Source organism: Cinclus cinclus, chromosome 3, assembly GCF_963662255.1.
Source record: "Cinclus cinclus chromosome 3, bCinCin1.1, whole genome shotgun sequence".
Taxonomy (NCBI): domain Eukaryota; kingdom Metazoa; phylum Chordata; class Aves; order Passeriformes; family Cinclidae; genus Cinclus; species Cinclus cinclus.
Window position 1 is genome coordinate 80,932,715 of NC_085048.1, and position 263,819 is coordinate 81,196,533.

The 263,819-nt window shown below is 37.9% G+C and overlaps 1 protein-coding gene across 1 annotated transcript; it reads left to right on the forward strand.

Annotated features, from left to right (window-relative positions):
* Window positions 1–66,460: 66,460 nt before the first annotated feature.
* PLD5 (phospholipase D family member 5) lies at window positions 66,461–223,364 on the forward strand. The gene is made up of 10 exons (XM_062489209.1): window positions 66,461–66,894; window positions 129,608–129,744; window positions 168,406–168,574; window positions 176,548–176,662; window positions 195,570–195,697; window positions 211,880–212,077; window positions 215,098–215,237; window positions 217,027–217,192; window positions 220,614–220,728; window positions 222,616–223,364. The coding sequence occupies exons 1-10, from the start codon at window positions 66,709–66,711 to the stop codon at window positions 222,849–222,851; spliced, it is 1,590 nt and encodes a 529-aa protein (XP_062345193.1). The 5' UTR covers window positions 66,461–66,708; the 3' UTR covers window positions 222,852–223,364.
* Window positions 223,365–263,819: the final 40,455 nt, after the last annotated feature.

Consider the following 263,819-nt stretch of genomic DNA (forward strand, 5'->3'; position numbering starts at 1 on the left):
GCAATGTAAGGAATAAGGAGTCAACCTGGAACAAGGAAACTCTAATATAATAGAAACTCTGCTCATGGGGAATAACTGCTCTCATACCACATATGTTCTTGCTTAGTGTCACACTGAACTGACACAGAATACATAATGGAAAAAGCTATCTAGGTCACATAGAAGATATTTATTTGCCTACAGCTGTAATTTCATTAGGATTCTGAAACCTCCAACTGAAGGTTGCAAAGTTAGTCTATTATGGCAATTTGTTCTGAAGACAGTAAAGAGACTTTAACAAAAGTAGTTTACCCTTACTTAGCAGATTGGTTTCTCTCTCAAGAAAGCCTTTGTTTTAATCTTTTAGTTAAAACAAATAAGTGAAGGAAGATGATGGTACATGAATGAAACATCAGGAAAAAACAACCAATGGTTCCTTTGTTGCAGTATTAAGTGGAGGATCCATTAAACTACAGCTATTTTTAGGTAACCATAGCTCCTCAGCCTCCTGATATCATTGAAGCAGAAAATTAAATAACTGTATTTTGTTCTCATTCCAGCATCTAGATCTGTATCTGAACATGGAATGTTTTCTCCACAGTTTGTTTTGACAAGTTTCTGATCTGCTTAACAATCTGAGAGAGAAGGATTTGTACAGACATTCTGGTGCTTACAAACTTAGAAATAAACTTTCAAAATGCATTTAGAAGTTTGTAAAAATATCTTTAAGACTGATGTTACAGGTATGTGCAAAGAGGAAAGTATTAATAAATCCTTAGATATATTAGCTGTTAGCATGAAATATTTGGTCAATTTGATGAGAGGGTATGTAGTTTTCACTACTCTGGTCAGCAGAATTGCCCAGAAATTTCTGATAGTTGCTTGATTCTCTAGGTGCTTAAACACAACTAAATTGCTAAAATGGAAGGTATTTATATGAAATGTAACAACTTTTAGTACAGGATATAAAGATGCTGTATTCTAGACTGGTGAATACACTTTGGTGGTCCTTTTATTAGGAAAATCTTTCCATTGCAATGGCTCAGGTAAATGGTAGGAATGTCTCTCACTTTAAAAGTATAAACAGAAGCACTTTCTGGACATCTTCTACTCTATGATTCTTTCCCTGTGCCTTTCTGGTATTGCAAATCATTGCCAAAGGAGATGTACTTCTCAAAATGATGGATTTTGCCTTTTGAACCTTTCCACATAGGAACAAGATAGAGTAGCTATTTCTTATAATACTCCTTGGGAAGTATGAATGAAAGTAGTAAAACCAAAAGCTAAGCTCTGTGCTTTTCATGCAAGAATTGTTTCAGATATGTTTCAGTGCTTCTTGGATATTATTTAACTGAGAATTATAAACTCTGTTTGTAACTGAACAATACATAGACAGTATCGCTGGACAGTATTGCATGAGAGGAGCACATCTCATAAGATGTGTCTCATTTAAACTGCACTAGATTTTTTTAAACAATCATTTATATTGTGAATGTTCGACTGCCTTGTCATCTCAGAAAAGTTATATCTTCAGTCAAACAGTGTATTGTAGGGCTATTTTAATGTTAGCCTAGCATAAGAAAGCCTGTTTGCACAGTACTTCCCTGGGTCTAGAATAGCAACTTGATTCTGCGTTGAATACCACTTGAAAGGAAAATTGTTTTGGATTTGAAAGTAATGTGACTAATTAGTGTCATTAAAAGTCACTGATAATATCTTAACTATCATAATTTATCATTAAGGCTGAAGTTATTTGTCAAGAGGTCCCAAATTGAAATTGAAGCCTCTTCTGTAGCTGTTACATGTTATCATAAAATTATTCCCTTCCTCTCTGCAAGTACTGGGCATGAGATGACTTTTTGCCTTAGGATTAAATTCACTCTGCATGAAAAATTATGGCCGGTTAGGTACTGCTCAAGTTTTAGATTGTTCTACAATCTACCTGAGGTATGTAGGTCCAGATCTTTGAGCTAAATCTCCCAGCCATACTTTAACACATAAAAAGTGAATTTCTCTTCAGGCAGGGGATTTATATAAGCAGGCATTGCATCAAAAGAAATATTCAATTAGGTATCTGCTAAGCCAAATCTATAGTATGACTTTGGCTAGGATCAAAGGAGGGCCAAAGAAAAACTTTTGTTTAACTGCACACTGGCAGAAATGGAAGACCTGATCTTTGCCTTTGGCCCATTTGAGACTTTTCTATTCTAATTTGGGATGGTTTAGCCTTTACTCAAATGTGACCTGTATAATAGAATGTGATGTTCCAGTAACAGTTATGACACCTCTAGATCATGGTAGAACTGTCTTGGACTGAGAGAGCAGCAGAGAGTGAATCAGAGTGCCTTTAGGCTAGTATAAACACATGGTTTTGAAAAAAAGTGACTAATAAGTGTCTTACTGAAAAAAAACATGACAGACAAATGCTGAGTCTAGCTTATAGACTAATATCCTCTCTGCACATAAAATTTGTCTAGGGAAAGAAGTGCCCTGCATAGGAGAGTGGTAGTGTAGTTGACAAGAAATCTTATTTTTTTGTGGGAAGTTAAACTAATATCCAGAGCTTTAAGTTCACAGAAAATTCATTCCCATGATAAGATAACACTAAGCATTTACTTACGAAAACATAACTGACTACTTTAAAATGTCTGTGATAACATTAGAGGAAATAAGAGAATTTTGTCAAAGTGTGATTCCAGGGAGGAAAATGAGATATTGAAATTACAGCACATTCTTCATAGGAGAAAATCTAAACATTAAATAGTCATGAGTACATGTCATGAGAGTTGGGAACAGCTTTCCAATAATGATTAGTGCAGTGGTGAAAGCACTCAGTATTTCTAAGTAGTGTGTCATCACCTCATGAAAAACACTGCATGATGTAATTGCTTTTGAAAGCAGACCCTGTGAACTTGGCAGTTCCCTCAAGCCCCAAGGCCATTTCTACTTTCTTTTAACATTTGATCCTTGCTTTTAAGTGGACATAATTTTTTATAGAAGGTACCATATATGTCTCTCCATCACATTGTGGACTAAGCAATGGCAAAGGGAGCAGAGTTTTAGGTATTGCCTCAGCTTGTGTTAGACAATGTGAAAATGCTTGATATTTTATTCATCAGCCATGTCTTTTCATGGTGTCTGTAGAAATGAATGAACAAGGTTCGCTATGATTGAACTTAATTTAATGCTGGGTTTTGGTAATTCTGCTTTCCCATATTTGGAGAAACAGAATACATCTTACTAGCTGTGGATGTTGTTGCTACATGGAGGAATATTTCCATACTGTTTCAATGTGAAAAGCTGATGTTTTAGCTGTAGAAATGTGGATTCAGTTGAGAAACTGGGAATTACTGGCATTATTTATCCGATATGTTACAAGTTTTGAATATCTGTGATCAATACTGTATTCAGAGTAAACATGAAGGAAAAAAAAAAAGCTATAGATTCTGAAGAATCTGGAAATAAAAGAAAAAACCCCAGAATCTTGCAAATTAGTCCTTCAGCTCTCAAAGTAAAAGAAATAGCTCATATCTCCAAAGGCCATTTTATTTTTTAAGCTTCTATACATCACAAGGACTAATGAAAGGATGGATTGGAATTTTCTGTCAGAACAAAGACTGAGGAGGAAATGACCACTGAGGTCCTGCAGTATAGAAGAGCTCCTTGCTATTTTACTCTTGTTTCAGTCTTCTCTTTTCTTACTCTCTTCAATGTTGCAGTGCAAAATTGTTCAGCAGTTTGACTAAGAATGAGAATGAAACTGCATTGCATAATCGCTAGTTTCACATAAACTATAACTTATCCCAGAGGTATTCTTTTCTAGAAAGCTTATTTTCCTTCATTTTCACAACATATACTCAAACTTCAAATCTGTAGCGTTGACTATAAGGAGATACTATAGACTACAGTTACGGCTGTTTTAAAAAGAATGTGCTTTCTGTTGTATCATACAAAGCTCTAGGAAGCCTTTTGATCAATTTATCCAGTACTGTCTTACCCAGTTTTGTGACAAAAATAGTTTTTCTTTACTAGTTCATGCAAATTGCAGTGACATTTATTACTTCTTTCTGTTCTTCTTTGCATATTGCTAAGAGATGAAGTAATGAAAGAACTTCTGTTTGTCAAATACTCTTCTTCTATTCTCTGTCTACAAAAATGGCAGTAATGACAGTGAGATTTACACCTTGTGATGGTGAGAAGAAAGAAGATTTTTTAATTCATATTTCAGTATTTAGCAGAGTATGGCTTAGAAGTCCTCATCTTCTTCCAGCTGTGCTAACTGAAGGGAGTGAGATTTGAGGGTGAATTTGCTAAAAACAAAATAGATAACTACTGAAATGTTTTTAGAAACATTAATCTCATAAAAGTGGCATGAAAGTTGAAGCCCTGTTACTGGAGTGCCTGATAAATGTGTCAATAAGCCATCTGTGCTCCCTTCCTAAAGTGAATGGTTCAGTGAGCCCAATTTTACCTTCTGAATAAAGCAGTCTGGTCTCCCACTGTTGCCACAAAATCAGCCCTTTTACCATTGCACCTTTCTCTGTTGAGTCCAATAACTCTTATCAGTAGCTCCATCCTCTCCCGCAGTGAGGAGATTATCCCATTCAGTCCATCTTAATTTTTCCCTGGAGGCCTGGAGCTAAGCATACACTACCCCAGCAAGTATCAAGCATTAATGCCAGGTAAATCATCCATCAGACATTTGTTCCATGCTTACTTTCATTTATTTTCCTGATACCTTGAAAAGATAGATAGCATCATCTGAAACAGGCTGGTAGGTGGAAAGGTTGACATAGTTGCTATTGCCTTTTCATCTTTTGGAGTATTATAGTAGTCGATTAGATGATATAAATTATACAGAATTATGGCAATATATGGTGTTTTCTATTTCATGCTTTCAAGTAGAAAACCCAGAAGTTCTGTTTTATAAGCTTATAAGTATACAGTCACCGACACGGTACCTTATGAGAGTAGCTGTTAGAACACTGGAGTTTTAATTAAGTATGACACAATAGCTTGGAAACATCTATTCTGGAAGCTACTGGTTTTGTCTGAATTGCACAACTTCGTTTTTAAAATATACATAGATTTCTACAGCTGCACTGATTAAATTTTCCATTTGCATGACAAGGTGAGGTACTTCTTTGTAAAATGCATTATATAATATGCAAGCAGCAAAAGGAAGCATCCTCTGTAGGATTTTACTGTTAGGTTCCTGAAGTCTTTGTATGTAAAGGTATATCCTTCTGGAGGCAAATTATTATACTGTAAGTTGAATTATTGAACTATTAGAAGTCCACTGGATACTTGTACTCTCACAATGTTATTTTGATGTAGGATACATTCATCAAATTCCAGTGACTTTAAACAGTGATAATGGATTTTGTTTCCCCAGTGAATCAACTGGAGAGAAATCATTGTTTTAACATATAGCAGATATTTTACTGGAAGATCTACTGCCTACTTTGCACATTTACTGTCCTTGCATAAACATGAAAGCCCACAAAAGATGATGTGATTTAGGAAAGTGGTTTCTGCTGTCTAGACTGTTTCTCTAAGCAAAGAGCTGCATGGATCTCTGCTCCCAAGCAGAGGTATCAGAAATACCCTGGACACAATCAGATGCATCTCAATGGGCTCATTTTTCTTGTTTCAGCACCAACGTGGCTCCAGCTGAGAGTATAGAAGAGCAGAAGGAAATGGCAGGAGGAGAATGGAAGCATAGATGAGGAAATTGGGACAGAAATCCTGAGGCTTAGATAGACTTAGGAAGGACTGGTAGATTTCAGGGCAGGGGCCAGGAACTAGGCAGACCTGGTTTCACCTGACAATGTTTTGAGCTGGCTCAGGCTATAAAAAGGATAAGAACCCCTGAACTAGGAAACCCTAGAAGTACAAAAAGATAAATCATATGCAAGGTAACTTTTCCCTGTCAATTTCTCCAGACAAAAAATAATGACAATAACTTTTAGGGATTTATAGGTACACTGAAAAGTGTGCATCAAATATTTGTATATAGTATTTTTCCTTAGAATATGCTTTCCAAGAGGAGATTGCTTATTTCTCTACTTTGTTGGTTTTTTTTTCCTACTGATGTGGAAACAGGATTGAATATTAGTATCTATTTTTTTTAATAAAATTTGCAGCTAGTTTAAAATCTGGACATCTCGGTTGTCTCATAAAGATATTTGTCTATAAGACCAGATATGCCATATCTCAGTGTTTGGAAGGCCTCCCTCTCCTGCATTGCTTAAAGTATTCGTTGAGATTTCCTTCAAATTATGCAGTGGGAAAAGACTTGTAGGATACTGATAATTATGAAGAGAATCACCTATGAAGGATTGCTCTAAAATGCATTCTGCAGAATATATTTCTATGCATCTATGTGTGCCAGAACCCTCACCTGAGAAAAAACAAATTAATCCATATTTGCACTGAAGAAATTGCTTTCAGACCAAAGGAGCTTGGATTTATCAGGATTCACCCACCTCCCCTCAATTCAGAGAACTCTACAAGAGTTCCTCCTCTATTCTTGTGTGGTTCTTATGAGAAGAAAGCCTGGGTAATGGATAGCCACAGAAAAGCAAAAACAGTGTGTGATGGGAGCTATAATAAACAGCTGCCATCAGAGCTTCTAAAACTGTATCCAGTGAGGAGCTCATATTCAGAGTCCAGTCCTACAGAAGTCAACTTTTCTGAGACTAATATCTGCATTATTTTAAAGTTCTTTAGGTTATTTTCAGTGTTCAAACACAGATTTTTATGCAAGCTAACAGCAGACTGGCAGAAAATACCTATAATACAATATTAATGGTAAATTACTGTAGCAGTTCAACATAGCCCATTGAGGTTTTTTTCTATTCCAGTTTTAATGACAGTATTTCACAGTGAAGCTAAAATGCTCAAGGAAGTATGAAAGAAGTATCAGCATCAGTGCAGTGGTAAAGGGAGGGCAGAATCACAATCAAGGAAATATTAACAAAAAGACCTTAGTCTTGGAAAGTATTAGTAGATGACAGAGGAAGGGACCAGGGCAAGGCAGATTTGGATTCAGTGAATCATGGTACACTGCTGTTTTTTTTCCAGCCTTTTATCTGAGCTGAAACAGATAATTGTAATGCTTTAGGAGTTCAGTTGTTTTTTTCCCGAATCATTTCTTGCTGCTTCTCCCTCTTATTTTTAGTAAAGCTCTTAACCAAGAAGATAAAGCTAATCAACTCACAGAATAAATATGGAATTCTTCCAAACAAAATCCAAATGGAAGCATGAATTTGATTAATCTTTTTTTTTCTTTGTATACATTTGGTAACTAGCTAATACAATATAATATTAAAAAATAAAGGCAGATCATATAAACAAACACAATGAAGTATGATATGATGAAAAAGTGATGAAAAGTGCCATCCTATTCAACGAAGTGTGGTTAATCTGTGTGGCTTTAAGGCTCCTAAAGTTTTCTAACCCAGATAATATGATGGGAACAGTGTTTCTTTTGAATTGCCCAATGGTGTTCACCTGTCCATTTCAGGGATAACTTAAAAGTGCTTTAGTGAGCTGTAAGCTCCAGCTGTTAGTTAGTTGTGGTGCTGCTTCATTTGCAATGAATTGTGCGGTTACTAGTTATCCTCCTTGTCACTGCTTAGACAAACAGCATGGGATTCTGCAAATGAGAAACAAGGAATATATAAAAAGAAAAAACAGCAGTGAAAAAAGTCAAGTTGAGACACATGCAACTTCAGTGTTCAGATTTTCATGGAGACCAAAAACATCCTTTTGAATGAATGTGTGTGTATGTATGCCATGAAGCAAGAGATTGCTTCTGTAGCTGAGCTTGAGCTGTGATCAAGGTTTCCGTTTCTTGGTTATAGGTGAATAAAAATAATCTGTTACTGCATAAAACTGCTGCAAACTTTACTTTCATTTTGAATAAGAGATTGATTTTACAAGGAAGGTTGTTCATTAGATTTACATTTATTTTTAAAGTAGATTCTTGAAGAAACTTTTGACAGAGTTTTTATTATTCCAATTGATTTCATTAGAAACATCCAGGCACCTTGAATCCTCTAAATAATTTACATTCGGTGCAGAGTGACTGTCTGTGTTGATAGTTCCTGGGGTTTTTTCCCCCTAACTGCTGGTCTATTTTCACTAATATTCCTAACTAAAGGTACATTATGCAATAAAACAGATAACAATAATTTTCAGAGTTTTACTTTTCTCTGAAGATCTAGTCGTCCATTTTATTCATTAGCTGTTGCAGAACTTCTTCCCCCTGTTAAATATGTATCAACTCAACCAAAGTGCTGAGATGCACAAAACATTCACAACCTGTCTCCCTTTGAGCCATAAGGTTGTTATGAGATATGGTGCAAGAAATAATGTTTGCAGTGTGCACTGGTAGACCGGCTGAATTACCATGTATTTTGCATTTGATTAGCTTGCTAAAAATCTATATTTATATTTATTTCTAATAGTTCATGTAGAAGGATCTGGAAAGGCTTATATTGAGGTGATATTTACTGTAGGAAATATAGTAGCTATTTTGAAGTGCCATTAAATATTTTCAAGAAAGCAGAGGGATGGCTGCTGCAACAGAAATGACTGTGAGGTGTAGTTAAGCAGGCAGGCAGTAAATGGTCCAGTCAAGGAAAGTTTTAAATACTTGAGAAAAAAGGCCACACATGATTGAAGCTTAACTTGGACTAGACTGACAGGACACTGGGGATATACTTACAGAGTCATGAGACAGAATTAGATTGCGTTGAAAATGTGAGACCATCTCAGGTCATCCTGTTCTTTACCATGAACCGTATGGGCATGAAGTGGTGACGTAGAAACCTAAGGTAGAAATTGCATGACAGTCCAATCCCATCGTAAGGATGCAATCCTGGATAACTGTTGCCAGTTGGTGGGAATTACCTGTATAAAGGGAATGGCTAGCTGAGAATATCCTAATATGATGAAGATTATTAAAAGCACTCTTTAGTAGTTCTGTATAATTTTCATATTTTGAAAATACTAGGTTATGGTACCAGATGCTCCCTCAAATCATGTACTATTGACCATGTTGAAAAGTTTTGCAGAAGTTCATGGATTAAATACTAAAGTTTGGAACTTGGATGTAAGTTGATTTTCATTTATCTTCTCATACAGAAATTTTCTTACTATTCAGAAAGCTTTCATTGACCTTATTTTTTGGTTAGTGAAGATATAAACCTGTTAATTAGTAGCAGGGCTTTTTGTTGTGAAAGATATCAATGGCTTATAGACGTTGATTAAGGAGTTAGGTTGTAATAGTAAATAAAATGGTAATAAGTCTGTTGTAAGTTTTTTGACAACTATATAAAATACATTTTAATGCATTAGTTGATATGGTTGAGAACTATTTACATTCTGCATCCAGTGCATGCCAAATAAAACATGAAGGGCATAACTCAGAGTGATTTGCTGTGTGATGGTTCTTAATGAAGTAACTCCCCATGTGCTAGTAATCTGGTAGAAGGAACAGGTATTAATTAGGCATTACAAATATATTGTTTTTTTCTAAAGATGTTCTTTTTAAAACAATTTTTTTGCCTGACTCCAGTCTGCTAAATCATTCGAGATAAAGTCACATACTTTTCTTGTGTTGTTCTTTAAATGTTGGAAAGGTGAAGATACATATTTTAGTTTGTATGAGTGAGAAGAGGTTAACTCTATCTTTTCTTTAAGTGGATGAAGAGAGAATTGAAGTCTCTCCCATCTTGACTCAACAAATAGAGTTTTCTCAGCCTCTTTTCACAAGAACCATTTAATAGAATGCTACTTTTTTGTGAGAGAACTAGGGAAATTTTCTGGTTTTTTTTTTTTTTTTTTACCTCACCAAATATCACTTGCAAGACTTTTCTGCCTTTTTCAGATGGTCTTAAGCAAACCACATGCAATGCCAATCAAACAACAGGGCAGGGTTTCATGATCACAGTTTCAGGCATTTCTAGTTTATGCATAAGTATACTTGTGATTTCTGTAGTAATTTAATTCTTGTGAAGTTATCTTCATAAAACCCATTATGACAAACTTCACCTACATCCAAACTGAATGTCATTCAAACCATGTCACCTTTGAGATAGCTAATATAATATATCTTTAATTGAGGATTTATTTTTGTTGTATTTAGTTAGTCTGAACATGACTATGAGAAAGAGACTTTAAATTGTTTAAGTCACGACACAGAAGCTCTCTTACCCATACTTAAGACAATAAGAAGGGAAATGGTGGCTACATTTTTTCTTTAAGTGGTAGGTTTTCAGTGGAATTCAGGTTAGAGCTGGTCATGAGGCTGTGATGTTTCATTGCTGCAAAAATCTGTAGGCTCTCCTCATCATGCAAGCATATAGAGAGAATTATTCTGTATTCTAAAATCTTTGTATTTTGAAATTTAAAATAAATCATAGAATCATAGAATGGTTTGGATTGAGGGACCTTTAAAGGTTGTGTAGTCTGATTCCCCTGCAACAGACAGGACTTTTTCAGAGGGAGGAGGCTGATGATACAGCATGACATTCAATGTTTCCAGGGATGGGGCATCTACCACCACTCTGGGAAATCTGTTAGTGTTTCAAAACCCTCATTGTAAAAAACTCCTTCCTTATATCTTAACTAAATCGACCCTCTTTTAGTTTTAGTTTTTACCCCTGGCTCTCACTCTACAGGTTTATCTCTACTTTTTTACTAAAAAGTCTGTCCCCATGTTTCTTATATGGCCACTTTAATTATTTAAAGTCTGCAATACAGTTTCCCTGAAGATTTATATGTATCAACATACAGAGCAGCGATCAATGGCACCTATTATTCTCTAGCCTCACCAATTTCATGAAGAAGAATACAAGCATCATATCTGAGCCCTCAGGAAACCAAGAAATGTAGTGTTATGGGCGGCTGCATCTTAGTAAGTAGGAAGTTGTTTGGAATTCTTATTCACATAACAATGTGTTGTCATTGCTTTCTTGCAATCTATGCAGGGTTTATTTTGTGACAGAATGTCTTACCCTCCGATTTTAGGAGTGAGCAAATGACAGATGCACCAGTGTGTCAGTTGAATGTGTCATGTTGAAGTGTCCATCTGTCCACTGTTGGTGTAGTGAATGATGATTTTCTCCCTTAATAATACCTTTTGAAAAATAAAAGACTTTAATTCCTCCTGCTCATTACCATAAAGGCAAGTATAGAAATCTTTTTGAATATATCCTTCACAGAAAGTCATTTTAAGAACAGTGCTTTTGTTCCTGTAGCTGTTCTTCAAGGGATGAAGAAATTTTCACTTCAGAGATTTGTGGCCTCACAATAACCTCAGGGTGATTCAGGAACTTTAGCAGAGTTTTCTAAATTTTTGCCTTAGAGGAGAATAACAGCAAAGAGATTGTTATAGAATCAGTTAGTGTTTTAATACATCTAATTCACTTCATAAATGCTGGTTATCTATTAATTGTTCCAAAAGTTACAGACAATTAATCCAGTACTTTTTACTTTACATCTTTCTATGGATTTTGAGATGGCTATTACTAAAAATGAAAGGCACAAGGGAAAAATAAAATTTGAGATATGCATGCTTTTCACTATCTATTTATTTAGATCGTTTTATGTCTGGAGGGGTTTGATATATTAACACTCTTCTCAACTCAAGTCACGAAACAGATGTGTACCTTTGGATTAAATTCAATTACAACAAGTTATATTTTCTGTGAAGAGCCATTCTAAAGGGATAGTGGCATTATAATGAGAAGTACCAGCATTTGCTATAGAACACTTTAATACCCACATCCATGATAGCAATTTGGTAACTCAGATTGCTGTAACTTTGTTAAAGATCTGCTCACATGAAGGAAAATAACATTCTAGAACAAAAATACAAAAAAAAAAAAATCAGGAAGAAAATGTTAGCACAACTTGTTAGACCTTGATGCCTAACTGAAGGCACCAAAATCCATCTTTGGCACTTGAAATATAGGATCCAAATATCAGAGGTGTGGTCTTGCATGCAGGTAAATATCAAGGCAAGTGTTTGATTCCTATCTTAATACTGTAGATTTGAAAATTTTTTCCAACACTTGCAGTCAACTATTCAACCAGTTCTCTGTGTGACACTAGATTTTACAGCTCTGCCAATTAAATCACAAAGGTCAGCCAAAATACAGCCTTGAGAAGTATCTTCACAATTAATCATGGCAATTTACTTAATTCACTTCTGCCTTATGCATTTAAGCACTTTAGGAAATTAATAGCTTTGCTGATTAGTGTAATAGAAACTGAAAAAATAGGTGTCTATTTTATCTTTGATATGTCTCTGCTAACATGCATTATAGTGCTTAAAGCCTCTAGATATTTAAATGTCACAGCAATAAATAGTCTTTTTCACATGCATACTATTTTGCTTATGCTGTCTGCAAACGGTTATTGGGAATAAATGATGGAATTGGTATGAATTTCTATCATAACATGCAATTGTATTAGGAAAATATGTTTCTTTCATTATATACTCATATGAAGTCTTGTCAGAGACAATTCTGTACAGATGTGTTCTTCTAAAAGACAAGATGTTTGCAGGCTTCAAAAAATGCCTGTTAACACTGTAAGAAACCTGGTTCCTCAATTAGGTGACCTCAGGTTCTTGCTTTTTCAGTGCTGCAAAGCAGACTGATATCAGGAATTAATTAGGTAAACAAGAGGTGTGCCTATTATTTCTCAACCCTTAGCAAAAAGCTGACACACACTTGTATTTAATTACCAGTCAGGCTGCACTTTTCAGGACTGCCATCCCTGCTGGTACATTACTCATTTTGCAGTTCCACCTGTGCTCAATTAGTTTTGTCTGTCCTTGAAGATTCCTGATACCAAAGCCTCTAGACTTACAGGGATAAATCAGCTCCTAAAAACATTGCCTGTCTATGCTGAGTAATGTTTGTTTAATACTGAAAAAGCAGACAGGGAACTGAAAAATCACTGTCTTGACTATCAGAAGGGCAGTGATTGCCAATAAGTATTAGCACTGTAACTCAGTTTTAACGTAATATCTGCTGTCTGTTCTTCAAAATAATTGATGAAAGTTTGTAATTTGTTTTTAGAAGAGTTTTGACTAGATCTGCTTCCAAGCTGAATTTCCCTATAATGGAATTTTCCTGTGTAAAGGTGTTTACAATTTCTGTATATTGTTTTGAGTGTCTTTTGCCTGAAAAAAGGGGACTTTAAAAAAAAAAGTAAGTTAAAGGAGGAGAGTGGTTGCATAGGATAAGTTATCATCCACATTAGAACAAACTGAATGCTGAATACTATTGAAACAAAATAGTTGATTTTTACATTCACTTAATCTTTTAGGTTTTCTGAGATTTCAGAGACAATGGCTTACTAGCTCCTTATTGCTAAAATGAAATTTTTTAGCAGCTTGTATCAATTATTTGCTCATAAGTACTGGTTGTTGTTCTGCCATTCTCCCTCTTTGGAACATTCTGGCTTTTGAAGTTTTATTGTCTGCGTAGATTCTGTTCTATAGTTATGTCAGTTCTTACTGAAAAGTTGAATGGCAGTTGTAAGTCTGAAAGAGATTTCCAGTCAGTTTATCACTCGTGCAAAGACAAGAAACAACAGAAAACCATCCCTATGAATTGTAAATGTGAAGGTATAGTGAGAAATTTACTTTTTAATGTTTTCCACTGTTAGCTTCCTTTGGCATTTTATCCACTGTTTGATAATCTTGGACATTACTGTTCCCAAGTGTGCTTTTGAACACCCACTTGTGAATACCAAGTGGGCAGTGCCCACAAGCTTCTTCTGTACTCTTGGTAGGAAGGAAAGGTGGGCACGCAGGACTTATGGGGGTGTCTGCAAATTCCAAACAGGTGAAACATATGGACCATCACCCCACACACCATGTTTGCTTCCCAAGGGAAAGCAGCACATCCAGCTTGTTCTGTTGTTTTCTTGACAGATGGTACAAATACCATCAACTCACAACTGCTGGCCAGTGTAGTGTTTTGAAACTGGAAATGCCCTATTCTGTACCACACAGCCTTGCTCCCCTTCTCAGTCAAGCTGGATCCAACTACTTATCTGAACTTAATAAAGCTTAGGAAATGTAGTAGATACTGTGATGAAGTGAAGATAAATGTGGACAGTCTTGGTTCAAAACCTAAGCAGTCATATGCCCCCTTATGACTGCAGGATCAAAGTAATAGTTTTGCAAAGTTTGCAAAATTAGTAGAGAAACCTGAGAGCATCATATACTGTGGACAATGCAGTGTGTTTACACAAAAGTGAAGGCCCTGATTTGCCCAGTTTAAGTTGTGATGCCAACATGATAATTAGTGTCTTCCAAGGATGTTAGAGGGTGAATAGGATCGAGTATCTCTTTTAAAATTACTATTTATGTGACTGAAATGTTCCACTTAAAATCAACACTCCTCTTTACATAGCTCTACAATCTATTTTATCACTAATTAAAATATCTTATATTACTCTTAAGTTTTATCTGCTCTGAAATAAAGCAGCGTGACAAAGCCTAAGATTTTATGTGCTTATCTTCCTTCTGAAAATGTACGCACATGCAATTTAATATCAGTAGATCGTACATTTCATCTGTCTTCTACTTTCAGTAGAACTTGTGTTTGGAATCATCAAAAAGAGTACTTAAATGTTGGTGACATAATATCACTCAGTGAAACTAGCAAAATGTTTGACCTGCCCATCATATGTCAACAGGACTAGTTGTATTAGTATTGCAGTTGTCAAAAGTACTGTGGCATGAATATTAACAATAAAACAGATTATTTGAATTTCATGAGTATATTTTGAAAAAACTACTGTGAAATTGCTATCTATTGCCATGATTTTAAAACTCTTAAGGTGCACTAATCTGACAAAAGCCAGGAACTGAGTCTGGGATTTTGCAGATTTATCAATGTATTCATGTTTTTGCTCTTTTATTCTTCAAATAAGAAAGGTCTCTCTTGGAAATGTGAATAAGTAATATACAGTTGTACATATGTCCACGTTTATTCATTGGATAATATAAATAAGATTGAAAGATTATCAATATATTATCTCACCAATCCTCACCAGCCTGCCATAATTCCTGAATTACTATACAACCATTTCCAAAATAATAGTGCTTCCTGCAGGCAATTGTATAGACCTCCTATTGCAAGGTTTTTTCTAACATCCATTATAAATATTTCTTGCTGTAATTCAAACATTATTTTAAATCATATTCAGAGAACACTTGCAGAATTTTTGTGCTCTTATTTTTTAAAATATTAGGTCTTTGATAAGTTTATTTTTATTTTCTTTTTTCTCCCTGTAGAACAAACAGATTCCCTTTTCTTTCCACTATAGTCTGTAGATCATTTGGGAATGACGTTTTCTTCTCTGCAGTTTTTTCAGTTGTTTCACATCTTGTATCTATTACAATGGTTAGCAGTCAGCCTCATAATTTAGGTGGGGCTCTACTAGTATTGAGCAGAGTGAAATAATTTTGTTATGCGTTACCTGTATATGTATTACCACAATAATTTCTTTTTCATGGCATCACATTGCTGTTGACATATATTCAGTTTCTGAGCTGCCTTATGTTTTCTTTTCAAGGGAATTCTGTTTATGTGGTTTTCCTTTTTCAGAAGTTTTGGAATAACATTCAGCTATACAGTGAAGGAGAAAATGGATTGCCTCAGTTCACCGTGTCTTTTCATTTCTGCATTGATACTGGAAGTTAGGATGTCCATATCTTTGGATGTCTTTTGAGTATTGGTTTCTGACCTTTACTTCCTCTTCTTAATGCTCGGTTTGTACTTTAAACAAGTTTCTAGCAGTGTAGTTTTGACTTTAATACATCATTTTATTGTTGGAAATTTACCTTGAGGCCTCAGACAGAACTTGAATAAAGAAGATTTTGAATTGACAGAAAAAAAAAATAAAGATTACTTTATGCTGATCGAAAATTTACTATTTGTTTTAGTTGTTTTCCCTGGGGACATTTCTAAACTACTGGCTGATATGGAAACTGAGGTGTCCTTAAACGAGAGCAAAGCACTTTCTTTCTCAGGAAAGTGTTTGAATCAGAATATTCCTTGCTGATTTTCTCTAGGCAAACTCATGAAACTGTAAATAATAATCAATTACTCCATGTAGGCAGATCTAAATTAGGACTCTATTTGCTACCACTGCTGATAGTTCCTAACCTACAAAAGTTTTGGAAGAATAAGTACACATGATGTATGTTGAGAAGAGATAATTTAGCTTGAAAACATTACAGGCTATCTATTGATCTAATTAAATGATTTAAAAAGAATAAAGCACATGTTTGAAATAAATCCAGGTATGTCATGCTAGAATGTAGTCAGATAAGACAATTTCTTCTGTGGTTCCCAATTTGGTAACAAGAAAACACATTTCATTTACAATTTAAGAAGAAAAATAAATCACTTAGTCTAGGGGAAAATAAAATAGATTATATTATATGCACAAACTGTGCAAAACTAGCTGCAAAATCAAGCTTTTGTGAGTCAGGAATATTAGAGTACAGATTGCCTGGCCTTGTGAACAGAGAACTTGATTTCCAGTCTTTATTCCAGCAAATAATATCATGGCACTTTCATCTTTCTGACCTTGACACTTGTCTGACTTTGCTAATAGTGATACAATGGCTATGTCTTAGTATTCAGACTTAACAGAGTGTAGCAGGTCTTTCTACTATCTGACTTGCTGATTTGCTTCCTTATCATGGAATTTCATTAAGTCCACTTATGATCTCCTGAAATTGAGGCAGCAAGAATACTGGTAATATTGGATATCATTCTCTCCTGCAGTGACACCTGTTTATATTTCCATCCCTGCTGGCACTGTTCTTTCCACTTTTAGATGTTATTAAGTCAGCACTCTGTACCAAACCATTTTGTGGACTGAACTGGCTCCTCTGCTATACCTGGCAGATCTTCCCTGGTGTAAAGTTTAGACCAAAACAGTGTTTTTCAACTGAGCAGACATTGAGTTGAGAAATCTTTATCTTCCCTTATTAAGTATGCTGCATATCTATTCCCAGCAAAGTGATGAGCTCTATGTAATTGAAGTGTATTAGCTGAAGAAGATGTTGTAGGCTTGCTGAGAAGACTTTAGGGAGCTCAGAGCTGGAATAAATAAATTCACTAGGAATGCATAAACAAATACAGAAGGGAAAAGAACTGTCAGATTTTCAAAAAAGTACAAAAGTAAATCTTTAATTTTGAATATGATTAATGATTTTTTTAAAACTTATGCTCTTCTAAACTGCAAAGTATATTTGGAAATAAGTTTTCAATTAATCTTTTTCCTCGACTGCTCCCTCCTTGAAGATGTGTTTATTTGGGCTTATGAATCCTTCATGTAGTTGTTCATAGTAGTGCCTACATTGTGTGGCTGAGCAAATATACGTAGGCAATCTTAAAGATGCCTCTTAATTTCCTTGGCTGTCTAAAGAAAAATAGCTAGAAATTCCTATTCTACTATCATTACATTCCATAGTGCTGCATAGTCTTCAAAGAACTGCCACCTGCGCCGCAGGTATAAACCACTTTCTAGCAGCATCAAAAACAAATGGAAGGATTACTAGATACAGAAATGTAATTTTCTTATCTCTAAAACTGATGAATGACATCAGAGATCTATCCACAGTATGGAGCAAGAAATCATTACTTTCAAATGGAACCATGCCACTGTGAACAGAACTTCTGTCTCCAAGAGTATCCATTTCATTTGTACTCATTGACCTGCAGATTTATTTGATATTATTCTATCTGTCTGATAGTGTTTCTGCTTGAAAATGTACAGGCAAAATCACTCTGTTGGCATCCGTCTAGAAGCATTAGTCTCTGTTATTAATGTGTCAGAAATGCAATTTCTAATTTGAATAATACCATGAATAAAATAAACTTTAAAGTCCCATAGAGTTATGAAATTTCAGGTGACATTCTGAATAGAAATTCTAGATATTTGTATGCTTACATTATTGAGTACTATTTACTGATCTGTTTCATGCTTTACAATTATTACGGTCTCCTCTTACAGTCTTTGTAATGAACTCAGAGCTACCCTGACTGATGTAGATATTGCAGAGGTATTCCAAGCATCTTTGCTAGGACAAAGAGAGCTTTTGAGCCATACACTGATTTGTCCACATTCCTCCATTTCACAAAACCTTGAAATTAGTGTGTGTCTGTGGTGGAACTCAGATTCTGACAAGTGTATCACTTTTGAGTTACTAAATTCAATTGATTTCAGTAGGGAAATTGCTGATATAAAATATAAGACACTTTGAAAAGAAATAAGTTTAGAATTATGTTAGTGCATCTGTGAAAATATTGGATTCTATTAAAGGTAATTTCTTCCTGTCAGAGAGGCATTGCAAATGTTCTGAAGTGAAATTTTGACTAATCTCAGTTCTCTTGTCTTTCTCCGTCTTTTTTTATCCTATCTTTTCTGTTCCCTAAGACTCTACCTTTTTAATCTCTCATATTTTCTTGGCCCGATGGCAAACCCTTTCAGCGGTGACCCTTCCTCAGAGACACATTATTGAAGTCCTGTCTTCCTTGAAGAACTTGAGAAATTTTACCACAGATTTTGATAGAGATTGGCTGTTATCTCTTTAATATTTATTGAAAAGATAAAAAAGACATGAAATTCAATATTACTTAATGCTACATAAATGTTAGATTTTACAGTGTAAGGATTATACATTGCTGCATTATTAATCAATTTTAGGAGAAAATGGGTGTCTCATGGCTACTATTTGACTATTTTACTATCATTATTTACTATATCAGCAAATTTAACTTCCTAACAATGCCTGCTTTCAATTATGTCAGGGAGATTTCTTGAGATTTTTTAAGTGAAACATTTACCCAAATTTTCATGTATGTGAGCAGTATTGTTTATGCTAAGCTGCTGTTGTAAATGGGCTGACTAAGATGATTTTTGAAAGTATGCTTTCTTTCAAACATGCAGTTACCAGCATCTTGTCACCATACCATCTGTCTAAATATTTTCAGAAACATGATTACAAAGAGTTGCTATGTTACCTTTTTTGCTTTTCAAATGGCTGCAAGAAACAATGGCTGAAGTGCGCTGTGAGTTTTGCCATTTTTTACATTGAGGCACGAATAGTAAGCTTCTCACAGGAAAAAAGTCACTGAAAGGCCTCTTCTCCAGTCCTTCTCCACAGTACATGGTGTTTATTTTGTAAATATCAGCTTGAATGATATATACCCTGCCATTTGGAGATCACGCTGGAGTGAGAATAACAATGATGATATACTCACTATAATAAATGAGCTGCTCGAAACAAGTGCTAGGTTTTACATCATAATATTGAACTTGGTTCAATTTCTTGTCCTCAGAAAGCCAGAAGTAATTGAAATGCTGTTTAGTTCTTAAATTAAGTGGATTGGTGACAAACTCATTGATATTTAAGTGTTTCAGCTTTTACCTACCAAATGGATAATATACAAATTATAATGCACAGAATTAAAAATTTCCAGCCTAAATAGATTTAAGGTAGGAGTTTTGTCTTTAAAGCTGATTAAGTTAGATAACACAATACAACTTTTGAATATATGAAATTAATTGATCATGGAAACAGGAAGGCCAAGAGATATAATCTCTTAAGACCAAAAGTCTCTTAAACTTTCTTTTGAGACCAGAACTGTTCTGGTCATATATGACATAATGGCTTTGTATTGCTTAATTCACTACAATGAAAAGTGTGTTCATCTCATAGCAGAAAGAATTTTTGTTCTACCCTTTTGGATAGTACACCTTTTTCTGCTTTTCCCAGCTTCCCCATCAAAGCTGAGTATGGAGTTTTAGGGGTTTTGTGTTGGCTAGAGAGGAATCTCTTATTCCTTGTGTAAAAAATATTATTATTTTCAATTTAAAAACATCTTTTGAGCATTAAAAATACTAAATACTCTAAAGTGGAAAGCTAGACCTATGACAAAGAATGATTTACAAATCTGTTCCTGTATTATGAAGTAAAAATTACTCACCAAGGATTTCCTACCTACTTGCTGTTAATGTTCTAAGTAAACCTTTCTGCTTAAAATACATTTCCTTTTCAGTTTGATCTTATCTGGTGGTTTTGAAAGTAATTGATCAACAATACAATCAATGACCTCTTCTCTGAGTATTTCTTTGAGATGTCCTTTTCCGTTTTTTATTGTTAAGTTAGTAAGAGTGGGTCTTAATCCTCAGAAAGGATAAGTCTTGCATAAGAGAAGCCCATTTTTTTGTCCTGCTAGAACTGCCTGTTTTCTTCTTGATACCAGAAAAATTATTCTGTGGAAAAATTTAGCTGCAAACGCGACCTAGATGAAATCTTTAATGCAGCTGCTGTAAGAGAACTCACACTGGAGAATAATAGTGGCTGAAATTAATCCTCTTTCAGTGTTTCCTGTACTGCAAAGTGTAAGTTGAAGCCATTTGGCTATTCTTTATTCATCATTGCATTAAATTGGGGAATAAATAATTAATGTGTTTTTCTCCTTAGCATGAAACAGAGTGATTACAAAGGGAAAAGGAACTCAAAGATGTAGAAAGATGATTTGAAATGCTAATGAATTTTGCAGAAAAGATTTGTCAGGAAAAAGAGCAGTGTCACAGTAGATACAAATGGCTTGAAGAGAAACATTAGGTTCTCTGTGAAAAGGTCTTTAAAAGGACACAGGGAAAAGTGACAGAGTGGCACTGTACAATTCTGTGTTTCTGTTTCTAGAGTTCCTAGAGAGATGGACACAGATAATTCAGAGAAAATAGACTGTATGATTTAGCTCATTTTCAGAAACTGATAGGACTGGATTTTATTGCTACAAATAATCAGTGACAACCAAAGCGCTACAAACTAACACAGTGTTTTGCTATCTCACAGAAATAGATATTAAAAAAATTCTATGTGATGAAAGTTTGATTATGCTCATATTATCTGAAATGATGCTGCACTACAGCAACTGTATAAGACAAACACATTAAACATCTTTGGACCATATATATAATGACAGGTGTATGTCTATATAAACACACACACACACACACACACCTGTATACATCTACCTGTGTATCATGATTGTCTACGGTGTTTCTTCAGTGAACCAATTCTGTAGTTAAATGCTATATTTTAACAGGCAAAACCAGAATTAAATTTTATGCCTATTGATGCTATTGCTCATGCTTTTTTTTTAAAATTTAAATCTTGGTTGGTCAAATGATGCACATTCAGGTCATTAAGTGATAACTGATTTTTCAATCCAGCTGTTATTCTAATTTCAATACCTCAGTGTAAACAGAGATAATTTTTTTAAAATTTACTATGGCCCAATTTAAATACGCTTTCAATAAAAATATTTACCTACGAACAGAAGTGGTCTGACTGGTGATTTTTTTCAGAATAAAATCATATTTTTAATTTTATAGTAGGGTGGCATCAGTGCATTCATTGAATATTCATGACTATTTTTTCTTTTTAAATTTATGGTGAATGTAAGTATCTAAAATACAAATGAACCACACTACTGGAAATGTTTGGTATTGCTCTAATAAACAATGATCGAATTGCAGAAAATACAAAATTTTTAGTTTCAGGTTTTTTGCCTACTCAGTATCTCTTCTCAGTGGCTGATCAGTTCTTCATCCTTCAGGTTGTTTAGACTTGCCTAGTAGTCTTAACATCTTTGAAGAAGAGCATTTAAAGCTGAACACTGTCAGTCACAGGCTGAATCAATATTCAGTAGATATTCTTATGTATAAGTACATGGCAGAGAGTATTTTTTTTTCTAGAACACTGAGTGTTAGTGCAGAACCACATTTTTTTCCTGAAACTATTTTTAGATAAAATGAGCTTTGGATTTTGATGTGGTAAAAAATAAACTGAGCCTTATCCATGATGCAATTTGTCTCTGACCCAGTTTTCAAAGTAAATTAAATTAATTTTTCATGCTGAAATGACAGAGAGTTTGTGATTACATATCTCTATGCATTCGTAGTACCTTTTGACCTTGTCTTTCATTAATGCAGCTATTTCACTTATACTTGCTCTGACATTCAGCAACTATGAAGTTATTCTAAATACTATTTAGAGACTTTCTTGGAAGGGACTTTTGGAGGACATGACAAACCTGCTCACAGCACAGTTACCTGCTCAGTCAGAGCAGCTCTGGGACTTGTACACAGGAGTTTTGAGCCCATTGGGAGGGATTCTTCAACTTATTTGGGGAGCTGGGTTCAGTGTTTAAGCACACTCCTTTAGGGGAGTTCTTTCCTTCTCTTTGGAATTTCCCTTTCTGTAACTTGTGTGTGTTGCCTCTATTCATTTTGCTGTGCGCTTTCAAAAAGGCACCTTTTCCCATGTATTTTCTTCATAGCCATTTACTTGGTAATTGAAAACTAAAATTTTATGCCTCTTTAACCTCCTGCTCTTAAGACTGAACAGATGCAACTCCCTTCGCTTCTTCCCATATGTCATATCATCATGTACTTAAACCCCTCAGACACCACGGTACTGATCCACTGGATTGCTTCAGGTATTTGCATTCAAGTTTTCTTCCCAAACCGAATGGTTCAACATGAATTTCTGGTAAAAAAAAATTAAGTTCACTGAGAAAAATTCTTCTCACAATTGTCCTTTAAATAGGAAAGTATTTCTAGGTCCTCTTGAATTTTGTTAGCTTCTACCTGAAATACACTTTGTCTCTGCAGGATTATGAATTATATTAATAATTTTTCATGTTTTTTGCATTTTGATTCCCTTTATGACCTAAACACATGGTGCCTTTCCTTATTTTAGTTCATTAGCAGTACTTAAGGGTTCTATGGAACTGAGGTTTGTGAGCTAAAGTCCTGTGACAGTGGTTGGGATTTCAAGCACTGAGTTGCTGATAAGCAGCTCTGAATTTGTACCAGGTTGAATCAGGCTGCTTAGCAAATGAAGCTCTGTAGCTGGTACAATTTATGGTTTTGCTATGCTAACATCACTTTTTATTTTATATCTTCCACACTGAAGCAAATTTCTGTTGCTATTACTTTTTCCTACCAGAAGCTGCTGTAGCAAAACTTAGCCTAGTAAAGAGACCTCATTTCACCTTGCCTCAAAGCCCAGTACTGCAATTAACAGTACAGAAATAGATGTATAAAACATAGGCAGTGATGTTAAAAAGTGTACAATTGTTAGCAGATATAGTCAAAGACCTTCCTTATTTAGGGCCCACCTTCTAAGCATGAGAAAATTAACATCAAGAAGGCCACAATCCTTCTTCTGTGCATCTACTTTTACATTCCTTCTGCTATTTTGCTCATCTGCTATCAATGCTTCTCTATAGCCAAAGGATGCTTGGGAGAATGCTTCTTTTTATGGGTAGAAAATAGTCACCGCTTTCACACACATCACTTTTTGCCCTTTTTCAGGGAATCTAAGGACCTATAGATAGCTAGCAAAAGTGACATCTAACATATTAACAGTTCTCTTTCCAAACCTGTGAGTGAGGCTGGTGTAAGTGATTGCAGAGACCCTCTGTGGTACTGCCAAGCATTGTCCTCCTCAGTCTGAGTTCCCACAGTCCACATATCTGAAGAGATTTCTCAAAGAATCCTCACTAGCTTATCTGTTACAGTGGATGTTCCAATGGAAAGCTGCAGCCAACATCAGAAGATGGATTCCCAATAGGTTGAATACCAGTAGGTGGAGTGGAGCTCCAGGGTTTTTCAGCTGGGATCAGCTAAAGGGTTGAGAGTTTGAAGAAAGGATTGAGTTAGATTAAATTTCTACCTCATCTGTACTTTGCTTCTATACAAGAAAAAGATGGTATGGAGGATGTTTCGCACTTGCTTGTGATGTTGAAAAGTTACTCTTCTAGGACAGAATTTCCACAGAGGTGGGGTTTATATGGGAATATTCAATCAGCATGGTTGTATTATTTGCTAAAACAATATTGGACTGTATGAAATTATGTTTGACTGTCTGCTACAAGTTGCTAGAGGGTAGGTTATGCTCACCTTTAGCATTAATTGACTGGGTTTTTTGGCAGACAGCAAAGGATGAAATATTTCTTAGGTGTGGAACCTAATATGACATCTCATTCCTTCACACAGAATTATAGCATGGAGCTTACAGGATAAAGTTGTGTGACTGATGTGTTATTGGGGTATTTTCTCTCTCCCATGGATAAACACAGCTTCAGCTCAAACCTGGTGGTTTTTGAACACAGTGTTTCCCTGAAAATAGGTGGCTAAAAAAGAGGATATTGGTAACTGTAAGCTCCCTGCTGTGAACTTAGGAGGTCCTTTTAGAAGAAACCAGGCATGCCATTAGCTCAGAAACTCTCTAAAATATTTACAATAAGAAAAATAACAAAAGGAAGCAAACGTTGAAAAGTAGTCCCCAGCTTGAAAATCACATATCATTGGAGAAATATAGCCCTTTTTTGTATTTTTCATTTTGCTCCTTATTCACATTTCCACAAATGAATAGCATATGTGAAAACTGTTCAGATTAAAGACGGTCTGTGAACTATGTGGTTTAGATAGTCACTGCTTCTTTTTTCTTGCCTGTGATATCTGAAAAGTCTGCTAAGTGTATTGTTTCCCTAGCTTAATTGACTTCTTTTAATCAATCAATCAAATAATAATGCTGATTAAAAAAAGTTAGCTATTTGATAAATTCCTCAGGCTGCAGTGGATATTGTTAGCAGATTATTAAATTTCTTTGGTTTTTTTCCCATTTTTTAATTTACTTAGATTCTTGTAGTCTGTTTTGAATTACATCACCTGAAGAGAAATACACATCTCTTGCTCAGACACCATCTCAAGGGTTGTTGAGAATCTCTCTCTCAACACAATAACTATTGAGAATAAATTCTTCACTCCTTAAATCAAACTCGTCTCCTAGGAGATGGGAGATAATGTCATATTTCTGTGTCAGAGGAAAAAAAAACCACAGTTCTACAACCTCCATTCTGTACAAGTCTTCTTTGGTCTCCCTTTGACATCACTGAACATCTGTATTGACTCACTGATGTTGTTCTGACATTGGGTCTGTCCTGACAAGGCGCTTGAAAATTATCAGTGTTTGTACTGTGGACCAAATTTTTAAGAGATAGCTACCAATTGCCCAAGCTTGATAAAAGCAGAAGCTGTCTTAAACCTGGCTTCTGGTTCTCCTAAAAACCATTTCTTCCTTATCACATTAAGCTAAAATGCAATGAATTTAATCTGAATGTGGGGTTGACAAGCACACCTCAGATAAAAAGTAAGTAGCTATCAAAACTTCCAGATCTGTTTGGGAGTAATGGCTCAGCTGAGTTTTATTTTGTGTGAGGAGAGATTGCAGTGTTCCTTTTCTTTGAACCAAGGTACCATGAATTGTATTTATATCCCCTGCTGCATCAAATTAAGCAGAAACAAAGAAAATGTGCTCTACTTCATCAAACCTCTTTGTCTGCACATTCTCTTCAAAACTTATCACTGTCATGTCCCCTGACAGCGCACCTCACACTAGCAGCACTTTATCAGATTTTTTAATATCATTCAAAGGAAAGCTGGAATTACTTAAAGGGGCCAATTTAAAACTGCCAATTTAAAAATTGATTAATTTTATTAATTTTTAAAATTACTCTTTATTACAAACAGTGTTTATTATTATTTCATATGCTGTATGTTTTATTCTGGGTTTTCCAGATTCTGTGTGTCTTCCAAATGGTACTGGGGCCACGCAACAGCAAAGGAGTTAACAGTCTTTAAAGGGAAGATAAGGAAGTGGGCCCATCTTAGAAAAGTAGAGGAATATTTTCATGGTGAACTGAGAAAAGAGTATAGACAGGGGTACAAAAACCGAGGCAAAGAAGTAAATTAAGATACTGGGGGCAAATGAGTAGGGATCAAGGAACTTATTGTGAGAGAAAAGGGTGAAAGCTAGAAGAAGAGAAAAAGAGTAATTGTAATAAGGATGAAGCTATAACACTGGTCCTGTCCTGCATCTGTGGTGGGAATTGTGGGGATAAGTGATTTTTGTCCTCATAAGAGTATTTTAACCTCTCCAACATCCACATGGAAGTTGGGATCTGGGGATGCATGGCCTTTAGGATAATTTGAGCCTTTCCCCCTGCAGGATACCCATTGAAATTACCTTCACCATAATTCAGAGAATGGGTAGGCAAAATACTCAGCCTCATTTCTATGTGCACAGGAATATAAGTCAAACTCTAATGTGACTCATGTCAAACCATTGCAGTTTTCACAGTTTTTTTCCTCTTACATCACAGAAGAGTAAGGTTTCCTTATGCTGCTATACTTTCTCATAACTATGATTGGCTGGTGTTTCTAGTGTGAATCAGCATGATTATGAATTCTAAATTATTAGTTTCTGTGAGTATGACATATTCTTCCATTTGAGTGTATGCCAAAAAATAGCTAAAATATAAAACCAAATTTTAAGAAGGTAGAACTCCAAGGAAAGGATACTAAAATAACCTGAATTTATTTTCCCTGTTAGCCAGCTTCATTGTGCATTACAATTTCAGTGGTCCTGGTTTCCTCAGATGAGTCAAGTTGTTCTCAGCTTTGAAGAACAAAAGATTAATTAGATTAGTCAGGTCTAAAGATCAGTTGAGAAGAAAAGGTAGATAAATTGTCAATGAAATAAAAGATGAAAATAATTGCTGACAAATCCATAATAATGCATATTAGATACTATTTGTAGGCACTGTTGAATTGTAAATTATGATATATTGAAGTATAGAGATAGGAATGATTGTTTCCAAACCAAGGAAAGCTTCTAGCAGCATGCAACAGCCCTTACTGAGGCCCAGATAAAAATTAAGAATGAAAGGGAAATGATCCTGAAATTAATTGATGAGTAACTGTGTTTAATAAATTGTGCATGCTTTCACTGGAATATTGTATGAAATTTTCAAAAAAAGACAAAATACAATAGAATTTTTCTTTTTGTTCTTGAACATATAAATTGCTCCTTAGAGTAGAGAAATTGCTAACAAATTAAATACATTTTAGGAATTTAAAGTAGTAAACATGGTAAAACAGTATTTTGTAGTTGGGAAATGAAGTTTTTCTTCATTTTAATGAACTTGAACAAGTAACGAAAATTAAACTTAGAGTAGGAAGTAATATTAATTATGAGAAATGCATTGAAAATGATATTGCACACCGTGCAGAAGTGAGAAGTAGCTGGATATGGAAGAGAGCTGTGGCTTGGATTCTTTTTCAAGCTACTGTCAGTTGGACATCACAGAACACTGTTTTGAAATTAGTATTTTATGTTTTACTTGGTAATTTTTGACAGAGCCTGAGACCAAGCTAGTTTCTGACTTCATAGATAAATCTAATAAGGAAGAGATGTCCTCAACTGTGCAGGAACACAAACTCTGAGGCAGTCACTGAGAATCCTGACACTTTTATGTCAGTTCTGCAACAGTCACTGGTGAGTCAGGGTTGTAGAGGAGAGGAGGGTAGAAGGAGAGGCAGATCATCAAAGGGGAAAACAACTAGAAGAAGCAGACACAAATTTTTGTACAAAATACAGCAAGTATCATCTTACTGTTATCTGGATGTGAAAAAGAGCCAGTTTAGTGTGCATGAACATACTTGCTTTGTTATAATACCTTTGATCTACACAGCACCATCAGGCAGATAAATTCTTTCTGCTGTCCTTCACAAGTGTTCAAATTATTCCGTAACAGTAAAATATCCATGAGTTTTCCCCTGCCGGCCTATTTCTGAGTAGTTGTCAGAGAGAACAATTTCTAGTAGTGTACTGTCACTTGCCAAGGAAGTAATTGAAGATTAATTGTTGTACTGCTACTAAGTACGTGTTCCCCAGTTTGCCCTTTCCTGTGTCACAACCCACCTTATGCATTCCCTCATTTTTCAATCTGTTTGTGCTTCTTGCCTGTCACTGAGAGCTTCCCCTCAATATCTTCTGCTTTTAATCTTTTCCATCCTTCCCTGTGTACTGTGGTCACTTCACCTGAGTTGTACATCAGCAAATCAAAGCAATTTGGTGTGCCAACAAAACAAAAGACCTAGCTGTTTTCATGCATGCACACGGCACTGTGAAAGCCACAGAGAATGCATTATCCTCCCTCACCCTAGCAGCACAGTCCTTAGGACTGCATTAGATCACAGTCGATATAAAGAGATTAAATTCATGCTCAATATCACTCAATGGCCTTTCAAGAGCATCACACACATCAGCTGACTGAACCTTACTGCCCTACCAAAGTAGTTTGCTTTAACCCTTCTGCTATAATAAAGGAACAAAACAGACTTGCTGCCAGTCACAGCACATCAGCAGCAGAGCTCAGCTCAGAACTGTGGTGTTTTGGCAACATCTGACTATAACCACCAAGTTATATTCTCTCCTATAGGCAAACTTAGACTCCAGGCAGGGCCTCAGCTGAGACCACACTCACCTATCCTAAGCACAGATCCTGCACTACAGAAAAAGCTCCTTCCCTTTCCACATATTCACCACACTTTGCAAACATTAACTAATTAGTTAATCTGAGGTCCCACTTAGAACTGAGATACTTTTTTTAGCATCTGATTTAAAGCTAATTAATTAAGTTTTTGGCTTATTAAGCTCATCATAATAAGGACGTTATTTTGATTAGTCTAATGCTGCTCTCTCCCTTAATTTTTTTACTCTAAATTCAAATCATGCTTGATGAAAGAGTAAAAATTGCTTATTGACAATTTCAGAGTGAATAAGAACAGCAGGGGACAAGTTTGCACTTACAAAAGCAATTGTGTTTTCCCATATACTCTGTGATATCCAGAATGCTTTTGCTTGGTAGTAACAACAAAGGCTCACTTGTCCTCTATATACATCCAACACTGCATCCAGTTCAGTGGAATTTCAAAGTCCTCTGGAACATTCTCTCTAAGCAGATGGTGTTTCTCTGTATTGATCTCCTCAAAAGAACAGAATTACCCCACAAACAAAACTTGAGGGGAAACCCACAACAAATGTATTGATCCTCAGTTCTAGTGGGGAGAGAACAGAGAGGAAGGACCTGCTTATCTATGATCCCCAAAAGCTTAAATCTTAGATGCTGCTGAAAACCAAGCCCACTAAATGCCTATCCTTGTTTTTACCTTGTCCACTTAAATTCACTGTCGATTAGGTTTTTGCATTCTTGTATTACTGATACAATAAGGTAATCACTCTCACCTGCCTTAGAATAAAGGATTAAAACAGCAAGTAAACAAGTAATGACCTCCAGAAAGCAATGGCATTCTTAAAGGAGATTTTCAATATAAACTTATTGACTACTAAGGTAGAAAAAGATTCTTTCTGTAACATATTTCTATTAGTCTACATATACATTTAAATGGACATCTTCTAAGTAAACATCAGCAAAACTTCCAGACTCAATAAATGAATGAACTTGCTCCTTTTTTATTCATTGTCTCATGTAACAATGTGGTGCATTTTTAAAATCATATGCTGCTTCACATTCCTCTGCTGCTTGTTAGGAGGAAATAATTAAACAGTACCTAGGAGAATTTCTTTTCTTGAATATAGCTCTTCACTTTTCAAAGTTCCAGATTTACCATTAGAGTATCTTTAATATTACTCAAGATTCACTTATAAAGCTGGAGTTTGGCTATGTCATCTTTTCCCTTCTAACTTCCTTTTTGTTATTTTGTCGCTTCTATGAAGACAGAGAGCAGGAACTAAGGTTTCCTTCCCTTTGCTACTGTTCTCCAGAAGCAGGCTCCCCTCTTTCTTCACCTTTCTTCATATTTCTTTTTTTTTTTTTACGCGTTATTTGTCACCCTTTGAATGTGCAAAAAATTTCATCTATCACTTATCCAGCAGGATATTCAACATAAATGCATCTTAGATGTGTAACTTGCACAAAACAGGAATCTTCAAGCAAGATGTGTAAATACAGCTGCTGGAAGAGCTATGTTACCGTTAGCAGAACATTCACAAAACAATCATTATATCTTGGACTTCAAGGAAAACTTTCAAAGTATCATTAAAAGACAAGCCTAAGAATTGAAGCTCATAACTTTAATCCACATTAAAAAAAATCAAATCAAATCAAGACTTTAGAATTTCCTTTGTGCCTAACATCACTGCTACCTCATTGTTACATAGGAGATAATTACTTCTTTTTCTGTATTCTCACAGGAGCTACTAAACTTCTCTCCTCCTCCCTTCGCTAACATATCACCCTATCTTACAATTACTAACTCCTACCTCTTCTTTTTTCAGACTGATGAATATAGTTAAACTGAGACCAATTTTCATAAGCTGTTTGAAGTGTTTTGTTTCTGTTTCTGTTTCCTTACCTGAAAAAAAGTATGTGCAAAAACGCTTGCCTATTTTTTCCATCTGCACCAACTGTTCTAAAAAAAACACACTTTTCCATTCAAGCTATCACCATCACATGTTCTCTACTAATGGAGAGACTTTCACTGATTTTGGCAGAAATGAGATAACTTTTTTTGCTCTCATGTGGTTATGACCATATAAACCAGTATTGTCCAGTAAGATGCCAGCAACGTAATTCCACTTGGTCTCTCTTTTACCATTAATACTTGACATAACCTCAAAAGATCTATTTGCCATCTGGTCAATGAATAAGATACCAGAATACAACCTGGCATCCAATTTGTAATAAACTGGGCATTCCTGTAATACTCAGTGGATCTTAGAGAAGGACCATGACCTAACAAAAGAAGAGAGGTATATTGTGGGCACAGGCATGAAGCAGCATCATCCGGTCATTACTGCTTTCAGTTGCAGAAAAATGCCTCAGTGGAAATTGTGCTCCTGGAAAATTCAGCACTTCTTTCACCCATAGGCTATGCATGTATGTTTAAGCATGCACGTAGCATGGACTAACTTGACAGAAGTGTTGAATGAAAGAATGAAATGTCTGTCTTGAGATCAGTTGTAGCTTTGAGGAGCCATAAGTGTGATAATGGAGAAGCTATCATCATGGTGGATTAGATTATGTCTGTAAAGCACTGTGAGTCATATGAGCTGAGCTCATTCCTTAGGGGAACAAATAATAAAAACAATAATAAAAAATATCTATATACTAAAATTTTAAAAAATTCAAAATAATATCCTTGACCCTAGAGCTAATTTGTGTGCATGTTCCTATGCCTATATTGCTTCTGGCTGGTTCCATCTATAGCAGGCCAGCTATTTACCACATGGCTTACATGGTATCCTGTAGCCCTAAAACACAATTACTTTTATGTTCAAAGTTCATGAAATAATGTGATGAATGTTCTACATTCCACCAAAATGTTTTTATCACCTGGCACTGAAGTTGTTTATGACAGGCCCTAGGGTTCTCTGCTTGTTAAGGATGGAGTGGTGAAGAGTTGTGCAGGGTGGAGAGAGCTGACAATGTTGCTTTCTTATGATCACTCTTTTTCAGTGTAATCCCTGATGTGAATCATTCCCACATGAAGTGAAGGTGCTTTGGAGAAAACTGGTCTGAACCATCCAGGCAAAACCTAAGGGAGAAGCAACAACTGAATATTGCATGCAGCCAGGGGTCAAACACTCAAATTTGATTATTTTCATTTTACCATTGCATAAGTACTTGAGGTTTCACTGCTAAGCAATTTTGCAGACTAACACTTTTTGAAAACAAAAGGTCACTGTGAGAAAAATCTATTATAGTATGGCTTTGTAAAAGAGGACAGGAAAAGGTCTGTATGAGAAGGAGAAAAGAAGAATATTTGGAGCAGAGGAAGGAGAGCCATATTCCTTTTGAAAGGGTGTCAATAGAAGGCAGGAGGAAGAGAGCTCAAAAGACAGACAAAGGTAAAGAGAGGACAAGGCCAAATAGATTGTATAAGAGAGATGAGCAAATAAAAGCACAGAAGGAGGAAAACCAGGAAAAATTAATCAAGCTGGGAGCAGAGTGGAAGCTGGCTGTAAAAGGTCACAGCAAGGTGTGCTCATGGGATTGAACCAGGTTTTAAAGGAGGCAGGTGAGGCAATCTGCAAGAAAAAGTTGCAGACAGCTGCAGGAAGATGAGAATTTAATCCACAGGAGAACTAGGATAGAAGGAAAACAGCAAGTTTAGGAGCAGTAAGATGGAGGTAGCTCTGGTGTTATTTTTTAATGATAATTAAAAAATGTATCTTGGGCTTGAAGTGGGCAAAGTGAAAGTGTTGGTATAGTAGCTATTGGCCTCATTTGGTCTCAGTACTAACCAGATGTACTTGATCTATACTCTGATGGCTTTCTTCCTCTCTTAAATGTTTTACTTCGTCTCTGGAATTCAAGCTATAGGTGACGTATGAGCTCAGGCACAGCTGCACATTGATGCTGATGGTATCCCAGTGCAAGGGCCCACTCTCAGTATGATCTCTCTTCAGGGAGTGCCTGAAATCCAAGATGAGGCCACTGAAAAAGTCTTTAATTTTAAGCATCAAACTTTCAAGTTGTAGATGAGCTCAAGTCAAAGTTCTCTGATTCAGCCTGGAGACCTCCACCACTTGGATAGCTCTGCTGCTCCCCAGAACCAACCTCTAATCACTCCAGATGACCCTAAAGCATTTGCTAGCATTCTTGAAACTAGTCCAAAGCCTCATCTGAGTCTTCAAGCAAATGAAAATAAAACTTCTACTAAATAGAACTTCCAGGAAAGGTGAGGGCATCAGGATGGATGGATGACTCAGTGTAAACACACCACCCTCAGAAACAGTGCTGAAATCCCAAGCTCATTGTAAACTTAGAGAAATACTGTTCAGCACAGGAAATTAACAGGAGAGGTTTGGATTAGTCATTAACTGGCTAGACAGATATATGACTTGATGACTATCTCTTCAGTCAGAATCACAAAACATATGGTGGCTTCATTCTCTTTATTTTGACATGTCAATCAACCACAATTGTGAAGGATCCCCCAACTTACACCCTTCTTCAAAGTTAATATTGGGGATAAACATAGACACTATGCTTTGGTCATATACAAGATCACCACCCTAATTCTATTACTACTAGTTCATTTTGAGGACTATTATTAAGATGTGAAAGGAAGGTGAACTAAGCTATGTATAAGGAGAAGACAGACATACAGAAGTATTCCCAGATAATAATAGGATTCACCCTGCCCACCCTATGACTGATACAATGTATATATTGCATTTTTTGCTTCTCATATACATTTGTCACACTAAATTGGATGACAGATCTGTTGCTATCTCACAATGTACTCCCAAACAGCCTTGTCTCCAACTCCTGTGCAAAGAGGATATGTTCTTCATCATACCCCTTTACTACAAAAAGAATTCAGCTATGTGTCCAAAGACACATCAAAATTGAAGGAAATGGATGATTTTGGCAAGCAAGAGATAACATTTGGCTTTTTACTGGTTACATGCAACTGCAGGTATTAGCAGAAGTGCAATCCAACAGGAGCAGGTGTGTAGGGAGAAGCAGTCGATGCAGAGGATGCAATGACCAGTGTTGGGGGTGCATTGGAGGGCTTCTTTCAGTTTAGTTTCACACAGGAAGTCTCTTGTACATAATATAGCTGCTCTGTAATGGGAACCCACCCATGATACATAGAGCATGAAGAGGGGATTTATTTCAAAAGCATGCTCTTGAGCCAAACACAAATGTGAATGTAAACAGGCCCAATGTGTGCTGGGTGACTTCACAACGCCAATGAATTTACAGGACACAAGAACAAATGTGAAAACAGGATATAGTTAATTGAAGACAGGAAGAACAGAACAAGAAATTGTAATTGAGACAAGGAAGCACAAAAACTCTTAAAGGGAAGCTGTCTTATACATTAAAAAAAAGTTTGCCAATGGCAACAGTTATTCCTTTTAATCTACTGTTATTTTCTTCTGCATCTTGTGAATATATATTGTATGCAGAGGGAAGGATCTCTGAATCTATAACATATATTGAGCCACTGCCTAGAATAAAATAATCCATGCAGTGCTGGGATAAAAACTGTATCTGGTAAGATGCCAAAGAGGAAATGGCTTATATTCTCTTTTCAAATCACTTTTGCACAACTGTGAATGCCTTGACTCTGATGGAGTTTCTCCTGGCTTTTATTGTTTTATGAAACAGAATATCCAAAAGTGTCTTCCTTCATGTTAGTGTCAACCAAACTATGTCTACCTTCTGTCTATATTTTTTTAGTTACAAGACATTCTAAAGCAATGTATTATTCTGTTCACAGTATAAGCAAACATTACATGGAAGTTAACTTAAATTTTTAAAATATTTTGAATGTGTTTCTGGCTTTTAAAATCAACTTCCAGATTTAATAATGCACAGATTCTGTGTTTAAATAAATTCTTCCAGATACTTAGAATCTGAGAATACAACTCATGAAAGAAGGTGCCATATAGACCAGAGGTAATTATTGGAAGTTAGCTAAAGTATTATTTACAATTTTTGACTGAATCACCATCATTCACAGTTTCGTTTAACTTTTCTATTGCTTAAGAATTTATTTAACTCCCTTTACCATTTGATTTTGCATGTGTCAAAATTCTAAATACTTAAAGAGTGCTACACATAGATGACAATACCAGCTAAATTCAAAATGGGTTTTTTTGGTATATTCTCTTTCAGAGATGATAATCTTTCTTCTATATTTACATTATATACAGAGGGCACCCCAGTCAATCATTGTGAAAATATATGGACTTCTATACAAATTTCATGGCCAGAAGAAAAAGTTTCACCACGACCTTTTGGTAAGCTATTTAATACAAAGGATATTACTTAATCATTGCCTTTTTAAATACCAAAGCACAATTTTGTGTGATGCTGAGTAATACTGTAACATAATATTGCAATTTTAATTTCTTTTTGCTTTGAGGAGTAAGTATCCATGTGACTGTACTCCACCTGAAATCCTCAATGCCTGCTTTTATGTAAAATCACACATAGAGGAAAAACTGTTCTTCCTGAGTACATATTTTATTTGGTCATTCTCATTTCTTATCTTCATTATTTTGAGGATAGAGTTTTTACCAAATATATTGGTTACTTTCAATAATGAAAAGCCACAGTAACTAATATAAATGTTATTAAATTAAAATTTAAATAAATTGTATTGATAAGTCAATTTTTTATAATACATGTCATTTCAATAACACTGGTGATTTTCAGATTTCTTCTGGAAAAGATCTTTTTCTGGCTTGCTTTGGCAGGTCAAAAGTTTTTTGTATGATATCAAAATTCTTACAGGACTGCATTGATTTGGCAGGAAACTAACAGTGTACTGTAAGTTTTATTAATCTTCATTGTCTTCTAAGGGTTTTCTAATATCGACAGGTCCATTCTAGATGATTGAAATGAAAAATTAGCTAATATTGGAGGTAAGTAATCCTTTTGCAAGCTTTACTCAGTTTTTGGGTTTTTTTCTGAGCAAAACTGCAATGCTGACTTTGAAATGCTCAGATTGACTTTTCTAAGCCCTGAACTGCTAATGGTTATCAATATATTCAGGGTACTGGTGGTACATCAGTTACAGCAGGTACATCAGTAAGAGTACTACTGAATGGATAAGTTATTTAATACCCAAGACAATTCTCACAGAGAGGTCAAAATCCTCTTAATCAAAGTGGTTTTTTTCATGTATTAGAGACAGCAGTAAAATGAACTGATAAGATCACTGAACCTTCCACATGTTTAAGGTAGCCTGAGTACCTCCAGGTTGAAACTTAGCATTTTCTTGGTGCTGGCTTTTGAGCACCAACAAAATGTCATTTATTTCCCTTTACCTCCTTTAGTACTCAGCTCTGAGAATTAAATTATTATCAGACATTCTCCATTCATATGTGGTAAGTTACTTCTAGTTAAGTCAGAATTCTTACTTTTCTTCTTTCCTTTATCTCACGGATATGTGACTAAATAATCTCTATGCCCTGTCTGTAGCTTTCCCAGTTTTCCAGCAGACAGTTTGGAATCCAAACAAAGCAGCATTTTGCTTTATAGAGGAAAGCATAATTAGTGCACTCTAAGTCCAAAAGGTGAGTTGGGTGCAGAGTGGCCACGTGGTGCTCTGTGACTGAGTGCAAGGTACCTATTGGAGCATCATTAGGCTGATGGAACTCATTAATTGTCATAACAGAAATGTAATAAAACCAAAAATAGTTTGCCCCAACTATAACAAGTGCACAATTGAATGAAAAAAACCTCAAATGCTCAGTGATTTGTTTTGTTCTTTATGTTAAACATTTTGACAGGTTAGGATGACTTAAGATAGCAAATATACCAGTGTGTACTGTTTTCTGAAACTTGGGATCTACATTTATTCTGCAATAAAATAACTTTCCAAGTAATTTCTTGCACAATAAAAGTATAGTTTTCAACAGATAACATAGATCCGTGTGTTCTGAGAGGCTTAGACTTCCTTATAATTGCCTAGATTCACACTAGTAATATTGATGTATTGACTTACCTGTAAGATTGAATGGAATTTTATTCTAACATTATTTACACTAGTGACTGTATTTTTTCATCATCAAATATGTACTACCTGTATGAATTAAAGATCTTATATAGCAAAAAAATTCACCTGTTTTTACTAGATAGTCTGGTTTCTTCTAATTCCCTCCCTTTTTTCAAAGCAGGAATCTCTTCTGCCCTTAGAGATAAAAGTTGCATGCATAGCATCATCTGACACTCTCTTAAGTTCTGCTATAAGTTTTTTCATCAGTTACCTTTTTTTGCCCCATCTAAGATAAAAATTCTATAGTCTTCATAGTTAACTGATGATTTTAAATTTCTAGGATTTCATTAATGTGGATGAATTATTAAAGCAAATTTAGGTGTGCTGAGCTTTTTTCTTATTCCACATATGTTTATAACTATACATAAAAATTACAGGGATTTACATTAGATATATGTTCATGTTTGTGCAGCATTTAATTCTAAAAATCCCAAACCTATCCAGATGACACATTTTATCACATATTGGTGACACTGTTCCCAACAGTGCTATCTCTCTTCACAGAAGTTCATAAATTTCCACAGTCATTGTGTTCCTCATCATTCTGTGGTGAAATAAATCCCTCTCTTGCATTGCCCATCTTCTCTAAAAGTATGGAAAGATCCACTAGGGAGTCAGAGAACTGCTTAAAGTATGACTCACACATAAAGATGGGTCAATCTTTGGTCTGACTTTGGAGGAGAGTTAGAAAAGGGAAAGAGGTGGGAATTTCACTTACTTTCATTTGAAGAGCTCTCCTTTTAAAAAAATAAGAAATGCTGATGTGAAACAGACTTTAAAGTTATGCCAAGAATTTTCAAATGAAAATAATTTTAGGATTCGCATTTATAGTAAAGATAAAATCAAAAACCTTGAAACACAAAAGTAAGGTACTCAGTCTTATAATTCATGAAATATGTTTGGTTTATATGTGCTCACATATTAGTATTTATATGTTTATATACTTAACTGTGGAAATATGGTTTAGTAACTATACAAAGGAAATAATTCTTAATTTCTTAAAATCAAGAATGTTGTACTAGGGCTTGTGAAGCAAGGGAAAATCAAAGACTGCTCAGATTAATTTTTTTACCTGGTAGAGTTTGGCTCCTGCAGATGTGGTTTTGGTTAGCTCTGTAGGCTTGTTTAAGGACAATGATATTATGCTTTGACATGCATCTTTGGACACTGGACAGCATGAGTTAAATCCTTGATGCAAAGTATCTAGAATAGATGTTGGTTTTTCTGAAAATATGTCCAATAAATAATTATAAATATGTCCAATAAATAATTATCATTTATTTTTGCTGAGTGCAAAGACTGCAAGTCTAGGAAACTAAAAGTCTCAATCACATCTTTGTGTCTTCAAGTTGTATTATTAGGAATCAATCATTGATTTGCAATGAAATACCACAGCTGGGAGCTTGGCATTTTTCTTCTTTCTTATTTAGCTTTTTCTTGGTCCTTAGCTTTATCTCCCATACACAGAATTGTATTCTGCTATGAAGACAGTGAAGAAATTCCTCAAGTGTTTCTTTTCCTACCCATATTTTCTAACTTCAGTGGAAAACTTACAGGGTAAATATTCTGAACTCTCTCTCAGCCTTCTGATTCAGCATCACTTTGCATGCCTTCACAATTGTTTATCCTCTCTCTTCTGCATTTCAATGGCTCCACATTGAACAGATTAATTTCTACATAATACATATTAATTTCTACATAAAATATCTTGAATGTGAACCTTAAACCATGAATTCCAAAGGAGCTCCATTACTTATTTTGACTACTGAAAATAAGTAATTTTTTGCCTAATGTTATCCAGCTTTACCTTTCAGTCTTTGAATATTCTTATGCTTTCATCTACTAGGCTAATGATGTTGTTTTCAAAATTATTTCTCAGAAATATAGTTGTGTATTGTATAATCATATTTTGATTGAAAATGTCAAATGCTTTCAGTCCCTCAGTCTCTCTAGTGCCTGCTGACTTTTGTATCCAAATTTGCACTGCACTTCAAAACCTACTAGTGGGTTTCAATTTACTTAGCATATCTTTATGTCTTACTTTAAATAGTTTATGTCTTACTTTTTCATGAGGCCAGGAAATCAAGATGCCCCTTTTTTTTTTTTTCCTTTTGTCCTCTAAATATTAAACTAAAACACAAACAAGCTCTAGTTCTGTCTGAAATAATTACTGGAGCACTGAATAAACAATTAATACAAATTCTCTATGAATACTGGTAAACATAAAAGAGAGTGAGAGATTACATTATCACACAGTCCATGTCTTCTCAGAGATTTATTTAGGAGATTTTTATTTCCATAAAAAATGAAAATGAAAGATTAAAATACATGCCATATTTCACATGGCCTGAAACAATTTTTTCATTGTCCTCCTTACATACACAGAGAAGCATCTTGTCTGAGTAAAATGATTATGGGTGGTACAAAATAAACATTAAAGCAACCAAGATCATACATACATGAACTCTGGAAAGCATCGTCTTGCAGTGTTGTGACATTTTAATGAATTACGTAAGGTAATTGATGCAATTAAAACATTTCAGCCTGATCTTTTCTGTTCGGGCCATCTTCAGTTTAAAAATTCCTAATGCAAATGGTCATTCTTGATGAAGGGGAAGTGTTGGATTCTGCCAACACTTTGAGGTTAATCAGAAGACCATACTTTTCTCAAAAGAGAAACACAAGTCTAGATAATTTTTTAAAAGAGAGAGATTCTAGCTGTATTTTTCTAGAGATCATAGAATCATAAAACCACAGAATGGCTTTTTTTGAAAGAGACCTTAAAGATCATCTACTTCCAAACCCCCTGCCATGGGCAGGGACACCTCCCACTAGTGCAGGCTGCTCAGATGCTGCAAAGGAATCACAATTTACACTATACCATGTTTCTGTATTTTGGAAGCTGGGTGCAGATAAACTGCCTTTCCTCAGGCTTCTGTGAATTATGCTCAACTCTACATTATGAGCTCCTTTGTTGCAAGTAATTAATTAGTCTTGAAGTCCTGTCTAATTTTTTGCTTTTTTGAGGATGTAAATTCAGCCCAATTTACATAAAATACTGCAGCATATAAAGATGTTGATATGAATGATACAGATTAGTTTTATCCAGACTCCAAGGCTCTGTGGTTTTAGACTTTTTTTTAAAATGTACATCTCATGTTTTAAGTGACAGTATTGAACAAGACTGTTAATTGAAATCCTCTGTAAATTCCCATTGGTGCCAGAAAAGATGCTGTAGTCCAGTGGATTACATTGCTATGTTGTATTTTAAAAACAAAACATTAATATTCTGGTAAGTTTATTCTTCTCTTCACCATTCTGATAGTTATTTTTCATTTTGCAATTATGATTTAATTACTTTCTAACACTTTAATCAATCAGTGCTTTGTAATGGTTTGAATTTAATGAGGAGGAGGTACAGCTGTTAATACATTCACGGCCAGTTTCAGGGAGGTCATTACATTACAAGAATAGCCTCTAATTCCTAAGCAGTAAGTCCTCCTGGGGATGCATGGACTGCAACTGCATTTTTAAATCCCTTGCTACACTTCTCAAGGAATTTGCAAGCAGCATTGCATTAGATTTTGCAAAAAAATATTCTCGTCCCTCAAATACTATAGTTACAGAATATTTGGGAAGTTTTACTCCAAAATTGTAGTTCTTCAATATAGATCAACAAGCATTTCATGAAGAACAAGACTTTCAAATGCTAAACCAGAACTACAAGCTCTGAATAGCTTCTAACAAGTTTGCTACCAAAATCACCTTTGTTTCTACAACAACAGTGGGGCAAATTTAGCCAGAGTATAGTCTAAATGTCACAAACTTCAGAATTCAGACATTTTGCAGTAGGTACTTTGACACTGTTTGTCAAAGTGGTATTTTCAGTACCTCTTCTAAGGTGTTAGTTTTGAAAATGCAAAGAGAAAGTTGTGCTGAAGCTGTGCAAGCCCTACAGGAATTTAAGCAGGATGAAATGGCAGGTTAGCAAAGTTCACAACATAAGCCACATCCTGGCCTCAGAAGTAAGCAGAACAGACTTCATTATGACATCCGAAGTTATGAAATTTGTAAAATACACATGAACATTTTTCAGCATTAAAAATCAAAATAAAAACCTTAAAACCTAGGAAGAACTAGCTTTCTTGTCAGACATAGTTTAATTTAGGTTTAAAATTTAGGTTTATTTTGCCTGTATTTAGAATTTTTCCTATCATCATAATTTTTGTTTTAGCAAATTGTGCCAGTATTTTGGTATTAAAACACATTGATAGACTAAAGACTGTATAAAATAAAACAGTTCCATGCTTATAGTCAGCAAAAATCAAAGTCATTGCCTTTTGCCATCTTTCTGTGCTCATTGATATTGCAAAGGTCAAGGAAAAGTAGGTGACTGAAAAAAACCAACAAACTCTCAAAACACCAACCTCCACACTGCAGTATGTACTTTTCATTAGGAATGTTTTATACAGGATATGTTCAGCAGTGTGGCTGCTTCATTAGCCCTGGGTTGTGCAATACCCAAGTATAAAGTTGGCCTCATTTTCATAGGTGCTTACAGCTCATTATCAAGTCTGTGTAATCTTACATTTGCTGTACTGCTCTGTAAATCAGGCCATCTTTCAGTAGGGGTAGTAATTAAAAAGGAGACTGGTGATGTGATGTTCAACTTGTGTGATAAATAAGACTGAATGTAAGTAGGACTTATTTATCACACACAGTAGGCTATATTCATGTTGTTGAATGGTGCTAACAACTGGACAAATCTAGTAAAAGAAATTTATATTCTATAGAAAACTTAAGAAAAAATATATTCGTGTATGTACACAAATATACATACATATCCTCTAACCCCAGTGCAGACTCTGCCCCTTAATCCACCATCCCAGCATATTATCTTCTCCATCTTTAGCCATTTTCCTCCAAGTTTCCTCTCCATAGACCATAGTCATTGATAATTCCTTGTGTTTCTATTGTACATCTCTGCTTTCCTTCCCCAAATTAAGACCTGCACCTCAAGTCCTTCAGCTTGGCGCATGCTATCTCTACAGCCCTGTGGTGTGTACATCACCTTATCCTCCTTCTATGTCTTGAAGTAAGGCATTTTCTGAGCTGCTTAGATTCCTGCAGAAGCAGCCCTATAGCTCTTTAAAAGATGTGGCCCAAAGCAGCAGCTGCAATTTATCACCGCATGCACAAACAGCTTTAGAATTTCCCTCCCTTACAATGACTCCAGTTCCCACATCATCCTGGCAGAGTACTTCTTATTCAGTGGAAGAAGCAAACAGTTTGATTTACCCCCACTTCAATGAGGTGCAGGTTATTACTGGGTGGGAGTTTGGTATGCAGAGTCTCTTCAGTTTTGCAGCCCTTTTTGCTGCTCTCTGGAAGTGCTTTGCTGCCACTACTCCATCGGGTTTTCATTGCCAGTACCACTAGAAGATACAGCCCCAAAAGGAACCGTGATGCACTCATGGATTGCTCTCCCCCGCTCAGAGAGCTCTGGTATGATGGCAGTGAAGTAGCAGTAGTAGAAGTCACACTTTCATTTTCCACTTTCACAGACACAAAGAATTTGTCTTACTTCAAAGTGTGCTGGCAGCTGCTTCAGGAAACCTTTCCTTCAGACAGATGAAGAGTTTGTTTGTAATTGCCATTATTTTAATTGTGTGCCATTTGCTTGTGTAAAATCCTAATCAGGCAAAAGCTGGCATTACTTTAGAAGCATTGATGCCTTAAGAGTCATAGCTATGTATTTTGAGTACAGTCTTGTTTTTTAAGAGGCAGTTCTATTGACAAGAAAATATTATCATGATTTGTAGAGCATTATAAATAGCTGAAAAAAGAAAATAAAAATAAAAATCAGTAAAGAGTTTGATAATAATTATTGCCAAACATAAGTTGTATTGATAAACAGCGACCTCTTATTTATAAAATTTATTTGAAAATGTTAGAAAGTGTATTACTGTAAGTGTAAAAGAGAAATATGTAGTTTGCATTTATTCAAACTTTGATTTCATTTTGTCCAGTTTTCTGATGTCCCAGCTATGTACTGAAAGGAGATTCAAGCCAAAATTTAGAGATTCTGAGCTGAGACAGAACTCTACAAGGCAAGGATGACACATTCTCTCCTAATGTCCAGGTTAGACACCTCTCTGCTTCTGGTCCTATTTTGTTCAACATCACTGGTGTCTGGGGGATCATCCAATTTCATCAATTACTGTGAAAAACCCTGGCAGCCAAGGATTTCCCTTGTTTCCAGGCAAAGCAGTGTATAATTGCAATAGTTACACACCTTTAAAGAACTAGAATTTTCCGGTTGCATCCAAAAAATTTGTCCAGTATCCCAGAGCCAGTTGTTCAGAAGGAGCAAATGAGCCAGCTGAGGGCTGGGATAATAGGGGCCTCACAAGAGGAGGTGGCTCTGCCCACGTGACATTACAAATTAAAGACTTATTTAATTAATCTGGATGTCTGTCTGAAGTGGTTATGGAGTGGGAGCCACAGGCCTGGAAAGAGTAGGTGGGGAGAATTTGGGGGTCAAATGTAAATGCTAAATTCCTTTTGCTGCCTGAAAACTAAACATGAACTGAGAGGTAACAAAATAGTACACTTTTCAATACTTGAAAAGAACGTTTAATTACTGGATAGCCTGGAACTATTCTTGAAGTTGATACCTAAATTTAACAATCTAAATTAGGAGGTCAGTGTGGAATTAATCTCACCAACTTCAGCATTTACAACATAAGCTGAAGGCATATGCACTTAAGAAAGTACTTTGAGTCTTCTTTTTAAGGTCAATGGGGAAGCAGAAAGTAATTCATTAGACCTATTACAGACATACAGTTTAAAGAAGATTTACTCCCTATTTTTCCCACTGACCTTGAGAAGAAACCTCAAGTGACCAGCACAGCTCTTCATATCTGCATTTGGTCAGACAAATCTCACTTTTAGGCTCCCTACATCGTCAACTTTCAGTAAGAAAATTGAAGGAGAAGCCACCTTTAAGTAAGTTGAAATGTCTTGCTCTCTACTGACCATACAAGAAAATCAAAGACAATTAGATTTAGCATTTCACTTAGATATTTAAAAAGGGCACATCATTAGTTCTTCTGCCCTCATTTTTCACTGTTTATTTTTGCCATTGGTGACAATCTGAGGAGTCAGAATGTATTGCATATTGGTTGAAGATGTAGAAGCTGTTTGCCTTACTTACAGCTGGAAAGGACAGGATTCAAAAGGATTTAAAGAAAATACACAATTTGGTAGTGTGACAAACAGAATACAAGAAACAGGAACTCTGGAGAGTTTAAACATTAACATAATAAAATCTAAATTTTATTACAGGTATTAATAACTTTGAAAAGAGCAGAACATACAGAATGGCACAAACTCTCTGTGTAACCAATGCCATCTTCCTGTCTTTGAGGTCAGCTGAGGTTGAGCACAGCTGTTTTAGTAAGAAAAACCCAGGTTTGGGGGTTTTTTTTGTAGGGATGCAAAGATTTAGGTAAAAAGGTACTCATTGGAATGCAGTCTTGATATTTAAGAATAGATGAACTTTTAAAATAAAATTATTAAGATGAGTGAAGTGGTAAATGCCCAGCTTCTCTTTATGTGGAAAGGATAAGAAGTAGGAAAGTGACATCCAAGCCTCTGGTGAATACAATAGAAAATTCCTGTAAGCTGCTCTGAGAAGGTCAAAGTCATCCTCCTGAGCTTGAACTTGTCAAAGAAGATAAAAGCTCTCTAATCCATAATGAGATTGAAACTTTGATGGATGCCTGTCCTTTGGGAACAGCTGACAGGAATCATGATTTTACAATGCTATAGAATAATATTTGTTGCTGTCAAACAAAGAGATGATAAAACAGGATTATGCTCATATTTAGTGTATTCCCTTGATGCTTTGAATTGTCTTTGTGTACTGCAGGCTGTAGAGCCTTCTAGATTAAACAAGTTGCATAAATTAGACAGAATATAAGGAGGGACAGGGTTTTCTCCCTATGAAGAGGCTTTTGAACTGAATCAGGCTAAATCTAGGTCAGTGCCTGAAAAGAATCTGTCAGCACTCCACATACTTCTAATAGTTATCAGAAAAGAAGTGTAAAAGCTTGGCCTACAAAACCCCAGTCCAGCTTCCAGCTGTGACCACAGTGAAAGCACTTAGAGGTTGAAGCAGATTTGGTGTTTTTTTTTTTGATAAACCCATTTTGATCACATCCTTCAGATGGAGACTGTAATATATGTGCTGCTTTTTCCTGAAGCTTGATCCAAAGTGTTTTTTAAGGATGCTTACACCTCAGCAGGTGGCTTTTGTGACTTAAATAATCTGAACAGTTCACCTGTCCCTCAGCATTTTCAAGCGAGCTTGAACTGGTATCATTTGGTAAATTAAGTTCCAATTACCTCTGCTGTTCTCTACATATATTCCAAAATAGGTGATTCAGCAAGCTTATCAGACACTTTCTTTTATAACCATGAAACCATGTTTACTGCAATTATTATTTGTATAGAGATTTCCAGCATATACCTATTTTACAGCATTAATTACAATTATACAATATAATAATCCAATTTATTTTTGTTTTCTTTTAGGGGTAAGTAGAAAACAAAAAAATTGTTTCTTTAGAGCAAAAGTTGTTTTAATCTTTTACACATTCATAAATATCCTGTTACATTTGTTAGATTTTTCTGCTATATATATTAATAATATTCAGAGAGTTCTAAGACAGAAAAGTATTTAAAATGTCTGTTTGACCTCTTAGATAGTATTAATATTGAATTGCTGAAAGTCATTGTTACATATGACTTGCAAAATCCTCATATAAGTGAATCTTTTAGAAGGACATCAATCCTAACTGAAGGTGATCAAGAATTTGTCATGTTCCATGATATTCACCTTCACTGTCTCACTACTAAATATGGCATAATTTTTCCAGTTTGAACTCTGCTAACTTCTTTCAGTTCTTGATTCAAATTCTGATTATCTATAAAATCCTTTAATTCTTTTCTTGACATCAAGATCTTGACACTTTCTAGATGACAGAGCAGTTGAGGGACACAAAAGGCCACTGAAATCTATTTGCATCTAACAGGTGATTTGATCCTAAGCATCCCTCTTTTGACTCTTGGTCCCAGTCTAAAATGAAGCCTCTTCCTTCTCCTGATCTGAAAATAACAACGGTGTTTTTAAGTCACTGTTTTGGCAAACCCAACTTTCTGTTTCCACCAGGTATTTGTTTGGTTTTTTGAGGTCATGGAAATTAATTTATTCCATTGCCATTTAATTGTTCTTCTCATGGGACTAGACATAATATAGATTTAAATTCATTCTCTGACATGAAAATATTATTTAATGGAATAAGTCTAACAAAAATAGTGACAAATTCTCATGTGGGCGTACAACTGTTCAAAATCAGATCCTAAACTATACACTACAAATGACTAGTAATTTTTTACATCTAAACTCCATTTGAACATAGTATCAAAGAGTTTTTTCACATTTATGCTCACATATTCAGTGTGTGGAAGATGAAATATTATTTCAGTATTCTAAAGTATTTTAAGCCCGTCAGTTAAAAAACCCCAACCACACAAAATCAAAACAAAACCCAAAAGGATAGCAATTATGTTCTACTATTCAAAAAGGTGCCAGTTACACTACATGCATATTTGATCATTTGCTACAGGCCATATGATAGCAACTTTCTATTTACTGTAATAACACAAAGGCTGATAGTTTGCTGATAAGTGTTTGTCCAACTCCTAAATTATGTGGGGGAAAAAAATGACCATGGAAAGAAACTGCCTCACCTAAATTCCACTGTTGTTGTATGTCTGTGTTTTTTCTCTTCTTTCTCATTAAGATCTTATATACCATTTACATATACAAAAAAAATTTCAAATTTCAGACATTCTGATTTTTTTTAACTAAAAAATAAATTCAAAGAACCAATTATCAACAAAAATGGTACACCAATATGTGATTTTCAGAACAGCATTCCAGTGTATAACAAGAGCAAGTTCATACATAAGTTCTCTTTTATAACTTCCTTCTAGTTTTCTCTTAATAACTTTGGTGAAAAGTAAAATACAAAAGGGCTGTTACAGGATGGAAATAAAAGACGTTGTAGACAACAACCTGAAAACACAAGAAAGCCTCAAGACCTCAAGTGGAGAAGTGGTCTCATGATACAGCATATCAGATACTACTCTCATTCTGTACCTGAACATAGCCATCAACCATAAGCCAATATGCAGAATATATTTTGAGCATGTCCTAATGCGATAATTAGAGAATCTTAATTCTCAGCTTTCTACTTGCTGTCTCTGTTTCTCAAAACTGCCTTCAAATCTATGTCTGCTTCTATACTCTTTGCAGCACCCTTTTACACTTTGACTTTCCTTTTACTCTCTAGGAGCAATAAGAAGAAGAAGAGAAGGTGCTATTTTAATTACTTTTTTTTGGAAAGAGCTGCAGAAATATACTTATTTTCTTCTTTTTGGCCTTCTGGCCATGCTCAAATTCGCAGCTGCAATACTGAATAGATCTCTTTTGAGGATTAGATACTACTGCTGAGGTGACTTCTCAGGTTAAAATGGCTCCTCCTTCCTTGACAACTTTGGTCTTTGAAATAAATTGTAATTTTTGGATTTGCTCCAGTTGACATTCCATTTGTGTTATCAAATCCCAGATTAACACATTTTCAGAAGTTATTGCTAGGAAGAGACTTGCTACTGATAAGAAATGAAACACACTGATTGTAAGTGCAATTAATGCCAAAAGAACATTAAGGAGCAAAAGGTTTTGTAAGTCCAGTATCTCCTTCTGTACAGTAGTGCTGGTGGTCATCTCAGAGTGGTGTAAAAAGCAAATTCAGATTGTTTCACATGTAAAAGAGAGGGAAATATATTGATAAAATGTATCTTTTTTCAGAGGGGACCAGATTATGTTAAATCAGGATACTTCTACTTATTCTTATGTATGCTTAGAAATAATGGGTAAACCATCAAAATCTATTACTTACAGAGCAGTTTTCATCATGGTTGAGAATATTTAATCAGTTCTAAGCAAGCAAAACTATATTATTAATAGTACTCTGTAAGAGATTTGTTTATGACAGCAGCATAAATTTTGAAGCTTAAAATTTGAAGCTTAAATAATGGTGCATATATTTTTGCATCCATATCAAAGTACTGGCATTATACTATGGATAAAGACTGATGTTATATGTTTTGGCTTTTATTTATTAGAGTAATTTGAGTATTAACTTTTAATAGCATCAATCTGTAAAAACTCACATTGGTTGTTTTCATTAATATAAATTCTTTCAAGCTCTTTCTCTGGATCCTAGCATCATAGAGCAGTTCAGAGTAGCAATAACAAATATTTTTACTGGATTTGTATTCTTTTACATGTTTCCTAAGTGAATTTATAAAGAAGTCTAATATCTGTATTTATTTTACTGGTAATAGTGGCAATCTCAAAGTCTGTATTATAACAAATGTGGTAAAAATTTGTTTGGCTACACAAGGACAAAGAACTACCCATGAAGCTTGCACAGGTTTTTGCAAGTGTCCAAATGCCTCTCTCAGCTATGAAGCCTGTTCTTTCTCCTGACTTTCTTTGACAAAATAGATTGCAGATAGGCAGAGAATAATACTGAATGGTTTCTGTACCTATGCACTGATGGTATCTGCAGTCCAGAATCAGCAATTAATAGACTTGAGAATTACTAAGATGCTTGTTTCCCTTGTGTAGAGAGAGATGTAGAGATTGTCTTGCACGAATGCAAATTTCAGCCCATTACAGAATGTAACAATCTAACAATGTCCATAGAAACGGCAAGAAACTTCCCATCCCACATAATCCCCAGTCAGATTCTATTATCTACCTTTTTGCTCTGTATGGAATTACTAGATTGATGTGGCTGCTGGCATTATTATAAACAGAAATTTGGAATTTTTTTCTGAATTTACATCATTATGACTTAATCCAGTATGATAGAGAATTTGTATCTCTGTGGACTTTGGAAATATTGCTAAATTACTAAACAGAGATGAAATAGCAGCAAAGGGAGATAAATTGAAGGACCAGAACCTTGGTGTTCAGTAATTTCTATTGTTTAAATGTAGGTTTGAGGTGCTGAAAGAGAACCTTCTGTCCTAATCAATGGGATGAATTGTACTGCCAGTGTTGTGGCTACCACTCATTACCAAGGAGAAAATCCAGCACTATCAGATAACAACTATATATTCTACCTTCTCTGGATAAAATATTGGAATTTTTTTGAAAATTTATTTCACACTATTGCTGAAACAAAGGTGTCAGTCTGTTGCTGATGCTTTTTTTATTCTTCAGCTCTCATGGTTTTCCTGACAGAATGCACAGCTTCTCTTATTGTAGTAGCCTGTGTCTTCCATTGTGTTGTCTGGCTTTGTAGCCAGCAGCTGGAAAAGTTGGGCTGTTCTTAGTAAAGAGTGTAATTTAGGGAATTAATTCAGTACTGTGTCATACAACTACACTTCTTACAGCCTCTTTGTATCTTGTGATAATGCCCTAAGGCTTGACTAGTGATGAAAATACCAGAAGGCTTTGGAAAATGAAGGTAACATTACAGTATGTACTGAGATATTTTGTAAACAAGGATGAGCCTCAGAACAGGAGCACCGCTGTAATTGACCAAACAGGACAAAAGTAGTGAGGAAACTGGTATGCTGCCTTCATGTTTTGGAGGTGGTTTATTTGTTTGGCATACATTTTTGTAGCTCAAAATAATAATCAGAACAGCAATGTCAGAAAAAAATCAATGCCCTGCAATTTTTATTCAGTTGTGAACAAATTTGCTTTCCCATAGCAAAAATGTAAAAGCATTTGCATACATAACCACCAGAAAATAGGAGAGAAAAGGTTTTGCACTGACAAAAACTACATTCACCTCATCGTTTTTGGTTTCATTTTCAGAAAATCTGGTTTTGCATTTTTTGAAACATGGTCTTTCCCCTTGGTCAAGAGAAACAAGGGGTTAATTTTACTGTGGAAGATATTTATGTGTTGATTATGTCTAGCAGGTAAAGGACTTTAAGAACACAGGCTATAACAAAATGCATATTAAATGGCTAAGTTCAGCACTTTGCATAAAATCTGTCCAAGTGAAAATGTGACGTAGCTTTAGAGTTCCCTTTTTTCTCTGTGAATCTAAGAATGAGCTTCAGTACTTGTGGTCTTTCTGAGCATCATAGAAACCCCTACACAATAAAACTGAATGTGAGTTTTTGAAGCATCTATAATGGTTGCTTTTCAGCTTGTTATGTAGATACTGTGCTCTCAGGTATGCAAAGCCAGTCTGGGAGAAGTTAGAGAAAATAACATAGAATTTGCATGACCATTCTAATGCAGCATTTCTATGGTCTTGGAGAAACCAACATGCTTTTTGAACAAGTTTTTATAAAGTTTCATAATAATCATTCATGAGATAGCATAAAATATGTAGTATCTAGCTCCAGAGGTACATGGGAAATGATCTGTGCATAATTTCTAATACACAAGAATTTATAAAGTATCAGTTCACTGAAGTGGAGCATTAATAATATGTGCAAGTAATTATATTGTGTCATAAGAATCCATGTGCTTCTCGTTGTATGTTGTTAATTTCTCATAAGTCTCACAAGTCAGCAATGAAACCATGTTATTACAAACTGGTGGCAATGTGCAAGCCAGTAAATAAATTTTTACAGAACCTCAGTGCTGTCAGCATCCTTAATTAACTAATATACCTCTTTAGTGAACATTCCACTACCAGTTTTTTCATCCATCAGGAAAATGCGTAAAAATCTCTTGTGATATGGTATGCTATGCATGAAAAAAACATAAAAAATACGTATTTTTTGGCCTTTTAATTCAACCATGTTTATGAGGCTAGTGTTACTCAATGTTGTACTTGAATGTAGCTTATTAATATTGATTCAGCTAGTTGGATATTGAGCTTTACCCAGTCCCCTATAGAACTGGAAAAACTAGAACCACCTTCGCATTTTACTTTTCCACAATCACTTCCATTATGAGTTGGGTTGTTTGGGTTTTTTTGACTGGGGAACTAAAACTGTTGCCCATGCAATATTAACTACCATTGCAAAATACATGCTGTGATGGTGATGGAGGGGGAACATAAGGGACATAAACTTTTCAGTGACACATGACCAGAAACATATGGGGAAATGAAAATGTGGAGGCTATGGACATGTCAGCAATCCCTGGTTCCACCACTTCTTCAGCACATCTTGTGTTAAGAGGAAGAAATATTGTAATTTTTCTTTTGTGGACTTAGAAATATCATTGTGAGTTAGAATTATAATTTGCCCATCATAAGAGGTGATGGAACAATTGTAGTTTTGATAGTTCCCTGAAAACCACTACTCTTTGGAAAATGCCAGGAAGAAAAAAAAAAGGGAGAGTAACTTTGTTTATTTCCTGTTGATTAATCTTGGGGAGACAGATTTGTAATTTTTTGTATCCCTCTTTGGAATTGTATGGATTAAATCAGGTTGTTGCCCAGTGGTTCAAAGAAAACATAGGGATATTCTTTCAGAAAATTATAAAATGTGGTTAGCAGAATGCAAAATAGTTCATAAAATGTTCAACTACCTTCCATTTAAACAATGAATATTTCTTTTGAGTTTTATTGACTATGACACCTTTTGATGATTCAAAAAACATTTGACATTCAAAAATCACATCTTCAAAGACTTTGAAGACAATACAGAAAGGCAGTAAATATCTGTTTGGACTGATCTCCATAAAAATAGAATCATGCTCCATTCTGTATGGGAAGTCCTTGCCTTGTGAACTGGGAGAGAATACTGTTAATCAAATATGAAAAAAAAAGTCTGGTGTTTGATGCAAAATAAGATTGCATGGTTTTCTCCCATTTTTTTCCACCCAGCATAATTTATAGTCCTGAGCAATCTCAGTGAAAGAAGGTTATGAAAATTTGGAGTTGCAATCTCAACTGCTCTGAGTTGCTGAAAATGTAATTTTCATTTCTATATCATGAACCAAGAGTAGACCCAGAAAAAGAGATTGCTTAGAGCTTAGTAATTCCAACTAACGTGCAATTGCCTGTTTGCATGTTAAAACTACCTAGGCATTTCTTGAAATATAATGTAGTGTGATTATTAGTCATTTATCATCAATACTAGTTATAAAGCACCTGCTTCAATGTCATTGTTTGTGGAATTTATTAAGCATGAAGAGAATAAGATTTCTAACACAAAGTCACTGACTCCACCTTCTTTATTTCATTTTGCTTACAAATTACATTTTTAATGTGTTAATGGAGATTTCATTCACTTGAGTACAGCAATGATCACTTAGAGCATTACAGGTTCTGACTATTTAAAAAGTGGACAAAAGCTCAACTTCTGCAGAAAAACCTTTCCCCTTTCTGACTGCAAACGGAATGAAAGTGTATGAAGAGAGGAAGGGGAAAGTGTTGCCTTACCTTGCAAGATTGTCAACAATCTATTGTTTCTGTAGAAAATTCTCTTACTTTGATCTTTTGCCTTCTTTTGTCCTGTGAAGCTATGTCCTACTTCCTCTTCTGAGTCTTCAGGTCACCAAAAGGCACCAAAAAAAGGGACAGGAACTTGGATGTATATAGTAAGACCACTGTGTTAAAATTAATGGGATTCACAGAGAGGAAAAGTGCCACAGGCAGCAATGGGAATAAAAAGCCATTTGCTTTCCTTTTGCAGGAAGAAAAGCCCTGCAGCCTAAAAAATCTGCTGCTGCTGCTTTTCTTTATATCCTTTTTTCTTCTTCTTCTTCTTTGTCCTTCTCCTCTGTGGGAGGCCAAGTGGACACAAGGTAGTATGTTGCTCCTAAAGTACAGGAGTCATGCTGTGAGGTCAAGGAGAATTCTTAGTCCATGCATAGTTGTGAGCCCATCCATATTAGTTTCTCACTGGGAGTAGGCAGAAATGTAGACAGAACTACAGCATATTACAGACAGAATTACAGTATATAGGTCTATTCTGCTGTACGTGAGAGACAAGCATACACTGCAGTGACTGCTCCTACCCTCCGGACTACTAATTAATCCACTCTGTTCTTCGTACATGTCTAGAAATACAGAAGAGTCCAACAAATACCTGCTTTCTTGCCTTCCCTTCTTTCCCCTATTTCCCCTTCCCTTGCCTTGCCTTCCCTGCCCTATTGTACAGAATGAACTGTACAATATGGAAACATGGAAAATAATGAAGTTATCACTGTCCCAGACAGCAGTTTGTTATCAATATCCTAACTTCCAAGCTTTTCTGCCTGGTTTCTTTTCTATTTTCATGCGCTTGCTGTTTGTTTTTCAGTGTGTTGTTTTTCCTCTCTGATACCAAATGTCCAATAATGCCAAGCAGAAGACTGGCAAATGTTTCAGCTTTTAAGGCAGGCTCTGTAACAAGCTATTACCTGTTCCTATCCCACTATACAAAATTATACAGAAGCTATACAGAAAGCTAATACAAAGGTAATACAGAAGCTATACTTATGTACTGCAGCCACAAATACTGCAGCTGATTTACAAGCCCTAATGATAAGCCAATCCATGAATTACAAAAGTAACAGCATTGTTCCTCACTCCTAAAACAGTCTGGGAAACCACAAATCACTTCAGGAACTGCTGTCAATGGCCTAATTAGTAGTACAAATGCAAGCTATTGAAGTCTGTAAGGTATCCAGGAAAAAAAAACCTTGTATAACATTATTGACAAATTCAGTAATTTAAAGAGGATGAAATATGATATATCTGCAAATGCCATAATCATCGACAAAATTGATCTTTTGTATTTGCTTTCTGTTTCTCTAAAGCCATGAGGTGCAACTGGGTCATATTTTCAGGGTTTCTTCAACAAACCTAGGTTACTCCCCTCCCCCAAATATGCCAAATGCAAAATTCTCACTTATTTGCAGAAAATATTTTGCATTGGATTCTTTGCTTGGTTTTTCTTTTTCAACTGAGTATTTTGAATGCCATTAGATGGTCTTCCAAATTACCATGGGTCAACCAGCTATTTGATGATAACCTCCTTAAAGAGTAGTAAAGACATGACAGAACACGGGTACATGTGCTTGTATGAGGCCCCTGTAGTGTGCTCTGGAGATTAAGGACAAGCCTTTCCCTTTTTTTCCTTTTTTTTATTAATTTTGAAAATTTTATATTTGAGTTTCTAAAGTGTATAGTGCATTATGGTTCTAAATAAGAGGGCTGGGTAAAGCAGCTGTTCACAAGGTAAGGAGACTGTTGGGGCAAGGGTGGTCCCTGACAGTATCTTTTTGGGTTTCCTGATATCAGGGTAAAAGTGGCAAAAACAAATGAAGAGTGGGTGACTTGACAACCATGACTTGATAACATGAAATACTTTAATAATAAGGAAAGCAAATGTGGGACGAGTCCCAAAAACCTGAACACACTAACCGAGGCAACAAATTCTCTTGAGAAGCCAGTGGTCGAAGATGCAGACAAAGGAAGGTCTAGGGTATGAGGGAAGAGAAGGGGTGGAGTTGATGTTAGGGTCCAATGGGTATAGAGGAAAGTGGTGCAAAGGTCGGGTAAGGGAAGGCAGGGACCAGTGGGGTAGATTGGGTGGAACACTGAATCAAATGAGGGCAAATGGGGATACAAGAAAAGGAGAACCTTCCAGAAACTGGGAGTGGAGAAAATTAATTGGGAAATGAGGGTTAGGAATATGCATGGAGCATTAACATAAGCAATCCCATAACTCTTAGTAACTTTCTTTTGGGATCACCACAACTTAACAAATGTCTTCCAAGGTTTAGGGTTAGGATATAATGCTTCTTTGGTGATGGTTGCTTGGCTTGGAATACTGACTAGGGAGACTTCCACAGGAGACTGCATTCTGCAGTTGAGGTTGAGTAGTTACACGTTAGGTCTTGGCATTTCTGTGCAATCTGGTGTGAAGGTAATGGAGGATGCTGCACATCTTCCTCACTTTTTAGCTGGTACCTGGACTATTTTATCCTGAATGTAAGCATCCTCTCTGCCAAGCCCTACCCACACCGGTGTTTCTACTTTTGTTTGTGAGAGTGTCTGGAGGCACATCCCACTGGTCCTTCAGATGAGCTACATGAGATGTCTTTCCCAGCCAGTTATTTAAGTTCATTAAAAGATACCTATGGGAAGAACACTGGAGGAATATCATCTCACAGTGACTGGCTCTTTGCTCTTAAGCAGTATGTCAGGTTGTTAGTGTTTAGGGTTCAAAGAGTAATTTTACCATTTTATCTTGCTTTTCTTGTCTCCATTTTGAACTGCTTTACAGCTTGTATTACAAGAAGAAATTATATAGTCTTATTGCTTTATTAGATTTGGAAGACATTCATTATGAATAATCTAATTTTTGAAAAAAATATTCTGTAAAGAACTGTTCAAAATGGACTTCCTTAACATATTCATAAATATTAAGGTTTCCTTCCATACATTACTAGTAGAGAAAAGTAAATATAAAACTTTTACAGAATCTAGTTCTTTCTTTTGACATGATTATGCTAAAGAGTACTAGAGGAGTGTTGAAGGATATTTCAAAATCAAATGTAGGTAGTGATATTCTCATCTTGAATTGTGAATCCCTCACAGTAATAGACTGAAAAATTTAATTACAGTTTAAACAAAGAAACTCTGCTTAGGGAGAGCGTTACATTGCAGGCACACAATTAAATACTAAACTGTTTTCCCCAGCCTCTCTGTTCTCTCTTAAGTCCATTTTGCTCAGAATCCAGCTACCAGGTTCCATAATGTTGCTCAATCCTCTTCAGGCTTGTCCGTCTTCTGCCATGCCCAGACTGGGGCCTCGCTGTCATTAACAGACTTGATAATGATTTCACGCTTGACTTTAGTTAAGACACACCCTCAAGGCAGGCAGCAAAGGAGGAAGTGCTGATCTCCTCTCTCTGGTGACCAGCACTAGGAAACAAAGAAATGGAAAGAAGGGTAAATTCAGATTGGATATTAGGAAAATGTCTCACCCTCCCTATGAGAGGGTGAATCAATAGGCTTCTCTGGGAAGTGGTAACAGCACCAAGCCTGCTACAGTTCAAGGTGCAGCTGGATGACACTTAGCCATACTGTTTACTTTTAGGTAGTCCTGCAAGGAGCAGGGATTTGGACTTGATGAACCTCATGGGTCCCTTCCAACTATGAGATTAATTTATTGATTTTGGCATGGTGCTAGCCAGGCATTTGCCTGAAGTGGGAGTTACAGGGAAGGCTGTTGAAGAAGTAACCATGGAACCAACAGAAGGAACTTATGTTTGATCAGTACTTTGATTGTAGGGATGTAGCATTTATGGGACAGCCTCAAAATAGTATGTACTGTATTGCAGAAAGACAAGCCTGCATCTTCTCTAAGAGCAAACTATTGTCTCTTCTGGTGAAAACACCATGACTTCCTTCATTCCTAGAAAGCCAGGCCTAATTATCTCCCACTTTGCAGTTCTCATTATCAGAGATAATATTCCATTTTTAAACTTTCTTTCCTTTTTGAATGGACTCTTCTGTCTTTTATGCTTTGCTGTTAAGACAGAGGTTCACAGAAGAGAGACTCTTTCCTAGTTCTGTTTCCCAACCCCACAGAAGAAATAGAGACAGAAGAAGCCTGTGAAAATTCTGCTTGATATGTGATATTCAGGTATTCTTTACCTATATAGTTTCTTAGAATTTCATGTGAGTTCTAAGAAGTACATAATGAGCAAACTGTGTGAATTAGAAGTACAACGTGGTCAGTTGTGGATTGATTTTTACAAGAAAAGAGGAAGCACGTTCCTGGTACAAAATCAACACCTTGTAAATTCTACTTCTTTTCCAAAGCATGGAGCATATTAAAGCTCTTAAAGAAAGATCCCTAAAGTGGCCTTACTTTAATTTCTTATAACATTTCAAGAATTTGAATTTGTAAATTCTAGAACACCTGATAAATTTGGTTGATGGGTTTAAGCATTTATGTAACTGCTTTGGGCTTTTCAGCTTCTAACTTTCATTACATAATGGTAATTAAATACTTTCTAGAAGGGAAGTAGAGTGCTGCAAATTAACTGGAAAGCAAACAGAAATAACCCAGTATACCTACTAATACTAAGATACCTTTCATTGCATCACTCTTTTCTGCCTTTTCCTCAGGACTATCACAATTGCAAATGTTTTCTGCATGAAAAAAAAAAATTAATGACACATCTAGGGATTATCTGAATCCTTCTTGTGCAGTATAAAGAGGGATCATGTGCACCACAGCAATTTTCAGGAAAGGGTAATACATACCTCAACATTCAATAAGTTGAAAATTTAGTAATTTCTAGGCTTTGAAGATGATAAAAAATTCCACTTTGAAAAAAGTTCTAATTATTTTTAATTTTCAGTCCCCTAAAGAAATTTGGATTTTTCCCTTTCTAGAGCAGAGTACACAAACTGTGATGACTGCAGTCCCCCCTTTGCCAATTTGCCAACTTCACAGGAGTTTTAATATTTCATTGCAAGAAGATTTGGTTTAAGCCATTGGGAGTGTTTACGAGGAAAAATAACTCTTCCCTTAGAATAAATTTCTTGCAGATTTTATTAGAATGAAACACATTTGTACCAGAAGTCAGCAGAGTTCAGCAGGAGCATGTCTTACATGTCTTACATGTCTTACATGTCTTACATGTCTTACATGTGGCTGTGACAGGTTGGAGCTATGGCAATTCTGCCTGGCTCTGCATACAAGGGCCTAACCATAGGATACAAGAGAGGAAGCAGTGCTTGCAGAGATAATATCCATGTTCCCTCATTCATCTTTTGTCTTCCAGAATAACCTCCAAATGAGGGTACAGCTAAGTGAGGATGAGCTAAGACTGTTTCTTTGAAGATACGGCTCTAAAGACAAATATATTTTGTCTGTTTATGTTAATCTGATCCCAGAAGTTCATATAAAGTAAGACTATCCTATATCGTAAGGATCTCAGACAGATTCAGTTCTTTCTGAATCACAGTCATCAATGATTCAGCAAAGTGTTGGTCACTTTGGTCACAGTCATGCAACTGCACATCAGTGCATATTCAAATGGGTAAAATTAAGTATGAACCAGCAGCTTTTCTGGCCAGCTCCAGCATGTACACTTTTGAATATGTTAAATATAGCAGAAATAAATGCATGAGGAAGAAAAATAGTTTTAGGGCAGAGAAAAAGACCACATCATTCATTCTTCCCCATTTTTTCTGAAATGCGAGACATTATACACATATATGTTTCAATCTTCAAACCAACTACTGCTTCTTGGGGTGGCAAACAGTTTGTCAGAGACAGAATATTGGCAGCTTTGACTCATGTCCCCTAAAATAATCAAGAAACAAAGCTGATCCAGATGAGAGGGTCTGCACCAATGAAAAACCAAATCTTGACTGTTGGTATTTGCATTTATTTCCTCCTTTGAACTAATTTATCTTGGTAGTAAAACCCCTCCAGCCCTCTAGCTGTAAGTCTTTTTTGTGCTAGGAATCTACTTCATTTTCATTGCCAAGGTAGATGCAATTTTCTGAAAAAAATTATTTTTGCCTTGTATTGTTGCAATTCACAAACTAGTACACCTTGTTTGCTTTTTATCACCATCTTATTCCAAGTGTGTTTTTTCCTGTTAGCATTTGGCACCACTAGTTATTAATTTCCACCTCCTTCAAATAACAGTTGACATATGCTTTATTTTTGTTTTCCTGTACCTTAATTCTCCTTCACTCTGTGTTACTTTGTGAAATAGCATCAGGGCTGTAAATAATCAGAAGTTTGTAATGCAGCTGTCAACATCGCATATTGAATTCGCCAAGTCCTGTTGAAACTATCACTGTTTGACAGCACATCTATAGTATCTTCAGCACCCTCGTTGGTACTTATGTTAGTAAAGCCCTAGCAGAGAAACATGGTGAAATCCTTTACTGCATAACCACTGGGTTGAAATTTCCTCCATAGAGTTTAATCATTAACACAAAACCATGGTGCATTTTCTGGTTAAAGACTGGAATGAATTCCAGGAGATATTTTCTCAATCTTTAGGTCTTTTACAGGCTACTTAATATCTCTTGTCATGTTTTCTTTGTATCTCAAGTTTTATCTGCTAAAATGGAATAACTGCTTCCTCTCTTTCTCTGATGTCTGTCTTGTTTATTTAGATAGAAAGCTCAAGAGGCAGAGACTATCACTTATATCTATGCAAAACTTTGCACAAAGAATCCCAAAGATCTCTGTCACAGCAAATGTGAACAAGACAGTGGCTGTAATTTTTTTTTATTGTACCTGAACCATAATGTATGCTAGGCACTGATTAATAATAATACTCTTTAGAAAACTTGTCCTAAAATGTTAATCATTAAGGTAATCTTCTGGGTCAGTCAAGCTTTATATAAAATACACTTATTTGTAAGGACATGATTCTCTGTAAGTCAAATCACTCTAAATCCAGGCTGCTACAGTCTGTTCTCTCCTGCACCAGCCATGTGAGAACATCGTCCTCCAACTCTGCTCTTCTGTGTGTGCTGGTCTGATTCAAACACAAATACCCCAAATGGTGTTAGATCACCGGGGCCATGGTACAAACATAAGCTTGTAGTTAAAGAACATGTGTCATCTTGCCTCATGGGTCCTATTTAATCTTATTCTAGGTGCTGTCATGGCAGTAAACATCTTTCTTTCATCATACAAGGAAGTCTAATGTCTGATGCGACATGACACAACTGTAGTGGGGAAAAAAATGTCTTTTGTGACGTAACTTTCTGCTTTCTCTCAGTGAAAAATATTTCAGCAAGTAATGACCTTTTCACCTGTATTTCACTGGAAACCACCATCCAAATACTTGTGAACACTTAAATGAAAATGTTTTAAATCAACTCTGTCTACAGTAGAGAGGATGGCACGAATACAGATGAATCACTTTTTCTCTTAAGTTTTATTGCAGTTAGAAAACAAGCTGTGTTAAAGCTTCTGATGCTGTAGCTTGCAGTTTGACATGATTTAGAAAGTTCTGAGCTAATTTCCAAAAGGTAGTTACAATTTAGGTGATTTTCTTAAGTTTGGAGTAATACTTCAAATATTAGGCAGAATATATTGAAAATTAATTTTCTGTGTTAAAAAAGTTTGGGTTATTTGAAAGTATACTCTTTTGTATGGTAGAAAAATATTTTGGAGATAAAAATTGTCTTACATGTAAGATTGCTTTGGATAATTCCTGTTTTAATACTTTTTATGCTGAAAATTTTGCTAAGTACAAACATATACTACACAGGTACTCTCCAATTAAAAAAAATAAAAAGAAAAAAGTCTTTGTGCTATTTTGTTCTCTTTGAAATACACTGCTTTCTTTGCACCATATTAAGCCTTGTGAGAATATACTTACTGGAGGTTTCAGAGTGCTAATCTCAAAGCCTGTTCTTTCCTTACACTGCCCTACCAATCCATCCACAGAAGAATATTCACTAAATGTTTCCTTCTCTTTGTTTTACTTCCCCCACCCCCTAATTGGATTTATTTTCTTTACTTTTTTTGTGTGTTTGTTTATGTAATAGCATTCAGACAGTAGAACAGGCTTCTTAGGGCAGTGGCAAACTCACCATACTTGTAAGTATTCAAAAAGTGTGTGGATGTGACACCTGGGGATATAGTTAATTGGCGAACAAAGTGTTAAAGGTTTGATTCAATTATTTTAGAGAACTTTTCCAACCTTAATGATTCTACAATTCATGAAAGGTTGTTCAATTTTTCTCTCCTGTTCCTCCCTACACATTGAATTGTGCAGATGTAGAGAATATATCCCTTTTTATTAACCAGAATTTATATATGTGTTGAAATTGAAAGTGAAAATGCATTCCTCTATCCCTGAACAACTGTTAAAAACATTATCCCTTACAGTGTTTCTCATCTGCTGACTGCCATTTCTCTGGAACAATTTTAACAACTCACTTCAGAGCAAGACTCCTTGAGAGCTCAGATCTTGTCAGCAGTCTGTTTATTGCACTTACCTGCACCAACCAGATAAATTCAGCATGAAGAGCCCAAGCTGAGATAGAAGTGAACCTACCCAGTAAACAGAAAAAAAAAAATCAGGACCCCTCACACAAATGTAGAGGGTCTCATTCTCAGGGTCAGTGGACTCCTACTACTTGCTGCAGATTTATTTTAAAGAAATGTGGGCTAATTTTTTTCCACTGATTACAGGTTCATTATACAATTATTTTTGTTTCATGACTCCAGTGGGGACATAGAGGTGGAATAGAGGACAGAATTTGGCCCAGATGTTATGTCACACTAATTAATATTATTTTAAGCTGTAGGATGAAATCTTATCTGGACAAGATTATTGAGACCCAGAACTGAAAATATTCTTTGGCAATGTATGAATGGGTGTGGGGAAGGAATGAAGGAGAGTAGAAAGAGCAAAGGCAGAATTTGATCTAAGATGGAAAATATCATGTGTTACCTCACATGATAATTGAAAGTGAGAGCATCCCAGTCCATGCTGGTATCCATGCAGCACACAACAGACCCAAGTGACCAGTTTAGCACCCTCTTAGGTTACATGGAGAAGGAAAGGAGAAACATTCTAGGCCTGGACTTCTAGGTGAAGTGGATATTTGGATGATACTTACAGAATAATATTTTATTTCAAATGGAATGTGATTTAGTTGCTGTTTCAGGTATTTTTAATTTGGTTTCTAAAGTAAACAAAGCATACAATATATATGAATGTATACTTAATTATACATTAAGTATCATTTTATCTAATTATACTTTTTGTCTGTCAATTCCAGGCTAATATGTTGTGGGACATGACTTATTTCAACCAAATCTGACAGACGTGTCTCAAGGCTAATGATGTTGCTAGCAGGTAGTTGTTCTGTGTGTTAAGGCTTGTTATGTGTTTGTTTGTTTGTGGGGGTTTAGTTCTGTTTGCTTGTGGTTTTGAGGGTTTTGTTTGTTGCTGTTCTTGTTTATTTTGAATCAGATACCATGCAAAAAAGAAAGAGTTTGAGGTTAAAATTTCAGGAAAGAGACACAGGAGAGTTTGTTTAATAGTTGAATACAGAAAGGGAGAGCTAAAGCAGGGAACATTATCAGTATTAGATGATGTTTCCATGTTATTTCTGAGGTAGGTGTCTGATATGTTCATACCCTGAAATTTGAAGCACCTGCAACTCCAGAACTTCCCTTTAACTTTAGTTTTGACCCTCCCATTTTGTACTTGTGACTGCAATTCATGTCCAAAAACTGAAGATAAAGGTATAAATGTTTCATATTGTGCTGCATAGGATTTGACAAAGCAACAATGCAGAAATTATTTATAAATGTCCATGTAGCAGTCTAGCTTTTCTTCTTACTTTATTCCTACTGCACATCTAGTGTGTTTTACAATTCTGACCTTGTGCTTGGCACTGAAGGACACTGCACTGTAGGGAAAAGAAAAATCTCTTTTTTATTTCTTTTTTTCTTGTCTGGTCCTTCCCTATAGCAAACCCGTGTTTCAGTGATTGGCAGCTAATTCCAGGAGGTAGTAGCACATAGGCTTGGAGGCATGGCCAACATATCAGCATAGACAAAACAGCCTGCTGCAATGAGTTTTTTCTTTGTAGGCTGATAAAATTTGGGGGCCTAGGAAGGAGCTAGTGCTTTGGTAATTCTAAAAAATTGTTTGAAAGACAGTTAATTCTGGAACAGGCTAGTGTTACTGGGAGGTTAAAAAGGTCACCCCATTTGAGTGTTTTTGTCAACTCCTAGATGAGAAAGCAAGTTCAGCTGAGCTGGATAAGCAGGTGACAGTTCCCTTCCCTCCTGGCTGCCAGTCCCAAAGCTATTGCTGGAGCTGGTGTCAGTCACAGCCCTCTGACTGGACAGCAGCTGAAGCCTGCAAGGCAAGTGCTGCCTGCTGTTCTGGTCAGGTGTGATACATTCTAAAAAGTGGGCCACTGCTTTTGTGCAGCCCAGCTCTGCATTAGAAATAAGTGCTTTTTAAGGAGGCTTTGAATCTATTACAGGTGAACACATGCAAGTATTGGTATGCAGCCAAAATAAAGATTTGCTATAGGAGATGTTATAGTTTAAGGTATATGCCATTTGCTGATAAAGAGTTTATTGTAGATAGGCTGAACTGCTAGAACCCCCTCATTAAAATACATGTGTTTAGAAAGCTTGAGCACAGGGAGCACGTCCTTTAAAACTTATCTGGATAATATTTTTGGAAGAAATAGAAGCTGTCTTTTTAAAAAAGTAAATCTGTTGTAGCCCTACCTACATGTTTCCACTTATATCCTGAATTTCTTTGCATTGGCCTGAGTTAACTCTGCCCCCTACAGCATTCATCCTGTTGGTATAGAAAATGGAAAATTCTGTAGATTACCTTAAAGGAGCTCCTCTGAGTCTTGATAAGATGGGCAGCAAACTGAAGAAAATTGTAGCCTGAACCATGGTAAGGTAACAGAATATTATGATATGCACGATTTGCATCTATTGCTAATTATATAAGTGTGATGCTTGTAATTTCAGTCATCCTTGCTGCTGTAGTCATCTGGGTATGGAAGCAAAGGGCCTTGACAGGAGCAGGTGTTTGGGTAATTCTGAAAATTGCATGGAAGAGAAAGACAGCAGTTTAATCCAGCTCATACAGCCAATTGGAATTGTTGATCTACTACAGAACTGATTGAATTTTAATGAGTTGAATTATCTTTGAATTAAATTGGTTGATATGCTTGTGGTTGTTTGAACAAAACTGGGGGTTTTTTGCATAGATCTAACCTGGAAATAAACTGGAACACAAAATCTGGAAAACAGCTCTTTACTCTTTCCAAATTAGATTAATAATGATGTATTCACCAGGGACTGACATTGTGTTCTTAGCTTATTACTTTGCCTGAGTAAAATTTTTATGAAAAAAAACCATTTATAGTCATTAGATTACGTTTTCCCACTAGAAATCTTTTCTGCTTGGGGTCAGCAAGCAACAAAGACTTTTCAAGCATAGCTTGTTCACATGATTTTAACAGACTTTTTCCAGGCTTCTTTTTTTGCCTTTTCTCTCTCATTCCTAGTGAGAGTAGGACTGGGATAATAATAATGTTGGCAGTAGTAGTAGTAGAAAGCAGCACATCTACATGTCAAAGAGGGTGTTTGGAAAGAGGAGCAAACTCTCTCTTTATAGCTTAGAGACTAAAAGCAACTTTAGGGACTCCATTTTCTGGCTGCTCTGGATAGGCAGAAAGAAGTTCCTCTGCCAGCTGAGAAGGTCTGCTGGTAGTGTAGCTAGGGAAGGTAGGCTAAATTAACCCTATCAAATAGCTAACATATGTTTAAAAAAAAAATCTTAATCCAGTACATGTAGGGGAATGAGACAATGTCTTGTACTCAAATACAATGGCATAATTAGTATTAAGGGATGGGGAGCAAAGCAGGTGGCAACTGTAGTGTGACACTAACAACTTTTCTTTATGAATACTTGCAAGCAGCAAAAACAAGAAAGATCAGGAGGACAAAAAAAAAAAGGTTGAAGTGCTTCATATACTGCTATAGAAACAATGTGAAAATTCTTATGCAAAACCAGCATAAAGCAGGCTCTCCTGATTTACAGCACATGCAGTTTTTCTAAGAACATTATAAATATATATGTATGTATATGTACACCTGTTGGGATATGATATATTTGAAGAAACATAAAAGCTCTTGTATTTTCCTTTCTTTTCCTTTCTTCTGACTTAATGTTTGCATTTATTCCAGTCCTTTGGGAGTAGGTGCATCTATGAGCATATAGATTTCCTAAATGGGCATCTGCAGCTAAAGTTCAGTTCAGCAGGCTTCTAATCAAGTTATTCTGTGTGAGCTCAAAACTGCTGCAGCTGGGATGTGCCATACATTAAATCTTAGTGCCTTCCAGTATGTCCAGGATTACATAGGTCTCATTCTTGATCCAGGTGTTTTGAGGTTTTATTGACAATCCTGGAAATATGATTGTCAATAGAATTTCTAACTGAAGAACAATAAAATTATTAGAAAGAAAACTGCAAATCCTTTATACTGGTGAGTTAAAAGTATATACTATTGCATATAATATTGATGGCTCTGGTTGTTGGTATTTTCTTAACGCTTTTTTTTTGTAGTAGTATTTAGGTAAGGATTTTGAAATTGTCTTTCTGGTTTCAGAAGAAGATGCTGTAATTTGTGCTCCTATCAAACCTCTGCTACTGTTCAGTTTATTTTTCCAGTATTTCACAAAGATACTAGTACTATCCATTAATAATAATCCTCAATTATGAGTTGTGATGTGAGTTTTGCCTTTATCTTTAGAATTTTGACAGGAAAAAATTATTTATCTGTCTGGTTTCTGGCTGATATTTTACAGTAATACACCTTAAATCCAATCATAAGGATATTTTAGATTTGACTTTTGATCAGATGGAAGTAGAGCTTACTTGAAGATCAAGTGATTAGCCGAGGGCTCTTCTATAATTTTCTCAGAAATCTGGCTGGATTAATTTCTTTACTATTCAAAGGCTATTTTCAGTTAACTGGATTCAAGTGTAGACCTCTAGTTCAGCATCCCTTTATCTGAAGAGTGACATCAGTGTAGTTCTGTACCAGGGAAAAGAGATCTGCAGATGTATCTGATGTACTGATATATCAATCGTACAGACTCATAGAGGCACCTATTTCCAAAGGACTGGAATACACGCAAACACTTGCCTGACAGCGAATATTGACCAGGAAACTGAAATGTTGTTCTAAGATCCAGTAAATATTTCTTGATGCACTGTGCGAGAAAGTTTTCTTGTCTATGCCTAATATAGCTTTACAGAGTGTGTGGGCAATTAGCGAGGTGGCTTTTCATAGTGTGAAAAAGGAAAGTCCTTTTTTCTGCTGAAACACGTTTGAGCTAAATAGCAACACACATCAACTTCTACTAAAAGAGATTGCAGCGGACTATAGAAACCACCCCAGAAGGTCTTTTCATTTCATGAGAATAAAAACTAGATGCCAGGCATCTACGAATGCGAGCATGCCAGCGACCCTGTCCATCGGGACCAGAGAAGCGATTTGATTTCTGAGGTCTGGTGCTGGCTGAGCCGCTGCGGCGGCGGGGACTTCCAGGCGGGACTCGGACCTGGACCGGAGCCGAGCCGGAGCTTTCGCCTCCTGGTCAGGCGAAGTGCGCTCCTGGCTGCCTGGCGAAAGGGCCGGCAGGTCGGTCTGGTTACGCCCGAGAGCACCGGGAGCCCTTGCCCAAGGAGGGAGGGGACGCGGTGACGGCGAGGAGCCGCGGGAGAGGCGGCGCGGCGGTCCCGGCGGTCCCGGCGGCCGCAGCCCCGCATCGCCCGCCGGCCGCAGCGGGGCCGGGCGGGCTGAGGGGCACAGACCACCCCGGGATGGGCTGGGCAGGGCACGGCGGGGTAGCGGGCGGCAGCCTCGGGAGCCTCCGCCGTGGGGAGATCGGACAAAGGCTTCCAGGAGAGGGAGTGGCAAGCGGCCGCCCAGCCCTCGGCGGGCTGCGGGCGGGTCGGTGACGCCGGGACGGGGGGAGAGCAGACGAGACAACTTCCCCAGGGGCAGGGGGGAGCCCAGGAGGCCGGCGGCGGCAGCTCCTGTCGAAAGGAAGGGGCTCTCCCGTGCCGCTGGCCGCTCCCCCGAAGGTGGCTGCGGGGAGGGGAGGCGGGGGAGGAGCCGGGCTCATCCCCGGGCGGGCGGCGGCCCCTCCACTGCGCCAACCTGCAGGCGGGCTGGAGGCGGCAGCCCCGCCCGGCCTCGGCTGCCGGGGCCGCGCCGCCCCTCGCCTCCGTCCCGGGCAGAGCCGCAGGCAGCCGCTTCCCGCTGCGTCGGTCCCGGACTGCAGCTTGCCGGCGGCCAGGGCAACAAGCAGCGGCATCTTGGACCGTCTTCTTTCCCGAGTGCTCCTTCATCTCTCCCAGCCCGCCTCTCTCATACCTGCAGCCTTTCTTTCTTTCTTCCTTCGCTCCTTCTACCTTATTTCTACTTGTCGCCCCCTTCTCTTACCATTTTCTGGTTCTAAGGTTTTTTTTTTTATTTCCTTCTTCTTCTTCCCCCATCCTGTTCCCCTTTCGGACCATCTTCGTTTAGTGCCTCTTAATTTCTTGATTTCTTCTGATTCTTTTCCCTTGGACTTTGCCTTGTCATGTCAAGATGGAAGTCAGGCATGACTGGCTCTCCTCATCCCCCCATGAGGGCTTCGAGCAGATGAGGCTGAAGAGCAGACCCAGGGAGCCTTCCCCAAGCCTCACCAGAGTAGGCGCGAACTTCTACAGCACTGTCAAGCAGCAGGACTACAGTGCCAGTGTCTGGCTGAGGAGGAAAGACAAACTGGAGCACGTAAGCCAGCTTCTTTCCCACCCACTTTTTTCTTTATTTTCTTTTTTTCTTTTTTTTCCCCCCCTTTTTTTTTTTTAATTTCTAGACCTTTGTCTAGGTACTCTGTTAGGCTGTCTGCCAGTTAGGACATCAGAAGAAAAGTGTTGCTCAAGTAGTTGGGCATGGCATTTCCCAAATGATAGAGAGAGGTGCTATTTAGAGGTCCCATAGTGGTCAGATCTGAAGTAAATGGGATGTTAGTACTGTTCCAAACTACATGCAAGTCTTCTTCTAACTGGAAATATTTTTTACCATTCTTGGGTGATTCTTTCATGTGCTCCAGCAAATTCAGCACTGAAGTGGGAGGAGAAAGATTAGGATGGTGCAGATGGAGGTTAGAACATTTATCTCGTGGTGATTATAATGTAGTTCTAGAATAGCTAAAAGAAAATAGCTGCTGGTTGGTATTTTGTTTATTTGTTTTGCTTTTTTAATTTTAGATGTGATTTTCATTCTCCCCATCCCCATCTTTTTCTTCTCTGTGCATGGGACTTCAAACATACTCTACCTATGTGGGGTAGAGATTTCCTTCAAGAAAGGAAGGATATTCTTGCTGCAGCAGTAGTACATGACTTAACTGTGTTTGAGGCCACAGTAGGACTGATACTGTGGATAGCTTTAGTGAATATTTAATGAGAATTTGAGGTGCTTCAAAGTGTTCCTGTCTCAGATGATGTTTGAAAGCATTTTTCATGTTACTTGTAACAGCAAGGAAATGGATTGAGATGACCTGCGTGCTGTGTAAGTTTCCTGAATAGCTTATTAGGTGAAACCCATTGTTACAGTGTACAGTACAATCAAGAGAGGAAAGTAGCTGCCTTTATAGTCATGCAGGAGAATGTGGATGGGCTTGCATAATGCAACAGTCTGCTATTCTTTACATTAGTGAGTAATTTGCAATCACAGTCACATTGACTTCAAGAGGCACAGGAAAATATTTCGTGTGGTACAGCCACCTGAAGTCTCTTTGGATAGAAATGGTCTGATTAGAAGGATAAGCTGCCTTTATTACACGAAAATCCTAGATGGCATAGTAGAGTCCTTTAAACATGAAACGTGAAAGAAGGTCCTTTACCAAGTAGTTCATGGACTGTAACCCTCCCTTCCCCCTAATCTGCTGAGTATTTTATCCCTCTTAGTGAAATCTTAAACTTGAGTTGTTTATACTTCTGGGGAAATGACAAGAACCGATGATCTGTTGGAAAGAGGAAGGTATTGAATTCTGTCTACCTTTTAACAGAATTTGGTGATTCTTCACACTGACAACAAGGCTTCACAGTAGGAAGCTTGTAAGTGGAGTATTCTCCCATTGTCAATCAAGAATAAAGGTTAGTGCCTTATCTGAGTACAGCTAAAACATGGAAAGCACAGAAATCTTTTTAACAGATCTTTTGCTTTTGTAACAGATTTTGCTACCTGTTGATATCTGTGATCAAATGAACAGTTATTAATTGGGGGGGGGGATTAATCTGCTGATAGTTTGATATCTGGTAGCTGAATGGTCAGATACCTGCACATTAAACCTTACCACAACATTAGCAGGAAGAAAGAAAATAGGCATTAACTTGTTTGAAGATCGAAAGTGCAAAACCTTTATTTTGTGTGTGGTTTTGTTGCTGGGATTCTTTTTAGTTGTTCTTGGGGGTTATTACTATTTTTATTAAGTCAGTATTTTGTCACAATAGTAATCTTCAATATCCCTGCTGCATTTGTGTGAAGAGCTTTCTCTGTAATCTGCAATGCATGTTCTTCTGGGGGATTCCCCTATCATTTGATCCAGTTATTTTTATTCCAACAGCCTGTTTGAACAATGCAAACAAAAAAAAAATGGAGCATTGGTGTCCCTTGCTTGCCATAAAGTATTTACCTAATTTACATTTATTGTGACTACCCTGCAGTACACTGATATGCTAATAGTAGTTACGTGAAAATACTCTATTTTATGGTTTAAGGCAGCTGCATTACTAATGAGTGTTGTAACAGACAGGCTATTGCATGAATATAAATAAAATGTGTATTTATTTATAAATTCTATTTTGCTTATACAATTTTAGAACAACGTTCTTTTTTGTTTTCTGATGAATCTTAGAGGGTTTTGAGTGTTCTCTTGCTGAAGAAGTTATTTCCTACACTCCACTCTTCCACTCTAAAAGACAGATCAATTACTTTGAGATGCATTATTTTGAGTGGGATAGTCATTGACAAATGATAGCTTATGGCCAATATTGCATAATGAAGATATTCACATCCTCTATCTAATCCACTTCATGAAGTTTGTATAACATTTCATTTCAGCTCCCTCTGAGATAATCATGTTACTTGATACCTGCAAAGAAAATCAAAGTACAAAGGAGTGAGCATTCATGGAGGCACTGAACTGAAAAGTATATCATCACAGACTTGATGCTGCACAATGACAGGTTAGGCAGAAGAGGGGTACATAGTGAATGCAAGTGAAGATACACATGAACAGATTTTTAAGTTTCATAAGTACTCTTTCAGCATTGTGGAGGGGGTTGGGTTTTGCTTCATTGAAGTGATTTCTTAAATTTATTTTAGTTGTAACAGGGATGAAATTAGGCCACCATATTTTGTTCATTGCTTACAGTAAGACCTTGTACACACAGTATTTTATATTGAGTTTTGTTTAAGTGAATAGCCTAACTTAATCATGTGCAACACTTTCTAATGCCATAGAGTTTGATGGGTTAAAAACATCTTCTGAAGCCAATTTGTATCAAATTGTTTATGTAAAAAGTTTCTCAAATCTAGAAACAGTTTGTTTCTAGATTTCAAAACTGTAACAAAGTTGTGCGTTTTGGTTGGTTTGTTTGTGTTTGTTTTAGGCTTTTTCTTATGCAGATGCCAGTTTAAGGACTGTGGTAACGAGGTTCAAGAGTATGGTAAAGAGGTTCAAAATTGAACGGCTTTATCTCTTCTGAAAGTACAGAACAAGTTCAGATGCACAAATATAATAGAGTTGCTTTAAAATTGATTAATATTTAATTATTGACTGACCATAGTGAAAGTAAAAGTCTGGAACATCCTGCTGGTGTCTTGTTAATTAATTGTTCTTCAAATGGATCTTGATATAGTGTGGCTCATTGGTGTGCTGTTTTTGTATGGTTTTCTTTTTCCAATATAGCTTCAACACAGCTTGTATGTAAAATATTTGAACACAACCCACCCCTGTTCTTTTGTGAACTCAGATGCTGTATTTAAGATTAAATGAATTTGCTGTAACATGTTTGAAGGCCCAGTGAGGAGTTTTTGCTGAAGTGAGGCCTCAGTGTACTGTTCCTGGAGGAATTTACAAGAGATGTGAGGAACTCCGGCATTGTAGATGTGACCACAGTGATGTTGCAAACCTTTGCCTGAAATCCTTGCTGAGTTGAAATTGTTCAGATTCTATGTATTTGCTTCAACGAGTTCCTTGTGCTTCTTTGTGATTTTTTTTTTTGTTTCTTTGCCTGGTATTGGAAGTGTTGGAGAGAAAACATATGTGTGAAATACTTCAAAATTCTTTGCATAGTGTTTTTTTGTTTGCTTGTTTGTTTGGGTTTTTTTGTTTCTTTCTTTCTTTCTCTTTGTCTGGTGTTGCCTTTTTTCATGAAATGTGAATTCATTAAGAGAAAAAGGAGTAGGTGAGGATTGGGAAAGAGTAGCTAACCTGGAAGGCTTTAGCTGATAGGAGGTACTCCATCTTTTATTTGCAGCAGCTTGCCATCATGTCTCTACATCCCACAGTAATGACATATTGAATAGCTGCTTTCCTGGTATCTCAGCAAAGAATTCTAGAGAACTTTAATAAAAGCTTCAAAACTGAACAGATTTCCTTCTAAGCTACAAGAGATATGCTTCAAGCATATATTTGTTTTTGACATGTATAGATATTCTTCCTCAAGGATGTAGTGGTAGTTTTTCTCTAATAACTCCTAAATTTAATTATTTGCCTAATTATGTTAAAAAATTTCAAAAATTCTCTTAAGAAACTGGTTCAAAACTAACTTTTGGGGAGACTTGACATCAGAACAATCCTCAGTCTGTTATTTTTGAAGAATCATAGTGAGGAGAAGGTACTGACAATTATTGCATGATTTTTTTGGTTGTTACTGAAGTTCTGATGAGCAGCAAGGGCAATGTTGGAATTTTCAGATTCTAAGTGCTCTTGCTGTTACTTGACCAATTGATGTTGTTGCTCAGCAGACTGCTATGCCTTGGCAGCATTGCTACCCAGGGAGAAGAGTGGCCATGAGGTACAGGGATAGCAGTGTCATTTGGCAGAAGAGGCAGATACCTAATATGCAACTGTTTGGCTTAAGACCATTTACAATGGTGTCTGACAAGCATGGCCAGAATATTTCTCAGAGTTACATGAGCGAATCATAAATAAAATACAGCTGTAATTCACCTGTCATAATACCTTTAAAAAGTCGAAATTCTAAATCCAGTTTTGCCAGTTCATTTTTATGACTTAAAAACCAGTAAGTCAGCTCTGCTAGGCAGCTCTTTTTCTCTCTACTTTTTTATGATATTGGAAAATCTTAACGAAAGCATTGTTGGACAATTTCCAAGCACATTTCTGCTCTTGCATTAAAATTAACACTAATGTTAAAAGTCAGAAGACAGATTTTAAATTTTCAGAAGGATGCAGAATATACCATATGCATAGCTGTAACCTAGACATAGAGGGTAGACATAGCTTGATGTAAAGCACATAACAGGAGTAGAACCCAGTCAAGCCAAATCACTTGCTGGACAGTGGCAATGGCTTTAGTTTAAGGAAGAATAGTGCAAGGATATAAATCAGAATTCAAAAAACATTCCCATATTCCCAGTCTTTAAATGCAAGCACGTCTTCCTTTGAGGTAAATGATTTCATAGATTCACAGACTATCCTGATTTGGAAGGGACTTACAGGAATCATCTACAAGTCCAACTCCTAGTCTTACACAGGACTACCCAAGGATCACACCATGAGCCTGACAGCGCTGTCCAAACACTTCTTGAACTCTGTCAGGCTGGTGCTGTGGCCACTTCCGTGGGGGAGCCTGTTCCAGTGCCCAGCCACCCTTAGGGTGAAGAACTTTTTCTTTATATCCACCCTAACCCTCCCCTGACACAGCTTCAGGCCATTCCCTCAGGTCCTGTCACTGGTCACCAGAGAAAAGAGCTTGCTCCTCCACTTCCTCTCATGAGGAAGTTGTGTGGGGTCTCCCCTCAGTCTTCTCCAGGCTGAACAAGCCAATTGACCTTTTCCAGTTCTTTTATGGCTTCCCCTCCAGGCCTTTCCCCATCTCTGTTGTCTTCCTTTGAACTCACTTTATCAGCTTTGTATCTTCTTGTATTGTGGCACCCAGAACTGCACACAGGACTCAAAGTCAGAGCAGAGCAGGACAATTCCCTCCCTTGCCTGACTGGCAATGCTGTGCTTGGTGCACAGTTGTCAGAGTCTTTTGCACTAGGCAGGTATAAATAATTTGTCATCTGGAATAATGTCAGATACCAAGAAGAATGGCATGTGCCATGTAGAAAGATACATGAGGGAGACAATTCAGATGGTTCTCGAGGGTTAGTTTCCAATATTTGAAGCTTTTTGATTATGTGGTTGCAGATTATAATTCCATATGTCTGGTCCTGGAGATAGATATCTATATTTAGGTTTCATCACTAAAATCAAGGGAATAAACTCAATTAAGTTAGAGGGATTTTGGCTTTTTCTCAAAAGGAGACTGGTATGTGGATTGCCTGCCTGGAGCCGTGGCACTTGGCATGAGTTGTGATTCTTGCTGAAGTACTTGCATGCGGCTTGTTTCACTGCTGACAGACTTTGTGTGGACGGGAATTTTTATGTCGAAATGCTGATTTCCTTGCAGGTGTCTTTCTCCAGTCATGTTTTGTAGACAAACATAATTAGAGAAAATAAATGTTCAGAAAAGTGGGAAAAGGGGACCAAAATAATTGAACAGTGTTGGGAAAATACTGAATAACATTTTAGAGCAAAAAATATGTTTTGAAAGTGGTATAGGGAATTTCAAATCCTAAGTCATTTATTACTGTTGTTACCCCACACAAAAGTAATTTTGTAATGCAAAGCAGTGAAAATATGATACCTAATAGTTTGTTTTTCTCTTTTTAGTTGTAGTGGGTTAATCTTGGTTTTCTGCCAGCTGCTCACCAAGCCACTCTCTCTCTCTCCCCCTCCTCAGCAGACAGGGGGTGAACATGAGATGAAACATCTTTTAGCTTGAGAGAAAGATGGGGAGATCACCATTTATTGTCACAGGCAAAACAGACTCAACTTGGGGAAAATTAATTTCATCTCTTTCCAAATGAATATAGGATGGACAGTGAGAAAAAAGAACAAGACTAAAATCACCTTCTCACCTCCCCCTGTTTTTCCAGGCTCAACTTCAGTCCCTTTTTTCTTGACTCTTCAACCTTCTTCCCCTCAATCCCCTGAGTGGCATGGGGAGCTGGGAATTGGGGGCTGCAGTCAGTTCATAATACTTTGTCACTCCTTTCTTCACAGTTCCTGGCTATGGTGTGGGATCCCTGCCATGGGATATAGTCCCTGTCAAACTATTCCAATGGGGGTCCTCCACACAAGCTGTAGCTCTTCAGAAACTGTACCAGCATGGGGTGCACTCCAGGAATGGACTGCTCCAGCATGGTTCCCCCGTGTGCTGCACTTCCTGCTCCTTTGTTGGCTCTCCACAGGCTACAGCTTCTGCCAGAGCACATCCACCTGCTCTGACATGGGCTGCAGTGTGGATACCTGCTGTAGGTGCTCTGGTGTGGTCCTCCATGGGCTGCTGGGGGACAACCTACTCTCTTTGTGAGCAGCAGCAGAATCTCTGCTCCAGCACCTGGAATGTTGTTGAATCCTTGCTGTTCTCCTTCACTGACCTTGGTGTCTGCAGGGCTGTTTCTCTCACATGTTTCTTGCTCCTCTCCCGTAGCTCCTGGGCAGCAGTTTTTTTTCTTTATGTGTGTTATCAGCAGAGGCACCACCCAGTCCTATTGATGGGTCCAGCTTTGGCAAAGAGCAGGTTTGTCATGGAGCCAGCTGGAACTCGCAGTGTACAGCACGGGGCAGGCACTGGTCTCAGAGAGGTCACCCCTGCAGTGGTCCCTTGTGTCCAAAAACCTAGCCATGTAAATCAAATACACTAATCCTAGGAGCAGCTCTTCTTTCTCTGGTGTATGAGAAAATCATTCAACATTACATTAATCTAACACATCAATTCTGATGATTTCAACATTAATCACTTTCAAAGTCCAGATCTCCAAAGCTAAATTTGAAATATTTGAGAGGCATGTTCACTGTAACAAGCTTAATTTATAGTGTCTGACTTAACGTTGTTGCACAGGAATGCAAAATAACTTAAAGTTTCAATGTTGCTCTAAAAAATAATTTATATATGCATGTATAAATTAATTTATAATTTAATTCAGCCCATTCAAGACTTCTTAGAAATTAAGTTTTCTAGTTTCTGAAAAAAGACATATATCTTAGTCTACATTTCTTCAAGATGTTAACTTCAGTGTAGGTATAGGAAAAGTGCTTTTCACTGCTTTGCTTTTCCTGATGCTACCAGCATTAAGGAAAATCCAAATTAGATTTGCTACTTTATTTTAACAGTATTTACCATCCTTGTTTAAGCATTTTGAAAAAGGAGCTGCAGAAGCTTGCAACTTAATCTCCTTGTCTGTTACACAACCAAATACTCTGCAGTCTTCAGTGATTTGGTTTTGTAGCTGACCATTGACTGTAACACACTTAAGGGTAGTAGGAGTACTTAAGACCCTAGGGAAATCATGCCTCATGAATATCTCCTCACAAATGCTATCAGTTCACGGTCTGTATATGATGCCCAAAGAAGCTACTTGCTGACTGGTTGTATGTTTATCTTAGGCCTTCTTCCACTCCAGAATCAGGAATGCTAAAATACTGAAGGTAAAATAACTTTACCAGACTATCAAAAACAACTGGCCTGCTCATGCCAATGATTAATAAACCCTGCTTTATTGCCATTCACGATGGGAAATCATGTACTCTTCATTGTTCCTTGAAAAGAAAGTCCTTTGCTAGCAGTAAACTCCCTAGATCTGTCTCCCCTGATGGAATGTTTTCTTAAGGCACAAGAGATGGGTTTCTAACAGCCCACCTCTTGCTTTGCTTTTTTTTTAACATTGTTTCAGGTCTGATTTCCATGCCTTTTATAGTTTCATTACTGAGAGGAAAAAAAATAGGCGCCCTGCTAATGTCTAACAAGTCCAAATATCCATATACACCAAATAGCACCTCTGTTGTATTTCAGAGTCTGAAAGGAGGTTTCTTAAAATGAAATTCAGATGCCATTTTTTAAATTTTTGCACTCCTAGATGACAGCCAGTAGACTGAAAAAGTGTAGCATTCATTTTCCCATGCAATGACACTTCTCTTATATCTGTAAAACTATGTAGTCTGAGTGGACAATCAAGTTGTTTTCAACTTCCCCTTCACAGTTTCTGGGAACAAAAGTAGATTACTTGAGGATATATCTCTGTTAGGCAGTAAGTGCGTGCTGGCATCCATGTTCCCTAAACAGCCAAATCCAGGATGACTGCTGCTGCTTGCTTGAGACCTGCCTGCATGCCTATGTGGCAGTGATGAGCTGGGTGTGTACGTAGGTGCTCCCTTGCCTGGTGGGGATGCAGTTGATCCATTCACTGAGCAGTGAGGCACTCACAGATTCCCTGGTCATTTGTGTTTCAAGGGGAGGCAGTTAACTCACTGTCCCCTCAAGTGACAAACGCTGGACTTCTGTGGTTGCTTGACCATCTACTGTGCCTGAATGGGCAGAGGGGCTACTCAGCTGAAAGAAATGAGTTCAGGGACTTGGGAGAACCTCAGAAATTCAGGAGGGAGAAGAGAGGAAATGAATGATACATGGGTACTTCTAAAGTGAATGGATTTAATCAGAAAATAATTTTTATTAGATTGGAAACTTATTCCTAGGGGGTTTTTGAGTGCTTATCCATCAAAACTTAGTCTGTTTTTTTTTTTTTTTCATAATAGGATTTGCACCTCAGAATTATTTAACTTTTATAAGGCTTTTCAAATATAACATAGGATTTGAGTATTTTTATAGGGATTTGTCTTCTTTTGTTTTGATCAATGTACTGTGAATTTGACTGTGTAGATAGCATCTAGCCCTGGACAAAGAAATACCAGAGTGGTATTTTTAGTCATACTGCTTTGGCTTGCTCTCTGAAGATGAAGAAAAAATTCCCTACTTTCCCCCACTTTTGCAAAACCTGTAAAATCCTCTCTGTGCAGTATTTGTAGGTGAATAAAGTGCATTTTATTAATTTCTCATCTTAAAACCAAGATTTTGAGAGAAATTAGTAACTTTCATTTTTGGCTGCATGATGTCAACATAATCAGCAGCTTGTTTTGTAACTGATAAAGTTGTTGCAGCTCATAAATACCAGTCATTCTATTTTTATTTTTGTTGCTATTCATGTATCTCTGTTTACAGTTGTAATTAAATGTTTAATGGAATAAAAAAGCTCATGTATTTGAGAATTGCTGCTAATAAAATAAATAGTGATTTAGATAATTCCTGGCATTCTGATACATTAAATAGACTGGATTTCCCCAGGGCATTTTTAACTGTTTGGAGCAGAACCAAATGTGGAGCAGTGATGAGATAGTGATAACGAGCTTAAAATTCTTGATCCTGTTGTTACTGCAGGAAAGGCATATGTACTTGGGGTTGTACTCTTAGTTTTCTAAATGCCAATATATGCTGTACAAAGCCTGCCATAATGAGCAGATTTGCATTTGTTTTGAAACACGGGAATGTGTAAAAGCTAATAAGGTCTTCAACATTTCCAGCAGTAAACATGCCTTGTCTGCTTTTCATGATGCAGAAATTCTGCTGCTGCCCATTAAGTTTCATGACTGATCCTTTCTAGGCAGGGGATTTTTTAAAATAAGGGAATATGCTTTATGGCTGTACAAACTTCAGGCATTACCTCAGCTGAGGCTATTTGCTTCTGAGAATGGCGTTTAAGGTGACACTATTTCCTAAATGCAGCTAATGCACTTTTGTTTGCTCTTGTTTCCAAAGCATGATCCATTGACTTTATTACTATGGATTCAAGTTGTATATGAGCTCCTTGAGAGAAGACTGTAAAGACTGCACATCAGCTCACCTCTCATGGATTTGGAGCTAAAAAACAAGTTCAGTATCTCATGCTAAGAAGTTGGAGGAAAAATTTGCATTGGAATCCTTGCCTTTTCTTGAGCTTTAAGTCTCTGGATCATCAGGCTGGTTGCTATATAAATTATTTGAGAACACTTTGCTGTTAGTACAGGGCTATCAGAAGAACAGAAGGCATCCTAATAAAACAGGTTGTAAGAAACTGTAGTACCTATGTGAATAAGAAAAAAATATATAGATCCAGTTGTTCACCATTTAAGCCCACCTTAAGGTGTTTCAGATGGGAGAATATACAGGGAAGTCACATGGGTGCAGGATGCATTTGAAACTGCAATTACATGCCAAGAATAATGAATGGATATCTTAAGAAAACTCAGCAAAACAGAGCTACCTGTGAAATTATTTCTTTGTTCCCATTAGAATACTTCTGTACTTCTTTAGAACGCGTAAGTGAAAAACAGTGCTGATCATGCTAAAAAGCAAATCAAACCTAAACTAGAATATAATTTCAGATTAATAATAGCAGGTATTCATGTTTTTTGCTGATTTAAATGGAAATGTGCACCTGCTTCAATGGTAATAGCTGGGGGGAAAAAGATAAATAACAAAACACCAAAATGCCTTGTTGTCTCTTGTGAAAAATTAATTAGATGAGCAAATGAAAGAATGTCCATTGGAATGACTGGTGGCTACAATAAAGATGGGGATTTATGTCGGATTCTGCAATTTCCCAATAGCTGTTTGTTGGAGAGCACCCATGAGCATCTAGAAAGGTTTGTATTCCTGGAACATTGAAAAAAACCACAAGTGATTATGGGTCCTATAGAAATTCTTGTGGCTTTCTTGCAGCTGCTGACAGAAGTTGACCTGTTTAGTCTCTTCCTGGGCAGTGATAAAATAGCTGGCATAGAAAAGATGGGGAAGATGAGTGAAATGGAATAAGTTAGAGCTAATGCTCTGTCAGTTTGCTCTAGGGCTGGAACAGCTCTAACAACCTTTGCAGTACAGTGGGAGGGGGAGGGATTTCTTCTGTCTTCCAAAGCAGAAGTTGATGTGCATTTGTAACCCCGTGCTGCTCATTTGCTATTACCTTATGGAATAAAGCGTTTCAAAGTTTTCAAGTCAGTGTGTTGGCAGAGAGCACGGAGTTTTCTTTCTTCCCCTGAATCAGTAGATTGTCTTAGGCCTGCAGCTGTGTGTTTAGTCCTGTAAGCTCTAATACTGAAGGCAGCTTTCTACTTACTTCTGTGATCTTGGATGCTTATGGAAAAGTAGTTTCCCTGAGTTTTCAAAAGCATGCATAGTGCTGAATTTGGGTATGATAGTGATACCCTTTGCATCATTTAGATGTGGCTTCAGTCATGGTTTGGAATGTTTGATAAACTGTACAAATTCTCTATGTATCTTTTAATGGAAAATCAGCATGTTGTGTGACATCTGACTTTTGCTATTGACTAGTTAAAGAGTTGCTCAGAGTCATGCATGCAATCCTGTGCATAAGTGCTGCTTAAAACAATATGGGATGAATTATATTCAATTCTGCTTCTCTGTTGGATCTGTGGTTTTTAGATCCTTGAGAAGATACATCTTTTGCATAATTCCTGTTATATCAATAAAGAGTACATAACTCCCTTGGTTAGTGCAGTGGATGGGATGGTTCTAAGAAAAGATGACTTGAAAATGAGTTACTTAAAACAAGCAGACAAAAAGATCACTGGTGAATGAAAGCTGAACAATTTTGAAATTATTTGCAATTTTAAACTATTTTTGTGTGACTTGTTTATAGAATGTGAGCCAAATCTATGATGCTGAAGACTGGTGCTTATTTGGGATGTTGTGAGCTCCAAAATACATCAATACATCAAATGCTGTTTTCAGGCTTTTACAGCGTAAATGCTTTCTTGTTTGAATAACTATTCCTTTGGGTCTAGCATGAAACAAAACCCTTAAGTGTTTTGGAACACGTTATTCTTTTGAACAATGCAATTTCCTTTGCCAGTGTGAGCTGCTGTCCCTGCAGACTTTTCTTTCAATTCCCCATTGGGCTTGTGGCCGGCAGCTAACCCCTCTGTGTTACTTTATCCCATTTTCTGCAATATTGTTCTCCCTGAGCCATTCTGTCATGGCTTAACTGATCAAACTCCTGCTGTGGAAAGTTGGAATGTGCCACACTGAATTCTCTGGCTCTGTGTATATGGTCTTAATGTACATCAGCCTAAATAAATTCGTTTCTGCAACCATATGACAGATGAAACCTTAGTCTGCTGGAAATTTCAGTTTTTAAAAAATACTTTTATTCAGTTAATGCATTTTGTTTCTCTAGTGCGTGTCTGTGCTAGGGCTGTTCCAGGCATTCTGTTTGGATTCAAATAACTACTGCATATATCCATTTTTTACAAGACACTCTATTGTGCAACTGTTATCCTTTTTACTTCTCAAAGGTTGGGTTTACCTATCCAAGGCCCTTTTTAAATTTTTTTTTCATATTTATATCAACTCATCAATTCTTTCATGATGTTTTTTAAAAAATTATTTTTCTTTAGTCCCTTGTCCCCACCCCCTTGCTCTTTCCTGTCAAACCCCTCTAACAAGTCCACAGCCTTGTTTTGGTATCACATGCTATGGTCTGCAATGCACCTTGTGTGAAACACCCAGGGAAGATACGGTGAGCAAAATATATGTATGATTTGCAAGAATGCACTTCTTACAAAGTTTATACATGGTTTTTATTCTGGCAGGGCAGCACTTTTGGAAGTTCTTAAGTGATTTAAACTCATAAATCCCAAATATGCACTTCTGAAAACCCTGAAGCTTATAGATCTGGTAATACAAAAGGCAATGATTGCATGAAGGGCAATGACACTTTACACCACCAGTGTGACTTTGTCATGTCAGCCAACAGCATGTTCTTTCAAAATCTCTTTCCTTTTAATTAAATAAAGGCTCTGATATTTTTTTTTTTCTGTGCAGAGATACACAAGCAACTGTACCACTGTGTCTTAAAAGCAATGAAAAAATGTTTCTTTTTCTTATGGAATCTGTTTTTCAAGTGATTGCACATTTATTTCTGATTTTCAGGAATAGAAAACTGAGAGTGCATCTTTTCAAGTTAGTTTGTGCAGGTAGTAAATAGGATTTTCTCTGATCAAGTGGGAAATTTGTGGCAGATGTGGATGTGTTTATTATAGAAGTACCATGCTATAGTAATGCCTTCTGATTTACTGGCCACAGTACCTAAGACACACATAAAATACTTGAAATTTTGTTTTAGCTCTCAGGTTACCACTGTATGTTGTATTTTTGTGGGGGGTTTTTTGTTGTGTTTTTTTTTTTTTTAATACATTGCTCAAATAAGGGACATGAGGGGTGTGGTATTTTTGAAAGGCTGTAAGATTCCTTCCTGTTTGGACTAATCTGGTCGTTGTATTTGAGCTGATGCTTTTATGACTTCTTCTTTGCTAAAAGTCTCCCTAACAGCTATTTGCATTTTGGGTTTTTTAAATGTTTCTTCAGTATCTGCAAGATTAAAATTATTTTTTAAGAACCATTTTTTAAAATCAATTAAGGGTAACATTCATATTCTGGAGAAAAGGTAATGTAATTATGTCTGGTCTCTGGTTTACAGCCTAATGTAAAACATGGCTTTCTTTAATAATAACATGGTTATTATTAAAGTGTTTCCTTTTAATAGAGGGGGGAGAGATATACTTTAAGTACAGGGTTACTCATTCATGTTAAAATATAAAGGAAACAAACATCTTTAAAGATGTGTTTGGCCTCATACTGAGTATGTTTTTAGGTCTCTTTTTTTCAGAGTAGGAACCTGGATGGGTGGCTGTGGCAGGCTGTTGAAATACATGATGATGTTTGAGGAAAGATTACTCCAATTACTTGTTTGTTCCATGTCAATATCAACATTAGCCATTAAGCAGTTCGCTTTCATAAAATGAAATTTGACTTACCCTAATCCAAAGCATAAAAGGGAAAATATTTCCCGGAATGACAGGACTCTGTTATTTCTGTAGACCTGCCTATTGACTTTTGAGGTAGGGCTCTGACGTGCTTGGGAGTTTTTGAATTTACAAGATGTATCCTCGCTGCCTTGCAGAACTTGGGGCTAGGAGCAAATTGAAGCATATAATTGTGTTCCGACAGGTGGGAACTGAAATGGTACTGTATACGTTTTAGCATTTTGTTAGGTCTCCTTCTTAGGCTTATTTATCTGAACAAGGGCTTTTGTTTGGCTTCAGGGTGAAGGACAGTCTGGGTCCTAGTTTTGAAAGGCAATATTAATATGAACAGTTCTTAATAACAGCTGCTTCAGAGAGCCTTAATATGACGTTAAGTAAGTTCAGATTTCTTGTCTTCTAGCATACTGATTTAGCTATTGTTTCCTTTCAGGAAGGGTGAAACTTTGAGGCATGTGTTATTAGACTTTTTTGATTAAACTTGCATTGTGAGTACAAATTCATAATATTACTTACCAGTCACTTCATTTCCCACATAAAGTGCTTCTTATCTGTCTCCTTTGAGGAGTGCACTTATTAAAACACAGCCACACAGGACACACACGCTTCAATAACTTTAATAGCATTTATTGGTATTTGCATATTCTGTGTGGCCATAACTTCACACAGCTAGGAGAGCTTATCCTCAAATACTCACAGAAACAGTGCAAGATGTCACTGGACACCGCTGGTAAGTCTGTCTCCAGTGTCTTTACATCTGCTTCTCTTCAGACATTTTTACATAGTGATGAATTCCTTTAACTTTCTTCTTCGTGGCTCTTTGTTTGACTCTCTTGAGTAGCCCCATATTTCTGTTGTGCTTGGGAGCCAAGGACTGGACACAGCACTGCAGCTGTGGTCTCACCAGGGCTAGGTAGAGGGGGAAAGATCCCCTCTCTTGGTCTGCCAGAAATGCTCCTTCTGATGTATCCTAGGATACTGCTGGTCCTGTTTGACACAAGGGCATCTTGGTGTCTTATCAGCATCCCCAGGCCCTCTTCTGAAAAGCTGCTTTCCAGCTGACTGCCCCCAGCACATATTGACACAGTGAACTACTGCAGGAATTTTTTGTTCCTTTTGTTGAACTTCCTGAGGTTCCTCCAGGCTGTCCATGTCCCTGTGGATGGCAGGACAAACCTCAGGTGTATCAGCCACTCTTCCCAGTTCTTTATCATCTGCAGACTTGCAGAGGGCATACTCTGCCCCATTATCCACCACCACTCTCTGGGCTTGATCTTTCAGCCAGTTTTCAATCCTCACTTTCTGCTCATCCAGCCCAAATTTCATCAGATTCCCTATGAGGATCTTCAGGAGACGGAAAGATAAAGTACCAAACCATGTTTATTCTTGAACAGATCTGTAAAATGGAAATGAATTACCAGCTCATTTCATTTTTCTCAAGTCATTAGAGCAATTTAAACCAACAGGTGGTCTTTGAGAGATAGTAATGAAAATATTTAGTTACATTTCTCTGTAATTTTATAAAATATTTTTTTCATTAAATTGTAAGTGACATATGCAAACGGTGTGGCACAGAAACCTATTAAACTGTTGCACTGATAAGAGATCACTTAAAAAATACATGTAATGGGTGTATTTTATGAGGATATAAAGGTTGCTTTGCTGGGAAATGGAAAAGAAGGAAAGTGGCATAATAAGGTAATGTATTTACTTTCTGTCAGCTTTTACAACTGTGTATATTTTATACTTGGATTGCTGGAAGCATGTCCATGAAATATGTCCATCTTTTAAGTAAATCATATAAAAAAAGACGGAAAGGAAGGTTAGGAGTCATATAGTCCATGCTTATGCTTCTGGAATGCATTAGCTATACCCAAGTGTAATACTGAATGATGGGCAAACTTATATTTTATCATCAGTGTAAAGACTTAATCATCAGGTTAAAGACTTAAAATCGTGGTTTCTTGTAAAAAAATTAGAACTTAGTATTCTTGCATTTTTTTCAGAGTTATGACTAATGTACCTAATCTTCTTCATTACAGTTAATATAAAAATGGTGATATTTTGTTCTTTGCTTACAAAATTACCAAGTCCCTGTGGGTTATAATACATTTATTGTTTTTATGATTGGTTTTACTGTTTTATCTTGAAATAAGCCAAAGATATTAAGTTCAAAGAAACTGTTGCCTCTTGCACGTAAATGTAGCCTGCAGTATAATTCTGTTAGGATTTTGAAATAAAGCAGGTGTGCAAATTGTTTCTCAGGAAATAAAGTAAGCTCATTCTTACTGTTAATGTGTTTTTCTGTTACCTTGTCTTATATTCCAGACTGCTTGTGCCTGCTTATTTCTCTAGGACATAATCCAAAGCCATTGAAAACTCTTCTAATTGCAGTGAACTTGAGATCAAGACCTTAAAATTCTCAATTTTAAACTCTGTGGGAAGAAATGTTGATGGCTTATATAGTGCTGATTACTGTGGAGCCCTTGTCTTGAGGGCTTCAGGCTGTATTTGATTTTTGAGATTATATTCAGCACAGATAGTGACTTGGTATTTAGTTTGTCATAGTTTGAAATAAAATCTTTTTCTTTATAAGTGTGTTGTATTACATTTAGGGGTTGGGGCTTTGGGAATGGTGTGGTTTTTTTGCTTTTTTTTGTTTGTTTTCTATTTGAACATGAATGAGTAACCCTGTACTTAAAGTATACCTTTCTCCCCCTCTATTAAAAGGAAACACTTTAATAATAATATAAGGCCATATTTTATGCAAGGTTGTAAACCCAAGACCTGACATAATTACCTTTTTTTCAGAGAATGAATGTTACCTTTATTTCATTTTAAAATATAGTGCAACTAGGGTATATAGTTTAAAGTACTTTTAAACTTCTGTGTGTCTATATGCTAAAAGCAAGGAAGTATTAGTTTGTGATTTTCAAAATTAAAATTAAAAAAGATAATAAGGTTTCCTGTCCTGCCTGCCTAACATCTACCTTGAGCTCTTCAGGTGATTTATAACCTGTTTACATTCTGCATTGTTTGCCATCTGAGTCCCAGTGTTTCCAGTTCCTATAGGTTTGGAGTACTGCAAAGTAGGAGTCAAGGTGCAGTAGATGAGGGACAGTATAAACCAGGCAATATTCAAAGAACCTTTGTGATGGCTGCACTCCTGTTCTTCAGAGAGATAATTCCATTTATCCAGTTTTTCAGAAAATCTGAGTCATTGGGTCATTTTTTAGTGAGATGGGTTTTGAAAAAGCAGCTTGGTAAAAATGTATTGTTATCAAGCAGCAATTGTAGTTTTTGTCTAAGTAAAAAAAAGGTAGAGATTAGGTAAAAATGCATGAGTGCAGTAATTCAAAGAATGATTATCTTGGGTTGCAGACTGCAACAAGTAAGCTTTGCTTACAAAGTGTATCAGACAACACATATTTGATGTTCATTCTTATCAAACTTGAATTACAGAAAGGGTTGTTTTTCACTTTTGTTGTTGGGAATTTTTCAGTGAAGAGCAGTGGTTTGTTTTATACCTCTCTGCAGGCACATAACACCAATTAAAACAAAAACCAGCCTTTCTTGTCTCATTTGATAATGCCATTAGACTACTTCAGGTTACAGGCTTCTCTATTCTTCTCTGTATTTTAAGGCTACAATTTCACTTTTTTTTTTAACACCAACAGCAACACAGAATTTGACGGTCTTTTACATTGCTACAGATTTGTCCTTGTGGTAGATGTCCAAAGGATAATGTTACAGATAAAAGCAGAAAAGTATGAAAGCCATGCCTTTGTTTTGGACAGAAGGAGAATCTGAACAATTTCAGATTATTCACTTTATCTTCACAGTAAGAAAAGCCCCTTGGCTCGGGAAACTGTAATAGCCATTTTATATAATATTTAGTATGTATTCAGTGGTTGGAAAATGTGAAGATTACCATTGAAGCATCTGCCTATACTGGTGAAATTGTTTTGTGCTTTTTTTATCCAACTGCAAAAGTTGTTTTGGTTCAAACTGAGTGGTAAACCTGCATTTAACTCTACAAATTTGAAGATATGTAGGCATCTTTCATCAGTTTTGCAGTTCTAGTAGCAGTGAAGATAGAGGGACTTGGCTCTGGAGTTGTCTTTGGAATGCATTCAGAGATTTGGACTCACTTCTTGGGCCATAGCGACAAAGTTGGACAGCTTCCATGCTCACTGTATGACACAACCTTAATTTATGAATGTTATGTATCCTAATTTCACACAGAATATAAATGGTGTGAAAGCATGTAGAGAAAGTTGGAGGTCACCTTTTATATTTTTAACAGCATATTGTATAATGTATATTAGCATTCTGTACCGAGATTAGGGCCTTTTATGCAGTATGCTGTGCAAATGCAGCGAGAGGCCTTGTCATGAAAGCTGAGGAGGAGAAATAAAGGCAGAGAATGGCAATTTGTCTCAGTTTGTTGGTTTTGGATTTAAATTAGCTCTCTAACTCCTAGATTAATGTCCTAGCCACTATATTTCACTTTTGTGCCAGTTTTCATCTGGCCTTGGCACTTGCACAGCCAGACTTATGTCTTCAATCACAAATAGTGCAGGAGCAATGTAAAATTCTAATTAAGGTACACCCATCATTTAGCTAAAAATAAACTCTTCAGGAAAGCAAAGTAGGGTTTGCATTTGCATAACATATTTTACAATTTCAGTTCATGGGATTGAAGCTCTGGTCCTTGGGTTGGGGAGGATATGGTTTTGGCTTTTTCCACAGAAGTATATTCAGTTTTCTTCTTAAATCAGGACTGAGTTAGCTGGAGATGCTCCTGTGTTCAGAGGGCTCAAAGTTTTGAAAGCAGCCTACTGAAAAGTGGGCAGAAGAGATTTCCAATGGGAGTAAGTCCAAGTGTAACTTTCTTTTCTGAGAGACTGGTTTTCATGAAGTAATGAACATCCTTGTTTTGAGAGAAAGAGACAGAACATAAAACTGGCGTCAGCAATTCCCTTCAGATTGTAAGAGATCAGAATAGAACCCAAATGTAGTTAGTTTAATTGTAACGACATAGCAAAGAAAAATATCCAATATTTAGATCTACAGAAAGAGATTTGTAACTCAGATTAGTCTGATTTGTGGTTTCTAATAGTTCCTGTAAAATATGTGGACATGCTGTGGCTTTTTCTCCAGTCAGCGTCAAATTATTTATAACAGACTCAAAGGCTGTTTTAAGGAAAGTTATATCTACAGGAAAATTTATTTTATTGGCTACAGAAACGTTGCATGCAATTCTTGAAAATAATGAAAATTACTACATTTCCCTCTCTCTCCCACCCAAAAAAAGACTTACCAAGGTAGGAAGTATTATGAATATATCATACAGAGGGTTTTGATTGATTTAAAAATTAAGTCTGAGCATTATATCTTTGAAGTTCTTTATTCAAGAAGTTGCCATTAGGGACAGGCTTCTCTCAGCTGTAAAGCAATGTGTACTGTACACCTGGTGTGCAGCAACCAGGTGCTTTGTGGAGGTGTTTCCAATCATGTTTTTGCTGTTCAGATGTCTGACTTAGGGATTCTTCAACCCCTTGTGTAAGGTATTTTGGGTCTGTTTCCACTGAAACTTATCCATTAGAGGCTGAAAAGACAGCATTAAACAAATGTAATGTGGTGAGCACTGCTGGATGCTACTTTAGTATGCTGTTAAGTTTAGTAGTCATAGTTTTTGCATGTCATCAGGGTGGAATCTTCTAATACTTTATGTGTTTTTAACTTCTAATACATTTTCTGGTTTATGAAGTCTTTGTGGTACTTACTTTACACACAATGGAAAATAGTTTATTTTTCCCAGCTCCAGTCAGAAACTTTTAATCTGGCAGAAAATAAGCATTCAACATGGTTGCAACATATTTGCTATGTAAAATTTTGAAAATAATTCTTCCTTTATGTTCAGATATGATTTTCCTTTCCCTGTCTCTTGAAATACAATAATTCTTAACAGTAGTATTAAACAGCCTCTTCAGGAATGCACTAGATGTGTCAGTAGTGGAAAACAGTAGTGCTGTGCTTTAGTTGTAAAATTTTGGAGGGGTTATTTGGGCTTTGCATCGTTTTGTGCATCACCTGGGAAAGCATGTTATTAGTGTTTTGTAGGTAGGCAAATAGCATTAAGGTTTCTTTAATGTGTGTTGCGTGAGTATTGTTTTTGTCTTCTGAAGAGACATTTACCAAAATCAGAGAGGTGAAGACATCAGTCTGCAGCGTGTGGCATTCTCTCTGTATATTTCTCAGTCCTTAGTTTTCAAAGGTTAGTTTTTGTTTTCCTGGAAGGTCACTCTTGATCTCATCAACACTGTGTTTTTCAGCTGTGTAAACAATTGGAGCATAGCAACAAGTGAAACACCCCTGAAACTACTGAGACTGTGTATGCACTAGGGCAGCAAAGAATTTGGCCAGGAAGAATACCTAGGCCCTAATTACCTCTGGATGCCCTAAAATCATTAGATTATTAAGCTATTAATGAACTTAAGCTGTGCCTTTGGTTCAGCTTGACCGGTAATAAGTTCATTAAGTTACTCATCACCCAACATTGAATTTCAGCTACACTGCTAAAATGTGGGTATTAGTTTGAATTACTATAAATGCATATTATTCCTTTCTTCCTCTGCCGGTGCAGTATAATGTGTTTATGCAACAGGCACAGTATATTCTTTTGTCTCATGCTTCACTGCAAAATGTTTTTTACTTTGGTACTCAACCACTATTCCACTGTCCAGTCCCTTCCTGCTAGCCTGAAAACCACGGCCCTGCAAGTGATGGTCACTTTTCATCTGGAAGATGTGTCCAGAGAACTCAAGCAGCCTTGATTTTGGCTTTGGGTTTTTGCTACCTTAATTGATCACTTTTCTTTCTCACTTTTCTTTCTCACTTTTCTTTCCTAACTGTAGCTCTTATATCATCCTACCAGCTGACTCCAGAGAACTGCTAGAAACATTTCATTTGAGAAGTAAGCAATGCTTTTCCAACAAAGAGCAAGGCTGAGAATGTATATGTACGAAGTTATATCTGATTTAGTAATTTATTTCTCCATAGAGTCTTTTGAGATAAAACCAACTCCATCTATGGTGGCTTCAGGCAGGTTGCAACATTCTCTCTTGAATTAAAACCTGTCTAGCATGAAGCTGCCCATATTAACCAGATTGTTCTCTTTTTCTGGTTGCCTGTCCTGATGGTCAACTTTTTTTGCAAAATAGTTGCTCTGTGTCCAGCTGGGATGTATTTAATTTTTTTCACAGTTCTGTGTGGTACTGTGTTGTGGATACATAGCTAAAACTGTTGATAATGCACTGATTGGCTATTGCTGAAGAGTGCTTGCACAGCACAAAGATCCTTGTTTCTGTCTCCCCTCAAATTCAGTAGGAAAGTGGGTGGGGAAGAGGTTGGGATGGGATACAGCTACAACTGCTTACTTGGCAATAGAAACTGGGGGTAGAAGAAGTAGGATGTGGGGGTGTGTAAGTGTTTTCAATGGTGGTTGTTACTTGAAGGGTATCAACACTTGTGGGAGGTAGTGAGTGACTTCGAGTCACTTGCTGCTTTGGGGGTGTTGTGTCCCCTCTTTCCTTCACCTGTAAGCTGTCTTTATTTGATCCACAAGTTTCCTTGCTTTGTTCTTCCTTTTGTCTTCTGTGTGCCACTGAGAGGGGAGAAGTGATTGAGCAGTGGTTATGGATGTCGATCTTCTGACCAGGGTCATCCCCCCACAATAGTTTATGTAAGCATAAACCATTTGTAGACCTGTGGTTGGAGCTGTGTTGCTCCCCAAGCACTTGTTTTGTGCGCCTGTTAGGTCAGGAATATCTGTGTAAAAGCAGATTGTCACTCTCATTTGTGTGTGTCTGTACTTCGAAGCTCTTGGCCGTTGGACTGGCAGCTCTGTGCATCTGTCTCCAGACTGAGATAACCTTTCTCAGGAAATTCTTTTGCTTTAAAAACATAGGTTTACAGAGGTTATTGTATGAGTCTTTTCGTTGGTCAGAGCCTCTTACTGCTCAGGACATGGAATAATCCATCATGTGATCCAATGTGAAATGGACAGGTTTTAAGCTTGGTCAAATGAGTGAAAGATTTGGTTTGTTGATCTCACTGTATTTGGACTTATTTAGTTTAGGGTAAAGCCATAACTGCACTGTTCCTCTGTCTTTTAACCCAGCAGTCCATCCATTAAATCAGTGTTTCTCCTTTTTGCAACATGGATAATATTTTGGTTAAAGAATTTCGTTCAGAAGCTTGTGCACAGTTTTTAGAATAGTTTCAAAGACCTTGCCAATAAAATCAGCTCTTCCCTATTCTTCTTTTTTGTATTCTTAGTGCAAGTGGGTCAGATTGCCATCCACTTCTATGATCAGTTTTACAAATGATGTGTCGTTTCCAGAGATTGTTTCTGTTCAGCTGTCTGACCACTTGCTGTGTCTTTTCACAAAATGACATCAGGTAAGGGGGATTTGAGCTTGCATATGTCTCTCAGCACTGTGCAGGTTCATTTTTTGCTCAGCCTGTGCTGGAGATGCATACTGTGTCCACCTACACTTTTCAAGTTTTCACAAATCTGTAGCAGTCATTTGCCTGCTTGATTTCTTGCTCATGACTCTTCATTTGGAAGTAGGTTTAAATCAGCATCACCTGTTTCCTAGTATCTGGTACCTGAACAACTGCTGGTGCTGTTCAAATGCTTTTCATTTCTTTCTTAAGATTGGTCCCTTCCCTGAGAGCCACTTGTGCAGACTCACGTGTTGCTTTTCAAAGTAGGTTTTATCTGTCACTGAGCTTTTTACACTGGAATAGTTTGGCACTCATCTGGCCAAGTTGCTTGGGATTTGCCACCATGTCTGACAGGTACTGTGTCAAGCAGGAAAAAGAGCCTTAGACATCCAGAGCCTTTCTAAGCATTTTCTTGTCCCTATGACTTTGCAGTAGTACTCTGCTGTGCTTCCCATTTCATCTGGAGTTTTCCAGAGCCATCCATCTCTAGCATGTGTCTCAGGCATTTGCTTTCTCAGGATTGTTTTGGAGAGGTGTCATGGTCAAGGAAGTCCAACAGATAGAGGTCACCTTTAACTATAGTAACCCTGAGGTTACATAAAGCCTTGAAAATCTCCTTGGGGACTGCTCCACTTTTTCCACTTCTGTATTTGACTGTTTTTAACTTAGTGGTAGCACCTTTTCTCTTTCTGCCGTATCGTTCCTCTTCTACAAAGTTTGAGGCTGGCATTAGAGCCTGAAATACAGAGTAATGCAGCAGAATGAAATGTCTTTTATGATCCAGTAAAATCATATTAAGTGTAATTTCACATGGAAACAAAAGGTAATTACATCAACACAGCTAATGTTGTTACACAGGAGGCCAAATACGAATTGGCTATTTTTAATGTCTGCATTACGTAGGCTCTTCCCACGAAAACAGGCTGTGTTGGGAGAGTTCTGGCTCAGCCCGGTGGATGAGCTAACACTCAGGTGTGTGCCGCAGGTACCGCCGCGGCTCCGCGCCCTCCCCGCCCGCCGCCGGCAGCGAGCCCGCGGTGCTGCACCGCCCCCCGGTGGCCGCGGGCGGAGGCGATCGCGGCCGCTCCTGTGCTTCCCGCCGGGAATTCGGTCTCCTTCGGCCTTGGAAGTTTGTAAAGGGAAGCGCTGTCCCGGCAATCACATTTCTCAGTGACCCAAGCGAATTGTTTGCCGACTTAGATTGTAGTCTCAGTATTTAAAGGCTGTGTCCGATCTTCACTACTGATGGGAAAAAAGAGCAATTTTTTTGTTTCCTTTTGCCTAAAATAATAGGATTGTGCTCTTTGTACTTGGCTTTTTTTGTAGAAACGTCTCTTGAGCTACTTTGTGATGGGAGGATTGCTGCAAACTTGCAAAATAGTGATCTCTGATTAGTGCTCAAAATACCATAAACTTCTTTAAATGGGACTCCTTCAGCATCTGCTTTTGGCTTTAGAATATGATTACAGTGTGTGCTAATTTCAGTGGTTAGATCAAGAAATGTTGTGCTGCTCCGAGCAGTTTGGCTGCAGCCTGCAGAGGAACAGTGGCATTGCCTCTGTTGGCACTGATGACAGAAAGTGGAAGCTGCCCACCCTCTCAGGACAGCTCTTGCACCTCGCTCTGTGCCCCGTCTCCCCCAGCTATCTCCCTGGAGTGCTGTGGTGGCTCTTATAGCCCACCTGGCTGCTCCAGGTGGAGGAGTGGTGGGAGACGGAGTCTGTGCAGCATTCCCAGGACCTGTGCAGAGAGAGGGCCAGTAAACTCTGTTTTCCTTTATGAGGTTTTGAGGGCAGGAATTCATGTGCATATGAGAGAGAGAGAGATGAATTCAGGTCTACTTTGAAGCTGATACCTCTCTGTGCTGTTTAGGCAATACACAGGCCTGAATCTATGTATAACTTGAGCTGGGGTGGTCCAGTGTGACCCCCTCAGAACAGTGGCAGAAACAGAGAATGTAGTTAATTGTTTCTCAGTCCTTGGAGATTTTCTTGGCCACTGAATCACTGTAAAAATACAAAGACTTGTTCCAGGCAGCTGGACTCTGGGAGGCAGCACTCATATATTTTTTCAGCTGCATCTGATAGATAAGGAGGCTTTCTATTTCTCTCTCTCTCTTTCTTTTTGTTTTTGTTTCTTTTTCCTCAAAAAATGGAATGGACTTTCTTTTGCAACTGTTTTTACCTTTAACTCACACTTTCAGCTCCTCAAAAATAAAGGAGAAATATTTCTTTGACACATGTAAGCAATACTTGTGCTTGTTGGCAGTGACAGTCCATCATCCTCAGTGTATCGATACTAGCCATTTAAATAGCTGCCACCTCCTCCAGTAACGATCTGTGAGCTGCCACATCAATTTAGGCTGGGTAATGTTAAACATCCAGGGCCATGTTTCAGTCTTTGGTTACTGCTTGAGCAGGGTTCTAATTGGTAAGGAGCCTTTTCTATTCTGTACACGCTGTACCAATTTCATGAGATCTGAATGTATTTATGTTGATTTCAAATTACATTCCTACTGTGGGCGGTCCAAATCTCTACAAGCAGGATTTTGCATAAAACTTTTCTTTCCTGCAAGGCCAACAGAACATCTTAATATTCTTTCTGCTTCAGAACATTATTTGAAGTATTTGAGTCTGTGCTTTTATAAGTCCTCTTGAAGAATAGGATTTTCCCACTGGAAAGCTTCACTGATATTAATACACAAATTGTGAGTGAGTGATTTCAGGATGTAGCTGATATCTGAGATTTTGGTAAAGCTTCTTGCAAGGTGAAATACTGCTGTGTTTTTTTGAAAAGTAACAGACTAGGTGGGGATATCAGTCTTTGATTTTTGGTGGTGTTGTTTGGTGGTTGTTTTTTGTGCTAGCTATTTATTTGTGGATTCAACAAGTCTTGGAGATGGACCAGACTGAGAAACTGAAGTTCTGCCCCACTCTGCACCCTACCTGCCTCTGCCAGCTCTCTTCTTCCATCTTTCTACTTTCTCTCTCTTTCCTTTGTACAACTTATTTTTTTTCTACAAATCCTGGTTCTTTTCCATGTTGCTAATGAAACTGGTGAACAATGAAGAGTTGATACTGGCACTTATAGTTGTGTCATTTTGTTTTGGAGTCCCTGTTCTAGTTAGAATTTTGAAGGAATAGAGTGTTTTTTGTTCAATTGGCTTTTTTAAGCCCATAAAATTACAGCATTTTACCAATTTACACACAGAATACACTTTGGACATATTTCTTCACAGAAAAAAAAAAGTCAAAGTCTTCTATTGAGAAATTTCATGTTTTGTCTAAGTGTCTTTGAGTTTTTGTGTCTGTTTTGGTTAGAATTCCTGCAGACATGTTCTGTGATGCCAAATAATATTGCATGTTTTTGTCTTATTGCTTATCAAGCTGTGGTTTATTTTTATCTATTTACAGTAAATTGTTCATAGATACTTTCATATTTTTTACAACTTATGGGGAGAGAAGCTGCTTCATAACTCTAGGGATAATTTGGACAGACTTACAGAGTGTCCCAAGAGAGCCATAATTGCGTGTCGCTGAGGATTTCTCAAGCAAATCCAAAATTACAACAATTCTGAATTTAAATTTATTTAGATTTTTAATTTTATGAAAAATTGAATTTTTTTTAAACTCTTCTGTCCAGACAACAATCAAATACCAAAATAAAAGAAATTCTATCAGGGCAAAAATCAGTTCTTTGATCAGTTGCTTTATGATTGATACCAGTTAGAACAGTCCTTCAGTTGTTGCAGATTGAGGGCTCTAGTCTGAATGGTTACATGTTGAAAAGAGCACTTGTGAAATAACTTGTATTTCCATATCTAACCTGTTTTCATCACAAAAGATGGATTACTTTTAATCCAACCTAAGTTTTTTCAGCTTCGTTACATGTTCCTTGATCATTTAGAGCATTCAAGGGCATCTTTATGTCATCTAAGTGTTTAAATTATGTGGCCGGCTAACTACATTTCTACGGGAGCCTAAAGAATGTTGTCAGATGCCTTTGAGAGCTTTATTTTTATTTTTGAAATGGCCTCTGAAGCATGGAGCTCATGGTGGCAGTTAATATGCTGAGAGGGGTAAAACCTGGCAATAGGGTTGTAACCAGTCAGCAAGGACTAAATTGCAAGTTTTAACTCAAAATTGGGAGGAAATTGGTTTCCTCATAAAAAGGAGAAATTCGTGACCTGTCTGAAAAACTTAAGCTCCCATTGTTTGTGGATCCTTCAAGAATCAATGGGAGAAAAAAAAAAAAATCTTTAAGGCTTATAGATGTAGAAGTTGGAGTTCACGTTTAAGCATAATTCTTTCCCCTTGGTGGGCACTTCTTTTTCTGTGTTAGAAGGAGTTCAAAGTAAATGGAAAAGGTGACTTTGTTTGGAAGTGGGTGTGATAATGCTGAAGTAAGTTAGTCAACTTGATTTTTTTTTTTTTGCCTGTATAGGTGCATGATGGCATTTCTTCTGTATAGAAGTGCATTTTAGATGAATTTAGGAGGCAATATTTGTGCTTGAATTTTGGAGGTGCATGTTTTAATTTTGAGAAGACTGTGAGAGAATTCATTATGAAATTTGTATACATTCAATAATTGAATTATTTTTCAGCAGAAAATTGAACTATTCTGGCTTCATTGGCTGAAAGGCAGAGTTGAAAATTGTAAGATGCATGGGGCCATACTACCCTGTCCCATACATATTTTGTGTAGGCACATGCAGAAGCACAACTTGGCTGCATGTCTTCATATCTGGCATCTGGCCGCTATCCCAGCAGATATCTTTGTGAGCATAAGGATTTCATAAATTTGAAGGATTACAGGAAGGGTTTGTGTAGACTAGTAAGGTGACTGAAAACTTTCTGATGAAAATGTTTTTACTTCTAAAAACCAAGACTTCTGTATCCTGATTGATTGCAATTGAATTATTTCACAGAATTGACTGTTGGGTCTCAATGATGTTACATGTGGATCCTCTCTGATGGGAATGCCATTAGCAGTGTGACTAATACAACTGCCTATGTTGTTTATGGACACTGCCAGCGTTCTGGTGTGGTACATGGCACTGGCCAGTCAGTGAATCTTCTGTTCCTTCCATGCTGCTGATGTTGCTCAAGACAAAGTATCCGTAGACAGCTTTCTGGTCAAACAGTGAAACTAGGGCTGTCTACTGATTTTCTTTGTCCTGCAAGCTATCTTGTACTGTTGTCCATTTTTCCTCCTGAAATTTTGTCTCTCTTGGTTTTGTAGAACCTGGTTTGCTTATTTTTTTTGCCCTTCTATCTTCTTAATCTGCCTTTCAGTTCCTCTTTCCATTCTGTCTTGCTATTTTTCTTAGGGGTTGAACTGTGGTCCTTTTATTTACATCAGACAAGCTCATCTGTAAACACAGTCAAATTCATCTTTGCCAGATGCCTTACAAATGAAATATTTTAGCTCTGGCTGAAGAAGAAGGGCCTGGAATAAAGAGAGCTTCTTGTGGCTGTTCAGCTAGATGTCAACAGCTCAACATGGCTAAAACAGGCCTCCTGCACGCTCCCCTCCTGCTGCTTCCTTGTCACTCCAGAAAACAATCTAATCTTGCCGTGGTGTTCATAACACATGTGATTTATTGCTTCTCTCTTTTCCTGAGTTCAGAAATGACACTGTCAGTGTTACTGATGATTAAATCTTATTTTTAATGTAATTTCTTAAAGTAAGTTCATTGCTGTTTAAAAAAACATTCAAGTCTTCCATCCAGCTTTTCACCTATTAAACAAGTTTGCCAATTAGTCCAGCATCCTTGTGGTCCTTGTGTTCTTCAGGTCAATCCTTCACTTTCATACCCATTCAAATTCAGTGCAAATCATTGTTTCATTTTGCAAACAGAATAGAAGAAACCCACAGGCATCTCTTTTGAATTTATTTTCCCTCCTTGCACAAGAACATGGTCTTCACTTTTCTTGACCTTTATAAACTCAGTTGTTGCAGAAGCATCACTACATCCTCTTTCATTGTTCATAAAAATTTCAGGCTCAGTCTTATGCCCACTTAGTACAATAATTTGCTTTTTTTCTTGAGAGCTTTAATATACTTCTTAATATGCTTTCTTCTTGAGAGTATCTCCAAGGTAGTCTCCATAGCCTCTTGATAATCCTTTCTTTTAAACCCCTTTGTTACGAGGCCCAAAAAGCTTGGAAATTATTCTAAGTACCTCTTAAACTAGCCAGTAATATGACTTGGTTCCTTTTGCCTCCCTCTTTGTCACCTCTGACTGTGTTATTTGATAGCATGGAGTCAGGACTGTCTTTGTTAATTTTGGGTTTGTGTTTTTTTATTTGCTTTGGTTTTGTTTTAGCTTTTTAAATTTTATCACACCAAACACAGTAGCATCCTGAGCTACCATTGAGAACATAAAGATGATTATAATGTTAACTAAGTAATTATTCATAGTTGTAGCATTGCATGGAAATTTGCTGGGGAATTTGCTGTGTGAAATTTGTTCTTGAGAGAAGTGGCAGTAGAAGTGCCAGTTGATCATTTCATCCCTTTGGAACCTACCACCTTGTCTTCCCTAGGGAAAGAAGTGTTAAAAAAACCCCAAGAACAACAACAACAACAACTAAAAAAAACCCAAAAAACAAAGAGCAACCACATTGCAAATAAAAGATCCTCTTAGCTAATCTGAAGGGACATTTGGCTGCCTCACACAAACACTGTGTATTTTGGCAGTTAGGAGCTTTGGCTTAGGAAGACCCATGTTTGGAATAACAGGGTGTGTTGCAAGTCAAAATTCAGGTATCTTGGCTGAGATGTGTGATCTGGCATGATGCCTTTATGCACTGTGCCTAGGTATAGCAAATGCCAAAGTCCCTTGTGAACAATGTATGAATCTCATTTTGGGGGGGGGAAAAAAGAGGAGAGGGAAAAGGGAGCCAGGATTTATTTTAACATTTAGTGGATATAAAAACAAGTATCAAGAAGCAAAACATTTCCATGAAGCGTTTATTGTGGAAATTCTGCAACTTCTTGTTGCAAACCTCTTTATCACTTGGATTGGCTGATTTCCAGAGCATCGAGGCTAGGAATTGAGGGACTGAAATATAATCAGTGGTGATACATTTTAACCACATAAAACATTCTCTGCTTCCAAAGCCTCCAGTGTCTCTAGTAAGCAGTGCAACAGCAACAGCTCCTTGCTGCTGAACTCCAGAGACGGGGAAAATACTGGATCAAGATGGTAAGAAGCTCTTTACTTTTTCACCAGATCTAGGTTATTACTCTGTTAAAAATGTTTAAAAGGTGATGAAATTAGTAGAGGTCAGTAGTTAAAGCAAAAAACTAGTATGTAAAATACAGAGAAATTATGGGGTTTTTTTCTGCAAGAGAACAGCAATGCAAGTTGGTGACAAATATATCTGGCACTGAACCTGTTATGCAGCTTATATAAAATCTTTTAAAACTGGGGAAGATTGCTGACAAGTATTTGATGTAAACTGTAAGTCTGTCCACTTGGTTTATTTCAGAGGGACAGCTGGATGGGCTTTTAAAATTATTTTTGATTAATAATAACTGACACAGAGTTTATACATAAACATATGAATAAACCTATGCCAATCACTTATGCAGGCTGTATGTTTATATGGTTTCTTTTGTAGGGGTTTCAGGATTTTGTTTTTTAGATAGAAGCAGATCTGCACAGTGCATGCCTTTGACTTTTAAAAAGCTATGAAGTTTCTATTTTTCTGGGTTTTCAAGCCATGAAGACATTAATTACATTGTTTCTCTAGCGCAGTTATTTGGTGGGAAAAATAACCAAGGAAAAGTTTTTAGAGTAATGATTTTATTATTTGTACCAATTTAAATATTCTGATCTAAGTATTAAAACAATAGGAGTAGAATATAAAGCACATAAATGTGGGATCTGAATATAGTGTAAATTGATACCAATGCTATTAATGGTTTAAAAAATGCCTGAGAATAAAAATATGCATATTAGCATTTTTCTACGTATTAAAGAATTGGAGGGAGGAAACGTATCTTGGGAGTGTTTACTCCCAAGACTCATTGTCAAGACTGTTTTGTTGGGGTTTTTTGGTGGTTGGGGGTAGGTGTTGATTGAAATAAACATCAAGCCAAATCTCCTCCATTCTCCAAATGGGAACTCAGGTGTTCATTTTACGTGCACACTAAATCCAGGAATTTATTGATTAGGACATTACAGTACGTCAGAGTGAAAGAAAAACAAATTGCTAAATAAGTCTGAAGAGAACTGAAACACACTTACTTGACAGTTTACTTTGATGTGTAGGGAATTATTCTCTTTGTGATTCAAATGGAAGTGGAGGTTTTTAACAGAACAACTATGAGAGTCTGAAAAGTGTACAGCAAATGTGAAACAACATTTGATTTGTGTTTTTTATCTTTGTTGTGCATTTGTGCTTTTGCAGCACTACAAAAATTAAAAAACCTTAAAACTATCACTAAATTCTTTCTGATCTTTTCCTTTTCTGAGTGGTTTCACCAAAATGAGTTATGAAGTCGATCATGTTATCATAGCCTGTATATTTCGTGTTAGTCATTGCACTTTGATGTGTTAAAAATTTATGGTTTTCCTCCTCAGTGTGCAGAATAGATTGCAAAATCAATAATTGAATGGCAACCAGGCTGTAAGATTCTTGGAAGATGTTTAGTATTAATCTATGTGTGATGGTTGTTGTTATTATATTATTATTATTATTATTATTATTATTATTATTATTATTATTGCTATTTTTTGACAAAAATCCCCTGTGTTGAGTAACCATTAAAGAGTACTGTTGTACTGAAGAGACTTGAATATGTTGTTGTTTCTTGCCGGAGAAGACTGTGCCCATAGTTACTATTATCCTGCATCTAAATTTTCTGACAGGAAAATGCTGGAGGTAGGATATCCTGCATTTGCCTATTATGAATCTGTATCACAGAACATAATTAATAACAAATGATGTTACATATATTTCCACTTTTGTGATTCTCTAGTTCCTATATAAGTCAAATGCAGATTATGCTTCTGTAGCAGAAAGTTAATAAAAACATTTCTTTCTAGAAAAGTAATGTTCATGTACTGCCACATACTTGATGTTGATAAAGTTTTAGCCAAAGTAAACTTACATTGTGTCTTGCTTGACATGGATTAGTTCAGTAACTAAAGCAGTGAGTTCACAAGGGATATGTTTCTTTCAATGTGGATGGTCTGGGCAAGGATCTTGCATAAGTTAGTGAAGGGAAAAAAAAAAAGAAACATACACCACACACATCCCTCAATGGAGTACCCTTAATAGTAGTCAGCAATGTAATAAATTAAATTACTAGTCCAAAGGGAGCAGCCTCTCACTTAAAATTTTTAGATGATACGGTTTCTTGTAGAATGTAAATAGTAAATGGTCTTAAAGAAGCCCTAACTGCAACCTGTTGAATGCATTAGACATCAGGTTTAATTATTCAAAGTGTTTTTTCTAGGAAGTGTAAGGAAAAAAAGTGAAGTTATAAATAATGCACTGGCTTTACCAGAAAAAACTAAAAAGTTGTACACACAACTATTACAGTGCTAAATTCTAATAAAGCATAATTAGTGCAAGGGATATGTTTGGTATGGCAAAGTTAATTTGCAGTGTCTTCCTGGTGTGGAATTTAAGAACTTATTCAACAATTGGATGTATTATTTACCCAGATTAATTTAGGCTAAACTTTTTTTTTTTCAGTGACTTAATTGAAGTCTGACAATCTGCCTGAAAATGTAATCCTTATTTAAAGAGGTATATTACAAATATGTAAGCTGTGGACTTTATATGTAATATAGAATATGTTTAATGAAAGGAAATACAGCTTTGCATCTGTTATAAACTTGATTCAAGACTTAATAATTTTCTCAGGTTTTGTTCTTTCAGTACATTTTTTTCTTTGTTATTCTGCCAGTTTTCTGGTAAAAAGTAAGTTTGTTCATTCAGAAGTACTCATGCTGACAGTAGTCAGAAAGAATCTGCTGCAGTATAGCTTTGTGCCTGTGTATGGTATTAACTTACGTGTCCCAAGTAACTTTTGGCACAGTTTGGTTCAGGTGAAGAAACTGCGTGTCAGCCTGTTTGCCAAACCAGTAAGTCTGGCACTTATTTTAAAGTGAAATACACTCTTGCATGCTCCATAAATATTGTTTGTGAAGGATGAAAATAAACCACATTGACCTTTGATTGAAATGAGCTTTGACTGAAATATCTCCGTATATATATATATGTATTAGCATTTACTTGTAATGAAATTTTTTGTATTTTAAAATCTCAGAATCCATGTTTATGGAGTCTGAATACTTTCAGTGAATAAAATATATCAGCAGGCAAGGTTTATGCAAGAAGAGTAGTTTTTTTTAGGTGATGAAAGATTATGTTTTTGATTCTACAGTCAACCTACTATGCAGATCAGGTTTTGCTCACTGAAATCCATCTTTTAAGCTGTGCCATTTCACTGGTAGTAGAACTTAAAGTGAATTGCTCTCAGGAAGTTATAAATTATTTGCTGTGTTTTACATAATGTATTGGCATGTCTGCTGCATCTGTGTTTAAGACAGGGTTTTATTCCTTCAGCTATGGGATATATGAAGAAACTATTAAAAACAAATGCTTTTCGCATTAGTTTGTCCTTTTGGCTTTGATCCTGTCATGCCATCAGAAATGAGGTTGATGAAAATGAAGGCAGGGAAAAAGGTCAGTCTGGTCTCTAGGTGAAATAATACGTGGGAGTAGCTTCTAGAGGAATACAGCTTTAGGGAGAAGGTGGCTGGATAATACATATTTTTTTTTTGCATCTGCTTAATGTTTGCATCATGGCATTTGCAGTGATTTGAAATATAAGGACAAAATTGTTTTACCCATGTATCTTAGGACCCTCATTGCAACATGGTATTTTGCCTCACATAATTGTTCTTGTACTTCATGACTATACTGAGAATACTGAAAACAATTAAGGTTGAGACTTACCATGGACCTTTTATGCAAAAGAAATCTGGAGAAGGTAAAAGGGTACTGACAACTTTATACCCACCTGATACTGTACAGATGTCAGAAGAGCAAGTTACGGAGTTGTGCCCTGAAGGGTGTGTTTCCAGTGCTTGTATAAGGAGTGTGCTCTGACCAGAGCTTAGGATGGATAATATGTAGTGGTGGGAGACATGATACAGTTTGGGTAGATTTTCTGGTTTGCTTCGCTACACAGAGTGCTGATGAGAAGCTGCCATTCCTAAAAGAATTCTCTAATTCTCTAAAACTTGCACTTGAGTTTTTAGTCTACTGTAAATCTGTTGTTATGAATATTTCATTTAAATGTTTTTCAGTGTTGTAGTGTCACCTGGGGATAGTCAGCCCTATTATATCTTTTGATAATGAAGTTTCATCTTGGAGGTGAGAGCTGTCTACTTCCCTGGCCCTGTGTCAGGGCTCCACTTCACTCTTCTCACCAATATACACCTTGGGTATCTGATTAGAGGTTTTGGATTCATAAAGATTTTTGGAACACACAGCAGAAGGTTGGTAATCTCTGGTGTTGATCCTTATTCAGTCAAGGATGGTAGATAAATCTGGTAGTGAAACCCTCAATGCTTCTGACTCCATCAGTGTAATAGGGTGGTTTTCTTAAGAGCCAAGGCTTTAACTTCATAGTGCTAACCTTTTGAATAGCTCAGAGACTTTGAGACTTTGTGTTGCAGCCTTTTTTCACCTTCTGTGATGTGGCTTTCCTGACAGGATTTTTATGTGGTAATTCTCCCTGTGACAGGATAGAAGGTGGCACATGTGTGTCAGACTACCACACGAGAGGCTGCTTACATGTTTTTCCTGTGACTGGACATACACATGTCCAGCAACAGGGAAAATTCTGTCTTAGCCATATAATGGGTATTTATTTGTTCAGGTTATGACCAAGACTACATAGTCATTTGGAAGAAATGGCAAGAAGGAGGATGTTGTAAGACTACACTTCTGATTTAGCTTCTTTTCCTGTAAATCTACTTCTAGCAGTTTTTGTTGCACTCCTTCCTTTAAAAAAAAGAAAAATCTGTCTAATGTGGTAGAGATTTTACCTGCACTAATTCTAGAGATGAAGCTTTGGAAAAATATATACTTGATTTGGGACAAACATATTGTCTGGACCATTTAGTCTTGAGTAGCTGAAGAGCTACTGCAGACCTCTAAGTCATTCACATAAGAATGATCTTCCAATGATTCAGACCGGCCTACAACATTTATGGCAGAAAAAGAAATGTTCTTCATGTATTTTTTTCTTTTAATTGAAGAAATAGAAGGGACTAATTTTGTAGAATGCTTGATAACTTAAGAAAAGGTCTTTTAAGTCAAATAAACTTTTCGATTATCTTCTGACTAAACTTATATGCGCTAATGTTAATTTTCTTAGTTTTTTCTTTAAAGGATTGTCAAAAGTATTCAGCATGTTAAAAACCCCCCTTTTTTTGCCCTACTCCTCATTCCACTGTTACAGGGGATCGATCACAAAATGAGCACTTGCAAGTAATAATTCTTCTGCTATGGCACAGGTAGACAGAAAATTGGTTTCCTTGTACATGCAAAGCACGAAAGAGCGACTTCTGTGTGAAGGATTAATATAGCACACTGGGGATGCTTTAGGCAGAATATATTAAGGTCTCTACTAGCATTTGTTTGCTGCAGAGATTGTAGTGCAATGATGCTTGTGGCTGGCTGTTACCTCTTCACACTGGGGCTGCATTTCCTCTGCCCATCAGTGCCGGTATGATCCTGTAGTCAGCAGGTGGAGTTCCCTTGTCTCCAGCTGTGCCTTGTGCATGCCTTTTGTTGTCAAGGTCATTCATGTATTGAATGCCAATACATGAAGCCCACTGCTTAGTTTGGTCTTCTAGGAAGCTGAAGAAGAACTTGAAAGACTGAGTCCCAGAAGAGTTTTCTGGCTTAGTGATCCTGGTGGATTTGACAGGTTTAGAATTGACAGATAATTGCCATTATGCTAGGTTCCGAGAAAGGAGGCACTCATGATTTTGGGTTCAAGTGTGTTAAAGCAAACCAAAAAATACCAGGAAACTGTTATTGTGTATATGGTTTTGTATGGATTGAGAACACATGCTCTGGGGTGGCAGCAGTTCAATCCTTTGGTGCTTGCCATAACAGCATTTGTTGTGTGCCATAGAACAAATGCATTGCTTGTTCTTTCCTTTTGAAGAAAAATAAAAACAAAACACTTCCCAAGTCTAATATTTGTAACTTTCACCAAATGTGTATTTAGGTATTTTACTTTGGATAGGGAATAGTTCTGCAGCCTAATAAGACACATTCATTTAGAGCTACTTGCTTGGAAAAAAAAATAAACAGATTTAAGAGTGTACCAACATAAACATGAATTTTTCTATTGGATAAGTTTCAGAACTCCTTGAAGTCATGGCAAATGTAAGCAATCTAATTGAATAATAACATTTTTGATGCAGTGCATCATAACATGGAACATGGAATTTATAAACTGTTAGAGAAAGATGCTTATTATACAGTATTTTAAAATTTTATATGACTTTGTGAAACATTAAGTTTTGTAGCAGATTTTGGATTGTCAGCATATCACAAGTCCCCAGAATGCTCTTTCATAAATTTACTAATGGAGTTGTCTTCATTGTTGATTAGAGACTCTTTTTAGTAAAAAGAAATGCAAAAATATTTGTGGAGGAATCTGAAGGGTGAAAAAAGGCTAAAATAGTATAAATTTATATTCATGTATAGTGATCTTAATAGTTTTACCAGTTGTTTATGCCTCATGGATTTTCTAGTGCAGGTTCATGGAGGCCATGCATTTGCTTTGGATCATTTTAATGCTCCAGTGAAATATTCCCTCTGATCTGTGTCAGTGGGGGTAGGGAAGCACATAAAATATGTGCTTCTAGTCAGTGATGAGAGAGTAGGAGGATTTTTCATGAACAATATAATTAAATTCATGCATGTAAAAGATACCTGCAAAATGCTGCTTGAAAAAGTACTTTATAGCAATAGATAATTATAGGGAAAAAAATATATTCCTGGAATGATAGTACATAATATCAATTTATCAGTGATATAAAGGTTTTCTAAGCAGGTTTTTTTCCCATCTGTAACACAGCTTTTTTTTTTTCCTAACAATTTTCATCTTCAGCAAAAGAATTTTTGATCAAAATTTTTGTTGGAGATAATACACTGTAATTTTAATACAACCCTAATAGAGGCCACTGTGGTAAGTATTTGTTTCATATTAAACAATTATTAAGTTATTTGCTCTTGCAGAAATACGAGAATTATGGAAATTTTCCAAAGTCATAGGTTTTCTTGTCTGTTTAATACAGTTTTAATTGTGAACATAGTTGCCACTGCTGTGGATCATACCATGTTTGTTTAAAGATATCCAGAAGAAGTGATGATATTAATTCACCTGCTGCTAGATACTCTCTTACTTAGAAAGTAACTCAGCAGTGAGTCAGACATAAGAAATGAAAGCAGAGTCAGCTGCTTAGGGCTAAATCTTGCAAGGGCTTACTTCTGGGTATGGTGTGTTGAGAATTTTCAGCGATTAATCTCATCATAAGCAGACAAAAAAAACAGGTGTTGCAGTTCTTCTCCTCCTCTCCACTTCTTCATTTTCTGTGGGAAGAAAATGACTTCAGCGGATTTTGTTTTAGCTGTCTCCAAACAAAGCTGTAGGCAGTGTGTGTGGCAACATTAGTTTGTAAGAAGGGACATCTTATATACCCCTGGAAACTCATGGTCAAAAATACATGTTGTGTTCTGTGCTCTTAGTGTTGCCCAAAGAAATCCTTGGCATGAGGGCTGGAGTCTCTTGAGGATGCTCTGTGATGCACTGACCCTCAGCTAGGAGCTCTGGCAGGATATCAGGGCCAAGGCTGGCACTCACTGTCCTGATCCTGACTGAGCCCATAGCTGGGGCATCTTCTGCTTCACTGGGAGTTTGCTGTGGAACATTTTGGTTCTAGGCCTGATCTAAGAAATGCTGTAGAAATTTTATGGTGAAATGTGTTTGGCAGAGCAGTTAACCTTTGGAGAAGGTTCACTGAAAGATGTTACATTGAGTCAGCATTAATTTCAAGGAGGAATCCTGACCAAAACCATGAAGTGCATTTTTTTTCAGGTATTAAGAGGTTTCAAAACCTAAACCTATGTAACTGTAACCATCTCACCTTAAAAAAAAAGTCAGTGCTGTTGATTTTAATGGTCAAAGTGAGACTCACAGCTGCATATGGCCAACTTGCAGAATCTCTTCTATTTTCAGTAGTGGCATATATTTTCTCCTGAGTCTCTACTCGCAGACTACATTGTATAAATGCAAAAGTATTTTTTTAAAATCAAAAGCACAATTTCTGAATGGACAGTGTAGTCTAAGGAAACAGACGTAGCAGAAGACCATGCTTAGCTTAAGATTTTTACTATCTTTAGAGCCTGGCATTCACTAAGCTGCAGTAAGAAGCATATTCTTTTTTGTTATAAACACCCTTTCATGCTAAATTCTAAAATAGTTGTTTCCCAGAAGAGAATAGAAATAGAAACTGATGTACCTGATGGTTAATTAAAATTCAGTGTTGTTTGTTCTTGCTTAAATTAGTGAATAAAAACAAACAAACAAAAAACAAACCTCCCAGGAAACACCACAGAGAATAACATTCTGAGCATTTCAAATTATTTTGAAAGATGAGAATTCCCATGGCTCAGTTCTTTAAAGAGTTGGAACATAATTCAAATGCTTCTTTGCCACCTGTCACTTTTTTTTTTTTCATTCTTAACATGTGTATTTTGTCTCATAGACAAATAAAGGGAATGAACATCTAATTTCCCTTTTTACCCAGGTTTTTTTCTGAATCCTAGTTACTGAACTACCTGCACACATTACTTCTATTATAACACTGTAAACCACCTGCACAAATGCATACCTAGCAGGAGGCCAGTCGTTTCATTAAGTTACACCAGAATCTGGCTGGTATTGTACAAACTAGAGAAAACCACCTGTAACTGGTTTTGTTTGTAATGTGAATTTACTGATTAGCCAGCTAATACCATTTTCTTCCCCATGCTCACAGCTTCCCACACACAGAAAGATGTGAAAAACTAGTATAAAAATAAGGTCTTGAGCTGTGACTATGAGATCTCCAGATGTCTGATTCCTTGGTTTAGAAAACTGCACAAGAGCTTATCTATTCCTGAAATAAAAATTATTTATATAGTCCGAACTGTCTTTCACAATCTCCCATCTGCTAGGGTGTGCATTTCATTTTCATGTAAATAAAATTTCTAAGTAATTCTTCAAATCCTTGCTGCACAGTTCATTACAGAGATCTCATGCTTGCTAATACTTTCTTCCAGAAGGCAAAACGACTGATAAAGCATGTGGAGCACTCATAGGAGGCTTGCAAGGCAGGAAAGCCCTTATGGACAGGGGGATATTTCAGTGGGTTTATTTTTAGCATTAACCACTTCACCTGTGTTATTTCCCTGTTGCCCCTTTCAAGAAATGCAGATACCTAATGAGGTGGATGGTAAAGGAAATTTTCCAACCTTTTTTTTTTTTTATTTCTGCTATGAATTTGACCTCAAAATTAGACAATTGGATTTAAAGCTGTCCTTTCATGTCATGTACTCTCTTACAGTGGACTGGACTCATACCTGTGTTTAGGTAGGCAGACCTCTAGTCTTAATGCTTAAATTGAGAATCTTATATTGTTCAAATTTTTAAAAGGTCACTTTGCTTCAGTCTCACAGTTTGTGGGTGCTGATATGTTGGCAAATCAAGCCCATTTCATACTTTATATTGAAGTCACAAACAAAGAAGAGGAAGAATTATTCTGACTTGTATTTATAAAACTGGACTGGCTTGCTTACTTTGCTAAAGGTGCAGTTAATCAAAGCAGCTGCAACTCAGAACACCTGGAAGTTGTGCAACTCTTAAATGTCTAAGTCTAGATTTTAAAAATCTAATTTTAAGCAGGCAGATTTGATCAGTTTGCCCCATCGTTACCAAGGAAACCTCTTAATTACTATGCCTTTGCTTCAGCCCTCTGCATGTAGCTTTTAAAACATTTTGTTACAATTTTTCTTTTCTTTTGTCTTAAGCTAGTGTTTGTAGAAGGGGCTGTCTTGACAGCTCTGGCAAATGAAATAGTCTGCCTGCCCACGGAATATATGCTCCCTAGACAGTGGCAGTCCAAACTTCCACATGCTGTTTTGTCATTGTGCTACAACTTTACTTGGGGGAGTGGAGACAGGAGGAAGGAAGTAGGGGTCTTGTACAATCAGGTCTTTGCCACCAAAACGTTCAAGTGTCATCAGGAAAAATGGCCTGTATTTTCCTTCTAGCACAGAAAACAGGCAGCTTAAAAGAAATGGATGAGCTCAAGCTCTGGAAAACCCATATGAAGTCAGTAAGCTATCATCAAGATCACAAATTCAATCCTGCTGTGCTGCAGTTAGCGCTGATGGCAGATGATCACGTGAACTGAACAGGGTTTTTCTTGCTCAATGCCAAGACAAAAGGAATTTTAAAGAGCTCTGAGTTCTGCTGAACCTTCAGCAAAATGTCCTGGAATGATATTTGTGTGGAAGTGGGAAATATGGGAATTTACTCTAAAATATTGAGACTTCATCTTCTGTGTTTCCATTTAATAATGGTGATCTTAGCACACCCAGTTCATTACTTCAGTTTGTCTTGGTGATGACTTGTCAATTTGAGATACATGTGTTAGATGAGTCGTGATGACTGCGAATCACCTAGTGCTCCTAGAAAAATCGCCCAAGAGACAGTCAGTCTTTTCAACACAGGATTGTGTATTTGATTTCCAAGTGGTTTACAGTCTTCCTGGTTCATTTAGCTAGTAGCCTGAAAATCATGGAAGATCACTGACAGAATCATAATGCTGTTCTTCAGTGATCGGTGTGAATTCACAGATGTTTCAACAAAAATAGCAAGACATTAAGAATGAAACATATCCAATGACATCTTTTAATTTCGGAAATCTTTGTTCTGCTGTGACTGAAAATGGAAATGCTGAAGGACCATTTACATCATCCAAAATAAAGCATCTGTCATAAATAGCTACAGTACTTCATAATCACTGTAGTTCTCTGTAGTTGTACAAGAGGTTATCCAGGAATTTATCGAGATCAACTCTACTCAAAGCAGCTGAAATGATCCAGTCCAGGCTCATGTTGCTGCCATGCCCCAGGCCATGCAGCCTTTTCCTCCAGCCAATGCCATCGCTTGTAATGAGCCAATTCCAGGAGCTGCTTGCTTGAAAACTAACCATGAGGTTTGGACTTTTGGGGTGAAATACATTGCCTGCTGTTAGGGAGAGTTTTGCAGACTTCGATTTGGCAAGGAATCTGTGATAGGGCTTGTAAGGGTAAGAGTATTGCTAAGCATAAATGAAAATGACAGTATGTTAAGACTGTGAAAGCACAGAAGAAAACACTGGAATTTACTCTCTGGTCATGAAAGTCACTTAGGGTACTTCAGTTCTCTGCATGCTGTTTTGACTTACAGAATCATTCCTCGTAGCTTTTTGTGTCAGACTGTGCTTGCAGTCTGAGAAACAGATGGAAATTCTACTGGCTTTCCTTCTGCAGACTGTAAAACAAAGATGCTTAAATTACTGGTGCTCTAAACTAATGAACCTTCTCAGCATCTAAATCCAAGATTCATTTCTGCTTTTAATGTTACTGTGAGAAATTCGTGGTGCTTTTATATCTCTGACTGCTATCAGCATTGGTCTGGTACATGTTGCTCTCCTTTAAATGAAGAGAAGTAGTGACAGTATATAGGAGAAAATGGTAAACATTTTATTCATGATCTGAATTTGAATATATAATTCCTACCTGAAGAATCAATATTTTAGAGGCAAAGAGCACTGTGCTTTGCTGTCTTCATGCCTATGTATTGTTCTTGAGTTTTAGAAACCAGTAATCCAGAAAAAAACTACAGAGTGGGTTTACATTTGAGGGTATAAAGGATATGGTTCTGGCGTGGACATGTTAGAACGTATGTATAAACTAGAATTTAGATCCTGCTTCATAACACTAAAAATTTTCTTTTTTGAAACCTAATCCACCTTTTTCTGTTCATGTGCAACTGATTTTTATTTTTAATTTTATTTTTTTCACTCTGTTTAAATAGCTTCATTTTTTACATAGCTGGTTCTCTGATTCTAAAATTGTGGCCAGGTAAACTGAATTATTCGCAGAATTGATGTAGATTGTATATTTTTATTGCTGAGTGGTTTGCCTACTGTAAATATCCATCATACCTGAACAAGGGTGAAAGAGACTAGATTTAGAGCATGAGAGTGCTGAAAAAATGCAGAAGAGTCTTGAATATCTTCTTTACTTTGTTGACACTGACTTAAGAAATAGCCAGAAATTGCCTAGCTGCAATGGATTGCCTGTATTTATTTCTCTTCTGTGTTGGTCAACCACCAGCAGACACATTTTTACAAAGCCATAAGATGGTGATGACAGTTTTCTTCCTTAGATGGTTTGTTAGTTGCTAATTCTGTTTAGTAGAAACTTGGATCAATTACAGCCTTGTCAAGTTTCCAGTGGGACTAGCAGATCTTTTTCATTCACTTTAATGATATCAAGATTGTGGACTTTGCGCCAGTTCCATTACATTAAAAAAAAAAAAAAAAAAAAACTTGCTTTGCCTACTGACGTTGAGTGTATGGTTTGTCCTATTTACTGAGACGTTTACAAGCCTTTCATAGTTACACCAACTTAAGGAGCTTGAAACCTATCCTTTTAACTTGTTTCCCCCAGTAGGGATGAGTATCTCTTGTTGCAATCAGAATCTATTCAAAATGAGCAAAAACTGAATTCATAAAATGTGTGTTATAGGCAAAATAGAGATAAAAGGCTTCTCAAGTGGCTTTGGGGTACTGCCAAAATTAATTTATCTTCTGTTATTATTTGGGAAAGAAGAGCAGGCCATACAGCCAAAGTACACAGTACCTTTGTGTATGCAGTTATTGAGACTCATTTGCATTGCTGCTTGTGTCTATGTGAAATGTTTATATATGAAATCACATAAAACCATAGACATAAGAGCTGTTCTTATGGTGGACAAGAACTGCTTTTTCTTGATAAACTGAATTCTTAAAGTAGAAAGCAAGGAGAAAATCAGTCTGCTGTCTTCATGAATCTAATGTATTTGCTATCTGGAAGCTGAGTTTTGGCACAGAACACACGGCAGTGTGTGGCACTGGGGAGCTCCAAGGTCTCATACAGTAATAAAGTGTCCTCCTCTGAAGGCTAGGACTAATACATTAGTAGCTGGATTTGGATTAATAGCATTCCTTCTTTGATAGATGTTATCAGATGTTGTTTGCATTACATCAGACAGTGTTAATTCTTACTTTATTTTTTAACATTTGAGCCACTTTGTTCAATTCATGTTGGTGTTGTTTGTATGTAGCAATTGCTGTTGTTTTTATTGAAGTAATAAACTTTAATGAATCCATACAACACTTGTCATAAATTAAATATAAAAGGTCTTAAATTTTGACAGATTTATGTAAAGGAGTTTCTCTGTCTTCCTTCTCTTCCTATGTTGTGAATAAAATTTACTGATCAGCCCAAAGTTTTAATTTTTATGCAAGTAATGCATCTCCTTTGTAATGGTGACTGAATAAAGCTGACAAGTGAAAGTTAATGTTCACTTTACAATGCTGTGCAGGAGGAAACTAGTCTTGAAAATGTTCTTCAGAATAGATGTGCTGGAGGTTAGGGGAAGCTACTTCCATGAAATCCTCCTGGACAGTGAGGCTTAAGGCACTGATACCTAATGAACAGCCTGAAATTGTCATAAATGCAAGAGAGTTCAACTTAACATTTTTTTTGTCATTCATTGTAATTTTAGGGCATAGAAAGAGTGTGACTTCATTGATGTGTTTAAGGCAATTAGAATTGCCTTAGACTACAGAACTGGATTGTATGGTAATTCTTCAGTTAAAACACTAGGACAGCTTACATGTCATCACTCAGCATTGAGAATTCTGGGTCCCTAAACCAGGAACAGCTGAGACTTCACTGTCACCCATGACAGCCTGTGTGCAATGCAGTAACCTCACCCTTGTGCCTGCAAGGCTTATCCCTAAAAATCATGATCAATGTGGGTGTCCTCTGGTGCAGATTTTGAGGGATCAACACCCTGGGAAGCAGAGTCCAGCAGGAGCAGGACTCCTAATGGTGGGGTTCTCTCAGGGCAGGGCTGACAACCAGGTCCCATCCCACCAGCCCAGCCGGGGAGGAGGGCACCTGGGGGCAGCCGTGGTGCCCCTCACTGTGCTGCAGGTGGCCCTGGCTCAGCAGTGCCCAGGGCAGGACAGGGCTGTGGGGAGCTGGAGCCCAGCCCTACTGGGGCAGGAACTGACATCCCTGGTAGCTGACGTGGGCTCCTGAAATGTGGGCTGGCAGGAGGAGCTGTGGAGTCTGGCTGGGACCTGTAATGTTCTGTGATATTCCTTGAAGCTGTTGAACTCAAATTCTAGAAAATTCAGTGTTCGAAAGTTTTGCCGTAAGTGGCCATGTTACTAGTATTGAGCAGGCAATGTGCCTTACAACAATACTCCCATGAAATATAGTCTTGGAGTGTTTAGCTAGAGTTGTTCTTCAGGAAAGGATTGCCAAGGACCTCAAGAGTAGCTGTATTGTTCAGGCTAAACATCTGGCCAGCCTTGTATCCAGTCTTTGACAGGACCCTGGCAAAGTGGGGAGAATATTGACCCCATCATGTAATTTCCAGTTCTTGGAGTTGGCATATTTTGTCTTTACTAACTCCCAGGGCTTTTCTCAACGAAGAAAACCCAAAGATGCACACTTTCAAATCCATGTAAGCTTCTATCACCTGTGTGTCCAATGGCATGGGGTTCTACAGCTTAAAAATGCCTTCAGTACCCTTTTTTGTTTGTTCATTCAAGCTTGCCAACATAATTAATGTAATGCCCTCTAATGTTTTTATTGGGAGAGACAGTGAATAACTGTTTCATAGTCATCTTTTCCACGCTGCTTATGAATTTATAGTTCTGTCACATTCCTCTGTTGTGTCTTTTTCCAAGCTGAAGATTACCAGTTTATTTAATCTTTCTTTATATAGAAGCATTCTATGCTTTGATTGTCCTTTTTTACCTTTTTCTATACCTCTTCCAGTAGTTTTGTGATTTTTGAAATGAGTGTACCAGAACTTTGTGACTTTCAGGCTTTGGGTCCACAAATGTATAAAAATTCACAATGTGAAGATCTTTTCTTTGGTGTTCTGCTCCCTTTCCAGTAAATTCAGCTTGCCTCTTTGACCTGCAGACACTAATCTGACGTTTTCATAACTTTACTTGCTAAAGCTGTCATCTTGCTCATTGATGGTTATAGTTTAAAAATAATTTTGGGGCAAATAAAATCAGAAATGTCATGTGGATTTTTTTGCACTATAAGTAGCATGGATATATAAGTTTCTTATATAAGAAACAGTAAGTTTCCATATTGGACTGATATTTTGGAATTAGGTGTCACAGCTGCATAGGTTTTTTATATGTTATTTTTGATGGAGTAAGTCTTAATAAGAACCATAAGAGCTATGGTAATGGACTGGGATGTGCTGAAACTAGTGGAAGTTGCCAGGTATTTATTGAAAATGACAATCTAAAATGGTAAATGGAAATTGCTTATGCTACTCTTCCGGTTTTGGCACCTGTATTCTCAGGGGACTTTGATGTTGTTTTCTGACACCTCTGACAGCAGTCAGAAGATTTTTGTAGAACATACTAAAGCCTTCCTAGCCACTTGAGAGAAGGTGTTGAGGCATGCTACAAAGCCTCCATGCATCTTTATTCCCCTGTGCAAAGATAGCTTTTCAGAGATGAGACAAGGAACTTGCTGAAATTGAGGGAGAATCAGTGAGTGGTAGCAAAAAGATAATAATATTGCAGAAGAAATAGCAAAATATACTGTGATTGTTATATGAAAATATTGGAATTTATTCCTTGGGTATGCCAGACACTTATGAAGGTATACCTTCTAAATGTATATTTATAAAGGTATACCAGACACAGATAAACAGGGGAAAACAGACAAAAGAAATTTGAGCACAACTTCTTTATGGAAGAATTCTTTGAATATCAATCAGACGCACCATGACAGGATTTTTTTTCTTTGTTATGCTCTGTGCTCCAACATGAAAGCCATGGAGAGTGAGCAGAGTTACAGTAGTTACTGTGATAGTGCTGAATCCCTCATCCTGGGCATCCATGGCAATACAAGCATGTGTCTTTAGGACTTTTGCAAGATTTGCCTTCAAATCACTATATCATTTTCAGGGAAATTCAGCAACAAATACCAATAATACTTTGGTAGTATTCATCTTTTAACTTTTCTAAAAGTAGTTCTTTAAATTGCTTGTTTTATCACTATAGTTAGTGAGCTCCAACTTTTGTCTTCCTTTTCTTTTCTCCTCATTCCATAGACCTGCCCCATTCTAATCCACAGAGTATTGTTCTGTCAGAGAGGCTGAAAAGGATGGTTTGGAACCTGTAATATTACATAAAGGCACCACATTCTTAATTATTCTAGCTGTGTGTGTACCTTGGAGAAATAAGTAATAAAGATTTTTCTTTTTTTTTTTTTTTCTTAGGACAGGGTCTTACAGACAGCCCACTACCTCCCATCTCAGTTTTAATCACTTTGTACAATAAGCCAAGATTACTGTTCATAAAGATGGCGTTAAATGACTTGATTGTTCTAAACTGCCTTTGGAATGCCACCATCCTGAGCATCAATTCACTTTGATGGCTTTTTGGTGCTGTCCTATACAGAGCCTAGAAGCTCTTTGAATAATGATCGGGTAGGGCTGTTCTCCTGTCTTAGCACAGCAGAGTGGCTTAGTTTGTCTATACATTAGGCACTCTCCTGGAAGTAGCCCTGTGAGCTTTATGGCATCTCAGCCTAGAGGATGGAGAGGAAAAAGAGCTTGCTTTTTAGGAAGGGTGCCAGCCAAATAATTAACTATATTTTTAAACAACTGTCGGACCACATGCTGTCTTCAGTCCTATGCTTAACTAAGGTAAAGTAAGAAGATGACTGCATTTTTTTTCAAACTGTTGCTTGCTTTTCTTTTTTGTTTTCATTTTATTTTTTTTAACCTTCCAACAGTTTCTTTTCTTTCTGAAATGTGTAGATCTTCATTTCAGTCAAGAGATTACCCAGGTGCTTTCTTTCAGCTTGTGGTTCTTCAGAGACTTAACAGAGAACAGAGTACTGGAAAATTCTTGCATCAAGCCAAAAAACTTGAGATGCTTTTAGTCAAGTAATCATTTACAGTCTCTGACCCCATTCTTACATAGCAAAGAGATAAACTGCTGTTCTTGCCGTCTACGAAGCAATTTACACAGCTACAAAACATCAGAAAGGGAATATATTAATTTCTGCAGATATAGCAGATAGATGCAATGTCCTTGGAGGAATCTCTGGATAAGCATGAGTATATTTATTTAATTTATAAATTGCTAGGTAATTTCCTTTAGCTTGAATTCTTGTGGCTTTGATGGAAGATAATTATTTTTCCCTTCATGTTTAATAAAATAGTTTATATTCTTCTCAAACAAAACTACTAGGTTTTATAATAATTTTTTGCAAACTACCTTAGTTTGATATTAATATGTAGTTGAGATAACAAGCTTAGTTAGCTTCCAGTATACTCATTGCTTGTTTTTTTTTTTTAAATGTAAGAATTGAACGGAAAGCCATGAAGAGGCACGGAGATCAGAATGACGTATTTAAATGTTTCCATCTTTACTAAGTAACTTTATAGAAGTATCAGCCATGAAGGAACTAAGAAAAACAAGGGCTGCATTCTGTTTGTGGTTATATTAGCACATATTTTGAAGAAAGTCCATGAACCTTGTAAGTTACTATAGCAGTACCTAATGAGAGCAGAACACAGTTGCAAACAGATAAAGAAGTTTCTGTAGCACTTTATCGCTCAGGTTGTTTACTTACTCAGCAAAGAGCCCAACAGCTGGGTGCAAAGTTAATGTTTAGGAAGAAATCGAGCCTTACAAAGGAGTTGTTTTGCCATTTGGCAAAAAAATCTAGAACTTCTGTGTGTTGTGGAAAGGTCCCTAAGGAATATAGAGAAGAGAGGGACAAAGAAAACTATAAATGTGTTTAAAAGTCTTAGCAGCAAAGGAAAATGAAGTTGCAATCTGTTCTTGGTAATATGTCATAGGGAAAATGCAATAGGGTCATATGTAAATATTCCATGAAATGCCAGATGCTTTGAAGCATCAATTAAATTTGATCAAGTCTTTTGTATTCAAAGTATAAATCAAGCTGATGCCTTTACACCATATCTAATAGTGTTTCTTTATATATTTAGTGTAATCTCAAAATGGGATCAAGAGTTTTGTCTAGCAGAGAACCATGGTAAACAGAAGTGCTTGGTCTATGAGTCTGCTACCTGCCTGTATGATATGAACATGGTAGATCATAGCTACAGTTGTATGTCCTTGGCAAAATCTGAATTTGAGCTCAGTGACATGGATGAGTTTTAGCTTGGGCATGTATCTCTTATCTGTATCATGTTATACATTCAGGGCAATAGTGTAAACTGGAGTTTTCATAGACAGATGGAATAGACGGGAGAAAAGGCTAAAGAATTTAAACAATTAATTGCATATTACCCCTGAAAATGTTGTTTTGAATGAGTGGCTTTTATGTGATTGTAGTCTGCATTTTAATGCCCCTGAAAAAGAAAGGCTACAGTTTTATTATTTGAAGGAGATTTATCACATTTTTATTCTAAGTTTATTTTTGGCTTTTGCAATATAAATCCAACTGTATTCTTTCTGAAGGTTGAGCTAAGCCTCGTTCCTTTTAAAGGCAATGGCAAAATTGTTATTATACACAGAGGCTTTTTCAAAGCCAATAGGAAATTCAATACAAAAGAAAGGTGGCTAGCCAAGAAATGCAGGAGCAGATGGGAAGTTTGCCATCAGTATAAAAATGGGGAACATGAGAAATGTCGTAGATCATGGCTCATACTGTGACTTAAATCTCCCTTGGGGGTATGCTAGCAGGCATGCTGGCTATTTAGTAGGTAAAGACAGCCTTTCAGAGCAACCCTCTCCCCAGTGACTCCTTCCTGAATGTAACAAGTGTGCTGAGCGTACTGCAAAGCAAGTGTCATTTTTAGTGACTGAATATTTTAGTGCGTTTGTGGACATTTCTGCCTGTAATGCATGCACATGCACGTCTTTAACTCAAAGCTGCTACAAATTTTTGTCCTTTGCTGTATATTTAGAATACATATTCCAAGCATCTCCTGCTGTGTGCTTGGAGAGGTAGGTTGTAGTGAGGTCTGTGCATTTTCCCCCTTTCTCTCCACCACAAGAAAAGGGAATTTTGACCCTAGATCATTAAGCTCTTTCTGTGAAATTTGTTAGGATGTAGTCTGGACAGCACTGATGACTTAAAAAAAATTATGATAAGTGATCTGTAGCTGCCTGCCTGAACTGTATTAAATATTACTGCTTATTTCACTTTCATTGCAATTGCACTTTTTGGATAAAAAATAGTTGTGGGTTTCCATTGTAGCTCTTGGTGTCTGGCAAGGTTTCACTGACCAAAAAAGTTTGGAAACTCTTAGACTCTTTTGATATACAGTGGTATTTGCCTAGAAATTACCTCCATAGGACATATATGTGCACATGTACATCTCTTATATATGCCAGCAAAGATATCTATTGATTTGCATGGCTACCACTAGTACCTTCAGTGCATGTTGGTCAACAAAATGGAACTTTTTTGAGTTTATGGGGCAAGCTTTCTGTGTAACTGGGTTTTTTTTGAAATCTCTTCATAGATAAATATAGGAATAAAGTCCTGTAATTAAAAAATAATCTCCACATAGACGTGAACATGGAGTATCAATCAGCTGATAATATGAGCACATTTTTGGCCTTTCATATAACTTCTGCAGTAAGTCTGTTTTGTCTTGTTCAAATGTTGTATATTGTCTCAGAAAAAAAAAGTAGGAATAGTTTATTTTGAATGTGCTGTGCAAAAAGTGCATACCTAGTGTGTCTATACCACTGGAGATTTTATGAATTGTTTTATAAAGAAAATAAGAAAAGCAAGCCTGTTGCAATTAGGTATGTTTCCTATTCGTAGGGAATCTGCATGTGATGAATTGTGGGAATCACTGTTGGCTCAACAAGTGTGTACAGGGACACATGGTGACACAGAGTAATCTGCAAATGTTATCAATTTATAGTATCTGAGTTTGCTGTTTTTGAGAGGTAGAGTATGTATGTACATTGCATAAAATTATGCTTGTTAACATATTACACATTCAGAAAACAGATATGGACCAAATTTTACTTGAATTTCATAGCTTATTCTACCAGAATACACAGTAAACACTGTATTGGCATTTACTCATACGGAATAAATTTAAACCTTAAGCAACACATGCAAAAATTATTAGGGCTAAGCTTGGTTTTTTAAGTGCAATGTGGATGTGTTATACAGCTACTGCTTTCAGGAGATAACTTAAAATGCAAATTAATATGACAGTGTAAGATCTGCATATGTCAAATTATTTCCAAAATGCTAGAAATTCATAAGCATTTTGCTGTTTTATGAGAAATAAGGAAAGTTCCATATTTTGAGACCTCTTGGAACATTATTTTATGAACATTTCTGACAGTGTGACAAAATAAATGCAGATGTCTGTGTAAATTTTATAGAACGTAACAAAAATGGTTTCTTTTTTGAGTGAGAGGTTCTAATAAATTATTGCTACTACTTCTAGACTGGGAATGAGACTATCACTCTGAGACTGAAATTTCACAGATAAATCTCTTTACCTTTCTCTGGGGGCTTTGCTGTGTTATGGCCTGACACTGAAAACTTAAGCTGCCCTTTATTTTTCAGTTTAGAAAGGGCTTGTATGGTATTGTAAGACAAACCTGTGCCCATAGCAGTTTTCATCAGTTGAAAAGGCTGTAAGAGGCTTTTGTTCCAAATAATTTAGTTTCTTTTCCTCCTAAGAAAGTATTCCCAAATAAGTTCGCTGTCAAAAAAGGAGTGGAAAAAAACCCAGCACCAGAAAAATATTGGACTTCAGAGTAGAATGAAAGGTGATAATGGAGAGTGGCACTCTTTGGCATGCAGTCACTCTTTCCTGGTACTCTGTCTGGGCCATCATCATCTGCTGGAGAGGTGCAATACACCTCCTCTGCTTTCAGGAACATTGAAACTTCACTGAGGGATTTGTACCACCACCATGTCAAATTGCAGTATGGCTGTTTTGTATTCAAGGTTCATCTTCATTTCTCTCACTATTTTTACTTTGTTGGGGTTCTCTGCTACAGAACTGAGAATAGAACGACAGAATTTCACTGTACCTTCGTTCCATGTTTTATTTTACAGAATGATTAAAATTCCAAGTTGGCAGTAATTTAAAAATCTGTAGTGATTGCCTGCTTTAAAGCAATAATAAAACTAGACACACATTCAGCTAGGCCAGAACATTTTACAGTTTTCATGGAAACAGCCATGTCTCTGGATAGATATTTCAATTTATTTATTCTTAACCAGTCATATATGTTGGATATCATATTTAATCTCTAAGATCGTTTTCCTATTGAACTGAGGCTTTTGGGGTCATGGATGCACATATAAACGTGTATATTCATGTGCATTCAAAGTTTTCCTTCTGAATAACTCATAAATTCATAGGTTGACTTAAACATTATATAATACAGAGGAGGACATCTTCCAGACATTTTCAAGTCAGATGTCATGATGGTTAAAGGTGGGTTGAAGGAAAATTATTCTCTGCCACCTAGTAATGCAAAATGTTTTACATAACTGTTTAATCTGCCTTTTCAATTACTTGGATGCAAAAGACATTCAAGGCCAAATAGAAAATACAGGAAGCCAAGTTAACATATTTTATGTCTGCCCAGTCAGTTATGATGTTTATAGATTGCCCTTATATATCTCATTGTGGAGGTTTTGGTTTTTTTTATAGGATTTTTATTTTCTCTGTGTGTTTATAGGATTTTATTTATCCTATAAACAGACTATGAAAATAAAAATAAATATTTTGACTAGATAATAGAACAATAGGCAGTGAGCCCAATTCAGGAGAATGCTACAGTAATATATTAGACCAAGAAAAGAGTAGACAAAGCCTTTCCCACAAAGGTAGCAGAAGAGAAAAACAAGGCTGTGAAATAAAATCTGACAAAATGCCGTAAATCAGGACACCTTGATGTCTCAACATACCAAAAGGAGTCTGGCCTTATTAATATGGAGATAAGGCAGCACAGGAAGGGCAAACAGCGGGGAGCATTGCTGCTGGTAGAAGAGGTATCTGGTAATTCTAGTGAGAGGTGAAAAGTTAATCAGAGTATAGTAGTTTTCACTCGGCTGCTGCAGGAACCTGGTTGCAGCTTTCTCTAGAAAAATAATCTCTTTGACCTTTCAAGACAAGATCCTGCTGATGCTGATTTTTTTGTTCTCCCCTGAAGATATCCGTTATCTTTTGCTGGTTCTGAAACCAGGTGTCTGTGTTGTGCAGCTTTTGTCTGTGTTGTATGTAGGCAGAAATGTGTAAGATAGCAGAATAGAGTGGGGGCTTGTTAGCTGGAGTGAGACAATGACAGCAATGAATTATTTTTCACTGTTTGGTGAAGCAGGGAAAGGGGAAATGAATATAGTTGAAATGGTGGAAAAAGAAAACATCCAGAAACAATTTACTTTGCTCAGTTAACTTGATTCTTTTACCTTTATCTCCTCCACCCACAATGGTGTGTATCAACTCCATTAGGAGTAGAAAAAAAATACTTCCACAAGGAACTCTGAGAGCACTGGAACAGATCTCACACAGAAAGAGACTACGGTAGAGGGAAGTAGAAGATGGAGGTCTTAAATGTTTGCTGCTGTTTGTTTCTTGTCTTTATTTGTCTTGGTGCTCTTTTCTGTTTGTGTGCTTATAAATTTATTGTATTTGTAAATATTCAAATATTTGTTAATTTCTTGCCATGCAGGGAAGCTGAAGTCAATATGGCAGTCCCATCTTTACTCGTAATATTGCATATTAGTCAGCCAGTAAAGAAATCTTCAGTCATGGGGAGTTGCTTAAAATATAGTATGAACACTGTCATTTAATTCAAGTACAGAATTCTGTAGGATAATAGTCATGGTACCTAAATTACCTCTTGAGTCTTTCACAGAAGAGAAAGCATAGATCAGATACACCTAATCACTGTAATTAACTAGTTTACCTTTATATCTCTGATTAGCTGCATATCATAGGCCTCTGTTTTCCTTTCTCTCTCTTTACAGTAGAATATAATTCCTATTGTGAATGTCACATTGGTTGTGCTCTCTGTGACAATGGAATTAACTTCTTGGCCAGATGGCAAATCTATTAGTTCAACATGTACTTGCAGTGTAGTTAAAAATTCAAAATGAGCTAAAATTAAATGCTTCTATATGAGATAATGTCTTTTCCTGAACTTATGTTAATTTATAACAGGGTTAATAAAACTTTAAGTGTGTCTTGTAAGAATGGGCGAAAGCAAACTTTTAAAAAAATAATTAGAAATATTCTCAAATTGCTGTTTACACTTCATGAAAGAGAAATTGGCAATTTGTGATTTATATAACAAAATTTGTTAGTTCGTCCAGGTTCAGTTGCATTATCTGCCTTTGATTGTAGAATTACTGCTTTATAAGGACTTAATGTGATAAAGCTGTAACTGATGGTAGATACATTCTTAGCCTGTTCCAATCACAGGATTAGGTCTAAACTCTCATTGAAAAGTTTTAATGTAATGTATTTTGCCTTGTTAATTTGGATAAAAAGACACATGCTCCAGGTAGAGTGACAAATTTGTAATTCTACAGAAATACACTTGAGCTCAAATTTGTGTCTAACATCCTCCCTGATTGAGTCTATGTGCCAGCAGCCACAAATTTTTATTTTTAGTCTTTTTCTTTGGTCTTGTCTCATTTTGAAAGTATCAAAGCAAAACAAAAGCTGTGTGCACAAAGCTTGAGCAGACTGTGCATATGATCATTTAATGTGCCAAAAATTACGTATGCAAACACTGTCAATAAAATTTCTTCATTACTTTAAAATTTCTGTTAGTTTCTCTTAAAGGTTTATTAGCAGCACTATTATATAAACACTTTCTTGAAAAAAGTGACTTGTTGAAGCTGGTTTGTCAGCAAGTCTTACATTACTTACTGAGTACATTACTAGAATTTTTTTATACAGTTATTAACTGTACAAAAGTAAATTATAGTTAATTTTAAACATAACATTGTTACATTTGCAAATAACATTTGTAAATTAGAGTATTGTAACGTAATGTGATTGTAATGTAAATTAGTGTGTTCGTCTGTGTAGAGTCTGCTCTGCCTTCTTGCTGCTACTTCACACTACCTACGGCTAATTTGTCCTTGTGGTTTAGAGACAGATTTATGTTGGATGTTAATGGTCAAATGTCCATTTGTGTGTATAAATATACATATTGAAGAATATATATATATATACACAGACACACGCAGAAATTAGTAACTGATCTGGAACAAGAATCTGCATTACAAACACTCGCTGATTTCAGGAAACGCGGAACCCACGTGGGTAAGACACAGACAGATGCAATATGGCAAGTTACTGCAACTCCGTGTTTTGTGTCCATAGAAGATTCTGATTTTTAGAGATTCTGATATTTCAGCCTAGCTTTTCATTAGGATTTAAGACTGTCAACATCAAAATTAAACTAGGTGTTGAGAGAAGTAGGCCTACAATTTAGAGTAGGGCTTTCCAGCTGCTTTGTTTGCATGCTGTAGACACCAGAAAGATACATAAAGGGTCTAAAATTTGAAAGAGCATTTTCTGCTAGAAATTGGACTTCTAGATTCTAGAGCAGTCTTTTTATCATCTGCTATATACCCCCTAGCCATCTGTCCTCTGATTACTGTGATTGATTTCAAACGGACTGTTCTACAATATATTAATTGTTCACATCTTCATGTAATTACTAATTTCATTCTTTCTCAAAATACTGCCTTATGGGATCCAGCTTTTGATGGGAAACAATAGCCCAAATGTTTGTTTGCTCAGTTATTAGTTGCTGGGTTTCACCTGATTTGTGAAATAAAGTTGTACCTAGGAGGTCTCTTATCTCTACATAAAAGATGTAACATATAAAATTAAGTACTGTATGTGTAACAATTTTTGGATTTTTTTTTTGTTTGGTTTTGTCCTGGTGAAATAATGGCTGTAATTCTAGCTGTGGTAGGAATCCTTACTTAGAGGGTCCGGGTTTAAAGATGCACAATGGGATATTGGCATATAGAAATCTTATTCACACTGTTTTTTCATACTAATGAAGTATTGATAGTCTTCTGAATTGGTGTTCAGGCCAGGTTCAGATTGTTCAATATCTTTTTTCTTTCTTTTTCTCTTTGCAGGAGATGCTAGATTTGAGTAGAGTGTTATTTTTAGGGTAGACAGTGGCCTTTATTTTTTGATGTTGCCAAATTATAATACTGCCTTACATTATGCTGAAGACTGAGTCAATATATCATGATGAGAAGTCAGAGCCCAATTTCAGGAAAATGGCACATGAGCACTTAACCATATTCAGGCTTTTCACCCCTTCTCTTATGCCAATTTTGGTCAACAAATAGCATCAGAGTTTAGTTGGTTATGTGCTGGAAACCTTTTTTTCTTACAGACCTCATGTTCTGAATGTTAATGTCTTTCTGCACTATAGAACCCTGTGTGGAGGAGGTCCAGATAAGTAACCTCTAAAGCCTTGGATTTCTTCCAAAGTAGTTCACTGGTTTTCTATTTATAGCCGTGTGCCTGTCCATGTGTTATGTGCCTGACCTGTTGGATCAAAGGTTTGTTCAGAAAGCAGTGAATCCAAGGCAGCTGCTTCAGTGCCCAGGGCCCACAGCCCCCCAAGGCAGGGATTCCTCCCACCCCTGTTCCATGAGGCTGCTTGCTGCTGAGCCCTGGGTGTGGTGGAAGGCAAACCTTTGGAATGTCTTTCCCTTGGTAGAGGCACGTATTTTTGTCTTTCTGAGCCAAGTCTAGCTGCATATGGATCTTCTAAAATTTCTGAGATAATTATATTATATTAATCTTTCTATGTAACTCAAATACAGACTCAAAAGAAACTGGGCTGACAGGGACAGTGCTGGAGAGTGTGTCTTGTGTGCTTGGAAAACACATTAAAGGATGTGTTGTTTGGAGGATTATTTGGTGTTCTCTTGTTTCAGTGGGTAACTATATGACCAAATATTTACTAAATATTATTTGATTTTGCTTTAAACTATCTGCATTCAGTCTTGAAAGGTAAACAAAATATGCCAACTTGAAGTAGAGACTAAGGGTTATTTTTGCATTTCATGCAGTTCAAGCATTATAGCAGAATGTAGAAATCTAAGTCAACACAATATGACATGATGTGACATGATCCTGTTGTTCTCTGTAACTCTTGATACCTTCTGCAGAAAAATGGAACTATTTTAGAATGTAGAAAATACATTCTACAGCTCAGACTCACAGCGTGTCCAGTCCTGTACTGTGTGCCTACCAATGGGCAATGGCATGTTTCCCATCATCTCTAGTAGAGGGCACATCCCAGCCTTTTTTCTCTAGCATCTGATGAGGATGTATTTTTGAAAGCTTTGTCTAATCTCTTTGTAAGTCTCCTGCTGCTGTTTGTTTTTGTGGACTCCCATGGCAACAAACTCCAGATGCTTAATATCGTCTTCATAAAATAGTTCTTTATCTTTTTGAAACGTAACTCTTGAAGTTTCAGTAAATATCCACTATTTCTGGAATTGTAGTACTTGGTGTACAATTCTGCCTTCACTATACCTATGTTCATGTGTAGATATTGTACCCCTTGGTTATATTTTTTCTTCTCTCCAGGCTATGGACTCTTACCCTTTTTTGATCTGTCTTCCTAAAACATCTGTTCCAGCCTGTTAATAATTTTGGTTATTATTTTTCCTAGTGGTTTCTCAGTTCCTGTATATGTGCAACTGGTCCTACCTGCTTGTAGCTCTTTTCTCTTCCTTTATTGAAATGTAACCTTTTTTTGTTGACATATTCCCTAAAGAATCAAGAACATTTTAAAATTTTAATCTAGTCTTCAATTTGTACTGCTTTGGTTTTGATTGAAAGCTTAATAAGTACTTTTCATTTCTGCTCCATAATTTAGATTGTTAATGGAGACAGGAACAAAAACAGATACAAAGCAGAATTCTCTGAATCCATTCTAAATGCAGTATCCATTCTAAAATGTCCTCCCATTTTTGAATCAGCTTGATTTTTCAACCAGCTTTACACATCTCCTGTGATAATCTTGACATAGGTGTTGTGGTTTGTAAGAAATTTTTTATTAAAGGCGAGAGTATACATTATTTTCAGCTTCTTCAGCAGGACAATAGGATTTGTGGCTACAAAAGATAGAAATCAGAATACATCAATGTGACTTTCTCATGACAAAGCTTCTTACCTTCTAGATATCTACATATTTTCTAGAAACTGAAGCTAAAATAACTATCTTATTGATTCCCAACTTCTACTGTGTGATCACCTTTTTTTATTGAATATGGGTAACACTTTTGCTTTTTCCAGGCTTCTGATACTTCACTCAGGCCTGTGAGTTCTCAGAGGTGAGTCCTAAAAGTTCTCTATTAGTTTCAGCCACTTCCTTAAATATTCAAGGCTGAAGCTAGCTAGGTCCAGCCAATTTTAAAGTTATTTAATTTATCTTAGCAATCGTTCCTTCCTGTTATTTTTTAGAAGTATTTTAAGTGTTGATTTGCATTAATCATACTAGCTGGGAGATTCAAGGCTGCAATGAAGATTGTATAAGTGTATGCAGAGTCCAGATTAAGGGGAAATAGTACTTATAGTAATGTTTTTCTCTAATAAACACACATGACCGAGAGTAATCCAGGAATGATTGGTAATTTTGGAAGTCCAGTTCCTTGCTATCTTTGGCAGATGTATTGTAGAGCTGACTCATAAACACTTTAAGGGCTGTTGTACAGTTAAGGGTGTTGCATACAAGTGCTTTTGTTGTCACATTCGTGTTCAGGGTGTTGCAGGAAAGAGCAGAGCAATGAAATGACTGAACGAAGATGTGATGGCCTGCCTTGTAGACAGCCTCAGCAGTTCTGACAAGCAGATACAAATTCTGTATTAGTGTGGTGTATAAGTATTGTCTTCTTCAGTCTTTAAGTAGGTATAAAAAAATGAAGCACAAGTTCAAAGCCATGTCATGTTTCCTTGCTATATAGCCAGTTTTATCAGTAGATGCAGCATTGCTATTTCACGGTTCCTGGTTTGGGAGAAGATATTCTTGTACTGCATTGGAGGAAGAATAAATTCCTGATTAAAATCTCAGTCTCACAGAAATGCCTGTTGTTTGTGAAGAAACTGAAAGCTTCAGGAGTGCTTCAGGAGCCAGTGAAGTGTTCTTAACAGCTTTTGAGCAATGTGAGTGCAGTCAAGGCGAAGGCCTTTTTTTTGCTCCCATTCTCAATTCTGCATGGGTATCACAGGCCTTGATAAGCTTAATTGACATAGGCTATCCTTTTTCTTAACAATAAACAACAGGTCCTTCCCAGATTAAGTTTTCAGATTAAAGTCTGAATGGTACAATACTGAATACCCATTGTGCAGCTTTTGGCTTTTCTTCTCACTCTTCTCTCCCCAGAGGTATAATAGCATGAAAAAAATCCCCAAACTTTGTTTGAGTTATGCAGTGTTTTGGTGGATTTATTTTAACTTAAGTAGTGTTTAAACTAGTTGAGCCAGGTGGAAGAAACACATTTTACTCACAGTATTTTTGATAGTCCTTTTTCATGCAGGAGTTTCTTTTCCAATTTTCCTTAAGCCCTGAACAAATCTTTCTCTCATGCTATAGAATTTCTGGGCTTGCACATCAATACAGTCAAACTTGTAGGTGGTCTGGCCCCAGGCCTCTTAGCATCCATAGCAGCCTTTAAATATGAAAAAGAGAGAATTAAATGTTCTGTTCACTGTTTTCCATGAGTACAGGAAGAAGAAAAAGAATTGTTGCAGCATAAGAGACTTGAGTTAGGAATGAGTCAGGTGCTTAAATATGCGATGGGATTGCCTGAAAACAGGCATCAGGATCTCTTTCAACTCTAGATTTTTAAGGACAGGTTAAACAAATACATATTAGGATTAATATTTCTACAAATTAACTACGTCTATGGACAGATGGACTGTATAAGTTTTAGAGATCCCCCATGACCCAGTATGCTGTAATTAAGGGTGGAAGACTGAAAGCTTGAATGCTGAGGCATTTACTGGGGGAAACAGAAGGATGGCTCTGATAAGCTTGGAAGGATCCCAGATGCCAAGGGGATGTGCAAGAAGACAGCATCAAACAAACAGTCCCCACCATGCAGGGGTCTGAAGAGCAGCCTAGCAGGTCCCTTCTAGTCTGTCAGTGGTGTGAGCTCTTTGATTTTGGCTTCTTTCATGAAGCCTGCTATTACTTGCACATAGACCCACACAGAGGCATGCATGGATGGTGTAATAGGAATATGGTCTCTCCTAGTCTGTTTCAATTAGGAAAAGGTTATTTGAAAATTCTCAGCATTATGGCAAAGTGTGTGAAAATAAAGACATCACTGTTGTGAAAAGACAGGCTCAGAAGACTTGTTTGATGCAAGTAGATGTTTTTTATTCTTTCTTTTCTAGTATAAATATGAATTTTAAAGTAAACAATTTCCAAACATTAATTTTTAATGTAATATATGGATTTAAAAGCAATGAAAAACCTACAACTCAGCAGGAGTAAGTTCAACATGAACTGTGAAACTTCTTAAAATCCTCCTTAATCTCTTAAATTTTTTTTTACTGATTTTTACTTGACCCTTCAGACCTGTGGTTGAACATGTAGAGTTAGGAGAATCACAAACTTGAAATTTTTGCTTTATTTTATTTGATATGTTGTGCTATTCTTAGTTTAAAGAAAAACTACTGCAGTCACGGGAGGGTTGGAATGTTGATTTTAAAGGTTTCCTATGTTAATTGTAACCATACTGTTAAGCTGGTACTTTAGAAAAAGTGAGATAATTAATCATTATAGTTATCTAAGACAACTGCATATTATAAAGGGTCTGGGAAATAAGAGCAGTAAAATAGGTTTGTGTGGTTCTGTCTTTATTTTAGTGTTTGTGGAATAGCAGTGGTCTTATTAATGGTACTAAGTTTGTGCTGCTTACAGTGAGCAGTATTCACAAACTGCAGAACTTGCCAAGCTGTATATGCATGAAAGAACAGGGATTTAAACTTCATACAATTTTCAGCTACAAACGGAAGTCAAGAAATATGTTTGAATGTGTTGAATGTGTTCCCCAAAATTATGTGGAATGGGAATTAATGCTAGATTAGGAAGATCCATTCAGAATTATTTTGACTTCCCCTTTCCATATTGCTTTAACATGAGCTCCTAGAAATTGCTATCCTGAGATTTCCTGATATTTAACTTTAAGCATCTGTTGCAGCTGCCTTTTCTCCCCCACACCCCCTCCTCCTTTTGGTACCCTATTATTGTTGGTACACTGTAGCTTCTGTATGGATTTGGCTTTCAAGCTTTAAGCAGGTTGAGAGGTTTCTAGAGGTGTATCATGACTTACACCGCCTTTTAGTGAAACATCTGCTGCCTCTGTGTGTACTGGCCCAGCCTCAAAGGCTGATGGGTCCCTGCTGGCCCAGTGATCCCACCACTCTCTGCAGTTCTGCAGCTTGCATGGCAGCCTAAAAAGAAGATGGGAGTTATTCCCTGGAGCAACAGCATGAAGCCTTTCACACCGTGTGGCAGCTAGGATGCTTGTGCTACAAATTATCCAGAGTAATTCAAAACTAGTCCCAGTATGTAGAATGGCAGCAGCCAGCCTGATTTGGGAGGAAAAAGAGCCCTGTTGTTGCCAGCCCTGCTGGGTCACATGCCTTGCTCCTAGGGACTGGAAAACGAGCCCAGAATTTTTTTGGTTTCCTGGTTATGGGAGTGGTTTTGCTATCTTGCTGCCATGGTGATGTATTCAGTGCTTAGAGGAAGCTGCATCAAAGATTTTCAGTGAATACACTTGGAGTACTGCAAAAACCTGCATGAGACAATGGTGATCTTAACAGCAATCTGAAGTGTCCTGATGAGGAAATGGCATAGAGCACTGTCCCACACCTGAATATCTACTTTTCTATGGCACTTCTTACTTTTTCTTGCCAGTATTGTGAGACAGTGAGACTGTGTTTAACAATTTTATCTTAAGTCCCACTGTGCAGCCTTAGTTCTGAACACCGAGGTGCAGTAAAATTTACAACTATTTCCAAATGTTGCCATGATTTTACCTAGAAGCAGGAAAAAAAAGTTTCCAAATTTATTTATTTCATGAGTTGGCTTTGTTACGGCTGAACAATATTCTCCTATGCTGCATTCTTGAAAGATTTTACTTAATATAATATAAATACAGATTTAAACATATATTTGAAGTGTATAAAAGTGTCTGATATGCATTATATTTAAAATATGCATGTAACCAGAACCACAAATTTGGTGTTACTGTTAAGGGCTACATTTGTCACTAAATTTCAGGTGAGTTTTTCCTGTTTGAAGAAATTGTTTCCTGTGTTTTGCATTTTCACAGAATGAAATAAAATTTTATATCTGATTTATTCTGAAATGAAACTTGAGCATGTTTCTCCTGAGAGGTGCACTAGTTTGGAAGTATTGGAATTTTTTTATTTAAAAAAAAAGACATTTTCTTTAGGTGTATGAGAAAATGTTCTTATTACTCTGAATCTTATTGCCTCTTAAAAAAATATCAGTAACAATGGAAATATGATTAAATTGGTTATCAGTTGCAAGTGTGATGCTGTTTCCTGTCCCTTACATTTTTCATACTTTCCCACTTTCCTATTCCTTTATAATGCCTTTTCCTCCATGAGACATTTTAATTACATAGCAGTAATGAAAATTTAGAAATTAACTATTGCAACAGAACTTAGACACTGATGTTTTTATATATGGATGGGGTCTTGTTTAAATTTACTTCAGTAGAAAAATATGCGGTATATTGGAACTTTTTGTTTTAGAATAGAATATACTTTGTTGATTCAGGTATGCAAATTGCATGTCTGAGACTGTCTTTAGGAGGTTTCACATTTATCTAGGGCGCTACCAGGTGCATCTGATTTATTACTGCAAGATTTCATAAGGTAGCGCTATGCCATGTTTTAACATTTAATCTGAGATGTGGAGGACATTACCTATCACACTGAGCAACAGTCTCCCATTGTTTCCTTGAATCCCATTTATCATCTGTGAATTTGTTTTCATTATATTATAGATACTGTGGGGCAAGGACTTTCCAAAGTGTCTGTGACAGTCATAGTGACAATATCAGGTACTTTTTGTAGCAATAGAAAAAAAAGACTTTGCTCTTTACTCTTCTTGCCATGACATATTTTATTTCAACCAAACACAACAAAACTTTTAAGTGCCATCCCAAGTGAGGCGCAATCAGAAAATACGTAGTTAATGTAGGAGTCATTATTTTAATGCATAATGCTTTCTTTGTGGTACAAACGAGAGAACAGTTTAAATTATGAATATTATTTGTGGCATGAATTATTAAACAATGTCTGAGAGATTTTAAATGCATCTCAAGGTGATACATGAAGGACAGTTTTGAGAGTGTTTTCATCTTGAGGTGTGTTTCATGTTGACAGCTATGGCAGTAAGGTCTTCAAAGAAATTTAGATCTAACGTAAAAGTTTGAGAATCTCAAGTCGTTGACTAGAATGTGCTCATGCCATTAAAACTTTCTTAATCTTAATCTCTTTCAGTCCCAGCAAAGATGCATTGTGATCTTTGCACTGGTATGCTGCTTTGCAATTCTGGTTGCACTGATATTTTCGGCAGTGGATATTATGGGAGAAGATGAGGATGGACTCTCAGAAAAGAACTGTCAAAATAACTGTCGGTAAGAGGTAACAAACAAAACTTCTCTTTTGGGGTGGAAAGGAGCATATCTGTGTTATATAAGGACATGAAGCAATTGCCATGGTCCTGTGGTGTTATTGGGAAGAGCAGCTAACAGAGGAAGAAACGGTTTCTCATTTTGAATTTCTGGTTTCAGAGATTAGTTTAACAAAGTAAAGCACACTTTTTGAAGTTATTTTTGATGGTGTGTTTTGAGCAAGACCCTTGTATTGGATCAATTATTTTGTAAGCCTGAGCCAAAGCCCATTAAGTTTCAGTAATTGAGTACTGAGGTGGATCACATAGTTCCCAATTCTTTCATGTCTGTTTCTCATCCAAACTGCTTCTTTCTTTCTCCAGAAAGGTCACTGATGCCTTTTGACCTAAGATTGCTGTCCCTTCTGTGCAGGGGGAGCTTTTCTTTTTCCTGTTTGATGCATTCCTGTTATAGACAAAGTGGCCGAACTGTGAAGGAAATTAGTGATATGATCAGGAAGATGAGGGCTGACAGTGTTGGACTAAGATTTTCCTCAGAAACCTACCATGACTGTGTATATCTTTTAACTTTTGGTTCTGTTAGTTTTAAGTAGTTGATTATTTTCTGGGCCTTTCATTTCCAGACTGTGAATCTCATTTTGCTGTTCCTCACTATCAGCTTCCTCCATGAATCTGTTCATTAGTGATGACCAATGCTTTTCCTGGGTCATATTGTCCCAGGTCCTCTTCTTGGTCCACCAAGCTGATTAAAAAAGAATTTGTAGGCTTCCTTCCTAGTTGTATTCTGTTTGGGTTTTTAATCAAGGTTTTAATTTTATAGAGAGCACCCTCTCTGATCCACTTGGTAGAAAAAAAAAAAAGTCATTGTTAAATAACTTCACAGAAATCCATTCTAATCTGATCATGGAATAGATGGAGTAGGAGGGGGCTCCTGGGCATCCTCCACTCCATGCCCCCCTCAGAACAGAGTCAGCTACAGCAGGTTGCTCAGGCATGTGCAAAGTCATGCTCTCTATAGCTCCAAGCCTTTCTGGATAGCCTGTTCCATTGTTTGTGCAGAACCTACCAAACGATCAATGGCTAGGTATACAGTGGGTAGGAGCTAATTGACATTTGCATTTTAGAATAATTTAATTAAAGATTAATGTTTCTTTGAGCCTTTGATCCTTATTTCTGCTATTCTTTGTTCATCTTGTATGAAAACTCTTTCGGGACAGCACCTTTTTATGCTGCACCTGTCACACTGCAGGCAGCAGTAATTCAGAATCCAGAAAATTTTGTAATTTTTTTCAGTTACAATGGGTTTTTATAATATTGTTTGCATGCTGCTTAAGAAACAAACAAACAAAAAAACAAAAAAAAACAAGCAAAAAAACCCAAAATGGAAATTAAAAAAAAAAAAAAAGAGGGTTCTTGTATCTCATTTTAAATGGAATATACTTGCAGCATCAGGTACCTTTGTCCTGAAACCAGCTGTCCTCCTGGCACTTTTTTTCCCATAATTGTTTTTAGGTTTGGTTTTGTTGACTTCATTGTACTCCTGCAGGTCTGGGCAGCCTTCTGATATCTTCTCTGAATTTCTAGAATTCAGCCAGCTTTCCTTTCCCCATCAAGGTCTTAAGCATCTTTCACTGTGAGGCTTTGCCTTCCAAAATTTTTGAAGGTACCGCATGTGTCACCTCTACACCCACTATCTCCATGTGTGAATCTTTGACAGAACTAGGTCAGATGAGGGGAAAGTCTTTCTACTCATTGGCTTCAGTGTGCTGCACACAACTTCAACACACTCTAGTGCACCATGTTTCCTCTTAGTTGTATCAACTAATGGTTCCCATTTTGTTCTGGGTAACTGTGTAGGCCTAGCTGAGGAAGAACTTCACCTTCTTCAATTTTTATTCTTCAAAGGGAAAAAAAATCAGAGTAGAAGTGATACACAGTACTAAGCAAAACAGGCATATTATTCATTTTCCATGTGAGAGATTGATTTCTTCTGTCTCTTTGTATGGGTTACAGCAATCTGCCTTTCCAAAGAATACTTGCCTTTGCTCGGTGTTTTGTTGGTTTACATGTGTCAGTCTTGTACCCTCTGGACTGTGTTAGAGGAGCCTGAGACTAAATTCAGCACCTTGACTTTAAACATAAGAGTCAATTAAACTGTTTTGTGTTTACAGGGATAAAAGTGAATCTGGACCCCAGCTCTATTTTAAGGTGCCTTTCACAGGGATTCAAGTGCGTGATCTAGCTACTAATGTTTGAACCAGAAGGCACATAAATGCTGTGCTTATAAACTGCCTAAACCATTTCTAATAACAGTATTCCAAGTGCTGGCAGCTGCTACTTGCTAACACTGAGTCCTTCTCTACATGATGAAACTGGGGTCCTTTATGTGTTAAATACATCACAGAGTTAACTCAAGTGTCAAAAATCAATTGCTGCCAATGGCATATATTTAGTAGTTGGGCTAAGCACTTCTAATAAGTAATACAAGAGTTACTGAATTCTTACATTTCTGCTGTGTGAGTACTTTCCCTGACATTCAGGAAGAGGTGCTTACATTTACAGGATGTGCTGACACAGAAGAGTAATAGATGATATATATTTTTTTAATGAAATGTTTGTCAAATATAAGTTCATATGTATGAGGTTATAATTCTTTTTTTGGCTTTAACTGATTGAATTTGTGAAGAATGTTGATGGGAAAGGGTGCTGTTGATTTGAGAAGAATTTTGCTGATGGTTTGTTAATGGCTGTTTTCTTTGGAAAATTTCATTTCCGTGTTTTTGTTTTAAAGGAAAATACAGCTGAAATGGAGCTGTGGTCAAGGAAAGTTTACTGGCTAGAAAGTTCTGGAGCTTGTGTCAAAAAATAGAATTTTTAAGAGAGAGAAAGAGAATATAAGAGGAAAACTTTTTAGAATCTAGAGCTTTTGCAAGTAGTGTTTTCCAGTAAAGCTCACATCTCTCTTTGTTGTTGTGGTTGGATTGTTCAGGAACACAAATACAGTTTTTGTGATCTGCTTGGTGTAATTCAACGTGAGGTTCCTCTTCTATAAACCATTCCTTAAACTCTTATTACATGGGCAATACTTACTGCATATGTTCCCAAAATGGCCTTACTCTTTATTGATGCATTTATTTCTCTTGGGGGCTTTGTAACAAAAACAAGTCAGGGAGTGGGAAATCAGGCTTTTTTGCATATCTTCTTTGATTGCTGGAGGGATTGATGCTACCCATCATATTAAAAGGGATGTTAACTGATTGAAATTAAAGGAATAAAAAAAGTAGCAGTGACTGTAAAAAGTTGAGGCTTTGCAGTTTGTGCTCAGTATGTGGTGGAAATAATTCTCTTGAGATGTCCACGGTCATGTTGTTAGGCAGCTCTGATGGATGAGACTGGTTAAGAGGATATGCTTAGCAGTCTGGGAATTTTGCCTGTCTTGCTGTGGGTCCATTAGACAGTGAATCTATAGAATTAGATTATTGTAATTTGAAAACAGTACATTTTAATGGCTGATCTATTATGAATAAATCTTGGCTAGCCTCTGTTGTAATGTCAGTTAAGACTTACTTGGCTTTGTTGGGATTGACTGATAAACTCTAAAAATGGTAATTTGGGAAACAGAAAAATTACAATTATTAAGAGATTGTCTCTGCTATCCAGACTATTTGAACCAAGGTTGTTTTTATTTATTAATTGTAACAAGCTGTTCAAGGCTCAACTTGAGCCTCTTCTCCTGCTTGTTGATGCTGATAGTCATGCTGGGGATCCTACAGAGTTTGCACATGCCCTTCGTTATCCTTGTCTCACTGGCTTTTCCAATATCCATTGAAGCAGTGGTAGCAGCTGGCACAGCTCCTACCTCTGGCTGTGGGTTTGGCCCTATCTCCTGAGAGGGACTACAGAACAAGATGGAAAGGGAAGCAATGGTGGCTACTTGCAATGCTTGCCAAGCTAAAACTAAAACTGTTGTCATGTTGGCTTTTTTTTTTTTGTTTTGTTTTTTTCAATATTGCCTTTCTCTGATGATAATTGGAAGGATTTTCTTGCTTTGTGTTTGTGTGTGTTTTCAAAGCAGACTCTGTCTTGCATTCTGTTCCAGTGATGCTGTTCTGATAATTTCTTTCCTCCTTGGAGTCTTACATATTGAAGGTACTTGTTATTTCATGTTAGGATTAACGTTGGAAGAATTTGCTGTTGTTTATGACAGGAGTGGCAAAACCTATTTGTTCACCTCTTGATTGTAGGTGGGCTTTGACTAATGCTGCCTTATAACAAGTAGGTGATGATACCTGAGCAGTATTTGTGATTTCTTTAGCTATTGTTTGGATAGTTTTGGATAAGGGTTGGTATCCTGGAGAGGGGCTGAATCTTCCTGTTGATGTGCAAAGCTTTAGAATTCAACAGAACCCTGCAACACTGAATTTCAGAGATTAAATCTAGTTGTATGCAATAATTACTTGTATTGAACAATTACTCTGTGTTACACGCATTGCTTTCAATTTCATTAGATGATTATTCTCTGATTGTGAAAGAGGGCCCACAATTGATTTTTTTTTTTTATTTCTTTATATATTTTTCTTTCAGCTACTCTGCTGTTTCACTAAGTAGGGTTTTGCAGCACTATTAAATAAGCATACTGCAGCACATGCTCACATTCATTTACCTTGGAAGTGCTTTGCCCCTGGCTTATTGTGGAGGAGATTTTCTCTGTGCTGCGTGGGTTTTGAACATAGCAAGGTTTATATTGACTGGTTTCTATTTAATAAAAAAAACTATGACAAGTATAATAGTTAACTGTCTAAACAGTACAGGATGCTCAAATTTTGAAAACAAGCCTGTTAAAGAGCAACTGAAGATTTCTATTTACAAAACAACTATTCCACTTGGCAGAAAAATGCTTTCTGTCAACATGATGGACTAGAGGATCAAGTCTACCCTCAATAAGTTTGCAGACAGCACCAATTTGAGCAGGAGTGTTGATCTTCTGGAGGGTAGGAAGGCGCTACAGAGGAATCTGGAGAGACTGGATCAATGGGCCAAGGCCAAAGGTGTGAAGTTCACTAAGGCAAAATTCTAGGTCCTGCCCTTGGGTCACAACAACCCCTTGCAGCACTACAGGCTGGGGCAGAGTGACTGGAAAGCTGCCCAGCAGAAATGGGCCGGGGGGTGCTGGTTTTCAGCAGCTGAACATGAGCCAGTGTCTGCCCAGGGAGCCAAGGAGGCCGATGGCATCCTGGCCTGGATCATCAATAGTGTGGCCAGCAGGACCAGAACAGGGATTGTCCCCCTGTACTCAGCACTGCTGAGGCCACCACACCTTGAATCCAGTGCTCAGCTCTGGGCTTCTCAATTCAAGGACATTGAGATGCTGGAGAGCGTCCAGGGAAGGGCAATGGAGCTGGTGAAGGGGCTGGAGCACAGATCTTGTCGGGAATGGCTGAGGGAGCTGAGGTTGCTTAGTCTGGAGAACAGGAGGCTCAAGGCTGACCTTATTGCTCTCTTCAACCACCTAAAACAGGCTGTAGCCAGGTTAGGCTCAATATCTTCTCCCACAAGGCAAGGGGCACAGGAAATCACTTCAGGTTGTGCCAGAGGAGGTTCAGGTGGGATATTAAAAACTATTTCTTCACCGGAAGTGTTATGAAACATTGAAACATATTGCTCAGGAAACTGGTAGAATCATCATGTCTGGAGGTATCTAAAAGAGATCTAGATAGGGGGCTCAGGGATGTGGTTTAGTGATGAACAGAGTGGTGCTGGGTTAATGATTGGACTTGGTGATTTTAAGATCTATTTCGGCCTTAACAATTCTAGAGTGACTGGTTTCCTCTTGGTTTTGGGTGACATAGAGAATGAGCTATAAAACCTAATTTTTCAGACTATCTCTATTTGTAGTGATTTTGTTTTTACATCCAAAGAAGGAATATACTTTCAATGGAAGTTTCTTGACTGGACACTGCAAAGACCTGGTGTACTTCCTGCAAGGCCGTTCAATGTCTGAAGCCAGGGAGGGAAATCACTAATTCAGCTTGCACCAGTAGAAATTCTACCTATCCTACCTTTTTCTCTTTTCTTTTCTTTTCTTTTCTTTTCTTTTCTTTTCTTTTCTTTTCTTTTCTTTTCTTTTCTTTTCTTTTCTTTTCTTTTCTTATGCATTTAGTGTATTAACAGTGAAGTATCTGTACTGATACAGTTACTCAGTACCTGTATAGAGTACATTTTTTTTCTTGTGTTTTGGCACAAAATACAAAAAGCAAAGGATAGTTTTTTCTTTTGTTTTGCATTTACTTTCAGCTATAGAAGGTATTTTCACAAATTAAAAAATCAGGAACAAAACTCATGATCTGAACTCATGATCTCATTACTCCCAGTAGATAGTTCATTGTTAATTGCATTGTATCAAATAGGTCTGGTCTTCCACTCTTTTTATGTAAACACACAAACCTATTCTTTTTCCTACTCTTTGTTCTGTTAAATCTAATTCTTTTCTGTGGAGTTTAGGACAGAGGGCTTTAGAGTCTCCTTAAGGCAGCTTTTCCTGCTATGATACGTGTTGTTTAGGATGTAAAACAGAGATTAACATATTTTGTGTTCTTGGAAGTTAGCTTTTAAAGTATGTGTTTATTTCTCCTTTTATGACTTAGAATTTATGAATTGATAACAGAGAAAATGTTCCAAGCTAATAGAAATCAAATTCCAGTTACTTTAATGTTTCTAGGTAATGCAGGTAGGATAAAGGAACAATTAATATACAGAGTATCCTGTGTCCTGTTTAGTTTGCTGGATCTTCTCTGTGATTAATTCTTTTTCTTTTATCTTTTTTCCCTTCCCTTTCTCGTGTTTCAACTTAATTTTTATCTTTTCTCTTTTCACCTTAATGTCTTCAAAAGACTGAAATTACTTCAAACGAGTAGAACTCAGAAGATTTCTGAGGTAATTTTCTATACCAGATTGCAAGGCTATACTAGAGTTATTAAATCTAAAATTACTGGTCATTCTCGTGATCTTGAAAACCGATTTATGACATTTCAGAGAGGTTTTTATTCTGCCTGGTGAGAATAGCCATCCAGCTTGAAAAAGCTCCCTGATAAATCATTCTTCCTTTTGTTTGTGGGAAAGGCATTAAAAGTAGCTAAAATTGTAGTAGAGTCTCTCTGAATCGATGCTTCGTTTCAGGGTGACTTGTTCTTTCAGCCAGAGCTGACTAGCAAGCACCTGTTCCAGCGACAGCATTTATTTTTAATTGCTTCTCCACCCTCGGAGCAGTATATAAAAAAGATACTTATTGTGCTGTCAGGTTACATTAGATATATTGGGTTCTGCACCTAATCCTAGGGTGGCACTGTCAGTGTCCTCTGGGATTCAATAGTCCTCAGGAGTGCAAGTATATCGTGCCGGATGATTTCTGTGCCCTGCAGAGTAGGTGGCTCTGGTGCTGCCTTTCCTAGCGCCAAGGCAGTGCTGCACTAAGGAAGCAGCAGGTGTGGTGCCTGCTGAAGCCCAGAGCGTTGTGCTGAGCTGGTGGGCTTGGGCTGACCCTCCTGTTCAGCCACGTGCAGCTCTCTTTGCTGTGGTGGCCCTGAGGTTGCGCACCGAGGGCAGTGGTTCTTGGCGTTGATGCCTTGCTGGGAGGTGTCAGGGAGAGCTGATGGTTGTGGTTTGTTAGGACTGGTTTTCCCAGGTGCTCTTTACATGTACAGAAAGACAGATTTTGGTGAAATGCTTGGGGGTTTTCTTTGTTGTTCTGGAGATTTGTCTTCCTGGTTTGTTTTCCTTTGAATATGTGGATGAAAGTTGGGTGAAGCCAGAGTCACCTCTCTGTGGTCTCTGATATGGTGTCCATATGTCCACGTCTCTCTAGTTAGAGCATCGTTGTGAGTAAGGTTTCAGATACAAATTACTCTTGCATGTTGGGCAAGATGTCAGTGACCTGTGTTCATGAGGAAAGTATGAGTTTGCTTCCTTTATTCAATTTATTCCCATTCAATTGTCTTGACCAAGGGTAAAAAATGCACTGGAGAAATGTTTCATTATCATTACCATTTTTTAATTTTCTGTTTTAGGGGTTTTTTTCCATAATTAATTTGCTTCCTGTCAGCCAGACTGAAAAACAAAAATAATAATGTGCGGAACCAGCTTTGACATGTGCCAGATGCTGATCTGTCATTTATCCTCTATTTAATGACTGGTCCTTTCCAAATAAGATTAATTTAAAATTATTATACAGCTCAAAGAGTGTTTTTGTGACTGACAGCATCACAATTTGGTAGGTTTAAAGCTGATTTCTTCACATACTAAGTGTTGAAATGGCTCTTCTGAGAAACGTCAGTGATTTGCATGCCTTCTGATATGAGGGGAAGGATTCATCTTGCCTCAGACTGAACTTTTGATGGATATTTAATGGCACATTGGCTTTGACTTTTTACTCTAGATCTGATTTGAACTCTTGGAATAAGTATCTTACACTCCTACATATGACCACATATGATACCTGATATTGTTTGGCAGGTATAGAGTTAATTGACTTTCACTGATTTATCAAAATATTTCTTTAAAGAACCTGTTGGGAAAATAAAGTCATCTTCAAAAATTTTCTTTGTTGTCATTTATGAAATAGCTTCTCAACTCAGCTAGGCTTGAATGAGAATAGTTTTTAGATCTCTTCTACTGGCTGAGTATTGAAGAAAAATGCACTTTTAGCTGTAGTTTGGCAAAATAAGAATATGCATAAGCTTCATTACTGATCACGACACTTTAAGGCAAGAATGAATGTGTCACCAGCACCAGGCAGGCAGCCATAATTTGGATTTTGTTCAGAACGCTGTCAGAAACTCTAGTCCTTTTCTCAGCCAGTTTTGGGTCACTTGTATCAGCTTGGCAGTGCATGTTTTACAGTTCATTGCAGATGCTGGTGGAGAGTATGGTTCAATAACTGCATTAGAGGATACTTGAGGTGATGTATTTGGGCCAGTGGAGGCTGAAATGCTGGACTAGTGGAGGTGTGTGCTCAAAGATGCAGCCAGTGCCAGTGGGACAGTGACAGACTGCGAGAGCTGCCCCATCTGGTGTGTTTCATAAACGCATGTGAGCCACCTCAAAGATATCCCCATAGACCTTCCAGTTTTGGGCCAAGTCAGGCTGCCAAAACTGGGGCCAGTCCATCACTAAAGCAGCTTTGGGGAACTGTGTAGGAAAGCAGTAGAGATGTAACCTCTGTATCACTATAGAAAAACTATTGTTTTCCCTAGTGACGCATCTCTTTGCATGTGAAAAGACTTCTTCAGGACTGACTGGAGAGGAGAAAACAATGAATTTTTCCATTTGCTCTTAAGAAGAGTCACGTAAATGCCTAAAATGCCAACTGATTCTGTGTCAGTGATTCTGCTATGGCCATGTACACATAGTAGAATTTCCAGAGAAAAATGTACTTCTGATATATGAGGGGGGGTTTTCAGGCCTTTTTTGAAGTCAGGATTTTGCTATTAAAATGTATTCCATAGGGTAAATACCAGTAAGTCAGTTAATGCTTTCTACTAAGACCTAAAAAGGTGTTGGTTGGGATTTTTTTCATTCTGTGGTGTTCTTAAAACACTGCTTTATCAATCTATATTGCTTGTGACTGTTAGGGGAAGAGGTTCCTGACTTTTTTCATCTTGGCCAGGAAGGTACCCATCAGTTTTCCTTTTATTTCCCCCGGGTTTTAACTTGAATGCAACACATTTTAAGATGCAGTTTTAATCAGATGCAATTCTAGATGGACCTAACTTAATTATCATTAGAAGAAACCCCTAACAAACAAACAAACAAACCCCACAACCAAAACCAAAATTAAACAAACAACGAAAGAGAAATACAAATAAATACCACATAAAACCACCTATTTTAGTACTCATAAGGTAACCTGGAACGTTTCCATAGAATCTTGCCTCCGTAATTTGAGTGCTGGCAGTGTCCTTTGGGAAAGGATACTTCAAGTACTTTATTCTTTTTATCTGTGGATTTTTATTACTCTTCCTACCTTGACTATATCTGCTGAATTTGCAGTGTTGATTTCAAATAGTTGCTGACTAATGTTTTTACCTTCAATTTTCCTTTGTTGTTTTGCAGAGCAGTTTTATTTGTTCTTGCTGGGCAGGAAGGGCATTAATTAAGTTTAGGATATTGTTGGACTGTGTAAATGCCAACATCATAGAATATAATTTAATTTCAGTTGTGGATAAGAGAGCTCTTACTTGGAAAATTCTCATTCAATTATTGTTAACACCATAATATCATGCTTATTTATGAGGAAAAATAATATTTTGATTCTTGATTGGTTTCTATGACCATAAGCTAACATATTTATCTGTTCCAAGTCATACCAAGATAATCAGGGCCTTTTAGGAAGGTGCATGGGCCAAAAGAGAAATAGTAGCAATCAAATTCCCACTTGTCATGTATTGATATGTGATTATTCAGTCGAAATTAATGTTGTTCTTTACAGTTACAAAGTGTCCATATGAGAAGATCAGGGGTTGTATGGAAGGAAATAAAAAGGCAACATAAATTCTGTTATTTAAAAATAAAACTAAAAAGACCTAGTTTTGCCCATAATAGTTTGCCATATTCAAGCCTTATAAAAAGGTTTAATATGAACATAGTCACAAACTGAATGTAGAAATAAAATTAAAATATCTGGTTAACTAATTAATGTATATGACAGAGGCTATTTATACAATATTTATACAATTTTTCTCCTGAGAGGCTTTTTAAAGTTATGTTAGGATGTTTTAGTGTGTTTTACAGATGAGTGAACAATGAATGGGTCGCTGCTCAAAAGAGCTAAATAGGCAAAACGGCTGATGAGGGGCTTGTTTGGCTGCTACATGGATTTGTACAGGACTGGCTAAATACCTCAGCTGCTGAGTTTTACATAATTTGAAGGTCATGGTGATGGTATTTACTGAAGACTTAAACACAATACAAACAAAAGAAAGGCTGAGATTTTTTTTCAGTGACTAAACAGGTACCAAGTGAGCACTCAGAGTTGTGCTGGGAAGCCTCAGCTCCTGATTCCTGTCTGATGGATATGCAGGGTGTTCCCTGAAGTGTGCAGCTGGGTTTCCTTAGGCATGACAGGGGCAAGAATGGCTTCACCGAAGGCGGGCAGCATTGCTGTCCTCATCTGTGTTAGGAAGGCAGCTGCCTGCCATGGGCTGGGGGCAGAGCTTCCCCAGCTGCCGTTTGGGTGCATTGCCTGGAGTCACTGCCAGGAAACAGGCACTGCATATGGAGGAAACTGCTGTATGTTACTGTATTTGGAAGAGTTATTCTGATAACATTTGTAGATAACGAATCTTGAAAGCATCAGCTCAGAATTAAGAATGTACAGACAAGTAAGATGTTGAGAAAACAAACTCGGTAGTGCAAGGTGTTTTTTGTGTATAAATTGAGGATATGTTAGAACTGTGGCATCAAACTGTAATGAAGATATTTAGAAGCACAGAAATAAAAGCTAGGTCAGCCTCTTCGTATTTCTGGTAAGGGGTCAGGAATCTAATGGGCAAAAAGTGATTAAATAAAATAAAAATTAGCTGGTCCTTTCTCAAAACAAAGTAGAAAGTGGGAGGGGTAAAATAGTGCATTTGATAACTAAAATTGGAGTTTAAAAAGTTTCTGTTCTGATGGTGTCCTTGTCCTTTCATAAAGATTAAGGAAGAACTTTTGAAAGATGTAGACTATGCAATTGTGTGGGTTTTTTGATAAGCATATCCTGGTGATCTTCAATCACAGTATGGTAGTGAACAGAGAAAACTAAATGATGTCGTGCCTCTTGGTTAATGGTATGTATGGCATTCTAGATAATAAACAGACGTGACAGATAGATTTCTTATTCTAAATTCAACAGAATTGGGTCACTGTTTCTTTTTTTTTTTTTTTTTTAGTAGAAGTTTTGCAAAATGTACCTTATCTTTTTTTCATTTCAATTCACCTCAGATCCTCAGAATCCTCATGTTTTTGTAGTCTACCCTTCAATGTAGCACCTAGCTGCCTACGATGAGATAATGTGAGATACAGATCTGCTTTTTACAAGGGTGAGGTTTTAATTTTTTTTAAGCATTGAGTGATGTAGCACCTTGATGTTATGAAAATGACAGAGGCACTGTGGCTGTTGCATATGCAGGACACTGGCAAGCCTTACTGCAGGGAATACCATTCCTCTCATTAACATAAAACCTGAGAAGCAAGCTAGATTTCAAGAACTTTCATGTGAGTGTGGATGTTTTGAATAATGAATGGTGGTGTGTTAAATTGTTAATACTTTATCTACAAACTCTGATTTGAAGTAGTGCATCTTACTGCCTGTGTGTACTTCATTTTTCATGGCTTACACACTGATTAAATCTTGTCATGCAATAAAGATGTTTCCTCACTGCTTTCTTAGTTATTTTTAAAATTTATTTTTAAAATGTAAATTTTTTAAATTATTTTTCTTTCCCCTGACAGACACCTGTAACTTTTTTTCCTTCTCTCCTTCTTTACCTTTTCATTTGGGTTTGGCTTTGTGGGATTTTGATGGTGTGTTTGCCCTTCCCTTGGGCTTTTCATTACAGGCCTATTTGTGGTCTTTCCCTATCCCCCAGTGGTTTAGAAAGTGGCATAAACTCCATTCCTTGGAACGTTTTCAGACTCCCTCCCACACACATGCCTGTTCCCTGCCTAGATGAGCTATCTCGAGTCTATATTTGGAGATCAAGAGTGTCTGGAGGATAAATCTGTGTTGGCCACAGTGCTGCAAATATCAAACGAATTCACAGTTTCAAGTATTATGTTAAGACAAGAATTTGGCTAATTAGTTTTGGTGTAATTATTAGAAGATGGTGTCATAAGATGGTTAATCCAGTGAATATGCTATGGATGCCAGATTTATTAGATTTGAAATCAGAATATGTAAGAACTTTTTATACCTGAGAAGGATTATATTTTGTGACAGCAGTTAGTAGGCTTTAATAAGGTGTATTGGCTGAAACAGGACGGACTCTTCTTGGGTTGGCCAAGGGATGTCTTTTGGGGCAAAATATGTAGGATTAGTATTTAACTAAGGGAGATTGTGGAGAAAACATGGTATTCTGCTTTAAGCAGAGGGAAGTGTGTTTAACCCCTTACTTAGACTTGGATTCCTGAACTTAATTCCTGCTTTGAAACTGAGCATCCAGATGCTGAATGACTCCCCTGTGGAATGGCAGCTCCTGATAGTGCAATACTCTTCTGCCAGCCACCTCAGCGTGGAGCTCTTCCAGAGAGGTTCCATGTGCTGATTAGTTCCTGGCACTGCTGCCACCTCTCACTCTGCCCCTCACTCTTACATTTAAGTAATGTCCTTTGAAGAAGCAGCTTTAAGTTGGCCACACTGCTGTGCCCATCCCCAGGAGAAACTTGGGACCTTGTGGTTCTCTGTTTTTGCTCGTGCTTGCAGTGGTTACTGGGACCTGTGACTTAAACCCCATATACTAGGTGCAACTTATGTGAGTTGAAGTTGCAATTGGCTATGCTTTTGTTCTTTGATGAGTCCTCACAGAAAGCTGCTTATTTTGTTAAGATTATAAAAAAAAAATTAAGGATTTTTATGTTCCTTGCTACACAGAGCCCATGGATCAGGAAGGGCTTTTGTTCTGGTACGCTCATTGGAAGTGAAAGGTGTTGTTTGAATTTTCTGTGGAGTGTGAAGACTGGTCAGGTCAGCTGGTTTCTCCTGCCTCAGCACCCTCAGGCACTTGTCTCTCAGCAGTCTGCCATAAGAATCCGCTGACCAGCTCTCAATTCTCCCCACAGCTGCAGAATCCATTAAAATGTTGTAGTGCTGACAGGCAGAAAAGCTGTAAAAATGCAAATTTTCTTGTGCTGAAGGGCAAGATGCCAAGAAATGCTTTTCAAAATGTTTCACTGCTGCATAAGGATGTAGGGTAGTGGATACAGCTGGAATGCTAAGTTTTAACCAATGGGAAAGAAGCTTTTACTGTTAATAAGTTCACTAGTATTTTGATTCTTCAGTCACCTGAGGACTTTGGTGCAAAGGCTTTGCTTTATGTCCTTTCTTTTTCTTTAGTTTTATTTTTAAACAGAAAATAATGGGCTAAGAGGTGATGTTCTGCTCTGTTGGTGCACAAAGGAAGGACTGCTTCCTAGGCTCAAAAATGGCACTGAGGTCACCTGCCTACATGTAGTTCTTAGAAGCTCTGTAGAAAAGCCCAGGATAGAAAGGTCTGCTGTGTTTCAGCAGATATTTTAGCTACTTGGACACATTGTTGCTCTGTAGAGCAGTGGCCAAGTCAAATGCACAGAATGGTGCCCATGACTCAGTCAGTAAAGTACTGAGCCAAGGAGATTGTTTTTTCTTTAAAAGCAAGATGCTTTAACTAAAATAAATGTGTCTTCTGTTGCAATAGAAGATGGTGAGTGCTTTGTGCACATTTTAGAAAAGGCAGTGACATGATCAGAAAACTTTGGAATTATTTTTCCTTCATCTCTCATCTGAAATAATATAACTGTGTAACAGTTGACTATCAAGACTGTTTCAGAGGATGTTCTTTTCTTCCTGGTTTAAAAAAAGGGAGGAGTTGATGATATTTCTGCTTTTTCCCACTGTGGGAATGTGCTTTCTATTGAAAAAATACAATAATTTCCTCCTCTTCTAGTCCTCCTTTGCCCTGTATGAGCTGTTCAGGCATAATGTGCATGATAAATTTTCTCTGAGGTGCAGTCATCTGCATTGATGTGCTGTATTTCTGTTGCTGTATTTTGTCTTGGCTCTCAGTTTTACATCAGATGATGCATAACAAGGACAGGTAGGATTTGGAGAGGGCTGCTTTGCAGTTCAGCAAATTACTTTTCTGAAGATTGTCACTACCACCTTCAGAATGCTTTACATAAGTGTAAATAATAAGCCAAAATAATTTCTCTTCTGTGTACTTTCTTAGAGCACTACTGAGGCGCATACTGAGTTTTTCATGAGGATCTCTTGATTCAGCAGTATGAAGAAACAGGAACTCCTTGTAGTGAAGTTTCTGTAGTGATCTCAACAGTACACAAATATGGAATTAATACCTATACCTCACTAATGTCTAATTTCAATCTGAGTAGTCAGGAAAGGGGCATAAAAGATTCTCACAAGTTCCTCAGAAGAATTTGGGTCACACAGAGCTGTCTGCAGTGTTCCATGCACACTGTAGAAGCCCTATTGATAGGAGCAAAATATAAAGAAGGCAGAAAATACTGTACCCTCCCACAGGGGAATGAAAATAAAAAATGTTAAATGTGGGATGTTTAACACTGTTTGAGAAGCTCAGTGGTGTTGGCACAAACGTACCCTGAAGATGTGTGCTAACTACAAAAGAGTAGGTTAGATTTTTTTGATCTCAGCTACCACAGACTTGCTTCCTTTTTTGTAATCCTTAGGTAATCAAAGATCTATCAGCTGGATAATTTGTTGCTGCACCAAACTTGTTTATCCTTAAGTTTATCTGAGAAACCATATTGCAAAATACAGGAGTTACCAGTGGGCCTGACTGAAGTTTAATTAGCTCTGTTATGATATCAAAGTTGTATGCATTATCTTCATTGTCACCCTGACGTATTTGTGGAATAATTGTTGTGTTATAATTTTATAAAAAACTATTTCTCTAAGTTTTCCCTATTTATATTGACTTGGTATGCTATTAGATAGATAACATGTGTGTACCAATTCTGAAAACAAATTCGTTGTAGATTCTTTACAGAAAACTTAGGTTTGTTTATATGATATCTTTCATCTGGAAGTAAACTGTAACTGCCATGCCTAGAACCTTAATATATAAATTCTGACTTCACTATTTTTAGTTATAAGCAAGATGATTTTATTTTTAAAATCTACTAAGGATAATAAAAGTGTTTAATCAAATTCAAAGAGTTGGCTACAAACAACAAATGGTTTGCTTTTAATTTCTTTGGGAGGTACACAGATGCAGGGTTTAAACAGTAACAAAAATCAAAGAGTAAACATCCATTTTCTAAATGCTACCTTTTATTTGGAACTAATTTATTTCATATGGGAAGTAAATTGTCTTCGTAAAAATCTTTGTTGTTGTTGCATCTTCTCTTTTCCTCTCCTTTGCTCTCCAGATCCAGCAATCCATCATGATGATGGTATGTACCTTTTTTTCCTCTCTTCCAGGTTTCAGGTAATTCCATTCTTTGAACTCATAATGTTGCTAATAATGTGACAATGAAGAGGGGCATTTTTTTGACATATTCAAGCTTAATGGATTTCTTATGTGTCTTGCCATCTAGGGAGGCAAGAATGTAGATTTGCCTTTTATTAATAATGACTCTAATGTGGGATACTCTTCCTACATATAAATGACAAGTTAGGAATTTGAAATAGCTGGAGTTAGAGTGGAAAAACAACTACTCTCTGGTTATTGTTCCTCAGTCCTGAGGGAATATTCTGTGTTAGGCTTTGTTCGAGGTCAAAAGCAGTGGCAAAGCATTGACCTCTCCTATCCATGTCTCTTTTTTTTAATGAGGTGTGTTGTAAATATTGTTCTACAGTTTAGTGCAAATGTTTTAGAAAGTTAATACTAGAAGGTCATCACATTGCATGCACAGTGGCCAGCCTTGAAATTGTGCAGAATACCTGATTGCATGAAATGTAGCTAAATAAAAATTACCCATCTCCGTATCAGAAAAAATAAAGATCTTTGCTTATTTTCTGAGGAACACATTCCCAGCAGGGATTTTTTTTTACTATTATAATTAGTTAAAAATCTAAGAAGGCTCTTTTCTGTTGGGTAAGCAGCTCAAGTTAACCATTCTAAAAGCAAAGCACTGCTCACCTCACTCTGGCTTGGTGTAATGTTGGACCCATACTGGTATTAGATGAAAGTAGTTAGGATAGTAATCAATGAGAGCAGAGCATGGAAAAGGAGTAACTGAATTCTTTATCACATTGCTGATGAGGCAGTCATGGTTGGTTGTGTCCCTCTTGAGCCTTTGCATTTTACTGCCAGGCATTTTGCTTCTATAGGAAACTGTGGTCACATCTTTCCTGAAATACTTCTCACAACTCCCCTCCATCAGATCCCGTGGGTAGGAGGGGACCGTGACTATAGGAAAATGTGCTGTGACCACTGCTTGCACCAGCAACAAACTGGGGTACCTTGTCTCCAACTCCACTCTCTGGGTGCTTATTTCATGTCTCTCTGCTGCAGTATTGCTAATTATCTGAATCTGGAATTAGCATGTTTGAATGCAGTAACTGCTGAGTTGGAAGTTGAAAATACTGCTGCAAGTCTGTACTGAAGTAAAGAGTTTCTGTTTGGTCTCTCATTTGAAGACAGAATCTACATCACGAGCTACTTCCAAGTTAGTCTAAGACACCTATGTTACCAAGTGTTTTCATTGTTTGAAGACTTCATCTCTTAAATTTATTTCTTTCCCCGTGCCCCCCCCCCCCAATTTACCTTATTTTTAATACTTATCTGCTGCTTTTTTTTTAATTGATATGAGAGTGAAATGAAGATTTTTAGTAACAGCATTTTTCTCATTAAGAGTGAAATTCAGTCTTATTTAGGATTTGTGTAATACGCAAAGCATTTTTAGTAAATTCAACACTGCTCCGAAGTCTGCATTTTTGCATGGCACTAAAGTAGTGCAACAATAACACAGATTTTCCTATTTCATTAACCAGTCAGTAGGTTCTTAAAAACATATCCCATTTGCAGTGAAAAAGAACCAATTTGAGATAATAAAAGAGAAAGCATTTTCAAGCTGCTGGAACTTTACTCTGCATTTGGAGACAACAGTGGGAAAAGTGATTTTCATTACAGATGCCATTTTTTGTGTATGACTACTATCTAGCAGCAAAAATCTTCTGCAAATTCTTAGCAGTATCTTGCTGAAAAATTGCAGTAACTTTCTTTTATTCATGTGTGTTCATTCATGATTTTGTTTCTTCTTGTACTACAGTAAAGTCCAAATTCCAGGTAGTTAATAATTCAACTGTTCAGTTTTTGGGATTTGTGCAAGACGGTGCTTCGTGTATGTGGTTTCTGGATTTGGGGCCTTGAGAGTTTTTGATGGAAAAGTTGATGTCTTCGACCCACAACAGTTTTTATTTTTTTTTTTTTAATTATATCCTTCTGGAATGCTTGGGAGAAAGGGCACTGAAATACCCTAGGTCAGTCAGCCAACCAAGTGCAGCTCAATACAGTCTTGATGTCTCACCAACTCAGAATTAAACTATTCAACCAGTAAAAGGTCCCCATTTTAATTTGTACAGAGCTTGTTGTTTTGAGGGGTGGTACATGGGGGGAGATGTTCAGCGTAGATTATTATGTCAGCAGAGCTTCTTTGTTTTTGTTGTTTTTGTTGTTGATGGAGGCTTTTGTGTTTGTTTGGTGTTTTACAGCAAACAACTATCGTTCTCATTCTCATTTTAGTTTCTTGTTGTCTTTTACTTATTTGACTTGTAGTAGCATGCTTGCAATGGCAGAATGTGGTTGATTTTCATACAGTCCCACCTTCATGGGACACACTGTTTATGTCCTGAGGAGAAGACAACAATGCATATTTTTGGCTTTCATATGCTTTGAAGCTGAAGTAATTTCTTTTTCATGAGATCATTCTGTTGTGGCTCACTGATACACTTCATAACAACAGTGTAATTACAAGTTGTGTGGCTTATTGGTTTTAATAGCTGAAATGACAAAACATAATAATGAGTAAATTTTTCATGTTCCTGTATTTTCACAAAGATGGATTTGCACTTAGCAATGTGACTCTCATGAATTCCAGTTCAGACACTCTAGGGCTGAAAACTTGGCTAAAACTTCTCTCTATATTATGCAAGATACGTTGTTATTTTAATTAACTAAGTTATTGCTTCTTTCACCAAAGCTCTTGAAATTACAATTGCAATGCAGTTATTAAATACAGAATTAAGATTCAGCAATAATGAAGGAGATAAGGAAGAACTTTCTAGAAGATATATAGAGTTCATAAATGTAAAGTAGTATTATGAACTTTAGTTGATAGTGAAAACTACTATTCCATATTGGGAACAGAGGAATAATATATTAAAATGTAAAAACAAACTGAATTTTAATAAACTAAACCAAAATGCTTTATAATTTTTTAAATTCAATTTTAATTTCCATAAATGCTACGCCTGAGTTCTGTTACTTAATTTCTTTTAGATTAAATGTCATATATATTTTTTTAATCAAATAATAACCTACAGTATTTGAAATTTATTTGATTAAAATATATTGAATCCTTCTTTATCTTCGTGCATGGGGCCTGCAGAAAATCTTGCAAAGTATGCTACATTTTCTTTGCTTAATAGTGGCAAACTAGTAATGAGCTAGCTACATAGCAAAATTATTTTTAAACTTTCTTTTCACTATTTTATCCTGCATATTATCAGGTTGTTTAGTATTAAGTTTTACTCTTAAGTTTTATGTTTTATACAACACAGGTGTGTTGCTCCTTTTTGGGGTATCGTTAGGGGTTTATTTATTGGAATCTGAGCAAGTTTAGGGATGTTGGGTGTCCCTGCCAAGCTGTGCTCAGGCAGTTGTGTGTAAAAGGCACAACTTTCATACTACTGAAGACCATCTCTACTTTTTTCTTTTTACTGGGGTCTATTTGCTACTGAAAGAGTACTATTTTTTTAAGCATTTTTGAGACAAAACTTGCCCCACTGTTTCATGCTGTTCACAGTGCTGTCTTGAGACTGCATTTCATATTTCTCTGCTCTCATTGATGCTGCAGAGTGGAGGGTAACAGGAATAAGCCAAATCCATTTCCAAGTATCAGTACCTAAAAGGTCTGTCCTAAACTTGAAAGCTTGAATGCACCAAGGCGATTGGGAGTGCATCTCCAGCTTCTTATGCTTTCTGCCTGTGTTTTTTTTGGGGGGTACTGAGAGTGTTTGATTCAGATCTGTCCTGCTTGCCCTGCTTTTTTATTTTAGTAACCTCCATTGGAATTTATCATTTTGTATTTTTCATTGAGCTAATTGAATAGAAATACTATGAGGTGACCTTTTTGAGTTTCATATTTACTTTAAGTTTCTAATTCCAGGGATCAAAGTAGTTTCCCAAAGATTTAGTTATTTTCCACACATGCAATTAATAGACTGACAGCAATTTTACTGTGTATGTTTGCAAGGTGTCAAAAAACCCCTTTCTGTTATAAATAGGCTTGTGGTAAAAATTGTGTTTTTCTGATTGTGTTTGAGCTAGTGGCAACTAAAATAGTGATTTTATTAATCTTGTTGTTCTTTGAAGCCAGATAGAAGAAAAAGAACATAGAGAGTATAAAATAAGAATAATTTAAGTTTTTATATCTGTGTTCTCTAAGTTACAGAAATGATTGTGTTATTATCCAAGTGCATTTTTTCCCAGGATAGATTTCCAGAATGGACTTTTAAAACCTGGATAAACAAACAAAGCAGTGAGGATGTGCCAACATAAACTTCTGAAACTGAGTTGATCACTTAATGCGTATGTGAGAGTTTGTCAGCTGAAAGATTAAGGAAAATTGGGAAAGGAAGCTGTGTTGCAACATACTTGGGGAGAAAAGGCAAAACCATTTATTTGGCAAAGAGATGTAATTTTGTATTATTTTATTTTTATTTGTATTATTTAATTCTTTTATTAATGCTTCTTAAGGTAAGTAAAGTATTGACAAGCATTCATCATTAAAATTGTGATGAATTGAGTCAGAATATAGATAATAGGAGAGGGCAAATAGGATGGAAACTGTCCAGACTAAGGAGTATTGTAAATTATTTATTTCTCATCTCTGAGGTACTCAGAACACGGACAACCCTGATTACCTAAGACTTGGTCATGATACCTTAAAACAATATTCACCATGGAATATTGTTATAAATTTCCCCAGGCACAAGAGTAAATCCTGTCCTGATCAACTGTTTCAGCAAAATTAAAATCTAGTATTTCAGTGTTGGTTTTTGAAGTTTTTTCTCCTGTGGCCAACAAGTGTTTCACCATTTAATAATGCCAGAATTAGAAAGACTAGACAATATGCTGTGGTGGGTTGGCCTTGGCTGGATTCCAGGTGCCCACCAAGGCTACTTATCACTTGCCTCCTCAGCTGGATGGGGGAAAGAGAATGTAACACTCATGGGTCAAGATAAGGGTGGGGAGAAATCACTCACCTGTTACTGCCACGGGCAAAACTGACTCCACCTGGGGCAATAATTTTAATGTATCACCAATGAAATCAGAGTAGGATAATGAGAAATAAACCCGAATTTTAAGAACACCTTTTCCCCACCCCTCCCTTATTCTCAAGCTCATCTTCACTCCCAGGTTCTCTACCTCCTTCTCCCCAGCGGTACAGGAGAAAGGGAAAGGGCTGTGGCCAGCTCATCCCACATTATCTCTGCCATTAATTCTTCCTCAAGGGGAGGACTCCTTATAGTCTTCCCCTGCTCCAGTGTGGGCTCACAAGTCCTGCCAGCAAACCTGCTCCAGAATGGAGCTCCTCGTTCCACAGGTTCACAGGTCCTGGCAGGAGCTTGCTCCACATGGTAACAGCCTCCTTCAGGCACATCCACCTGCTTTCCCTAAGGTCCTCTGTTGGCTGCAGATGGATCTCTGCTCTCTTGTAGAGTTCCATGGGCTGCAGGGGGACAGTTGCCTCCCTATGGGCTGCAGGGGAATCTCACCTGTGGCACCTGGAGCACCTCCTCCCACTTCATCTGCACTGAGACTGGTGTCTGCAGGGCTGCTTTTCTCACATATTCCTACTCTTCTCTCCAGCTGCAATTGCTCTTGCACAACAGTTTTTGCCCCACTTCTTAACTGTGTTATCCTGGAGGTGTTACCACCATTGCCTTGGCTAGTGTTGGGTCTATCTTGGAGCTGGCTGGCATTGGTCCCACATGCCAAACCACACCTTGTGTACTGAAATGAAAATTTTGCAGAAATTGGGAGCTGAAGTGCAGACTGTAATCCATGTGTTTTGTTTTGTTTTGTTTTTACTCTATTAAAAATTTTCTCTAATGAAAAATGTACCTCAACCAGGCAAGGTTTCTTGTACTCTGCATTTCTAGCACTGCTGCCTTTTTAACAGAGTTCTCCATCTTGTCCTTCAGCAAAATTGGGTTTTACAATTAAAATATTTCTCTGGGTAATTTCTCATCTGGGAGATATGCTCAGACAAAACCGAGCAGAGCTCACACTACTGAGCTCATGACCTTACTGGATGAGGGGGTGTGTGTGTGTGCCTGTCTTTGGAGAGTGAGCAGTAGATGGAAAGTGGAAGAGCTGAGCTGTAAGCTTTTCTTTGCATCTCTGCTTTTGGATGGGTGTCTTAATCACCATATCAGGGGTGTAGACAGATGTGTGTGTTGTGGTGTGTTTTGCGCTGTCTGTGGAAACTGAGAGTAGGAAGTAATGCAGAGTTCACAGGACCCCTAGAGCAAGCAGCTGTGTAAAGAGAAAGTGTGTGATTTATTAAATTATTCTGTGCTGTGTGTGGGCCTGCTGATAAGGCTGTTCCTAAGTGGATCCTGTCCCTTACAGCCGATCTTACACGACTTCAAATGTTTGTGTTTTTTTTTCTACAATGCTTTTTATTATCAATAACCATTTAAACTAGGCTGTTGAAAGCATTCACTTGCATCTTTAATTCCTTGCAAACTGAACTTTTGTAATCCTTCTACATACTAATTATTTATTCTTTTTTGTATGCATAAAATCATGAGGCACATAAAATTGCTGGCCCGGAATTAACTGAAGTTGATTATTAATGAGATCAAACAGACAGTTAATGAATTTGAAAAGTGAACTACTACAGAATTCTTTATGTATATTTCCTTGAGGTTATTTAAAATGAGTAAGTTGGAGCTAAGTTTTGTTCCAAATGAAGTGTTAGGCATTTTGTTATTCACTTTAGGGAGTCTAGATTTTAATTTGTTTTCCTTCATCACAATCCACCATCTGCCTCCTCAGGTGATGGACACATGAGGGATCTGTGAACAGTTTCCATAAACAGTTGGCTTGCACCGGGAGGGCTGAAGGAAACCTATCCCTTTTGTGAGAAGCTTTTGCTTGCCAATGGACAAATAGGAGAGACAAAGAGCTGATTTTTTGTTACTGTTTTTCTTTCTCCCATCACCATTACTGTAAAGTTTTTTAGAGTCTTTTGTTCTCTGTGGTTTTGTCTCCATTTCCATCTTTAGAGCATCAGTAAGGGGGACTTTGTTTTGAAGGTGCTGTGCAGGATATCAATAATTTGTGTTATTTATTGGTAGTCATTGGGACCAAGGGACAGAGGCATACTTTGAGATGTTTTTCCTGCCATGGCATCTCCATTGATATACACAGTTTGATTAAAGAGAATCATGAAAATTCTTCCTTCAGGACAGATATGATTAAAACATTTATAATCAGTTATGACTGAAGTACCAGCTGACAGAAACAAACTCCCCTGCTCCTTCTCAGTCCTGAATCTTCTCTGGGTTTGGGAACAGAGATGCAAAGTCTTCAGAACAATATCCTGTTTTCAAAACATCTTCCATAGTGGTAGACTGGGGAAGTAGCTTCAAAAATTGTGTGATAAGGTGGTAGGCATGTACTCTGAATTATATTTTATTTGGTGAAGCTCCAGGTGTTTTTACCAGTAAGGCCTAGGAACAGTAAATTATTCCAATTGTAATCTGTTCTTTTTGTCTGTCCTTTCATCTATCTTTCTATCTTGACATAGTGCTATTATGGTATGCAATGTATTCTTGTCCAGGATATGTGAGATACTGCACAAAACCAGGAATGACACTATCTATACCTGACAGAACTCAGTCTTGACCTTGTGAGAATGTTGGATGTAATAACCTTTCATTATATCTCTAAAGTATCCCCCAGAGGAATTACGCTAGAGCGAATGTAGCTCCTGAGAAGATTGGCATGGAGCAAGGCAATTCCTGTCTCAAAATGTCGAGTTTGCATCAGATGTTTCTATCTTGCAGTGGGAAAGTAAAATTTCAGCAATGTAGACTTGTCAGTCTTTATTCTTTGAGTAAGCATGGATAAATTGTTTACTATAAGATAACTACAGCACACATCTTGTAAGTATTAGAGACAGAATAAAAAACAAAATGTGCTAATTTAGTCTATATGGGTTCTGCAGGCAGTCCTGATGAATTTGCCCTTAGTTGTGTTAACTGAGAAACTTTAGGTCCACAAAATACCAGAAATGGCAAAATTAAATAATACTGAAGGGTTTTTTGTAGGAAAGAGGATTGGCCTGAGTAATGAGTAATAAATGTGGAGGTTTTTTCTCCTTTTGAATCAAGGTAAGATGGCTTCATATCTAATCACTTTGTATGAAGTAAATTAATAGGACATTTTGTGTTCCTCCGATCTTGAATCTATTTTTATGTAGAGATTTCTAGTTGTGAATGTCCAAATTAATTTATAAACATAAATGCTGAACTAGTGTATGTTAGGGAATATCTCTGCTTTACTACTTAATGTTCCCATTGAAATTCCTTTGAAATAAGCTTTATTTTTGGTTTTATGTATCTACCTTCCTTGTCTTAGAGTTGGTTTTGTTCTGTAATAATTTAATTAATCATGTTCATGCATTTCATTCGCTGTTGTAAGTGAATTTTCTACATCCCATCTGTATTGCTTAATTTACTGGTTATAATTTGCTCATTATAATTTATGATTAGGTCAAGAAAAATTCTTTCATCTGTTGTGATGAAAGTCTGGTCTCTTTGGAATAGGTTACTTGAAATGTTATGCTTCCCCAGGTAGTGTTTGTAAGTTAACATATCTTCTTCTTAAAAAAAAAAAACCAGCCTGTAATTTTTACTTTGGCATTATACAATACTTTAACACAGATGTTGGGAAGAAGGTTAAAAATTTCCCTTTATTTTGTATGAGGTGGGTTCTACCAGATTAATGTATTTCCAGTGATAAGGTAATTGACTACTTTAGCAAGGTAAGGCAGTAGATGTCTTCTGTATCGGTCTGAGAAAGCATTTTGATGGGTGAAAAATTACCACAGGGAGGGCAGCAGTGGTACTGTAGCATCATGAACAGGGAATGTATAGCAGTATTTTCTAAGAATCAGTGATGTTCACTGTTGCATATAGGTAAAGCCTTATTAAATAAGGGCCTTGTTACCCTTGTAAGTGACTCAGCTGAATTAGAGGTAGAAAAACAAGTTATATAACCATCATGTGTTCACATCATGGTGTATGGTAGTTGGTTGAATTATGTTTGTTCCATTTTAAAACTGCAGCTGATGAAGGCCTGGGTTTTGCAATAAAGCAAAAGTCTCCTTTGCACTGCCTGGGGACTCTGCTTTGCTCTGCATGGTACAGCTCACTATCAATACCATTTCATGTTCTAATGAGCATATTTTGTGCTCAAAGACTAGGATGAGAAATATTGTGATTGTTTGGAAGAATTTGGGAGTTCAGGATAATATCATAGAAGGCAAGACGTGATCTGATGGTCTGGAGTTACAGAAAAGTAATTTAATACTGCAAAGCACAAAATTTGCAGATGGAAAGCAAGAATGGGTGCTGCAAATTAAGAACTGAAGGAGCATGGGAATTAGAGCAAGTCATCTTACTTTACTATTGACATGGACTCTGACTTTTCATAGGCTGGGATTGAATTAAAAGCCTTACTCAATTTCTTGGGTTGCTGGAAATTACTGTAAAACATTAGCCTTTATCATAGACTCTTAAAATTTTTCTCCATTGTGAGAGTGTTAAATATAAAAGCAGGCACCCAGAGAAGATTGTGTAATCTCCATCCTTGGAGATACCAAAAACTTTACTGGACAAAGTGATGAGCAACCTGTTCTAAGAGGACCTGCTTTGAGCAGGAGTGAATGACCTCCAGGGGTATCATCTAAACCTGAATTATTTAATAATACTCTCTGCTATTTTGTTTGCTGGATTGCTAGTTGGATCTTGTTATTCTCTTTTGCAGTGGCACTCTTCCTTATAGTCACATGAGCTTTTTATGTGCATTCTTGGAGGAGTGTTTGCCTTCCCTACGATTCAGTGTGACAGAGGTGATTCTGGCAGTTGTTCATCTCCTGCTAAGGATTAATCCTGGATCTTTTCAGCACAATTTCTTAATGTTTTTTGATTAGGTTCTTTTTTTGTTGTTTTTGTTTTTGTTTTTTGTTTTTTTTTGTTTGTTTTTTTTTCCTGCAGATCCCAGTGTGCAATTTCTTATTGCATGGACTGGGTTAACACCTCAAAATTGTTCTTTGCAGATTTTCTGTATTTTTACCTTCTTTTTGTCGTTCCTGCTTAACAACATTTCTCCTGTTTCATATTTTGTGGAGTTTATCACTCTTTAAGTTCTGAGGTTATTCTGATCCTGAATTAGTTGCAAATAGTAATAAAATATTCTCAGAAGGAACTTTGAGATAAAGCTGCTTCAAGTGTCAGCTGTTTTATTGGAACATGTTGCTTACAATTTTAAAACAGCATTGTGGAAAGATATTTTTTTCTTATGCCTATTACACATCTCAGCATCATCTGGCTTTTAGTTGGTTTACTTCTTTAGTCTTGGTTTATTTTTACTTTTTTTTACTCTTTGAACTTTATAAATTACAGCAGTCATACAGAAGCAGGAAATGACAATAGCAGGGAATGGCAGCTGACTGTAGAGCTTCCTAAAGATACATTTCCCTACAAAGATCATTAGAATTGAATTTGAACAAAAAATATTTCTTTTGAAGGCAGAAAATAATTGAATGATCAAAAAGAGTCAAAAAATGCCCTTTCCTCACACTGAGAATGGAAGAACACTTTGTTCAGATTTTAAAATTTGAAAATACATCTTTTGGTTTCTCATGGGGATATAAATCTCATTTTAACATTTTAATTTTTGTAACTCCCAGGCAGTAGTCCAACTGAAATTTTACTAGATTTTCCATCTTTCTACTGTTTAAGGGAAACAATTCCTTAGGGGAACTGTAATAAAAGTAGATAGAATTGCTTAGAGATAGATGCAATGCTATTTATATCAGGCAAGAAAAGTGCCAGGTACTTAATGCTATTTTGAAAGGCATTGATAAATTTTAATCTGGAATATTGTGTCTGACTGACCATCAGTAATCAAGAAGGTTGAACTCATGCTTAGTAGGAGAAGGTTCTGAAAGTGAAAAGTTGCTTTAATAAGAAGAATACTAAAGGCACTTGGCTGTGCAGGGTGAAAGCTAAAAAGGGAAATTATTGTCATCCATGAAAATAGCACAGGAGAGAGAAATTACAGGGTGAGATCTCAGTTATTGAGGGTAAAAGCTAGAGCAGGTAAAAGGATATCAAATGAGGCAGGTTTCTACCGAGGAAAGCAGCAAGATAAAAATATTCCAGTATGACAAGTGGTAGTAAAAACTCTTGCTTGTCCTATTATCTTTTCCTCATCTGGATGCCAAGGTCATGGATTCAATCCCTGTAGAGGCCGTTCACTTAAAGAGTTGGACTTGGTGGTCCTTGTGGTTCCCTAGAAACTCAGAATATTCTGTGATTCTGTGAGAATTTAGGAATAAAGGCATGTGAAACTTTGCCTAAAGTAGCAAGGAGAGAGACTTGATCACCCAGGAAACCTTCTCCATTCGAGTTTGGAATGTTTACTTAAGTTCCTAAACACTGTCTACAGGATCCATTTTTAAAGCTATATATCTGGTTTTGTAATTGCTGCAGCTAAAAGAAAGTTGTAGGAAACTTCTGAAGAATTATCAATAGAAATAGTAATTAGAAGTCTTAGTTGTTACTGCTGTGCTTCTTGTAATTAGGAAGCTGCCAAGTTATCTGTAAACCCCCTTAAAAAACCAAACCAAACAGAAAAAAAAAAAGCCATACACAAAAAACTGTCACCCAAAACAGTAAGCCAAATTAGACTTATATGAGGCATGTTATGTAAAGAATTGAATGATGACAATTTAGGGAGAAGTACTTAAAAGTATGTTCCTACATAATGTTTATTGTCAGCAGGGTTTTTCAGAGGCCCGTGTTGCTTCTTTCTAATGTAGTAATTCCTAGGAATTTGCCAAAAATTAATCCTACTTTGTCACTACTGCTTGAGTAACAAGAAGTGCCACTAATAAGAGCTTTCGGTCTACCTGGACAAATCAGATATGGTGGAGAAACAGAACAGAATTCACAGATCTGTCCTGGAGATTTAGTAACAGTATTATGTTCTCTGCCAATTAAATAATTTGGAAGAAAATTACTGAGAGGAAGACTAACTAGATGGAGCAAAACAACAGAAGTCATCTAGGGTTTAATACATAGAAGAGGGAGGCAAGGGGAGAAGGAGCCATGAGAGTGGTAGTGCTCAAAACAGGGCACATCTAGAGCAAAAGATGGTGAGAAAAAAAAAAAGAGAAGATGGCACATGGTTGGAGCAAGCTTTTTTTATGCAGAGAATGCCCAGAAAAAAATACAAGAATAGGCCTATTGTCTTTAAAAAACCCAGTGATCCCCACAAAAGGACTCTGCTGACTCCATTCTGGCTTCTTTCCAGCATTTTTTCTCAAGAGCAAGAAGAAAAAAATCTCACAGGAATGAAAGGTTCATTCAGAGGGATGCATTTTGAGCACTTACAAACAAAGTATAAATTTCATTGTATAAAACATCATCACAGTGAAGGATAACCATGAGAGAAATTGTCTTTGTTCCCTCTCACAAAGTGCTTCACAAGGAGCTGGAATGAATAAGCATCTGGGGACAAATTTTTGATGAGAAATATGGGAGCTAAAGAATGAAGTAGTCGTAGAGAAGCTGGTTAAGCTACTTGAAGTTTGTCAGAGCAGATATGAGCTCCTGAAGGGCTGTTGTGACCCCAAATAAATTTCTGTCATATGGAAACGTTGATGTGGCATCCTTTGTATACAATGAATTTTTTTAATAAGATGAAAATGCAAGCTGTTTTCCCTCTGATGTTTTTGAATACTATTGTGAAATCACAATCTGAAAGGAAGTGCTTCTGACACGTGATAAGGTGCTGAAGAGTTTTGTGGCACATTTTAGACATGATGAGGACAGGGGCGTATCACAGACAAATTTTAGAGCTTCTTGTCATGATTTGTCATAGCCTAACAATAACCTAATGGAAGTGTCTTACAGAAAGCCCAAATATATACAAGGAACAGATGGCAGTTTCTGTTCTTAGTCTGTGTCCATTAAATAGATTTCACACATATCCCTGGGGCTTGTTGTGCATAAAGAGAGCCATGAGCAGAACACTGCAGCGTTTGACCTCTGTATTGTGCTTTCTTGCATGTGAAATTCAGCTACAGCGTGCTCTGAAATGAATGATGGTTAGTGTCTAGAGACACTAGTGTCTGTTGCTTTCTTTGACATAAAAGTGCCTTGGTGTTTAATTTGAAAAAAAAAATTGAGTAACTCAAACAAGAGATTGTGAAATAAGATTTACTTGAACATAAGATTTACTTAAACCTTAAGAATTTTTTTCTGATGAAAATATAGGAATTATTCCATTTTAAAAGGGCGCAAATCAAAGCTCTGACATCAACCAAAGAATTACACAAATCTAGAAATGTGGTGTATGATAACTTTCTATTGATTATGAATTTTGAAAGGTCAACTTCCGTCAGAACATGAGGGTAGTGAGATGATGGCTGTGTCAGTTTGGTTCAAATAATGTCTTTTTGACATTTCTTGTGGCCTTATCAAACATTCCATTTTTGCATTATGATGTTTTGCAAATGTACTTATCTTTGTGCTGAACTTCTAGGTAAATGTGAAGGTTGTGCTATGTTTCAGCTCTGATTACTGATTACACAGCGCAGTGGGGCTTCAAGAACTGCCAACACAGGCTGGATTTAGCTAGTAATGATCAATCATCTGTTCCTGCAAGATTTCACCTGAAGTTAAATAGTGAGATATGACACCTGAATGTTTCCTAAAATGGAACTCCATTCTGTGTCTGGGAAATTCAGATGTAGTTGTCACTATTGCAGCACTAAGTTGTCACTGTAATTCTTCCCTCGTGGAATGAAGCACTGATTCTCCTAGATGAAGATGGGAAAGCTGGGACAATAAAGCATAGCATTGGAATAGCGTGGTAACTTTCCAGTCAAACCAGCCTTAACTAAGTCTGTGGTTAACTGTTGTTAATTTCAGGTTTTGAGATATTTTATTCTTCATGAATTTATATGCAGAATTGAAATTAAGAGCAACACAAGATTGCTATTTTATAGGGTTTAGCTTTATTATATTTTTACACTTCCCTTTATTAAATGTAGCTATGCTTGCTTCTGATTTGATGGCTTGGCTGCTCAGCTTCATAATGTAATTTTCCTTAGCTGGTGTCAAAAAAATTTGATCCAAGTCATAAACAATGCAATATTTATAATTATTCCATAAAGTATTTATATGTTCTGGCATACTAGGTCTTTATCTGTTTGATCTGAATATATATAAGTGGTTACAGAAGGTATAAAAAAGAGGACAAATTGTTCTGAGATTTGTATGTTCAGATGTGTACCTGAAAAATCTTCATTTACTGAATTGGTGAGAAATGCCAGACTGAAGTCTAGAACACTAAACTCTACATGTTGTCTTCTCATTAAATTGAAAGTCAATTCAGTAAACTAAAGATTTTTTTAGGTTCTCTGCATTTTTATGATGATAGTTCAATCAGTTAGAGAGCAATTTCAGAGTCTCAGCTGTTGATACTTACTAGTGATTACAAGTTTCAGATTTATTTTGCTTGTATATATAGACTTTAACAATCAGACAAGTTAATTTGCTTTTGAAATAATTTAAAAGTATCTAATTTAGGTTTTCTCAAATAGGGATGGTAATGCTATGGTTCAGGCATAACACAACAGAGCTAGAAACCTGAGGCAAAAGCACACAGTATTTTATTCCAAAAGGGTCTTTATATGTATTTTGTCTGCCTCTTTTCATTAGATTCTAATTTTTTTCCTTCTTCTATGTGGGTTTTTTAATTGAGTCCTAATGATGTTAAATAGTTTTATACAATGGAAACAGCAATCTTATTTAAACATCTTTGTTTCAACATTTAGAGAGCAAAGGGCAGTTGGTAAGGATTATGGATATGTAAAAGTGTAGGAAAAAGGTCAGTATTGAGTGGACTGTTCTGCATAATTCACAAGAAATCCTAAGTCTGCAGAAACCCTATGAAAAGTCCTAAGGCTGCTTAAGGCTCTGTGCTCATTGTACTTTTTTGATATGTTTTCTTCAGCTGAGGTAAATATCAGTCATGTCTGTAAAATAAGATCTTTCATGTTTCCTATTCATTCTTTCTTGTGCTCCTTTTTCATTTGATACTTTATATGACTGCTGTCTTGGTTCCAGTATTAAAATGATCTTGGCAGGCTAGATTGAATTTCCAACTAAGGTTCAGATTTGCTTTGACACCAGGGAAATACTGTACCTTAGCAGGGTGAAGTGACATTGTGAAACATCTGGTCTATTCTTCCCCTCTTTTGCATGCAGTTTTGCCTTTGGGAACTGAAAGTTACATCTGAAATGCAACTGTGAAAACTTCATTTTATCACCTAAAATGTGTTTAATTAGAAATCATTCACAGGCTTAAACCTTGGATGACTGGTGAATTTGTATAGTGAATCCTTCTTTTGAAACTTTTGTGCTTAAGGTGTGTTACAACACAGATATTGTGTTATTCGTCACAGACTTTATTATTGGTAGATTCTTCTGAAGGTGATGGTTTCAGAGGGAGGGTATCATCCTTTTCATACATAAGAATCCATGGGGCAGTCCAAAGAGAAGAGGTATTCCAGGAGTGCTTCTAGTTATTTGACCTAGAGGATTGAGTCTAAACTTTAACTGGCAAAAACCAATATTGTTCCACTGACATAACTGCTGACTGAAAATCTTATTTTCTATATTGCACCAACCAAGAATGTGGGACGTAAAATCTGCCAAGATTAATGGATGTGCTGTGCCTGTCCGCATGCTGTATTTGTCTTCTAGACATTGTGATGAATGGTCACAAGAACAATTATGTGGGCAAAGCAGTAACGAAGTGATCTTCAAGTTGATTATTAAAAATACAAAAAGGCCTAAGTGGTGAGGAGTTAAAGTATGTTTTGAAATATAGTTATCATACTTCAGTTACTTCTGTGGACTGGTAAGAAGAAATGAAAATAAAGTAAGTGGAAAGAAGAGGCAGCTGTAGAAGGGGAAAGGTATAAGTTCTAATTACAGGAATTAACTGGTGTGCTTAAGGATATACTTCAGTGAATACTTGAAGTTGGCAGGGCTTTTTATTCACACTCTTGTGCCACAGCCACCTTCTGCAGCTGCATATTTAAAAGGATCAAGCCACTCACTTGGCTGAGGAGGCCTATGTCTTCTGAGTCCAGTCACACATAGTATTCACAGAATTTCAGCCTCTGTTTAGGAGATCTGTCAAAATGTTTGCAGTAGGTGCAGGACAGCTTAACCAGCTCTAGCTGCATGTTACTGAGCAAAGCATCTGTGTCTCTTGCATTTGTGATGTAAAATGCTGGGACCCTTTCTTAGGTCAGGGTGCCCTGGTGCCATGCTGGCCCATGTGAGCAGTGTGAGTGAGGAATCACTGACTGACTCCTGTGATGGAGAGCAGAAACCCAGGGCCAGTGTGTCCTCTTTGGCTTAAGGCAGCACAGCCTTTCATTTTAAACATCACTCTAGTCTGTTCTACTGCATACATGGAAATATTCAAATGAAACTCTGTACCTTGCATGTCTGCAAAAAAAATATATTTAATATCATAAAGCTGAATTTATCTGCATTCACTGCAGATCTAATTCAAAGAATAATCTTGAATAATCTTCATCATCACAAGATTTTGTCTGTGGGCATCAAGGTCTTCATGACTAAAATTCAAAAAGCAGACAAGTAAATGCCATCAAAGAGCTTTCATAGCATGCATGTGCTCAGGCACTTGCACACATACAAAACACACACCAACACACATATGTGCCCCACCAGCTGAGACTGTCAGTGTGAGAGGACTGTTACAGAACCTGTGATACATTCTCAAATGCTAATAGTCTAAGTGCTTTTGAGTACTGAGCTTGAGTTCACAGTCCATTGTAAATTCAATCTTAGTTGCATTGCATTTCGCTTTTAACTCTGGTGTTCTGTCTTGAATTCCCTATAATGGGTCAAACATATTTTATTTGAAATTGAAATTCACAGCATAAGTCTGTGATAGCATATTTTGTAACTTCTCATACTGGAAGGATTAGATGTAATTAATTGCAAAGTAAATACTACATGCAATGCACAGTTTGATTTTTCTTTACTGGATGTACCATGTAATTATCTAAATACTCTGGATACCTTTATGCTCCAGTTCTGATCTCAAAGCAGACTTACTGCACTTGATCTTCCAAATCATTACCACTGTCTTTTAAGTAGAATATCCAAATATAGTTGTGTTATACTTTCTCTCTTTTGTTAGGATATTTTCTCTGTGTACCCAGAAAGCAGAGTTTGTTTTGCTTGTTTTTGAAATTGTAACTGTACCCTGTCTAGAAGAGCATTTCTTAATCCCTTCAGAATCAAGAGCTGGAGCTGTTGATCAGTTGAGAAGGTGCTCATGGCCAGGATGACAGATAATTATTAGATCCGAGGGCAAAGAATGGTAGAAGGGATATGATGAAGAAGGATGTGGAGGGTTTGAATGCGAGCATGGTGAAAGCTTTCATTGAAAGCACTGGTTTGAGAAAGATGGTAGGTTTTGAATAAACATTAAGATTCTGGTTTTATAACAGAAGCACAACTGGAACTCTGTGAGTAGTAGATGGGGCCCTTTAGGCCAGGGGATGGTGATTGCAGGGCTTCTGGGTTAAGAATGAAAGAAAAAGCAGTCAATAGAGGGTATCTTTAAATAGGACCCTAGTGTAGGGGCAGGATTCACGTACCTTTCTGAATTATCTTCTTTTTTTTTCTCTCACTTGTCTGAAATAGAGCAGCGTTATGTCAAAGCCTTTGTTCATCTTTTGTTTATTGTCTCACAAATCATTGCAGTGTTTTCTTACTAAGTTTCTTCCCTTTAATAGTGAGCAAATACAGATAATGTAGAAATGCTCAAGTGCATATGACCTGGGTTTTCTTTGGTGGATGGCTGTGGATTGAGACAAACTTGAGTGAATAATGTTCCAGAGTTTATTGTTTTTAATATGGTGTGTACCATAAAAATAAATATTCCTTTTATACTGGGAGAATTGTCAGAGCTAAATGACAGAGCTATAAATTTTTGCCTATAGCCCCAAATTTTTCAAGAGACAGACATATAGCATCTGCCTATTTTCACTGTCCTAGCCCTCTCTACTTTAATTAACCCATGTGCTAAATTAAGAACCACTGATTCCTTCTGAGGAACAAATTGGTGTGACATCAGAAACAAACCTTCTTGCTTTCTGACTGAAGAACTGTCAAAGATTAACAAGAATCCTAAACCGCATACAGAATTCACTTGGAATTGCTAAAGGTAAGTCATAGCTGAGCTCAGAAGAGTCTTATTATTGAGGTCATGGTCTATTCTGTGGTAGGCATTAAATACCATTCATTGCCCCATGTCTGTAAGCTAAGAGGAGCTTGGTCTCACTCTACCCCTTGTCTCTCTGTCTAACTTCGCAGAAATTGTGTATCATTACTTTCTCAGTCTGTATGAGGTAGTTTTGAGGATATTCAGCTGTAAAACTGAAGAGGCAAGTCTATGTTGGCATTATCAGATGAAATAGAGCACCAGGAAATCAGAGAGGGGAAGGACATCTTCATTCAACAGGTGTAAGGTTATCTGCTAATGATTTTGAGGATAGTACATAGTACATGAGGATGTACCATAGTACATTTGTGTTTGGCTTTGTTAATATGCCGTTTTTGCAGACCTAATTATGTCACTATGTCTAACTTTCCTCAACATCTACGAATGACCTTCTGTCCTGGAAGTTTTTGTAATACTGTATTTGAAGAATCTCTTTGTGGGTCATATTGGAACAAAAATGAAAGCTAAATTTAGCTTTTATTGGTGGAATTGAGGCTTCCAAACTCAAATTTTTGCACAGCAGTTTTAACGAAACTCATCTTGACTAAGCACTGGAACTTTGTGCTAGACAAAAAGGGAATATTATAAGGGTGAAATCACTTAGTATAAAAACTTAGTGCTTGGCTTTTTGTATTGCTTCTGAACTTTGTGTTGGGTATTTACATTGGAAATTTATGGCTAAATTAGTTTGTTACTAAAGAGAAATCTACACTCTGAAAACAATGTTTTAACTAGCTAGATGAAATGTCTTTTTTTTGTTTGTTTGTTTTATTTTTGCTCAAGAACACAAAGTTAGAATCATTGAATATGATGAGTTGGAAGGGCCCCATCAGGATCATGGAGTCCAGCTCCTGGCTCTGCACAGGACATCCCAAGAATCGCATCGTGTGCCTGAGAGCATTGTCCAAACCCTTCTCAAGCTCGGGCTTGGTGCTGTGACCACTTCCCTGTACTTGCTATTTGGTAAAACAGAAGAGTAGGAGAAATATTACCAGATAGCATCTATTCTGAATAATTCTGAGTTTTGTTAATTGGAATGCATTTAACTTCTACTGGACAGCCAAACCCAAACTATAGAATGGCAGGAGCTATGCAGTCATGTGTGTTATTTAGTGCTGGTGCCATAGCCTGGTGAATGCTATGCAGATTTAGAAGCTGCAAGATGTTCTAGTGAAGAGCAAGTTCATTCCAGTAGTCAGGACAAGCTTCCTTGCCAAGAGGCACCTTGTCCTTGACAAGGGTCATTTTAGGAGGAGTTGAATTCCTTATTGGCCAGTACATTTTCCTTGTATACTTTCTTTGAAAAAGTAAAAGGTTTTAATGGATGAGAAATGAGGAGGATCCCAACTTTTGGGCATATCTTGATGGTATCTGTAACAAAATGTATGTGAACAGCAATGACCCACAACTCTTCCTGTGTTATAGCTTAATGTACACCTAAATAATGTGAAGTCAGAAATAAACATGTATGTGTTTGGCTGGGTCAGGTCCATCATCTCAAATATGATGATTTTTGCAGATATAGGGGATATGCAAAAACCTGACTGGATAGTGTCCTGATCAACCTGCTGGCATTCACCCTTCTTTGACAAGGAGGGTTGAACTACATGACCTCCAGATCATCTTAGACTTTCTGTGGCAGGGTTAGGTTTTTGGCAGCTTTCAACTTGCCAGAGAAAGACAGGAGAAGTGGAAGTTAAGCTAATGCTTTCCAGTGAGACACAAGTTCAGTAAAGCCTATAGGAAACATTGCTAAAAGCCACTGGAAGTGACTGTGACAGATTCAGTCCTATCAGTTATTTTGTGGGCTCCTGTGTAATTCATTTGCATGAGTTCCACTAGAAAGCATTGTGTGTGTCAGGCAGTATTCTACTGTTGGGAAATTTTGGTCACTACTTGTTCAAGGGAGTGATGTGCACTTCTAAATTCTAGCTAAAGCAGAACTGCATTTGACATTATTTTATTTTTGAATAATTATTTGATATTAAGATTGTCTTTGAAGCATATTCAGGATAACTCTTTCCTATATCTAGGTGTGATTGAGCTGGGAATGAAAGATTTCAGAAAGAAATGCATTCATTTCTGATCTTTGCAACTGGATTTGAGGGGGGATTTCATGTCCTTGTAGAGATCACTTTATCTTCTCAGCTTCAATTTCTTGCTCTTTGAAGGTGGCCATCCTACAACTCTTCATAAAAAAGTTCTGGAAACATGGGAATGGCAAGAGTTACAATATGATTGGTAATGCTGACTATTGGAAAAGTACTGGCCTTCAAGGGATCTAACCAAAGTTTTATGAAATTCTGTAACAGGATTATTGGGAAAAGTAAGGCTAAACCCCTGAGTGTTAGAGCAAAATAGTTAATTTTGAAGTGTTTTTTAAAAGGCAGTCAATTTTTAGAGCATTCATTATTTCAGAAAGTTTGTAACCAAGGTGGGTAGAATGTTTTAGAGTCAAATATACTTTAAAGACATTTAAAAATCTAGTTATGTTTTTAATATTTTACAGCCTATTTTCTGATTTCCATCTCCATTACTGCAATGTAGCTAAGTTTAATGTTAATAAATAGACTAGTGTGTTAAAAGTAAGTTGTGGAGAGTGTCATTGGTGATTGCAGTTCAGTAATACCTACGTTGTTTGGCAGATTTGGGGGAATAAGAGAACATACAGAAGGAGCTGTACCTGTTCTGGTTTGGGTGCTGGGATTTTTTGCCAGGTCAGGAGATTGAGAGTGTAATAATGATCACAGGTTTACTGTATCACAATTCTTGCTGGGTTTTCTTAACGTTGTTAAGAATCAGAGTACCAATCTTCAGTCTTTTAATGGGTTCACTTCACAAACATGCTTGATATTCTGAAATAGCTGTAAAAGTTTCCATGTGAACCCTCTAGGATGAACTGAATCAATAAATATACTGCACTAATCTGTTTTTCTAAGAGTCAAAACATGTGCAATTCTCTTTTACCCTGGAATTTTGTAATAACGATTTACTTAAAGTTTACAAATTATATTCATATTACTGGAGTTGATAATTAACACTATTGACAAACACAAAAACAGTGTGGAAATGCTCAATGTGCTTGTATATAATAGAGGAGTGTTCTCTTGAGTTCCTATGACAGCTTTCCTACATCTGGTTTGTATCATTTACAGTAGAAGTGGCAGATGTTTGGGGCATTTATATGAAAATTTATTCTCTTTACCTAAAGCCAGAATTGAAGAACTTGTTTTACTGTATTTCATTTTAAAATTCCTCTACTCTGTGTACAAAGAATCTTTACCTGCTGCAATTTAAGGAAATCTAGCAGTGAGATGGTGTGCTGAATGAAACACATCATTTCCCTGAAGCAGAGGAGCAGGTTCTAAGCTGGCAGTTTACTACAGTGCTTGTTCGGCTTCCTGGATGTGACTGTATCTGTATGCATTTATGTACTCTAATTTGAAAATGCTTTGAATACTGGAGAAAGTAAAATCAAAGAGCTTTCCAAATAGAGCAAGAAGCTAAAAGGTTGTAATTCTTTTTTTAACCGCTGGGTCCCAGTTAGAGCCTTACACAGGTAAACAAAAGCAGAAAAATTGAGTAACAGAGCAGTTGTAAAGGGAGAATTCATAGGTAGAGATGGCAATGTAATAAAATGTCAGCTCTAAAAGCAGACCTAAGAGAATGCCAGGGAGTGTACTTCTTACCACATTCCTTAGTGAGAAGAAAATATATTTGGAGATGAGAGTGGCAAACCAAGAGGAGATTGTTTCATTCTTCCCATCCTCACCTTAAGGACTGATTCCCACTTACTGTGTTGCGAGAAATAACCTTTTCCCTGAGTAAGCCAATTTTGCAGAGCTTTGAAAGCTTAATTGGCTTTGCTGCATTAGCAGTAGGTCACTTCTGCCCTTCTTTGTTCTGGGAAGTGTGGAGCATGACAGTCAGATGCTTCAGGGAGAGTTGCAGAGTAGCACACTGCTGAGAGCCTCTGGGAGCAGCTGTTGAACCCCAGGCCCAAAACCTGAAGTTCTTTACAATTTGGAACCTTCTAATAAAGAAAAGTGCTTTTGTTAAGTGGTTATTTTTTCCTTATCTATTCTCAGGGTTGCTCTTGTGGAAAATATTCCTGAAGGGATCAACTATTCAGACAGTGCACCATCCCATTTGTCTCTTTTCCAAGGCTGGATGAATTTGCTTAATATGGCTGAAAAGTCTGTTGACATAGTATCTTCCCAGTGGGACCTCAATCACAGTCATCCATCAGCATGCCAGGTATGTTCTAGCCTAACAAAAGAGTGAGACCTTAACAGTCTGTTCTTGTTGTCAAGCTATTAATTTTACAGAATTAAAATCCTTCCTTGTAGCAGAACTATTTGTTTGGGTAATCTAAAAGAAAACATTTTCTTATGGGGATTTTCCTACCAATACAAAAGGTTCTGAGATCAGTGGTGTGCTTGGACTAGATAACACTCAACATATACTAATAGCACTTCCATCTTAGGAAAGAGTCATTGTGTAACCTTAAGAAAGCTGTCAAATTGTATCTATACTAGCACATCCACCTATTTGGGAATATTCATAAACCTGTAAGTTTATTTTTTAGTTGGTGCTACTGATGAAATAAAAAGGCAAGCATGTGGATTAATTCCCCAGCCAAATAAATGGCTAGAATTACACTTGTAAAGAACAATATCATATCAGATGATTCACAGCTTTTCAAAATTAATCTTGGGAGGGAGCAGTGTTCAAGATTTCTGCAATTAAAAACAGCATGAAAAATCATAAATCATAGTGAATAAGGCAGACATGCATTACAGTGATTATGTGCCAACAAACACTTCATTCTTGAGAGCAATCCTCTTAGAAATATGGTCAAGATAGGTTTCCGTTTAGCATCACTTGTGAAACTAAGATAACAAAGAAGGGATGGGCTGAGAGTTTCTCTTCTTTTCCACTAGATAGATTGTTTGCTGAAAGAAGCCACTCAGCTGACATGAAATGGGGCTAAAATGACAGCCAGGTAACTGTAATGGATCAACTCTCATGTACCATGCCATAAAATCTTGGCTTTCCTTTCTAGTTCTCTTGATGATGTGCAGTAAAAAATGCCTTTTGGTCGATGATAGGCAAATCCTGGTTTTCTAACCAACTATATTCTGCTTTTTTTCAAATAGATTGTAGCCTAGCTGAGAAGCATACATTAACTTTTCTTCAGAATAAGTTTGGTGCATGTCCCTTTAAAATACTGAAAATATAGGGTGAGCAGATGAAAGTAAAATGTAATGCAAACCCTTCATTTTAGAAGTCTTATAAATATTGGAATATGATTTATGAATAAATTTATGGAATACCAAAATATTGACTTTTTTCACAATGTAATTATGCAGCTAAGCTTTGTTTAAATTTATTGCCTAAATAGCTTCAAACCCATGTACTGTCATTGAAGCAGATGAATTCAAGGATATAGTGCCTTAGATGTTTCTAGGATGTGCATGAATTGATATGTGCATGAATCTTTCAAAAATATTTTGTCTGAAAAAAATCAGCATGTAATTTGCTTCAAAACTGGCAGAGCCTAACAAATCCCAAACAGAGGACAAAAAAACCCAGCAAAATTAAAATTGGGATCACAGTAGTTAAGCATCAGATCCATTGCCTTTTCCACATTCAAAGTAATTTACATTGCAAAGTAAAAACTGTTAAGATACTGTTCAGCAGGGAAAGGAAAAAGAAAAGCCAGGAAAATGAAACATTTTTCATAATATTCTACTCTAGCTATCTTCTTCTGCCTGCTAGTAGTCTTACAAAAATGAGTAATTACTTCTGCTTAAAGGCAATTAATATTCCAGTCATTTTCTCATTTGTACAGCAGTGTGGGCTGAACAGATAGATCTTTCTGTCAAGCTTGTCCATTCATGCTACAACACTATATTGTTATTGGCCAGTCCAACTGCTAAAAAATTGCCAAGAGGCAGTGTTTCTTAGCAAATTGCTGTCCCAGAGAATGTACACAAGGCTCACTCTGTGAAAGGGAAGGGAGAAAAGTTTTATCGTTACATCTGCTTTCTCCTCTCAGTGAAATGCAAGTGACATTTCAGAGAAACTTCAATAACTCTAATCTAGTAATTGTTTGAATAATAAGTCCAGTGTCCTCAAGTCTTTACAATTTGAGTTTGGGGAAATTTGCCCAGCATAGCAGAAGCGTTATGAAAGGTAAAGGGGTGAGATGCAAAACTCCCAGATAGTAGAGTGATTAGTGAATGAGTTCTAGTTGTTCCTTGAATGAGTCTTGTTTTTCAGAAACTAAGAACATAACCATTTTCCATACAGACCCACATCCTGCTGTATAATTAGCAATTTCCATTTTATGAATATTCAAGTCATATTGGAGAGCAAGGTTCTCCACAAGAACACTTGAACAGACTTGGCTTTTTGAAGGAGAAAAGCAGAGTTGGCTAGATTTCTTTTTCTCACTTAGTTACAAGGTTTCACTGCATTCTCTGTATATGTCTGTGAAGTCACATACATAGATGCAGGCACACATGTACACATATGGGCAATATACATATTGAAGAAAAATACAGCTGGAAATTCTGCAACTTTGTATACACACATATATATATGCCAAACATATGTGTCACCTGTATGTATACGTATTTTCTATCCTGTCCAAATGTATGTTGGACATATGTAGATATGTATACACCTGCATATATAAAATTGCAGAACTTTCTGCTGTATTCTTTTTTATTTTTGTTTGTGGGTGTGTTGCCTGGTGGCCTTGACTCTTGCTTGTCTGAACTTTGTTGTTATAAATCTCAATAAACATTCATTGCCAACTGAGCTGTCCAGGTCACAACAGTCACGCTCAGTCATCTGAGATGATGAGTTTTGCTAAATTGGATTCTTTAAAAACAGACACATGATGAGGCATTGTTTCTGTGCTTCAACAGATAAAGCAGTCAAATAAACAAATATTTGCTTGACAAAATAGTGAGTTCTCTCTACGCTGCTTTCCTCATTCAGAATAAAATCCACATTTTTTGGCAAGTTTGTATTGTCAGATGTGTGTTTTCAAGATAGCAGCAGAGTTGTCATGTAACAGCATCAAGGTTTTTGTGGAATGTGAGTATGTGACTCTTCCTGTGGTAATCTATGTTTAGAGATATTAGAGGAAAACAGAAACATATTTTTTGAGGATGGCTTTTGATTCATTTTCAGTGAAAAGAGAGAGGTGAATATAAGATCATGCCAGTTCACAGTTTTCACAGTTCATTTCCTCTGGCTCATCTTGTGTTTTGAAACTTTAATATAGAATGACCTTTTAGATTTCCAGCAAGTCCTTCACAAACTTCAGTTTGTTTTTCACAAATCAGAATCAATGCCATCATGACTTATTAATATTGCCATGTATATCACATAGTTGTCCCTGGATGGACATTTGGATAAACATAAGGTGATCAAGGGTAGATCTGCATCTGATTTCTACAAGTATCACATAAAAAATAGATACTTCTGATTTTATTCACCAGCCTACTGTGCGTTTCCCATATGGCTTGGTGGGAGAAGTCCTCCATCCATCTGATACTCTGTCTCACATAAGGCAGCTGTCCAGCTTGGTAATGAATCTCTGATAAGTCATGAGTCACTCACGCATGCACTGCCCACAGAGCTTAAGTGATTTGTTTGGTAGAACAAATGCTAATTCAAGAGCTTAAATTCCCTTCCTTGAAAATTATTAAAAAATGCAAGTAAGTACAAGGAAGAGGATGTCTCCAAATCTAGTGGGTCCCAGTGGAAATTAGATAGGATCCGCTATAGAGATCTATAAGCTCATGTTTACATAAACATCTTTCCTCTTCAGGTGGTGGAGTTTCCTTGGTACTGACTGAGGCATACAAAATAAATTCAGTGAAAGCAGAGTTTTAAAATGAAAGCATATTCCCTTCCTTTGCATTAGCTGTTTGGTAAGAAGAATTGAGGAAAGCATTTCAGTTTCTTTGCTCTGTATTAAATAACAGCTTTAAAAGTTAGGATTTCTTGACTTATCTGCTCTATTTGTTTCTGCCAGCATGCTATGGTTTTTAGTAATGTTTTAGAAATATACCCAGAGGCTTGATTGTGGGAAAACTTGGGAAAAAAACAGTAGAAATGTATATTAAAAAAACAGAATAAAAGTCTATGAAATAACCATTTTTTTTCTGTGGGATTAAAATATTACAATTTTCTAAACTGTAGGAATTTATGTTACTGAAGAATACAATAATGCAATTTGAGAGTCCTTCAGCAAATACAGCATTTTCATGTTTGTATCTCCCCATTTTATTTCTAATGAAGAACCTATGCTGGTAGAGACAAGAGCAGACATGGGAAATCAGCCAGGCTACGATCAGCCTGTCTAGAGTCTGCCAATAAATTGCTTTGGGTGAAATTTCATTACCTTTTGGTAATGAGAACTTTGGTTTTTTTTTTTAATTCACCAGTTTTCTGTGACAGTTACAGTTGGGACTGATATTTGAGATTTATGATGGTTTAAAGCTACCATGTGAATGTAATTCTTTTCATGTGATAAAATACTTACTACATTCTATTTTGTCACTTTCAGTAAGTGGATTTTCAAACAGTCCAGCAAAAAGTGTAAGAGAATATTTTATCAGGATAAGCAGCTTTCTGGTGGTATTGTTTGTTAAAATGCAGTTATTTGCTATAAGGTAGCCACAGTTTCGTAGCACTTGGCTGCTCCTGTTTCTCAGTCTTCACAATCTGTGTATATAGAATTTCTTCTGATCACTGTCACGTAGTTGTGCAGCAGCCTGGTATTGTTTCACAAAGAGAATGTGATCTGAATGACAGCATAAGGGTTTGTATTCAATAGAAATATTTCAAATGTTCTGACAGCAGTAACAAAACATTTCAGACCTTCCATCCCATCTTTTTTCCTTTTCATAGAACAAACCAGTAAAATTGCAAGTAAACATGTCAGAAAGTGTAGAAACTATGTTTCAAATTAATATTAATGGGGAAGAAGTCTAGGTTCTCCAGCAGTGTGGGAAGAATTTCTAGTAACCCTATTTACTTGAGTATGTACTTGCTTTGAAAATTAAGTTGTGAATTTTTCATAGTTTGGTTCATCAAGCTTAAGCCTTGGTGAGGGTATGAATGCCTGCATAGGAATGATGCAGTGACAGGTGAGACAAAGGGAATTCTTTCCAATGTTGTCACGGGTGGTGGTTTTTATGTACCTGTAAAAACACAAATATTTGTGGTGAGCACACTCCTGGTTTTAACCATCACTACTTAGAGATGCTTTAAATGTTGAATCAATTTGAGGTTTTGCCATTTATAAACATAGTTGGAAAAAAAAAAAACCAAAACATAATTGAATAGCTTGTGGTGTCCTGGATGGGAAAAGAAATGCATTTTCATAGGAGATGGTTTCATTGGAATGCAGGGCTGCACTCCAAGCAATCTGTGAACCCATAGGATGGGCTGTTGAGCAGGCAGCATGGCCTGTAGGAGATAGCTGTGTTGGTTACCTCAGGGCATACTAATATCAAGGAAAACTCAGGAGGTGCTGCCAAGTTCTTTTTTGTCCAAACTACAATAATATAGAAAGTTCAGGCTTGTTTATCAAAGCTTTTATAAATCATATGTAAATATAATCTCCTGCAGGTAGAAGTGACAATAATGTCCAAAAATAGCTACCGTAGGGAAATAAAATTAGGAGCCATCCCCTGAAGCAATTCATTTTATGAGTTTTAGACGTTAACTTCCTAAGCTTATCAGAACAGTTAATGCATTAATTTGTATTGATAATGATAATCATTTTCCATCAAATTTATTAATGCATTTTCCATATTTATTTCTGTATGCCAGAGCTTTCTGCTGTTCTTCTAGACAAAATCAGTTTTTACAAATAGCCTAAACAAAACTGGTGTTTTTCTGTCTACCAAGTAAATTGAATGAACCCAGAGAACCTGAGTAGCTTTTTTCTACTTACATGTATGTCAGTTAATATGCATAATGCAAACCTTTTAATCCTTGAATTTCCTGGCCGACTTTTGGAAAGATGTAGCTAATGTAAACCAAAAGTTCTGGTGTTTCCAGTCGGGGAACCCATATGAAGCACATCCAAAGGTTGGCTGAGCTCTGACATGCTAGGAGCCTGATGCTTTGGGGTAGCTGGGGAATGGGGCAAAGCAAGGACTGGGAATTTAGCAGACAACAGGGCAGTAACTACTGACTGTAGCACTTGTATGAGAAACCCTCTTGGAGGGAGCAGGGCACCCGGGAACACTGGTCATTGCACCTCTGCTCCCCCAGAATCATGCTGGAGCAGCTGCATCACTCTGTATGCAGCATCCATCTCCTCCACATCTCATTAATTCTTACATTCTTTGTAACATCTGCTCTCCTTCTTAAAAAGACCCAACACAATCTCTGGTGTAAGAATTAAGGGGTCTTTTGAGCTTGATGAGGTGTGTGAGGGAAACCCACTCCTTGACTCAGACAGCAACTCGGGATTCTTGGGTGTGTGAGTTAAAGTCATGGATGGCATTCCTTACATATGGAACCACTTAATCACCTTGAGAAATGCTGAATCTGAGTAAAAGAAGCATTTGGAACTTCATGCAAAGAATGTTTTTGTTTTCTTCTTCTGTTAGCTATTCTTCAATGCTTTCACTATGGCAGCACTGTGTTCCCTGCTAAGTTCTTGTGAGCCTTGGGATGAGCAGGGAGCTATACTATGGATTTGAGTGAGCAAGCAGGCATACTTTACAAAAGTAAAACAAATAGTAGTTCTGTTTCCATTGCAGCCTCTGGCTGATTGGTAATTTTGATAAAGCTATGTTTCAGGGGGATGGGTATTTTTATTTTGCCACATATATTCAAAATAAGTGAATAATAAAAAATAGGTCTGTACTTCAGACAGGGGAAGCACTATCCCAGCAAGGCTCAAAGTATCCATTTGTTTTTGCATTTACAGGGCAAATTTCTAGGCTTTACACTGTGTGCTGATAATGGGTTCTCAATGTGCGGGGGAGGGCTTTTGTCTGAGGTTTTATTGGTCAATGCTGCATTGTATTATATAATCCCAAACTGTTCTTTTTGGTAATTTTTGTTGAGTTGAGAGATCCTTTAAAGATTCTTAGCTTGTGCAGAGGATTATGTAACACGTTTCTGTGAAGAGCTTTATCTTCTCTACCTGTTTGTTTGAAAGTTCATGTGTAGCTGTTGCTTTTTTTGTTTTAGGTTTACCTTGAGGCAAACATTATATTGAATCTAAAGAGAACTGTGTAGGTAGAGTAGGCATTTTGTCAGGTGCATAAGCCCTTTCCGTATTGGACTGCTAATTGAAAGTGGTGCCTGCAATACTAAGTTAGAATAGTAACAAGGAGGTGAACTCTGACTGTAATTGTAGTAACAACACAGGAGTGATGCACTGGAGAGTTTATTCTTCACATGGTCTAGATGGATCTTACTAAACTTATGTATTTAATTTAAAATATTGAGCCTAAAATTTGAACATTTACAAGGCAATCAGAAGTTTTACTTCTTGTTTGTTTCTTGGATATGGGAAAATGTGGTGATTTAAGATTTTATTTTTCATATGAAACAAATATCTTCATTTCTGTTTTGAAAAATATCCAGCTCAGTATGACTTTCCTTTTCTGTTCTTTGTTAGAAATAGGGTTTTAGTTGTAAAATTTTACAGCAGCATAAAAAGTAAATGCACATAAAATACCTATAAGTCATTGTTATTCTTCTTGGTATAACTCATCTAAAGATGAGCATGAAACTACTTGGGAATGTGTTGTACTACAGTTAAAACCACTTGCAAAAATATCGCTCAATACGGAAAAAATGTAATTGACTGATTTCCTTGAGGTTTCAATACTAAGTCAACAGACTTTGATTATTTAGAAGTAAGTTAATGTCAAAATGTACTTATGCAGCATAAAACCCCTGGACAATTCATTTTCTGCCTGACACCTGTCACCTTGTCAGTATTGCACAATCTGGAAAAAGCAAGAAACCTCATTGGCCTTCAAAACAGTATTTCTCCAAGAAAATGAATTTGAGTTGCAAACCTTTAGGGTAGGTTTAATCATATCTAGGAACATAGTTACTCAGATGTTGTTTATAATGTGTTTGGTTTAACGTGTTTTTTTTTAATTTGTTGATATGCAGTTTGATCATATCTGTGTCTAAAAGCTTCTCCTTTCATGTAATGTTCTTCCCAGGGTCAGCGTCTTTTTGAAAAATTGCTTGAACTGGCGTCCCGAAATATTGAGATAAAACTAGTGAGTGATAAACTGCCCATGGAATCAAAGGTATTAAACGACTTGAAAACAAAGGGTAAGACCAAGGTCTTTATGTTGTTATGCCATTGACTGCTGCGTGAGGTTCCTGTCATTTAAAATGCAGACTCAGATGGTACATAAAATTCACACTGCTGGTATTGCACTGTTACCCTATAATCCTTCAGCTTTCTCTGGCCCATGGATGTCAGAAATCCGAAACTGTTACTGCAGCTGATGTTTGCATTTTGCAAGTGAATAAAAATGCAGTACCTCATTAGATAGGTGTTTACATTCCCTGTAGCCATTTTCTTAGTAGGTAACATAGCCTGAGAGTCTGGGCTAATATTTTGTGGGACAAGATACTTTTCCTCTTTTGAGCAAGAGCAAAGTAAATTAATAAAACAACATGTGTGTGGTACTGATGATTCTGAAGCAGTGGAAAATAGGCCATTGGTCAGATATAGCCAGCTGACAAGGTTTTCTGTGCTGTGTGTATTTCTTTGGTCTCTGCTTTCCTAGTTGTTATTTTGAGGCTCAAAAATCCCTATCCAAAGAGGGATTGCACATTGGCACTACATGAATGAACTTGTTTTATGTAAAACCATGTGGAAAAATAGTAAAGAGAATTTAAGAATTGCTGAAAGAAATTAGTCTCTCTTAGGAGTTCTTGCAATCTCATGAACAGTTCATCTCATAGTTATCTATATCTGATAAAAGCATGATTTTAAGGGTAAGATAAACTTCTCAAAGATCAAAAAGAATGTAGGTGTTTTGATGGTGTGTGTTTTTGACAAAGATGCGTGTATGTATCACAAAGGAAACTCTAAAAGATTTAATTAGGCAAAGGAGTTCTTATGTGTAGTAGCACCCTAACATAGCATGACTGGTTATGGTAAAGAATGAAGGGCACCCTCTTCCCACAAAAATCAATCTATATTTGCTTAAATTCCTTGTAATTTCACTGCATAAGAATATTACTAATGGAAGTCCTTATCCCTGAGGGAGATCGGCTTTTAATCGAGATTGACCTGTTATTTAAATTTAATAAACTTAATTTAAAAATTAATAACTATAGATCCTCATCATTTCATGACACTACCTATTCCAGGGATTTGATGATTTCTGCTACATAAGCAAGAGATATCGATCCTTGGATAACCAGTAAGAATATATCAAATACTTTGTCAGATATATGTGGAGGGTCTTTTTCTGATGTGTTCAAAAAGAAATAGGTATTTTAACATCAATGTCAGTGAAACTATCTTTCAGAAAGTTTTTTTTTCTTTTCCCTGTGATTCTAATATCCCAAATTCCTATCAGTCAGAGAATAGCAGAGGTAGGCCTTTACATTCATATGTACTGGCAACAAATATTTTAAGTATCATTTATTAAAAATACCCAATACCAAAAATTATCCTCTTTCAAAAAAATATGAGAATAACTTTTTAGCTAGAAAAGAGGGAGAAATGCTTAACACTTCTATTTATGTGGGAATTAATCCAACCTGTGAACTTAAAAAAACCCCCAGAACACAGACTTTTACAATTTTACTAGCTTCAGTTTCCCTTACACCTCTTTTAGATTTCTGAGACAGGAAATCTTACAGTATTTAAATTAAATGAACAATATATTTGTCCTCTGAACTACAAAGGATTGGAGAAAGCTGATAATAATTCTTGTGAGTTTTGTTGTCATTATCTTTGAACCCTGAAATTGTATATATCATTGTATACTATTGGCCTTTCTCAAACATAAGTATTGCAACTTCTAGATTTTTCTCACCATGATTTTTTTTTCTCATTCCATATTTTGGTCTGCTAATTTCTACACCGATATTTTTATTAGAATGTCTTGGTTATGGCAAGGTGAATGCCAGCTCTCTTGCAATTCTTTCACTCATTTAGGTTTGTTGTTTGGTTTTTATCTCCATGGAAGCTAGATAAAGCTTTCTTTGGTTTTGCATTCCTGAAAAGATATAAATTAGTTTTAAATTCAGTCAGATTTCATTGTCTTAATTTTGTGTTGAAATGAGTAGACCTTGTATGAGCAGTTTATGGTATGTGTTGTTTGTGTCAAACAGAAGCTAAATGTGAGACTAGCTTAAAAAATAAAAACAGATACCATTAATCTTTGCTATGCTATCCTGGAAAAGCTATCTACCTAAAATTATTAATCTTTTTGCTTGTGAGCAGTTGGCCACCTGCATCCTCAGAAATCAGTCAGAACTAATCATTGAAAGGGAACTGGGCATTATCACTTGGACTTACATTCATGAAGACAACTAATTTATTTTTTTTTTCCTGCAACTGGTCAGATTTGTCTTTAAAATATGCCATGCACACTTTTTAACAGATACATTCATGTCTTGGTGAAGAAAGCAGTAAACAAATCAGTAGTTCAGCCAAGTTGTGATGCATCTCAGGATGGAGAACCAGAATATATTTGTCTGAGCAGCCCCAAGTCCTGACTTGTGGTGTCAGTCTGAATTAGGCAGCAGAGAGTCCAAGCACTACTCTGGGATTCATCACCCGATAAACTACTCCGATTGATCCTAAGCAGGAAATGTGCTTGGCACCTGAGCCATGGGCAGTAGTATGGACAGAAAGCACATTCACAGCCAGTGGGACTCTGGGAATTTGATGCCTTTCTGAGTCTGCCTTCACTTTGCTAGGTGGGCTTAGGTTTGGCTCTTCTTTCCTAGGCAGATTTTATGCACAAGTCAGACTGTCTCCAAGCTATTCTACTGAATATGAGAGACTTGCTATTGCATGAAGAGGGTAGAAAAGCCTTGCCTTTCTTTTCAGCAGACGGAGTGACCAGAACCCCTGGGCTGTGCCCTCATGTGGTGCAGACTGGTTCCTAGGGCCAGGACAAGACATAATTTGGCTGCTGGCCATGGATGTACCTGTTAATATATTGCCCAGGAACCTTAAGGGAATCTTCAGGTAGCATGCCCTGTCTGCTTTAAGTAGCCTCAACAAAGTGGAATTGGTTTAAACACATGAGATTGCTTGAAGAAACCAGTATTTGGTCATCCATGTGTTTTCATGCAGTGTTTTGGCATTTTTGTAAAAGGAACCACTGTAGGCTCCTGTACTGCTGCATCTCAACACAGGTGCTGAGACTATTTCTGCCAGACACATTATTCCAGCACATCTTTCCTTTTGCTAGACAGACATACACTGAGTCCCTTTGCCTCTTCTCCCCATTTCTGAAGAGCTGTAGGAAGCAGTTTTTATATATCTTTTCCAACACAATGGTGCTTCCTACCTAGAGTCCTGTCCACACATCCATCCTCTGGAGCAGCTGTCCCTATTGATTAATCAACGAGAAGGTTGAAATCTGACTTCATATGTGGGCTGGTGGGGTAAGATAAAGTATAACTTATGTGGAAGTAGAGAAGAACTGAACTGATGTGGAGTAAAATAAGATTAGTAATTCACAGTTGCAGTGCTAGTGCGGACATCTGAGCTAGCTGTGAACCTGCAGGTTTGTCATCACTTCAGTAATTTTTTTTTTTTTTTTTTTTGCCCTGTCTATGCTATCCTAACTTACTTGAGGTAGCTGTAAAGCAGGGGAGCTTGATTACAAGAGTCCAGTGGTTATGGTGTGAAACATGGATTGATTTATTGTGCTAACATGTACCACACTGTGTCAGCTGTGGTGACAGGATTCTCTGACTGCCGAAATAATGTACATTTGCCAATAATTGCTAGACTGTGGGAGTGTTATTTAGTTGCAAAACTAAGCATGCAAAAATGAGGAAATTCTAATTCCATATCATATATTTATTATAGACTTTAATTACATTATCAGATTCTGTATTTTGTACGGAATACCTGGCTGGCATTTGTTGCAATCTTACCATATTAATCAGAGGTTTTCAGTTATACAAAATGAGAATACATCAAACATTTAATGCCTAAGGCAGTTGATGTTCATTCAGGGGATATTATTTCTGCTGGTAATGGCTAGAATCTTTTTTTATCTTCATATTTAATGTATGTCTCTAGGCTTTCTTCATTGCACATCTGCCAGATCCTGCACTGAATGCAGAATGATTAATTTCCTCATAGGCCTTTCCATGCTGTTTCTCGCTGTGGTATCTGACTGCTCTGCAAATACAGTATTAATGAATTTCATTTTACAACACCCCTGTTACGTGAGGTTTCTTGCTGTTTCTGTCTCTTGGGGACAGCCAGTGATCATTAATGGCAACACAGGCACCAGAAGCCAGATCAAAGCATTTGTTTTCTATAGTCACAATTAAAATTTTAAATGGTATTTAAAAAAAACAAACCACATATAAACTCTTCCAGCTTATGTTGTCAAAATTATTACTAAACAGATTATAAGGTATGATGATATTTTTATAGAACATATGTATATTCATACTATGCATATCTGTATATGACTCTCTTGTGGAAAGGTAGGTCTGTCTTTAGAAAAAATTTGGCTCGTTGTGTAAACAAACATGTTCTTCTTTATCCTCCTTGTACTGTGACAGTAGCTTATTAATGCTTGTTTTCATGGTTATGGTTTCAGCCTTTCCTCAGCTGTGGGTCAGTCTACTAGACTGATATGTTTCTTGTAACCCTCCCCCTTCTTGCACAATTATGTACCAGTCTTTGTTCATCAGTAACATTTGAATGGCACTGTCTCCAATTAGCAGGTTGCTGTATTACTTCTCACGTGTACAGAATCTAAACCCCTTACATAATTGCTAACTTATTTTAGCTGACAGGATTCATGCTTTTTAAGACATACCAATGGATTTTCCTTCTTCAAGTTGCATTGCTTCCTGCCTTTTCTATTTCTTTTTGTCTTCAGTACTCTTTTTTCATTAAGCATTTTTCAAGGAATATTTTGGGTTTTGTTCTTACCTCAGTTTATGTTGCACAGTGTGCACACATCTATAAACATCTTGATCACAAGGGAATGTTCAGCACTGATTTTATGCCTAAATTCCATGAGAACTCATATGCAGCATTTCTGACTTGTTTCAGCTGGGGAGCTGGGTCCTGCAATGTAAAGTAAGCCACATTCAACCTGAAAAAAAGCAGGTGGGGAGTATTTTTGTTATATGTGTGTCAATAACCAAACGTCTTCAACACAGAACATCTGCCTGAGTTGCAGAAGATGATGTTGAAAATCTTTTCTATCTGAAAGTTTCTCAACTGCCAGTTTTTACCTTACAACTGTCTGCCTCACCAGACACCTGACAGACAGAAAGCAAATCACTTAAGCTAGTATTGAACATCTTGAACTTCTTAAAACTGAGCTTGGAATCACAAAGGTTGAGGAAGAGCAGAATATATTTTGTAGTGGTGCTCCCTTGGTCCTTCCCACTTGAGTTACGACAGTTTGCAGAAAATCTTTTAATCTGTGCTTGCATTTAAAGATGGCTGTAGTTGTCACCCATTCATTTGGGATGGGAGAAACCTGGCTTCCAGTCGCTACTCTGCTTCTGCTCCTTCTATTGCCTCCAGATATATTTTGAATGAAATGTCTTATCCTTAATAGTAACAGAATTATTTTAAGGTTCTGATTAAGGACAGTCTTTTAAAACTTCATTGGAGAATCCATCCTGTGCAATTCCAAATGAGAAGCTGTGGTAAACAACATACATTCCATCAGCATTGCCTGCTGCCTAGTTTGGATGTCTTCTAGCTCAAAAAATACAATAAACTGATGATAAGCTGTTTTTTATTATAGTTTCTACAGGAAACTAGATGCCTAATCTGGGAATGAAACTTCTCCTGGTTATACAAATATCCTCATTTTAGGCACCATAATAGTTCACAATGTAAACAGCTTATTTTCTCTTGTGAGCCTGAAGCACATTAACTTTAAAAATATTTAGGCATAGCCTGACTTAAAGAATTCTCTAGTAGGAGAGAATTAGCAGTATGAGGCTGTCACATCCACAGCCAATAGAGGAAGAAAAAAAACCAAAACAACCTTCACAGTAATTTATATTCTGAAGGCAGCCAGGGCCTTGGATTGCTCTGGCTTGTTTTGCAAAAAAAGAGGGAAAGGGTTCACTTAAGCCAAAAATTCTGTGTCTTTTAGAGCCAGATATGTAAGTAATAAATTCTGATTCTAAGATCTATGGCTTATGTGTCTCTAGACTTAGAAATGAGTGCCTTTGCTGAGAGAAATGGTTGTGTACCCAAAGACAGTACCCTCTCCTTGGTAACATGTACTTTTGCATTATAAAATACTGGTTGAACTTTCCGGTATCTGTAGTCATTGTTTCAAAGATGCATAGGTAATAATAATACATTCATTTAATTAATTTTCTACATTAATCAAGGACAGATGTACTGTGAGGTGTATTTGTTAGGGACAGATGTACTATGAGACATATTTAAGATGTTAGGTGTTTAATAGAAACAATATCATAGTTCTTCTGCTTTGAAACTTGTGATTGAAAAGGTCGTTCAGGGTAGATTGGTCAGTATTTTAGTACATAATTTCAGTTGGCAAATATTGCACTTGAGTCTGGTAGTAATGTGTGTGTATTCATGGATTTGGCAGCAGTGGGTTGCCAAATCCATGAATAATAAATAATAATAATAAAAAATACTTTTGTGTTTAATAAGTTCCAGCACAGCTATGAGCGTTTGTAATCCAGCCATCTTGTGAACAGCCAAAGTGCTCTTGTCAGGTAGGACGTAGTCAGGACCCACATAGCAGCTTGTGCCACAGGGATCTTCAAATCTTGCTTGGTGGTTTACATGTTGGAATGGATTCTTCCCATATGGAACTAGCTGCCTTGAGTTGCTGACACTCTTTAGTACAGAGGAACCAATAATGGATGGCATTAGCAGAAATTAGTTGTGACATTTTCAAAACACATGGATAGCATGCAAGTTCCTACCTACAGCTACTGAAAGAGCTGGTAAGAGCCGCCAGGGCCATCTGAGCTAAGAAATCATTCCTTGGGTAGCTGTGGTCCCTTTGTGGAAATTTTGACATCCCATGCTTTCTCTTGTATGCAAAAGCACTAACATTATCTCATCCTGAAAAGACATGAAGGCTAATGGTCCTAAAAGGGTCCAAGGCATACAATTTAATTTTGGTCAATTTTGGTTTATCCATTCATGTAATTTTCACGTACTTAATATTCAGTGGAAGGCTGACTGTTTTCTTAGAACTATATACCTTGGTCAGTCAAGGCTGTGTTGCAGGTATGATTTGGTATATTTTTGATTGCTGCTGTTTTGCAAGCAGGATCCATCCTTCTCAGTGGGGCTGTTTTATCTCTTACCATGTTCAAGTTTTGTATATCATCTAGACTGAAGTGTAACTTCAAATCTGGACAGCTCTGAGAAGACCATCACCTGAAGTGACATGACAAAGACACTGGTACTATGTTATTTTAGCTCCTTTGCTGCTTAGCTCAATCAGTATAGCATTTCTGCTTTAAACCTGATTAAGTACTGTGTGCTCAAAGCTATATAAGAAGTATTAATAAATGCCCAAACCAAACTGCCACTCTTTGACCAGCACCATTTAGTTTTCATTTGATGAACACTTTGGAAAGGCTACTTAGTTTGGGTTATTGTCTACAGCACAACTGTAGCATAAAGTAAACACATGTGACCAAATCTTGCTGGTTTATACATTGGTTACCAAGCATGGTCTTTGTAATAAGGATTTGCCACTATGATGCTAATACTGCTCTTTCTGGTGATCTCCTATAGCAGTTTCCAAATTAACCTTTGGCTTCTACAGCACTTTGGTGTGTTAGGAATTTTTACACAGCCTTATGGTTGGAAAGCAAATTACATTAAGATTCTTCTAAAGTTACTCAGCTGGAAGCAAAGTTCTCAGAGTTATATCTCTGTGTTACTCTCCATCTTTTCCATCTCTTTATGTGTCCTCAGAGAGCAGTTGTCTCTAATGTTTATCCTTGAGAACAGAGTGATTTCAGCCCCTTTTCCATCCTTTGGACAAAATATTAACTTTCTACAGTGTGTAAGTTTAAGTAATTATGTAGTACAGAAATTGACAGTCATTTCAGTGACTCAAAGCAAAACACATCCCTGCTCTTGAAGCTTTTAATCTCAGTAGTCTTGTTAACGTTAAAGTGATGGACAGAAGTGCCAGCAGTTATAGGACTAGATAATAACAATACTAAGCTTCAAAATCACTTCAAAAGAACATTGTGATGATTGCAATGAGAAGCTTTCAAAAATAACAGTTCCTAAGCAAAGGACCACAGAGCAGCTGTTCTCAGCCCTAAGACAAGGGATAGTAACCAAGTGTGTGATTTGATATTGGGACTTGAAGTGCCTGTGCTGCCTTCTGGTCTTGCTTTTATAGAGATCCCAGTAGTCAACTGCAAGCAGTCCAGTTCCATAGCCCCTGTCCTGCACCCTGCTGGCATCCCAAATGGCTCGGAACTGGTCCATCTCTGTCTCTTGTCCTCAACCTAATTCTGTCTGTCCTGTGTGGTTTGGAGTAGAAAAATAAGTCCTACAAACCTGATTATGCACCACCACAGAATGTCACAGGGGAGTAATACACCTATATTCCTGTCCTTCACAGGCAGTTGCTGATACTTACGCTGGAGAAATGAAACAATATTTGTGGTCTAGTCCCTCTGCGGTGCTAAAATCCTCTGTGATTTCAGTGTGCAGTTACTTTTATTGACTGCATATTGTATGTGTCCTTCACACAGATAATAAGATAGAATCTGTGGAGTTGTGGTTTCTTTTTGTTTTGCTTTCTACATTTCAAGTAGGCTGTTTGGAAGAAAGTCAATCCATGTTAGAAATCTGCTAACTGACAAGCTATTGATTTGCATCCCCTATGTATTTCCTCAAATTAAAGCAATTTTTCCCTATACACCTTTTTTTTATTCTCAGTCCAGTGTGTGGATTTTTCTGATTTTGACATCAAGGCATGTCCATTTTTCTCTTTAAAATGCCTCCAATCTAAATGAATGAAGTATCTGGGTAACCTAGCCAGAATGATGAAGCCCTCAAAAATGCATTTGACATACTAGTTAGAACAATAGTATATCAAGGGTGAGACTCTTCAATCTTCTACAGCAGAGCTGCAGTGTCTATTGTAAGTGTTTACTTTGATGAAAGAAGAGGCTGTAGAAGTATCTTGCTCTTTCAAGAACCTTTGCTTTATGGTAATAAAAAGCTCAGCTTCAGTTGTTGTTTGGACTAAGAAAGCAAGAAATTCCCGGAGTCCTAAATTGCATCAACCATCAGAAATCTATGTTTATTTTGGGGCTGTATATCATGAGTTAATACCTATGGAAGTCCTAGCACATGTAAATAAAGTAAAATTAAGACCATTCTGGGTATCCAAAAGCCGTGGTTAGCTCTTAAGAAAATGTGTTTTTTTTTCTTTCCACAAATGTATTTGTAAAGGCTTGAAGAATATATCATACTGCTTATGTAGTTGTAGAATAAAGTATGTTCCTCAAGTAACTGGAGAGAGAGGGACTGAATGAACAACTGAATGAATATGATAAATGAAACAATGAAAGAGTAGGCAAGGGCAAGTACGAAATTATGAACTGACTATGAAGTGGCAGAGAGTGGAGAGGGAGGATGAATTATGCTGGGGGGAAAGTAGTGGGGAAAATGAAATAAGAGAGAAGAATGAATCAGATAAAACCGGAGGTCAGAAACTGAAAACTGAGTAATTAATTTAGGAAAAGATCAGAACAGAATGTTGTCAAAAGGTGAAGCATATTATTGGTGGACTTGTGACAACATGGAGAGAAAAACAATTGCCATTGAGATAAGAATGACCTGAAAAAAAATGTAGAAGAGTCTAAGGCTGACTTGGCAAGGTAGCAAGATAGAATCAAAGGAAAGAGGCAGGGAAAATGGCTTAGAGACAAGGGAAAAGTAGTGGAAGGAAATGTCTGTGCCACTGGCAGACCCAGGTTACTTCTGGCTGTGCCTCTGCTTTTCTTGCATGGCCACAACCAGGTCAGCCGGTGCTCTTGGCTTTTGGTATCCTGCAGATAATACTCTAGGGCTGCTCAGAGAATCATCTAATGAAAATTCAGGAAAAAAAACATAGATTCTGTTATGAAGGTATTGCAAAAATTAAAAGCAGTAGCCACCCAAGGAGGCAAACTCTGTCCTCACTTCTTCACCTGCCCTGGAGTATCTCACCTTCCAGAACTGAGATTTATTTCTCCTTCAGGAGAAGAAAACTGACAGAAACCAAAGCAGAGCTCCAGATGTCTGAGGAGCACATTTTAAGAATGATGCACAAGTGTTGTTACTGCTAGTCAGCATATTTAGAAGTGACTGTTACCAATACTGATGATTTTAGAATATATAAATATCAGAATGAAATCATGTTGCTAAGTTAAAAAGAGAGATAGGGATAAATAGTCACTGCATTTTTCTTGGTAGAGGTTTAGCCCTTTTCATTCATAAAAAGGTTGTGATCCTAATTCTTCATGTGTTAGGATGAAAAAATGTCACTGAATTCTTGGATATTTCATCCAAGAAGTATATAAATAAATATAGTGGTTCATAGTGCTAATCCAAGTAAAGAAAAGTCTTCAAAAGAAAGTGGGTTAAGCAGTGTGCAAGTTTACTAATCTCTCTATTATATTTAAAATAGCTTTCTTTTGTAGTAAAAACATATGCAATTATACTTAGGCAAAGAAAGAAAGCCACAATCCAGCTTTAATAATGCTTTCACTGATTGTATTATAGTCTTCCTTTAAGGGGTAATATGCTTTGTTGCCTAAACCAACTAAGAAAGAAAATTACTTTTCCCAGTCTCCAAAGCAATCACTTTTGTAGCTTTATCTAGTAAATGAGCAGTCTACTCTCCTGTAATGAAGGGCAAAAAAAGATGTGGTTTTTTTTTTAATATTCTAGAAAACTTTGCTGTATATGAGTTCTCTTACCAACTGTACTGAATCATCAAACTCTCAGAACAGATTTGTAAGAAAATGCTATTTAAAGGAATGCTGAATTCTGCTGAGGGGAAAGAATTGAACTGATCATCAGTGCTCTCGTTATTCAAAATTTTATTCAAAATTTTATATGACTTGATATGAAATACTTCAAATAGCTCAAAAAGAAGTAAAATTTATTTTAAAATACTGATATCAGAGTCAAAGAAGTAAAAAATCTTGATTTTTCTCACATTTGCTACATCAGGCAGCAACACTTTTAAAAAGAGGCAGAAATGCTTGCTACTTTTGATGAAATTACTAGAAGGAAAGGAAAAGCTGTTTGGAGCTTTTTAAATTACACTAAATTTTTGTGCCTGGACTCAGTTTAATTTTTTTAAAGACAGACAAAAATAGGAGCCCTAAAATTTGGCCCAAACAGTAAGAGATTCTTTAGCAAATACAGTACAGAAATCTCTGGCTTCAGAGGCCATATCTAGGTTGGAAAGTGTAGAGTTGAGTATGTCCTCATATGTAGTGAGGTATACTGTTAGCCCCTTGCATTTTCTACTGGGTGGCAGCATATGCCTCCCAAGGACCTGCTGCTGCCCTGGATTTCCATCACTGGAAGGACCAGAGATCTGTAGTTATATGAGCTTATTACTTCTTTGCAGTTCAAAATTCTGCTTATAGGTTAATTAAACACATCCACACACGATTTATCAGCTGTGAGGGTGACAAGGCATTGGAACAGGTTGTCCAGAGAAGTTGTTGATGCTCCATCACTGGAACTGTTCAGTGCCAGTTTGGATGGAGCTTTGAGCAGACTGGTCTGGTGCAAGTTGTCCCTGCCCATGGTAGCAGGTTTGGAGCTAGGTGACCTTTCAGCTCTCTTCCAGCCCAAGCCATTGTATGATTCTGTTCATGGGGAAGGTTAGAGCTCTCCAGCTGTGTCTATTCTGTGGGCAAAGAGGGGAATCTCTATCTCTGTGCTGTCATATTTATGATGGACCACTGGTTATTTGCTGGTGAATCAGAAATTAGGTGCAGCTGGGTGGGTAAGTATTACAAAGTAGTACTGTCAGGCCTCTCTTTTGTCTCTCTCCTGATATGGGATGGGAAGCACTTTGGTTATATTTCTGGGATCTTTCTGCTGAGTAAATCAAAAGAGCCCAGCAGGCAGCACAAAATGCATTCACATGGGGGAGAGCTGTAACACTCCCACACTGAACTCTAGCTACAGCTGGGTGCTTAGCTGAGAAATCAGTGTTTTAATTACTTGGGCTAGCAACAAAGGCCAACATCTGACTTCTTCAAAGCCAGTGTAAGGGCATATTTAGATAAATATTACTTTGGGAACTAACTAGCTCCCAAGATATCATTGAAGTTAAGTCAGCAATTGCAAGAAATTAATTCTGACCTTTCCTTTGTTCTCAAAAATCTGCCATCCTCTATCCAGTGAGCGAACTCTGCACATATGAGGGTCCCTAGTGGGTCTTTTCTTGATCTTCTGTGTCACTGTGGACCCTTGTGTAAGCTCATGGGGAATGCCAACCCAAGTAAATTCTAGCATTGCTTTCCTATCTGCTTTACAGAAGACAAATGACTATACAAGATAAAAGGCAAAGAAATTCTGGAGCTTGCCACCTGAGGCCTGATTTTAAGAGGAACAGAGGCTGAGACTGTGTGGGTAAACCTTTAAATGGCAGCACTGGCATAAGCAGCTCCTGCATCTTTTTGAACCCAGCCACAGCCACTCTTTCCCACTCTTGCACTGTGCCTTCATCTGTGTTGGAAAAAATTGTTTCCTGCCATGTGGTGAGCTGGACTAGTGAATTGTTCTGCATTTGAAACAACTTTCTTATTTTTAAATGGATCCATTTTCTGATCCAACTCATTCCCTGAAAAAGCTACTTTGGCACAGCAGTGGAGGGATGGGGAAGGGTTGCTGAAGACAAGAAGTGTTCATGCTACTATTTTGAGGGCTAATTAGTGTTGGTTTTTTGGGGTTGGGTTTTTTTCCCCTTTTTTAAACATGCCAGTTGTAGTTCTGTAATATTTCGGTTTCAGTTAGAGAGATGGGTTTTGTAATGCTCATTTGTCACTATTCCTTTTTCTTCCTGTTCTCTCCTGTCCACATTCTCAGCTCTTGGCTTCCACAGCTGTGTGTATAGAGCAGTTTCTGGGGCTGTACTGCCTCACAGAAATAATTTCAACCTGCTGACTGAGTGAAAAGCAAAGCAGAAAACCAATGATGAGTGTAGAGGGTAGTTGCTCCCCTGATCACCCAGGGCAGAGCCCAACAGCATGTTGCAGTCTGCCGGGGAGGGAAGGGAGCCAGGCAAGAAGCTGGCACAGGGCCTGGAGAGGGGGCTGGGAAGTCAGACGGCAGCAATGGAGACCTCTCTTCTCACGTCCTCAACTCCACAGGGAGATCCTTGACTGCAGCCTGTCTGCTCAGGAGAGCTCTCTTGTAGCAGCCTTTCTTCCAAGCTCCAGCCAGACAGGGACACGTGAGCTGGCTGGGGAGCGTGCCAGCGGAGATGAACAGCGGCAGCACGCAGGAGGCTGAGTGACTGCGTGTTGTCCCTGAGCCACCCACACCACAGCCCCAAGCATGTGAGCCCATCCATTGCAATTCCAGTGGGTGCTGCAGGCACCTGTGTCTTTCCAGAGGGAGACCAGAGGGGCTCATGGAGCTCTAGTCACAGATTCCTCTCCTGGGCATTGATTTCCTCAAAATTGTTTTTATCTCAGTCAGTGACCTCAGATGCTGTAAAACAAGATGGTAAGCATTATAGTAAATATCTACATGAAAAACAGCCCAGTTTTCCTAAAGGCAGTTTTGAGAAGCTACATGTGCACACAGTTTATGGCTGATTGTACACTGGGAGTGTTTCTCGTGCAGGTAATTTGAGTCTAAGACAGACCAAGATGGCATGAATGTAAATATTATTGCAAAAGCTTTCTGGGGATTACTTGGACTTGTTCTAGAATAGAATTTCTTTGAGTAATTATGATTTCATTTTTTGCATGTGTGACAGTTGAGCTGCTAAAGAAAAGGCAGCAAGATTTTGATTCTAGGCTGTTTCTCTTTTAAATTACTGTGGCTTTAGACTGATGAGTAGCACATAATCCTAGAGTGACAGGCTTCAGTCCTGGTAGTTTATAAAAAGGACAGGGGGATGTGTGTGTGAGAGAGAGAGAAACAAAGGGCAATGTAAACAAAACAGCTGATTCCTAGTTAAGGTATTAACATCAGAGATTTCCCTAAAAGTCCTTGAGTGTTTTCTCTTTGAGTCTGAATCATTAATCTTTCTGGGCCAGACAGACTTTGAAATTGTATTTCAAATCTGATACTCCATAAAGAGCACAGAAATAGTTGATAGTCTAGTTTGTCTTTTAATCATTCAGAGACTTAGTAAAAACAACCTTGTTTTCAAGTTGTGCATTCTTCTGCTTTTGTACTTGTCCTCTTCTGAGTGGTGGCATGTCACACTAATGGGGCTTCTGGAAGAAGTCCATACTTTCTACAATCAGTTGAGAAAAAATAATGAAAATACATAGGAAGGTGATTCTTTGCCTGGGTCCCTTGTGCCTGCCCCAAAAGAAGCAGCTACTCCACCACTTGTGACCACTTGTATTGAAAACTCTGAATTTTTGTCTCAGTAGAATAAAAATTATGTTTATTCATGCTGTACTTTGTGCTAAAGGTTATTATCAAAAGCAAATAAATGAAATGAAAGCATATATTGCAAAATGTAGAGAAAGACATTTATATCTATACAGACTTTCCAGATATCTCTGGCTCTTCTTTTACTCCTAAAGTTCTGCCCCTTATTTTTCTCACTGGTTTTGAAAACACTCTAGTGAAAGTAAGAAAGTTGTGAAGACAGAAGACGATTTTTAGGCATGGTACAGGCAAGCGCAGCTTCTGTTTCTTGGGTGTTATGTTTGCTACCTCCAGAGTGAGTTTAGCCTGTAACTGGTACTGCTGAAAACTGTGGCAAGCCAAATTTGCGTGTTTGCTTTCAAGGCAGCTGTGATAATAGCAGCCTGAACAGTTGCTCCTTCTGGGTCTTCCTTATGTAAATTATTTACTGCATCCACCAGTGAGGGGATTTAGCATAATGATGTTGCCTCCGTACGATGACAATATCCTAAGCTGACCACAGGTGTTGGATCCAAAGCCTCAAGAAAATGAAGACCTCCAAAGAAGGTGCACCTTCTCCAGACTGTTGCATAAACTTGGATGGGGAGGCCAAGTGGCAGTCCTGTGAGTTCTAACCTCCTAGTCTCCCACTAAGACGAATCTCCCAGTTTGTGGAGCTGTCTGGTGACCTTGCTTGAGCAGCAGTAAAATCCACAGCCACAACACAGCTGCACCAGGAATGTGTCTGACACAGGTTTTCATGACAGCGTGTATGTGATGAGCTCTTGATCAGAGGTTCCTGCTTAAAGTTGAGTGCTTTGCCTCAAATAGCTAAAAAATGTCCTAGCTTTAGGTTCATAGAATCATAAAATGGCTTGGGTAGGAAGGGACCTTAAAGACCACCCAGATCCAGCCCCTGCCATGGGCAGGGACAACTTCCAGTAAACCAAGTTGCTTGGAGCCCAATCCAACATGGCCTTGAACACTTCCAGGGGTGGGGCATCCACAAGTTCTCTGGGCGACCTGTTCCAGTGCCTCACCACCCTCACAGTAAAGAGTTTCCTCCTAATATCTAATTTAAATTTGCTCTCTTTCATTTTGAATTCATTCCCCTTTGTCCTTCCCTCTTTCCACCATGCCCTTGGAAAAAGTCTACCTCCATCCTTCTTGTAGACTCCCTTCAGGCACTGGAAGGCCACGATTAGGTCATCATGAAGCATTCTCTCCAGGCTCCATAATCCCAATTCTCTTTAAGTTCCTGTTCTTGAAGTCAAGCTCGCCCTTGTAGCTTTCAGATATTGTTAGTGAAATATCTGAGAGCAGGCAGCTACACCAAACAAGATGTTGCAAGGCTAGAAACTGTAAATGTTTGCTTGGGCCGTCCCTCTTCTTTGTGATTACCTTGGGAATTTGGATTTTTTTTTTTTCCATGGATGAAAAGTCAGTCTTTCTTGCAACACTACTGTTACCTTCTGTTTTCTTTCTCTGTTATGAGACAAAGCTAGAGGTTAAGTAGCAGCCTGGCACTTCCTAAGGGCTATGTTCACATCATGTGCAGAAGGTCCAGGCTGTCAATATCAGGGTCCCCTCCAAGCATCCCAGACTACATCAGTCCCTTTTATGGTGTGAAAAAAATTCCCCACCTATAAGAAAAAATACTCAGATTAATGTCTGTTACTTACAACATGCTTTGATCCCTACAGTGTCTCTTTTTTGTGTTTTTTTTTTTTTCTGCAGAAAATGTGTAATCTGTCCCAGCCCTTAGAGTGCACAGTTTTAAGGGACAGACAAATCCACTTGAGTTTTAAGTGACAGCACTGGTTTTCTCTAAGTTGTTATTATGAATTTTAATCTCCAGTGAAACAAAACAGTCCGATTTATTTGGCATGTTTATTAGCAATCAAGCCTAGAAATGTGCCTTTCTGGTTGAACTCAGTAGACTCACAGCTTTGTGTAATTGAGACTGCAGCATGACAGAGAGTTCTGTTAGGGCTTCACATATTGATCACTCCAATTTAATTTCCACATGGGACTTGAACCACGCTAGGGATGGTGTATTGTGTTGAAGGCTTGATAAGCCTATTTTAACAAAGCATCTCAAGGGCTTCTGGAACAGAGGCAGTTATCAATACTGATACATGTTTCCTTTCATCAAAAGGTAAGGGCTCATTAGTAGGCTGCACAACAGCTGCTGTTTGCAACAAATGACTTTTTTTAATTAACTTGGTTCTGCTGCTTCCTTACCTGTTCACTTGCCAGTTGACTGTTTCTGAAAGGAAAAGAAGTTGGGTTTCCTGGTTTCGATTTTACTGTTATGTGATAGCACTATCTTCTGCACTGCTATATTCACTGTTTTGGTAATAAAAGCCTAGATTGTATTTTAGAGTAATAGTCCCATCCCACTGCTTATGTCCATGTCTGAACAGCCCACGCCAACAAATTCCGGTGTTTTACAACTTTTGAATTGTGTGTCAAGTTACTGATGATGTCTGCTATTTTTAACATTAGTATTACTGGTTAAATAGTCTCCTTGTATAGCTTTGGCAGTCAGCATTTTTGTCATTGGATATTTCAAAAATGTTTTAAAATTGTGTTTATTTTAGGCTCTCAGTTATGAGAAGGAAGGTCATTGTTGCTTCCTGTTGTTTTATCTTTACTATGCAAAAATCCTTCCATTTCATTTCTAACCTGTTTGGTGTAGGTGTGTTGTGGGTGTTAAATTCATACTGCTGATTAATGCTGGAAATTGGAAATGTGGAAAGAAGACATCATCAAGGCAAACTGCTATGTTAAACCTGATTTTAAACACAGTTTTTGGATCACTAGCTACAAGCTTAGTGCCTTGCAGAATGGTTATCCTTAGCTAAGAGCAGTTGTTTTGTTTTGTTTTGTTTTGTTTTTTTTGTTTATTCACCAGGAAGCAATTTAAACCATTTAACAGCTGCTATAGTGTTTTCTGATTTCTTTTCCATTTCACACTTATTTTCTCAATAATAAGCATAGTTCTGCTCGTTAATGCATTAATTGAAAGTAGGAGCAATACATTCCAAGGAAATAGGAAAAATCTTTGTTTCTAAGCATAGATGAGTGTGGGTAGGTGAAATGTACTAAAAATTGGAAAGGTAGCTGGGTTGCACCAAATGCAGTTGACCAATGATGTTTTTCATGTTTAGTGCATTATGGTATGTGGCACCTTACCTGATTTTTCTTCTTTTCATGATGTCTGAACTTTCAGAATAATTTTTTCAAGGAAAGTTATCATTTTCATAGTAGTAAAAAATATTTAACACTGGTAACTGCTGCTTAAAATTGCAAGTCAGATATTTCTTAGCAGATCAAAAATAGGAAATTCAATGAAAAGAAATGCATATTAGTTCTCTGTGTATCCTGGAATTCTTGTGACTCGTTTTCAACCATTACTGGAATTCAGGTATTGGAGGCCCCATGAGTGTTTAATAGGAGATGGCTGGTACCATCACTGTCCCCCAGGCTGCTGTTTACTGTCACTTCTCTTCCCTGCTTAGTCATGACTGAAATGTGAAGATGAGTGGGTTACTGTAAAATGCCTTCAGCAATGATTAATTCAGATTAATCACCTAATTTTGCAAACACTGGAGCACTGAAAGAATAGTAATGGTGGGAGAAATCCCCCAAACTTACCTAATATTAAATATATTCTGGATTTAGTTCTGCAAACATACAGATGGGGCCAATTCAGACATTCCAAGTGATGCGATGGAGCCAACAAGGAGCTTCTTAGATTTCAGTGGCCTGTAGTCATTAATGAAACTGTGCTGTTCAAAGTGGTAGGTTGAATATCACCAATTAGCAGGATTAAGAGCAGTTTCAACATACTTTATTTAGGCTTTTGCTTACTTCCTTAATTCTCCACCCATGTTCCTCTTGTCAGGGTCTGTTGGGTGCCACAGCCACTGAAGCTACCTGCTCAGACCATTGCAGAGGGCAGGAGGAGCAGAGCATAGTCTGCTCTTAGCAGGGCTTTTAATTGCATTTATATTTGAAAGGTTACTATTGCAATATGTAGCTGTGTTGTGCTACAGAATAGAAATTTAGAGATGAACTATTTTTAGGAACATGCAGTGCTGGAAAAAAAATAGATTATTTGATTCTAAAGTGGAAGGAAATTAGGTAAACATTATAACACATGAGAATGTTCCCTATACCTGGGACATGCATTAAGTAAATATTTCTTCATATAACTGGAATGCATGTTAATTAAAGTCTTAAATATTGGGACAGTAACAATGTTTATCATTGCTTTTAAACCTTAATAGTATTATGCCCCTCACTAATTTTGGAAACTGAGCTGTGAAATGTGAAGTTATTTCTTATTTTAATAATGTAAATTATGTCATATAAGTAATGCCATTTATTATTTTATCCTTCAATCTCTAGGTGCTGAAGTGTTGTATATGAACATGTCAGCATATAATGAAGGTCGGCTTCAGTCATCGTTCTGGATTGTTGATAAACAGCACGTATACATTGGAAGTGCCAGCCTAGACTGGAGATCATTGGGACAGGTAATTTAATTGAAAAACTAATCCTATGCCCTTTGATTGTATAATGAGGAAAAAAGTAACATTTTGAGGACACTTGGATGGCTCTATTTGCGGATAGTTTACTGCCAAAAGTGCAGGCATCAAAAGGTATACTGCCACAGTTTTGATGACTCTTCTGTGTTGGCAAGAATGTACTCCTATAAATTTTGCTTCTTTTCATTATAACACGTGTATTCCATGGTTATGCTTAATTTTCAATATTTGATTGTTTTTGTTGATTTCTGTGATGGTATTGTATGTTCTAGTTTACTTATTAAAAAAAAATAAAAAGTGAGCAAACCCATAGGTAAACAAACCACTATGGAAATTCATAGGCATGACCTAGTGCCTCTGATCTGCCATTTAAAAGAGCTAACCCCAAATTTGCAAAGACTTCCAAATTGATAGCGGGTATTATACTGGAATGCCCACTACCTCTGGGGAGGGCCAGATTATGGGTAGAGAATGTCAGATAGCATAATGCTCTTGAAAGCTGCGTGTATTAAAGAGAATTCCACATTTTTATTCCTCATAAGCATGACAGTTGAAGCAACAACCAGTGCTAAGAACTCTGTGCAGTCTGTGACTATTTTGAGGAATTTGTCAGTAACACAGTTTATTTGCCTGTTTGTAGGTATGTGTGCCTTTTTTTATTTCTGCAGCAGTCTCAGGACTGTTAGTGGTTGTCATGTTTTAATTTTTGCTATATACCACTGACTGTGTGAGGCTTCTCTCAGCCACACTTACACAGTGAAACCTGTACTTTGAAATCTCAGTAACTGAAATGCTCAACAAAGAGGGAAAGGCAGCAGTCCTAGGTAGTTACTAGTTGCTATAAAAAAGCTTACTTTCTAAATATGAGCAGTATCTCAGAAACACAGGAATAATTTCGAACATAGGTTCCAATGATTTTGTAAAGAAGGTGTGTGTCTTGGTTGTGATGAACTTTTTTTAAGATTTGTTTTCAGTTAACAGACTGGAAGTCTGACTAAAAACAAATTAGCCAATTTAGTAAAGAAAGAGAACAAATGCATTTTTGCTCTTCCCATGATATTAATTTACTTTAAAGGTATGTTTACAAAGGAATCTGGAACAGGGGCAGAAAGAACAATGCTGTCAGTGAAAGTCTTGGAAAGACTCTTGGAAAGACGATGTCGTATTTTCAGTCATTACAGCTTGGGCTTTTGGATAATTCAGAAAATATTTTTATGTTATCTGTGCTTCATGAGCTAAACTTTTCTGTCATAACAAAATAGCTATTCATAGGATTTATTTAGCTTATAAATAGTTTATCATTGAAGCCTCTTCTATTTGGGGGTTTGAGTACCAGTGAAAATCATAAAGGTGGGGAAAAGAAGCACATTTAGCACACAGATTATTATATTATTTATATATTGCTTATGTATTAAGGCCTTCATCACAGATGATGCAATTCCATACAGGTTTGGTCTTCTCATGCTGAAGTAAATCTTAGATCTTGTAACATACCTGTGTTAAACTTTAATGCGAGTTACTTGTAGGTGATTCCTCGATGTTAATTTTATCACTCTTTTTTTTCATGCATTTGGACTTGTTTTAATCTTATTGTCATATAACAGTACACTTTTATATGTAGTTATATGATGAAGCTCTGAAGAATATTTGTATAATGCAAAAGGAGATCTCTCTGCATTACAGTAAAAGAGAATCTGCTTTCAGTGAGTTGAGAAATATATGCTGGGGTTTCAGAAGAGCCAAAGGAAATTAGATGCTTGGCTCCTGTTGATGTTAGATATGAGTATTCAATTCCCTTAGCCCAGAGTTGCAGGTTAATAAATCAGAGCAACTGTCAAAGAGATCTGATATGCTGTCCTAAAATAATAATCTGTCTTGAACTTTCCTTTTCACATATGAAGCAAAATAAGCACAGAACTCTGCCATTTTATTCTGAGTCCTTTCCTCAAGCAAAATGCTTTGTTCATGTGTGGGACCTAATCTTAAAACCCAAGCTGAGCCCTTGCTGGGGAAATATATCTCCCATGGGTGCTCATTACCAGAGTCCCACTATATCTGCAAATGAGGGATCAGCTCCCTCGCCCTCTCTTTCTCCCTCTCTCTTTCCCTCTCCTCTTTTGTTCCTTTGCCTGATACTAAAAAAAAAAAAACAAAAAACAAAAACAAGTCTGCTGGCATAATTTGTCTTTTAGGAAGCTAAATCTAAAGCTGAAACAATAATGTAACTTTTAACAGCTCCTTGGAAAAACATCATCAGGACTTAAGTGGTTTGGGTTTGCAATATTTGTGTGTATAAGCTGGATACTAGAAATCAATCACATATGAAGCTTATTTAGTTTTGTTGCCATTTTTTTTGACTTGCCTTTACTGACAAGAGGCAATATGAGTATTTTCTTAAAAGTAAATGTTCTTTATCAGGGAGAGATTTTCATATGCTGCAGATATTACTTAAGAATAGCCTTTAAAGTTGCGCATATCCTGTGCCTCTTTGATTTTCAGCTTTGAAATCATGAGCAAGGGTAAGGGCACATTATTACTTTTGAAGTAAAACTGTGTTTCAGTTAAATTGAAAGTTTGTCAAAACTGTTGTAATTCTGTCTAAAATCATCTATGCCAGCTATCTGCTTCAGTCTGAACTCAAACCCCACAGGGAAATGTTAAGTACTGCTTAGAGCTCCTGAAAACAGGATTTTACAAAAATTGGATGTTTTTAGTTTGTGGTGGAATATTTTGAATTTTTCTTTGCACAGGTCTAGATTTTGTGCATTTTTTCTATTGTTATCAATGTATTCAAATATTAACTAAATACATAACCCATTGAAAATTGAGGGTTATGGACAATCAGAGTTTTGCCACTTTCTTAAATATGGTAAACTCTGTAAGATTTTACAGGTGAAATCATCTAGCTTCTTGCTGGAAAATTTATATAGTGATAAACAACTAAAAAATTAGTCACTCAAACATGGCTAAAATTGTGTACTTATACTGATTAATTTTTTCCCATGGCTTGAACTAATAGCAATCAAGGTGGCCATGGTACTGTATTCTAGTTTGTAGTTCCTTGACCCAGTAGCTTATTTATTACTTAATAAAATAAATTGGTTATATAACAATTGTTATAATCCATAAGCTAACAAAATGTGTATTTCTTTTATCCCATGACTCCCTCCAATAGTTCTAGCAAAGCTTGAAAATGTATTTATCTCCTTAATTCTGTTAAGGAGCATGAGGTTTGTAATACTCATTTCTGGAGCTTTTTATACTAGCAACATTTTTGGAAAAGTTTCTTTCACACATGAATAATTGAATCCAGTGGGCAAACAACTGTAATGGATTAGTTGAACCACTTCAGAAAAATGCATTTATATGCAACAAATAATCAGCTCTTGGAAAATACTTCTACTGAAAATTCCTGAATCAAGTAAAATTAATCCAATTGTCTATTTATTTGGGGTAAAAAATTGTCCTCCAATAAAACCAATATGTAATAAGTACTGGATTTCTATATATCTCAAAATACATCATGACAATCTTATTTGTTTCCAGCTTGCCCAAAATCTTGCTATAGCAGAGCCACCTCTCAAAACTGATTGCTGAGACTAGATCTGCACATTTGCAATTTCTGTTGATGATCTTTGCAGAATTCACAGAGCAAAAGCAGGCTATAATCAGTCAGTAGTTTCTCTGAACTTTTATCTGAGTCTCTTGAAGTTATGTAATGGTGCATCTGGTGCTTTGGAGATAAGATATTTTGTCTGACAGTAGAATTCCATCTTTTCAGTCAAGCAAAAGTTGTATTGAGAGTTTCCATTTGATACCATGTTGTGCCAGTATGAATTACAGGTTTGTCCCTAATGTGAACTTTGTCAATTTTTGTCATCTTCTTCTAATAATTTGCTTAATTTTCTTACTATCCCAGAGGTTTTCAGTATCATATTGCTATTAATAAACTGAACACAGTCACAAGTGTCCTATAGCAGGAAACAAGGCTCTTTCAACTTCATTGTCCACTGAGGTTCAGTCAAGTTCAGATGGGTAAATACTAAGAAAGTACAGGCAACATAATACTGGTGTATTCTATCTACATTTGTATTTCTGTGTTAATAAATCTCTCTTACAAAAGACAGAGAGTATCTCTTTCTAAAATGTTTTGATGTACTGTTACCCATGTGATCCAATCCTTGAAAAAAACCTTCATGGGTTTTCTGTCTATGGGATCATCTCCTGAGCTAGCTAATACTTTAAAGAACAGAAAAGTGCAAACCAAGCATAGGTAAATGAAGCAATATGTTAAGAAAGCAGGTATAAGGAGATATTACAGAGCTATATTGACAATTACCTCTATAGTAATTTATTACTTAGACTATTTATTACTTTTTTCTATTTCCTGCTGCATAGAAATCTAGGTGTATTGTCAGAACTTTGCTATGTGCTATGATAGCTTGTCCAAAGGACAAGTTGAAAATACTTTTATTATTTTCACTAAGTGCCTTTGGCTAGGGTTTTTATCTTTGACCAAATCTAGAAAACTTTAGTGGCTGATACATATCTCAAAAATTGCAGCTTTTCTATTTTCTTTCCTCTTTTTTTTCCCCCAAAAGTCAGGGGACTGGGAGAAGATATGTTGCTCTTGTAAATGTGCAGATCTCACAGCATGCATTTATCATGGTGTAAAGTTTGCATTTTTGGAAATACAGTGTTTTGTTTGATTCTTTAACTCAGGCTGCTTTGTCTCATCAGTAAATTAGGACAGTCAGTGTTGCCCATTATGCTGACTCTGCTTGAAATTCATTACCTGTGCATCCAGTATTTACAAATAAATATCAGTGAAGCAAAAGGACTGTTTGTCTCTTGATGTGCACTGCTCACAGAGGGCTGGTTAAAGCTGGACAGGATAGTGGTGATGTGGCTGCTTCACTTGTGACTTGTGTGTGCATCATTGCTGCCTGGTATTGCCCTTGGCTCCTCCTTACTCCTGTGGGCTTCTGGTTTTGTGATTTAGTAACTGAAAACAGCATGGGATCTATATATTCACCTTGCAGTTGGAGCCCAAAAGTCCTCTCAGCTTGGCTAGTTTCTCTAGGTGCAGTGCTGATTTCCCAGCTCTGAGGAACTTGGAAGTGACTCCTCTGTCATATTTTCCCACTGTTGTTCTCCATTCTCACATGCAACAATGCATCTTTTGCATTAGGTGTCTGTATTTAGTGTAGGAGAGAGCAAAATAGATCAACAGCTTGCTGCATCTTTTTATTTGATTTCTGTTGACTGTATGCTCATCATTCTGTTTCTGACCTCTGAAATTACAGATTTTGTTTTCTTGATTTTTTCTTGATTTTTTAAGTTGCTCTGAAAGTTCTGTGAAAACTGTTTAAATAATCAATAATAAATTGTAATTCAGTAAGCAATAAACCTGCAGAGCAAAATGATGGAATATTCAGTTTGAACAGATTAACTGACTTCTTACCAAAGCAGAACAGCATATTCAGGTAGCTGGGTACCTGACTATTGCTGAGTGCCAGGCTTAATGTAAGTAGATTTAGATTGGCTATTAGGAGAAATTCTGTACTGTGAGGGTAATGAGGCACTGGAACAGGTTGGCCCAGAGAAATTGTGGACACTCCATCCCTGGAAATGTTCAAGGACAGGTTGGATGGGGCCATGAGCCAATCTGGTCTAGTGAATGGCATGCCTTCCTATAGCAGCGGAGTTGGAACTAGGTGATCTTTGTGGACGTCTTCAATCCAAACCATTCTATGATTCTATTTTCTTCTCTTCTTTTTTTTTAGTTGCTGTGGACAACTGTGAACAGGTTTGCTTGCTGTTGGGGTAATCAAGAATAGATTGTAAATCAATAAATAATAAGCCTGCAGAGCAAAGTTATGGTATATCCATTTTGAACTGATAAACTGACTTCCTTCCATAGCAGCATGGCATATTCAGGTAGTTGGATCTCCATAACCCAAAGGAAAATAGAGGGTTCCTTCTCTAGTAAAACTAACTTCATAATAATTTGCTTGCTTTTTAATACTTGCCATACCATCACTATGTCTTAATTAAGAGTCATAGATGTTACAAGGAAAATGTGATTGGTTCTGGTTTATTACTGGTCCCTCAGACACTTGACCAATAGAATCAGTTTACCAGCATTATCAGACTTGAGAATTTTGGTTGGATTCTAAAAATGTTTAGGGAACTGGAGGCATGCTGGAATTTGCTGCCAGAGCACAAACTCAACACCACTGCAACACAGGATAGAAAATCATCCATAAAAGTGCCTGCAAAAAAGTAGGCAGCTTTTAAGACTTCTGCTATCTTGTAGCAAATACTGTGGTGAAGGGACAGCACTGGTGAGGTGTGCTTGCAGGAGCCCTTGGCCTAGAGATAAGACTCAGTAGCCTAGAAGTTAAGCTGTTGACATTTATAAGAACTGTTTGGGAGAATCTCCCAGAAGCTGCGTCACAAATGGCTCATCTGGAAGTTGTCTTGCCTTTAAAAAAAAACAATAATAAAAGAAGACATTGGTCACAGAGATGAAAACTGTTTCTAGGCACATCTCTTTAAGACTGTTTGCAGTGATCTACCCAAGGGTAGTCTGAAATAACCAGTAAACTTACATGGGTATAAAAAAAACAGTAAATCCACCACTTTTCTAAAAATTTGATTTATGTTATGCTGAAAGAAAACTTGTTCATTAAAACCCAACTGAATCTCTGATGGGGGAGCTTATGCACCACAGTCTATTCTGTCTTCCACAAGAATTTGCTGGCAACTAATCTTGGTCAACGATGTTAACTAATGGAGGCAGATTCCTCTCAGAGGGATTTAGTTATTAACATACCCCTTCAGATCAATCTTGTTCAACTAAACAATTAAAATAACAAGATTAAAATAATCATGAAAGTGTATTCCCAATATGTGATTCCACCCACGCACACACACTTTGATATTGCACAGATGACAGCTCCCCTCTAGAAAAATGTCTTCATTCAGGACTGCCTCAGCTCCAAAAGGTTCCTAGATGGAGCCCAGTCACCTCCTCCTTGAAAGTTTGAATCCTTTCATGGAAAACTGGATTTGGTATTGTCCTGTGAAAAAGACACTCAGTAAATCAGGCTGAAATACTATGGCATAAATCTCCATGAGTTGGGTAAGGAAGGGCAATCATTTCAGTCATTTTATAAAAGACAAATGATTCTGCAGTTCAGAATAAAATCTCATCTTTCTATACCCATAAGTCATCAAGCAGAACAAAATAGATTCTGACAAAGCATTCCTTCCATATGAATGTGCAGCATTAATGTCATCACTAACCTTTTCAGATTTTGATACTGTCGTCATAAGCATCAAGGCCTGGTTTAGAAGTCAGCATGCAGTCACCTTTTTTAACTTTTCTAAGTAAACAGCAGTCATCAAAACAGTGAAGTCATTGACGTTTCCTTGGAACTGCTCAGTGGAAAAGTATTAATCCCTGCCTGAGGAAGGTATATTGTGCAGGCAGCGCCTGCCAACAGAATTGTGAAGTGTGTCTTCAGAGAACTGTAGAAGCCATAGAAATCGTGATACTGGACAGGCAGCTTTTTTAATCAGTATGGTGACTTACTAGGCATTTCTTTCAAATGTAGTGCTAGATCACCTCACAAGAAATACCTCACCTCGCCCTGTTTAGCCTGGAGAAGAGGCGATTGAGAAGGGATTTCATCAATGTCTGTAAGTATCTCAAGGGAGGATGTTGAGGATGGAGCCAGGTTCTGTGGAGTGCTGCCAAGCAATAGAACAAGAGGCAATGGCCAGAAACTGATGCACAGGAAGTTTCACCTGAGTACGAAGAAGAACTTTACTGTGTGGGTGTCTGTGCAGTGGAACAGACTGTCCACAGAGGTTGTGGAGTCTCCATCACTGGAGATACTCAAGAGCTGTCTGGGTGCCATCCTGTGCAATATGCTCTAGGATGACCCTGGTAGGAGGGAGGCTAGACTAAATGACCTCCAGTGGATTCTTGCAGACTTACATAGTCTGTGGCTCTGTGTTCCCAATTTTACTGTTAGAGTCAGGAGGCTGAAATATGATGTATTAATTTAACTACAAGTTTTCTTCCTAGAGGCCTATACCAGGATTGAATCTTTACAAGAGACATTGCTTCCATGTTGAAGCAGCCATAAACCTCACAAATATCTAAAATGGTTACTCAGGATAAAAGGACAGAGAGCACAATGGATTTCTACAATAGATTTTCATATTGACTAGCCATTGTTCTGGGGTTGCCTGTGTACCATTTGGCTAAATTGCCTTACATATCTAGACTACTTGGATTTCTAGCTTACCTCAAGGTCCTGTACACTGAATTTAATCAAGGCTCAGTCAAGAATTAATTACTGCCTTTGGCCCTCTGCTTACACCAGAAAAACAGATTTCTAATTCTGATCAGGTAGTCTGGCAAAGCTCAACAGTTATAGCAATAATTCATATGCAATTTCATTGCCCCTGTTTGTGTCCCCCGCATGCCTGCTACCAACCTCTATTCAGTTTGCAGAAGGAAAACCCACTGTGTGTGTCAGTAATGTTATAAATAATGCATCCAATTAGTCAACTACATGCTGTTGCGTTTCCCTGAAGGCCATGGATCTGAAGGCCCCAAAGAAACTGTGCTTTGAGAGAAATGTTTAGACATAAATATTGCCCTTACTCTGAGATCAGCCCTTTGCCCTCTCCTGTCTCTGTTGCACAGCAGATGTGTGAAGGCTGCCCTTTGCAGCCCTGCATAGGATGAGAACAAATGCTAAGGGCTCGTGCTGTGATTTTCAGCTGCATGAAGAGAATTTGAGATAAGGGCTGACAGGACAGGCTCTGGAGCAGGGAAGATAGAAAAAGGCTTCAGGGAGGTACACACATGTATGTGGTGAAGGGGAGTCCAGCCCTTTTCAGAAGCTAGCAGGGTCTTTCATTTCACCTGTTAGTTTTCTTATGGTTCTGCTGCAGAAGTGAATTTTTTAATGCCATGTGAATGACACCAAGACTGAAATGTGATGCAGCTTGCCAGCAGTGGGATGGGAGGCCAACAGAATGTGATCCTTTTCTTTCCAGCCTGTTCTTTTCTTTGACAAAAGGAACAAAACTATTTCGAAAGAGAAACAGAATCAAATTAGAATTCACATTAATTAGATTTCCTGCAGTAAAGCAAGAAATAAATCAAACATGATCCTGGTAAAATGTTTTCTTGCAGTTGCAAGCTTCCATTTCCCCTAAGGAAGACACTTGTGCTTGCTTTGAGGGGGTAATGAAACTATAAACTGAAAGTTCATTTGAAAATTATAAATTAGTCTGTGATTATGCCAAGTGATATAAATTATGCTGATAGATTATATGGCAATGAATTTTTAACTGATTCAGTTCTGCCTTCTGGCTTGCTCTGACAATTAGCCGTGTGTTAGATTTGGCTTTTAGTGAGCTTAAACAACAGCAGTGAAAAGCCCAAACTTGTATTCACAATTCTGTGGTAGAGCCTATGTAAACATCATCACAGAGTGGTCCATGGTTTAAACAAACTATATTTGATTTTTTTCTATGAACAAACTTATTTTTGCTGAGTTTTCATATCAATAGAACAGATGGCTGAAAAAGAAAAATCATGATGGTGCTTCTTTCAAATGTGATGAGGACACAGGGGATCTCTGTTTTTTTCTGCTTTGAAGATGCATTGCTACCTTTTCATCACAAAGTTTTTTTTAACCTCACCATTTTTTAACAAACCCCCCTTCTGCCTGGGTGCCTAACTTGCTTTGTGTCTCAGAAGCAGTACTTTTCAGCAGAAATGAAATGCTAAGCCTGTCTTTTTTTCTCAGCATGATTTTCTTAAGATCAGGGTGCTATGAAAAATAATGGCTGAAATGAAGTAGAAATTAGTAGAGCATCACTGTGCAGTTTTGGTTTCTTTGCCTATGGACTACTGAAAAAAGGGAATACAAAAAATTAGCAGCTCCTCGAAGATCTTCTCTGCCTTGTCATGGCAGATTTTTTTCCATTAGGTAATATTAGTAAAAATAACATACAAAGTTGTAACTTCTTGAGACTTTTATTCTGCATGAACTACAGCTCAAAATTTATCAAATTTACTTTCTAAAGGTGAGAATTAAAGACCAGTGGACTGCTGGTAGCTGACAATTCAAATTTATCAACTTCAGTGGTATAGTCAGTCCACTTACACCACTTCCTTTCCTTTGGTTAAAACATCATGGTTTTATAGTGACATTCAGTGCCAATGCTGGGTGCATTCCCTCTCAAATGCATCACCTTTTCTTGGTCACATGCTAAGATTTATTTCCACCACAGTGGCTTGAGTGAGTTTTCCATTTTCAGTGATGAGATTGAGTTCCTGGCTCAGATTGAAATTTCATTCTTTTGTCAAGTGGAAGGACTTTTTTTTTTAGTTCATTAGAAATTCCATCTGGCAATTACTTGCAAATTACTTAAAACCAACATGATAGAAAATTAACCTTTAGCCTTAGATGACAGAAGTTTAAAACCTACAAAACTGCAGGACACAGGCCAAGCATAAGAGAGATCCAAGTGCAAGACTCACGAAGTGATTAATTTGAGAGAGGTTGAGAGCTGAATGCAGGATTTTAAAAACACCATTGATTCAATAAAAGTGTCTATAGAAAACAGGAAAGTTGCACAATTAAACAATTAAACAGGTTAATCTTAAAATTTAATCTGTTTTAATTCCGTAAATAATATTCAAAAGCAATTTTTGCTTGTCAAAATAACAGGGAATTCAAGTAAGACCATTTATTGTGCCCTAGATGATTTCTGACATCCAAAATACTGTTAATTCAGATTTATTCACTTTCCAATAGTTTAAGCTAGACAGAGTTTTATTAACTTCCTGGGAAAACAGTGCTTTCCTATTTGTATTGTTTTCTGTTTAGTATTTCCCAATATCAGTGTAGCTCCCATTTTCTTAGCAACAGGAGAATGAAAAGTGGAACTTGGAGCAGAAGCAGGACTGTGCTGGATTTGGATTTCACTGAATTAATTTTGATTTTAACATAACAAAGTGTGAATACTGTACTGTATTACTAGCCAAGCATAGAAGGAGGATTTTTGTCTCAGGAATGTAAAGGTAGGTTGCAGTTTCTAGTGAAGTGTCAGCTGAGGCACATCCTTTTGCTGTTGTGGTGGACTGTAATACCTGCAGAGGTTTTGTGAGAGAGGGGCCAGGCAGTGCTACAGCCTTCTCAGCCTGTTCAGCATCAGGTTGCACATTTGGTTTGAATGAAAACGAGGGCAGCCTGAATGGGGTCATTACACTGAGTGCATTTGTGATTAGCACTACTCCTGTCAGCTTCTTCCAGAAAAGTATGTCACAGCAAACAACAGTCACAGCAAACAACTCTGCACAAAGAAACACTTTTACCTTTCTCAAATCTTTGACCCCTCTCTCTCTGTTGATGGTCACTCCCCATCAGAATGCCATTCTGCTCCTGCACTGCTGCCACAGGCCACCCCTCGGCTGTCACCTGTGCCTGGCACAGGGTGGGCACGCAGATCTGCTCAGCAGGTTTTGGCAAAGACAGATAAAGAATAGCTGCACAGAGGCAGCCTTCAGTGGTGCTATGTATGATTGGGAAATATTCACTCAGTATTAAAGGATACCACATAAAAACATAAGGGAGTTCTGAAGTAGGGATCAGGTAAGCCTGATAATGAAAAAGAAAGTATGTTTGGAGTGCCAGGTAACTGAATAATTGGAGCATATTTTATGAAAATATTAGTGTAACACTGTAAATATCTGTGGTTTGTCTTAAACTGATAATGAATACATTGCATACTACTTTTCTTTAGAAGCTATTGAAATCTCAGACTTTAGCAATTGATTTATCATTATGGAATGCTTTTTGTTACCCCATTAGTTTACCCCGTTGTGATTCTGGCTTTGCTCAGTCATTCATTTAGAAACTCGTCATTATAAAAAATCAGATGCTCAAATGCACCATTAAATACATTTTCAAACACAGGCAAATGACAGATGCATACAGTATCCTATATACCAAAAGTCTACTTTGTAAATTTTGTGTGCAATAGGCCACCTCTAGATAATCCAGAGTTTCTGTAGCACAGGCAATGGATCCATGGCATCTGCCAGTGGCCTTTTGGGCAAGCGGCAGCTCATGCTTGAGGAGAGCTGCCTGTTGTTTACAGGATCAGGTTCACATGTGAACAACTACTAAAAACTTTTTCTTTAAGCAAGGGGTTTTCTAAACCTTCCTGCTGCATTTGCCACAACTCAGATATTGCAAGCTGTGAACCAGATTGTGTCACTCTTATGTAGGTCAAATAGTACCTTGCCTACACAGTGGTGTTGTCTCTTCAGAGTGTAGCTCAAGGTAAATAAAAAATGAACTGTCTCGTCTGCACAGTACAGGGTAAGGACACATTGTACACCCTTTCTGGCCATGACCCAGATTTACCTGAAAAGTCCTGCTAACACTGTTTCTCAGTGTAGGAATCTTACAGTGCTCTGTGTCCACAGCCTGGATTGTTCAAGTTATTTTCCCATGTTTTTTCTTCTTTTTTCATAGTATGCCTGTAAATGTGCATGGAAAAAAAAAATAAGCAAAAATTCCTGTTTGTGAAATGCTGCTTTTTGTCCAATTTAGCAAGGAATTCCTCCTCTTGTCATAAAAATTACTATTTTTCTATCTAGGCCACATTCATTACCTTTCATAGCTTAACTGAGTTCTGTAGTTAGGGTATTGTTGTACAGTGGGAGGAAACTACATTTCTTAAGCCAATTATAATTATTCACTTATCTGGTGCTTTAAGAAAGCCCTTACTGGCAAAAAAAAAGTCAATCAGTAATTTGGTAATCTTTAACAGTTGCTCTACACAAATGTAAATGGCATGGGGAAAAACAAGGAAAACCAACTCCCATATTTTTCATTCTTTGATTAGATTATGCATGGTAGTTCTTACCAAAGAAGAGAAGAAACCTCCTCAAGAGAGGACACAAAATTCTCTATGCAGATAACCATTCCTTTCCCCAGGCCTTGGCAGATGTCCTGGAAATGTCACTCACAAGCAACTGTACCAACTTTACCAAACAAAAAGTTTTGTTCCATTTTGAGGTAATCAAATTTGTGACTCTGTATTTTCATTTTACATTTATCTTGCTTAGTTTCATTAAGGTTTAGATTTTTTGAGATCTTCTTCACTTTAATTTTTCAGTGACATTTTCATTACTGTATTAATTGCTCTTAAAATGCAGGATGAAGAAATACTTCCCTTGCCTTAAGAGCCTGCCCTGAAGGGTTTTACCTTAACAGGTACCTCAAATGATGCTTAGCTGAAGGTTTCCATGATGACAAGCCAGGGAGCAACACTCAGATTTTGACTCTTTCAATGTAGATGTTTTTTCCTGCTTCTCCTCTGAGACTACTTAAAAAAAAAATAAGTCTGTAATGACAGCAGCTCTCAAATGGAAGAGAAAGTCTTTTTCTTTATCTAGATGTCATACCACTTCATACTAAATCTGTCACTACCACATCCTTGCTGCCCCCTATGCCTCCAGGATTATAGGCTTCATGATTAATAGGAAGGAGAACAGTTTCTCCTTATCTCAGAGTATGGGAGTAGAGCTAGGCTTGGTGGAAGGTGCTTCTGAAGACTTTTTTGTCTCTAAATTTATTTGGGTTGTTACACGAGAAAGGAAAAAGTGGGGTTTTACTACCTGCACGTGTTGTTTGCATTTCAAGGGGATAGCTCACACCTAAGCTGAGAGGGTCACAAAGTGACAGGCTGACATCTAAACGGGTTTCTTACGAGAATTCGGTTTGCGCAGCAAGCATCAGACTTGCCGTCTGCCCTCTTCCTATAGCTTTTAATCTGCTGTTCGGGTTAAGTCAAATTTGAACTTAAGTTCATAGAAGCTTAATGAAAACAAGCAGCAGAGGATATCAGTGTTTTCCTAGCGAGGGGAAGGAGGAGCGCTGCCTCTATCGTGTATTAGGGAATCCCCATGGGGAAAAGCCCTTCCAAAAGCTTCAGAAACAAGAAAAGCTTTGAACAGTGCTTTGAGAAGCCCACTGCAAGACGCAACACCTCGGGGAGGCAGCGTTCATTACTGCGCTGTAAACACATCTCGGGATGGCTTCGTTGCCGCCCGTGGCTGGAGCTGTTCCCTCGGGCGGGCAGCGCCGCTGGAGCGGCTCCGGGGCAGGCTGCGCTCCCTGCGCTCCCGGTGCTGCCGTGCTCCGGGGGAGGCTGGCGCTAAGGCGTGCCTAATGCTGCCTTGGGCACTCCGGCTAGCTGGTGATCTGGGAAAGTGGCATTTAACAAAACGCATTAGTGCCCCTGGCTTCCTCCCCGTCTCTGCACGAGGAGCCACTTAGGCAGGAGGGCAATCCCTTAATTCACAGGGAGGGGACACGCTGCGGGCATTCCCGTTGCGAGGAGAGTTGCTCATGCAGATGCAATCCTGGCAGCTTCTGGTGTGCAGTGAGGACCCTTTCATCTCTACTTTTAATAGAAGGGATAAAGTGGAATAATAATAATGGGACTGATAAATGAAAGGAAAACTCTAACCTCATAATTATGTCACAATCAACTAATAGCCATGAAAAGCCGATTAAACCACATTATGCAGATACATATAACAGAGTACTATTAGCAAGTCCTCTGCAACAGCAGGCCTGGCAATTAAGAGAGCTGTATTGGCAGCACACAGTGAAAACAGTGATAATGTATAGTTAAAAATATTTGGAGACAAATAGTGCCCAGACTATGGGGACAGCCTAGAGCTGAATACAGGAGCATCCTCAAAGATACCAACACCCAGGGGAAAAATTAAAGATGTTATTGCAAATAGATCCTTCAGCTAGGATATTGGTCATATTTATATTTAGCATCAAAATTAATTTACTGGGTTATCCAGAAATGAAAGGCTGCAGTGCAGTATGTCTCTTTTTTTCCAACTCTCCACAAATTTCAGGATGTGCAGGCTAACAGATTCAAGAAGCTTGCAGAAATATTCTGATTTAGGTAGTATTAATATTAGGTCTTGTTCCTGTGGTTGCTGCTATTTGGCAAATATTTAGGAAGGAGATAGTTCAGTGTTGTATATTCTTAGGTGTGTGGTATTTCCAGGTTGGGGACATGAAGAATGTGTCACCATTGAATTTCCTTCTCACTGCGAGTATTGGTGCTTGTTGTTTCTGCTTACCCACCACAGAAGGAGTCAAGGTTCAGTTCTATCCTTTGCTTCCCCTCTGTCCACTCCTGCAGAGTGGTTCTCATCTGCAGTCAGGGAGAACTGCACTGGAACAAGCTCTGAGCTATTGTCAGTGCGGGGTTCAGACTTCCCACAGGCTTTGCAGAAAGATATGCTTTTACCAGAAACTAGTCTGTGTGACTGTGGAGATCTCATCAAAGGGAATAACATCAGTGGGAATATTTTGGAGTGAAAGGGTAAGCATGCAGGAGAGTTAATATTACTCTTACTTTTTCATCATGCCAGGCAGACTTCGCAGGCATGCTTCCGAGAGAGTTTGCCTGCAGAAAACCAGCATGGATCCTTTAAATATTTATCCTACATGTGGTTTTCCAACAGATACGTGCAGATGTTCTTCTTGCTTTGCTTTAGAAGATGGCTGGACTATTGTTAAATACAGGTAATGAGAGGTCAATAGCATCCAGGCCCACACCAGTCCTTTCTTCAGCTGTTCTAAAGCAAAGGAAGGGAAGAGAGTGAGCATGTGGTTACACTTTGATCACAAAAGCCAGACAATACATTCAGCATGAAAATGTCAACAACTTGGGTACTAGGGGTGTACAATTAATGAAATCTCTGCCAATACAAGATTTATGATGATCAGGAGACATGGTTTTGCCTAAAAGAGTAGTGGGACTGTGCCTGTTGAAGGCTAAAGTATTTAATTATACTCTGCTGTCTGTATTTACTTGGACTATTTTTCCTCATAATTTATATGTGAGAACGTTGATGCTTACAGAGTACTTTCTGTGACAGAAAATTATCATTATCTCCCTTTTAACATGTGAAGAAACTGACACCCAGAAAACTGGGGTACCCAAGATAAGTTTTTTGTGTTCTTGCTGCATACTTCCACAGATCCATCAGCAAAAATATAACTAATGATCCAACTTCTAATTTCACAGATGAAGGAACTTGGTGTCATCGTCTATAACTGTAGCTGCCTGGTCCTGGATTTACAAAGGATATTTGCCCTGTATAGCTCATTAAGGTACAAGAATAAAATACCTCCGAGTTGGTCTAAGAGACTCTATGGAGTGTACGATACTCAAAATAAATTGACACTGCAGCTGAACGAGACAAAATCAGAGGCTTTTGTGTCGGTAAGTTCTGAAATGAGTTCCAGAGTGGGGAGGGGAAAGGGAAGAAACCCACAAGATCTTTGGAAGAGCTGGACATTTGAAAAATCACAGTATTTTTTTTTTTTAATTCTGGTTTCTATGACATGCAGTTTGCCAGGACTGAAGATGCTGCAGGATTTCATCTGAGCATTATTCAATTTTCCCTTTCTTTGTAATGTTCAGCATTTTTCCACTCATGTTCAAAAAACAATACAGAGACCCTTCAAATTAAATTCTTTTCTTTACACTAATAGGTAGAACATGAATGACTTGGAAGCAAATGAACCTTTAATCAGACATAGAAAATTATACAGAATAAGCTTGGTATCAGAGCTTGCATTTTCATCAATGTAATTTATAAGGATTCACCCTATTACAAAGCATTTGTACTTCTGCTCAAGATCATCTACTTCAGCTTTATTTTTAAATGACATTTTTAAATTTCTGAAATTCAGGCACTGATCCCCATGGAAGCACTGTCTGTGCATGTATTTTTAATGGAAATAAACTGAGTCCTCCATCTCATCAGTGATGTAGCAAAACTGGAAAGAAGTACCCAGTGAGATAGAGATTATGGAAGATATGGAGTGTCATTCATTTTGGGGGTAATTACATGAATGTAAACCACCCCTTCAAAAACAAGACTAGAAATAAAGTTGCCGAGAGTAATTTTCCATTCTCTATAAAGCAAGGGCAAAACCGCCATTGCTATATAGCCGTGGTGTGTCTAAAACAACACAACACACATAGCCCACTATTAAGTTGTACAGCCACAGACAGTGCAGATGGGTGGTCATACAGGGTAGGGTTCTCCTTCACCCACTGGGCACCAGGCAATGTTCTGCTGTCCAGGACTTTGAATACTCCTACAATCAGTGGACAGACAGAGAACTATTTTGGAGTGAAAATGTGGAAGTGCCTAAGAGAGCCAGAATTAATAGTGGCTTGAAGAAATGGACACTTCCATTGATTCTGGAGAATCTTAAGGACTAGCTTAAATGAGAGACAGACTTTTGGAGAGTTTGCTAATGCCCTGTGAAATGAAATCCTAGTCCTTCCTAAGAAATCTGTAAGGAATGGAGAAATCCTGCTCAAAGTCGATACTGGAGGGGAACACAATAGAAAGCTGGCTAAGGCTCAGTTTAAGGAATCTGGGATCCTAGACAAAGGCAGATGGAGAGAGACTCTGCCTTTTTTTTCATTTTGCAGAGTGCTCTCTTCCTCTCTGTGATTTTTTTTCCCCTTTCCTGTGGGCAAGGAAGCCTCTTCTCTTGGTATTTAACTTCAGAAAACAAAAGGAAGGACTCAGTGGTACTCAGAAGCTCAGATCACTGAAGTCCAACTACAAGAGCTACCTGAATTCATATCCACAGCCACTTGGGCTGGTTCTTCCTTCTTAAAAACAGGCTCTTCCATAACTTTCTCGCACTAGAAAATTCTCAGTGTTTGCCAGCATGACTGTCTGGAGTGCAGTCCTGGAATTGCTTGGAACTGACTTGGTGGACCGAGTGTTAATGCTGCTGTGTGTTCCAGTCCATGGCTGCGGGGCAGGGATCAGCTGTGCCACAGAGTAACAAGTAGAATGCCTGAGCACAGTGCTACAGTGAGAGATTTTACTGAGATTTTTCTTCTAATTATCTTCAGAAGGTCTTTCACTTCCTTATATTTATATTGAATGCATCCAAAAAAGACAAGTGCATGAGAATTTCTTTATTCAGCTGTTCTGTACCTTAAAAGTTCAAGAGAATAATAGAAGCGTTCAGAATAACATCTTGGTGCAATAAACTAAAAAAAGTTCCAGATAATTGAAATAAATTATTTTTAATTATTTAACTGTATTTACATCACTTTACCTTTTTTCTTGAGTTGAAATTATTTTTTTAAACATATTTCAATGTTTATGCTATGTAAAACAAGCATAATACGTAGTCATTGAATTTTTTGGTTATACTTGGGAATCATGGTTTAGTGTTGCTTAGCAACAAACTCATCTTCCAGACTGCTGATAAAGTGTAAGAGGTTTTGGTTTTTTAGTGTTCAGGAATGGATCTGGAACATTGGTCTTGAAATCTTGCTATGGTTAATTGTCTGGTATTTTCTGTACTTAGTTGTAGAAAATCCTTAAGAACGCCAGTCAGTAATAAGAAACCACTGTGACAGGCAGTGTTTTTAAATTAAGGAAGACTAATAAAACCCCTGAGATCTGTCCCTAAAAGAAAGATACCCATCTGGATTTCAGCTGGAACCCAAGCAAGTAAGGAAGGTGAGAAGGTGATACAGTGGCAGGACAACACCGGTTCCAGCTGGGTTAAAGTGCCTTGGACAGCCTCTGTCCCAGGGATGAAGTTGTTGCTTGCAAGGCACTTGAAAGGGGGGTTCACTTTTCTCTCCCTGCTTGTGCAGCAGAGTAGAAAGTCCTGGGCACATCTGCCACAGACGAGCAATTTCCACTGGCTTCACCTTGCCTTTGACAGCCCCGATAGAAGGCAGAAAAGCTGCAGTCTGGGCTTGCCAGTTACCAGCTCTGTAACTGGGTAATTTACACGTGAAGCTTTGATTTAAAGATTAGTTTCTTACAAAACTGCAGCATCTCCCTGCAACTGACATAAAACACTTAATTCCTGCTCACAAGTGAAAGATCAGGCTCATGTGACAACAACATATGAACACTTCATCCAATAGAAACCAGTCCTGGGGCTCTTTGGAACAAAATTCTCTGAAATGTAACTTAAATTACAACTTCTGTGATGACAGCAGATGTTTTGAAGTCTGTGTCTTCTGCATTTTACCCACAGTTAACATCTAAATAACGAGGCTTTTGGGGGCTAAGTAAACAAGTAGCTTGCATTTGTAGATTTGAGTATTCTAGCAGGATGGCTGAATGTATTAGTTAATAATCTCTGCTAAAATAATGGATACTACTTGTCATCTCAGGAAGACTGAGGGGGAGAAAAATTAAATCAATTATTTTTAATGCCATATTTGAACCTTTTCTTTCACAGAACTCACCTAAACTCTTCTGCCCCAAGGACAGAGTCCTGGATATTGAAGCTATCTATAGTGTTATTGATGATGCCAAACAGTTTGTGTACATTGCTGTCATGGACTACTTGCCCATTGTCATCGACACCAATGCTAAACGGTGAGTGTCCAGGTCCAGGCCCAGCTGGTAAACATAATGCCAGTAGGATCTGGTGGAGAAAATGAACCCACAGGAGATTAGTTACTACTGTGCATCAATTTCTTGGGGCCCAATTCTGCTCTTATTAAAATCAGTGAGAGTCCTGCCATTGACTTAAATGGGAGCAGAATTGGGACCTAAGAGGACATTTCCAGTACTGGGTCCTAAGCTTTGGATCTGCCTGTTGAACGAGATCAGAAATTGTCTAGTATGACCATCTGCATGTGATTGGAACCCAGGAATATAACAGTCTGCTTATACATGAAGCCTATTTATTCCAGTATTATATTGAGTATTCTGAGACCACAACTAATGGCATATTATGAGTATCATGCAGATATTCTGCATGACAGAGTGTGTCTGTGTGTGTATTAAGAGAAAAATAATGTGTTGTGACAAGTATACAGTGTGGGAAATGTCATTATCTTACTGGCTTACACATATAAAAAAAAATTCCCAATTCAGAATAGATTATATTTGAATGATATTACAGTTTGGTTAAGTGAGACATGCTAAAACCAAACTAAACCACATAATTTTCGAATAGCCAGTTTGTATGGGCCATTAAAAAGCACTCATGGGCCCAGCATTGGAGCCAGAGTGCATCAAAACCATCCAGCTCAGGAGGCAAGTATCCACTGGTCCTTCCTACTCTTGATAATGCTCACAATGAATTTAGAATCTAGCAAAGCCTGCTATTCCATCTATGCATTTTATTTGAACACAGTTAAGCTAAATTAAGCTTGTGGTTATACACTCTTTTCTATTTAGACCTGTTCTGCTCAAATTTTTCAAAAAATAATAATCATATGACTGATACCAAGCATAAACTGTTTTAACTCTATGAGAGAGTTTTTCCAATGAACTCATTATGTACAGCCTCCAACACGGGGAAAGAATCATGGCCAGTGCTGTAGGAACCTCAATTTCACCATTTGTATCCCTCTTACTTCTCCTTTGTGTTGGAAAGCATCTTAGTATGTAGAACCACTACAGTGTTCCAGTTTGTGTTATCTCCTATACTCCTCCTTACTTTATTCTCATGGTGGAAGAATTCAGAAATTTACTGCATTAGGGAGATCCAGGGAAGCCACCTGTGTGAATTCTCCAACGTTTTTCCTTTGTCATGGCTCTGTGTTTGAGGCACTGCCTCAGCTTCTTTACCTTGCCAGCTCCCAGTTCGTGCTTTTAAGTTATTTTCTGGCATGGTAGAGCTCAGATTTCATTAGCCCAGATGTTTTGATGCTGCTGGAATGTAGAAAATGTGCATTTTTCTTTGTTTCATTCTCCCTGCCCTGACCTGCTCCCACCAAATGTCAGGAATAAAAAGCTAACTGTCAGTTGTGAGAAGAGCAACAAGGAAGCCACCATCCCATTCCTGGCAGAATTTCTGCAATCCTCATCAGGACAAAACAGCATCCTCCTTCATCCCCATCTCATCTGCTGCTCCTGAAGGATGCAGGCACCCTGCACAGCAGCTCCGTTTCCCCAGGAAGAAATTACAGAAGGCATTCCAGTGCCCAGCTCGCACGGTCCCAATGCATAGGGGTTGAACAAGGGATGTCAGCCAGGGAGGGGGAGATCCGCTGTTCCCATCCCCTGACCTGGACCACCAGGGAAAATCCTGTGTGGCCGTGGCTGGGCTGGCCAGCAGCGCCCTCTGGCTGCGGCTCTCTGGCACGGGAGCGGCTCTCCCACATTTTTTAGCATTTCAAAAGTTCTTTGCAAATATTGTCTTCTTTCTCCACAGGTACTGGCCATATTTAGATGGGAAGATAAGAGAAGCATTAGTTTTACGAAGTATTAAAGTACGACTTCTCATAAGTTTCTCAAGAGACACAGATCCCCTTACTTTTAACTTTGTTTCATCTCTGAAAGCTATTTGCACTGAAGTTCCAAGCTGTAGTTTGAAAGTTGTAAGTATAATCCATATTGCTTTAAAATATAAGATATTCCCCACCCCCCCCCAAAAAAAGGAATCGAGAAAACATAGCAATTGAGAATTGTTTTCTGTTATTGTCAAAGTCTTTACATTTAACTAAATATTAGGATATGTAAAATATTGAACATACTTTAATCTTAAAGGTAACAGAATTCGAAATTAAGACAAAAAATATATTGATGCCAAAAGGCAGTTGGTGTGGTGGACAGCCTGTGCAAAACATCACATGTGATCTTTCACAGCAAAGCCAACAGGGTGAACTGTAGCATTGGTCATGTTTATATTGTGAGATAAGAGTTAATCTGACAGCACAAAAATATGATTTAGTCTGCATTCACATAACCTTACTGTTAAGATGTGTAAATATCGACTTTTTCTTCAGTCAAGTGCAAAGTACAAGAAGAAATAATTAAGTTTTTGCATTAAATTTAGACTACAAACTCAAAATTGTGAAAACCAGAAGCACCACTCTGGGGCGACATTAGACATGCAGTACAGGAAAGTGAAAAATACCATGCAAATGTATTAGAGAACAGAATATATTGTAAGTGCTAATTCCAGTGTGATACAGTTCACTTTTATAAAATTGAGGCACACTGGAAAACAGCCACCTGGGATCTTAGGGGGGATGGGTGGGTTTTTTTGCTTTGTATTTTTCAGGTAACAGTTCTAAATAATCTGCTGAATTATTTTTATTTCCTAAATTGATAATCCCAAAAATCCTTCTGGTATTTTGAAAATTGACAACAATTCTGAAAAGGAAGTACTATTTTTATACACAAGTGATATTATGCATATCTATAAATAGGTTTTTTGTTATAATGTATGTTATTATAAGGTGATTCAGTAACAAAGAAGCATAAAGTGTGGTTTTAAGTCAAAAAAACCCATACATAGTTGACTCTGTTTAAGCCACTTCAATTTTAATTAACTTTTAGCTTGTTCCATATTTATCATCAAAATTCTTTTTACATATTCAAATCTTTTTCAAGCAGTACTTAATACTTATATCCATTGCCATCTATTTACAGCAGTAAAATCTTTTGTACAGAATTTATCTTGTCAAGAGTGAAATGATAAAAGGAAAAAAAAATACTTCTAGACATCTGTTCTAGGTAAATAGTGTCTCTGTAGTAAGAAAATACAAAACCAACTTCCATCAGGTGTAGAGAGTCGCAAAGGAACAACACTAAGTCAGTTACCTCTGTGCTGTGCATCACATTTCCCAGTCTGGATAAGGCACTGCCTTAAATAAACCTTGGTACAAGTAATAGCCCAAGGGTCAGAGTTTGCTTGTATGAATTTGATTTTGGCTGTAAACTGTGCTATAGGCTCTATACTCTTTTAATTCAAAAGCATGTCAGGTGAGCAGCTGCTTTTTAAATCTGCATTTCTTTTGTACTCAGCTGTTATAGCCAGGATCAAAGTGAAACAAAAATATGTGTGTGTATGGAGAAGAGAGAATAGGTTAACAAAGTGAAAACTAAATTACCTTTTGAACTATTGAAAACACTCATTTTCCTTCTTGGTTATGCTTTGGCTATGAGAAAACATAAACTAACCTCAGTACAAAAAATACTGTCTTGCAGACATGTATTGTGTGTGTTTATGTATAAAACCACTGAAATTTTAAGAGAAATCTGTAAAAAATTCTGATTGAAATTACACTTAAAATTGCTAGGCTGCTGCAATACCTCCTTATGGTTCTGACCAAAATGCCACACACACTTGCACCACATGACCTCCTATTCCCCTGTTGTTCTGTTCTTTTGGGGATAATATATCCTACAAAGCATACTCAGTAACTTCTTATTTTTCATTTAGCTTTTGATCCTTGTGATATGCCTTGTCTTGATTGTTTTCCCTTTTTTTTTTTTCTTATCCCTATGGAAAGACTAGTTTGGCTGGAAAGTTTCCAGTGAGTGCCAATGGCTGGCTGCAGCTGCAGGGTACACTGGTTTGCCAATGGTCATCCTGGAAAAGGAGACTCAGATGTAATTTCTCTGTTAGATGGGAATCTCCTCCTGATTTCTCCTGGTCTCTGACCAGCCTAATGCAAGATTTTATACTGCCTAACTGCAAGTATAGAGTCAGAAGCAGAGCACTGCAACCCTGTTACACCTGGCATTTTCAGCATCTCAGAGTCCCATTCACATAAGCATTAATAATTACTGGTTTCAACTGAAACTGTTTTGAGAATGCAAACTCAATACAAATATTCTGAAGAGAATGATCACTGGAAGAACTTGCACCTAGAAAGCTTTATTTGAGGACTAACTAAATGCTGTAAGCACACAGCCAAAGGGGAAGGAGTAACCTGCATATCAAACTGCTGCTGAAGCAGGGAGCTCTGTCCTGTGCATATGCGGCCATGAAATTAAAGCTTGAATCAGAAAGGGCAGAGTCAAGGTGAAGAGCTCACCATTGTGCTTCTTGGAACCTTAATTCCCATGTTCCTTAAGTTTTGTGTACTTGACCCCGTAAACGCATCCTGTGTGCACAAATGGCTGGTCTAACTCTCAAAGGAGCAGCAGGAAGGGACCAGCTCTGTTGGGTGCAGTGCTGAACAGAGAAAGGTGTGTGCTTTGAAAGGGCCCACAGAAGTTATGACCTAGAACAGAATTGTCTGTAGACAAATGGAAAACACAAAGGAGCGGCATGGAACAGACATCTATCTACAGCCAAGTTATTCTTGAGCCTCCACATGAATCTGTTTTTGAGTTGTGCAAGTGTATTCATGCTCATTTTTATCTGGTACTGATCAGACAAGGAGTGCATATAGCTCTCAAATCTTAAGTAAATAAAAAAACAAATGAATAAATAAATCTTGCTCATACTTCACTCTCCAGGGTAAAACATTTTCCTCTTGTTGCCTGGAAAATTTTCTCTCTTCATCCCACATTTGATCCTGAAAATCTTTTAAGTTTCTGAAATGGCAAGTTTCCTGTTGGAAACTATGCAGTGTGTGATTGCAGAGGTATTAATTCAGCTGTTGCTGTTTCTCCTGATCCTGAAGCACACTTCAAACCCCAGTGTCCCTTGAAAAATGAGGAAAATAGTTAAAGTTCCTGGTTCTTACCATGGAGAACAGAAAGATGGGGGGGGATGTGGTTTCATTTTACAGCCTTTACTACCTGCCACTGTATTGCTTTTCGTACACAGTAGCCATATACTTTGTACAGTTCAGTATGCCAAGGCAGGAGTATCACAAACTATGAGAATTAATTGGAAACACAATGTGCAGCATTTTATTAAAGTTAATGCTTGGCAATAAAACCTTAAGCTGTTCTGTAGCACCAACTCATTTTCAATAAAGATTAGAGAACAGACTGTATTTTTTCTGTCTCTCATAGAGCAATTCTCGTTAACCTGTGCTTCCTTCTCTTTTATGGCAGAAATTCTTTGACCTTGAGGAAGAGAGTGCCTGCTTTCTTAAAGAACAGAAGAACACTTCTCTTCCCAAATTGAATCGAAACAAATACATGGTGACTGATGGAGCTGCATATATTGGTAAGTAACCGCATCTCAAGAAATTCTATCTCATATCCAAAAGCCTAATATAATAACCTTTTGTAGATGAGCAAGCTACAGCTGATGTATTCTTTAGGTGAAGAAAGTAGTTAATTTCTCTGGGAATCTGGATGATGACTGAACTTTGAGAGTCTTCTCATTTAAAACCTTTTCTTTCCCTCTGAATCAGTTTCTAAAGACCAACAGTCTGCTCTGCTTTCAGTATCTTAAAACAGACTGAAAACGCAAATATAACATAATTTATGAAGCAGGTATAATTATTAGCATATTCTCTTGTTCTGCAATCCAATTAAGATGGAGTGTTCTCCTTTCCCCATGTTATTACTAAAGCTATGGTCAATCCTGGCAAATACTGTACAGATGCTCTTCATCCTCATCATCCAAAGCTTTACTCCATTTACTATAATGACATTTCAGACACCCTCCTAACATCAGGTACATATCTAACTGGTGTTTTGGGTTAAAGGTGTATTTAAGTGTAATTGGTGTGTGGCATCTCAAAAAAGTTCATTACCAATCAAATGCCAACTGAATGCAGGCTGAAAACTACCTTTTGAAAACTTTGAGTTGTGCTTAAGCTTACGGGATCAGAAAACTGAGTTCAAAAGCAGCTCATGACATTTTTAAAAGCCATCTGAATGTGCTGCAGCTTGGTGCTTTAGGGGTCTTACTGACACACTGCCAAGGGTTTACGGTCCATGATAGCAGAGGCAGTGAGGGAGGGCAAAGGCTGCAATCCAAAATCAAAGCCCACACACATCAACAGTGGGATATCCCACATTGTGTAGAGGTATCTTCTTTGAAATCTTCTCTGGAAAGCCCACCCTGATGGGCTCGAAACGCATACCTCGTAATCGATCCAAATCTTTTTTTTTACATCCAATACTGCAGCCTGTTCCTCCCTCATCTCCAGGTTTTATGATACCCACACGCCCCTCTCCCAGATAATTTTTTCCACTCCATTTTAAATTCTTTCACATAGGTGGATCAAATCTCAGTCCCTTGGAACTCATCTACATGGCATAGATTCTTAGCCAAGCTGGTATTTTTCTTTCCCATTGTACTCGCATCCTTAGCTACATATAAATAAAAGAAAGAAATTATCAAAATTCTGTTAAAGTACTACAAATGCATGCTAAGGATCAGATACATCTTTTACTTGAAAGCATGGGAGAGATTGTCCCTTGTGGTGAAGTTACAACTTTAGAATTCTTAACATTTCCTGCTGAAGTAACAGCCTTGTTCAAAATACTGCATGTTTTAAGTGTATAATTTAAAATTCTTACAGTTTTCCTGAAATAAAATAAAAGTAACTGGAGCACTTGATTTTCCATTAGTCCAACTATCCTTTTTGCCCTGCTATCCCCAGGATTCAAAGTGCTTATTTGTTACCTTAGATTTCAACAAAGAATGTACTAACTGGCATAAACCAGTAAAATCTATTTTTCTTTCTTCAAATAGTATCTGTCAACAGGTAAGTTGTAAAATATCTGCTGTTTTGGAGCTTTGAATTATTTATACAGAAAAAAATAATTCTTCTTAGCACTGAAAAGGCTAGTGAGGAAAGTAAATGAAGTAATAATGTAATAGATATAAAATGAAGAGCAAATTAGTTTTGAATAAACAGAAGAACCTGTTTTCACTTCTGAAGGCTTAGAGCTGTTAAAACTTCAAGAAACAATCTTCACAATGCATGGTATGTATTGGAGCTTTTTTTCTTTCTGCTGGTATTAAAAAAAAAGAAACTTACTTCCATCTCTGCACTGGGGAAAATGGTTCTGGATTGCCTTTAGGGAGATTGTTTTTTTATTTGGCTCTTTTTTTAAATGTTAGAAACTCACTGTTTATTCCTGCCTTTGCTTGCAGGTAATTTTGATTGGGTAGGAAATGCTTTTACGCAGAATGCTGGAGCTGGCCTTGTTATCAACCAAGCAGACGCGGGGAACAGCACAAGCATCATTAAGCAACTCAAGGCTGTTTTTGAAAGGGACTGGTATTCACATTATGCCAAAAGTTTACAACCAACAAAAATCCCAAACTGCTTTAACCACAAACTCAATAAAGGAACTTCAAATAAGACTGCCATGAGCAATGTGAATTAGAAAGACTATTTTACCATTTAGTATGGCAATGAAGAATTATGTTGGAGTGTAGCCTTCTTTCATATTTACAGACAAAAGACTTAAAGAAAAAGCAAAAAAAAAAAATAAAAAAAACCAGTTTGGTTGGGGGGGGGTGTTTTTAGGAAAAAGCACACTTATATTAAATCTGTCTGACCTATATTCTCTATATCAATTATTTAAGACTTTCAAAGACTTTGTTACTTCTGACACTGAATGTCATTTCCGCTTCCATGTGAATTTTAATGTTCCACATTTCAATTTATCAGCATGTGTCAATGTTTCTGTTTTAGGACTTTTCCCCAATTGCCAACCTGGCTAGAACAAACCTTGAGGCAAAATGAAGATTCAAGCTATGAAATGGCATTCTAAGATCAGTTATTATTGACATACAAATAGATGGTAGGTTTACTGTAATGGAAAATGTAAAGGAATAAGCAAAGTTTCACCCATATAAATAATTCCCTTTAAATAACTACCCTGTCATAAAAATATTTCCTGGTTTTGAGCATTTACTTTGAGTATCACTGTCCCATGTCTTCTAACTAGCCTTAAAATACATTGAAGTTACAGGACTGGTAATTCATTCATCTCCAAACAGTATGATAAATTTTTGAGGGGTTGGGCTTGGCCTCATCAGGTTTGTCATATTCCCTAAAGCCTCTCAGATTTCTTTATCAAAGTACTGTAGATTCCTTTCAACAGAATAGCTATTTCCAATTACATGAATTTCATCTAACAGTGAAAATCTCTGGGTTAATAGCTAAAACCTAGGACTAATTTTTTTTATTATTTATTTTTGTAATCTCAAGAAAATTCCTTCCCCAAGTATTTATCACGTGAGTCAGCAAATATATGATGACTCATTATTAAACCAATGCACATCTCAAAGTCAAATATTGCTTTTTAGAAAGGCCAGCAGTTATGCAAAATCATGCAATAATTGTTGTTAAAGGATCATACAGTAATTCTGTTGATTTTTACACCTGAAGAATTTTCTTTCCTATCTTTGACTTTAAAAAGAAATTAAAATTGAGAAGTTACTTTTTTTTTTTGTTAAAATGTCATCCATATAGGTAAACACACCTGCATGGACAGAAAAGTGATGCCTTCATTTAGACCACAGTTTTAGTTGGTGTCAAAAGTGTGCCTCTACAATCACAACTGAATTGCACCAAGGAGCAACTGTTCTATAAAAGTGTGAGTTTGCTCTTTGAAGAAATACACATAAATGTTTGACAGTTTTTGTTTGACAGATTTTTCTCCAGTCAGAGATGTAATAGCATAGTTTCATATCACTACTCTGCCTCTGCTTCCATTGAAGAAACACAGCCTTGAAAGCAAACTGCATTCTTCATTTTGTTAAATATTCACAGAACCTTTTCCAAAATGATGACTTTTCTTCTCATCTCCTGAAGGCATACTTCAAAAGCAGAGGGCAAAAAGAGAAAGAAACCCAACCACATTCCAATATATTATTTTAATCTTAAGAAGAAGTTGAAAAACCACTTTGACTTTCAAAACATAGCTTATACTTATATGTTAAAAAATTAGATTTTATTTTAGAGTGAGCACAGCTTAGGAAATTCTAATAAATTAACATAGGCACAACTTCAAATTGTCAGTGAGAAATACCCCACAAGACTAATTACAATCCCAAAAGGCACACTTTTGACAAAGAATCTTTGTTTATTTTGCAATTGCAAAGATTTACATCATCTTACTGAAAATAATGATAAATCAAAAATTTAAGATTGTCAACTTCTACAGAAAATATTTTGCACAGCTCCAATAGTCAATAACATTTTCTGATATTCAGATAAACACATGCCATGTATTAGTCTCACACACACACATAGAAAAGCATTTTACCTGACATACTGATAAGAAACAAGTATTTAAAAGGAAAAATATTTTCTGAGTTGCTATGAGGAAATATCTTTTTGAGGAGAAATTTCTGGATTTTCTTCCTTCTCTATTTAAGTTAGAGTATGTATAGTATGTATAGGACAGAGATTCCCAGCATTTACCTTACTTGTTGTGGTTTTGTTGTTTTGCTTAAGAAATTAATATGAGTCCAGATTAATTTCTGGTGAAAGTTTCAGCTGAGTTATACCACCAATAACTTTAGTCTTGTGAGTCAAAAACTCACAAAATGAACAAACAAAAAGCCCACCATATTTTTAAAAGCTGGTTGAGATAGTTGTACAGTTTCTGAGGTCCCCATGGATGGGTGATCTTAAAGTCTGAGATAAAGTTAATACCACATTCTTACACTGAACACAAAATAATTCATGAAAAAATAAAAATCCCCACTGTCTGGAGTTGTTAGCACCTAATGGCAATAATATACAGTAATTAATCACTGTAGGGGGTTTTTTTCCCCTCTAGCATTATGGATACTGCAAATGTATTGAGTTTTTAAAATGACACCTTGTATAAATAAGGAAGATCTGAGTGGAACACAAATTTGTCAGACAATAAAACTAAGCTGTTGACAAAGCAGGATTTATTGATGAAATCAGACTGACCATTGACTGATTTAGTATAACAAATGAATGGCAAAATAGTTTTATTGGATAGATACTGGGAAAATGCAGCTCATGGAAACTAACAAGATCTGTTAGTTTGTAAATATTTTCTTATTGGCTAGATAAACAGATTCTTGGTGCTTCAATGACTCCACTCAAAGAGCAGGTACATAAAAGTATTTTTAAAAAGTAGCAGTATGTTTTGGTTTTATGAATGGAAGAATCTGTGTGGCTTTGAACAACTTTCAATGTAAAATACTGGCCAGCCATCCTATAAATGGAACGGCAGACTGAAATTTCATTTGGTATAAAGTATGGATCAATAGTGTTATAACTGTTTAGAATGGCGTCAGCTCCGAAGTAGTACATAAGGCCTTGATCTATTATGTTAGCTGAAAGACAAAGTGCATCCTTGGACTCCAGCAAATACGAAATTTAAAACACCAGATTATTTTTTGAAACTAAGGGGATTATTGCCAATTATTTAGCCTGGGCCAGTGCTGTTACTGTTTAACTATATTTGCTAAAACAGCCTCAGTTTTGGCTTCAGATTCTTCTACCACTGTAATAAATTGGAAGCAAATCCATTACAGTGATTTCACACTAGTTTAGCATGGACCAGAATCTAAACTAGTTTCCTCTCGCTTCCAATCTCCTGAGTATCACCACTGCACAGGCTATTTCCTAATTTAACAGGGATTTGCATTCAGGGGTTTCTCACAGACCTCACAGGCATAACCCAAAAGATGCACTTTCTCTAGGCCCTTCTAACTGGGATTGGTAACTCTGTTGCATTAAAGGCAATTTCCTAAACAGAACAGTTTTATTTTTAAAGAATATAGACTGTAATTGTTGTTTGCTGCAAACATTTACTAGTGCCTTATTCATACAAGTTTTTGTTTAACTGTTCCTCACGTGAAGTCCTGCTAAAGATTCTGTATCTAGTACCGAGGCATAGTGCAAACTTCCTAAGTAAGAAGACATTGTGACGTTTACAGTACCTAAAACTAGAGTCACAAAAAGACAAAAACTGACTGCAAGATGTTGGTCCAAACCACAAGCACATCTAAACTGAAGAGTTTTTATCCAATCCCATTTCAAGAACTAAATTTCACAATTTACTCCTGGCTTCAGTATCTCTACAACATAGTTGAATAATTCTGTCCTGCCAAGGTATAAAATCTGAATTCCCCCAACATCTGGCTGCTATCAAAACCATAATCGCAGAAATTCCTCTAAGCACAGGTTGAAGTCCAAATATCATACAGTGGCTACTTTCCAGATCTTGCATGTTAACTCTCAAGTTGTTTTGGGCCAGCTACTTTTTCTTCCTGAGGTATGAAATAGTATCCACAGCTACTCTTACCTCTTCTCTGAAGACCAGAAAGGCATGGATTATGTGCTACAGCACAATGGCTATAGCTGTACCCTAACAGGAGCAGATTCAGGTTTTACCAAACACAGGGCCAGGTGTTCCTCCCAGTAAATCCATGCTGTGCTGGTGGTTCAGAAGACAGCTTGAGAAACAAGTAGAAAAGCCTAGAAATGCTATTTTTAAAACCTACCCATTATTTGCTATACTACCAGCTACCTAAATTCTACTACTTCGTTGAGATTTGCACACATAAAAACTGAACAAATAAACTTCTGTTACCTGCAAGTTAACTCTATCCTAAAAAAAAAAAAAAAAAAAAAAAAAATCTCAAAAAAATTTATAGGGTTTTTTGTGACTTCAGCACATACTTACTGGAAAGAGTGTACTCTCTCATCAAGATGGTAAAGACATCAGCTGGTTATTCCAGTTCTTCAATCTGAAGTTCTAAATATCCCTGTCTCAGATAATTATACCCTTGACTCCTGAGAATGGCCTTACAGAGTGCACTAAGTTATCTTAAAACCTTTCTGGTCTTCAAAATTAACTCTTCGTTTTAATACAAATATATTGACTAAATATTTAGTATGTTTCCAGATGGTAATTTCCGGTGCTGTGTTTTTCTCCCACTATTACCCTTTCTCTATCTACATCTATCATATATTCATGTTTTTTCAGTCATCATTATTCCATTGTAATCTATGTAAAGAAACCAGAATGAATCCTTGGTGTGTTTAGAATTCACAATGATGCCTCCCGAGTTGAAGGTACCAGTGAACATGCTCCACTTCTAACACTGCAAGGTATAGCAGCTCAACTGATAATGTAGGAGATTGCTTTTCTTAGCTGTAGTTTTTCACTTTAATGACTGCTGGATGTTATTTATGAATTTCTCAGTATTGAATCAGGTTGCTCTCGGATCATCACTTTGCACAAATGCCTTAGAAGCTTGCCAAACTAGCATGTAAGAGACCTCATTCAAAATAGTTTAGACAAGAAGAGAAGAACTTGTGTTCTTTATGCTCTGAAGGGTTCTGAAGTCAGTGGATAAATTCCAGTCCTACAATAAAGTGGAGCTTTCTATTGTACCTCCTGTTTAGATTAACCCTGCATGGGCTTCCAAGAAACGTCTGTGAGAATTGTTTGAATTACCTTGTAAGCAGGAATTTACAGAGACTCTGAATGAAGAATCCAGCTGTACTGAGTGGTTCAACACAGTAGCTTAAACTGGGTTTTCATGAAAACACATTTATATTCCATACCCATATGATACGAATGCATTAACATGCTAATGTCAGGTTTTCCCCACAGTTCAAAAACATGTAGGATAAAAAGCTACTGCAGCCTATTTCTGAAAACATTGTTACAAATAGATTTTAAAAGAGTAATTCAATTCTGGCTGCAAATTATTCCACTGTAGTTATATAGTCAGCTCTATTTTTTTCACAACAAATTCTACATTGTGATTTTACGGGAAGACTCTGTAACTTTTTAACCCTGTACAATAACCATGATTATTCTCCCTTTAAGACTAGAAAGAAGGTTGATGGCCAATTCAGGCTACAGCACATAACAAAATATAATAAAATGGCTGGCAACTGCAGCATTCCAGGGGATTGTTTTGTGTTATTTTATGTTGCATGGCCACAAACATGAACAGTATAAATTACTTGTATCACAACGGTGTTGTCCACCGTTGAATTGAATCTCATACAGTAAAATCCATCCCTCTTGTAACAGCTTAAAATATAGTAGGGGTAGAGAGGAAGTGGCAAAAAGAGCCAGAGGGAAACTAACTCAGATAAGCTTGAGTTAATGGACTGGATGCTTACATAAAAGCTCTGGACTGCATTTTCATTTTGTTCCTTTCTCTGCAAAATCCTGTGTTTCTTATGCAGCCTCTTTGCTCATCTTTGTAACAATGAACTCCCATGATTTTTTTTCAGAATGGAGAAGAAACCTTTAGCAACTATGAACTTATGCTTAACAGAAAGAAATCAGCATGAATAAAAGCCCGTTGATTTCTATTTAGCGGGTACCAAGTAGTAAAGCAGTATTTGAAATGGGACTCCTCCTTGGACATTAGAAGTTTCTAGTATAATATAAACAAAAATTGGCAACATAGCACACACCTGCAAATTTCACATCACATGCAGTATTTGCTTGTGATTTGCTTGCTCTCTCAATGTACAAATACAGACAGATACCATTCTGAACTTCTGATTAACTGGTGAAAACTAAGCACAAATATCAGGCAATCCAAACACACACAAGTGACACACTCAAATAAGGTAAAGGAATCCTTCCAGAAGAGCTAACTATATAAAGCTTATAAGTCACTTAGAAACTAGAATTATTTTCAAATGCAACTTCAAAGGACTTAATGGGGAAGGAATCTTTCTGTTAAAGACTAAAGGTGTGCACTGTTATATGTAGTGTCTAAACAAAACAGCATATAAATGTAAAATGAGAAGCTCTTCAGATGGAAGTATGTAGACCAACATTTTACTGACTGACCTGCTAACAAATATTTTCTAGTGGATTTGCTCAATGTTCAATTACTTCACGATAATTTCTTAAATTACTCTGCAAGTATTCCTTATTTGTATTTCTTCAAGTGACACTATACCTGTATTCAGTGTTTTACTTGAAACTTGACAAAAAAAAAGGATGCTTCTGGAAGTGATAGCTGTTTCTTTCAAAAGGTCAGAGGGCTTCCTCTTACCTAACTTGTCCTCTTACTCTCTCCTACTTCTTCAGCAACCCAGTCCAGGCTTACATTTGTCATTGCCTGAGTAGCAAAGAAAATGAAGTATTTTTAGTTACCTGCTGTTTCTGAAAACTGCTGGCTGTTCAATATGTCCTTGCCCTTTGAGGGATCCCTCATCTAATGCAATATTAAAAGTATCATAAAGGAGGCCAAGCACATTTCCAGGTGCCTCACATAATTCCTTACCTGGAAAGGCACATATGTAAAATCTGGGAAAAGGGATGGAGGACAGGGGTGGGGAGAATGCTTGGCAAGATTTAGATATGGTAGAGGTTCTTCTGATGATATAAATACCTCTTCTGGTGAACTTACTTTATTGTAGAATAAACCATTCTTTACCACACAGCCAGATTTGCAGTGACTGAAATGTGTGGCTAACTTCAGCATGAAAAGCTAAGAGGTTAAATGCCCTTCATCTTTATGAATTGAACTAATTTATTCACTATGTAAGAGAGGTGGAAGAAGCAGGTAACATTGCTTCCTGTTCTGAGGGAACAGGCCAGGTTGCTACTAGAAATAGAGCTGACAAGGTTTCTAAAAGAAGCAAAGATCTTACGCATCTGACTTCTATTAATTCTCACAAGATGGTGCATCTCTGTGGGAACTTGGGGCTCACAGCTTTTGTACCAATTTCTTTGTGGCAAACTGTCAGACTTCTCAGGAGAGCTCCTTTTCCTCCTTCTCACTAGGCTCAAGACAGTTGTGATATCTGCTTTTAACAATCTCCAGATTCTTCAAAGACATTTCTAAACTAGACTATAAGAATTCTCCCTGTGAAAAGGCAAAATGAAGGACAGGTTCAGTGAAGAATCCAGAGAACCTAGTACAAATATTAAAATACATAAGAAATTGGGATCAAACCCACAAGGCATTCTCATTTTTGCCAACAAATGAGACTTGGGAAAATAATTGAGAGGCTAATGTAGTACCTCAGATTAATGAGACTTGAATTTATAAACCAAAACTCTTACTTTTATGGACAGTCCCCACATCTGAACTGTTGCTCTCAGTATGCTGAGATGGAGTGAAGAATCAGAGAACTGCTTTGATATGCTCTACAAACGTTTTAGCATTCAATGCCTTATGTCTGTTTCTCAATGTATACAGCTTAAAAGGTAGGTTAAAAAATGGGGTTCTGTGTATATTTATACAGATCTTACTGCCAAATAATCATTGAAAATCAGTCACTTCTCACAGCAGTTGTGTCTTCAGATGTCACCACAGAGATCTTACTGAACAAGTCTGGAGAAAGGCAGAAAAGCAACATCTGTGGCAGCAAGTAAGCCAACCAAAAAAAAGCTGGAAGCCCATTTTTCAAGTGCTAGTTGATACAATAAAAGCATTCAAGTGTCCCCATCCAGCTCAGATTCCAAATGTCCTTGTATCAGATTCCAAATACAGACTTAAGGTTCCTCCCACACATACACACAGGGACATGTCCCCAAAGGAAAAATTAGTATCTTTGCCAGAAGAGCTTGGAACATCTCTAGCACAATTACTTGTTCCACTGCTGTCCTACTCTTAAATAAGGCTGCCAGGAAATAGTACAGCTTTCTGGAAAGGGCCACATATCCTTTACTAGAAAATGCTAACATGCACACAAAGAGACTCAGAATAATGAGTTACTGGAGTCCTGGGTGCAGCACAGAGGCACATCAGTGTCACCATTTCTGACAGCACACACCAAACCAAAGCCATCGACTCACCTTGCAATTCCCACACTGTATGTGGGCCAAAGCTCACTTTTTAAAAAAACAAAGGGCAGTGTTTCTCTCTGAATGAAACATTCCAGAGAGGATTATACTTTTTTTTTTTTTTTTAGTAGAGAGAACAGCAATCACTGCCCCACTTTTCTTCCCTTTCCACCATCTCTGCCACATCTTTTTCCTTTTCAAGCTATTTCCTGAATGCTGTTTCTGAATCTCTTGCTGCTGCTTTGTACACAAGGATGAATTCCTACAACTTGCATTTTGTTGGTGCTGTAATATCCTACAACGCTACTTCCACTAGCTTTACCTGAAGTGCTCCGAAGAAGGAAGTGCATGCACACAATGTTTAAAGACACAAAAATTACTATGTATGAAGACAAGGGAAGTCAGGGCAAAAGCAGAATGCAGGCACCACTGGAAAAAATACCAGGACAGGGAAGGGTTCTAAAGTCATACTGCTCAATCTGATTTCAGCTTGGCACACCCAAAACCTGTATCAGGATCTAGAGCTCAATTTTGCAAACCTTGCACAACTAACAAAAGCCTTGCCTCCAGGTATCGTGTTTGCTGTTGGCCTGGAGTCAGAGTCCAGGTAAACCTGCCAAGCTAGGCAATAACAAACAAGTCAAAACCACAGACAACTTCAAGCCACGTGACCTCAACTTTATCCTCCAGGTGGCATTTGGCCACAGAGGGGCTCTAACCTGGGTACTTGTCATCTTGTGACAGTTAAGATGGTCCAAGCTCACCATCATATATAACACCACCACCTTCAAAAGAGCAAATGAAGAAAGAAGATCTCTCTGCAAACATATTTTAAATCTCTAAGTGTGACTTTGGCACTGCATTGTATTTCCCAACGCAATCTATAAGTATCAGGAGCCCTGTGTGGAGTTTGCAGAGCAAAAAGGGTGGTATGTACTATATGTTTCCTACTATACCTCTTCTGATGGAATAAATATCAAATAGAAAAATCTGTCTAAACCTATTTTGAGAACTGCATGGCCAGCTTATGCAGTAGCTAGATATGTGGCAAGGTTACAGTATTACTCTCTAAGGAGAATATAATTAATATGCGTATATATTTTGTTCAATTCAAGCACTGTGTAGTCTCCAAGTTCTGCTATGAGAAGTATGGATCACTTCTCATTGTCTTTCCTGTTCCAAACACAGTATTTATCACAGGTGTGTACAATACAGCAGCATAGCTTAGGCCTGTTATATAGGTCAGTATCTGCAATGCACATGAGAACATAGTTTGCCACTGCAAAGGAGAGTGGCTGCAAAATCTATTTTGGATAATCCAATTTATATTTGAGGAAATCAATGCGTGGTCATTTCTAGAACTGTGAATATAAGGCAACTGCTGCATGCTCGTATATTTGATAAGTTTTATTATACTATATCCTTATATGAATGCCTATGCAGTGTAAATGCTTTAATATAAGATACTGAATGTTTTTTTACACATTATTTTCTAAACAATGCTACATTTTACTGCATGCTTATTCATTTTTTTGTGTTGGTACAAAGTGCAAGCTGCAAGACACATGACTTTGATAACTTGCACAGCAGCTATTCAAATCCATTATAAAAACGTGTTCTTATGTAAAGACAATTTGGCAAGAAATGTGCTTCCTTTAGACAATGGGCTTGGTTCACAGCAATACCTGTGTACTTCATGTTTATTTATTAAAAAACAAAACAAAACAAAAAAAAACAAACAAAAAACCAAAAAAAATATTATCCCTGAATCTGTAAATGGGGGCCATTGACTGCTGTGAACCACTGTGTTGGTATGTTTGGTACCTTTGAAAATGCAAATCTGCATTTACTAGGAAAACAGATGATGCTGTCCTGAGGCAAGCTGTAATTGAAAAAGCCCAGTCCTGAGCAGCCATTGCGTTTGGTGCTGCAGGATGACAATGTAGCAATCTTTTTATTTTTCTTTAAACAATACTTTCTCATGACGTTAATACAATGAGTTCGTGTTACTTGATTGTGAACTGGGCCCACTGTTTACAGTATTACTATTCATAACCAAAGTTCAATGCAATTAACAAAATTTATCTAATTCATTTGTTTGGAAGAAAAAAGAGACTGATTTTGCTGATGTTTTGGAGAGCTGGCTTGATACAGAGTGTTTCTTTTGTACCAATGCATTTTAAATGTAAGGAAATCATTGGATGAAAGTCTGATGGCTAAGACAGCATTGTCAGTGGTCATATACTGCTGGAAACTAGTTACCAGTGATATAACACAAAACAAGGTAATAATGCATTTATTTAAATATATGTAAATATTGATTTTAATGCTGCAGCATCATAGAGATCATTTTCACTGCTTTGATATCCAAGGATTCCTAGTACTACACAAATGTATTTTATCTGCTCCATTTTTTAGTTTCAGTACTTTCATTCAAAGCAAAATAACTCCCATTTCTTTGTACTGCACTGAAATAAAGAATCCTGTTTCAGTACGTAATGCTTTCTTATTCTCTTTGGTCTGTTTCTATGAGCACCAAATCCCAGATACTAGCCCCTGCTGTCCAGCTCCCAGTACCCTGGCTCCCAGTCCTCTGTACATACACACCCCAAAGGCTCACCAGGGAGCACTGACAAACCACCTGGTGCCTTCATCCAGGGCTCTGCAGCTCCTGAGCAGCATTGGCACTGGTGCCAGACCACAGGGACTTCTGCAACATTGTCCCCTTTCCTAGTAGATTTGCATTAAAATTTTAGTTGGAATCTGGGAAAGCAGGCACTACTCTGGATTTCTCATTTCTCAAGCTACTGAAAGAGTCATTGCGATTTTCTGTTGCCAGGACTGCTGTCACATTCTGTTAAGACAGGAGTCCTAATCAAATTAATATAAATTCCCCTTTGATTTACATCTAAAAAGCTGCTACCAGGCCTAATTCTAAATAATCTGCTCTACGGAGACTCATGTTCCAAGTAGTTTGGAAGCTAGAACACTCAGCAGCAGATAAACAAAAAGGTGAAGACTGACAGGGGATAGGAGGAAGCTGAATTTCCCAGGATAAGCACTGGCCTCAGTAGCATGCGTTTTTGTAAGAGATGTTCTATGTTGCACCAGGAAGGCAGCTTTTGACTGCACAGGTCCCAGTGGGGGGAGCAATAGCTGCTGCCCTGTGACCCACAGTGTTGCAAATACAACACCTGAACAGATTTCAGGTACAGCAGGGGTGATGAGGGCAGAACAAGGAATAGGAATCAATTACCATGAAGAGAAGCTTTACCTTACTTCCCAAACTACTTATGTCCCCATTTTGTTTTTTTTTTTTTACAGTATCAGAGCACCTCACTTTCACATTTTGCATGCTTTTTGCAAGACAATTATTCTATTGATTATTATTTTAGTGTCCATTTTCACAAAAAATGAAGTATACACTTAACAAAAATATGTATTTAGGAACTCAATATTCTTTTTACATATGCAGCTTCACAACAATCATATGAAGCAGGAAACAAAATATTAGTCCTGTTTACACACAATTAGTAATTATAGTTGCTTACTGTACACTGTTGCAGACTAATTGTAGTGCTAAGTACACAAAATTTAAGTTCAGCTGCTGACAACTATTTTCATGTTATATTTCCTTTCCAAATATGCATTTTCTCTAGAAATATGCTTGGAAATGTTCAGATCCGTTCCATAAGAATACAAAAACATTTCAATCCCAGTAGCTAAAAAGAAATCAGCTGCAGTGTCACAGCTACAGAGCAGGCCACTGCCACTGAACTGATTCACATATACTATCAGCCCTGTGTTCAGGACAAATCCAAAACATAGCTCCTGGGAAGAAAATGAACCCTACCCTGGCCACAGCCAACACAAGCATGCTCTTCAAAGTAGCTGAAGTGCATAACACACTAATAGTGTCCTGGCACAGACTGTTCCTGGTTAAATAACTCCTGAACAGCCTATACTTGTTGTCCCATTACAAAACTCCAGCTAAATGTAACTCAGGTTTTGGAGCTGTATTATAGAGAGAAGAAAAATATTCAGAACAGGTGCTTGGCTCACTGCAAGAATTCTTCCAATTCACTTCATTCCTGGTGCCCCACAACTAACGGGGAAATGGTGACATCAAAATGATGCACAGGAAGACTGAATCAGAGGGTAGAGAAATCACTGAACAGAAATAAACCATTTTTCAGGCTCTCATGTCACAATTTTTTCCTCTGAACCAAACAGGATTCTATTTTGAGACAGAGAAGGGATGTCTTTCTTCAAGCCTTGCAGAGCCTTCTTTAAACTGCAGCCGGCAGTTTAAAACTCATTCATGATGCTAGATAATACAAAGATGAAAGCAGAAATCATGGCTCTGTACCAAAGAATCATGCTCCAATCCCTACCCTGTATCCTTTTTATGGATATAGCCACTAATGAACCAATATGGCAGTAAGCCCTTAGGTAGACTTTACTGCTGGTGTAAGTAAAGTCTAAGACTTTAGACTTAAGACTCCAAAGACTGTGTTCAGCCTGCCAACAGCATACCAACACACCCCCAAGCTCCCAGAAATGTCTTTTATAGCAGAGACAGCTCAGTGACCTCTGTTTCAAAGGCTTATTAATGCTTAAAGCATCTCCACTCATGTACAACTATCATAACAGTACAGTCCAAGAGTATCTGCAAGGCCAAGCTGAAAAGTTAAGGACCTGGTCATACAAACCCATTTCTAATGAAAGGTGCCATTTACAAAAGGATCAGCAAATTCATTTCTGTTCATATTGATACAGAATTTAGAGAGTTGCAAATACTGAAAACCTCAGATATGGCCCTGAGGACCAAATTGGACCCTGGTTATATTAGAACCACAGCAAATAGTTTTCAGCAAAGTCTACATCCAGTAATTTTCAGTCCAAGAATACTCTCCTGAACCCCTTCAACTAAAAAAAAAAAAAAAAAAAAAATCTGATCTACAAGCAGAGAAAACAAAGATGGGTAAGGCTGTGGCATCAGTTTAAAGGAAAAAAAAAATGCTACAGGCAATGAAAATAGCATTCCAAGCTGTGGCTACCATCCTGGAAAGCCTGGTCCCCATCTTTAAGTATCAAGCTCTCAGCAGAATAATCTTTCAAAAATACCATATTTTCAGTCACCTGATGTGGAGAACAAAATTGTTCTAACTCAGTACAGTGGATTCAGCCATATCTTGGGACACCAAAAATAACCAAATTGCTGCAGGTCTGTACATCAGTGCTTGCAAGGAAATGGTGCAGAAGAGTCAAAGTCTGTACTCTGACCTAAGTGTACAGCAAAAGTCACTTTTTACACTGAAGAGTGAAATTTATCTCAAGGCCTCACATTTTTTTGCTGTTGCAATGCCTTGTCAGAATTAATGCCTCCACAATGACTATGATATGTGTATGATAGAGGGAGCCACTTGACATGCACCCTTCTTTTGGTGACTTGGTAAAAGTCACTCACACAAGTAGAACAAACAGGAAAAAATAACAAAATCTGAGGAAAAAACTGAAAAACACTTCTAGGTATTCACTCTGCCATGAGGTTTCAGTCCCAACATCCTTGAATTCCTAAGACTTCCCCAAGGCCGAAAGCTCTTTAACTAAAATATTTTGTGGAATAACCCAAGTAAGAAATAGCATCAATAGAAAACTACTTTTCCATTTCATGTAAAACTTATGTGTAATACAACAAAAGATAGAGACTCAAAATTTTGATAAGGATAGAACACTTTGAAGATTTTGGCTTATCTACCTTTAAGCAGGCAAATGAAAAGTTCAGAACAGCTGTTAAACAGTATGCTTTGCAGGAAAACGTTTTCAGATTATCTGTTTTTCCTGTGAACATTAGGTAAAAAATACATTAGAATAATCTAAAAATAGAAGAACCAGGAATAAAATGGTAAGATTATGATCTTTCGTACTTCAAATCTGTATTGTCAGGAATTCACATTGCTGCCTTTGGCACACTGTGGCCAGACACATCACATTAATACTAAATGCCAGGACTACAGAAGTTCAAACAAACTGGAAATTCTTCCATTGCCATTTCTATAAGGAGGAAAGAGAAAAGTCAGTTGTCACAAGTTTTGTTCATATATCCTGTAAAACTGCTTATTTGCAATTCCACCAAGTTTTGTTAGCCTGTTTTGCATTTCATTAGATTAATAATGTGGGAGAGGGGTTCACTGCCATTATGGCTTCTGAAATGTGTACAGGAATTGAACATGAATTATATCAACAGCAAAGAAATTAATGAGAGAATCAGGAGCTCCAATCTGGAAGTGAGAAGCATTAATTTAAGCTGCTACCCAAGTGATCCCTCTTGGTCTTCTGCCCACCTGATACTCTGCACCTGTTGTACACAAAAGTCTCCTTTAGAATAAAGCAGATTCTGTAACAAAGCCAGGACTCCAAGAAGGAAGCACACAGATCCATCCTGATATAAGTTAGCATTCCCACAGGACCCATACAGGTTTGCAAGCGATGAAGGAAGTTCTCTGCAAGGACCAGAAAGGTTTCACTTGCCACAATCAGGTATCGCAGTTCGGTTTTGGATAGGTGCTCAGGAGTCCCCAGGTATGGTTGCAAAGGGCCCCAGGGGATTTGTTTGCAGCCTGGCCAGTGGCCATTAGACCAGTTTGTGGTGTTCGATGCCCACAGCCCCATCGGACACACTTCCCTAGAGGCAGAGGCCAGAAAATGCAGTCAGTAATGGCCTCTTCCAGAGGCAGAAATTCATCCTCCTGCAGGGAAGGTGTCTGGGAACAATTTGAAACAAATTTATGTATTACACATAAACTTAATAACCCTCTCTTTATCTCGATTAGTGATATTTTGCCTCAAAGCTGCATACAAGCTTCCTGACCTGATAGGCAATGCACCCATAATTAGGCCTGTCTGATTGCACAGCTAGAAATTTACAGCAAAATAAACTGTTCTAACATTTTACCCCAGCTCTGAGGTCCAGCCAAAAATCTTTGGAGTACCTGTTGATCAAACTCAAGCCCCATTTGCCCAAGGACCTAAACAATGTGCACAGTAACTACAAGCCCCAGTGAGACTGTGTATTATCCTGCTGGATTAGGAATTCCTTGGTTTTAAGAGTAACACTTGAGAGATTAGCAGCCATCATTTCTGTCATAGCTCAAAGGAACAGCAGCTCATATCAGGAATGTTGGTCTGCCATCTGAGTACTAGAGTACTCAGTGAAAAAAAGTCTGAATAAACAGCACATCCTTTAATTTATTTATCTGGATCAGTTCTGGGCTACAGCAGGTCATAAAAAGCATGAGAACAGATCCTAGACAAAAAATGACTACATCTCAGAGTACCAGTCATAAAGTTCTGACTAATTAGACAGAGGGAAACAGAAAGCAGGCTTTAACTGCTCATTTAGTCTTTCTCAAGAATACTTCAAGAAACTCTTTATTCTTTCAAATAACAAAAAGAAATGCTTGCACACTGGGAAAAGGGATTTATAAAATGGTATCAACAGAAAAATAAACAACTTTTTTTGTAGCAGCAGTGCGTGTAAATTCCCGAGACGTCATGGCTGATAAAAGCAGCTCTCTCTGAAGACGCTGAAGTATTCAGGTACTCCCAGGTGGCACAAAGATATTCTTACACACTTTTCTTTGCCCTGGAACTAGATAAAGTGTTTCATCTCACTTCAATCTCCCCTCAGCTTGCCATAGTAGGAGGTACCAATTTTCTGCCAGGTGTCCTAGACTTATAAACAGCTAGTGAAGCTCTTTTCCTCAAATTTACTGGTGTTCCCAGATGAGCAAACCTACAGGCAACCAGCATCACTTAATACCTACAGCATCATGGGTGATGAGCAGAAGAAGCACAAAGCCAATAAATCTATGAAGTATAAATGACCTAATGTACCATGAAGCTCTTCACATGTCTTTTTCTTGGCTCTGTGGCAGAGTACTACCTCACTTCTCACTAGAGCTTCAGTTCAAATCCTACCAGATCTGCTAAGACACTTAGTTTCTGAACACACATTGTCCTGCTCCAGTGCTTCCCTTCCCTGAAACAACGATGGAAGCTAACAGGGAATTCGACAAAAAGAAATCTGCCAATTTGAAAAGGATTATGTCACAACTAAGCTGGCACCATGTATTTTAACACTGCTTTGCTTTACACAAGGTCCAAGCTTAAGCAAAGAAAAACATCTATTTGTCAGCATTGTATTGTGAGCTTTTCAGCTCACATCCCAGCACACCTCCACAGGCCTGCCTTAGGGGCTAGTGCCAGCATCAAAATGAACAGTAAGTGCTGTTCCTCAACACTTTAAAACTGTTAGCTCCTGAGACAAAGAGAAGCAATAATAAAGAAACAAAAACATGCTCTGACTCTAGATGTTTTCTGATCACAGCTGCCACATAAGGGTACCAGGCACAATGTGCCTACAAATGAAAAATCTGGAAGTCAGTTCATGTAGCATCATTCTCCTGAGCCTTTGTGTGTCTCCATTAAAGGGTGTTACCATTACATTTGACCTCAAACCCATTTAAAAACCAAAGAAATCTTTAGAACAGGGGCCACACACAAAAAGTCACAGCCAACACTGGCACCCCACCATGTGTGGGTGCTGAAAGTGGGGCAGGTGAGCCTAGCTGCTTCTCAGGTATTCCCTGTTAAAAAATGCAGGTATTCTGAGAGGTAGTTCTCAAGCCAAATGAAAAATTAGATTGGTCCCACCCTTCTGCAGGCCCTTTCCTTCTGCCAAGCTGCTGAAAAATGGCCTTAAGGGCAGAAGTGTTGCATGGAAAATGAATGATTCTCATAGCACAGTTATTTGCTGTGCAGAAGAGCATCTTGTGCATTCCACTGGCTTGGGTACACATCACTGTAACAAAGAAATCCATGCTGTGGGAAAGCTTGGTATCTGATGTGTAAAGAAAGGAGAAACATAAATAAAGCTGATCTTCCAAATGACAGCAGTTCTTCCTGCTTGGTGTCATGAGGGTGATGGTCACTTGGTCCCCTTCAGTGCCAGCAAGGGAACAGAGCAAGGCTCAGCCTCTTTGCTCATCATACCTGGGTCTATCACAGCCTGGAGCTGCATCCAGTCTCCTCTCCTCTTGGGTCCTCTTGGAGAGGGACAGAGCACTGTCATTTCTTTGTGGGATAGGTTCCTTTGTTTCTGGCAAGATACATTCATATTTCATTTCTCTGGGAAAGAACAAAGGCAATTTCTCTGCAGGGTTTTAATTTTAGATCTTGTCAGTCCCCAGATTTGCTCAGGCTATTGCTCTGGGCAACAGACTAGTCTATTGAAACAAGTGTAATGAAAATCTGGCATTGGTGAGGTCTGTTACAATAAGCAGGAGGCTCTGGAGGAATTAAATAAACATGAACCAAGCACAGGAAAAACAGTGAAGGGAAAAAATTCTTTCCCAGCCAAGCTGACACCATATGTCATTTGCCCTTAAAAACCTATGGCCTGTGCAGACCTGAAGCCACAGGGAATAACAACATAGTAAGCCTGGAAGGAAATTCAGTAGGTTATCTAGGGCATTCTTTGCCACCTTTGTAGGATTAAAAGTCCCTTTAATTCACATGTACCAGGCCAGCACTCACTACCCCTTCTTTTACCACAACAGTGACCAAACTAATCCCTGTTATTCACACTCCTCAGTCTTGATTGAGGCAATCTGAAAGATTTAACAGAAACTGGAGTGAATTTGTTTCATTAAGTAACTGCAGAAAGTTCAAACTGAGTTTGCAAACCCCTTTAATTATGCTAATCACCTTACTTCTGTCTGTGTTTACTTGTTTTGCTTATCATTTAAATGCACAGAGTGCCTTGCTTCTAGGTGAAGTTCAAGCCTGCACAGAGCCCGCCTCAAACCAAAGAATGAGGCTGCAAAAATGACGAATCCTCACACATTGCTACTAACTAGGTGCAACCTTTCTGTGCATTCACTGCTACTCCCTGGGGACAGTTAGGATAAAGGTCTTGGTGACAGCTCTGCCCTTTGCATGAATCTGTGCAAAGCTAGATGCCCTCTAGATGCCCTAGATACTAGATCCCCTCCTTGCTATCCAGAGAGAGAAGCCCAGAAGCCCTGAATGTTTTTTTCTTTCGTGTATATGCTTTGTCCTGCCTTGAAAATAGCTAAATGTTAGGATATTTGCAGAACTAACTTCAGATCATATATTTTTTTAAATTTCAGAGCAAAATCACTCCAACTGACTGAGCAGACTCATATTTCATTCTCCTCTAGCATCTGAAATGGCTTTTCTACCTGGAACGTATGCACGTCCTACAAGGGGCATAAAAAGGCTCCTACCACCATGCAATTTTGGGTTAACACACTAGAAAGAAGAAAGCTGTTCATGAGATACAAGAGATCTCCCTTGACAGTAGATCTTTTTACTTCAACTTTTCTGGTTTTATACAGTTCACACAGATGCAGGGAAACCCACAGATGGTCACGGTGCTGCTGTGATACAGACCATAACCAGCAGAAAAAACAGCTCTCAGAGAGTGTTCACTGCAAACCTGTGCAGCTCCCTGCAAATGACCCTTAATAGCCATGGAAATTAGTTCCATTTGGCATGAATCAGAGAAGCTGCTAAGTGAGGACCTCTAGAATCGGCCTGTCAGGATAGGGAAACACTGAGCTGTTGTACCTTTTTTAGCACTCATAAAGTGGGACAGCTGCTGTTTAACTGCAGGAAATAAACGTCAAAAGTTATAGATACTGCAGGTAAGGAAGGTTACCTGCCCTGCATGTGAGCAATTTGCATTTCAGGCCTGAACCGCAATCAAAGGTTGGTATTTTGTGTGAACTATGTCTTAGTGACAGGTATCAAGTACGGTTGTTACTGAGAAGGTAGAAAATGCATCACATTAAAATCCTCAAAAGTTGTCACTGAGAATTTCCAGCCAGGCACAGTAGTACTAAGGAAGCAGGTTATGTGCCATTTCAGATCCAATATAATCACCATGGCTGGAACCTCTGGAGTGAGAGCCCTTAAAGCATACACAATATGCAGCTCATAATCCCTCACCACATGTTCCATGGCCACAGGAAGCTTCTGCTGCAGGTGGACAAACACTGCACCTTACTGCTTACTGGGGATTGCCTCCCTTACCCTCTTGGCAAATAATTAATAGAAAGCTGATTTATCACCTATCAGCTCAGAAGTCCTGCTACAGATGAGAGTCAGAAGCTGTGATTTAAATCCTTGCAGGCAAGGGCAAGAACAAGAGCCAGATCTCTGTTGCTTATGCCCTCAACAGCAGCTCCTGAATTACAGTGTGAGGGAAGAAGCAGCATTATCCTCCCAGCAGTTGTTAACAGAAGCAGCAGGATCACTGTTCCATGGAAAGCTGTGTGCACATGGTGTGATCTGAGCATCCTTTCTAGATCAGACCTCTGAGAAGGAAGAGTACCTAGTTTGAGATGTTTGTAAGTGTGCAGTAATGAAGTAATGACTAAGATATTCCTCCCTAACAGACTTAGGCAGCTGAGGCAACAGGCTGCCTAAAACCCTGCCTCCTCAGTAAAAACAAAAAACAAAAACAAAACAAAACAAAAAAAAAAAAAAAAACCAAAAAAAAACCAAAACCAAAAACAAACAAACAAAAAAAACCAAAAAAACAGAACTGAAAAAATAGAAAAACACAACATCATCTGCACTCAGGGGAATTTCTTCCAAGTGTATTGTCGTAAAAAAAAAAAAAAAAAATATATATATATATATATATATATATATAGATATATATATATATATATATGAAGAAACCTCTCACGGGAACAGTTTGGGAAAGTTCCTGGTTCCTCATCTGTCCTCATGTTACATGGTAGTTTTGTGTTAGGATAGGATCTGAGCTCAGACAGTCTGGCACTAGCATCTTACACTTCTAATCATATAAGTCATCTTAACTCAACCAGCAAATGTGTATCACAAACAAACATGCCTCCAGGATCATACCTTTGGGAATTCTACCTTAGGATCAGACCCTAGGAAATCCTACTGGCTAGTCAGAACATCAATTTAATGGATGAGTCTGTCCTATCACTGTCTATCCACTGCAGGAATGACACAGGAGTGACAAATACACTGTTTAATGCACCCTGGACTTACAAGTGACACAGCAGTGAACCCAGAAAGTCTCAATTGCTCTTTAATGGTATCACATCTTTGGTTTTCACCCCAGAGGGAAAAGCTTACAGCAATAATAGCCAGTCTGAACGTAGCACAGGATGTATATACACTGTCATACTCCACGGCAATGTGTGAGGCAGTAAGGAATGAAAAATCTCTAAAATCTGCTTCTATGAAACCATATATAGTAGCTAACTGTAAATGTAATCTCATCCAGTCCGTGCTGATGTGGCTGTGAGGCAGCACGTGTTTTCTTGCTCTGTTGGACTTACATCCCAAGTTCGTTTGTACTGCCTTTGCCACAGCAAGGCCCAGAAAATGGAATAACATTACAAAGAAACAGGGCCAGTTGCCTTCCACTCTGCTCTACAAGATCAGAGGGGAAATCTCTTTTTGTTTGGGCATATCCCAAGCTTCTTCTCACTCCCATTGTTTTGCCAAGCCTAGCACCGAGTTGTGACATTTCAGCTGGGTGTAAATACGGAGGAACAAAGCCAGAAAGACATAGAAAAGCTTTATGTGACTTTCATCTTCATTCTTTTAGCTCTGTTTCAAAATCCCTCGCCTTCTTGTGTTCTTTGAGACCAGAATAATCTCGATGTCAGCCCTGGCACTGTATACAACAGGGTGACAACAACTGTTGTCTTTCTTGATATTCTGTAGTGTCTTTTCTAAGAGCCAGACACTAAGCAAGAGTAAACTCAGTGCTGAAATGCCTCTGAATTCAGATGCCTTTGAGACATATAAGGTTTAAACACAGGCATGTGAATGCAGTTGTCTGTAGTTCAGTGAGAAATAATTCAGAAAGTCAAATTGAAGCAGTGGGGTTTTTCATACCTGTTAAATGAGAGCTGAGGGTGCAGGTACAGCAGCCCCTCGGAACTGTTGTAACTTCTAGCACTGGTACTCTGTTCATCCTCACTGCCCTTCCCTCCATTTTACCAATTCCCTGCTGATCCAGCTCTTCTTTGTCTTCAGGACTTCTGCATGGCTGGCTTTGTTCCTAAGATTAGAGATCATACCATGCAGATGGAGCAAAACCCTGCAGTGACTCAAACTACAGAGGTTACATCCTTAGCTCAGTCCATGCTCTTCCCTGCTACTGAGTCACACTGAACTGTTGGGCCCAAGCACAAGAAGCTGGACTTTATGAATTATGAAAGCCTAGTGGTAACTCCTGTAACCCAGCAGTTGTTCAGGGCCATAAAGAGACACAAGAGTCTGCCACTGTCAGATATAATTCCCTCATCTTTATTAGACAGCTGGTGACCATGAAGGACCAAGCTCCCTAATAACTGTGAAATTAATGAGTAGAATGCATCAGCAAAAGGACTGGAATAAACAGAATAATTTAAAAAGGAAGATATTTCAGTGTAATCAATCTGCTCAACAGTGGAAGATACACAGAAGCAACGAGGTCAAGTTAATTCTGGCTCACTAGGTAGAGCTTCCTCAGCATCTGCTTTACTTAATACCGTGCTAAGTTGCTGCAAGGCCCCAAAAAACTTGCTCAAAGTAGCTCTTAAAGGGGCTTACATTTTTTTATGTACTCTGAGTTAAATGCAGGGGAAAATACTGACAAGAATTTCTTCTACTTCTCAAGTTAAAACAGCAAAAAGCTTTACTGGCAACTTTAGAAAAATCAGAGAACTTCAGCAAAAGGTTTAGAACAGCATTCAATCAACATGAAACATTTCACAAAGTATTAACTTAGTCCATTCAACTTAGCAAACTACATGCCTGTGCAATTTTAAATTACCGAAAACTCCAAGAAGAAGGAATTAGAAGAAGAAAGAGAAGGAAACAATATAGAAATGAACAAGTATAGCTACCACTCCTAGTTGCAGCAGTGCTCAGCACAGAGAAGTTCCAAGAGGAGGTAGGGCCAAGACTGGTGCTTGCCTTGTGTCCCAGTGTAAGTGAGAACCTTTGGCTTTCCCGGGCCATTCCCCCAGCTGGGACTTGCTGTCATCTGACCACTCTGGGGCTGGAGTGCAGCTCCAGAGGCAGGTGTGGAGCATTGCCTGCAGTGTGCCAGGGATTGGCAGCTACCAGAGCAAGGTCCCACCTGCCCCTTCCCCTCACACCCACACACCTGAGATGTTTCAAGGCAACAATCTCCTCCAGTCTCACACAGTTGCATGCCCAGCTGAATTAATGCCTCAAGTTCAGATGCTTATCTGATACATATTAAAAAATTCTAACCACCAGTGTAATTGTAAGATGCTAAACAATCATCAGAACATAGTTGAATTTAAAGTAGGAGGAAACATGAATTTTAAATTTGAATTATGAGAGAAATTAACAAATTAACTTGGAATTAACCGCTGCTTTTCCAATGGTTATTCTCCTAGGAACAGCCCACTTACCTTAGCACTACAGACCTGATTTTGTAGAAAGAAAACATACACACTTACATTGCTTTCATGTCAATCACTCAACTCTGCTTTGTTTCTCAGCCTTCCTAATATTAAAAAACATACTGAATTTTGCTTCCATAACTGAAGAGATTCTACTACTTAACTTACAAAAAGAAATATAATAAATATGAGTTAAGTAAGCCTCTGTTTACGGTCATGAAAATTAAAATTTCTGAGTCCTTTTTTCTAGAAAAAATAAATAAATTTTAAAATAAAACTTTATTTCCTCCTCATCTAGGCTGTACCTTCTGCATTTATCAGAATTTATTTATGCATACATCAAGATGTAATCACATAATTTGAGGACTCTAATCAAGAATAATTAGAAATAATTATATCAATTGTCAACAAGTTATTTTAATAATTGATTGCACATAGAAGAGTGAGGCCTTCTGTAGAAGCAGATTGTAAATCAAACTTTTTCTTGTGCTTTAACTGATGAGTGGGGTTGCTTTCTTTTTTCACTTCTAGTTTAAGGAATTTTTATTACATCTAGCATTGCAATATGATAAATCTAGGGTTAGTCTTCTGACCCAGAAATTTTCTCAGTATCTTAAAAAGCAGAAGGTCTCAGAAACCCAGAGACACAGCAATTAAACAGAAAATAAAATTAAAAAAGAAAAAAAAAAGTGTAGTGCTTTGAGATAGAGTTGAGTCGTCTTCTGCAAGCTCCTTCACTGGGGTTATTTGGGTACATTTTTCATCTTCAAGAAGAAATGTCTGTGACATGCTGTGTGTGTCACTGAAGTATTTCCTAACTGATTAGCAAGTTTCCAAGTCAATGTGAAAAAGACAGAGAGAGGGCTGACATTAAAACTTGAATTTTTTGTAATACTGGTGGGTTCTCTTAGGATTGTTGGCTGTCTCCATCCATGGAGAAGACAGGGCAACAGTGAACCGCAGTCATAAAAATTAAATTGTGAGACTGCCTCAGATGGAAAAGATTTCTATCCATGAACTCTAAGTAACAGGGGAGCCTGTGCTGCCTAATTCCTGAGGTTCTGCTTTGCAGTCAGTGACTTTTAAGGTAGAAGAAGGAAAAAGGATTTCTTACATGGTTTTGGGGGATTTTTTTGGTGTATAAATAAGGAGGACATTTTAAGGCATGTGAATATAGCAATCATATTTTGCAGTTGAACTGGGGACCTTGAGAACCATTACACAAGTGGTTGCCTCTCAGACTCGAGGCCTGACATAATTACACAACCAAGGCCACTGCTGTACATTAAGATGTGCAAGGTACAGTACAATACATTTGTCATCACTGTGGCTTGCCGCTATTTACCATCCGTAAAATCCTGGAATTGAGACTCTTCAGTTTTTACAGTGCTGGTAAATAAGCTCAGTCTGCTGGCGGTTGTGCATGATAAAGAGTTAGGACTGAAGATATTACTCATTTTCAGTCACACGATGATAAAGCTGAAAATACCAACCTAAAAAAATATTGGGGAAAAAAGTAGTTTGAGATTGTGAAAGATTTTTCTGAAGGTTTAAAAGATTGTGCTGATTATCCCGTCCCCAAAATTCTGAGATAAACTGTAGCCAGGGAAATGAAATTGTTTCAATATCTTTGTTGTGCTCCACTCCAGGAATATACCTTTTACCTTTTACCACAGAAGACATGATTCCTATCAGTGTGCAATGCTTGAAGTGGAGTCCCATCTGTGATGATTAGGTCTTGTACTGCTGTGAGTTCATATGCAGCTGCTGTGCCATCAAAAAGAGTCGTCAGGAAAAAGAGCTGGCAAATCCTTCACCTGGAGTAAGTTCAACTTACACTATAGGTATTTTTGATCATGGCTACTCTTTGGATTACTTAGCCTTAACACTGTATTTCCCAAACAAAATTCAGCTCTCTTGAGGTTTCTTGGAAGATGTTATCCCTGACTACAGAGGTTCTATAGTTACACCAGAGAATAATTAGCAACCAGAGGAAAGAATTGCAACCCATGTGGAAGGCAGCTGAGGACCCTGTAAGGTACCAAGTTTAGGTACAACAGGCTGTGATGTTTCCAGGAGATCTTAGCAAAATTCTAATTCTTACTCAGCACTAGCAAAAAGCATAAAGGCCGGGGGAAGAAGGATTGGCTTAAACATCTTAGAGTGAAATTATCTATACCAGGAATGTGTGAAGAGAGCCAAAAGAGCTAGTTCATGCTGAAGAGAAAGATACAGGTTGCTGCTCTCTGTCTAAAAAAGATTTTGAGACTCAGAAGACCTTTAACTTCAGATTTAAGGGGTCACACTAAGGCCATCAATGCCCTGGGGCAAAAAGGCAACAAACTGATGCTGATAAATCCGAAATAGCTGAGACGTCAGGACCCCGCACATGCAAGGAATGTGTAGGAGTTTTGTGGGAGCTCTGTTGGACAAAGATCAAAGGGTCACAGAGAAAATCCTGCTCTGGGATGCTGCAGCAGATCGTCTGGTGGAAAGCCATCGTTTTTTCCCTCTCTCTTACATCCTCTAGCGGCCAAAATGCACAAATTCAGGCAGAAGTTATTTGCTGGAGTCAGCAAGGCTGCCTTCCACTGGATTTGATGCATGTGTCCTCAGTGGAAAGGGGAATCCCAGAGGAAAGGATCTGCACAAATGTCTCAGAGCATCTCCCTGTAGTTGAGCAGGATCCCTTAGTGAAATATGTCTCAGTAAAGGTGTTTTTAAAAAGCCTCCTTGGAGCACTATTGGAAACTTTTCTGCCTATGTCGCACTGCTGGGATTTTGCTGGTGTAGCTGTTCTTCTGGCCTGGGAAGACACTGCCACCAAAAACAAAAAGAACAAAATAACCCGGAGAGAGAATTATATTTGATGTACTGTATCTCCTTATTGCATCACCATCTAAACTTTCAGTTGCTGCCATCCTGTAATCTCTTTCCAACTGGTGTAAATTTATAAGGGCTTTTAATATGCTTCCATTGGACAAATTACATATTAACAGAGAGCTTGTTTCCTATGTTTTTGTCTCTCTCTTGTCACTGATCTGCAGGATCACCCCTGCAAGCAATGACAAAAAATGCACACATGGAACTGCATAAAGTATTTTTTCAGCTGGTTTAGCAGCTGGATAGGAGCAGGAGGAGCCAAGCACAACATAACCTGCCAGCTCTCCCAGGACCCTTCATTGCTGCTGGAAAAGGCACTCAAAGGCCAAGCAGTTCTGCAAAACGCTGGGTGTTTGCTAATATGAGAGAGGAGCTAGCAGTATGCATAATTCTACTATATTTTCTATTCAGGCACTTTTCTGTTTTACATTTTCTCCTTTCTCATTTCATTGCATATAATCACAATCCAAGCTCCATAAATACTATTAATATCAAAACCTGAGACACAAGGAGGAAAGCTAGTGATTTCTGGTTATGAAATGAGCTCAAAAACATGGGTAAGAGTGGACCACAAAAGCTTCAAGCACAGCACTTTTATAACCTGATATGCTCTTGCAACTCAGAAATTATTATTTTGACCTTTGAAGTCATTGCAATACCTTCACTGGGTGTTACGGCCCTGGCTGTAATGTGCTGCTCTTCATCTTACAGCTTGAATGCTTTGTCCCATAATTTTCTTCTTTTTTTATGCACAAAGTCAGGATCGCTGTCTTAAGAATATAATCAGAGAGCAGATGGTGCTCAGTAACAAGGGATCTTTCTGAATAGCAGGGACGAGCTCACCTGGTGAGTGGCCACTACAGTGGGCTGCTGGCCAGTGATGCTGCAGGGCAGGGTGATGTCTGAAAGTTTAAGATTTCCCCTCTGCTCCTCCAGGCTTCTGCAACCCTGCTTGCCTCACAATTTCACTTTGTCTTTGAACTTCATCTTCTTTCTTTGCTTTTAAAGAAGTTCTTTAAGGCTGACAAGGCTTTCCTTTGCTTCACAGGATATTTGTACCCACAGTCCAGAGATACTGAATAATGTATTTCCCTGCATAACCTCTGAAGGAGAACAGTCCCCAAGGTCCAACGGGTCCAAGCTGGGACTGTCCATTCTCCCAGAACTCTTTTGAACTGGTATCGTAAGAAAAAAAAAAGCCTTGTCCAGGAATGGAATAGCACGGGAAGAATCATAGAGCTTACAGCATGTTGCTGTGTCCTGTGGATTAAAGATAGCCCCAGGCACATCACCATGCCGCCAAAGGACGAGAAAAGCATTCCCGTTCCTTGTAAGGCCACAGGACATTCAGCTTTGCACCGAAGTCTACTCCAGTGCTGAATGGCAGGCTCTGTCCTCAGCCTCAGCGATCACATCCTCAGAGGAAACACTGAGCTCCTAAGCACTTCCGAGCTGTTAGTTCCCGAATCTTATTAACAGGAGCCAGCTCAAACATCGGAGAGCAGATCGCAGCTCCTGTCCCCACCGGCAGCCAGCCCGCGAGGCCTCTGCGCTCCTCCACGGTGTTTTACATACAGCTCAGGCTGCAGGAGCAATGGACAGCTCGGATCATCTCTCCCGCTCCCTCCTCCCCCTTCGCAAATGCTCTTTTCTTGCCTAGAAAGCTTCATCGTTTCTACAAGTACCTTCCCTCCAACAGTTTCTCTTCAGCCCTCTCTTCTGCACTGCAAGTTGAATAAAAGTTAATGTTTTCCCAGCTGGAAGCGGCCCCTTCTCAGCCTCCCTTATTGTCACGAGACCTCACAAATGTTTCACTGCTACCTCCGGGACTGGCCCCTTCTGTTGCTAATTAGGGAGCTAAGAGGTTCCCCCAGGCACTTCCCAGTGAAACCGAGCCCATTAAATGAATGGCAGGCAGCATCTCTGGGGGTGGGGAGCGGAGTTACACAACAGCTGTTTGGAAACAGGCGCTTTGTTACGTGCGCCGGATTTAGGGACGTGGCATCATTAAAAACAAAGGCAACTTTCAAGTCCCGACCGGTATTTAGGTCAGTGATCCCCCAGGGATAATCTCAGGGATACTGATGGGTGACGGGAGGCAGGCAGCAGGGCACCGGGAGCTCGGGCTGGGAGCCTGGGTGTGCACAACGGGATGGTCCCAGCGTGTGCAGCCGGCCAGGCAGGTCCTGCTTGTGCTCCGGGACACGGCTCCTGCTGTGCTGCACGGAGTGCTAATCCTGCCCGGTAACGCGGGACAGAGCCCCCGCGGGCCTGGACACGCTGCTGGCATTTTGGGAACTGTGGCGGAGGCTTGCGGGCTTGTGCATCGGCTAACCCGGGTGCACAGCAGCCCGGACACGAGGAATTGCTTATATAGAAGGAAACTCCATCCAATCAGTAGAGAAACCAATTTAAACCCCGGTTGGTTTTGCCATTTTTATTGTCTTACCATCTTCATAGGGCACTATTTATCTCCTGCAACCATTGCTCCAAGCCACGTGAAATTGCCATCTTGCAAAGAAAGCAAAAATCTTTAAAAACATATATTGCAACTGGTCAAATGCGCTCGAGGGAAGGAGTAGTCCTAAGATCTGTGCGACAGTAGAGATATAAATGTCTTATGGGAAAGAATATCCTGGGTGTTTTTTTCATTATTGTAGTGACAGAAGTATTGGTGACAGAAACAAAGGACATGTCATCAACAAAGGGTTGCTGATAAATCAGTATGCATGGGGGTCTATACTCAATAATTTACATAACTTACAAAATAAAATCTAAAAAAGCGATTATCATATTTGGCAGAGGCAGAAGAAGTGACAGAGAAATATTCTCATCCTTCTCAATGGGAATTACTGCTGCTCAGGATTCTTTAATGGTAACTATTATCACAGGCAAGATCCTAAGTTCCTTTTCTCCATCCTGATCTTGGCAAACTCCTGGTGTGCTTTTTGGTGAGCATCAGTGAGGTTTGTGGGATGTGAAAGATAGGTACATTGCATGAGAGAGGCAGGCTCTCTGTCCTGTTGCCATAACTCTGCATAGGCAGCTCTCCAAAACTGGCCCTTACAAAGAGGGGAAAGGAGAAACCCAGATTTAAGTGTGGTCTTGCAGAGATATCAGCTGAGCATTAGGCACCCACAGGGCTCCCACAATTGGTTTGGGTGGCAGCCAAGGGGCTGCTGGAGCGTGAGCTCCCTTTGCAGGCCTGAGGAAATGCACAAGAGAAGTGTGTTTTGAGAAGTCGGTCTCACGATTTGATCGTTTCAATGGAAATTTTGTAGACTTTTCTGGTCCAATTCTGTGCATTATTCCCTCCCCTTCTGGAAACTTCACTAGCTATCTGGAAATGCTTCTGTGGTCTCCTTTCTGTGTAATTTTTTATTCTCTCTATGGTAGCCCTGCTGTCCATTATTAGTTGTTATGCCTACATTGTACAACAACAACAACAATAATATGGGGAAGCTCTTCAGGTCCAGAGGCATTAAGAAAATGAAGACTGAATCAGCTGAACTTTTAACATAAGGATATGATTTTCCTTATTCATTAAAAACAACTAGTCTGGAAAACCAGGCATGTCTGAGTATAATGGAATAACAGCACTGCAGACATCTCACCTAAAGAAAATAGCACTATGGACCCTGAGGCCTATATGAGGACCCAAAATACAGCTGAGAAATTAGGTAGGAAATGTTTGTTTAACATATCTGTCTGAATACGGTAAACAAGACTCTATGAACAAGTCTGTAAGCATATTTTTTCCCTTCATCTTTTCAGCATTTTTGCAAAGACATAGCTAAGTCAAATCCCAGCATACGTAACTGACTGGCCCTTCCAAAACAATACAAGGATAAAGCCCTTTGCAAGTGGCTCTTAAGAAAACTTGGCAACAACAGCTTGCAGGATGAATTCTTGCCAAAGATTAATAATCTGTTCCACAAGCAGCGGAACTAATGAAGCCTCATTTTCCACATGTATTTGCAAAATGCAGCTACTATTTGCAAACACAAAGACTTTGTATTTTGCAAGTACAAACACAAAAAAACTTTCTAACTGAGTTGCTCTATGACTTAGTTCTCTCTAGGTGTGTTTATAAAATTCCCCCTGCACGTCCCAAAACCATCAGTTTTCATGAAACATGTAGAAACACCTTTCAGAACTATTTTTGAAATCTCTGCTTGCTGAAGTTGTTGAAATTGGCAAACAGATCAAGACATTACTAGGAGGACACACCTATAGACACACCACGCAATTGTACAAGCGTTGGTTCTGTGGGAAGCAAGGAACTAAAGTGAGGTTGTGAAAGAAAATACAGGAGAAAGCATCCATTTCTTAGCACTTAAGGATTGATGGGATTTGCAAGGCAACTCCCATGATCAGGGCTAAGACACAGTAGCAAAGAATGATCCAGTTCTTTTGGTTTCAATGGCAAAATCTTCAGTGCCATTAGGGAGATTAGAGCTTAGCTTACTTTTGTGCCATATCCAAAGGATGAGATGTTCAGTGAGGTGGCAGAATCTACGTAAGATAAGAGTGACTGGTAAAACCTTCCATAAAGTGGCGTTTACTCCTTTTAAACCAAGTGAGCGTTTTGGCATTTGCATTCAGTGGGAATGAACCAAAAGTTAGATAAGTGGGACAAAGTGATGGCAGATGGAACTCTCTGTATGCCAGTGTAAGTAAAGGGAAGCTAGAAAAATGTATTTCAGTTACCTAATACTTAAATGAAAAAAGTCTGTGGTTAGAGTAATCTGTGGGAAAGGTCTGGGTACCTCTGTGGAGAACAGTGCAGTGTGGAGAGAGGAAGCTCAGTGCAGACCAAAATAAAACCAGAACAATTTGTCATCTATTAAACTGGTCAGGAATGCATACACTACATCTCTAAATAAATCAGCTCTGTATGTCTGCCTTGAAATCAGTGATAGGCATGATCACTTCCATAACAAAGAGGCAGAGAGGAAAAGAAAAAGGCTGGGAAAAAATTGGCACCATAACCAATGAGGCAGCAGAGGCTGCAATGGGAGAAGGGAATTGAGTGAACACCATGGTTTAGCTTTGTGAAGAGCTGAGTCAGGGGAGAGACAGCATGATGAATTTCTAATTAAATCTTTAGCAAAGTCTCTTGCCACCTTCCGGCACCTTCCATGACTTTATGGGAATTACAATCTAGGAATTAAACAACACCTGGTGTAATAATGATCAGAAATCTGGTATTATGATACATATGGTTTTGAAAGAAAGAATTGCTGAAAAGTGTGGCCAAGATAAGTAGCTGTAGTGATAAAAATTGTATTAATAAAGCTGTTGATGGTGAAACCCTCTCAATTCTTGTGGCTTTTGTCTTAGGATTCCCTTTCATCTTGTGTAGCTCACCAAAGCTGAGCTTCTCCCTGCTGCTCCTTAAGCACAGCAACATCCACATTAGGAAATACACTTAAAATGCAGAGAACTGGATAAGGATCAGAAAAAGCCGGTGTAGTGCTACTTTCTGTTGTAAAGGCATCAGTTGAGAGCACTGACTTACCCTTTCCACAGATCCTGTGTCCTTACAAGTCTGTCTTGAAATATCAAAGGCTTTTTTTAAGGCTGCATTTTCTCTTTGGAGTAACCACCTGAGGGCAACATCACACACGCAATGGGACATGCAGGGCTCCTATGTCTGGAATATTGCACTTGATGGAGGATTTGGCTTGTTTTGAGGAATCCCATTTACCAGAAAAATCATGACAAATGAGAAACAGATCAAAGAACAGCAACAACGATTAGGAGGCTGGAGATACTACACAGAAAAACATTACAAAAGTAAAATCTAGTTTGCCTAAGTCTAGTTTGATTAGGAGCAGAATCCTGGCCTCCAAGTATTTGAAGAGTGATGAGAAATTATTCAACATAATAAAGGAAGAGAGACCTATGAATTATTGGTGGAAATGAAGCAAGGAAAATGTGTGTAGTTTACCTGTTGTATTTTTCCCCCATGTGAGAGCTGGGCTGTGAATGGGAGGTATTCATATTCTGCTTCTCTAGTGAAAGATCAAGGTTCTGTAAGAGTCAGGATAGTATGGGCCAGGAATTGAAATTCTTGGTCAAGAAGAGCAGCTCATAGTATACTTGACTGTCAAGAGGTGACTAATGGGTAAAGCCAGTCTGTGACATACTTGGGGGGGGGGGGGGGGGGATGGTTCTAGAGCAACACTGATTTCACATGGGGGCTACATTTCCACTTCCCCATGCTGGTGTTTCAGCCCTTGGTTGGAGGCAGTCCATGGGATACATCACCATTTGCTCTGATTCTGGAGAATTATTTTTCTGGTGAGGAGGGGAGCCGAGTTCCATTCATGGATTTGGGGTTCATTATCTTAGGAAGTGTAAAGATATAAAAACTCCAGGGTGATCTGAGGCCACTGGAGAGCCCTGGAAAACCTGTCCAATGTGCAGAATGACACATTATACCAGGACTTTTTTGAGGGATCCACAAGATATTCCTTTTTAAAATGCAGTTGGAGAAGGGAATGTTGCACTGGCAGACTCCTCTAACTCCAAGCAGTCAGGATGCCAACAGCAGTCAAGCTGCAGCAGTGTGGTGTAGCAAGCTTGCTCAAGGCTCTGACTGGACTTGACAGGCCTCCCTGGAATTCTGTCTCTAACTTCATCCCTGTTAGAGTTTATATGCAGCTGCTATGCTGCAGTTAAACACTGTTGCTGGGGGTAGGCATCTGTGTTTGACATCTGTGTGTGACAGAGCCTGAAAATTTGGGAAGCAAATCAAGCTTAAGTAACTAAATTGCCTCCAAACAGAAAGCAATAAAAGACAGCAATGCCTCCTTCCCTTCTTGGATCCCATATTTAAGACCATTAGGCCTGAACTGTATCAATGATGACAGGTCTTAAAAAAGAAGGAAAATCTATTGTCTCCTCTCAGAGAGATTATTTGCAAACGCAGCTAACCGGATACCTTTCCTACAGATGGCAGCAATATTTTTTTCTCTGAGATTGAGAAGTCAACACTCAAATACATCAGCCTGTATCTCAGATCCTGGAAGCACTAATGTACTGTCTCCAGTACAGCATTATCCCCACAGTCCACTGTTTACAGGTTTCTGTTAAAGATTAATAATCAAAGAACAAACAGCTTTTGTTTTGACTCTAATACTGATTCAAGCCTGTATCTCTGTTTAAGCAAAAGTAAACCAAGTGAGGGTTCACTTGTTCTGAGAGCCACTGATTCCCAGGAAAGAGGATAAATTTCTCTTTTTGTCCTTTGGATAGCTGGTGTGGGTAGCTCAGTTTCCAAAAGGCTTTCATGCCTCCATGGCACAGGAGCCAGGAACCAGAGTAAATAAGTCCATATGACGTGTCCCTAACCTGCAAAGTTAGAAGCAATTGTTCGGAAAAAAAAAAGCAAAGTGATCTTCCAGTAGAGAGTACTAACCCATGGCCTTTCTGCTAAGTTAAAGCCCCATCTGTTCTTTATCAGCATCCTCTGCAGGTTCCCAAACTGGCTGTGTCTCAGTGGAGGATGAGAAGCAGAAAGGAACAACCAGTACTGTAGTGCTCATTGCTCTGTGTGTGTTTGTCCTACTCTTACATTCTACTCTTGCAAAGCAACATGCAAAGGGTGTCAGGCATCCAAGTACCTGATCTGTGCAGTGACATGAAGAGGGAGATACAAGTTGTTCTGTTATGGAAGACATGGCAGAGGTTTCCCTAGCTGGAGGGGAAGTCACTGCTAAGAGACTGTTTTGTTTTTCCTGGCAGTTCCTTCCTCGCTTTGTAGGGTCCTTGCCCATAGGCTATTTTCCTGGGAGAAGCAATCAGAGAGGTTCACTTGATGTCATCATATCCTGTTTTCACTGGCTTCTGGGAAATGAAGCTGTCATGAGGATGAAAGAAAAACCAAAGGGTTGAGCCCTTGAACAGCTGCCCATGGAACAGCAATATCTTCCCTAACTATATGTGCTCCCCAGCCATCACATCTGCAGCGCAGACCACAAGGGAGGAGGTGTGAGGAAGTCCAGCATCCTCCCCCCAGCACAGAGATGGGGACAGGAAAAGGTGCCCAAATATTCACTGGTGCATCACCAATAGATCACAGCCACTACTGGCTCCTGCCTCCTGGACATGTGAGCAGTTGTCTTGGTTCATCTTGACATGTGTGAGAAACCTTGTGGGTTGAGATAAAGACAGTTTAATAAGGAAAGAACAAGCCACACCCACAAGCAAAGCAAAACAAGGAGTTCATTCACTGCTTCCCATGGGCTCAGCCATCCCCAGGAAAGAAGGGCTCCATGACAGGTAATGGTGCCTTGGGAAGGTAAAACACAGCAACCTCAAATGCCTCCACTTCCTCTTCCTTCCCCCAGCTTGATATACTGAGCATGATGCTGTATGGTGTGGAATGTCCCTTTGGTCAGTTGGGGTCAGCTCTCCTGGCTGTGTCCCTGTCCAACTTTCTGTGCACTCCCAGCCCCATTGCTGGTGGTGGAGGGTTGAGGAGCAGGAAGGACCTTGATGCTGTGCACTGATCAGCAATAAAGAAAAAGATCCCAGTGTTATCAACACCGTTTTCATCAGAAATCCAAAACATAGCCCCATACTAGTTACTGTGAATAAAATTAAATCTATCCCTGCCAAAACCAGCGCAGTACGGCAAGCAACTTGGCTTTCCAGTTCTTTTCTTGTTCCCTTTCCCCTTCTGACTTCAAGAAGAGAACACATCCACCCAAGCAGACATGCTGGCCTGAGTGATGTTGGTTCAAAAAATTTGGAAGCCAGCAGCTCCCTCTGCTTAGGGCCTCATGCTTTATTCATCATTCCTTGCTCTGAGTTTTGGGACTATAGATCTAGCCAGGTTTGTCTTAGAGCTGGACATGGAGAAGGGTCATTTCACAATCCTTTGGAACTGCTCTAGGTTTACTACCCTCCAGTATCTGTCCCACTGTGTATTCCTGATATCCCTTTACCACCTGAACTGCTCTTCCATGGGCGATACTGCCACCACTACGACTCCTGACTGCAGCGTGCAGTCATGCAGAAGCTGGTGCCTCACTGCTTCAGCAAAGTTCAGTGCTGTGTATGTTCTTGCTGGTGATTTCCTGGATGACAAGCATTTGTTAGGATCCCAGCCCTTGTATTTCAAAAGGCTCAGAGGTGAAAGGCAATTAATATTATCCTTATGTGCTTTCCAAACCAGAGGAGTTGCAGGCACACCATCAAACACCAAGGCAGAAGGAAATTATCTGGAATTTCATACATTCCTTGGAGAGAAAAGAGCCTTCCCTCCTATAGTCTGTCTCAACCCTTTGTTTCACAAGGAGCCGCCACTCTCCAAGCTGCTGCCCTGGATGCTGCTTTGCGGTTCCTTCAGCATGGGGTTAAATGAGAAATACACCACAGAGTATCTGTGACCACTTTTCTCATCAAGAAACCATCTTTGGCTCCCTTACCAGGGTCCTAGTAAACTTCCTGAAGCAAGGGTGGAAGCTGAGAAAGCACAGGGCCTTTGTGGAAGACTGTTAGTACATTATTCTCATTTCCATTTCCCCTAAAGCAACTGAGTGTGTTCAGTGGGATCCACATGTGGTGAAAAGCATTGGCGGCTCCAGGCGAGTGGACCTTGCAGGTGCAGGTGCTCTCCTTGCAGACACTGTTTAACAGGGTGTGGGTGAAAGAAAGCTCTGGACACTGTCCTGACTTGCACCCCTTGTAATCAAAACAACTGGAAGCAATGACTGAAGGAAAATCAACTTTCATGGTTCAGCCTCTTCCCGATGGGGTCTGATGAGCCCTGGGAATCCTGCCAAGTCCAGTGGGCAGGAGGAGCTGGGCCATCAGAAGCACACTGGAGTCTGTAGCCTGCACCACCTCCTAACACATCCCAGCCTCGGAGTTCCAGCAGCACTGCCTGCCTGAGGAGCCACCATCCAGGACAGTGGCTGGGGATGTGCCAGAGAATGCAACTTAGTACGCACAAAAGCACTACACCAAAACATAAAGGAACAAGAGATTAAAGGGGAGCAGATGTTGGCTGATCTTGTCCACCCTGCTCCTGGGAGTCAGCCCAGTGCAGCTGCTGCCTGCCCCAGGCTCTAGATCAGGGTAGCAGGGCTGGGATCCTTGCAGCCTTGCATTGCTCTTTGAATGACGGTACTGAGTGTGGTCCTGCTGCTACCCTTTTCTGGTGTGACAGCTTGTTTCATATCCTTTCTGTGAAAATTCATTTAAATGATCCTCCACAATCACTGTGGGATGCTGGGCCCCTCTGAGGTGAAATGTCAAATCCACAATGGGAAAGAAAATCTGAACCTCTGGGTCATTAGTCCCATACCACGTTAAACCAGCCATGATGCAAAGCATGGCATTCGAAGAGCCAGAAAATGCTACTGACACTGCTTGGCTCTAGACACAGTTCAGCTGCCAAAACTCCTATTTCTCACTTAGTGCATCAACTACATTATGCCCCATTTTTGCATAATTTTTTTCTTGTCTTCCTTTCACTGCTTATAGCTTTTCTTTCAATACTTGATCTATTGCTGTCTCCTTTGTTCTGCACTCTGCTGTTTCTATTCAGTGGTGAACTTAGCAGTGTGGGGTTAACAGTTGGTCTCAGTAATCTTAGAGGTCTTTTCCAACATAAATGATTCTATAATTTTATATAATGTCTGGACTCCCTGTCATCCTTGCTTGCATCCCTCCTTGCTGACCCTCTAATTTCCTAAATACTCAGGGAAATGCTGCCGCCAATATTGACATCTCTGGGGGATTTCTGAAGGTGTCTCAGCCAAATCTGGAGAACTTATTGTGCCATCCTGACACTTAAACTGTACAAAAAGGCCCAGTTTTCAGTTATTTAAATTTCTTTCCCTATGGTCCTGATGGAGAAGGATGAGAAAAAAACTAACATAGAAGAATCCCATACTGAACAGCTTATCCTTTATCAAAATATTCTCCCTCAGTGTCTCTAAGCCTTTTCTACTGTTTACTAATCCCTTCCTTCTTCCAGTCCCCACCACTGGGAGCTATTGTCCATCTAATGCAGAGCAGACCATGCCACTAAGCTCTGGCCAAATTCAAACCATTAGTTGTAATGTGTCTACCACTAAACTATCTGCAAATAGCTGTGAAATCCCAGAGAATTAAGCTTGAACACAAAACGTCTGGAACTGGCCTCTTGATTTTTATTTGCATATAATGACTCACTCACATCTGATAACTGAGGAACTGCAGCTGTAACTGTGCAGCAGAGCTCAGCACCTTCCAGCCCCTGACAGCATCTTCCCTGCCAGTGTGTCCTCCATCCTGCCTTCCCTATTCCCATGAGAAACAGGAGACAGGGTCAACCTTACTGGTGCACCTCTTGGACTGTCATCTGCCTGCCCCCCAGTATTGCACTCACAGGGCTCTGTTGAAAGCCCAGTGAGACAGCTACAGCTCTGAGGTGGCACTGTGCCTTCCCCACGAGAGCACCTTAACAGCTCACTGTGTACCCCTGCTCACAGCTGGGCCTTCCCCAGCACCCAACACCTCCAACAGCACCTTTCCTGTGTCTCTCCTGATACAGCATCAGAAGCTACCTGATCCTAGAAAAAAAGAACATCTTTCTCAGCAGGTGTCCTGAGCCCCCCAGGAAGTGTTTGCTCTTCTCTGTTTGCAGATCTCTTCCCATTTATCAGGCCAGCCTGGTCACTCATCACCTCCTGATGTTAATGCTGGAAGATAGGACCAGTGAGTGCAAGAGTGGCAAAGCTGTCATGCTCCAGCTGGGCAAAAGTGGAGCCTCACTCAGTAAATATTGACATGTCTGCAAGCAAACAGAAAGCAGCTTTCAGCAAGCAGATCTCTGGCTCCCTGAGCTGATGCTGGACCAGAGACGCCTGATGCTTTGTGGTTATGAGCTGCTGTTTACAGAAGGCAGGATACAGGAATGGATCCCCAGCAGATGTGATGACAGTGGCAAATTGATGGACTCACAGGAGCCACCAGCTGCATGCCCACTGCCACCTGCAACACAAGTGGCTGCAACCACTCCAGCTTCTGGAAAAACAAGCTGTCTTTTCCATCCCTCAGCAACTTCCAGACAGGCTTTCTTCAAGAGGATATTCAAGACAGTCTTCATTAAAAAATAGGTAGCTCAAAACAGATTTTTGTTCCAAGTCTTTAGTTCCCCCACTCTTCTGTCCTAAAACACTGTTGCTAGTATTTAGGTTATTGCACATTCTGTAAGTCGTGACATTTAGGCAAGTCACATGTGCAAGTGAGTATAATCTGAGTCCTTCTCATGGATCTATGGAACTGAGTAGCCAGTCATTAGCAGCATTAGTTCTTACCCTTTATAAAAACTGCAATTTAACCTACATCCTAAATCGGGAGTTTTATGCTCCCATTCAGACTATTGCCTGGCAGCTATGACCACATTCCCTGCACAGGTGGAGCAGAGTCCTTATTTAAAGAAGAGATGGGATTGCAAGCAAAGGCTAGTGATGGATTGGCTTCATTTCCTGGCCCACCCTCTCTATGACTTCGAGAAAATTATTTGATCTCTTAATGCTCCAGTCCCCATACCTGAAAAGGAAGTGACGACATGTTCTTCTCTCCAGCTCTTTTTTTTAAAATCCTCTTAGACTGAAAGAAATTTTGCTTTTTTTTTTTCCTTTTTTTCTGTGCTTTTGTGTTTCTTGTTTGTTTGTATTCCTAGAACAATTAGATTCTGATACACAGCACAAGTTCCCTAGTACTGCAGTAAATGCAAATAATTATCTGTTCTCATTTGGAGTCTGTGGGCACCATGAGCAGCCAATAAACAAAGGGATGACGCAAATCCTTAACTGACGTTGTATGGATCTTAGATAGAGGACTAAGGAGTGGAACAGTAAGTTCAGAAGTAGATTCCAGGAGTCACCATGCGTTTAATTCCTTTCAGCTTTTATGAATGTGCAAGTTAATTCTTCACACTACTTTTCCACTCTCTGGTTTGTTCCTACTACCTGCTGCTTGCCTGCAGGGTAAAGACAACTGCTAATCCCCAGCTCCCTACCCCTGCATGATCTAAACACTCCAGGTAACATGTGTGCTCTGGGGAGAAGGCATATCTCTGCCATGGAGCACATCTCTCTTCTCTCTTCTCCCTCCCATTTTTCACTTCTAAATCAAGCTGGCAATTTGTTAGAGCAGGGATGTTGTCTGTGTGAGGCATCAAGCACAGCATGTCTATGCCATATGCTTGACAGGCCATCGGTGTAGACTGCACTTTTTAATTGTACTCTATTAATTGTAGACTGCATTTATTAATTACCTAGAATAAGTCAGTCATGTAAAGTTTTCTGCCAGATAGCTCCTTTGCTGCAACAGGTGTTGGGCGATGACAAGTACCAAATGCATGGAAGAGGTGGGTGGAAACCACAGCCTAGGGACAGTGGAAGGGAAACCAGGGGTTTGGATGGTGCAGGACTGAATGGATCACTGCTACAGCAGCTACAGCCCAAGTGCCAAGCACGGCCAGAGGGCACTTAAGTGCTGCTTTGACATCACTGCTAATATGGTCCAAACCTCAGCTTAGACAAAGAAATTGTTTGATTGCAAAGCATTTCAGTTGTCCCTCCCCTTTGGTCACCCTTCCTCTGTGGTACCTCTGCACAGTTCTATAAGAAAGCCCACAGCTCCAGGCTGGGGTCAGTTCTTTCACCAATATCACCGAATATCACAGAATGACTAGGTTGGAAGAGACCTCCAAGATCACTGAGTCCAACCCATGCCCTAACACCTCAACTAAAACATGGCACCAAGTGCCACACCCAGTCTTTTTTTAAATACATCCAGGAATGGTGACTCTACCACCTCCCCAGGCAAAGTATTCCAATACTTTTTTATTCTTTCCATTCAAAATTTCTTCCTTATATCCAACCTATATCTCCCTTGACACAGCTTGAGACTGTGTCCTCTGGTTCTGTCAGGTGCTGCCTGGACGAAAAGACCAACCCCCACCTAACTACAACCACCTTTCAGGAAATTGTAGAGAGGGATAAGGTCACCCCTGACTCTCCCTTTCTCCAGGCTGAACAACCCCAGCTCCCTCAGCTGTTCACCAGCCTTGTTGCCCTCCTCTGGAACGCACTCAAGCGTCTCAATGTCCTTCCTAGACTGAGGGGCCCAGAACTGGACACAGCACTCAAGGTGTGTCATCAAAGCCAGTGCCAAAATTTCTGTGTGTCTCCAGGCCTGGCAAGTCCACCAGTACAAATGAATTCCAGGGAACTAACTTTATGAAGCACATGGGAAGGACAGAGAGAGAAGAGAGAAACACAGCAAAGGATGAACAGAAAAAGAAAGGGATAGGTAGCAGACACAAAGAGGACCTATGGGTTAATAGAAGCACAAACTGGTGATACCTTTTGTCAAATATTTGTTGAAGGATGGTTTGCACAATTACAGCCAGAGGCAGCATTAACAACCAGCACTGAACACACTGCTGGCAAGCTGCATTCCTCTTCTAAAAGCCACCCATCCCTACCACCACAAAAGTACCAGTAGAGCTGCCAGTACATATGATGCAGAAAATTATTCCAGGCAAGTTTTCCCTACTAACCACTTCCATTATACACAGGTGGAGAAACTACATTGTATGTTGCCTATACACTGAAGATAAAATGCACAATCTTGTTATTTGGCCGCTGGTCTCTCCCCTCAACACTGTAAAAAGTGGGACTGGACTGCACTTTTGCCTTCAGAAGATGAGCAGTAAATAATTTATTTGGAGGTTTTTTCTGGCACGGACAGATGTGTATAGACACAGAAGGAAAACACTGCTTGTTGAAAGGTCAGCAGATAGTGATTATGAGCAGGGGAATGTTCTCACAGGAAACACTGAAGACTGTGCAGAAGTAAACATACCTCCAGTGTGGAGTGGTGTGGTGATCCAGCTGAGTCCCCCTCTGGGGACTAGCTTCCCAGGGATGATGCACAAGGCCCTTGGGGTATTTACACAGCCTGTTTTCTAAAGACCAGCTGCCACTCAGCACAGTTTATCTTCTTTTCCTGATTATTCAGTCTGTGCTCCCTCTGCTCCTTCTGGCTGCCTCTTCCTCCAGTTCCTGGAACTGTGAGCAGCTGAGCCCTCAGTAACACCTGTGTGTGTGCCAGGTACAGCAGCTGCCACATCCACCAATGCCGAGTGCAGTCTGTCCACCACATGCATTTCCACACCACTGAGCAA

Bases quoted from the DNA above. Each gene is read 5' to 3' on its own strand.
- PLD5 (XM_062489209.1), top strand. From the start codon at position 66,709: ATGGAAGTCAGGCATGACTGGCTCTCCTCATCCCCCCATGAGGGCTTC. The intron at 168,575-176,547 runs GTATGTTCTAGC...TGTTCTTCCCAG, and splicing joins GTCATCCATCAGCATGCCAG to GGTCAGCGTCTTTTTGAAAA. The intron at 220,729-222,615 runs GTAAGTAACCGC...CTTTGCTTGCAG, and splicing joins TGATGGAGCTGCATATATTG to GTAATTTTGATTGGGTAGGA.